This window comes from Parasteatoda tepidariorum, chromosome 8, assembly GCF_982258835.1.
Source record: "Parasteatoda tepidariorum strain Cologne lab strain chromosome 8, Ptep-v5.0, whole genome shotgun sequence".
In the NCBI taxonomy this organism is placed as follows: domain Eukaryota; kingdom Metazoa; phylum Arthropoda; class Arachnida; order Araneae; family Theridiidae; genus Parasteatoda; species Parasteatoda tepidariorum.
The window spans coordinates 16,872,156-17,160,513 of NC_141762.1; the positions used below are offsets into that span (position 1 = coordinate 16,872,156).

The 288,358-nt window shown below is 29.1% G+C and overlaps 12 protein-coding genes across 35 annotated transcripts; 9 read left to right on the forward strand and 3 right to left on the reverse strand.

Moving 5' to 3' along the window:
• Positions 1-3,740: 3,740 nt before the first annotated feature.
• Positions 3,741-16,585, reverse strand: LOC107456557 (GPN-loop GTPase 3). 2 transcript variants are annotated; one of them, XM_016074453.5, is made up of 9 exons: positions 16,476-16,585; positions 16,299-16,398; positions 13,405-13,513; positions 9,896-9,983; positions 9,643-9,722; positions 8,681-8,921; positions 7,902-8,001; positions 5,434-5,559; positions 3,741-3,915 (listed from the first exon to the last, which is right to left on the reverse strand). In XM_016074453.5, the coding sequence occupies exons 2-9, from the start codon at positions 16,341-16,343 to the stop codon at positions 3,865-3,867; spliced, it is 840 nt and encodes a 279-aa protein (XP_015929939.1). In that variant the 5' UTR covers positions 16,344-16,398; positions 16,476-16,585; the 3' UTR covers positions 3,741-3,864. The 2 variants fall into 2 exon arrangements, with proteins under 2 accessions (XP_015929939.1, XP_087006023.1); XM_087149897.1 differs by lacking the exon at positions 16,476-16,585 and having other exon boundaries at positions 16,299-16,469.
• A 61-nt stretch (positions 16,586-16,646) lies between these two features.
• On the forward strand, positions 16,647-47,556 carry LOC107456545 (uncharacterized). Of its 13 annotated transcripts, none has more exons than XM_043047316.3 (18): positions 16,647-16,977; positions 18,570-21,794; positions 22,438-22,590; positions 24,197-24,281; positions 24,846-24,964; positions 28,384-31,540; positions 33,660-33,734; positions 33,835-33,906; positions 34,074-34,133; positions 36,888-37,226; positions 37,376-37,435; positions 38,691-38,747; positions 42,087-42,134; positions 42,336-42,386; positions 42,490-42,732; positions 42,944-42,997; positions 43,385-43,441; positions 47,300-47,483. In XM_043047316.3, exons 1-17 carry the CDS (start codon positions 16,867-16,869, stop codon positions 43,405-43,407), a joined length of 7,932 nt encoding a protein of 2,643 aa, XP_042903250.2. In that variant the 5' UTR covers positions 16,647-16,866; the 3' UTR covers positions 43,408-43,441; positions 47,300-47,483. The 13 variants fall into 13 exon arrangements, with proteins under 13 accessions (XP_042903250.2, XP_042903253.2, XP_042903246.2 ...); XM_043047319.3 differs by having other exon boundaries at positions 42,947-42,997; XM_043047312.3 differs by lacking the exon at positions 43,385-43,441 and having other exon boundaries at positions 47,300-47,556.
• A 3,313-nt stretch (positions 47,557-50,869) lies between these two features.
• LOC107456543 (zinc finger SWIM domain-containing protein 7) lies at positions 50,870-59,093 on the forward strand. Of its 2 annotated transcripts, none has more exons than XM_043047323.3 (6): positions 50,870-51,007; positions 51,888-51,973; positions 53,216-53,237; positions 54,122-54,303; positions 54,394-54,416; positions 58,881-59,093. In XM_043047323.3, coding segments are annotated over exons 1-6 (417 nt in total). In that variant the 5' UTR covers positions 50,870-51,005; the 3' UTR covers positions 58,983-59,093. The 2 variants fall into 2 exon arrangements, with proteins under 2 accessions (XP_042903257.2, XP_042903259.2); XM_043047325.3 differs by having other exon boundaries at positions 50,910-51,180.
• A 67-nt stretch (positions 59,094-59,160) lies between these two features.
• On the reverse strand, positions 59,161-127,616 carry spdi (sperm antigen with calponin homology and coiled-coil domains split discs). Of its 4 annotated transcripts, none has more exons than XM_071180662.2 (17): positions 126,646-127,616; positions 82,991-83,650; positions 81,719-81,916; positions 80,509-80,690; positions 79,870-80,128; positions 78,615-78,878; positions 77,064-77,252; positions 75,867-75,896; positions 73,575-73,844; positions 70,850-71,011; positions 68,666-68,879; positions 68,463-68,575; positions 66,695-66,939; positions 66,283-66,388; positions 63,090-63,206; positions 62,931-62,990; positions 59,161-61,149 (listed from the first exon to the last, which is right to left on the reverse strand). In XM_071180662.2, the coding sequence occupies exons 2-17, from the start codon at positions 83,627-83,629 to the stop codon at positions 61,060-61,062; spliced, it is 3,138 nt and encodes a 1,045-aa protein (XP_071036763.2). In that variant the 5' UTR covers positions 83,630-83,650; positions 126,646-127,616; the 3' UTR covers positions 59,161-61,059. The 4 variants fall into 4 exon arrangements, with proteins under 4 accessions (XP_071036763.2, XP_071036762.2, XP_015929933.2 ...); XM_071180661.2 differs by lacking the exon at positions 126,646-127,616 and adding an exon at positions 85,924-86,116; XM_016074447.4 differs by lacking the exon at positions 75,867-75,896.
• A 9,495-nt stretch (positions 127,617-137,111) lies between these two features.
• Positions 137,112-162,051, forward strand: LOC107456551 (protein phosphatase 1D). Of its 2 annotated transcripts, XM_087149898.1 has the most exons (7): positions 137,112-137,788; positions 142,393-142,527; positions 143,273-143,488; positions 150,740-150,960; positions 152,049-152,346; positions 160,102-160,132; positions 161,914-162,051. In XM_087149898.1, exons 1-7 carry the CDS (start codon positions 137,488-137,490, stop codon positions 161,915-161,917), a joined length of 1,206 nt encoding a protein of 401 aa, XP_087006024.1. In that variant the 5' UTR covers positions 137,112-137,487; the 3' UTR covers positions 161,918-162,051. The 2 variants fall into 2 exon arrangements, with proteins under 2 accessions (XP_087006024.1, XP_015929926.3); XM_016074440.4 differs by lacking the exons at positions 160,102-160,132; positions 161,914-162,051 and adding an exon at positions 157,241-159,266.
• Positions 162,052-165,162: 3,111 nt separating this feature from the next.
• Positions 165,163-174,396, reverse strand: Arpc3A (Actin-related protein 2/3 complex, subunit 3A). The gene is made up of 7 exons (XM_016074454.5): positions 174,127-174,396; positions 173,927-174,020; positions 173,126-173,205; positions 170,860-170,928; positions 167,219-167,345; positions 166,468-166,562; positions 165,163-165,625 (listed from the first exon to the last, which is right to left on the reverse strand). Exons 1-7 carry the CDS (start codon positions 174,130-174,132, stop codon positions 165,563-165,565), a joined length of 534 nt encoding a protein of 177 aa, XP_015929940.1. The 5' UTR covers positions 174,133-174,396; the 3' UTR covers positions 165,163-165,562.
• An 18,379-nt stretch (positions 174,397-192,775) lies between these two features.
• On the forward strand, positions 192,776-221,602 carry LOC107443217 (synaptic vesicle 2-related protein). Of its 3 annotated transcripts, none has more exons than XM_043047345.3 (15): positions 192,776-193,080; positions 194,900-194,997; positions 196,071-196,169; positions 197,619-197,690; positions 197,791-197,915; positions 199,884-199,947; positions 201,929-202,057; positions 204,307-204,512; positions 206,207-206,277; positions 210,991-211,116; positions 213,714-213,825; positions 216,297-216,381; positions 217,158-217,247; positions 219,071-219,178; positions 221,485-221,602. In XM_043047345.3, exons 1-15 carry the CDS (start codon positions 192,984-192,986, stop codon positions 221,503-221,505), a joined length of 1,503 nt encoding a protein of 500 aa, XP_042903279.1. In that variant the 5' UTR covers positions 192,776-192,983; the 3' UTR covers positions 221,506-221,602. The 3 variants fall into 3 exon arrangements, with proteins under 3 accessions (XP_042903279.1, XP_042903280.1, XP_071036761.1); XM_043047346.3 differs by having other exon boundaries at positions 192,854-193,080; positions 194,906-194,997; XM_071180660.2 differs by having other exon boundaries at positions 192,854-192,996.
• Positions 221,603-224,313: 2,711 nt separating this feature from the next.
• Positions 224,314-227,572, forward strand: LOC139425541 (uncharacterized). Its single transcript, XM_071180659.2, has 3 exons — positions 224,314-225,118; positions 226,247-226,395; positions 227,201-227,572. Exons 1-3 carry the CDS (start codon positions 224,472-224,474, stop codon positions 227,344-227,346), a joined length of 942 nt encoding a protein of 313 aa, XP_071036760.2. The 5' UTR covers positions 224,314-224,471; the 3' UTR covers positions 227,347-227,572.
• Positions 227,573-237,671: 10,099 nt separating this feature from the next.
• LOC122270341 (uncharacterized) lies at positions 237,672-243,541 on the forward strand. 2 transcript variants are annotated; one of them, XM_087149899.1, is made up of 3 exons: positions 237,672-238,395; positions 242,092-242,237; positions 243,315-243,541. In XM_087149899.1, exons 1-3 carry the CDS (start codon positions 237,752-237,754, stop codon positions 243,461-243,463), a joined length of 939 nt encoding a protein of 312 aa, XP_087006025.1. In that variant the 5' UTR covers positions 237,672-237,751; the 3' UTR covers positions 243,464-243,541. The 2 variants fall into 2 exon arrangements, with proteins under 2 accessions (XP_087006025.1, XP_042903262.2); XM_043047328.3 differs by having other exon boundaries at positions 237,675-238,395; positions 242,089-242,237.
• A 3,170-nt stretch (positions 243,542-246,711) lies between these two features.
• Positions 246,712-252,959, forward strand: LOC107443222 (oplophorus-luciferin 2-monooxygenase non-catalytic subunit). The gene is made up of 3 exons (XM_016057015.5): positions 246,712-247,460; positions 251,444-251,592; positions 252,735-252,959. Exons 1-3 carry the CDS (start codon positions 246,808-246,810, stop codon positions 252,881-252,883), a joined length of 951 nt encoding a protein of 316 aa, XP_015912501.2. The 5' UTR covers positions 246,712-246,807; the 3' UTR covers positions 252,884-252,959.
• A 4,025-nt stretch (positions 252,960-256,984) lies between these two features.
• On the forward strand, positions 256,985-286,198 carry LOC107439100 (uncharacterized). 3 transcript variants are annotated; one of them, XM_087149901.1, is made up of 3 exons: positions 256,985-258,000; positions 284,681-284,829; positions 285,972-286,198. In XM_087149901.1, exons 1-3 carry the CDS (start codon positions 257,348-257,350, stop codon positions 286,118-286,120), a joined length of 951 nt encoding a protein of 316 aa, XP_087006027.1. In that variant the 5' UTR covers positions 256,985-257,347; the 3' UTR covers positions 286,121-286,198. The 3 variants fall into 3 exon arrangements, with proteins under 3 accessions (XP_087006027.1, XP_087006026.1, XP_042912723.1); XM_087149900.1 differs by lacking the exons at positions 284,681-284,829; positions 285,972-286,198 and adding exons at positions 261,440-261,588; positions 262,723-262,954 and having other exon boundaries at positions 256,994-258,000; XM_043056789.3 differs by lacking the exon at positions 256,985-258,000 and adding an exon at positions 278,096-278,986.
• Positions 267,067-271,716, forward strand: LOC139425539 (uncharacterized). Its single transcript, XM_071180658.2, has 3 exons — positions 267,067-267,834; positions 269,253-269,401; positions 271,488-271,716. The coding sequence occupies exons 1-3, from the start codon at positions 267,179-267,181 to the stop codon at positions 271,631-271,633; spliced, it is 951 nt and encodes a 316-aa protein (XP_071036759.2). The 5' UTR covers positions 267,067-267,178; the 3' UTR covers positions 271,634-271,716.
• Positions 286,199-288,358: the final 2,160 nt, after the last annotated feature.

Sequence of the window (288,358 nt, forward strand, 5' to 3'; positions counted from 1 at the left end):
GATCTCTATATTGATTTTGCTTTGGATTGTTCATCGAAAATTACATGTACAATAGAGTCAAATTAAATTGTTATCAATTTTACAAAGAAATTTCTTTAAAGTGGAATCTCGTATTTGAATACTGCTTTTTTAACTTTTTGTATTTACAATTTGTAGAATTTTTTAATAAAGTAGTAAATAGCCTCAATGTTCTATTTTATGGTTGGTTTTTGTAATTATGAATAAAACGCAAATAATGTCATTAAACAGAACACATTATGTATTAGTTTTTGTTCTATAAACCTTAACTTTTTTTAAGTGTTGAAATGCAGTACGTTCCTCAGTGTCCAGTACATTTTGTTTTTAACTCTTAAGGAGCTTCTTTTTTATAGAATCAAAAATGCAGTATGTCTTTTTTTTGTGCTATTATTTATGTTTTATTCATATTACTTGGCTTTGTTTTTATGTAGCACAAAGTATACATTATCTTCTATTAGATAAAATGAATAAAGAAGGAACTATTGTCAGGTCCTTGCAAATTTTTGCTCAGCAGTATATATAACATAAATGTGCCTACTGGAACTCTTCTCTAAACTTTAACGTAAAAGTATACAAGACTTAGATTTCAATTTCGTGTGCATACTGTCACTTAAACTTTTAGCTAGATGGTGCTCTGAATTTGGCCTATCAGTTAACCCTCCTTCTAAGATAAGTCTAGTTGTCTTCAGTAGGAAAAGTACCTTGATCATAGGTTAGAACTTGTTGATAAAGTTTCTCGGGGTTTTCTTCGACTCTGAACTTAACAGGGGTTATCATTTTTAATACTGTGTCCGCACGGTCAAGGTGTTTTGTCTTGCAGGAATGCTATTGGTAAAACATGGGGTTTATGCCCTAAGATATTTCACTATATTTACTCAATGATTATTAGTCCTATTGTCAGATACGGCTATTTACTGTTCCAATGATGGTACCAAACTTCATTTTCCTCTTGGCAATTATGCTGTTTTTTTCACGTTGAAGTCTATACTATCATCTTGTGCTGCAAGGTGTGTCTAGACAGAGTTTATCTAAATATACCTATTCACATCTGTTTTGACAGGCTGGGTGCTGTTCTGTTCACCTCATCCTTAGTGTAGGAGTGCTTTTCAGTCCTCTGTGATCTTTTTCTCTATAACAAGATATACATAAATTGGGTACCTGGAAATGAGCTGGCTAATAAATTAATAAGTGCCCCGAACCAGCTTAGGGACTCACACATCCTTTAGGGCCCCAATTTTTAAGCTCTATGGCAAGATTGCCTATGAGCAATGGCACAACTCAGACGGTCAAATATAAGGTAAGGAGTTAAATCGCGACTGCCCGGTGAGCATCAAAAGGAGCTTCTCAAGCTCCAGGAACGGGCTCTCCTCAACAGGAATGGCATGAGGAATATCGTTGGTCTTCTCACTGGTTACCTCTATGTTATGGGTATTGCACCCGATCCTTTAAAAATAAATATGTTATATCACAAAATCTAATGGCTGTTTTTCTGTTTTGTATTGGAAGCTTGTTATGTAAAATACATTGTTACAATTGTTAATTCCAGAAAAATTAGGAATTTCTTGGTTGGTATAAATGTTTTTTCACCATTTTGATATATTTTTATTCTTAGGATTGAGTGGTTTTTGTAATTTTATTGCAAGTACCACACATTTTTAACAATCATTCCAAAGCTTCTCAACTGGTTGTATGATTCATGGCAAGACATGTGACGGATCTCTCATTATTAATTCAATTTATCACCAATCCGCACACAATGTTCGAACAAATTGAACCGAAGAGGTGTTCTCAATTACATGGGAATAAAATTTCTACAAACATCCAGATGCTCTTTTTTATTCTGATATCGCCAATAAAATAATTTTCAAGAAGTTTAGGAAATTTCCTCATTAAATCTTGGTTAAGCTCATAATAAGAACTTTGTAAAAGTTTTTTAACATTAAAAATTTTCATACTAAACCTTGGATTTTGGTCTATTAGTGCTTATAATAAACAAACTCAACTGTTTTCTAACTCATTCTTGGAATTCCATGTGGAAAGTAATGCAGTATGCACATTTCTATTAAATTCTTAGATATATTCACATTTTTAAATGTATATGGTTAATTTTTAAATGATTTTAATTGGATTGACATTGATTCGTGTTTATGTTTTGTACATGTTTTAGTAGTCAGCATTATAGATGAATTAAAGGTTAGACTTGTGGGGGTCTTATAAGTCACCATAAAACAAAAGAAATTCAGGCCTGTTAGTAGATAAAAAAATGTATTCTTCATATGAAATTGCCTTTAAAAAGATCAGTGTAAGAAATACCGAGCAATGAACTTTACCTTTAAAAAAAAAAAAAAAAACAGTGTAGAAAATACCGGGCAAGTGTATACCAGAGAATGGCCCACACATGTCTGCTAGGTTATTATTCATAATACATGGAGATTAGTAAAAATCTATACCTTTTTCAATAAAGAAAACAAAATAAAATTTGTATCTTCTTGATGCATCAAGATAATACTTTCAACTAATGCTAATAAATCATACTTATACTAATAAAATAAAGTTGGTACTGCTACTATTTCTAATCGGTCAAAGAATCTCTCAAAATAATCATTAAAAAGTAATTTGTAATCCATCTAATTAAGTTTTAAGGATTGCATACATATATTATGTCTTTGGATGCTAAGAAAAATATTTTAAAAATAACCCTACATAGGATAAGCGCAACTTATTTAATTTCCATATTTAAAAATATTTTCTAGTTCTTTTTTCTGCTACAATACTTAAATATTTTTGTTTAATCACAATTCTGTTTTATACTTAACATTACTTTTGATTTTTTTTAATTTAAAATAAACTAATGATGTCAAGGTATTTTTTTCACTTTATTATTTGTCAAAGTATTTTTTTATTTTATCATGTTATATCTTATTTCTAAGATCTATAATTTTAATCATCTTTGTACATAATTTTAAACATTATGTATTAAGTTTTGAAAACTTTAGAAACAAAATAAATTTTTGTTTTGGTATTAAGTTCAGATTATTTTTAAATTAAACCTGAATAAATAAAATTGAAACCTATGTAATAAAATATTACTAAGATTAAGATAACATTAAAAAAAAAATTACCCTCAGATTGAAATTGCATAATCATATACATTCATCTTGGAATACAACTTTCAAATCATTACAGTAAAATAATTTACCTACCAAGAAAAATTTATTAGATTTTGTTTTATTCAAACAAAATTATATTAATTTTAAAACACGTGGATTATGTAGTAGGAGAAGTTTTGAAAAGACAGTAGCCATACCTAGGTTGCAAAGTACATTATTAGACCTGCAGTGTTCCTAGTTTTCTATAGATAAAATTGTTGCTAATGTTGACTGATCTGACTTAAAATTAAGTACATAAGTTATTACAGAAATATAACAAATATAATTTGCGCTATAACCTATTTAGTGAACATGCATTGTTCAATCAAATACAGTTCAATACAAAAGTATGTGATGGTTCAAGTTCTGAAAAAGTATTAAAGAATGTTTATATTTGACTTTTATAATTAAGTGTAATTCCCCCCCCCCCAAAAAAAAAATTCCATGCATTTTGAGAAAAAAATTAATACAAAAATAAACAATATGTACAAGAAACAATAGCTGATCTAATATAGCAACTGAAGTTCCATGATATCCTCCATCTTCAATAAATAATTAAACATGCTACTTAAATAAAAATATTTCAATAAGTGATTTATTTAAAAAAAATCTTAAATTATTTACAAATGGATTTTATGAAAAATATGTTACAAAGTATAGAAGCATTGAAAACATTTATGCTTAATTAATTACAACACTATGTATAATCCATATCATTGTCTTCCATGTCATCTATTTCTTCAGGATACTGCAAAACATTAAAAACAAAATTTTTTTTATTTTGATGTATCACATATTACCATATTTTTAAGCAAAAAACAAAATAACAGGGTTCCCACTCAATTTCAGAAAAAGAATTCACTGACTTTCTCTTTTTCAGGTACATCAAGAAAATTTCAGTGAAAATAAAGACCATATTTTATATATACCTTGAAATATTTCAGCAGAAAACTTACATTTTTTTTAATTTTGAGATGTCAAATATTAGATTTTGTATGAAAAAAAATCATTGAATAATGATGAAAGCTTGAAAGTTTCATTAAAATGTGACATTTTTGCAACAAATATTTGTAATAGATGCTAGAATTATTTAACTTGAATTTAAATAACTGATTAGTGTTGCTGACTGTTCTGAGACTGGTTATTTTCAAAGTATGAAATTGAAATTTTTCAGGTTTTATAAAAAATTGCAATTTTTCCTGACTATTCTCCGCTTTATAGAATCAAAATAAAATTCCCTGGCAATTCTACGTTTTCCCTGTTCTCCCTGACCAAAGGGAACCCTGTAATAAGTATTGAATTATGATAATAAATTTAACTATCAACATTTCAGTTGAATTATTCAAAGTGATTTTCTAAATTCTTAGCTGGAAATAATAGCTGGAATAGAATTGCACGACTATTTTGCACAGATATCAGAAAGCTGTAATTCTCAATTTTGAAATCAATATATGGATGTAGAACACAATTTTTTTTTTCTTAAGGAATGTCAAGTGCACTTTCACAATAATTTCCTTTTTCTACTAATATTGGAATAAAAACAATCTGAATTTTTGAATCTGATTTTAGACAAATAATCTCAAATAACGACAACTAATTGTACTAGCTTCAACAAAGTAATTTTGAATGACAGAATCAAAAATTTGAACAAAATCAATCAAACAGTTAAAAATTTAAAAAGGTTAATATTTTCAAATGTAATTTATTCGGAACTATTTCACCCTGATATGGCTAAGCATAAAAAAAAACATTAAAAGACCCAACTAAACTAAACTGTTCAGACATATTTTTAGATAGAACACTTATATTTTATAGGTTCAAAAACTAAACTAGTAAAAAAAAATATGTATACAGAATTAATGGTTTCGATTTTTTTCAAATTTCATACAAACAGATAAAAAAAAAGAGATATTTTGACATTTATATGCAGTTATCTAACAATAGCTGAATATAAGTTAGTGTTTTTGCTTTAGTTTCATAAGAATTGTATTTACTGTGCATCAAAGAAGCACAAAATGGTGTACAAAGGCATGATAAATCAACTTACATACTAAACAGGCAATAAAGCTTAAAATAAATGTGAACCTAGTGAAATGTGAATTGTGATTAAAGGCATTAAGATCATTCCAGAACAAAAAAATGCCTGTGAGAAAATATGTTTTTGTTTCAGCTAAAATTAGTTAAGTTTAAAGCTTTCTTTTGCCAAATTATAATACATGCTGTATTTTGTTTCCAATGAAGTAATTTGAAGGGGAAAAAAAAGTACCTTAACTTTTACATCTAAATCTTCTCCATATTGTATTGCATTGTCAATTGTGAGTAGAAGGTCACCGACGCTTTCCTGATTCTTGATATTTAATGGTAAAAACTTCACAATGCTATAATTTTCTACCTGAAAAGAAATCAGATAAAATATTAGATTGATTGATTGATTGATAATACATTAAGATAATACAGTAGGGAACCGATTATCCGGAACGATCGGGACCATCGCTCTTCCGGATAACTGATTTTTCCGGTTTTCTGAATCGCTACAAAAAACCGTTTCTTTTTATTGTTAAACCAATTTAAAAAAAATATTTGGAAATAATTTTAAAAAGAAGAAAAAACTATGAAGTAATACACTAATGATTATTTCCAAAATGATGGTAAGGTAAACATCGTTCAAAAAAGAAAGAAAAATCCTAAAACCTTATGAGGAAAAAAATATTTTTTCAAAAAAAATGGCGGGAAAATTTATCGAATTTCATTCCGGTTTTTTGGTTTTCCGGTTTTCTGATTTCCGGATAACTGGTTCTGTACTGTAGAATAATTATCTATATAAACAGGTAAAAATTTAAGATAGAATATGACTTGTTAAGAATTATTTAACATAAAAATACTTTTAGCCACAATATAATTTATGAATTAAAGATTTCCTAACATACTGATTCAGGTCAGTTATTTATTTTTTTCCTTATATTTAAAAGTATTTTTGTGCCATCATCTTTTTGTAAATTGCCTTCTACACCAAATTAAAGCATCCTTATTTTAAAATAAACACGTTTTTAATTGAATATGTCTTATTGCTTTACTTATATTAGGCAAGTGATTTTTTTCAGTATTTTTTAGCGGTGCCTTCAGTATTTTATTTTTTTGTAATTGTGCATTAATATCTTAAAATAAGCTGACAAACAGGCATTTTCTTCGCAATTCAATATTTGTTATTATAATTGTGTCACATGAGTGTAGAAAATAATTTACGTATTGTTCGAAAACATCACAATAGCTCTTATATTATCATATACACAGCTATACCTTGAACATGCATCTTATTTTACCCTATTTAATTTTAATATTATTATACCTAATTTTGTAAATTCATTCTACTAAAACTGACCTTTTACTAATGGAATCTCCAATAAAGATGCATTCGTCAAATTGGCTTCGTACACTGAATTAAACTAAAGTTTTTTTTAAATAATTTATAAAATTTTTTTAATTACCTAAATACCAATGCTATAAAATCATATAAAAAACATTTATAAATTTTAAATTAATTTAAACAATATTATACCTTACTTTATAGATTCATTATACTAAAACTCGCCTTTTACCAACAGGATCCCCAATAAAGATGTTTTCGGCAAATCGGCTTTGTATACCAAATTGAACAAAAGTTCAAATATTTTTTCTAAGGCAAAATGTTGTTCCCAGGTGAGTAGGCGGGGGACTTTCTTCATTTGGAGTTTGTAGACAAGCTTCTTTCACTTTAAAGATCAAAAGATCTTACCAGCTACCCAATCATCTTAGCAACTCCCAGACGCATGCGAAGATAGGTGCAACCTCATTGATATAATTAACAAGGCAGAATAAACATGAATAGAGTGTGCCCCCCCTTCTAAGGACACCGAACTACAAAAGAGGCAATTTTCTACCCTCTTTAGAGAATTCGAAGAAAAAGACAGATATTTGTTTTTAAAGAGAAAGAGGTAAAAAACACATGTGGTCATAGCCCTACCTAAGTTAACTGGACAAATCAGCGCTTTACTATTATTTACAGCAGAGTGGTTATTTACAGAAGAGCATTTATCACACATACAATATTTTGCTCGGTTAATTTCTTTATGTGAAGTTTATAATTCCCTTTTCTGCTTCACATGATGCTCAGTTTATATTTTATCATATGTCAGCTAGCACAAAGCTGCACCTCAGGATGCGTAACATTAGTGATTTAAACTGTGTATCTTAGAAATACAGAAAAAGACACACCATACTAAATGATAGATAAGTATTGAAATATCAAAAAGTTCATTTTTTTTTAAACAGCCATTTTATGTACGGTCTAAAAAGTAGCACTTTGAGATATTTTGTCAAATTAAATCAACTATAATTAAAATTCTTTTTTATGAACATTAATATTATTATAACCTTGAAATTTGGAATTTCTAAATAAAAATATTTTTCCACGTTTTTATAGCAATCATGCATTTCCAATTAAAAAACATTGGGATTGAAATTTTATAATGAAAAATTGGTCAAGATCTGATTAATCAGGAAACCTAGTAAATTCAAATGTTATATTGTGAGGCTATGCTACCGGCAACGTCAACTGTTATCTATCTAAAGGTAGATAGAATCGAGTCAACACGCCTTATATATAATAGTGAATTGGAATTGAGAATAATTGTAGTGGTAGCTACGCTACAATATACAAATGTGAAATATGTGTATATTAGAAGACAGTATACATACTAGACTACAAATTGCTTTGTTTAGTTTTGAAAACTTCTTGCCCCACTTGCAAGCACATTGTTCATCTTCCAACAAATATTGTAAATCTGGATCTAAATATCTGAAAAACAGTAAAAATAACTAACTAACTTGGAGATAAAAACTGAAATAAAAATATTTATTTGCCTAAAAATTTTATGTTTAAAAATTGTAAAAAGGATAAAAAAAAGATTAATGAAGAAAATTATGAAAAAATTAGGGCTATTTACTGTGCATAGGCTGCAATTATATAAAATTCATAAAATATTAAAAAAAATTTTTAAAAAAAGAAAAGATATAATCTTGTCATCAGGTCACACGATTATATCTGAAAAAAAAAAGTGCTTTCTAATATTGTAATATTTCTAATATTGTGAAGCAATTAGGCAAAACAAAAGCAAAATTCCCCGGTCCCTGGGAAGAGTAGCATGCCTGTAATAAATTATTTTCTGAAGACATTATTAATTAATAAATTAATCATTTCTAAAGTACAGCATGTTGATTTTGGGACACACACTGCTTAAATGGAGGAATTTATGTTTTATTAACTGTGATTAAATTTTCAACACAATGAACACAAATCATGCTATCAACTAAGTTTGACATAAAAAATAAAAAAAAAAAAGATCTCAATGAGGATAATAAATATGAAGTTATCCATGAAACACGTTTCGACATAGTGCAATTTTTTAATGGCAGTAAGAAGGTAATACTCAATGCAATGAGAGAACTTAAATTCTTAGAATGTAAATAAATGATACCTTTCGATTTGTTTTCTTGTATGCTTTGTCAATAAATCCATTTTGGAAAGCACATTTACATGAGGAATTTCTAGAGTTATCATTGCTGACAATGCACTCATGAGACCAGATATAAATTTTGAAGGTTCAATCATGAATTGAGAATCAATAAGAAATACACCACAGACAATAAAATCCAACTGTTGCAGGTGAGCAACAATTTTAGGCATTACATCTAAATGTGTGTAGAGTTCAATCTGACCTGTAGTATGAACAAATAAGCTTCTAAGAAACATACAAATATTTTTAATCTGATATGAACAAAAGCATAAAAATCAAAAGTTATCTTCACATATTTTCTTTTAAGAAACAAAATTCCCAAAGATCACTTATTGCAGATTTCACTCATTGCATGATCATAATTTGTATTGAGAATAATATGTTTAAATTAGAAATTTTTTCAACTCTGTTTGATTTTTAAAAAATATCGAATAAAAATTAAACAAAGCTCAAAATATTTTAAACAAATACTGTTAAGATTTGCAATTACTGGCCTTAAAATCCAAAAAACATGTACACTTTACCTTACTTGGAGCAAGTCATTGTCTATTTACATGTGTCAGTCATTGAAAAGAGATTATAGAATTGTGATGAAAGGTATTAAGCATTAAATTAAAGTTTTCTATCTAATTAGAGAAAAAAAATTTAAAAAGCATAGAAGAGAGATTCGTATAACTTAAAAACTACCTAGATAAAAAAAAAAAAAAAAATTCAACCTAATAGTTAAGCTGACTATTTATAACATGACCTTGATAGTGGATCTGACTATTTATAAATATTGAAATGAAGTCCTAAAAATAGAATTTGTGTTTTATTGCCCTAAAAATATAAATTTGATACGAATATAATAAAATGTGTAAATATAAATTTTTATAAATGAATTTAAAATTTTGAAATATATCTTATATAAATTCAATCCCTACCTGGACAATCAAACAAAATATAATCATCTTGTTCGTCTCCCAGTTGTTCAGTGAGCCATTCCAAATGAGCAGTAAGATATCTATATTTCAAAAAAAAATAAATAAATAAATGAAAAATACTATTTTAATATAAAGTTATCAACACTATAGCTTTGTTTAATGATACAATTTTTAAGAAATATGCAAATAAGTTAAACAAATAACAATAAAAATGGAAGACAAAATCTCTTAAATTAAAAGAGAGGATACTCACTCTAAACAAAATATAAGACCACCATTTGGACCATAATGCAATTCTTCATCTTCCAAAGCATCATCCAATTGTATTAATTCTCTTACATCTAGCAACATAAATATAAATCATAAATTTTAGTTTTTCAATAATTAAAATAAAGAGAGGGGGGGAGAGCAATGGAATTGACATAGTCAGATAATACCCTCACTCATTTTTTTTAAAGATATTAAATGCCATACATTTGCCCAGAATTCCCTTCACCGATGACTTTCTAAGAGAGTTAAAAGTGTTTTTTTTTTTTTTTTTTTTTTATCTATCTACACTACCCAGGTGAGTTTGGAATTTTCAGAACAACTTTGAAGCAATGCTGTGCTAAGTTTTTTTTCGTTGCAGAAATTTTGTTTTGAATTCCATTGTAGAATAGCTAGTCGTTTGTAAAATTAATATGAATTGAGAAGTTTATGGATTATGATAAGATTAACAGGACATGGAAGCTATTTTTAGGAAAATAAATTGGATGCATAATTTATAGGCGACTAATTGAATCAGGGTTCGCCAAGTGGGCCCACTTTGAAAAAACCCGCCTGGGTTTTATTGGGTGGGCCCACCTTGAAAAAACCCACTTGGAACGATAAGTGGGTTTTTTCAAAATTTTTTTTTTTTTTACTAAAACTTATTGTTTTGCATTTACTTTTATATAATTTATTGTGCAGCATAAATTTGTCAAATAGAGTTGCATGTTTTATGTGATTAAGTTTTTAATATTAGTAAAGTAAAAGAAACTCGAATCTTCATATAGTTTTATAGTAGGTACTATTGAAAACTTTAAGTGGGTTTTTTCAAAAAGTAATATTTTAATGATATTAAATCAAATAATAATTTAAATAATATAGTCTGAAAAGATCAATTTTTCGAATATAGTTGCATGCTTTATATATTAATAAACAAGTTATTATTATTAATTCATATGTTTAAAAAAATTGAAAAGAAACAATTTTTTTTCTTTTTTTACCAAGTGATACATTAACAAATTTAAACAGTTTTATTTTCTGGCTTTAAAAAAAAAAAGAAGCTAAAACTTTTTATAAGAGAATTTTTTTAAATTATTTATCGAAAAATGAAATCATTTTCCTAGGGTTAATTCTTTAAAAACAAATGGGACAAGTAACTGATACTCTTTATAATTATACGTAGTTTTAATTTCACTTTCTATTAATCTTATTATAAAAACATGTAAGACCATTAAATATTTATTTCAGTTTTTTATTTAACTCAAGTCAAATGAAATTTTAGCTTTTACTGATTATAAATATTTACAGATTATAATAGGTAATATCCATATGTTTAATAAATATAGTAAATAAATGTGTGTGAAAACAAAAAGATTAATAAACTTGTTTCTTTTATATTACTGCATTTATATTTTATAATTCTTGAGTTAAAAAATTATGAAACATAATGTACTTAACAATAAAGAAGATTCAAATATGTGATATTAGTGATAATGCATTATTTAAACTTAATATAGAATACATATAACCAGGGTTCCCCAAGTGGGCCCACTTTGAAAAAACCCACTTGGTGGTTTTTTTCACAAATTGTTTTTTTTTTTTTTAATTTGGTTCAAAAAGAAGTATCTCCTAATACTATCATTGGACACATCGTTGAAGTTAACAAATATTTTTGAAACGTGCATCAAGCACATGGATGGGTAAATGAAAAAAACTGCTTGATGACCCAATGACACTAGGTGGAATTCATATTGTAAGCGCGTAAAAACTTTTGCCAATTATTACCATAAATATGAAGAGATTGTTCTTGAACATCAAAATGAATCTAATAATAATATGTCAAAAATATCAAATACTGTTGGGCTTTACCAATAAACTATCAATTGAGAAAAACAGATATCAATTGTTTCTGAAGCTCTAAAAAAGCTTCAATCAGAAAACATTTCAATTTCAGAAGCTGTTGAAATATGAATAAACTTACTATCGTGTGATGAATTAGAACCCCATAAACATTTTGTAAAAAGATTCAATCAGGCTGTTCAGCCACATCATTTATTAGCATATGCATCCTGAATCCCGAAACAAGGGGACAATTTTTAAATGAGGAGCAGGACCAAGTAGCAGAAAACTGTCTTTCTAAGCACCATCCAGAATTTCTGCCACGTGTTATGGCATTCAAAATTTCCGATCCTGAATACTTTTCAAAATCAATGATGCTTGACACTGTTATTCAACAGTTTTCATCAAAAAATAGTGAAAAATTATGGCAAAAAAAAACTAAATAAGTAAATAAATAAAATTCCTAGCTTTCGCAAAACTTCTGTCAATTCTTTTTTTTTTTTTTGCACTCAACACCAGCATCCTCTGTCTCTATCGAAAGACACTTTTCAACTTTCGGTTTGGTGCAGAGTAAACTTCGAAATAGATTAGAAATAGATAAAGTTACAAAACTCACAAAAGTGCATCACCATCTAAGAGAGAAATGTAGACACTTTGAATCTGTTGTATGATAATAATAATAAAGGAAAAAATTGACCTTTTTTTAAAGTTAACTCCTAACATCTGCTGACAAATTTTAACTATTTGGAGAAAGTTTATCACAATTAAAAAACAATTAAAATATTACTTTTAAGATTTTTTAAATATTATTTTTAAGATTTCATTTGAATACAATTTATTTTGTTTCTTTTAATCATGTTTAAAAATATTGAAAGCAAACAAAAAAATTTCTATTAAGTGATACATTAAACAACAATAAACAAATTTAAAGTTTTATTTTCTGATTTTAAAAAAATAAGCTATAACTTTTTATCTATGCTTTTTTATAATTTTAAGATTAATTTGCTCTTTGAAACTATAAAGTTAAAATGTATCTAAAAATGCATATATTTATCTAAATATTTTAAAAAAGGAACAAGTAACTGATACTCTTTATAATTATACATAATTTTAATTTCACTTTCCATTAATCGTATTGTAAAAACATGGAAGACCAATAAATATTTATTCCAGTTTAATTTTATTACAGGTAAAAGTCAGATGAAATTTTAGTGCTTACTTATACAACACTATTTAATAAATAAAAATATTTTCACAGTAAAATTTATGAGCACTAAATGAAAAAACCCACTTTTCCCCGGGTTTTTTCAAATAAAACTCAATTTTCCCCGGGTTTTTTCAATAAAACCCAGGCGGGTTGGGTTTTTTCAAAAATCCCCGGGTTTTTTCAAACCCTGAATTGAATAGTTGTTTATATTTTATGAATTAGTTATTACAATTTCATTTTCAAAATATACATTTTAATGGTTGTAAAAGTCAACTTTGGTACATAAGCAAAACATTCCACCATAATTTCAGGTTTGAATATCTATGGTTGAATAGATTGATATACAATAAAAGCAATAGGTTTAAAGATTACAGTATTTAGAAGCAAGAATAATATTAAATCCTGCTTCTAAATATAAACTACATTGATAAAATTTCTTTTTATTAATTTCAAATTTAAAATGTACATACCAGCAATAGGTTCATAAGTAAAACACTCAGCAGCCGGATCAAGATTGAAAACCTTGACAAACCTTTGGGCATCAGAACAGTACTTCACAACAGTAGAGCAATAAGTGGACTTGAAAATAATGTAAAAAATAAATGTCAAAAATCAACAAAATGATAAGATTTTTACGAAAAATAATTATTCATAGAGACACTCAGAATGATTCTTTTCATTTTGCATACAAAACCTCTAGTTCGAAAAGCCTTAAGCAGAGTTTCCTAGGAATAAAAGGAGCAGGGCGCTTCCTCTCTAAAAAGGGTACTTTAAGAATGTATTTTGAAAGGGCACTCATTTAATGCCTGTAATATTATGTAATAACTGAATTTTATGCTCAACAATATTTAAATTATCTTCTCATACTATTATATGAGCATATTTCAAATGGTAATTCTCTCTCATCATCAAAATAAGAGAAAAATTTGCAGTTTATAAAAATAAGACATGCTTAAACGCAACCTACACATGTATTTTTTTTCTCTAAAAAAAGTAAACTAGTAAAAAATGATTAATTGAATAACAATTTCAAAGCTTTTTTTCTATAACTTAAACTGAAAATTATAACAAAATGAATATTTAAAGATGAATTTTTTTTTGAAAAAAAAAAAGGTATTTATTTAAAAAAAAATACTTTTAAATTTAGAAACCACTTAAAAAATTAATTAATGTTCCCCTCCCGAAAAAAGATAGTTACAAAAATTTAACTAGTTGAGAATAATCCTAACAAACTAAATATTTGTCATAGTAATCAGAATTAAACCTTTAAACACATATAATTTTACCAGTGAGTAATTATTATTCAAAAACAGTGATTAACTTTTTTAAAAAATGGAATCTGTATAAAAATGCAAAGTTTTTCAGGGATGGCGACTTACTTTTACAAAAAGGGCACATTTATTGGAATCAAAGGGCAAGCAGGGTTTGCCGCCCTGCTTAGCTTGAATACTGCCTTAGGTATATACATTTGGTGAGAAAAGCTTTTTTTTTTTAATTAACCCCTTGCTTGTTGTTTTTCGATTTCTTTTTGCTAGCAAGCAGGCGATCTTAGGGATTTAGTAGCATGCAGGCAAGGCATAAAGAGCAAAATGATAATGTCAAAAATAAGAAGAATGTAACATTATGTCAAAAACAAGATGCACAAAATATGATATTCATAATTTTACTTTAAAAAGTGATAACACGTTAACAAAAATCACATAAAACTATTTTAACAACATATAACAATTTATGTAAAAAAAACATAGTATTTTTTATTTTACTATTCATTACATTCATTGCGAATCGGATGTCTTAAAAAAGTGATACATCAAACTCCAAATTCACGTATCACAATAGCGTATTATCGGAATATGAAAATATTAATTTGATCGAAAATATGATATAAAATAGCCCAAAAAACAACCAGGAAACGTTAATTATGACGAAATTGTCTCAAATCGAACGTTAAAAGAAGCATATTAAGTCTCATACAAATATAGGAGAAAATAGAAAAATCATGAGAAAAAAGCCGAAAAAATTACAAATAAATGCTGAAGAAACCAATAGGTTGTCTGTAAAATTCGTGCTAATACATTATCTAGTATTATAGAATCAACATGAATTTTTTGAACGATCCATTATCATCCGGGAAATTATAATGGAATCGACACGAATTGAACATGGTAATAACATTGTATTAAAAATATCAGATTTTGAAAAATCATGTAAAAGGGGCCGATAGAATGGTAAATAATTGTCCAAAAAACCTATCATAAAACACTGCAAAATTGTGACAGAATCGCCATGAATCGAACACATCAAAAAGTGATAACTCAAATTTGAATTTCGAACATCCTCTTAAACCTATCAATATTAAAAAAAAAAATTTAAAAAAAAACATGTAAAAGGGCCGAAAAAATTATTAATAACTTACGACCATCATCAAATGCTGTGAACATTGCACTACAATATTAAAATTAAAAAATCTTGAGAAAAAGGTCGAAAAAAATGATAATTTTTGAAAAAAGTATCATTAAGCGGCCTGAAATTACAATGGGATTGTCCCAAATTGAATACATTAAATACTGGTACCTCAAATTCGAATGAACCAGGGTTGGAGTTTTTGCCGGCAAAAAGGGTTTTTTGCCAGGACAGTGGCAAAAACCTGATAAAAACTAGCAAAAACTGGTAAAAACCGGCAAAAACCAAATTATCTAAAATGCTGATTAAATATTATTACAAAATACTTGAAACAAATTTAAATCAATCATAAAGAATAATAATTTTGATACATCACATGAAAAAATTATCTTTAACATATAAATAACTAATATAAGGGGAATAATTTTTAAGAGATTGAAAGTTTTTGACCTCTTTTCATTTTAGAATCCTTAAATAATGTTTTTTTACAAATAAATAAATATTATTATTTGTACAATAATTAACTACACATGTTGATAGACATTTTATGCTTTAAATTATAGTTATATTACTTTAAAATAAGTTCATTTCATTGGAAAAAAGAGAATAATCAAATTTTCCAATCAATGTTTTAAACTACTAAAATGATATATTACATTATGATTTAATTATGGAATAATAATTTTGTTAATTTCTTGTAAATATTTATATTTATAGTATATATTTCAATTTTAGGAATAATTTTGTATCAAAAATGAGTTTTTGTCCTCTCATCATGGAAAATATAGGTTTTTGCCGATTTGTAAGTTAGGGAGTTACAAAAATATTCATAAGTTTATAAAGTAAATTCTATGCCTACTAAACTAAAATTAATGAAGAGGGAAATCTTAAAAAAATTCCAGAATTTGCGGATGGCCACTCTAAGTTTTAATTAAGACAATAAAGATAGCAAAATAATCACTTTGCCTGAACCAGCAGGACCAATCACGAGCTGAGCGTATCTCATATTTTATGGATTCTGGTCTGTTTCTTATTCAGTCAATAACAGGCCCTTTACGGTTCTGATAAAAAAATGTACTAATTATGACAAATATTTTAGATATTCACAACAAAGATATTTTAACGAAAATCCCGTTACTTTTTTAATGAAAAGAAAGCAATGCAATCAACAAGTAAGAACGCAATGCTGGTTTGTTTTGATTAATACCTATGAAACCACTTCTGACTGACTATTTCTGTAGCTCTCAAGACTAACAAGAGAAATTATAACTTTGAAAGTCAAAGTTCTAGTAGATAAACTTTATAAAATGACGAAGAAATAAGTGGTCAAATGCTTACCGTCGTGATAGATAAAAATTTTTTTGTCCTCTTTAATATCCTAAATTTTTGATGAAATGTTATTATTTTAAATACTAAATGAAACAATAACAACATGACAAGTTGAAATTTTTATTACAATATTAAAAAGCTTCCTTTTTTTGTGCAACTTCTCTATGTTTTAGGATAGGCTGTCGAGTTTTGATACGGCAATGTCTCAGTATCCTAATAGAAATCTGTCTAATTTTTTAAGCTCTAGTAACATTTACTCTAGTAGAGCTGATCTCCATTCTAATAGAGATCCTAGGACTTTTGACAGACCGGTATTTATTTTTAATTAATTAATTTACAATTATAAATTGTGCTAATTAAAACTAATTTTATGTTGTATATAATGCTATATCGAAAATGAGGGAGTATTTACAACCTGTTCATGCTAACTACAATCACCATATGATTTTTATACTTCTTAAAACAAAAACATGCATATGATTGCCTGGTGATATTTTCGTATCGTGATCTGTAGAGTCAACTACAATCGCCAAGGAGCCAAATAGACTTAAAGCTTGCAAAATTTCTTTGAGAAACATACATAAGTGATCGTGAGTTATACCCTTCGAGTTATTCCGCTTCTGTGATATCTCTTTTTAGTTTCTCGCAGGTCACTGTCGGGAAGTTGCCAAGGCTTGGTGATTATTCAGTGGCAGACAGTGTTGTGGAAATCTTGGGATATTTCTGATTGCCTGGGAGTGGCTACAAAGGGTCTGGTTCATTTCCTCGACAATCACTTCATCGACAAACCATTTAAACGGCTTGGTAATTTTGATGATAAGGTCGTTTTTCTTGATTTGGTCAGTTCGTCAACTTGTCACTTCATGAACACGGTCGGTAAGGTAGTTTTGTCGTCAGATTCGATTCGTTGACCGCTTTTTTGCATTTTGCCTTCATTTTTTACAGATTTACATTAAACATCTATTTATCTTAACAATATTATTATAGAAATTTTATATAAAATGAAAATTTTTTATACTATGTTGTATTTGTGAGGAAAGAACTGTTTTTTTAATATTGTCCACTTCTTTAGTTTTACATCCAATTATAGAAAACAAAACTTTTGTTTGTTCTAGTGATTATATACAGATATTTATTTCTAAGGTTAATTGTTTAATTTTTTAAGTGCATCATTATGGAGTAGCATATCAATGGCAATCACAATAACTACCGTGAATAATTCTTAATATAGCAAGTGAAGGAAGGGGAAAAAATACAAGGAAGAAAAAAACAGGAATTATTGTATCAGTGATTATTAATAATTAGTGAATACTGAAATGATTTTGATGCTTAAAATTGTATTTTAATTTTGCTTTTTCAAGTAAATTGATAGATATTTACAAAGCATGAGATCGGTTGATGTATCAATAACTACTTTTTCTATATCTAAATTGTAATAGAGTAGGTAATGCTTGTCCTCAGGATTGGTGAAGATTGTCCTCAGATAATTAATAAGCATGATATCCTAACAGTTGTTAATAGCTCGTTGTGGGTCTAATGTGACATTTACAATCAAATTATTTTTAATATCAAATCAAATAATTTTTCTGGAGAATAAAAATATATGCTCCATCTGTCCTGAATTAGTTACTACTTTTAGGTCAAAAATTTTGTCTCAAATTAGTTACTACATTTAGGTCAAAAATTATCTGATTTTTAGAAATTATCTTTATTTTGTTACACAAAAATATATTATTTTTAATTGTACTTTTATAAGAATATGTTTCAAAAAGGATATGTTAATATAATGTAAAGTTTTGTCTGGAATTTTTTTAATTACAGTTTTACAACATAAAATATAATTGATTAAAAATTTTAAAACATTTTCCTTCCTCTTTATAGTTATAATTTCATTCTTTTGCAGGGTGTTGGGAACTTACCAATATTCTGTGATGAAGATCCTCCCCCATCTCCATCAAGGTTCTCTTCTGGATCTAAGAACATTAATTCTGAGCTGTATGCTCAAGCTCTAGCTGCTAAATCAAATCTTGGATTAATGGACAATAAATCAAGCTCATCTGCTTTAGAATCTTTACGTAACTATGGGACACTACAAGGAAGTTCTCCAATTCATTCTCCTAGTAGAGATAGCTTGAACAGAAATTTGCCTGCTTATTCAAATAAAAATGACTACAATTTTTACAATTCTTCATTTGCATCTTCTGCAGAAACAGACTTTTCATCTATCTATACAAATCCAAATGAAAAAGTTGCTTCACATGAAAGAAGCACGAGACCGCCATCATCAGACGCATCAAGTCCATATACAGGTGTTAAGCCTATTATTAGCAATCTGCAGTCAATAGATGATGAAGATGAATTTTTGTATGGGGATTCTAATCCTCTACCCGAAGAACCAGCTAAAAAAGTAACTGAACAAAACAAGAATTCTGAAACTAGTTTAGTTGATACAAATTGGAGTGATGATGAGGATTCAGAATTGCTTAAATTTCAACCGTATAGAGGTCCTTATGCGAAGAGATCAGACGAAAGGAAAATCATGGAAAGAAAATCTAAAGACTCATTGATTCGAAGCAGTAATCCCTCTATATCAGGTAGATCATTAACCGCTGATGCTAAAGATGCCATCAATAAGTATTTATCTCAAGGTAGTACGACTTCTGACAAAGTTAAAGCTGTGCAGCAGAGTGATGATTTTTATTTTAATAAAAACTTAGAAACACCTCCTCAGCAAGTTCTCTCCCAGAAATTAGACTCTGAATGGAGATCAGACTTTGCAAAATCTTCACCAGAATATTCTAAAATGACTAATTTTACTCATTCTAATAAAGAGTATCCATCACCTATATCGCAGCCTAGAGAAGGTTCTTTTGATTTAAAACCACAATATTTGAAAGATTTTCCCATTCCTCGAAATCAGAAGGAAGAATTAAAGGATAGTCCTAAATTTAATTTGAATGATTATTCCTTGCAAAGTTCCAGACATCCCACTAGTATATCTCGTTTTGATAATAGAGAAAGTCCTGAAAGATTGTCCAAACTGCAAATAAATTTGAAATCTGACGATATGATGTCTAGTAAACGAATTGTTCGTGTGCGTGAGGATAATCTTCCAAGTACAACACCCAAATCTGCTAGTCCCATAATGATTGATAATTTTTCTAATGAAGGCATTGGAACTCGTCGCGTAATTCGAGAGAAAGTTGATGCTAGCGTTTTTAAATCTCTTTCTGATTTACCATCTAAAGCAGTTGAAGGACCTGCTCTTCCTAAAAGATATTCTAGTGAAAGTTCCAAGAAAATTAAAGAAAATGTATCTAAGCTATCAAATAAGAATCCAAAAAATAGAAACTATTCTCCTAGCCGTAAAGCTCTTACGCATAAGGAATATTCAGAACACGATACCCGTTTTTCATCTAGGGATCACAGCCCACATCGTAGAGCACGAGAAAGATCTCCAAATTATAAAACCCGTTCTCCTTATCATTGGGAAAATCCTGAAAGAAAGAAATACCATTCTAGAGGCAGAAGTCCTAAACCACATTCACGTGATAGGCATGGAGTATCACCTCCTAGAAGGCGGTCGCGTAGTAGGCATGGTAGAGGACGATCTAGAAGCCCTAGATATCGTAGGCAATCACGTTCAAGAAGTCCCAAACATTCTAGAGAGAGAAGTCCGCATAAACATTCCTATGGTAAGAAAAGATTTTCATCTGACAGTTCTTCAAGTAGTGAGTCAGAAAACTTATTTGATAAAAATTCTGATAGTTTGTCTGATGTTTCTACTAAAGGTCTATCTGGTTTTGATTTCAAAAATGAAAAAAAATTGAATTTGAGAATAGAAAAGCACTTTAAAGAAATCAGTGGTCCAAATCAAGATTCAGAAACTAGTTCCTCTTTGCGAAGTAAATCACATAACACCTTAGAAATAAAAGGGTCTGATACTCTAACAAGATCTGTTACAATTGATAACCAACATGGTAAAAAAGTTGAAGAGGATGTGGAAATATTAGAAGTATTTCCATCAAGAAAAGAAGTATTTGACAAAACCAATGAACTTGACGAGAACATTCCCCAAAACATTAATTCCTCATTATCTGCTGCTCCAGATATGCAAAAGCAAGTCTTGCATGCGCAACAAGTTATGCCCCTTCAACAAGCTTTACCCCCGCAGCAAATTATACCACAAGTTTTGTCACCTGCAGCTGTTCCATTTCCTCAATCTTTGCCATTTCATAGCTCATACCCTATGCAGCAACCATCTCCTTTTTCTAATTTTACCTACTCCCCAAACTATCCTCCTCCTGTTGCTCCAAATTCTATGCCATATAACTATCCATCGCCTATGACTACATCATACAATATGTATGCTCCGAGATCCTTAGTTCCTCCCCCAATTTCAAGGATAAATTTGAAAAATGTTCCTGTATCTGATATTCCATCTGCTCCAGTAAGTTCTGCACCGAATTTAATTCCTGTCTCCACAGCAAGCTCTAAACAAATGGATATTTCTGCTAAACTTACCTCTCAGATTAATCAAATGATTGAGAGTGCAAAGTCTTCAGTAAAAATTTCTCCTACATCAAAGACTTCTGTAATTGAATCGACGCAGGCAACTAAAACTTCTACTACTAATTCTTATACTACCCAAGTTACAGATACTTTCAAATCATCTAATAAAAATAATTCACCTGTAACTAAGTCTACTGAGTCTTCTTTAAGATGGCAACCAATATCAATGCCTATAAAAAAATCAGGTTCAAGTTTCTATAAAGATAAACATATTGAAGATAAACAAGTTAATGCAAATGATGCCCTGAATAAAGAAAAATATAAAGAGTGTTATTACGATAGATATGTGTTACAAAAAACTTTAAAAAATACTTCGAAAGACACTTCTGAAATTAGAAATCTTTTGGGTGAACTTGAAAAGAAAAACGTACCCGAGGAAATGGACAAAGGCATGATTAGTCTGATTATGAGATGTAGAAATCTGCATGACAAAGCTCAAGAAGAACTTAAGTCACTAATTGATGAGGCCAAGCAGAAACAAATAGACTTAAGTGCATTAGGAAATAAAATTAAAAAGGAAGATCTTAAATTAATACAAGAAGAAGTTGAAACACAGGTAAATTACAAAAGATTAAAAGATATAAATTAGTTTTTTTTTTTTTTTTTTTTTAGTTACATAACATTTTCTATGTTATCCCTTAATCCTATATTAACCCTTTAGGTGTTAGGTGCAAGATATGTCCTATGTTGCAAGCTGGTTTTTCTTAATGTCTAAGTTAAGAATAAAAGCCAAAAAAAAAGAGAGTTGACTTAATCCATATAAATTAATCATAAAATAATGAGGAAAAAAATATTTTCTACTCTTTTTAGGTTCAAATTATATCTTTTCATTGCATTTAAACTAATCATAATCATAGGGTGAAATATAAACATTTTAAATTCTTTAAATAATTGAGCTAGTTAAAATTTCCAAGTTATCTTAAATATGTTAAATCAAAGTGGGGAAAATAATAAAATAATAATAAATCAAAGTAATGGGGAAATTCTTTAGATTTTATCAAATTTAAAATCTCTGAATCGGTTGGTTATAGCCCCTCTTTTCTTGGAATTACAACTCATGAAAGATATCTTGACCTCACTCACCACTTGCCTTCATTTTATTGATTTTTTTTTTCCACTCTTTTCCATTCAGTTTTAAATCTATAGCAGATTAAAAAACATTTTATATGAAATGACAATATTTGCTTTATTTTCAACAGGTAAATGAGAACAGTTTTAAATCCCGTAATGTATCAAGTCTTGTTAAATATTCAGGATTTGATTCAGGTCATAACTGGTGTGATTCCTGCTGTAAAGAGTTTACAACTATTGCCAGCCTCCTGAATCATTACTATACGTCTGATCATTTAAAGGTAATTGCGTTTATTTAATATTTTTATTTGCTAATATTTGAGTTCATTTTTTTTTTTTTTTTTGATTTACATAATTGGATAGTTTTGTTGTCTAGAAATTTTGAAATCCATCTTCAAATGTGTACATAACAATGTCAGATTTCATATTCGTCTTGATTTTCCCGATAAAAAAATATTTAGTCCTGATATTCCTGATTCTTTTTTTCTTTTTCTGTGTTCAGAACATCCCCTTATCTATGAATTATTGAATTGAAGATTCAAAAATTTTGTATTTTTAGTAAAAATGGTAAAAATAAAATTTTTAGTAATAATAGTAAAAATCACAATATTTAATACTTAAAACTCAAGGCCACCCTCTAATTATGTATGGTTCAGTCATAAAACCTTTACTTGCAGCATTATTAATTTTTTACGACTTTTTGGGAAATCATGCATTCTCTGGAGAAAAAAAAATCTATTAACGATTTTACATTGTCAAATTTTTATAGATATGATTGCAGGAGTCATAGGCTTATTTATTATTTTCAGCAAATGCGATGACGAATTTGTAGGATGGAATATTGTAGTTTACGATTTTTAATTTGACCGTTTCATCTGTTATTAGAAGTGATTAATTAAAATTAAAAACAGTTAATATGTTATCAGGGGTCTGTCTAGGTTTTTCTGTGAGGTACCTATTTTGTGAAAATTTAGACATAATTTGTAAAAATTAAAAATTACGTTAAAAAATTAAAACAAAAATGAAAAAATATGGATTTATCGTTTCTGACGGGATACAAAAATAAAATTGTAAGAAAAAGTATTTTGTAAAACGACCGTTTTTTTCTAAAGTTGAATTTGTGAAGGTACCGTTAAACAGTAGTAAATTTGGCCTGGACAGACCCCTGATTATGGAATATTTGAATGGTAAATTGAGGGTTCATCCACTAAATTACTTTTGTATAAACGTGTTATGCTGCATATTCATTGTTTTGATTTCGAGATTGTTATACCCTACTTTAAAATTACTTTATTAAAGAAATTTTTAAATTTAAGATATTGGCCTGAGAGAATATTATTAGATACTGGTAATTTTTTAAATGCAATGCAACAGTAGTTTAAAGTATTCTATGCATTGATCTTAAACTGTTAGGAGTTATTAAGTGCTCTATTAATAAAATTATACTGAAAACTGTTAAAAATTTCTGTCTTTTTGACAACATAATTCTGAAATTAAATAAAAACTTATATAATTTTTCTTTTGCATTAAAATTTACCTTTATTATGTCTAAGCAAATCAAAATATAATACTTTTTTTGTTACTTTATTCTTTTTAATAGTAGTTTGGTATATCTAAACTTTTTCAAAAATTGTCCCGATTTTTTTCAAAAACACGTTATGATTTTTTATTTTTTTATTTTTACCAACTAACAGACTTTCAACAAGTTTAAAATAAAATATTTCAGGTTCTTTACAGTGTCTTGGAAGAAATCCCAACCCTACTAGGTTTTTTTTTTCTGATCTTTTTTTTTTTTTAAATTCTGTGTATGATCTGGCACATTTTATACTACTTTGACTTTGCTAACCTATTCAATTTTAAAGAATAGTTTGAATTTTGCTTTTACAGCATGTTGACCCATTTAATCCAGCTACTTTTAAAGAACCAAAAAAAGAAGAAGTTGCAAGTGACTGTATTCTAAGGCACATTAAAGGTATATATTTTTTATTTTTAGAATGTCAGTAAATAGAACAACACAAAGTTCCTCTGGCAACATTATGGTTTAAAATGGCACCTTAAATGACAATCCTAAGCAAATAATGTGCAAAATATTAAAGTCAATTTTAAGTTTTATTGTAATGCATTGTAATATGTTATTATGATGTATTTTTTGTATTTACAACACCTTTTTTTCATCACAAACTATCTTAGAAATTCTCAAGTTTAAATTATACACTAATTTCCACATTAATTTAAAATGTTTCTTAAATTGTATTCATTTTCATTATTTTAGAGTTGGAACTATGTTATTTTTACTATCTTTGTTTCCACATACTTATACATTACTTTCAAAATTAATTATATGATGAGTAACTAAATCATTAGCAGAATTTTAATTTTGAGCTTAATTTAAATTTAAATTACACAAAGGCATCGTATGGTAAATATGGCAAATTTAAAAATAAGTTTCCCTATAAGAGCTTTGAGTGTTTAGTTATCAGAACCACTATTTGAAACTGTTTTACTCAGTGTACTAACAATTTGTTTATATTTTTAGGAGTTGAATTTGTTAAACCTCATTACTCTTTTTACTGTTCTCTGTGTAATGAATCATTACTGAATGAAAGCCATGCTCAACAACATTTAAAAGGTCACACTCATACTGTCAATTACATGGTAAGAATAGATATTTGAATTTAAACAGGCATAATGATGCATTTATAAGGATTATAAGTTTTGTTTTTACTTGTAATGAATTAACATTCTAAAATCCCATTGTAAGTCTTTTTTTTTCATGATGACAGAGTTGATATCAAAATGACTGATAATAAATTTTTTTTTAATCATACCCATGAATTTTTTTCCAATAGGGGGAAATCTGACAATTTGATACTTTTGGTCGGGTGGATTTCCACAGTTTTGAACAATCGAGACTCTGGCTGAATTTGCCAATTTCATTCTACAATTTTAGCATTTCTTTTTTCAAATGTTAAAAAACAATTTTTCAGACGATGCAGTATTTCTCTCCTATTAATAGCAGATGTAGTGGGATCCCTTTTGCAGAATTTTTCCGGCTTTCTGCAACAAATAACTCTAGCACTAATATCTTTCTGCAAGATACTAGTGGGATCACTTTTGCAGAATTTTTTCAGGCTTTCTGCAACAAACAACTCTAGCACTAATATCTTTCTGCAAGATACTTTTAATATATGTTAACAAATATATATGTTAACAAATATATATAATAATAACAAATATATATAATAATAACAAATATATATGTTACTAACCTAATGAAGGTAACCTAAAGAAGTTGTGTTTACAGCAAAAAAAAAAAAAGAGAAATGTTTCACTAAACAGAGGTGCCAACTATTGCGTTTTATCCATAATTATAACAACTTCATAGTCTAAATTACTCATACAGTTTAGTTATAAAAATTACAGTTTTTAAAAATTCATATCTGTTTCTAATTTCATCTAATTTAACTAAAAACTAGGACATTGATTCTTAGTATTCAATTTTATTTTATTATTTTTTGATGTATTAAATTTCAGTGTTGTATAATTTTTATTTAGTATTTTATTCAAATTCATGCATACTTTTTTCAAAGTTATTTACCTACATAGAATTAAGTAGTATATGCATCTTGAAATTGCCCTAATTTGAATTTCATAAATGCTAACAAAATATATTTCTGTGTTATTGTACTTCTAAAGACTGATAGTTAGTTTGGGCTTAGGACTTGGGGACTCTTAGTTTGCTGGGATATAGTCATAAGTTGGCAATTTTAACTATATTCCAGTAGATATTTTTAGATACCCAACTTTATGTTTGCAGTTTATACAATATTTAAAAAAATAAAAAAAAATAATGATGGTAAATGTTTAAAGTAAAATACAACTCTTTTTGTGTGGTATGTATAGTAAGTATCTTTATTAGGGACATCTTCAAATACTAGTCTATTCTGCTGGTATTTGCCTCTATGATTATGAACCTTTTTGTCTTACTTCTTAATAAAGGACATCCTATTTATTAAGGCAAGAAAAAAAAAATTCCAAAATGTGAAAAAAAATACAAAATAAAAATTGAAATACTTTTGGTTGGTTAGTATATTTATTATTATCTTTAGGCGATTGCTGCTTTAAAGGAATAGAAGTATAAAAAAAGAATAGAGCTTTATTATAAAGAGAAAAAAACAACAATGAAAGTATAGTATAAGATGTTTAGTATAAAAGAACTAACGTAAAAATGAAGTAAATGTTTGTGAAAAAAAAAACTAATTTTTTTTTAATTATAAGTTTAGGGTTTATTAAGGTACATTAATTGATACATATTATGATATATATTTTTGGACAAAGCATGCAGATGTAAATTTTTTTTCTCCTGTCCATAAGCATTTTAAAGATGCAACCAAATTATCCTAATTTCATTTTGAGATTTCTACTAGAGATTAAACCTGCTTCCATCAACTCTACTTTATCATTCTGAAATAATCTATATTTGAAAAGGAAATTTTGATTGTTGAACTCATAGTTTTGCTGAAAAATATTAAATTAGAATAATATTTAAAAAGCAAAACAACTCATCAAATAAATTAGCCAACTATTCACTTCTTCTCCAATGGCAACGGGACTAGACAACAATAGTTCTGTTTAAAATAAACTAGTCTAAGGACTAGTTCAGTTTGCATGTTTAGGGACTAAAAAAGGGGAAAAACCTTCTATTGTGTTTAAATATTTCAATAAAAAATAGAGATAATTTCTGTTATTTTAATTTTTAATGGAAAATTGTTGTGACACTTGAGATTAAGCTTGTATTTTTCAAAAAATATTTTATTTAACATTTGAGTATCTTATTTTGTTGGCTAATATTTTACTTAATAAAAATTTTAATTGCAAAAGGGAGATTGAATTATATAATAATAATTAAATTAAATTATTTATTAATGGAATTATAATTAAATTATATAGTAATGGAATGTAGATGCATATGGGTATTAATTGAAAATAATTTGTTTGTTTCCTTTTCTTTTTTATGAACAAATTGAATCAAATTTATTACTTAGGTTTAATGGACATTTCTACAAACTCATTTAATTCTTAAATTATGTATTTGAAATGCTCAAAAGATATTTTTGAAATTAAAATCTTTTTTCATTCTTTTCCAAACAAACAAAAAGTTAAATAATGATAAAAGTTGATAATTTTTTGTGCATTGTAAGACAAAGAATTCACTAACTGCAGAATACATATAAACATATCATGCTCTTTCAAACAATGTATTTATTTATATTTATAACCGACCGCTTAACATAAAATTTTTTAATGAATCATTTCAGATGTTTCAACATTTAAAAGGCAGAAAAAAGACTAAAATAAACACTAACTCTTAGAAAACCTAATCATTCTCTGAACTATTTATTTTATTAATCCTTTTAGTAACAATCAAGCAATGATTTTTTAGTGCAAATCTTATTTTTATATATGGTTCATATAAGTATGCTTTTAAGTGAATAAAACTAATCGATCCCCAGGTAAAAAGGGCGCTTTTTATGAAAAAAACTAGGGTTTTGGCAAGACTTGGATACTTATAGTGTTAAATTATTTTATTTATCTGTAAGAAACAGAAATATTTTGTACGCAAAATACCATTTCAAGTCAAAGTAAAAGAAGTTTTGCAAAGCCTGGATTAATGAGACTTCAAATCATGAAATGCTTGTTTAAACAAATTTGAAAAAAGACATGAAATTACTTATAGGAGTATTTGTGGTGAAGAAAAATCCTTAGACACACAACGTGTTGCAGATTGGATAAGAAAAGTTAAATGAAATCTGTGTGCACCGAATTTCTTATAGAATTTTTTTTTTTTTTGCAGTTTAGTATACTTTTTTCTTATTAAAGGACAAAATATCTCGCCCAGGGATGTCCCTTATTGGGAGGAACTACTGTATTAGTTTTTGTATTATTATTTTTAATGAATTTTAATGAACAAGTATTACCTTATTTTACATTTAGTTTCACTTAAGTTGCAAAAATATTTCAAATTAACAGACATTGAAATTTTTTTAATTTTATTTATATTCAATTTTATGTAGCAATTTCTGAAAGAAAATCCTGTATATGAAAGGAAGCGTGAATTGATGAGAACTTCAACTATAACTCAGATGGTAAAAGCCAAAAAGAAAAAAGAACATATTGAAAAACAAGTGAATTTGGCCAAAAAACGCAAGCTAGATGCTGATACAGATCAAAAGATAAAGGATAAAATTCGTGAAGAAATAGATAAAGAGAAATCTTTCGTTGAGCTGGAGGAAAGTAATAGCATGGACTCAAGCGATTCTCCTACGAAAGCAGCATCAAATATTAAATTGACTCTGAATAATGCAAATGATGCAAAAAAGGAAATTGAGACAAAACTCAGAAATAAATTTTTAATTGGACAGATGCCTAGCTCACGTGCAAAATTATTGCGTGCAAAGTTGAATGAAAAAATTGCTCTTGAAAAAGAAAAAGCAGAAAAAAAATCTTCTGAACTTAAAAAGAAGAATGATAAACTTATTACTGCTGCAAAAAAAGAAGAAAAAAGTCTTTTTTCAGTGGACTCCACGGACATTCCTTTTTACACCAATGAAGAATTTAAACAAAGCATTGCTCAAAAAAATGAATTTGACTCATCTGAAACTGAAAAGACAAAAACATCAAAGCGAAAAAAATTGCCTGTTTCAGGTTGTCAGAGTAAAAGTGAAGCAAGCCTTTCCACTACTAAGCAGGAAGATAATTCTTGCAAAACCCAAAACTCCAACAGTGCTACAAATACCATAACTGAATACCAGTTATCTTATATTGAACTTCCAAAAAGAAATACAGCCACTGCTTCACATCAAATTCCAGTTGTATCTGCTCCTAAGGTTGCTGCAAACGTGGCTTCAAAACCTCTATCTGAAGAAGAGAAAGATTTTTTACTTTTAGGGATCAACAAAGCTGATATGGTGCCACTTGTTATACCTCGTCCACCCCCTTCTTCTTTGATACAATGCCCTGAAGCGTTTGCTCAAAGCAAATTGGACAAGAAATTACCACCTGAACAGATACCTTCATTGAAAGCGCAACTTCCTCCATTTCCTCCACCACTTCAGTTTCCACCCCCACTTCAAGTGCCACCTCCTGATATTAAAAGTGCTCCTGTTATTCCACCTTTTCCTCCACCTCTAACTGTACCTCCGCCTACTCAAACTGCCAAGGCTCTTTTATCACCAGAAAAATACGGTTTAACCAATATTCCACCTTTCCCACCTCCTTTACAGGTTCCACCACCAAGTCATATATTAGGTAATCAACCAGCATCTGTTTATCTTCCCACATCTGGGTCTAGGGTTACCCAGGATGAAATTGCTGTTGTTGACATGGATATTGACACTGAAGATTTTAATTCAGAAGTAACAGTTGAAACTAATTTATCTGTTAAATCGACGGGTCCTTTAAAACGGAAAAAGACATCGCTTCCTTCGCCAGATACTGAACATAGATGGCCTAAAAAATTATCAGGTATGAGGACAGAGTCACTGAATATTCCTACTCAGAGTAACAAAGCTATTGTAAATCAATCACCGTCAGCTAGTAGCAATTTGAAAGCACCAGTTGCTGAGGCAGTCAAATCTAAAATGGAAGCTGAAACAAATTCTGTTCAAAGTTCTACTGAAACTCTATTAAAGACTTTAGAAGATGTTAAAACTACTGTAAGTGATGTAGAATTAAACAAGTACACAAAACCTTGCAGTGAGACTTTAATGTCAATAATGGACACTGTTGTTGAAAATACTGATGGCAATCAAGCTAAACTTAAGCCAGGTGAAGTGAACAGAAAAGAAGTCAATCTTACTAAATCCCCTAAATCAATAGAATCAACTAATAACTTGATATCAGATACAAATTCTTGCACTAAATTTGAGTTAATTGAAACTCAATCAACCAGTTCACCTGACATCAAAACAGAATGCATCATTGTATCTCCCAATGAAACTGAAAAAGCTATAACGCAAGTTAAGGAAACTGAAAAAGAATCAACGACAACTTGCAGTAGTCTTTCTGAAAATAATCTTACTGCTGATGTATTTGATCAGCAAATAAAAGAAATCACCTCCGTTGAAGAAAATAAAAGTATGGTAGATGAAGTCCCTCCTCTTATTGCCACTATTGATATGCAAACAGTTGTAGAGGAGAAAGTGCGTGAACAAACGTTTCTTGATTCTACCACTGAGCAACCTTCTTGTATTTCTAGCTCTGATCTTGGAAAGACTATGGAAAAAGAAATTTCCATCTCTGATGAAAAAGATAGCCAACTAACTACAGTTACTTCAATTTCTGTCACAGAAATAGATTTAGATTCTGTAGCAAGTGATAAAGTTGGTGAAACAAGGGAAGTAAGTGACCCTGCAGCTGGGCATGACTCAATTAGTACTGATCAACAGGACAGTGTAAGTAGAGAAATATCTGCTGATGTCAATAATGATAGCCACGTCACTAATATGAGTTTTTCTATAAGTGAAGAAGTTGATCAAATGTTATTTGATGAATCAACTCCCAAGCAATCTTCTAGTACCGTCTCTAATCTACGAGATGATCTGGAGGAAGAAATATATTCCATTGAAGAAAATATAGCTGAAATCATTGAAGCTGATCCACTTTCTATTTCATTAGCTGATATGAATTCACCTCCAAATGAAAAAACTTGCATTGAAAAGGTATTAGTTATGCAAGAAACTATGAAAAAAGAAAAAGTTTCTTCGCCTGATAATGGAAGCCTGGCAACTGAAGTCACCCCGACATTCACAACTGAAGCAGTATGTGATCAATCAATGTTAGAGAATTCTGCTTCAAGACAAATGTCTGGCCTACAGGAAACTGGGGATAAAGCTCCATCTGTTGCTGTTAATGAAAATTTAAATGTTGAAGCAACTGCACTTTCTAATACATTAACTGACACAAATTCACCTGAAAATGAAAAGTTTGAGGATTCCATATCTTCACATACTTCCATTTCTAGCTCAGTTCATGCTATAATTGAAGATATTGATAATAATGATGATAAGACTGGTGATTCTATTGCTGAAATTCCTCTGGAAGAGCCTTGTCCTGTAAATGTAAAAAATACTTCTGACCAAATGTCTGATTTCAAGGAACCATTGTATGCTATGGAACTGGGAACTGATTCAACAACTGACGCTGTCTCACAAGGTAAAATGAATTTACAAGGTGCGTAGCATTTTTAAAAAGTGCTTATTTTAGATTTTTATTTTTTAAAAGCCCTTAAAGGTGTTTTTTTCATTGTTTGTTTTTATAAAGTGCTTTTTTTCTCTCTTTTTTCCAAACTAAGATAATAAGATTTTTTTCTTTCTCTTTACCATGTCGATTTTTGCCACAAATTACGAAAAAGGCGTACGAAAAGGCGTTTTTTTAAGTCATTCAGCCACAATTTATTTCAGTGTACCGCCAGTCCGGTGTCCGCAGCGTTTGAAAGCTTCAGTCATTTTGCATGTTTGATGCAATCATTTTATATGTTGCGGATTTATATGTGCTGTCCGTACTCTGAATTGGATTTGGTGGGAAAGAATCTTGCAATCTCAACTGCAACTGTCCTGCATTTTGCAAGAGATCGACAATTTCAGGTTACATTTTCCACCCTTTGAAATCGAACTGAAAAATCTCTCAAATTTTTGCTGCTTACTGAGTCAATTTTTCCCCCCAATGACAAAATAAAATTTTACTTTTCTTGTTTATTTCATCGCTGGTAGAGCTCCATTGTCTTTGTCGCTTACAAGCCACTCAGATTCTCACACTGTTCTGTTTAAGATCTGTGCTATAATTAGGGCTGCAGGTTTGTCACGGCGCGAATTTCCGCTATGATTTCCTCAAAATCGTCATCTTTTTTCTAAAATCAGCGAATTTCTCAATATGTCTTGACTTGCGCAAAAATTGCTTAAAATTTTTTTTTCTTCATTTTTTATTTATTCTTTTTATTAAACAGACTTTTTTATTTTCCTGAACCTTAAATTGAACATGTAAAATTGATTAGATATTTAGGGGAGTGAATCAATAGCAAAATGACATGAAAATAGTTCAGAGATAAGAGATAATCACAATCTTGTCAACTAAGGTGGTCTTTCTACACTACACCCATATCCGTCTGTTTCATTTAATTTTTTAAAGATAAGAATTAATTGTGCTTTTTAATTATAGGATTTTTTATTTGAGGAACTGTCCATTAATGGCAAACGATTTTTGTGAACTTTCTATCGTATTTATTTTTTTACTAATTAGTTTTTAATATTTTTACTATTGTATTAATAATTTAAAATTTTTTTAAATAATAATCTTAAGTTATTTAATGTCAAAACTCAATAATATTTGGAGACCAGATTTTAAAAAGAAGTATGAAGTGAGGGGCTTTTCACTTTAACATTTTGCAAATGCTGTAAAAAACTGTGTTATTCAGCTTTATCATACTAAAAAAAGTTTAATTCATCTCTTACTCAACAATTAAAATAACTTAAAAAATAATTGAATCTATCTAAAAACAATTGAATTAAAAAAAAATTATGATCTCGGATTTGTTAATTATTATGATTGAAGGGACCTATAATAATTTACTTCAGACAAAAATGTTTAGCTTCAATATTCTTGGTATTTACATTTCAAAATTATTGAAATTTTTTAAAATTGTTTCATTAATGAAATTCTGAACCAAGTTAAAAATTTTAATAAAGTTTAATTACGGCCATTCACTAATTTACATTTGTAATATGAATTTATTCAAGTTTTCTTAATTTGCTTAATTTTTCACATATCTTTATAAATTCAGTTTGATCAATTATATTAATTTTATTAATATTTTTGTTTAATATACTTTTATAAATAATTTTTACTTAAATCTAAAACCTGCACTTAATAAATTATAGTTTGATAAATTATAAAATATTGAATTAAAATTAATTTTTTTGCATACATAAATAAGGTAATTTTAAAAGTTTTGAAAAATCTTCCAGGAAAGTATTGTTAACTATTTTATGGTGGTTGAGTCTCAGACCACCATTAATTTCGAACTGTGACAATAGTGGTAAATATCATTTTGCATCAAATTTATTAAATCAAGAATAAATTTCAAAGCAACTTTAAAAAAGTGAAATAAAATTTCCTGGAAAAAAGGGAATATTTGCCAGTTATATATGTCTATAGCAAATGGGACTTTATGAATTATTTGTAATGGAAGGGTAGCTTTGATAGAGAGCTTTTTTGAAGTATTTGTGTAGAATTAAAAAAAAAAAAATCAATTTTGGGAAAAATTATTAATATTTGAATTAATATTTTTTTACAGACAATAAAGAAACTTTGTCATCTGATCACCACATGGAAGATAATAAAGGTATATCACATGCTGATGGCTGTAAAAGTATTTTATTTAATTTATTTTCAATTCCTTCTTCATCAAAGTGTTTTGTTTCTGTTTGTTTACTTTTTTAAATCTGTTTTTAATGTAACAAATTATTTAGCAGAATTTAAAGATAATTCATTGTCTAATGAGCAAGTTTCAGAAGATTTTAAAGTTTTATCACCAGTGAAAGGTAAGATTTTCTTCTTCTTTTATATATTCTTTCTTGCTTCCATTTAATTTTTTATTTCATTTTATTTATTTTAATTATTTATTTATTTTTGCATTTTAATAGTTACAGCTGATTTTAATCAATATTGTTTAAAATTATTGAAACTGATGCAATTTTGTTTGTTCTAGATGAAAGTGCTATGCAATCACTGTTGAATCTGGCAACAGAAGGTTCTTCTTTTAATGATGGTAATAAAAGAAAGTTTCAAAACTCATTCAGTTTTCTTGAAAGTTGAGCACAAACATGCACTTTCACTACCAAAAATAATTTGAACTCATTTAATAATCTTTTTAGTTTTTTTCCTCATTTTATTAGCTTATTTGTTAAACTTAAAAGATATGTTGCTGACACTTGTTCTCACTAAATTTTTTATTTTATAAAAAGTGTAGATAATAAAAATTATCATATTATATTTCGTTTTTTAAAAGCAAAGCACATGTTAAATCTATGCACATATAAAAGCATTTGTTGGCAAACAATATTCTTTCTATTCTGGTTGTAAATTTTTTCTGACATGTCTAGTGTTGTAAAATTAAGAACAATAGACAACAAACTTATTATCAGTTCTTTCTTATCTATTTGTTAACATTTTAACTGTATTGGTGTAGACTTAAGATACAACATAAGGGAAAAGATAAACTAAGACTGACTTAGGCTACCAATTTAAAACTTAAACATTTAATTCTAAAAAGGAATTCATTAGTAAAAGTGATTCTGACAAATTTAATGATTACCATTTTTAATTTTTTTAAAGTTTATTGAGTAAGGCATCTTTATTAAATTATTTTAGTGAAAAAGGTTTGAGGACATGGTTTTACAAAAACTGGTATTAAAGCATATTAGATTATTTCATTTAAAGGTTAGAATTTAAATTTAAAGGTTCTTAGTTAAGTTTAAAAAGAGAAAAATATAGATCAGCATAAGAATTAGTTATAAAATAAATAAAATTTATCGTTCGCTGTTTTTTATTCTCCCTAAAAAAATTCGGCATACGCCTTGCAAGATCCCTGCCTCACCCATAGATTGAACCTTTTATTATTTCAATTCGTGTTGACATCTACTAGAAATTATAATTTGCATTGTAAATAACCATTTAGTTTAAATAATATATTTTCTTCTAAAACTCATAGAATTTTTATTACAAAAGCAGATTTTTATTTGAAATTACACTATTGTTGATTGAAATATAATATTTATTTTCACTAAAAAATGAATAAGTAAATAAAAGCAATAAGTAAATTGAAACAATTATTTTGTTGCAAGGCATGAATTTTTAGCATAATTTTTTAAACATGAATTTTACATAAATTAATACAATTCCTGATTACCAATTGTCAAAAAATTTTTATACCTCTTGTTAAGAGGACATGTTAATACTGAAAAATGAAAATTGATATAAAAATTGTTGAATATAAATATGAAAAATGATAGCACTATGCTTATGTAACATATTTCTTTAGAATGACAGCTTGAAAAAGATTCTTCTGCATGAAAAAAATTTTGCTATTTTTCTGTTTATGATCTACTTTTTGCGAAAAAAAAAAAAAGCTTGCCTAGTATTCATAAAATATATCAGAGAAAGATTAAGTATTTTATTTTACAAAATAGCATAAATTATTTCATTGTTTTCTTTTCTTACATTGAAAAAGTTCCAATAGCGATCATGATTTAATGAAAATTGTAAATTTACATTAAATTGAAATCTTAAATTTTCCTTAAATACTTGTAGTTTGAATTAATTGTTAATGAAACTCTTTTTTGCATGTATATTAATAAACCTGCTTTATTTTATAATTACAATGAAGCAGACTCTTTGGCGAGTTAATCATTTAAAGAAATACATGAATATTAGGAAACAAACATTATGCATGAGGAAGGAAGCAATCTTTCATAATTATCTTTTGTAACTAATAGTTGTGTAATTCTCTGGATATTTAAAGTTTCCCATTCTCCTTTCATTATTCTGTTTTATAATGCGATAAACATAAATTATTAAGAGCAGTAAAAATTTTATAATGATAATGGTCATTTTTTTTTTCATTTAGACTAATTATCACCTAAATTTTAAAAATCAAATTCCAAGAAATCTAAATTATATGTAATAAAATCAAAATTATATGTATTTTAAAATTTCTATTTTGTACAACAGCTTTTTAATGTTTCATTAGATCCAAAAATTTTGATTTTCAGGGATAGGTTTGATCCTCAATTTTGTCGACTGATTGTGAAGAGTCATTTTTTTTATTTTGTGGCATTTGAGTTATTGAGGCTTTACAGTTTTTGATTGCTTGATTTTGATTTGATTTACAGTTTGAGTTACGGTCGAGAATTTAATTTTTTTTTTGATTATGAATGCACAGTAAGGTTCGTACACTTTAATAAAAAGATTTTAATTAAAAAAAATATATAGCTTTCTTTAAAATATTGGAAGGAAAAGAGGACACTCGTACTTCCAAGCTTATTTTTGTTCGCAGAGTGCTGTATGGTTTTTAAAAGAAATTTAAAAAAAAAAAAAAAAACATTCTGGAGAAAAAATCTTTACAAATGTTGTTACATGAGATAATCAGCAACTGAAATTGTACTATATTTCAGAAATATTCATATAAGTAAGTGATAAAGTTCTTATTTTATCTTGACTAATTATAAGAATATTTTTAGTCTAATCTTTATTTTTGTATTGGAGCTATTAAAGTTCAAATAACTGCCTGCTTTTAATTTTCAAATTATTTGTCAATTTTTGTTTATAAATGTATTTAAATTTAATTAAAACTTTTTGTGATAAACAATTTTATTTCACTCATTTATACTGTTTATTGATTTTTGTCTTCAAATTTAATTAAATTTCTTCTGTATCTTTACTCTTTTGAAATATTTTTTAATATTTCTCTAAAAGTCAACTAAATTTATAAGATTTCCCTGTTGTGATTCATCTAATTTTACAGGTAAAGCTAGTGAAACGACAGTGAAGCACTCAAATTTGTTTAAAGAAGTTATCGAAATTGAATATAACACAGCGAAAATTTGTGAAGGTCCCAATTTTCCAAGTTTTGATGCTAAGAAAATTTTTAAAGATGATTCCTCTAGTGAAGCAGTGAAAGATGAAGAGAAAGCAATGGAATTAGATACTGAAGTTTCTTGTGATGTTTCGAATTCCGGTCAAATTGATGTAAATATGGAAGAAAACACTGGCAATAATGAAGCAATGCCACCTGTGTTGCATGTGGAATTAGAAAATTTAACCGTTGCAGGCACTTCCGTTCCTACATCTGATACATGTGAAGGTAATATATAATAAAAATTATTTTATAAGCTGAAAATAAAATTAATTCTAAAATGTAGGAAGAAAAACTTTTATTTGTACTTGATTTATTGTTATCTGATTTAAAAAATATGACTGCAAAATTTATTCTGAAAGATATCTGAATTACAGCTGTAGAAGTTAGCAGTGAGAATCTTCATGCAGCAGATTTTTCGTCTGAAAATAAAATGGGTAAGTGCAATATAATTCTAATTGTACTATTTATGCTCGTTTTTTCTTCCCATTGTCTCTTTTAAATATTTCAAATTAGTTTTATTTAACACTTTAAAAAAGTATATTTTTTGTAGTTTACATGTGTTATTTTATATTTTATTATGTTACATGAAACGCATTCTTAAAGATTTTTTTCCTTAACTCTCAGTTCTCAACAAGTTTCATAATTATTTTTACTAAAATCTGAACCTGACATTTCTGTTGTATTGTAAAAGCGTCATGCACTTATTTTTTTAAAAGAGACTCTAAAATTATATGTTTCAGCTTTCATTTTTATCTTTTCTGGTAATTTTATAATAAATTAAAAATTTATGTTTCTATTCTTCAGTTTTAATTATAGCTATTATATTGTATTTATTCTCAGTTACGAGTTTTGTATGTTTCAATCTGGTTTGATCTCCCTTTCAACAATGAAAGAAAACTTTGTGTAAATTTTATTAAGTTTAATTATAATGTTAAAGCCAGTTGTGAAAGTAAGCAAAAGAATGCTGGATTATTGTTTTATAGAAGTGTGTCCATTAAATATCCTCAATACTGGACACAATTCTTATACACCCTTCCTTAAAATACTATAAGTCTTATTTTTGGATTTTTGATGCTTTTTAAAAAAAGCCTATTTCAGAACAGTTTATGCTTTAATTTTTGAAATTTTACCTAAACATACTAAATTATTATTTTGTTTTATTTAAGTGTTAGTTGTTTTATTACAATAAACAATGATGGATACTACAAATATATTTGTTGATCATTATAATTGTATCTATATATGTAAGTAAGTAACAGCAATTTCTTTTGAAAATTTAATTGAAAACTTTATATCTGGTTTCTCAGCATGTCCCTTTCTTTTTGCCTTCTGAGTGCACTTTTAGAAATTAGACTGGCAATAACAAAAATTGTAATGAATCTTCTTAAATTTTTCTGTTATGACCTATGAAAACAAAATTTAAAGTGTGCAGTTTTTTTTTTATTAATAAAATAAAATACTATGTTTTGAAATAAATTTTGTTTTATAATGAAAATGAAATGAATGCCTGAGAAAAATATATATAAAAATGAAAAGTTAATGTATAAAAAAAGGGGGTTCTGAAAAATAATCACTGATAGTGATAGATTATTGACTGGCTTCATTTGTAAATTATTTTCTCTCTATTGTGTTGTTTATTAAGTTTTTCTATTGTACAATTCTTCTGATTAAACATGTATTTTAAAATAGCATTGAATGTTATGGCTGAATCTGAAAAACTGCTTGCTGAAAATAAAGATTTATCAGGTATGTTCATTTTTTCTTGTGAATTAGCTTATTTATTTTGTTTCACCATTATTGCACGTCGTTTATCAAAATAAAAAATATTACCATTTTTAAGTACTTATCTGTTATTATTCACTTTTTCAAAATTTTATGTTTTAAATAATTAAAAATGATTTGAATGTTATATTAAGTTTTAAAAGTTTTCACAGCAAATACTTTTCATAGTAAATGGATTTTCTTGTATAATTGAAATAAACTAAATATTTTTCCTGTTTTGTTTACTCTGTATAATATTGAACGCATAGACACATTCAATACTTATTATTTTTTTCTTCCATTTAATGTTTTATAATATATTTCGAAGGGATAATACAAACTTCTAATTTCCTTTATAACCAAACTTTAAAATTTCATAATTTATTTAACTTTTATTAGAATGTCAATTTTTGATATTTTATTCATCAAAAACATTCAAATGATTTGCATTTTAAAATAACTATCTTGATGTAGTTAAATATTTTAAATCATGTTTATTTCATTAATTTTTTAATTATTACTATATCTTTTATTTTTAATTATTATGGTGTCATTTCTTTTCAATTATTATTATTATTAAAATATTTGACATGTAGCAAACATAAAATCTATTCATTATTTTCCTTCTTGATTTATTGTTTTCTGTTCAGAGAAACATATGTTTATTTTTTTAAGCTAATGTTAAGCCAAGGAAAAACTAAAAATCTTATTGCAAATGTTCCTGATTGGAAATGGTTTTTAATTTGTAGAGATAATCTTTATCTTTTAATTATTACTATATCATTTATTTTTTAATTATTACTATATCTTTTATTTTTAATTATTATGGTGTCATTTCTTTTCAATTATTATTATTATTAAAATATTTGACATGTAGCAAACATAAAATCTATTCATTATTTTCCTTCTTGATTTATTGTTTTCTGTTCAGAGAAACATATGTTTATTTTTTTAAGCTAATGTTAAGCCAAGGAAAAACTAAAAATCTTATTGCAAATGTTCCTGATTGGAAATGGTTTTTAATTTGTAGAGATAATCGTACTAATTATTTTAATCACTTAATTCAAATATTTTTTTATTAAACTTTTTAAATAATGTTCTGTAATATTGAAATAAATCATACAAATTAAAATTCCATTACAAGCTATTATTACTATTAAATACAAAAACCATGTTATAATATATTCACATTTTATGAAGATATTTGTTACTTCATTTCATATTTCTCCTGTGGACTTTGAGGATAAAATACAAATCATATTATATGAAATCTCCTGTAATGTTATTCTTAAGTCAAAACTAGAATTTTATTGTAAAAACTGGTTCTAACTAAGTTGTCTCATTGTAATAAAATCGAAAATTCTACTTTTTTTAAATAACTTGTCAAAACAAGTGTTTCTTTGGAAGTAATATATTAGAATTTACAGAAGTTAGCAGTAAAATTATAGATTCAGTTTTTCATAAATTCTAATTTTTCAAAGAAATTCTAGTTATAACTATATTTTCCTTTTTCTGTTTTGACAGGAACATTAATAAATAACAACTTTATTGTTAGAAATCAGCACAAATCAGATTAATCACCAATAATTTTCTTTCTATGCCGAAGAACCAAAACTGAACTTTCATTAATTACCTATATATCACTGAGTATGATTTTAAAGCATTGCTACTAACTAAGCATACAACTAAACTTAATGACTAAATATATAAACATGTAAGGCCTACTGACAAAAGCGAAATTCAGTTTATGCTTCATGTGAAATTTATTCTCTATATCGGAGGTGCATGCACCAAACAATTGGATGATTACAAGGGGATATCAATCATTTTTAATCTTATGGATAGGCAATGTGTGATCCTTCATTCACTTTATTTTTTTTTAGATCATTGCATAACTATAACTTAATTAATTGAGGGTACATGCTCTTTCTTAATCAAGATTAACTTTTGTTTAAAGAAATTATAATCCTTCTCTACCAAGGAAATTTTGTTTCTGGATTTCAAAGTCTAAAAATACCTGTAATAAAATCATTACAACTAAATCTTTGTCAGGTAATGAGTAGGTCAAATTATTTGACTAGAACTTGTAATATTAAATAATTTGAAATATTATTGATTTTGGCCTACCATTTTTTAAAATAATTTTGGTCAAAATTATAACTTAAATGAGATTTTATAATTTTTTTTTTAGCTGGAATACACTTTTGTAGGTGTTTTATCTGTGTTGATCTCCAAACTTTTTTATAAGATTTATTTCATCAATAATTATGCATTCTAATTGGTATTTTTTTCTGCCTAGTTATATTCTTGGTCATCTTTTCCATTCGATTTGGATATTTTTATAAAATATGTAATGCAACTTTAGCATATATAGCTACTGAGTTAAACAAAAAAATTGTCAAGTATTATTTTAAGCTAAATTTACAACACATTTTAAAATATTTTTTTTAAATTTGTTATTTTAATTTTGTGATAAGATGCAAATGACAAACTGGCTAATGAACACTATTCTATTACTTATTTTATTTAGAAAAAATTTATTAAGCAATATCGAGAACAGAATGCACACACAATGACAAATCAAACCTAAACTCCTAGTTTTTTTTCCCTTAAAAATTTATTTTATTCGTCAACTGTGTCCTGATTTATTTATAAAAAATATATTTTTACAACAATCATATTTATATTTGACTTAACATTTAAATATCAAAAGAAAAAATAAAACAATTGAATGTACTAATTTGTTGGTTGTTAAAAAAATTACATCACATTCTTCTTCTGAAAGTTTGTTAGTGTATTTAAATGCATTTTTGTCAATAGTTTACATGAAGATAAAAGTTTTGGGGAAAAAAATTAAGATTTTAATCAATACATATTTAAATAATTTATGCATATAAACCTACAAATTAGTTGTAATCTCAGAACAATTAGATTTATTAATGCTACTTATTAATAAAACACTATGAATTTTTATTTTAAAGTGAAAAAATCTAAAATGGCATTTAAGCATCCATTATTTTTTTAAATGAAATAATATTCTATGTAAATAGTTTTTTAAAATTTCCATTGACGTAATAACCTCTGATATGTGTCCAACTTTATCATTCTCGAACCATACTAAAATTAGCCAATAATGTACAAGTGTGGATTTGATTGGCATACTTGTATTAAGTTCACACATTTCCTGGATCTGATATTACTGTAACGAAAGGAGATAAAGAATGTCAACAGTAGCATTTAAACAAATTTTTTATGCATAGCGCTGTTTGAAATTTCCTGTATTTTATTGATAATTATAATTTTTGAACTTTTCCTGTCATTTAGAAGACACCACTTCTAAGACCATTACAACATCTCCAAGTTTTAGTAAAGGTAAGTTAAAATTCTGTTTTAAAAATTTCTGGAAGTACTTTGAAGATTTAATGCCTTATTCTAGATTTATATTTTATTTATCTCTCACTCTGTAGTATTACAATTATTATTGTTTACAATTATTCTTTTAATTTTCAAAAAATAGTTTAAATATTTTATGTATTCAATTAAATATGTTAATATGTGAATTTCCCCCCTCAGGAATGGAAAAAATTGAAAAAGCATCTGAAGAAGTAGAAATAGATTGTGAAGGTAATAAACATTGCATAACTGTTTTTGATTGGAGTTTTATGTACATCCACATTTTTTTTATTTATTGAGAAGGACTACTATATACCAACTTTTCCCCATCTAGTTAAAAATATACAAAAAGAAGTTACTGATGCTCATATTGATGATAAAAAGGTAGAAGTTGCTGATACTCCAAGTGCTGAAGAAAAAAAAGTAGAAGTTGCTGATATTTCAAGTGCTGAAGAAAAAAAGAAAGAAGTTGCTGATACTCAAATCGACGATAACAAAATTAAACAAGCTGCTAATTCTCAAAATGATGAAGATAAAAATAAAATGTATGATACTCATAGTGAGAGCAAACCTGAAAGTACGTCATTGAGTTTCCTTATATATTTATCTTTAAAAATAACGGAAGTTCAACCAATATTTTTATGTGCCTCAATTATTTGAGCCTGTGTGTTCATTTAGCAAAAATCATCTAAAATTTTACTGTTTATAAATGTTAATACTTAGTGTTCGCTTATTTAATTTGAATTTTAAAATTATTTTTATGTTAATTATATTTTTACTTTATTCAGCAGAAGATAATGCCAGTGTGACTAATAATCAGAGCGACAGCAACATATTGAAAGGTACACTTCATTTTTCAGCAATTTTTAAAACATTTGTTTTTGACAATTAACTGCAAAGTTCAAGCAGTTGTTTGCAGTTATGCAGTTAATTATGATAGTGTTTATAGCAACTGTTTTTTTTCTTCTTTTTCTTACATGTTTAGAAAAATATTTTAACTGTTAGATTGTTCCATGTTCAGTTAATGGTAGTTTTTTATTTTAAGAATATGTAATATTTTAAATGAATTTTCTATTGATGGTTGTGAATGGAACTGATTTAACTGATACTTAGAACTCAAACAAAATGTCTAAAGGTACATATTGGAATTAATTTATTCTATTGAAAGTTTATGTATTGTAGTAAGGCAGCTCAAATAATAATTATAATTTTTTTTCAATTACTCAAAGGATTCCAAGTTTGTCACCTTTAGAAAATGTCCTTAAATTTCAATGATTTTCTGCAAGGTAAATTTCTGTGATATATAAATACACTACCCTATAATAATGGAAGAGTCACTTTCAGCTTTCGAAATTTTCTTAAATTTCTCAAAATATACTTAGAGGATTATTTAGTTGTTTTAGAGAAATTTAGTTCATGTGGTTTTTCTTACTTAGCAATAAAGTTTACAGCTTTCAGAGGTTTGAGGCAACAACAATAAATTATGAAAAAAGGCAAGTATTTTTGAACACCCTTTGCCAGTAAATCATGCTACATGCTTGTAACTTGTATAAATTACTTTGGTTGTTATTTGTGATAACTGCAAAAAATTTCATAAACCTAGCTTACATATTTATATAGATATAGACATTTTTATTTTTAAAAAAAAACTGATTTTTTTTGTCTTGCATTTTTTTTTACTATAACTTTAAAAACATTCAATAAAATGAAACAATATAAAATTATTGGCAAACTGCACAAAATATAAGCATGCACGGAAATGTTTTTATTTTTTTTCTTCATAATTTTGAAGTGAATTGTATTTGGCAACTAATAAAAATAGTCTGATTTGAATATCTTAAAAATTTAAAAAGTCTCTAGTAATTTTCTAAGTAGTTTTTGTACTTTTCAAAAAAAAAAAAGGTCAAATTGATAAGGGGTTTTCCACAAGTTTTATTTTGTATCATGAGACAAAATTTAATAACAAATAATAATAACTTACAATAATCGTCCGTACATGCAAATGTCTGGTATAAGGAAAGAAAACACGTGATGGAAAACAAACTTTTATAGTAGTAGATCCCCACTCTCCAATATCCCAGTCTCATTTTTAATTAATCTTTTTCGAAATATAATTTGTGAAAAACCCCTTATCATTTTCAGGTTTCTTTCAAAAAGTACGAAAACTATTTATAACTATACAAAAACTATAAAAAATTGAAAACTTTTTAAATTTGCTATTTGAAAACTTTTTAAATTTGTAAGTTATTCAAATAAAATCTTTTTCATAAGTTGCCAACGATTCACTTCAAAATTATGAAAAAAAGTTTTACATTTAAGAAATACTTTAAATACTTATATTCAGAACAGTTTTAATTGAATTAAATCAATAATTTTATTTGCTCAGAAATATTGTTTGACTTTATTGAATATTTTTAAAGTTATAGTAAAAAAATGTTGGACGAAAAAAATGAGTTTTTTCCTTTTATATATAAAAATTTCAATATCCCCATGCATATTTTAGTTAGGTTTACAAAATTTTATGCAGTTATTGCAAATAACAACCCAAGCCATTGATACAAGTTAAAGCTTATTGATTGATTTTCTGGTATAGGGTGTTCAAAAATATTTGCTTCATTATGTGGTTTATTGTTGTTCCCTCAAACCTCTGAAAGCTTTAAACCTTATTTCTGAGTATGAAAAATCACATGAGCTAAACACCTATAAAGTTATAACATGGTCTTCTAAGTATTTTTTGAGAAATTTAAAAAAATGTCAAAAACTGAAAGTTAAACAATTATAATGAAAAGTAAACTTTCTCAATATAGCATAAATTATGTAACGGCCTGGATTTTAAAGTTTGTACTAATTGGAACTCTTGTTTTAATTTTTCCATTTGCTGTTTATATGATTTTTTACATTACCCATTTTAATGTATGTTTTTTATCGCAAATTTTGTTACATTGTTTTACTTTTCCACTATTAGTTTTAGAAAAAGTAAACTTGTTTCCATGATAATTATACCAATTTTTGGCAGATCCACTGTCATCCGTTAAAAAATGGCTCTTCTCATGTATTCCCGTGTTACTTCAAAACTCAATGACAAAATTTTGAAATATTATAAACCAAGTTTTTAAATCTAAAAGAAAAAATGGTAGTAGTATTTTATTTATGTTGCACTAGAGCTTCACAAAGGGCTATTGGCCATAGCATGAGAAACATCTCTGAGCTTAATCTGAAGACATGCCATATCAATTATGATCCCCTGCGGAAGAGATGCTCCTGGCTTTGGTAGCCATTTGACCTGAGTTTGAAGTCGAGCACTTTATGGCAAAACAGTTTAACAGAAAACAATTTTAATGTTTCATAAGTTTATTACAAAAGTTAAGGTTATTTTCCATCCATTTCTTTTTTTTTTATTTTTATTTATTTTATTTTTTTATTGCTGAGTAAAAATTCTGACATTTTTTAGTGATTTCATAATTTTTGATTCAATATTGACCTTGGTTGTTCTTGGATTAACAAACATGAGTGATTATAGCAATTTCTTGAATATGTCCCAAGATAGTATCATTATTAATGCCATATTCAAAATTTATTATTTCATCCTTAAATTCCATACCAATATAATAAGATTTCTTTTCCAATATTTCGAAATATTCATGTAGAAATTTTGTTGATAAAATTGTTAGGAAATTAAAATAACTTATAGTTTATTGATAAAATTTTACAAATGATTTAATAAATGTATTTCTAAAATTATATCTGTTAGCAAACTTAGGAAATAATAGTATTTGTCAATTAAAAAAAATTTCTAGATTTATTTTAAATGAGTTTAGGCAAGAGGGGCCAATACATAGCACACATGTTCCAAATGGCACTCAAAAGCATTATAAGTAGCATGCAAAGACATTCCGAATAGGAAAATAGGAAGAAAAAAACATCTAAATATATATAGATATATATTTAGCTAGCTTGCCCCTTAATTCAGCTCAGAAATTTACATTATTTTTCTGTAATGAATTTTGTTAAGAATTAATATTGTTTATCACTGATGAGAATCTCAACCTTTTAATACTTTCAACATCTTCTGTTACCGAATATTGAAGAATTGCTAAAAAATTAAACCAAATGTGATCCGTGTGAGTTTTTCATCATTATTATTTGTGCTTAAGAAATTAAAGTTTACATTTTTAAATAATTTCCTTTGGAAATTAATTTTCTGTGATTAAAAGTAAGTTTTCTTGTTTATTGTAATTTAACTTCCATGATTTTATTAACAAAATTTAATTTTCATTGTAAGTTAGTTATGAATGTATTGTTGTAGTGTAAATTTGTTTTCGTGAAATTTAGAAAAGTAAAAGTTTTAAGTTTTTGAATTCTTATTATAATTATTTTAAAACTTTCAGCTGTACAAAATTACATTCATTTTTATTACATATTTTTTTAAGTATTACAGAAAAATGTGCAAATTAAAGTAGGGAGATTCAAAAAGTGATAAAGTAAAGAGACTGAAGATTTTTAACTCTAAAAGTGTTAATATACTTAAGCTGCTCACTGTTGGCCACAGCTGGTTTAAGCTATTTTATACTTTCCTTCTTAAATCATGATATCAAAATGACTTTTATGCACTAAGTATATAATCTGTTGCAACATAAAAATGAAATTTATGTACACGTTTCTGTATTTTAAACATTTTACAATAATTGAATTTCTATGATAATAAAATTTCTGTATAAAAAATATTACTAAATTTATAAAAAAAATAAATTATTTTAAATTTTTTAGAAAAAAATATTTTTGTTTTAATTAGTCTACATAGTTACGATAATTTGATTTTTGAATCTGCAATTGCAGTTTTTTTTATCACGATTGAATTTATGGGGAGAAATATGAAAATAAATGTTTATTTAATGAATTTTTATTTTAAGTTTCTGGCAGTTAAAAAAATTACTGAATTGTGGAGAATATTTCTCTCCCATTCACTGTTTTCTATGTGATAAAAATGAGAAAATTATTTTTACTATACAAAGATAGCTTCAAATACAAGAACATGACTGCCAAGTGGTTAAAGTATTTAGATTCTGAAAAATGCCTAGTCTAAAGGTATATTTTAAATTTTTGTAATCCTTTGATTTTATAAAAAGATCTTCTTTTTTTTTCAGTTCAAGGCAATGATTCTGATACAGATGAGTATGAAACTGGGGATAATTAATTTACCAAGAATATATATATATTAGAATTTTATATTGATTATGTAATAAAGGTTGCATGTATTTATTTCTTTTTATTGCATATCTTTAAAGCTTATTGTATTGCAATATAGATAAATATGTCTTTTAATTTTTCTTTTCATTGTTATTTTGTAGGTATTCATTGTATTATTCAATTTCATTGAGAAATAAATTTGTGTGTTGGTCAATATTGCTCTGTGTTTTGATTATCGTTTATTATTATAAGTATGTAATTAATATTACAGACTTAGATTTACAGATTTACAATCCTATGCATTACAAAATATTTAGGATTAGCTTTTTATAATTTTTAAAAATTACTATTGTTTTTCCAAGTAAAGAAAGATTTTAAGAATGAAATTGAAATAATCTAAAACGCACATAATTTCATCTGAACAATACCAAATTAACTTTATTTGACTAATCAGTGTTATATCTCTATGACATAAGGTTGATACTAAAAGAGATTATCTGGATGTTTCTCAAAATTTGTTGTGCAAACATTGTTTTCTTTCACAATTATAAGGATTTATTTGCTACTTCTATATATAGCTCAAAAATGTGCATCTCACACTTAGATAATAAAGCCAGATATACAAGGTGTCCCTAAAAAATCGCTTTTAAGGTTTATTTTTAGAATCGTTATTAAAAATTAAAACAAAAAAGTCTAAATATAGTGGGGGGGCAAATAAATATTTAACCAAGGAAAAATTCGAAGAAAAAAAAACTTTTCAAATCTGACAAATTACATTAAAGGAAGGCAAATGTAATTAACTTTAAAACAAATTTAGTTAGTTAAAACTTTTGCTTCTTTTTTTAACTTTAATTCAAAATTAGGTTTTTCAAACACTCTGCTCAGAATTTTTACACCTGTGATTTCATATTTAAAGAAATCCTAAATATAAATTTTGTAGTTAAGAGAAACTTAAATCATGTAGATTTCTGGTGATGAGATCAAATAAAAAAACGTTTTTTCAGTTGATCTTACCAGTAAGAAAGTGTATCTTTTTTTATAGAGATAAAAATGAAATCATGAAGAAGAAAAATTAATTAAAGGTAAAAACGTGAGGTTTACCAAAGCTAAATGAATACAGTGGATGGGGACCTGTCAAAAAAATGAATGGAACAGACATGCCAAAGATTTTCTCGAAAGAAAAATTAGGTAATAATTGTAAAAGAGGAACACCAAGTCTAAGGTAGTTGGATCAGGTTGAGGAAGGCCTGAAAAAAATTAAAATAAAGAACTGGAAAAAGAGATCTAGGTAAAGATTGAAGTAGAACTCCAAGCCAACCAAGGGCTGTAGAGCTGGAAAAGGCGAAAATTTATTTCTTTTATTGCATTAATGATACACCAGTGAAAATGCCATTTTTGTTGCCGGAGGTCTACGCATCTCCAATGCTAAGTATTGAATCCAGATGGGTTTGCAGGTAAATATTTTAATCACTTTTCTTAATCTTATTTAGGAAGTTACAGAAATAATTACATTTTCTTTAAATTGGCTCCCTAATCTAAAAATGTTGCAGTGATCAGTTAAACCAGGCTTTTATCTAGCTGCTATGAACTATTTTTAATAATCGTTAGGAAAACTCATTTCTCAAACTCACTGCTGTGAAGTTTTACACTTGTAATTTATAATTAAAAGGAGGTATAATAATTTAAGTTTGCTGCTTAAATATAAGTTTTATTTTAGAAAAATTTACAGCATAATGATTTCTAATAGCAAAATCAAATGGGGCTACTTAAAATCACAAGGAAAATTTAAATTGCGCACGGAGGAAACTCGTACTTAATATATAAAATTTGGTAATTGGTGGAGGTGTCTACGTTTTCAATGGTAATGTGCCCAGGCAGGATTAAAAGTAAAAATTGAATAAAGTTAGGCCTTATATTTTTTAATTTTAAACATATTTTGTTCTTATTTAGGAAGCTTTAAGATATTAAAATACTGATCTCTTTTCCGTCACCTACGCTCTAAAAATGTTGAAGTAAACTTTTGTTTAGCAGTTGATCATTTCACAAAAAATAAAAGCTTAATGATAAAATGCATACCAAAAGATAACATATTCCAGTTTTGTTACACACAATGGCAAGTATATAAGAAAAAGAAATAAAAACTTTAATAAGACAATAGAATTTATTGTGAGTTAAAATTCCTGCAAACTTGGAAATTCTAACATTAAATTGGTTTTTATCTGTCAATTAAATAGTTAATGCATTTTGCTAAAAATAAACAAAATTAATTTATGCTTACTCAATAAATAATTTGAAATATTGCGGTACCGTATTATATAAAATAATTTTCGTACATATACAATAGTTTATTAAAAATATAAAAACTCTTAAATGTATTAAAAAAATTAAAAAAATTTTTTTTTTGTTTACAAGGAATTTTAAAGGAATATCTATGCAGAAATTAAAATGTAAATAAAATTGCCATTGAATGAGAGAAAAGTTATTTGATTACTTAAGACTTTACAGTTTTAAAGTCAACAACCTAAAAGACCTAATCTGATTTGTATCAGCTCTTAGACAACAAGAAGAAAATTGCGGAGTTCTTTTGCTTCTTTCAAAAATATTTAATATCACCCATTGTTTGCTAATGCAGCTCCACACTTTCTTTTGTGTTAAGTTGATTCAATAAATTGTAATTTCTCGAAAACGTTCCAAGAATTGAACAATTGGAATTGGATTTTTGGGAAAAGAAAATGCCATAGCAATGAAACAAATTGATGGTCTTTGTTTTATTGGAATGCAAGATGATAGGATGTTTTTTCATTGTCTTAGGGAACTTTGTAATAAATGTTTTAATGCTGCCCATTCTATGGTAGAGGACATATTTAATCTTGAAATTTAAGTAAAATCACTTCACTGAAATTACTATATTTTAAATAATGTAACCATAATTACGAAATGAAGGTGCATTATAAATTAAATTATTCATTTTGTGTTGAACTGTTTTGTGTACCTTAATATTTTTTCTAATGTTTTACTAAACATAAAGTCAAGTCGCTTAGCTAGTGTTGTGGGTTGAAACTTCGCCTACATTAGCTTGCCCCTGGGTTCAATCCCCCGTGTTCACAACGACCAATTCGTAAGTACGTGAATTCGATTTGCGCAGGAGTTAGCTGTTTTATTTATTTAACATTCGCACGTGTATGGAGATGAATCACGTGCAGTAAGGCTGCATGCGATTGCCGCATCTTCTATCACCGTTGAAAGAAAGAGGATCCTGATTGGTGAGTTTTTCTCTGAAAATTAGAAATCTCCATTCAGGCACTCACATTCCCCTGCCGGCTATTTGCTATAGAGACTTGTACCTCACTCTCCTTCACGTCCATTTTCACTGTATAATCATGCTGTCGCGTTTGGGGATTTATTTTACCAATCGTGCTCGCATATCCGAATTCGCAAACACGAAATTTTGGCATACAGTGAAAACAATCCTTTAATTTTATTTGTGAGCTGTAAGCTAATTTAAATCTCTGAGATTGTTTGAGAATAATAAAGTTCTACATTGTACAGATATAGGCATTCAAAAACGTTTAAAAGTAAACAAGCGGAAATGTTGAATTTCAAATATCTATTCATATCAATTTTAGTAATCGGTTAAAAATTCATGAAGTCAGATGAAATAAAATGTATGCTTAGTTTTCGTAGTTTATTTTCTATTGTTATACTATAAAAGTTATATGTCTGTTAACTATGTTAAGAAGTTTGAATATTGAAATTTGCTTAATGAAAATTTTTAGAGAGGATATTAAAATTTTTTCCATTATAATATTTAATGTTTACATTGTGATATCTCTTAATGGTAAATATTTATTTGTATATGTTTTAAAAATCTTAATTTTTAAGCTTTGTTCACGCAATTTTACATGCAACAACTTATAATTCATCAATTATCTGTCTTGTATCACATTTTTATCTACCATTAATTACTAACACGAAATATTTGGGTGTAGTTATAAACATCAGAACAAGTATAATTTTACCCTTAAAAATTTCGTGTGTTTATCGTGGTATTTTCATGTTTACTTTTCAAAAATAAATTGAAGAAAAACATCAGTAAACCATATGTTAAAAATTTTTTTTCAGTTGAAAATTATTAAATTTTTAGTAGTTTGACATAAATGGTATTTTCTATCGAAACTTCAAAAGCGTGTTATTAAATTTTAAGCTATATCTATATTTTTGCTCTAAATTTTTTAAAGAAAAGATATAAATTTCTGAGGGCATCTGTACATTAGAAACTTCCTTCAAATTCGTGTGGAAAAAAGATGAGTAAAGCTTATGAATGTGTAAAGTTAGCTTGAAAGCGAGAAAAAAACTTTATGTGAAAAAGAAGTAATGATGGGGGAGAATCTAGTTACACTCAAATTGTAGTCTGATTGTACACAAAAAAAAGTGGACAACTAATCAACATGTTAAATTAAATCCTAATATAATTACATTTATTTTATTCATAACTATTTCTGGTTTATATTTTTTAGCTTTTTAATTTTTTGAATTATATTTTAGGGAGGAAATGATGGCTGTAGCTGTAACTGAAACATTTAACTTTGTGATTGAAAATATTGCTGCTGATTTCAGTGAACACCAAAAAAGTAAATACAGTTATTTTAATAATGTATATTGTTAGAATATACATTAATTATGTTTACTAAAATAGCTTAAAACTAAATTTTTTTTTTACCCAAACTATGGTTCGAGAGTGTTGTATATAAAATTAAACTATTTAAATTTTTGATACCCTACTCCTTATAGTTAATGTCTGATTTTCATTTCTATAAATTTATCCCCTTTCAATACTTTTTTCTAACATAGAAAAATAGTTTTGAGTTAGGGTACCCAACTACCTTTTTTAAGCATACAAACATTTTTCTGCAACAATTGTTAAATTACCAAATCATAGTGTTAAATTATTATCATGTTTACAAAAGAGTGTTTTTTATAATCCATATTACTTTTATATATTGATTGTATGTTAAGATTACAATATTTTTTCTTGTGTTAAATGTGTCTAGCATCTTTTCATGTAACGTAGGGAAAGTATTACAAATAGATAATTTTTTTAGATTGTTGCTAAAATTTTTGGGGAGGGTAACATAAAAAGCTTCAACTATTCTTTTTACGTTATTACTTAATCAAAATTCTTCTTAATTTATTGTTCAAAAGTAAAGATTTTCTCACACTTAACTCTTCTTCTATATTTAGATCTCAAGTACGTATGAATTATCATTTTATAGTTATCCCTTTATTAACAGTGAGAATAAAGTTTTTTCCCTCAACTTCTTTTATGGACCAATTGTAATTAATCAGGTTTCCCTTTTTTCATGAGACGTAACATTTTATCTGGACAGTTTTGTGAGATCTTCCCTAATTTTTATTTCGGAGCACTTTGATTTTGTGTCACTTGGATGTTTGTTCTGTTATCAATAATGGTTAAAAAAAAACATTGATGTCCTGTTTGTTTCATTTTTTATTTTTATTGTATTTTTGTATCTTTCTTGAATTCTTTTTTCTTCATATGCTTTATTTTCAAATCAATTTCTTATTTTTTTTAGTGCCTCCCAAACTATTTTATTGATATATTTTGCTTTGGCTGTATTAAAACAATATTAAAAAGCGCTATCTTGCGGATTATAATTGTATTAGCGGACAACAAAGCAATATTTTTTCACTGTTTTATTTTCTGTTTTTTTTTAAGTAAAAGTTATTTTTAAATTTTTTTTTTCTTTCCTTGTTTTTTCTACCTTATATATATGTATTTTTCTTTCTTTCAAATTGTAACAATTTATATTTTATGTTATATTTTGCTCAAAGTTTGTTTTTGTTTTTTCTTTCAGTTTCTGAAAAATCTTTATCAATGTAAGTATATAAATAGTTTTTAAGTCTTTGATGCCTAGAATTTTTTTTTTATGTTCATTTGATTAAAATGTAAAAGTACCATTGTTTTCTTTCTATCTTTTCTCAGTGGAAAATGTGGTTATTATTCTGTTTCCAGAGACTGTAAAAGATATATTGCTAAAGTACTTCATTCAACAATTAAGGCATCCATAATGGCTTGGTGATTTTTTTTACAGTCCTTGAAATGAGCACCAAAATTTATAATTAAAATTTTAATTTACTAGCTTTCATTTTTAGTTATGACTTTAATAATAATAGCCTTAAAAGTTTATTCTATTGAATGTTTCCAAATTCATAAATATGCATTCTAAGATTATTGCACTTATTTGAATTTTGAGTCACTTAAAGTATAAAATAATCAAGTTAAAAAATTTTAATGGAATGAGAGTCATGTACAAGCAAATGTAGGTTTGAAACTCTCTTTTCTTAGCACTAATATCCTCAGGGTGTCAATTAAGTTCTACAAATTTGTAATTTTTTGTCTCCTATATTGCACAATTTTTGAGATAGAAAAACTAATTTTACAATTTTCCATATATAAACTTATAGCCTGTTTTACTGTTATACTTAAACACATCTTTTATAACTGTAACTGCAGCTGTTAGAAAGAGAATGGATCAGTTGGCGCCTTTGCAACATTTCTTGCAGCTTCGCTAACAAGTTTTCAAAAGCATACTATATGTTTGAGATTAAATATGTTCCAGGTCTTCACTGCTATTCAATGAAAAAATGCTGCTCATTAAAATATTTGTAAAAATTTTCTTAAATTAAAGAGCTATGCATTAGCTTTTATAAATATGATAAACCTTTCGTTTGAAGGGCTAAGTTGTTATTTTTTATTTTAGGTTGTCTTTTTTATTTGGATTTACTGCTGCTCAAGCATTAGATCTCATTGATAAAAAATGTATTTCCCATATTACTTCTCCAAGTGGTAGAGAGCTTTTCCAAGTTCAAAGAAATGTTACTGAATTCCATGTTTGCTTGAAAGACAGCAATTATTGCACTTGCCCATCCTTCATCTATAATGGTAAGCATTATTACTTTAAATTGCATGCTTTTATTTTTTATGTATTTATTCATTCTAACCTGTAATTTTCTTTTTGTATTTTTAACACAGTTGTGAAAAAGGATCAGTTTATGGTAACAATATTTTCTTTATTCACTTTTTTAATTATCTTCAATCATTTATTTACATTTCTAATGGCCTTTAACCGATTGCACCTTCTTTAAAAGAATGAACTATTAGTTAATTCTAAAACGCTTTTAAGTCCTTACTATTTTTCCTCTCTCAATAACATGATTATATGACTGGGCATATTCCGTTCACGCTGGATCAGATAACGCTGAATCAGTTAATGATTGTGAATAATAATCTTAAGTTGTCATTTATTTGGTTTACAGTTAAATGTCACACTGTTGTTACGTTCACATCCATCCCAAGACAATTATATGGTTGGGTGATAAAATAATTTGAACACAGCTTTCATACTTCTCTTAAAACAGTATTTCTTTTTGCAGCTATTATAACATTAAAAAAATGCACAAAGGGTTCAGACTTTTGAACATTATTCTGAATTATCTATTTGGACTATATTTTCCAATTGAGGCTACCTTTCATATAATGAGAGTCATTTCTTAAAATATCTCTACAAATTAATAAGAGGGTGAACCGTTAATATTGAATTTTCGAGTTCGGCAATTAAAAAGTATTGGTATACTTTATATTATATTTTGGTATCGCTATTTACATTGATAAGAAAAATGTTACAACACTTCTGTTGTGTTGTTGTACGCCCCCATTGGCCAGCAGTGCTAGACTAGGTTCATGACGTTATACACCCTCAAAAAATCCAACACCGTCAATGGATCATCTGCTAAATCCTGTTTGCTGAGCCCCAGGCACGCGAGGATGTGGTGAGGCGAAGCCTGGTCTGAAGAACAGCTTGTACAAATTTCTGAGTTCTTGGATTCTTCCGAAAATTTCATTAATTTAAGGCAGTGTTTCCCAAACTTATGACTTTTGTGTACCCTTTCTAAATTTTTCGTAAGGTTGTGTACCACTAATAAAAAAAATTAATGTATTTTTTTCTATAAAAAAATTGCACAAAAGTTAAAAATCACCACTGGCTGTTGACACCACTAATTATTAATTGTTAACTCTTCAAAAGAAGCCAGTAGAAAAATACGTAATCTTAAATTTTCATGGCTAGCTTTGTTTTTAAATAAAATTTTGTTGAAATTTTCGTTTGTTGTAAGATATTTCGCATAAGAACGCATACCCCCGCTAAACAGTTCCCGTACCCCTGGGGGTACGTGTACCACACTTTGGGAAACACTGATTTAAGGTGACCACTTCGAAAGCGGGCAAGAATAGTTACAATCACTTTTTTAGGAGGTAAATACACTGCTTAGTTTTGAAACTGGAATATTACAACAAATACTTTTTTCATAAAGTTAGCAAAGCAGTGTTCATATATCTTAACACTTCTTCTGTAATTAACCTTCAAGCACGCATGTTCAGCAATTTAACATGTGCTCACGTCTTTTTGCGATAGCCGTTATTTTACAATTTTTGGCACGGGAAGCGATAGAAATGAATGAATATTGGTTATAAATTTGGCAAGATATAAAAAATTAATCTTGTTATAAAAAGAAATGATGTTGCATTCAAATGAAAGTAAAATGTTTTTTTAATGCTTATATTAGTGAGGTAGAGAAGAAATGTTATATTTTATTATAAATAATTTGAAATTTATTAGTTAATAACTCTATTTTAAAATTCAAAATAGTTTTAATATTTATCATAGGGAAATATAAATAAGTAAAATAGGAAACCTTGGTAGATAAATGTAAGTTTAACATTACTTACTTCTGCAAGGAATTTTACTTTTATGAAACAAGTCAAGAAAATAAATAACTAGTTACATAAACTAATTTTAAACTAACTTTAATATTTTTATTTGTTGATAAAAAATTAAAAATAAGGGAAATAAAAGACTAGCAACTAAACAGAAGAGTAATAATAAAAAAATGTAATTCGAAAGAGATTTTTCAATGTTCGAAATTCACACTGCATTCCATGTAAATAATTTCGATAATCGAATGCCAACATGGAACATGCCATCATACAGGGCTGATCTCCGGAAAAAATCCGGATTTTTCGCTAACCGTGATCCGAAAGTTTCCGGAAATCAAATTTTCAAAGGTGGAACTTAAAAACACAGTTTATTTTATTTGTTTGTAAGGGGGAGCCAGATAAGCTAATGTTCTAGATTAATATTCATTTTTTATCAGTAAATAGTTATAATAATCATAAACTCAAGAAAGAAAGACATATTTGTAAATTTCAATTACTTCTCCAGGTCATCATAGGTATGTGTAAAATTTTAAATATATTTTAAGTAAACTAAGAAAGATTGAGAAAAAGGAAAAAAACCTTGTTTAAATTTTTTTCTAATTTTTTGATTTAAACTTTTTGTTAATTTTTTTTTTTTACTCAAGAAATTTTCCGGAATTTTGACTTGGGCTCACAATTACCCCTGATGATATCTTTCCCCTGAATCATTATCATCAGTGTCCGAAATATATTGTTTAGATTCTTTATTGATATTATTTATTTCTATATCTTTGTCTCTCAAATCTCTATCAATCTGAAATCTAAATGTTTTCCTTTTTCTTCATTGGACAATTCTCGAAGAATGCGGGAAAAATCACCCGATTGTATATATTTCTTTGCCATGAAAATTGAGATAAATATTATAGATTTGACATTATACAAATTAAAATAATGTCAATTATTAACAAAAAATTACGAAAAAATGAGAAAGGATTATTTTTCGAATGTTATGAACAAGCAACCACATAGCACAAAATCTCAATTAAAAATTGCTGCTGACTTCCTGTTGGCATATTTCATGATGTGTGGAAGGGTTGAAACGAGAAATAGAAATGACCTTTAGACATTATAATTGTGATATGCAAAAAAAGTGCATTAAAAACTGAATTTGTCATAAGATTTGCACAGACAAGTGCACTGGAAGGTTAAGACAACTTCAGCTGCATAGTTCCTTTTGCAATCAATCAAATTTTTGAATATGAATTTTCTTAATGAGCCGAATATTCTTAGTTCACTCTTTATTCCCATGAGAAATAGTTTTTTTTCTTTTCTGGCTATAAGGGATGCACATAAACAAATAGAAAAAGTTATGAAAAACTTCTCGCATGCGAAATATTTTCTGTGTTGAGCATGTGAAACAGATTTATGTTATATTTAAAAATATATAATTATTTTTTACGTTGCTTCATAGTTGAAATGAAAGAAAGGTCGACAGGTTTCAATCTTACAATACTCCTTGTTGACAAGATGTTGTCTTCAGGGAATTTTTTTAATTTTAGTGACCTACTTAATAATAAATGCTTTGTAATAGGTGTAATCACCATATATTCCTGTGTATAAGTCAACCAATGAAAATAAAAAAATTCTAAATATATATATATATTATTTAAATTTACAAACTTTTCTCAAGCCCAAGATTTTTTTACATTTTTTCTAAATATTAAGATACATTCGTCCACAAATGCATTAGATATGATACTAGACGCATGACAAATTGTGGTTTCAAATGTTATACCTTTTAAAAGTGTGGAATGTCATATTCCTCGGATGGGGTGAAAACGATTCTTGGTGGGATGAGGAAGAATCTATTGATCTGAAAGATTACTGCTAGCGTTATTAAATCTGATACAGATGATGTTGTGGAGTCTTTAAATGCTTGAGAATGAATTATTTTGACTTTTCCCATTCATAATTTTTTTTTTCTGGGAGTAATTTAAAGTATTTTATCTATAAAAAATCCTTATATGTAAAGAAAATGCAAAATTAACTTTATGTTACATATAAAAAATAGTTTTTTAGAGAGTTAAAGTGATACAAAGTTATTAATTTCTATCTCATTGTTCATAATGCATCAATATTTCCCTACCAACAAATGCATTTTAGAGTGCATCTAAGATGCTACACATCCTAAATGCACAATTAAAACCCATTAATATGACTTTTTTTACATAAGTCATTTTTATGGTATTCACTTATTATTGAATAGTAATTAAATTATATTGTTCAAAGAGATAAAAAAATATCACAATAATTTTGCCTAGTTATACTAGTATAAAGGTATTTAATGAAATTAAATTCATGAACTTGTTGAGTGATTATTATAAAAATCTTTAAATTTTAACATCAATATAAGTCAGGGCATTTGGTGATAGATATTTTATTTCGTAATAGAAATAACAGTTTGCATATTATTTTCAATTTGCCTTTTTTAGAAATGTAATTTTAAAGGATTGCTATAGTCAAAATTAATTTTATTACATCTCTTTTCGACATATTAACCTTCTGAACAATTAATCTAGTTTATTTTTAAAACTGTTTTGCTTTCCTGTCAAACGATTTGGGTACATTCCATATTTGTTCTAGAAGATTTGTTACAGCAGGCAGGGCAAGAATTTTATTCAAACTAGCTGAAGTGTTCAATGCTCAGAAAATTGATTAATTTTTGAAATACTCTGTAGTTAATGTTATGTTTCTTTTAAATAATGTAGTGTAAACACAAGTTGGCTGCTTCTATATGCTTTGCTATGGGTTTATGTAAAGAAGTTCAATATTCTGATGAAACAGTTTCTCTTATGCTGATTGGTTATTAATATTTGTATATTGAAATTTAAATAAAATTTACCCTCTTTATGAAGAGAAAAAAACAGATTGTAAAATTTTCTTACTTACAATTATAAATAAATTTTAGTGATTTAACTTTATGTACTAAGTCTCATTTTTCAAGGCTTCCTAACAGTGGGAAAATAAAGGATATTTATCAAACAAAGCTAAAATTATGACATTTATTGCATATCAAAATTTGCAAATAACACAGAGCTACAAGCTTTCATTAAACAGACACTAAAGATAAATATATTCACCTATGTACATGAAATAAATAGGAACGAAATGGTGAATATCTGAATTAATATGGATAAAGAATATTAATACTGATTTAAAATACTACAGACATGTGATTCTCTTTAATTATGCAAATAAAAATAAACTAATAAATAGTTATACATAAGTTAACTTAATCAAATGAATATTTAAATTAACATATAATTAAGTTTATTTGTGTATTTAATGAAATTGGAAAATTCTACATTTCGTAATTATGCTTTAAAAAGAGTCAAATAATGCAAAAAGTTTAAGAATATGATCAGCTCCAGTTATCATGGTAATTGTTATAGAAAATAAACATTGCAATGAACATTCAATATATTACATATTTGCATGGTAAAACAAAGCACTGGGATTGATGATTGCATACTTATAAGTATATACACAATAACAAAAATTTACAAAAAGCTAACAACTTGCAATATGTTTTTAGAAAAACAGTGATTTGATGAGCTAGTGTGACCAGCACTGAATCATTACATTCAGTTAAAGCATTTTATTTTCACAAAAAAATAAATAGCTAAATCATTACCGACAACTTTGAAATCAATGTGTATTATTAATTTGATTTTTTAAATGGAGACATATTTTCTACTAACTTGTGGCAATTTGAGAAAAATTAATTGGAAAATACATAAAAACTGTCAAAGGTTATTATGTATTAATATCAACCTTTTGTTATTATGTAGGCTTAATTAGTGGAATAATTTCCAATCATGATAAATTTTTTTTAAAAAAGAATTTGTGCTTGAGTTTTTAATTAACGTTAGAACATGCAAAATTATCATTTCGAAATATTTTCATTATGTGCACATTGATTGCATGCACGTAACTCAGATATAAATTTAAAATAGTAAGCAACGAAACTTACCAGGTGCTTAAAATTTCAAGATTATGATAAATGAATGATAAAAATGCAACCAAAATTAAAAACATATTTAAAAGAGTCCTATACTGAACCCACATAAATGCAATTTAATGACCATTGCTTATGTTTCCATATGTTTTTAATTTATTTTTACCAGTTTTACAAATATAAGATTTTAGATGTATTTTTAAGAAACTGAATATTTTAAGTTAAATTAAAACGTTTTTAACATATGTAAAAAAAACTTTGGAATGGATCACTGATTTATTTATAAGAGCAGTAACTATTTAAGTGAATCTTTGATTTTTAATCAATTTAATTGGGTATATTTGCCGTCTTTTGCAGTTTTTAAGCAATTATACTGCAACTGTTCACATATTTTAAATGCAAAAAATCACACAAATTTTATACCTCTTTTAAACTTACATATATACATGCACTTTCTGCCAAAATGAGAAAAGAATTACTATTAAAAACCTAAGATAAAAAATCAATTACAACTTGTATAAACATATCTTGTTTATAACAAGACTTCAATTCAAAATTATTAAAAAAAATATATCTTTACCGTATGAACACATACTTATAATCACAGATATTGCTCTCATTTTGAAAGCTAATAAATGTATTATAAATAGCAATAAGTTTTGTTTCAAAAATTAGACCTCCTTCAGAAGGGAATCAAAAATATAAAACTCTTGTTTTTTTTTTTATCACAAACATCATTAGAAAAGTTCAATCAATATTAAATCAATTTCTTCAAAGTTTTGGCATTCTAGCTGTATGCACCCTTGCAAATAGTTCCATATTTAGGACACATATTTTGACTAGAACATTGGCAGACAAGTAGAAATCCATTCACAGAAGCCAGTCACTGTATGCACATACACTTAACACTTGTGAAGAAAAAAGATATCTCATGTTTCAAAATGTTTGTAAATTTGTGTGACATATGTCATTATGGATTGCCAATCTGGTCGTTCTTGTGAAATCAAGTCATTGATATTCTGAAAGAAAAAGAAAACATGCAATTTTGTTTTAATTTATCTACATGACAAAATTTCTCTACTAATTGGATCTAATAAATTGTAATAAATTGTCTGTAAAATTTTTCCATATTTTGATCAATTTTTTTAATTCCAAGTAATATTTAATGTACAGCAATAAAGCATTCATTATATAATCTATTATAGGCCAGGGGCATCATGAAGGTTAAGGATTCACTATCTCTTGATCAACAAGCATGATGGTGGTATTATATACTACCAATATTTACTTCCCAGACGCAGGCAAACTGATGCTTCTTGATCCGAAGCTGGTTTGGCTTTAACCATCAGACTCCAGTTTTTCAGATTCACAGCTCAGTATTGCTTTAACCACTGACCTATCACTAATTTATAGTAATATTGATGGTTAAAAATGAATATCTTATAAATCGATGTTTTGATGAGGGATGTTGTGTGAAATTTTGAATGAAGAACTTTAACTGATTCTTTAGCGTTTCAATAAAACCATTTTCATGTAAAAAAAAAAAAAAGAAATTTTTTTTTTAAAAACAACTAAAATTTTATTATTTAAAAAAATTTTTCCAATAAAATCCTTCAATGTTAAAAAATTAACAATATTTAGACATTAAGAAATATTTTCAACTTAGTTAAGAGAAAAAAAATTGTATGGTTTAATATAAATTATGAATTGAAAATGCTTGTTAATCAGGTGTGATTGTGAGCCCAATTAAAAATTCTGAGTAAAATCATTAATGACGCATTTCAAAAAATTAATGTCTTTATAAATTTAAATCATTGATATTTTCCCAACGTAAAATTCTATATAAATTATATGCAGCATAATTTAAATTCATAATTATGTATTTAGTTTACTTTTATCTCTAATCACATTTATTATCTACCAGAAAAAAATATTTACAAATGAAAGAGATGCCAAATATACATTCTAGTCTAATATTTTTAAATAAAATATACAAGCATTATACATTAATGTGATAGATGATTTCTGTAAATTTCTGGACTTTGGATTTCCGGAAATTTCGGGATCGCAGTTAGCGAAAAATCTGGAAATATGGATTTTTCCCAGAGCACAATCATCTCTGGTTAATAGTCCTTTGTTTCCAAAAAAACAAAGGGCTATTAAAAACTATAAGTACTGTTAGAAACAGTAAAATTCAATGATTTTTGTTTTAAAATTATTACAGCACATAAATAAACTAATAAATAATGATAGTTGAAGAATTTAAAACTTATTGGCATGTTTGAATTGAGTAATTTTTAGAGAGATTTATATTTCTTTTTAAATAGATAAAAACCTTTCTAACCCCATATTATTTTTAGTGAAAGTAGCTTACTAATTAGAGGGTTAAAAAAAGCATTAAAACAAACCATGAAAATTTTAAATTCAATCATATTTCATCAGCATTTTGTAATGATATAATTATTTTTTAATATTTACTATAAAGATATAAAAAATCAACACTAGTAACCTGAAATTATTTCAGAGTGGCATTCAAATTATAATTTTTTTATTTTTTACATTTGAATTAGACTACGGAGAAAGGAATACACTCACAAAATTAAAGTTTTACAACTGAGTTTTTATTTTTTATAAATGGTTTGGTTGCTTTTTTCCCCATGGTCTAATGGATATCTAAAGTATTATAGTTCATTCTGGGAATAGCATCATTTATTTTTATAAAACAGAGATAAACACAATCATAATAAATCTACAAAACACAAATTGTTGTAAAGTTCAAGATTTTTTTAAATTTACTCACTAAAGTAGTTGTTATTCCAACTGATTCAGCAGCTTGAAAAGCTAAAGTGAAATTTCTTCTCTGTAAATTGAACAAAATTAATAAGTCAAAATGTTTCAAAAGAGTTCCATTAAACTCAGCAATATGCATTTAAAGAAAAGAAAACACTAAAACTTATACCTTATCTCTGCTGTCAAGTTCATCATATGGAACCATATTAGGTAAATATGAATGCATTATAGCGCAAAATGCCAATCCATCATTCCAGCTACTACTGAAGTTTGTAATATCAATTCCCTGTAAAAGAATATTTCTCTAGTCTTATATTTGCTTTAAATAAGGAATAAAGAAACCTAAAACTTATATCAAAATCATAGTACCAATTACATAATCATAAACAATTAATAAGATTAAAATTAATCTTCTCTTGCTTTATTCTAAGAAAGGAAATGCACACGTAAAAAAAATATAGGTCATAAGTCATCAAATTGATTGTTCAACAATCCATGAATGTGAAATCCAAGAAATTTGACAATTTTGCATATATAACATTTTTGAATACTGAATTGCTGCTAATTCAAAACAAAGATTATTTTAAGTATTTGAATTTAGAAAAAAAAAATATGATTAATAAATTTTATAAAGAGGACTGTTTAGACTTAGTTTTAGAATTCAGAATAAAATGACTTTATAATGAAATGTAAATAAATATTAAAAAATATATTGATGTATAATCGCCTGGAATTATCCCATTTGCTCAATGAGGTCCAAGTTTTTTTTGGTCACCCTATATTTGCCATTTGGTACACTATGTAAAAAAACTACTTAAAGTAACACATTGAAACATTTTTTATTTAATAAAAACAATATATTCTACAAGCTAAACATATTTCCTCTTCATATCCATCTTAATTTCTTAAAAATTAATGTTGCACCAAAACATTAAAAATAAAAAACAAAATCGTGCAAAGTTGTTAAAATAAATTTAGTCTAATTTTTTCACGATAATTTATTTTATTTTATAGCCGTCACTGAGCAGCTGTCCCAATTTTTGAGTTTACCACTACTAATGTTCAACTTGGTAGACTTGTAGTTATGAACGTAAGGGAACTCTTGGATCAAGTATTGGGAGAAAATTTCCTTCGTTGGTTGGTGTAGTCATATCTCATGGTGTGCTTTAATAGTCTTAGCTATCTCTATGGCATTAAATGAATAAAAATCTTCTGTAGGGTAGTTTAAGGGGTGAAGGCCTGCAGCGACTGCAGGGCAGTCAAAAACATGATATGGTGTGAGTTCCACATTAAGGCAGTTGCCACAGTTTTGATATTTTTTAGTCCCATCTCATCTGTAGAGATTTTCGTGTTTTTATGATGTTTTGTTTTTAGTCTGATGAGAATGGTGGCTGTCTTTCTGTTGATGTCAAGATTAGTTACTTGATCGTGGCTTTGATTTTTAAGGGGGGGGAATAGTCTTGATTTTGCAAAAGCATTTGCCTCTGCCAGTGTAGTTGGGATTGTATTTTGATTGAGATCTCTGGCATTTTTAGCCAAGGAATCAGCTATTTCATAGAACTCAAGGTTCACATGGGTGGGGATCCACTATTTTCCTTCGCACAGGACTTTTTTGATGTAACTAACTCGTATTTGCTTTACATGGGGAAGAAAGGCACAAAATTCTCCAAAGGTTAGCCTGACGACAAGCAGGTTCTAATTCATTATCCATCTACCACTAAAGATATTTTACGTCAGCACTGTGGTTGGTGCGAGCTATGCACAGAATTCGTTTCGACCAGCCATGGCTGAGATCCGAACCAGGATCACCTGATTGGGAGGCTAGTGCTCTCTCCCCTGAACCAAAGATGGTAAAATAACATTTTAAATAAAATACTTTATAATATTGATATTTTTCTTCAGGGTGCGTAGCCAAATCTTTGAATAAAAAATAAGCACTTTTTAAAAACTTTTTAAGCACTTTACAAAAATTTTCAAGCACTCAAAAAATCCATATTCGATCAATGATATTATTGAAAAACAAAAACTTTTTATGAACAGTTTTAGCATTGAAAAAAATCAAAAAAGATAGGAGCGTAAATCGAAACAATCATGACTTTCCCACATCACCGAGTGTTTCCCACATCACCCACTGAACTCAGAACAAAAGTACCCTTACCCCCTACGTCAAAAAAGGTGTTAGAAGTAAAATAAAATAAACAAGAATAAAATTAAAATAAATGAAAAAAGAAAACATTTCATAAGGATCTGATATTCTCTATCTGAATTGGAGCACTCGGGTTTTGGTTACAAGTGTGCGCGCATGCGCAAGTCATAACGTGGGTACGACATGAAGTCCGCGTTAATGATTACGTAGCAAACTCCCCATTTTTCGTGAAATGCATGGGATCCACCAGACATCACTGAAGGGGGAAAAAAATTATTCGGAAAAATAGCACTTTTTAAAAACGCAAGCTGAAAAAGAAACCTTTAAAAGCTTTTAAAAACGAAATCTCCAAAAAAGCACCTTTAAGTACTTTTTACAAACGCTACGCACCCTGTTCTTGTACTCATCCTACACTTAATGAGAAAAAAAAACATGAACTGGAAATTTTAAGATTTTTACCCGGGAAATTTGAAACCCGATTAGAGTGGCCACCCTGTAATTGCATACAACAGCAGCAAAAAAGAAGCTTAACCCAATAGAGTTAAAGAAAAGTATTATTACAATACTCCTCACTAATTATTTTTAAAACTTAAAGTATTAAGAGAAAAATTAAAAATTTATTAAACTTATAAGCTATATCATGGTAATCAGAAATACAGTGCCAGACTAAATTATTTGACTATTTAGATTTGTTATTTGATTGAATAAAACTTTACATAAAAGATGCTTCATAAATTTTTAAATACAAGCCTTTTATAATTAACATTTAACATAGAACGACATTTATGACAACATTTAGAGTTGTTACATAATATTAAATAACCTTCTTATAGAGTGAATGCACTTTCACAAAGCTTAAAAATTTGTACATGAGCTGACATGAATAACAAAAACACATTATTTTTTTAAAAAGACTTCGACGAAATGAAAATAAATGTTATTTTTTTAATTAATTTTTAGGGTTTAGCATTATTACACAATGAAATATTTTATATAAATTACAGCATTTACAAATGTATAACTGAATATTCGGGAGCAGAAAAGACAACTATTTCTCAATTGATAAATTGCTTTCAATAAACTGAACAAAATAGAAACAAAGAATAAGTATTTCTAGGAACATCAATATTTGGTTATACCATGAATTACACAACTTTTGGATTGTGCTGTACTAGTAAAAAACATTTAAAATATTCTACTCAGACAATATACATACCTTATATCCCAATGTTTTATTTTGACACCATTTCAACAAAGCATTTCTCTTAGAACCTCCACCTTTTACAAGAGAAGATAATGGATCCTTTTTTTCAACAATGTCTCTATAGTATAAATAGAACAATTTTAGTTTATTTAAATAAATAGTACATTTAAAATAAATCAATAAAACTTCCATTTTTTTAAAAGAGTTTAAAAAATTGCCCCAAGAAAATAAATTCGATTAATATAACTGAGTTCATAATGGCAATATACTGTTCATTTCTGATCTAAATATCTAATATTTAAAATTTTTTCTTTTTTTTTAAATACACACACCTTTGCTAATTACATTTTATAATAAATATTAGGTTCAATGAACTCTTTTGAGTTCATTTGGAATAACTAAATAAATATGAATTAAAATTTACCCGTAGCTATTCCTCCGTATGGGATCTAGCTTGCTGGATAGAATAGATACTGGATGAGCAGGCAGAGGTTTCAAAGAGTCCACATCTCCTCTGTTAGAAAGCGAATGCTGTTCTCCAGATAAGGTACCATTGTTTATAGCTATATGGTTAAGATTTTCATTAGTCGTTTTTTTAGATGGCCGTGTACTCTGAGATGCTGTTTTAACATCTTTGGGGAGAGAATCAGCAGAGGAGCGAATACTTGGCTGAAAAGTTAAATAAATATGTTAAATACATCAAAAATCTGGAAAAATGTAATATCTCTGCAAGGAACATAATTATATTTAAATAAGAATGCGAAATCATTAATAATTACATAACACAAATTAAAAAAGTGCACTGAAACAATGTAACAATTGTAATTGAAAATGTAACAATTATCAATAAAAAATTAATCCTATTTTATTTAGATAAAAAAAAACACATGGGAGATCAGTGAAGAAATGAAAATAAAATTGAAATTAAATATTTTCATTAACCCCCTTAACGATCCGTTAATTTTCAAGAAAACGGTCACAAAAGTGCCTATTTTTTAATACACTTATTTGATTAGTGATGCCATCTAATTTAAAATAAACTAACTATCTACAATTAACTTACAAATATCCTGGTGCTGCTGCCTGGTGTTTAAAATGAGAAATAAAATGTTTTCCAGGAAAAAGAAACAAATTAGTTTTATTCTTATTGACGCGTTACTACTGAACAATCCAGCCCGGAAATTTCACGGGAGCGAGAAATAGCGGGCGAAACCTCACCCCGTCATTTTTATGTGAGTGAGAAGGAAGGGGTTAAGAAACATTAAAAAAAAAATTTGTGGATAAAGTTAAAAAAATTAATACTTTCTAGTTACATAAAAAAAAATAATGCAAAATATTATTCATAATTTATATGAGACCATTACAAACTGCAGAATAGAATTTCAAAAATACTACTTAAAAGAAATATTCATAATATTAATTGAAATCAGGGATAGGATTTCAGCCAGGACACTAAAAAATTTGGACAAAAAGGAAGGAACGAAAAATGACCAATACAATTGTTTAGCAATAAGTATTAATACAATAGTTTAAATTTAACAAATTAAATTTAACATATAGTACCAGAAAGCTATTTTTTTCCTCCTAATTAAAATAGCTAATTTTTCCCTCAAAATGAAATAGCTAGAAATTTTCCAAATTCCTTTAATTTTTTACATTATATTTATCAATCTAGTGGTAGCTTTTAGTGCTTACGCTACTGGGAAAAGTTGACTCGACATTTCAATGCTTCAGTGGGTTGATAAAATGGCTACGAAGCATATTTGGTGTCTGAACATTGAGTGTTCTGCATTCAGCTATCCACCCAACCAGAACATATCCTACAACCAAAAGCTCAAGGTCAAGAAAAGTATGATGGGTAAAATAGGCCTTGGCCCCTGGACTGTTACACATATGAGTATAAGTTTTAGACTAAAAAAAAACTTGCAACAGGCATAACTTATTTTTATGAGCCTTTCTTTGATGTAGACATTTTTATCGCAATATACTTCAAATACAAAAGTTAAAATGAATTTGTAGTGAAAGAAAAACTTTAATTAATGCATTTAGTATGTATTAATAATATTTTTAGCATTTGAATTTAATAATACTATAAATAAAGGATTTTATTTACAAAAAAATTGTATTTTTTAAGCTATTTTTTAGAACAATATAAATTATATTTGAATAACAAAACAAGTATTTGTACTTACGGTAATATACACATCATTACTATTGTTCATCAGAATGGTATTAGTATTTAATCTTGTTTCAGAAGCTATACTATTGAGGCTACTGGAAGATGAACTACAACTGCTACTAGGACCTGTATAATCATTGTAATAGTTTTTTTTAATACAATTTGAATAATATTTAACTTAACAATAATATAGAAAAAAAAAAGTTTTTTTTTCACCTTGTCCTTTTGCATGCTTTGTAGCATTTTCTATAGACTCAATAAGTGAGCGAACTGATAATTGATTAGCTCCTCTATCTGCTCTTTTGGTAGAAGACAATTGCCTGCGTGTAGTGTTATTAAGGTCTTTTTCGACATTGGATATAACATTTACATCAGCATTGAATTTTAAGTTGGTTTTGGAGAATGTTGGAGATTGAGGCTCTGATTTTATCTAAAGTTTAAGACACAAAGATAATAAATATTTAAATATCTAGCATGCAGGCAGAAAAAAACAAAAGCATATGTAACATACATAAGAAAAAGGTGAAGTAAAATTGAAACTAAATGGAATCGTCTGATAATGAAAGCAGAAGTTCTTATCAGGGTGTAATGCTTTTGCAAACGAATATATATATATATATATATATATATATATATATATATATAAATAATACTCTCTAACTATAGAATATAATTAAAGATGTACATACAGTGCAGTCACAATTTTAAATATGTTGAAAATGACAGAAGACAGTCACACAGTGATGCAAAATAAAAATCAGGACAATTTTTTAATACAATATGCACCTACTAGAAGACTACTTTTAAAAAGGGAAATAAAGAACTGGAAAAAATATATATAATGTAATCTCCACTGCTTCAAAAAAAAAAAATAATAATAATAATAAAAATAAATAAAAAAAAAAACTTCACAGAATTAAAAAAAAAAATTAAGACAGTGTTGCCACTCAAATCTGGAAAAGAAAAAATTCCATGTACATCAGGGCGTCCCCGAGGACGGCTTGTCCAACAAAGTACCCGTCCTCCTTTGAAACTAACCCGTAGCTTCTAAATAAATAAAAATATAATTTTCTCTTATTTATTACAAACACTTATATAAATTGCGCAATGAATTAGTAGTTACTAGGATTACGAATACTAGGTTACTAATAGTAACCTAGTATTTCTTTTATGAAATAATTTAAATGACAAAGGTCAAGTTATTTGGAATGTCAATTTATCCGAGGGTACTGCATTTTTTAAATGAATCAAATAAGACGTTTGCCAGTTCCACAATCAAGCCAATGATTTACAGAGGTTTCTGCACAGAAATCTGAAAGAGGTTTTCCATTTAGGTAGATGTTCATAATTGCGTTTAACGCTTCTTGTTTAAGACCAGTACGTAATGTGTTTTTTTGTAAGTTCATTGCTGAAAAACCCCTTCAAAATTCCCAGTTATTTTAAGTGATTTTTAAATTCCCTGTATTTGCCAGGTTTTCCCTGTGCAGTGGCAAAACAAGCTGGTCAAAAATGTTGCTTTTTTTATTTTTAAAAAAAGGTGATTTCAGGCAAGCGTATGTACAATGAGAAATCTTGAAACCTGAAATTTTGCAACTTAAATAGATTCCTTAATAGAAAGATAGATCAAAATAAGTTTAAAATAAAATTTATTAGTTATTTTCATGAAACAATAAATAATTCCAAAACTAAATCATACATAATTTACATACTAAAGAATACATTGATACAAAGATTAAAAGAAAAAAAAGCTAAGATATAAGATTCAATTAAAAACCTGAATGATTTTTTTAAAATTCCCATGTTCACTGAAATAGAATGTCCAAAACAAAACAAAAATAAATAAAATATAAATAAAAAAAAGAAGCATAAGTCGGTAGAAATCAGGACAAGTGAGTACAGAGTATTTTTAGGCAGGAGTATGAAAGCAACTATGAATCCTGCAGAAGATGAAAAATTCCTGACGACCTGCCTGAAAACTTTTATGAAAATATATAAGATATAGCAATTCTCAACCTGTTATGTATATAAAACATGGGAATTCTAAAACTGTAATGCAGAAAATTTTCAACCTGTTATCATATAAGACAATGGAGTTTTCAATTTATTATGCATTCAAAATGTAGGCATTCTTTAACTGTTATGCAGGAAAGCTAATAACAAATGTAAATAATTTCTAGCAAACAGTAAGTTACACAAGAGACAATTGAATTATTTACTCCTGCCACAAAATAAACGAGACATTTTCCAAGGTTGGTGGATATTTTTGTAAGTTTTGATCACATTTTCAGAATTCACTGAGTTCCTGGTTCTTTTTTTAAATATTGATATAAGCACTGATATTTATTATGAGAAAGTAATTTTATCCATTCAAAAAATCTATTAATATTCAAATTAACTTACTCTCAAAGACTTGATTTCTGCTTCTAGACTAGCATTTTTCTCACTTAACTGTTTGTTTTCATTAGTTAGACGTTCAACATCTTGCTGAGCTTCATTACTAAAATCATTTGCAACTCTTACAGTGGTTAATAAATCAGTCTGAAATCTGTTCCATTCCTCAATCTATAACCAATAAAAAGAAGTATAAATACTGAACAAAGTTGTCACAGAATATACAGCACTTAAAATAGTTCTAAAAAGTAAGATACAGTTACAAGTGAAATCACTTCCTTTGAAAAAAGGGATATATAGAGCAACAGTTTTCAAAGGGTGTTCTGCAGAACCTTAAGGCACGGCAGACTTAGGGCATTTTTTAAACAGTTTTTTTAACGTTTTAAAATTTGCAATTATATTAGGATCCAATGAACAATAAATTATTTACTTTCTATTTTGCGAGTCGTTACAAATTATTTTTAAAAAGGAAAAAAAACTTATTTTTTCTAATTATATTGTATTGAAAATATTTTTATAAGGACATGCACTAATAATTCTCTTTGCGCTTTTCGAATTAAAATAAAATAATAAGATTTGTTGATAAAGAAATATGTTTTTCTACAAAGTAAATAATTTTAGAGTATCTCAATGCCAAAAATAGTGCCAACTACTTTACATCAAAGTATTGTAATGAAATACCATACTCAGGAAAACCTAGACAGACAAAATAGGAAAAATATGATAAAACTATTAAAATATTTCATTCTTCCTATTTATTTTAAAAATTACACCATCTTTTATTGATTATTAACGTTCACAGTTGTCTTTATATATTTTAATTAGGGTTTTGCTGAAAGAAGATTGATCATTTAGGGTTCTTTAGCCAAAAAAAATTGGGAACTGTTGACATAGAGAATACAGAGGAAAATTTTAAATAGTAAAACTTTTTGTCACGTTATGATTGAGACATGTAAAGGAGGGCAAAACTAGGACATATCTATAGCATGCTAGCTTGAACATTTTTTTCACTAAATTTATTTCTACATATTTTTAACTATAGATATTTTTAACTACAGTAGGAAACCGATTATCCGGAACGATCGGGACCATCGCTATTCCGGATAACTGATTTTTCCGGTTTTCTGAATCGCTACAAAAAGCCGTTTTTTTATTGTTAAACCCAACTAAAAAATAAAAATTTTTGGAAACAATCTTAAAAACAAGAAAAAACGATGAAGTAATACACTAATGATTATTTCCAAAATGATGGTAAGGTGAACATCTTTCAAAAAAGAAAGAAAAATCCTAAAATCTTATGAGGAAAAAAATTTTTTTTTTTTAAATGGCGGGAAAATTTATCGAATTTCGTTCCGGTTTTTTGGTTTTCCGGTTTTCTGATTTCCGGATAACGGGTTCTGTACTGTACATATTTTTTTCTATATTGTAATAACATGAGTAACTTACTATAGCTATTTCTTTATGTTTTATTACAGTTTCACTAAATAATGACCATCAAAAGAAAAAAGAATTTTTATTAAATCTAGTTGCTTTTATTTTTTACTCACTTTTGCTGACTAGCATTGTTCTAACACTTGTCATTTTCAATCTTTAAAATATTTTCTAAAAAATTATACTTAATCTGGTATGTGGGATGCTTCCAATTACTAACTATTACATTGAATTATAACACAGGGTGCGTAGCCAAATCTTTGAATCAAAAATAAGCACTTTTTAAAAACTTTTCAAGCACTTTACGAAAATTTTCAAGCACTCAAAAAATTCATATTCAATCAGTGATATCATTGAAAAACAAAAACTTTTTATAAACAGTTTTAGCGTTAAAAAAAACCCCAAAAAGAAACAGACGTAAATCGAAACAATCAGTACTTTCCCACATCATCAAGTGAATTCAACTTGATCCTGAACTCAGAACAAAAGTACCCGTACCCCTTACGTCGAAAAAGTGTTAGAAGTAAAATAAAATAAACAATAATAAAATTAAAATAAATTAAAAAGAAAAACATTTCATAAGGATCTGATATTCTCCATCCGAATTGGAGCACTCGGGTTTCGGTTTCAAGTGTGCGTGCATGTGCAAGTAACGTGCATAACGTGGGTACGACATGAAGTCAGCATGAATGATTACGTAGCAAACACCCCATTTTTCGTGAAATGCATGGGATCCACCAGATATCACTGAAGGGAAAAAAAGCACTTTTTAAAAACGCCAGCTGAAAAAATGCACCTTTAAAAGCTTTTAAAAACGAAATCCCCCAAAAAAGCATCTTTAAGTACTTTTTACAAACGCTACGCACCCTGTAACACATTAATAAGCTAAATTTTCTTGCTCACAAGAGTTTTTTTAAAATTTAGTTTAAAAAAATTAAATGATATTTTGAAAGCATATATTTACCTTCTTAAGTTCGCAGAATTATAAAACATTATTTGTTAAATTTAACAAATAATTCAGAATAACATGAAACCATTTAAAAATTTTATTGTAACAGAAGTTTTTGCGCTACTCATGTCGCTTTAGCTTTGTATATATATATATATATATATATATATATATATATATATATATATATATATATATATATATACAAACACACATACATACAGATAGATAGATAGATATTAATGAGAAAACTAAATAAAATTAAACTATTTGTAGCTTGAATAAAAGGCCGAGATGATTATACTAAAAAAGTTTCTTTTAATAAACTAGTTGTTAGAAGTAAATAAATGTTACCTCTTCTTTGTGTTTTTTCTTCAATTCTTCCAATTCTTTTTGAGTCTGTGTAAGTTGAGAAGCTGTTTCATTAACAGCTTTTTGAAGTTCACCCACAGTAGATTTCAAGTGTCTCTTATCTTCTAAGTGATGCTGAGAGGTTAGCTTTGTCTGTTGCAATGCATCTTGCAGTGTTTCCATTTCTTTGGATAACAACTCCTTCTCTGCTGTTATTTGTTGCAATCGATATTCCATATCTGTTATTTCTTTATGAGCATTATTTTTGGCAACCTGTTATTAATCGAAAACAAATTAACTAAATATTCTTCCACATTTTGACATAAATTAATTAGAAGTACTCTTATTTTTCAGTTATTTGTCGCAATCGAGGTTCCCTATCTGTCATTAATAAAAACAAATTAAACAACAAGTAAAAAAAAAAATTCGCAAAACGTCAGGAAAATTATTACAAAGCTGAACTGAACAATTGCATTGATTATTTAAATTCAAAATTAACACGATTTGTGTCCATAGTACTTCTTCAGGGACAGTTTTAAAAATGCATAAGATCACGTGAAATACTATTTTACATTTTAACATAAATTATTTCAAAGCACTCTTTTTTGTTAAAATATTATTAACACTATAAACTATCACTAAATATTATTAACACTATTTACAATAAAAAAGACTAGATTAATGCTTGATAAGTCTGCCTACATAGTAATTTTACATAACGTTAAAAAAGAACAGTTCTATGTTACCTAATTTGTATTTCGGTAGATAATTTAGTAAATGCAATCATAAATTTTTACTAAAATATAATTTCTTCTGCTTTTCGAAGGGAACTGTCATAATTCCAGATTTTGATATTTTCTATTTTTCATTTTGCACTGTGTTCTAAAATTCACTGCATTGTATGCAAATCTATAAAATATTATTGAAAAATGAGGATTAATAACTGTAAAGTTAACTACTCAAGTAAACAGATTATTTAGCTTGATTACTATTTTAGATAAATGGTTTTATTTACAGGACAGTATATGGCTGTCTAATAATAACCAACTTCTATTCTTTAAACAAAGAAAATCTATAAATTCTATAAAATTAAAGACTTATCATTTTTGAAATTCAAATGTTTACCAGTGTTTTCCCTAAGTGTCTTTAGAAGGGCAGCCTGCCCGGCTGCCTTTTGATCCTTATAAATGCATCCTCCTTGTCCTTTTTGTAAAAATAAGCTGCTATTCCTTAAAATCTCTGCCTTTTTATTTTATTTCTTCAGGAAAAGATTTTCCTAACCACCTGTTTTAGAGAGAGTCTATTTCTGATTTATTTTGTTACGGATAATTACTTAACTTTAATTTTTAATTTCATTCCTTCATTTTAGTAAGATTTTTCTTATGTTGTCTAGTTATATAGCTGAAATTTGCATGAAATTCAGTTCTAGAGATATTAACATTCTTTACTTGGGAGGTGATTTTAAGTTTTACCATTATTATTATTTTTTTTTAAATAAATATCGTTTTATTTAAAAATACACCTTTAAAAGTTCATTTTCTCATAACTTTCAGTTTGAAATGTAAAAAAAGCTTTAAAGTTGTTTATCAATTAATCCCTTATTTTAAGTTTTAAATTTTTTTTTTTTAAGAAAATTTATATTAAGAGATTGGCTGTTAGCTTGTCTTTAACTATTTTCAAAAGCTTTGTCTGTTATTATCAGAATTACTTTGTGAAATGTACACATAAAATAGTATAAAAAGGTAATTTAAAAATTTAGGATTAACTTCAGTTATTACATATTTTGATAAATCTTAATGGCGTTAAGCAAGTGTCCTTTCAAAACTCAAAGTTCCTTTTTCTGCGAGTAAGCGCCCTGCTCTTTTTTATTCCTAGGGAGAACTCTGTGTTTACTAGCATTTTAAACCCATGTGTTTAATTCAGCATAATAAGTTAAATTATGTTTTAAGTTTTTATTAAATGAATAAAAAATAATCTTATTCTCGTTTAGTCTATTATATTAATTTTTTAAAAAAAAAAAAATAACTCATCAACATTTAAGTGTTTCACTTATAAAATATTCATTATGATAGAATATATTAAATTACTTATGTTTATGTAAAATCCTTATTCAAGAACTACATTAAAAAAATTTGTTACATTTTCATTTAGCAAAATACCCAAATTTTAATAAATCTTTATTGTTTATTATAAATGGATGGATGTGCATGCATCTGGTAATAATGATAAAAAGTTAGAATTTATCAAACTGTAGGCAGTTTGAAAAAAATGTAAAAGGGTCATTTTTTTCCTTACCTTATTAGAGTTAACCTCTTGATTGCAAAGCTAAGACAATAAAAAATTTCTTATTACAGAGGAAAAATAAGAATTTTAAAATTTCACTCACAAATATGGGATGTTCTCCCTCAAGCTATATTTGAAGTGAAATTAATGACATAAAAATTACTAGACAAAACACAACACGTGGGAGTACATCACATCAAGGAGTAATGTTAATAGCTTAAAAAATTAAATTATTCTTCCATGTTTGTGAAGATAAATTTTTTATTTAAGAGCCATTTAATAATTTTACTTAAACTAACACAGGGGTACATGTTTGATTGCTGGATAAAAATTCCCTATCTCTCCAAAGCCACAATTAAAGGTCCCACTCACTTAAAAAAAAATTGTAGCAATTTAAGTATCAGGAGAATCTAGGTTTTTTTTTTATCAGAAAAAAACTTTGTAGCAGGTAAACAGAAATACCATCGTAAAAAAATATTTTTTTTTGTTATCAATTAATCACAATTATAATTATTTTATTTGCCTGAACACATAACATTGGTACACATAACATATTCAATAAAACTTTAAAAGCATGAAAGTATAAAAGTTAATATACATCCTTACATAATCCTTACCACTCCTTTTATTACCACAAGCAACAATACATGCTTTGTACCTGGTTGCTTCTAAAAATTTAAAATTATTTAGGGCATTTATAAAAAAAATTTCTGAAAAGAAAAAGAAGCTTGAAATTTTTTATTCATTTACAGGTTTTTGACCCATTTTATTTTCTCAGAGATTTCTCTCTCTCTCTCTCTTTAAACAGGGTGCGTAGCCAGATTTTTTAACAAAAAATAAGCACCTTTTAAGTACTCAAAAAATATTTTTAATCACTTTCCAATTTTCTAGAGAAAATTGTGTAAATCACGCATTTTTTGTAATTTACGACGACAATTGACATGGCTAAGAAAAAAATTCTCTTTTTAAAAGATAGAAAATTAAGCACTTTTTACAAACCCTGAAATAAAAAATATAAGCACCATTAAAAGATGCTACGCACCCTGTTTAAGCTAATTTCAAATGTTCTGAAATAACCAGATTTTCTCTGATGTGTATGAACATAATACAGAATCAAAGCATTTGTTTGAACAATAGAAAAATGGTAGAAAATTAATCAACACAACTAAAAAGTAAAAAAAAATAATAATAATAAAATCAAATAACTACCATATTTTCTTCTTGCAACTGTTGAAGCTGGTCTTTGTATCGTGTCACCTCTCTTTGACTAAGAGCTAACTGTTCCTGCAAGCGGACTGCTCTTTCCTCCACTTTTTCTTTGTCTTTACGAGTTTCCTGAAGTAAAGCATTCAATTCAGATGTAGCTCCAGCTTCTCTTTCTTTCTCAAGCTCAGAAACCTATAGATATTTTTAAGAAAAAAAGTATCAATATGGTATAGTTCTTTCTCATTGAAATGAAAAAAAAAAAAAAAATACATACCTATGTTATTAACACTTGAAAAAACTTTAATTGATAAAACAAACAATATCTTGCATGCAATAAATGAAAAGAAAGTGTTCCTAGAGCAGGAGCAGTCCGAATTACGGCTTGCAGGCTAAAACCGGCCCATCAACATCACTAACCTGAACTACAGTAGCAAGCCTGACAAGTAAAATATCTGCATACTTGCCAATTTGTAAGGTCGTTGATAAAGATTTTACGAAGTGGTAGTAAAACAATTAATTTTGAAATAATTTTCTAAAAACAAAATTAAGACAGCTATAAACATAATTAGCTAACAAATAGATCTTAACTACATATTTTTTTTAAATTACTGATTCTCTGTGGTAGTTTAAATGTTTTTTTTAAAACTTTAAACTTCAAGATTTAATACACCAAAATACAAATGTTGCTATCACTAAGAAAATTATTTCTTGTGGCCATACAAATTGGCGGCTATGTATCTGGCCTCCCCATAGTTTCATTTTTGATTGTGTTTTAAAACTATTAATGTAAATCTTAAAAACAATAATTTAGAAAAACACAATAACTGATTTGGAGTGGATAATAAAGTCGAACATTTTAATTGCAATTTATGGTATGAAATTTCTTAATCTTATAAGTGGCAAACTTTTGTTCCCCCTCACCATATTTTGAAATATTTCCCCCGCCCCGCCCTTATTTAGGGCATACGGGCATTCCCCCTCACCATATACCCACCCTAGTTAGTATCAATACAAGATTTCATAGACATTTAAAAAAAAAAAAAAAAAATTATGTTGAGTTAGCTAAGCGGCAAACAAGTTGAAATTCTCAAAACGAAAGACTAATCAAAATCAGAAGGACCAAAATTCTTAAAAAAAAAACAAAAAAAAACCCAGACCCCTATAAAATTAGCAGTTTTTTTTTAAAGCTAAGAGGAAATGAGCTTATATTCCTCAGAAAAACAACTTTTCTGCCTTGATCTTGAGCTTAATGGCAGAATCAGCTAGGCTCATAGGCTAAAAGGCAGCTCTAGAACTATGTTATATATTACCAAACACCATTTTATTAAATAAACTGTTTTGGATCAAACAAAGACCTAAATACTGATTACCTAATCGATAAATAAAACAGTACAGTTTCTGATTACTTTATTGTTAGAAAATTTTTATTGCTGTATAAATAAAGAAAAAAAAAAGATTTTTTTTTTAAAAAATATGATTATACAGTAAAGTTACTCAGACAACCAAAAAATAAATCAGCCTAAAGTTAAATTTCATTGAAATGATGAACATTACCTTTTGTTGTTCATTTTCAAGTTGTAGTTTCAATTGAGATACTTCTATTTGATTAGCAGATAACTGTTCCTGGCACTCATTCAGTTGAGATTCTAACAGACGCTTATCAGCATTGATACTTTCAATGGTAGATTCTAAGAGTCTCACTCTGTCTCGTAAAAGCAACAAATCTGTTTGGGGGCCACAATCATTCTTTGCTGCTTGCAGAGCTGATGATAATTCTTCTTGTTTCATCAGCAATACGTCATGAGCTTCTTGAGCTTTCTATAATTTACAAATATATTTTTAAGCAGTCAAGTACAGACCTCAATCATGTTTTAACACATCTTGCTTTTGATGTATTATTAAGACAGGGTAAATAACACTTTTTATAGTGAAGTAATTTAAAGCGAAAATTTTCGGAAAAGATTTTTCATAGGTTCAATGTTTTAAAACAAAATTATGACACTGGCTTTAAATTGACGTGAATCAAATAATGAACATTCAATACATATATATTAAATACTTAATTAAAGAACAATTCACGATTAAAGACATTGAATATGTTTTTTTTTTTAAAATAAGAATTCTTGCCGTCCTTTTTTAAAAGTAATGAATATCAACCAGCTTCTTATCTTTATTGTTCATTATTTAATTCAAGTAAATGAAATAATGAACTTCAGGAAAAATTCAATGCATAATATACATTCAAGATAAGAGCAGATATAGAAGAAATTCTCATTTGAAAAAACCTTACACATGGAAGTTTTGCAAACCAATTTTCCTAAACTCATAAGTCAAAGGTATAAAAGATGTATTATTTGTTAAGAGAAATTTTTAGTTTAATATGCGAAATAGCAGTAAAAACTAAAATGTTTTTAAATAATAATTGAATTTTTTTCCAAAAGTTATTGAATTTTTAAAACAATGGGAACATAAAATTCCACTGCTTTGAAATTTCTTTTTATAATAAAACTCTATGTAAGTGCTCTAAATTTGGATACAAAACCAGATACATAACAGTAAAAATTTCAAATTACTATTTTTTGTTATGTTTGATAAATTGAAAAGTATATTTAAGTCAGCATTAAAAGCTGATAATAATTTTGGTTGGAACTAAATGCGTTTATTTATTGACTCTACGATTTCTGATTCTAGAAAATCAATCCTTCATATAACATAATCAGCTAAAGCAAACCCATCTGAAATCTTGATAGGATTAGTTTTGGAGGAAAAAAAAAACTTTGCAAGATTCTTGATGATTTAAAACCTTTACCTTGAGCAAGTCAACTAAGTTACACTCTCTTTCGGATGGAGAAAGGGGAAGTCCTTCCTGATTATGCTGTTGGAAAAGAAGTTGTTTCAGTTGAGTGATTTGTGTTCGGCATTCTTCAAGTTTTTCAGTCTGCGAGCAGAGAGATTCTAACAGTACAGCTTTTTCATCTGCCATTCGCTCATTTTCTAGTTGTAAATCAACAAGTTGATCTTGAAGGTCCGTAAGCTCTTGCAGAGTAGCTTGCAGCTCTTCATTGGTGCTAACAAATACAATAATTTGTTACAATCACAAAAATAAGATCGAGAAAGAAAGTTGGCGGTTAATACAGAATACAAAATTTACAACTAAATGTACTCATTTTTATACATAAATGTGATTTAGTTACAAGTGAAAAGCAAATTGAACTATGAAATAGTTACAGGGACAAAATTAAATCAGGTCAAGTTTATTCTGTTTATTACTTTTCTTTTTTAATATTATGAAAAATTGGTTTTGAATTAGAAATTGCCAGCAAATTTAACACTTTTAACTCCTTTGATTTTTCAAATGGTTAGTTATATTTGCACTAGTTGCCTCGATATCTCACAAATTGAGTGGGTAATAACACATTGTTGAACATTTGACTATAAATTAATTTACCTATGATGTGTTTCTTCCATTTGCATAATTCTGTCTTGCAGGCAAGCAACAGACATTTCACTTAAACTGCTACTGCTTCCTCTTTCCCATTCTGAAAGACTGCGTCCAGATGGTGGCAAATTAACACCAGAAGCTTCACCCACTTCTGTATCAAGAGACTTAGGACCATCAGATAAATTATTCTGAAATTACAGATAAAATGAAACTTAAATAAAATGAAATGCAGAATTAGATAAAATGAAACACTTTCTACAAACACAAAATTTCAATTCAAAAGCTTTCTTGACGCATTAATTAACCTTTGTATCTAGTTTCAACCCTTTTGTCAAAATTTGTTTGAAAATAACAGATTTTTAAAAACGTTTAATTTTTATAGAACTCAAAATTGATTCATAGGAAAAAGATGAAAATCGAGATCCAAAAATTTTGTGTGCAACAATACTTCTTAAATAATTGAAATAATACCTGAAATTTGAACAAGAATTTTTTTTTATGTAGGAAGCATTTGTCCACAGTACGTTACCAACATTTTAATTAAAAATATCGATCCAAGATTTAAATTATTTACTTGTATTTAAATTGCGGGAATATGTATCTCAATGAAGGATTTTTAAATAATGTGAACACGGATCTCTGTATTCAATTTTAAAATCTCACGAATACGAATCTCGATGTTTTATTTTAAAATCGTGTGAATACAAATTCTGATGTATAATTTTTAACTCACTAGAACACGAATAATAATAGTGGCTTTTAAATCGAGTGAATAAGAAACAAGAGATTTCATATAAAATCATTAAAATACGAATGTGATTTTAAATCTTGCTTGCATCAGTAGGGAAAAGCAAATCTTTTTTTACCCCCTCCCCCTCCAGAATTCAAACAAGACAAACTTTCTTAGAAGAGGTGGGTTTTCGTATTTAGTAATAGTAAAAAATTTTCCACGATAGTGAAACTTTTTTTGCGAACAATGTTTGTGTATACCATATGGGTCTACTCATGTGTGGAATTTAGCAGATCCACGAAGAAATAGCACACCTGAAGGTTACCTTTTCCTCTTTTTTTCGGGGGGGGGGGGGGAGGCTCACTGAACATGTACTCTTAGAAAACTAATCTAAATGCCGACACTAAGGCAACATTAGACATGTATTTCATTATTAACATCATAAAATTAGCTTTAAATGCATGCAAGCGACAAAATAAATCTCACCTGGTTTTTTTCAAAGTTTAAAAATGATCCTGAAAGAGATCTTTGAATTAAGATTTGTTCCTTCTGAGTGTCTGAGAGAGCAGTCATTTCAAGAGGAACACCCAGTTGGAGAAGTCTTTCTTTTAAAGCCTGGTTTTCCAATTGTACACTTTCAAGCTCCTGTCTTAGCTGATCAACAGCATCATCGCTTTTAAGATCCTATGATTTATAGACACAAAATATGTAAGTGACAAACATATTGCACACAACAAAGCAAAAAATATTTAAGAGACACAGGCATTAATAGAATCAATCACAAGGCTGGAATGACAAATTTGGCATTATTGTTCATGAGCTCTGTAGCAGCAAATTTATTTGCATTGTTAGCATACAACTGTAGACTGCCTCATTAACTATTATTTAAAGTTCTTTTTTTACCTTTCTTAATTTATTATATTTTAAAGAAAAAAAAACATTATACTACTATTTTCTTATTAACTAGTATTTTTCAGTTTCTCCCTAATAATAAAATTTCTAACTTAACATAGGTGACAAGCAAAATGTTATTAAATTCAACTTAAAATTTTTATTCAAATTTATTGAGTTTTATGACAAGCACATTTATTACATTTTTTTTCGTAAACTGATTAAATTTATAACTTATTTATTCTTACATTCAATTATTCAAAAAAAAAAAAAAAAAAAAAAAAAAAAACTCCTCATGAAAAAATATTTAAAAAAAAATTAAGAAGATATATATTAAAAAGCCAAAAAACAAAAATATATAATCTCTTCATCAGCTCACACAATTATACCAGAAAAAGGTGTGCTTTCTAATATTGTATCAACATGACTAAAGCAAAATATATCAATACAATAGTGTGAGGAGCACTGAAAAAAATTTAAACAAAGTAGAACACACTAAGTAAAAAATATATGACACAAAAAAAAACAGAAAATAAAATGTAAAAAAAAAAAAATTCTTTATATACATAATATCAGCAAGACATATATATATATGTTTTGTAATAGCTAAGTTATGAGCTCTTTTCCTAACATAAAATAAAATAAAGAACATATGAAAATATCTGTTTTAATGAAAACAGTCTAAAAAATTTATTTATAAATAAATTGGAAAATTTCCATAAATAATCAATGGTTGAAATTTAGATCAAAGTGTTTCACATTGCTTATTTTTTAGTTTTTAATGTTCCACTCAATCCTAGTTTACGTGGTTTTTGAAAACTAAACAAGTTGCCAGAAAAATAAAACTTTTAATAAAGTTAATGCTACCTTCAATTTGTTAATTTCCATCTTCAATGTTGCAATTTCTGCCTTTTTGCTTTCAGCATTTTTAACAAGTTCAGAAATTTGCTGTTCCATTTTAACTTTCTCTTTTTCCATTTGCAAAATAGTAATGCAGTTATTACTTTTGTTTCGATTCAGACCAATTTTTACATTTTCCTTCTCACGCTCTTTCGCAGCAAAATCCACACTGTCTTTACTAACTGCTCGACGCATATTACTTTGATTAAGTCTCCTGAAAGTTGCTTTTTTAGTAGAAGAAAGAGGCACAACTGTTTGTAAGTTATTTATGGAACGTATAGGAGTGCAATCATTTTTATTTGCACTTGATGAGGACACTTTTGGTTGAACGCTTGTCTTCCGACGAACACTAGTACCGATTCCAGAGAGACTTTCTTGACTACTGGAGCAAGTGTTAGAGCGAGATTTGACAGTTGATGACTTTTTAACAGAAGTTGATGATAAAATTTTTTCTGATGAAGGTACTTTATTTGTACGAGGAGGTCCTAAAATGCTCTGTACTTGGTTCTTTGAAGAAATGGTGTTTCCACTTGGCTTCCCACTTACAGGTTTGTTGTTTTTCATGTTTCCTTCTGAGTTTCTTAAACAGTCGATGACTTTTAACATTTGTAGTTACAATACAAGAGCCTGAAAAAAAATCAAACTTATTTTAATACATATATATTAACGAATGTTATTCAGTTTTAGTAATTTTTCTTTTAGTACTTTTCCATCTTACAGAGTTATAAAAAAATCGTCAATGATGGTCAGCTAATGATAGTAACTATTTATAGAGTTCTCCCTAATAGTAAAAAAATGGCAGGGTGCTTTGTCACAGAAAACAGCACTCATTTAACACCGTAAAAAATTATCAAAATATGGAATATCATATAATAACAAAATTTGATGCAACAATTTTTAACTTACCCTCTTATACTATTCTATGTATATATTTTAAAAAGTAATTTTAACTCATTACCCAAATTCAAATTAGAGAAAAAATTGTAGTTTATAAATAATAATTAAAGGCATATTAAGAGACAAATATCTGTGAATGCATTTTTTTTTTAAAGAAAAAAGTAAACCAAAAAAAAAAAAATTTTTTTTTTGATAAACAGCTTACAAGATTTTTTCTATAATTTATACTGATAACTGTATTACAAAATGACGATTTAGAGGTGCATTTTTTTCTCTTTTTTTTTTTTTTTTTTTTTTTATAAAAAAAGACATTTATTTAAAAAATAATTTCAAAGCCACGAAAAAAATTTAATAATAGGTTATAATTTGAAGGGGTATAAAATTTTTTAAAATTATTTTTATACCCTTTAAAAAAAGGAGAAACTTATAAAAGTTCAACCAGTTGAGAATAATCCCAACAGAGCATATATTTGCAACAGTAATTAAACCTACATACACAGGTAATCTTTGCTTGTAATTATTATTTTAACAGTTTGCTAATTTTTCTTGAAAATGGATAAAAAGACAGTATTCTTAATGGATGGAGGCTTATTTTTACAAAAAGCACACATTTATGGGGATTAAAGGGAAGGCCGCCCTTCAAAAACACTTCGGGAGAACACTGCTATTTATTGTGTAGCAATAGATACCTAGCATAACTGATATAGATACAGTTCTATAGGGTTTTTCATGGCCAAATGGATAAGTATAATTTTTTTTCCATAATGTGTTTTATTACAAAATTAAAAACCAGAGTTTACAATCAACCCATAGAAACCCAGATGGATCCTTTTAAAAAATCCAGACTCAAATGAGTTTTTTAAACATAATCAAAATCTGTATTTTCTTTAAATACATCATTATTTCTCATGTGACATAGTGTATATTATAGAAATAAATATGAATACATCAAATTAAATTTATATTATTTTTCCAGCTTCATCATAACATAAACATAGTTCAATTTTTCTTTATAACAAATTATTTGTCTACGTGTATTTCAATTAAAAAGAGGCCTTTAAAAAACATTTCCACTATTTATATCAAACAAAGTAGGGTAGCTTAAGAAAAATACTTCTAAATTTTTATTAAAATATGTATATAAGTGATAAATTATAACATTTATTATCTTTGAGAAGTTAAAGCATTAGATGATTATTACTATACAGAGTTTAATGCAATTAAATATTTAGTCATATAAATTCTTCAAGTAAAAGAGCAAATATATTTACAACTCTTTCCCAGTAGCTTATTGGTAATTGCCATTGACCCAGTCAATCCAAACAAATTTTTTTAAAATGTTAGATAGAATTGGTAAGGGAATCTTTAAGTGTTTAAATGAAATAATAAATAGAAAGGTTAGTCTTAAGTAAGTAAACAGGGAGGGTATTTGAAATTACATGAATAAAGACATTGAATGTCTTATTACAATTTTGATTTATTCAGATAAATATTGCGATTTTTCATAAACTATTTCGTTAAAGTTAAGCAGTTTATTGTTATTAAATTCGAGCTATTATAAATCTAACGAGAGTAAAGAACTATGTAAGGCCAGAACCCACAAATGAAATGCTTACTGCATATTCAATTTTAAACCTTTCGGTAAAGTTAATATATGATAGGAAAAAGACAGAGTATGTTTATTTACAAATATGTCAATAATATAGCATATATTTAATATATGTTTTCTGGATAGCAGTATGCATGCAACGCTGCTATGAAATTGCATTATTAGCTCATTTAAAAACAACCAGCAACCGAAAATAACTTGAAAGGCTTGTTTTATGATGGCGCAAGGTGTGTTATAGTTAAATACATTTGATATATGTAACTAAATAAATTATTTAAACATATTAATAATTCCAGCAGCACCAAACATGCATATATATATGTTTCATTTTTACTCTAATTAATTACATAATGAGAAATAAAAAAAGGAATAAATGAGAAAAAAAACGGCTTACTTTTAAATACATTTTTCTTAAATTTTTAATGATGTTTAACAGTTTGGCAATCATAATTATAATTAAATTGCACAGAGGCAAGATTAGAAGCATTCGAAGTTAATCATTAAAAGTATCTATTTGAGTTTATATTCAAATTTTCAAAACACGAAAACGTAAACACTGTCCCCCCGAAAATTCTAACGTACACCCAGGCAACGATGAAAGTGAAAAAAAAGAGGTGTAAATATCGATATAAAAACATCGTTTAATTTAATCGCTATCAAGATGCTTGCTTATTTTCATTAAAGCGAAAACATGCGTAATATTATATTTGCGTTTACTTACTTGAAAATTGCGAAATTGGCGCATGCATTTCAATGACGGAAGACATGCATGCGCAATGTATATCGTTATAGCTTTAAAAAATTAAATAATAGCACTGCCTTTAAGAAGAGTGTGCAGTAGAAAATCCATTTATTTGACACTGAATAGAATAAGTTTCGTATTTTCCAGGGAGGACCTTTTGACTTAGGATAATGACCATAAGCTCAAATTTTGAGCCAATTGAGCCTGTGTGTTGATGATACAAATCTTAATATTTTATGTAGAAAATACTACTAATTCGTCTCAAAGTGCAATTTAAATATTAATTTTTCATCCAAATCTCGGTGGGTTTTTTGAGAAATTGGGACAATTTACAAATAAGACTAAAAGATTAATTTTCAAGATATTTAAATAGTTATCAAGATCTTAGTCAATTTTAATTTTCTTAGCAAGAAATATACACTTTTGCAATATTCTACATATTTTGTTCTTCAATATATATTTGAAATAATTATTAAAGATTTTTCTACGAAACTAAAGTAAGACTTTATTTTCTCTAAAAATATTTATAATAGTGAGCGCGATAACTACTTTATTCATCTGATTTATCTAGGCCTGGTTTCTTAGGACAGGACGCCGTCAGCTGGAAATCAGCGCTAACCTCTGATTGGTCCATTTGTGAGTTGGATAGTATACGTCATCGAACGCTTATCTTGAACTTCAATTGCCGTCCAACTCAACTGCAGTTGGATTACAGCGTGACGTTAACCACAGAAGCAATGGCGGACAACATCCAACAGCACATTTAAATCAGCCAAGATTTTGATTTTGACATTAAACATAGCTTCTTCATTAAACATAGCACTCTTCATTTAGCTCAGCTATAATGTGTTTTTTCTTGAACAAAGTCATTATTTGTTCTCTAAAACACTGGTCGACAATAACAAAATCAATACAAATTCAAAATAAATATTTGTTTACGTTATTAACGCATGCGCAATGAGAGATAATGTCTGCGTTGGACCGACTGCTCACGCTGAGCTAACAAAAAAGTATTTTTTTGGCGTCAGATCTACGTCAACTTTCCGCTGACGCCCAGATAAGGCGTTAGTTCTAAGAAACCAGGCCTTGAGCTAACAAACCAGTATTTTGTTGGCGTCAGCGTGACGTTGACGTCCCGCTGACGCCCAGATAAGGCGCTTGTCCTAAGAAACCAGACCTTAAGATGTTATTTCTGCAACAATATTAAAAGGTTACTCCTTCTCAATTTTTTAAAAAGAAAACTGACAAATGATTTGAGATTATAGTTGTTCTTAGCGTTGCACGTGGATTCTTATTTATTTATTTTACGTATAGTTTTATAACCAATTCGCGATCGCAACGCTCGAGTACGCCGTCTAGCGGGAGCCTGTAAATATCGGACATTAATTTATCACGTTTTCATTTAGTTCCATCAAAGTCATTGACTGAATCAGACGCCATTTTTTAGCAGCAAATAAGAAACAAAATTTCCCTAAGGAAAAGGCCGAAGAACTTGAAAAAAATCTCCAGAATATTAATATATCTTTCAGGAACAGTACACGCCAAACATTTGAAGAAAAATTCCTCAATAATTTTTAACTTCTATTGATTCAACTGATGACTTCCGATTTCGGATACTGTTACAGATGTGTGTATTAAGGTAAAATGCATTTCTTCTGTCTTCATTTCATTACGAATTAAAGTGAAGTCAACATCGCTTTCGTCATTCCAGTGAATAAATATGAATTCAGAACATACAGAATTGTAATAGTTATAGCATATTCTTCCTCGTTATTGAATAGTACATATTTCTGTATCCATATAATTCGGAAAACAACAATAAAAAATTATCCAAGTTACTTGAAATAGTGCCATTTGTGCTGATTCTTAATTAATTTAAATCGTTTCCTTTGTAAGTTTTTTTTAATTTTGAAAGAATAAGTTCAACTAGAATTCAGCTATTCTGTTTTTAGCTACATATTCAAATTCATATCAATTATAAAATTTTGCTGTGTAGTATGTTATTTAAAAGTAATGAAGGTATAAACTATGTATCTATTATTTGAGAATAAAGTTTTCAAACAAGGAACTTATCATTTTGGAATTCTCCGGGAATCATAAATCAGGTAAGTGCAATGATTTTTACAATAAAAAATTTGCTTGTAAATATTTTTTTTTCATTTGATGATGGTTCTCTACAGAATGGTTTTTTACGTCTGATTAAGAACTATAAGAATAATAAAAAAAGAAACAATATGAAAGTTTTTATTTCAATGTTAATAATTCTTAAAATCGTTTTTTTTATCCTAAGAATTCTTTATTTTCCGTTTTTTAGTTTATAATTTTTTGATAAAAATTGTTCTCAAAATACTTTTGAAAAATTAAATGGTATAACATTATGTGTTTATGTATACTTCTTGTATATTCCAATGTTTGAAATAATATGATTCAGAAAAGTATGGAATAAAAATTCGGTACTTACGACGTATTAACGCCACCGCCGCTACAGATTTGGCGGTTTTTAAGTGCCGCCAATCTACACTTAAAATTTTTGCGACAGTTCATAAAATAAAACACTTTATTTAAAATCAAAATAGTTAATTGGATTTCGGTGGAAAATGAGCCGATATAGAGTTTAGCATAGATTCAAAACAATCATATCGCCATATGAACTCTGATGAATAAGATTCCAAATGAAATAACATTTCCAAAACGTACGTTTGCCAAGACAAAGTTTTATGTTGTGGGAATTGGTACATTTTCGTTTTTTCGGTAAAATATTTCCCACCTGAAAAAATAAAATTGCATCTTGTTTTGTTTTTGGCAAATCCCAAAGACGAATATTCGTAGCACTAAAAATGGCGACAAAAAAGAGTTGTTTTTTTTTTTTTGTTTTTGTTTCGTCAGCATTCTTTATTTTACGTTTCTTAGTTTCTAAATAATGATTTTTATTGAAACTTGAAATTTTTTGATAAAAATTGTTGTCAAAAAACGTTGTTTACAAAATTAAATTTCATAAAATTATGAGGCTTATGTATATTTTTTGTTCATTTTAATTTTTGAACTAATATGATTCTTAAAACTATAGAATGTAAAGTTTAAATGGGCCTTTCATGTTATATCATTACATTTAGTAATACTATTTCTCGGGCATTAGGTTTTAACTCTTATAAGAATATACATATTTTTTTCTGTTAATGTACAAATATTTTTCCGATGTGTTTTGGATATTCCTTCTCTAATAAAAAGAGATACCATTTTGTTTTCGGTTGTACAAGAAAGAAGATCAAGCATTTTTCTTTTTTAAATTTAATAAGCCACATTAAAGAAGGAACGTTGCAATGCTACACGCTACATTAACGACGTCTCCAGAGTAACTGAATGACGGTTCATATGGAAATCGCAGGTAAGCGTCTCATACAACAACGCCCCCTATAGTTCGTTGCGATCGCGAATATTAGACTGAGTAGAAAATATTTAATTTTTACCAAAAATTATTTGATAGTAATAATCATTTAATATTTTAATTTGTCGATTACTATGACAACTATCCGCTCTTTTAATAATATGTTTTATACTAGGTCACTTTTAATTAATTTTAAACTGCTATTTTTAAGATATTATATTTCATTAACAATTTATTACGAGTGCGCTTATAACTTCGTCCTGAAAACAATCATCAAGATCAATTTCAGATACAGCGAGTGAATAAAGTAAGAATGAGGAATGAAAACATACCAGTCAATGGATCAGCGAATAGGTGAATGAATACGAGTCATCAATAAATAGCAGTGAATTTGTTTATGGGCGAATCATTGAAGGACATTTTAGTGAACAGTCGGATGAATGAATGAGTTTAAAAATACATAAAAAATTTATAAAGCTATATATTATTTTACGGTAGTCGACGACAATTTTTTTTTTATTTTAACAAAAAATTTTAACAAATTGACGACATATTTAATGCAAATTACATCAATAATGTACATCGAAAATGAAATCGCAAAAACAAATGTTATTGACGAGTCTATAAAATTGTTTGCGACTGCTAAAGCACGAAAAGAAAAATAAAGATTTTAATGTTTATGCTCTTGTATGAGATTAAAGATTATGCTCGTTAAAAATTTTACCCATAATAAATATTAATTCTAGAATACTTAAGGTGATATTCTCATTAAATAAACGAATAATTTTCTTTTTTACCTTTAATGTATTAATTGTAATTTATCTTGTTGACATGTTTCTCAAATCAACATTTTAGATTGATTTAGATTTTATAATTCTCTGATTCAAATATTGTAATTTACTTAATTTAAAATGAAAAAGCATTTCTCCACAGCATTATGACTACACCAATGAGACAATTCAAGGATTTAAAAAAAAAAAAATTCCTTTTTCAAAATAAGGGTGTCGTTTTCAGCATCTCCCGAGGTGCAGCAGCGTCTTGCGTCGGCACTGGCTGGCCTCATGTCAGGTAGGTTCCAGGTTCGAAACCCGGTCAGAGGCTTGGATGTTCCTTTTTTTCTTCTTCAATATCTTTACTCTGTATTATCTGTCCTTTTTATTGTGTTAGCAACACTGGCTCACCTAATACGGTGGCCATTTAGGAGTGGTCAACACATCTGCTCTTTTCATACCATAATAATATATACGGGAGGGCATCGGAGAAAAAAAATCACCAACTTAATTCTCCAATCACATAATTTAAAATTTCTGTGATATATAGTATCAAAATGATGCATAATGATATTTTATGCGCATAACATAATTCTAAAGGCCTTTATCACTCACTTTAATTGTTTCCGAGTATCAAGGAATTAACCTGTTATAAATGTTGTGGCTAATATATCTTCGTCAGATATTCATACTTAAATGATTTAAAAAAAATGTTCATTCGCTTCACATGTGAGCTGACTTAAAGGCATATCAGACTCTTCCCTGTATGTTAGAAGTCCCATTTCTAATACTTTTCAGCTTAACCATTGTATATTTTCGTAATTTTGGCATAAAATGCATGTAATTTTGTGATTATAAAATACTTCTCTGGATTAAACTTGAATAAAAAATATTTATCACCAAAAATGTATTAATTTTTCACCGAAAATTCAATTTTAGCAAAACTGTACTAAAATCATGGAAATAAAAAAAAATAAAAACATTTAGAGAACATGAAGCTGCAGTATTCAAGTTTTTCTACTGTGTGCTTGAGCACTATATCCGGAAATTAGGGTTGCTACTTATTTAGTTTTATTACAATTAGTATTATTATCATCTTCAATTTTTAAATCAGATCATTCTGTTATTGCGTGGTTCTTACGTTTGTGTTTTATCAAATAGAACAACAAAAACTTACCACACAGGCACTGAAATTTATTGAATATAATTTAAGAAGACCAACAGCTTTTAAAAATGTAAAACCAATTTTTCTGAGACTTATTCCGAGTTAAAAGTCTTAAAAAAAGCAAGGTGTTTATTCCAATATGCTTGATTTCACATTTTTATTGAAATTAAACAAAAACGAATTCACATAAGTGTGTTCAATAAAGCGCGAAACTCTTTTGAAAATTACCGCCCTACTTGTCTTGTTAAATTTGCATAAGCCTTCAAGCGTCAAAGAAAATATGCTATAAGCATGCATTGCTACCGCCGGAAATTTAACATTTGACTACGGGTTTTTCATGGTCCAGGTCCAATCAAATTATTTTCTGAGTAATTTAATTCAACTGACCATATTAATTTTCTATTGATATGGTCAGTTGAGGTCATTATTGGGTTGTTTTCATTTCTTTTTAATTTTTACACTTTAGGTTTTAAAAAAATGCAATTATGAACAGGTTCAGCCGCTATTTCTGAGGTTTTGTCAATTCTGTTACGTCATTTTCATCAACATATCTTTTAGGCAAAGCCTTTTCATTTTTAAAACGATTTTATTTTTCAATTATATAACTAATTTTTATGTCATCCATTTAGCGAAGTCTTTTATATCTGTCTACTGAAATGAAATAAAATTTGTACTGAACTCCAATAATACTTATTCTCCAATAGTACTAATACTCTAATAGTACTTATTCTCCAACAACTTAAACTTAGGTAATAAGCTCTGCGACAGCACGTCGCGGGACGTAGTTGCAACTCGAACACATTTAGCTGTTAGCAAACAAAATCGTTCGCGACAACCCCCCCCCCCAAAAAAAAAAAAAAAAAAATTATGCACAATTCGGTGTTGATACAATTCACTATGACAAACAAATTAATCTTAGTTTATGGTTTGCATATTTGTGAAGTCATTTGGATAATTAATTAAGCAAATTTTGCCACAAAACTTCCGTTGGAAAAAGTTCGGAGCCTCTAAAATTTACGAACGGAATGCAAAATGAGGGAAAAAACTATCAAAATTTAAAAGTGTAGGTATGAAGGTTTCAATATAGAAAAGTAGCTTTGTGAATATTTACTAAAAATATTTACACAATGCGAATAATATAATTCTTAGATACTAAATAAATAACTAAGTAACTTAACAATAATCGATTACCAAGTAAACTAAAAAAATTTTTTTAGCATTGTAAAAACGACTTTTGGGTCCGATTTAAAATTAAAAATGGGGTACAAAGTGTGTTACTAAGCGAATGCTCGATACGTAAAATCATTGAGGAAATTTAAAAGATGTAAGTACTTAAAGTTTATACAAATTTATGTTGAGTCACGCGACTTTATGATGTATTTTTTGAACGTAAACCTAAAAAATGATTTGTAATACTTTTTCTCACTTATTTCACACATTTTTTAATGTTGTTGTAAAGAAGACTATTTTTTTTTGCAATATATAAACATTATATGAATTTCAGTAAGTAATAATATATAAACTATAGACTTTGTAATTAAAAAAATTTAATGATTTAAATATTTTGAATAAATAAAAAAGTACGATTGTGGTTAATTGTGGTGGCAAAAGTTTTAAATAGTAAAATAATTTTAAAATTTTTATGTAAACATTTATCAGGCATACTGATTAATGTAATCAATAAACTGTTTAAATTTGTTTCTACTCTCAGAATGGGACTGTAAAAAAGACAATATTTTTATTTGAACTTCATATGAAAGATTAAACTTTAAAGCTTTATTCTTTTAAATGATATGAATTTAATCAAATATTTTTTTTTAGTTCTCTGTTTCTAATTTAAACATGTCTTTTAATTTTTTTAGTACAATTTATCTAATCTTAAAACAAATTGTTGCAAGTAGGGCATAAACAAGTGCCAATTTTGCTCTTCCTGTTACATAGTCAATTGTTTACGTTGACTCATTGTCATTTATTAATTACATAATTATATTTATTTGAAATTATGTATGTATGAATTATAAAATAATGTCATCAGTTATACACAATTTAAGACATCCTTTGCTTGATATTAATCAAATTTAAAATTTAAATTATTTATTTATTGAATTATTTTATTGAAATCTGATTTTAATAACAATAATTTAAAAAAAAAATTAGTTTTTCATCCTCTAGTTTTTAAAGCATATATTGTATGTTCTATTAAAATATACAGTAGGCGAAAAATCTGATCAAACATGCATAGTGGTTTTTTTTAAATTCATTTTTTCTACAAAAAAATATTGTCCAATTGATAAATTAATATGTAACATTATAATATGCTAATCATAAAATCAATTCAATTAACTTGGTCAATATTGATACATAAGAGGTAAATAAACATATTGAAACTTTAAATCATTAAGTCAAATCGGAAAAGCGCACGGCAGCTGAAACCAAATTTGTTTTACATAAAATGGAAATAAGACTTAAGTAAAATCTTAATAATTAAAATAAAAATGAAAATATAAATGAAAATATAAATGTGTGTTTGCAGAACAGTACTTCATCAGGGGACACACTTTCTGTTAGTGGATTTAACCAAAACTTCTGCAAACACACATTTATATTTTAATTATTAAGACTTTATTTATATCTTATTTCTACATTATAATATGCGTAACTTCTAACTCTAATCTAAGTATTTTCTTTCTTGGACCACTAGGTATTTAATTCTAATTAATATTCTCATATATGTTTTAAAAAAGTTAATATTTAACAATTTTATAAAACTGTTCTACTTATTTTATGATTTTTTATTATTTTCCATAGTTGTTCTACCTTAAATCCTACTTTTACAATCTTATTAATTCTTTAGGGAAGACATTGTTGCTCTTTTAAATTTGTTTTGAATCTTATGGCGTTTCATGGTTTCAATTTAATGGTTACGTTTTTAATGTAAAACCTATTTAAAAAATTTTTTAGAAATGAAACAAACAAATTTAAACGTGTTTTTAAGAGTTTAAATTTAGAAAAAAAAATCTGTTGAATATTGTTGTTTAAAAAATATTGCCAATTTTTTTATTTTTGTTGCATTTGTAATCTTATTTTGCATCTCTTATTATAATGTTTTTACTAGCTTAAACTCTTTTAACAAGTGTTTAAGAGGAAAAATTTTTTTTTAACTGAAACTGATCTTAATTGCTTCAACTCCTTTAAAAATGTACCTTCCGTAAAATATGCTTACTGTGACCCGCAATTTTCTGTCCGTAGTTTTAGTGGTTTCCTTTTAATCTTTAAATGAAAGATATCATTTTGGTTTTATTACTTAATGTTGTTTTATATTTGGTTTCTTAATAAAAAGTGTTTTATACAACAACCACACCTTACAAATAATCAAAGCACTATTTCGTCTTTCAGCAGAGTTATCTAAGTTATGAAACATTAGAGTGGGAAAAAAAAGTAGATTAAGATTTAAAGAAAGCAGATAGAAATTACAATTAGCTAGAAATTAAATGATATTTTCAAATCTTTTCGAGCCATTTTTTTTAAAAATCTCTTAAATCATAATCATGTGTATAAAAACAGCTTCTTATTGTTCCTGGAGGTGTAGGTTTTAATGACTTTTTCCACCTCTTCTCCTAAATTACATTTCAAAATCAAAAGCAAAGGCGTAGGCCAGTTACAGTAGCGTAATTTATAGGGGTTAAAGAATATAAGTGTAAATCACAGAGAGTATAAATTGGTTCATTAAAAATACGTCTATAACAGAAAATGGTCAAAAATATTTGTAATGATTTCATGGTTGATTTCTTCTGGGGGTAGAAGAGATTGCTAACAAGGTGTGTCTGATTGTTATCTTTTTAGATACCACGAAGATATAAAAGTGATTTACTTTTAAATGGAAACAAGAGCTTTTGTTCCCATCGTAAATGCGGAATAGGTACTGCATAACCAACAGCAAGGGCTTTTGTTAGTTCTTTGTAAATTTAAAGGAGCAAAGCAAGTTGACATGTTTCTCATGATTTTTAAGTTGTGAAACACAATGAGAAGCATAATTAGTTCTCGTTCGAGGTTTAGCGTCAGAGGGTTGTGTCTTTACAATAATTTTTAAAATTGTTTGTCGTTTATCGATAGGATTTATATCTTTTAGTTAATTTTTAGAAAAGCGATTTATTTATTTATTCTGAAGTAGGTAAAACAAACAGACAAATACATAGATAAAAACATCTTATTTTAAGATAGTAGATGGTTTAAACTTAATAGTGAAATAAATCAAACTTCTTATTCTAGAGTGGATAAAAAAATACACAGATAAAAACATCTTATTTTAAGATCTATAATCTTATTTTAAGATGGTTTTAAGCTTACAACTGAGATAAATCAAAAATTTCATTTATTTCTACTGCAGTGAATAAAACAAAAACGAACAAGCAAATATATGTATAAAAACATCTTATTTTAAGATAATAGATAGTTTAAGCTTATAACTGAGATAAATCGAAAGTCTTATTTACTTATTCTAGAGTGAATGAAACAAAAACGAACAAATACATATATAAAAACATCTTATTTCAAGATAATAGATAGTTTAAGCTTATAACTGAGATAAATCGAAAGTCTTATTTACTTATTCTAGAGTGAATAAAACAAAAACGAACAAATACATATATAAAAACATCTTATTTCAAGATAATAGATAGTTTAAGCTTATAACTGAGATAAATCGAAAGTCTTATTTACTTATTCTAGAGTGAATAAAACAAAAACGAACAAATACATATATAAAAACATCTTATTTCAAGATAATAGATAGTTTAAGCTTATAACTGAGATAAATCGAAAGTCTTATTTACTTATTCTAGAGTTAATAAAACAAAAACGAACTAACAAATACATATTTAAAAAGATTTTGTTTCAAGATAGTACTTGGTTTTAACTTACAGTTGAGATGAATTGAATTTCTAATTTATTTATTCTAGAGTGAATAAAACAAAAACGACCGAACAAATAAATAAATAAAAACATCTTTAAGATAGTAGATGGCTTAGGTTTACAACCAAGAAAATTCAAACTTCTTATTCTAAGGTGAAAGAACAAAACAAACAAAAAAATAAAAATATCTTATAATTAAAGATGGTAGATGGTTTAATTTTACCACTTAGAAATGAGAAAAATCGAACTAAATACTAATTTATTTATTCTAAAGTGAAAAAAAAAAAAAAAAAAAAACAAAGGCTAACTAACTAACTAAATAAATAAGTAAAAACATATCTTATACTCTAAGATGGTTTTGATTAACGGTTGAAAACTTTAAAAAAAATGAACTTTTTATTTAATTATTCTAAAGTGAAGGAGAAAAGTTATTTATAAATAAAAATAAAAATATAATGAATAAAAACATTTATATCTTGAGACAGTAGATGGTTTAGTTTAACAGCTGTTAGTAGAATTAAAGGGGCATAGAAGAAAAGAAAGAAGGATTGTACAATATAGAGTAAATTTTCAGTGTTAGACAAAGCATGTGCAAAGTTTCTTAAACTGTAATGGGACCAACCGCAGGGGTCAGCAAAAATTTTAACAATTTTGATATTTCTTCTACATATTATAATAAACTTTATAATGACCAAACATTTTTACACAATGTGTCTGAAAATAGACAAAGAAAAGACAACACAGATAAAGAAAAAACTGAAACACTTCGACTCCTTTTTATTTTTGTATTATATTTTCAAGTTTGTTATTCAATTAAAATTTTCGCGTTATTCTATGCTTTGAAATTAAGCTTTTAAACTGCAATAGTATATACAGTACAAGTGAAGAAACAGACAATTTTCCTCAAGCGCTTATCGGATTTGCTCAATGCTTACGGAACCTCCAAAAACTTTGGTAATTATTATGGGGTTCTCACACTAAAAAGTTTAAGAAACCTCGCATTACAGTTTTGGTTGTCGGGCAAAAGAATGGGAGGTTTCTGTTTTTCGATCAGGTTTCTATCTCGAAAAGTTTTTTAGATGAGTTTGCCTCGATTCTTGATTGACCCAGAAATTTCCTTGTCTAATTAAAGGCCATGGAATTGAACTTAAAACGATTCACTTCTGACTTGTGGATAAGTTGTTCAACGTCGATAATAAAATAAAACCGATTTATTTTGCGTGCTACAGAAAACTAAAAATTGTTACAAAATTTTTCTCGTCGGACTCAAAAATATTAACGATGCTATATAGCTATGTAATTATGCTAGAAATTTTATTATTTTCTGTTCCGGCAGTTAGGGGTGTAAAAAAAATCGTGCACAGCAATGCAGAAACGTGATATTTGTCATATGGATTGGAAATGTCGTGACCTATTATTGTGGAAAGCAAGGGGAAATTGGGGTAATATTTTTTTGCAAATTAAAGAATCGTATTTAATTGTAAAATTTCGTCATTGAAATTTAAAGAAAAGATAATTTTTTTTTCTCACGATAGTCGATAAATGTGCCGATCATGGTATCAATGCTAAACAACGATTTTAAATGATCCAATCATGCAATGATTTTAATTGGTATTATTTTACAATAATAGTGGACGACTTCTTATGAACAATCTTTTAAGAGGAAACAGAAGGAACACTTGCAATTTAAATAAATTTTAACTGACCTCATTCAGTAATTAATTGAGTATATTTCTTAATAAACACCTTACTATGTGTTTTTAGAATCGTTGTCAGAAATTAAAAAAATTAAAAAAAAGATATAAAAGCCTCATGAAACTTGGAGGCGTATCAAGATTACAATTCCTCACTGTTTCTTCTGTCAATCAAACGGGTTTTAACGTTTTCGCCTCTCTCAGTAGTGTTTTTGAGTTTTCTTTGCTTTAATATTATTTTGTGGTCCGCCCGAATACTATTTTGGGTTGCCTAACGTTTATACTTTTTTTTGGCAATTATTCTAAAAAAACAGTGTGTTGTGATAAGATCATCCTTAACACATATTTTCATTATTTTTATTAATTTATCTATTTTTTTAAATCAAAAATGAAGCTAAGAAAGTAGATACTTTGGGAGTCGCAAATTTATATTTAAGTGAGAAAAAAAAAACGTTGTTAGATATTTGAAAATCACAGTTGAAGAAAGGAGATTTACGAAATGCAAAAGTCTGATTTGCGGGAGTAAACAAAAAGAAGTTGGAATACGAATATAAATACATTATTAAGGCTCCACTTGCACAAGTTTTTTTTTTTTTTTTTACACCCGTTGTCCTTCATTGGAATTTGAGTTTTTGTTTTTTCCTCACTTAAATAACAATTTCAGAACCTAAAGTGCATGCTTTTTATTCTTCATTTTTAGTAAGAATTCGAAAAATATATTTTAAGGATGACGTAGCATTCGCAAGATACTGTATCTATTAAGTACGATAATACGTAATACCCTGTCTAATTTTTTTCCGCATACTATACGTAACTACCGATATAATATAACAGCGAAACGTGCTTATGTTTATAACAAATTTTACTACTTGTGATTTTAAATGTCGTTTTGAGGAGTTCTTATTTTTATCCCAAAGGATTACTTTCGTTATTCTATAAACGCTTCAGATAGATTAGGAAAAATGTAAGTGTAGGGAATGCCGCGCAATGACCCTTAACTTTAAAAAATATCAGTATAAGGAATATTAGATAAGTGCAGTGCATACCGGGCAATGAGCCTTAACTTTAAAAATATATCAATGTAGAGAATACCGAACAAATGTAAGCTAGGCAACGGCCCTAATCTTAAGAAAACATCAGTGTTGGGTATACCGGGCAATGGCGTGGTGGGCTAATATCGCAATATCATTAATATTATCTTTTGATAATTAAGAATAACCACGCGTCTAAGTAGATGTGATAAAAAACATTAATCATATTTCTCTGTATGTACTTGTCCAGTATTAGCTAGACTGATTTATTTAAAAAATAATCTACACCCATAGGGAGGATGCTAGGAATTGAAGAGTACATAATTAATCAGGTACGGCAACTCGATCCAGTTTTTCTTGATATCTAGTTAGTAATACATAATGAAGTTCAGAACTTTCGATTCCAAACTTACTTAAGATTTAATAAAATATTTGAATCATTTCGTTTGCGTAAACCTTCAGCTAGGCGGTTCTAGGCAGCTGGCTAGTGGAAAAACCGCCACAATTTAGAGCTTTTCTAAACTAACGACTTTTAACTGTTATAAACTGATGCCGTTTTCGATCTTGAATAAGAAATGTTTCCCATACAAAAATAAGAAGAATGTATACATTTTTTTCATTAAAGACTCGTTCCGAGTTATTAAATCGAATGGATTGTTTACACGTCAGTAGGCAATATTTCTATTCATGATAAAAATGACGGCGTCACAATCTGACCTTGCATCAGGTATAGAGCGTGACGATAAAAAAAAAAAACAGGTAAAGTTGTGAATAAAATTTTTTTTTTTATGCCATGACCGACAAGGGCGCGGTTGTATTTGATGGAACGGCTTTTGACAATCCTGGCGAAATGATCGCTATCCTATGACGGCTCGCGTGGCTCTTGACCACTTAAAACTAATGTTTTCATTGTTATTAAGTAATTGAAGTCTCAGTTTAGATTGCAAAGATATAATAGAGGTAGTACTTGTGACATGTGCCTCAAGGAAAATTCTCTCAAAGTCAGTTACGTAAATTATCGTTTTAAGCAAACGATTCTAAAACATTGAAAATTGTACTTTTTCTGCAATGCTCTTTTGTTTTTAATTTTTTTTTAAACGATCGTTTGGTAAAGCAATATCTATCTAAATTATTTTCTAGTATGTTCCCAGATCTGGGGTAAACTGATACGGACAATATTAATCCTTATATGAATATGTCCAGATAACTAAATATTCGCCAATAAACGTCAAATATTCGTCAAATAAACAACAGTTTGGAGAAGTCAGGTACCTTAAAAATTTATCGTCTTCAAAGACTGCAAACATTCCATTTTATCATATTATAATTGGGTATAATATAGCCTACGTCACAGGTTGTGTTGTTCCTACTAAATTTAACCCATGAACGGCATTTTCTGCGAGCCTAACTTCAAGCCACAAATAAACAAACGAAGTGTTCGATCGTTTAAATAGCTGCTCGCCAGATTTTATTGCATTATAAAGAAAAGTTATTGAAACTAAATACAACTAAATAAACAACAACAACTAAAACAAATAACAACAACTACTAATAACAATAACTAAATAAACAACAACTAAATTCCATTCGTTTAGCATTGCGTCATATGTTGTTCCTACTAAATCGAAGTAGTTGTGTTTTTTTCATATTATACCCAATTTAATAAAAAGTTTTGAGTTACACTACTTATATTTTGCCATAAATAAAGAAGTAATAAAAATACTAAGGAACTAAGGCTCTTGTTCACTGCAGCTCATCAACGATTCATCATCATCAATAGATTTTTACGGAAAAAAAGTAACAGCACTCACTGTGCCAGTACTCTTACCGTAAAATCCCTTTTAAGTGGAACATGTTACGAAACGCGAAATCTGATATACCGTAATTTTTACAGTACCTTAAAATTTAAAATTTTTACCTTAAAATCACCAAATTACTTTCATTAAATATATATTACAGTAGAAATTATGCTAAATATTTTACGGTAAAAATGTATTGTAGAATAAAATGGATTTTTCGGATGATATTTGCAAAGTGCCGGTATTTTATACCGTAATTTGAAGCGGAATTTCTTATAGAGTAGTGCTTTCAATTTCCCGTATTGTTTATACAAAGGAAAATCTGTAATCATTCCCGAACGTCCATATTATTTAAATAGGTTCAAAATTTCCGTGGGACTGAATTCGGTTATAAATGTTTTATTCGATTTCAGGTAAATTTCATATTCCTTTTCTTTAATCTATTATTTCAAGGTAATCCAATTAGTGTAATTTCATAATTCTGCTTGCTTTTCGAATTTATGTTTTGACGATTAAATTTTAATTTTGTTTATAAACCCTAAATTTTATTAGTTGGAATAACAATACATACATTTTACATTAACTACTAAGATAAGTCAAAAAATATTTTCTTTATTTTTTGAAGAAACTCTGTACTGCTTACCATATTTTGAGAAATACTTTGAAAGAAATTATTTCTATTAAAAATATCAACAGTTTTTCAATAGTGTAGAATTTCAAATTTTTCATAAAATGACTAGAAAGAAAAGAATTCAAATTGTTTGAAAATTGAAAAACAAAACAAATCAATTTGATACTATCAAAGATTTCGCAAGAGGGTAACTTATAATTTTTTTGCTTTAAATAGAAGAAAATGCCGTTCACATGTTCATTCAAGCATGATAGTCAAAAGGTATATAGAATTAAAAACTCAAAATTTAAAAATGTAACTTCTTCGCCATCGTTTTACCTTTTAGAGCAGATGGGATCCCGGTGCCCCTTCAATTTATTTTTTGACACTCTTATTGCAATCAAAAATACATTTTAGATATTTTTTAATTATTAAAAAGAAAGACAAAAAAAAAAAAAAAAAAAACAGTCTGATACACTCTAATTACAATCTACTAAAAATATTTGTTAGATTATCGGAATTATATTTGTACTAAAAAATGTTTGAATTTTTTTATTCATATTCAAAAACTTATCTAAACTCAGTGGCGCGAAAGCCCATAAAGGGCCAAAGTCTATTGTGCCCATCTCAGTTTTCTTGACCTTGGGTTCGGTGCAGGAGTAGATGTTCTGGTTTAGGTGGTCAGCCGAACGCGGAACCCCCAGTGTTTAGTTCCCAAGCATGCTTGATACTTATATATCGACCCACTGAAGGGATGAAAGGCTGAGTCAACCTTGCCCGGTCCGAGGATCGAACCCAGGACCTGTGGCACGGGAGCGAGAAGCGCTACCACTCAGTCACCGGGTGCCTCAAAAACTTATCATTAATGGATTTTTTAAATTAAATAAATTTCAATGATGAATAATTGTTTCTCTCAGATCTAAATAACTGAAAATAAGTGCAAATTTAAGAAAAAGTATTGTTAAAGATGGGAAGGAAGTGTTTGGAAGATTTTCCTTTAACGCAGGAAAAGATTTCGGTGTTTCATGTTGCGTTTCATAGCCATGAATTATTAAAATGCTAAATATAAAAGTTCTTTCAAGCGTTTCAACATAAATTAATACAAAATAATGAAAAAAATTATGAAAAATATGTTTAATAAAAATTCTGCTTCAAAGGGTTAAATAATTGATCACTAATAAGAGAGCTGGCTAGTTACCATAAAACCATTTGCGAAATATTTTGAACAAAATTGTGAAACACTATAATTTCGCGCTGTTTCATCATCTTTATTTTGCCAGATTTTCTTTAGAAAACTTGACAGAATAAAAGAAAAAAAAAAAGCATCAGCTTTGTACGATTCATTGTTCATTTTAGCAATTTGCAGCTACAATACAAGATAGTTTCTTCAGCTTCAGGACAAAACAACACACATAGAAACAAACAATGTAACTAGAGCTCTCTGGCCGTCACAGTTTTCACCTACGCCTCTCACTGTTTTGTCAAAAACAAAATCAACCATTCGTGACAACATGCTCGCTTTAATAAGTTACCCTTTCTAGTTCGCTGAATCCAACCTTGTAATCAAGGGGGAAAAAATAAGCAGAATTTTTACAGTTTATGAAATACACTGGAATCTTTCTTTTATACTTAAAAAAGATGTAAAAAAAGTAAGCAGTGCATGTTTTATACGGATACACAGTTAGTGAAAACACTAAAATCGATTTGTGTTAAAACTGAGGGTCCTCTTCAAGCAGAAAAGAATCATATTTGAAGAATTATATGTTTTTGAGGATTATATGTTTCGGATAATTAATATTTTCTTTTTCGTTTTGTTTATTGAAATGCGTTGTATTAAACCTCCTAGTTACTAAATTTTAAATGTTAAGGTTTTGGGTTTCTCGCTTTAATAAGTCCCCCTATCTACTTAGCTGAATCCAATCTTATAATCAAGGGAAAAGAATAAACGGATTTTTTTTACAGTTTATGAAACGAAGAGTGCAAATTTTATAAGGATACATGGTTTGTGGAAGCACTAAAATCGATTTGTGTTAAAACTAAGGGTCCTCTCCTAGCAGAAAATAATAATATGTTTGGGAGATTTACATGTTTTTGAGAACTAAGTGTCTCAAGAAATAAAATTTTACAATATTATTGTTTCATTTGAACCTCCTAGTTACTTAACTTTAAATGTTAAGGATTTTGGTTCCTCGTTTTAATAAGTTCATCTTTTCAGCTCACTGAATCCAACCTTGTTATATATATATAAATAAATAAATAAATAAATAAATAAATAAATAAATAAAAGAGTAGAATTATTATTGCTTATTAATACGCTGAACTCTTTCTTTTATACTTAAAGAAGAGGTTAAACAATAAAAGTGCGTGTTCTATACGGAAACACAGTTAGTGAAAACATTAAAGTCACTTTTTGTCAAAACTAAAGTTTTTCTTCAAACACAAAAGAATTATATATTTGGGGAATTAAATGTTGTTGAGAATGATATATTTTGGAGTATTCATGTTTAGGAGATTTTTCGTTTTGTTCATTGAAATGTTTTGTATTGATAATTACTATATAAATTATAAATGTTAAGGTTTTGGGTAACTTAAATTTTTTTCATTTTTTAAAGGCGAGGGGAAATTTTGTGCCCTTTTATTTCCTTGGTACAAGCGTTACCATATATTTTCTCGGTAAAAGTGTTAACGTTTATGATCCCCAGGCCCACAATGGACTGTTGAGGTAATGCTTTACACATTTATATTGTTTGAAAAAGTACAAAAATTGATTTGTGTGAGCAAAAAAACGATTTTCCGGGAGTAGGTTATTACAGACTAACTCCCTGAAACCTAAATAACGCATTTGTACTATATCTAGGGTGATTCAAATTGTCTTATAAAAGTTTCAGGTTTATTAATGGTGTTCTGTAATCATAGTCCTTAATATATAGTTTTAGAATTTAAGTCTATAATGAAGACAAATACTCAGATCAGGGTTGGCAAATGAATATTTAAGCGATAAAAAGAATATTTTGAAAAGCTGACGAATCATTAATGAGGGTAGAAAGATTACAAACATTAAAACCTGTTTGATTGCTGGAAGGGAAGAGACTGAAAGGAAACGAAAAGCGGCCCTTAGAAATACCGTCATTCAAGATTTAAGTAAGCTAAAATATTTTATCATGAAAATTTATCTTTAATAATATTAAACTTAGTGACGTTGAAAGAAAATAAGTTATGACTGTGGAATTTAATCATTGATTAGCGTTTTAAATTTCAATTATAAAATTGTAGGGGTAAAATTAAAAATAAAAAAATAAAAACATTTTTAAAAAATTCTACGATTTACTGAGTTTTTCAATTTTTATAACACAAATTATGCAATCGTGTTCAATTATAATTAGAATTAAATTTCAAAAAAAATTTGAAGCTTGGGGGGAACACTATTTTTTTCATAACAAATTATTCACTTGCAATAGATTGTACGTAGATGAATATTTCAAATTCATTCAAAACTTCAGCTGAATTTTTTAGCTTTTGAATAAAAACTGTTCAATCGCAAAAGATTAGGTAGAGATTAATTGAAAAATAAAAATCATAGCTTCAGTGCTGAATTCTTCATTCAGATTCAGATTTTGCCTAACAAATTTTTACCGACACACAGTCTACAACGACACAGTCTACAATGACACAGTCTGCATTACACACGTTCTTACACTACAACTACACACAGTCTCCACTTACAATCTATTGCAATTGCAGTAAAATGTAAAAAAAATTCAAAACTTCGATTGAACTCATCAATTTTTACCCCCTCCTGAACAATATATACTTCCTTCAATGGATTGTGGTGCAAATTTGACAGCTGATTCAAATTGTTTTTAAATAGAAAATGAGATTTTATAATTTTACTTTCACTTAACCTTAAGTCAGGGAACAGCTTTAATATCACCATTCATTGGTTTAAGTTAAATATATAAATTAGAACAAGAAATGATAATCTAATTTGTTCTCACTTGATTTCCCAAGTTTCTTGCTTTCCATCGAAGCCTCTTCCTTTATTGAGGAACAAATCTTCCTTCTTAATGGAATTACCTCACGTTCCTCATAGACTGAGATACAAAGAACAGATATTTACTCCTGGCTTATAATCTTATATGTATTTATATCACAGAGCTGTCCAGTTACTATACTTATCTCTAGGGGGTGTTCTGTTCAGAGTTCTTATTCGACTATGCACTCCCCCCCCCCTCTCTATGTCAGAGATAATGACGGCAGGAGAAGTTGAGTGAGGACTAGCAGATCCCGTGACCAGGAATTATTTGGGATTTTTCCCATTTGTTAGCTCTCTTCAAAAAGTTGCATTTTACCGAAATAGTGAATGTTCTGAAATGAATGATTTAATCATTACGTTTTTATCAATTAATTTTAACTGATGGGTTAATCTTTTTCCTAGTCTATTAAATTTAAAACCCATGAACGACTAAATTTTTTAAATGCCATGACGCAAAAAAAAATCTCTATATGAAAGTGGTTATTTATTTAAATAATTTAATAGTTTCTTCTATTAGCAACTATTTGATTTTTGAAAAGAATAAAAAACAATTGCTTGGTGGGAAAACAGTCCTGTTTCAGACGTATATGTCACGTGACGTATATGTCACGTGAGGTCAACATGAGTTAAAAAGAGCATGCAAAAGTTTTAAAGCTTAACACTGTATCTAAGAAAATAATTTTCATGCAGAAGCTTTATTTAAACAGTTTTTCTTGGAATTAATATATTTATATTCAAAGACTCAAGTTATCATTATGAATTGAGATATTGATATACAGGATGCTCCATAACGAATGATATATATTTTTGGAATCCTAGTCGAAATGAAATTAAGAAATATAGGGTTTGCAAATTAATATGTAAGGCAAGGAAGAACCAAAACTGCTTTCGAATTCTTATGAATCCCTAATGAGGAAGGTTGGTATAAAAACAGCAAAACCTGTTTGTAGCAGAAGGAAACAGTAAGGAATTGAAATACGTTTGTTAGAAACACAATCAAGTTTCAGCAAACAACGCTTAGATTTGCTTGATTTCATCTTTCACAAGAATTCTAAAGATGTGTATTAAGGGTAATGTTTACGGAGCATCCCTGCAAAAATTTAAAACAAATAAGAACAATACAAATTATGATAAGGGACTAGTAACAGAAAGATTCGAAACATTTTGCACGTTCTAATGACATAATTTTGTGAAATTAAAAGAAAAAAAACTAACAAAGCTGAGTTTTTAAATTTTTTTAAACAATTAATAAGCAGCCAGGATAGCCCAGTTGATAGGACGTTGGACTCGTGCTCGTGAGAACGGGAGTTCAAATCCCGCTGGCCGAAGATCTTCCGTGTATTAAATGGTGACTGGTGCCCGTTAAATCTGTTGGGGTCACAAAGTCCGCCAAGTTCCCATGACAAATCAATACCTCTATAAGTACATTGGAAATTGATCGTTTTTTGGTTCAGGTCAAAATTACGATGCCTTGCAAATAGGTCCGTCTTGCAAAACGGGCTCTGACGCGTGTGTGAGTGGATGAAATCATATTCTTGGTCATAGAGGGAGCCACTGGAAAACAAGAAACGCTCTTTCTGTCTTAAAATTCGCTTGGTTTCTCATGCAGGCTTGCTTACATTGGCCAGTGGCAATAGAAACAACAACAACGATTAACAATAATTTAAACAATTTAATAATTTTAATTTATTATTTTTTATTAGACAATTTCTGTTCCTAAATAAGTGAAACTATCTACCTTCTCAAACTAGAATTTTCCTAGATCCAGATGCCTGATTTGAAAATCTGAAATTAAACACATGGCATATATTTGGTATTTTTTTCACTTACTGACAAATTAATTGTTTTTGCATTTGTTCTAACGCCATAAAGGCTTGCCTAAGAGCTAAGTGTTGCTCTATCTATGCCTCTAGCAAGATAGTCATAAGCTGCAGTTAAATCCATAAAAGGATTACGGGTATTAATACCAGGGTTCTTTCTAGAAGTACAGGTTGCTTTCTCACAGAAAAGGGCACTTTGAGTTTTGATGGGGCACACACTAATCACCGTCAAAAATTATCGAAAGGTATGATAACTGAATTTAATCCTCAAAATTTTTTAAATTGTCCTTTACTATTTTATGTATGTATTTCAAAAATTAATTCAAAAAGTAATAAAAGAAATTAATATTTTATTAATTTCAAAATTGTTTTTTTTTTTTTTCAATCTGTGATCGGAGTTTATTTAAAACAATTAGAATGAGTAAAAATATACGATATTAAATTTGTTGCTAGAAAACAAACAATATTGTGATTTTAAATTTTTAAAAAAATATATAAAACTGTGTAGTTAACAATAAAATAGTGCACTATATTGAACACTAAGTTATAGTAAATATAGAGACGAATTTGTTTTTCAGGGTTTTAAATAGACAATTCTCTTAATATTATGCGTTGTGAATATTTTGTACAAACACAAAATAAAAAAGGTAGCCAGAGATCATGAACAAAACCAGTGAAAGAGGCCTGATAAAAATGCAGGTAATATTTCCATCTGCTAAATGTGATAATAGTAATATTACACGATATAACATATGCTCTGTGTTTTCTAATATAAGTTCACAAATGTTAAACGTGACGTCATCATTTGAATGATAAATAGTGCATGTTTATCACGTGTGCATGGGACGCATTTCATTTCAATCTAAAAGGGCGGCTCGTGTCGGGAATTAAGAGAGGTATGGTCGCGGGCGATTGGGCATGGTCTACCCCTTCGCGATGCTCCGATGCATCCGAACAAGTTAGGAAATCGGTACGTCAAGTTCAACTTCCCCCATCAACTGAGACGGAAATGCAAAAAAAAAAAAAGAAAAAAAAAAAAAAAAAAGAAAAAAAAGCTTTATTTCTGATCACAAAAAGAAAGCAGATGTAATGGGAAAGAGGGGATCACAGTTAGAAATAGTTTATTTTATAGTATACAATATATTCGATTCGATAAAAGCATTCAAAATTTAGCACCAAACTTCTGCAATTAACTTTTTAAAAGATAAATGTCTTAAATATTCATTAAAAGTGTTAAATATTTTATCCGATGAATTTAATTTTTACATAATTTTATGAATCAAATCAGCGCAGCGTCGAAATAAATTTTGGTAATCAAAAATTAGATCTTAAACGGTTTTCATAAAAAGAAGAAAAAGTGTTGCTTTTTTTAAATACTTTTATTGACAACATTGAGAGCCCTGGCTTAAGAAGCATCCGTAGAGGGTACAGATACATTAAACTTGACCTAACAGTAGTGAATGACTGTTGCAAATTCACAACAGTTACGCAAGTAGCATATTATTCTTTCGTAAAAATGACAATCAACATGTAGGCATAACATTCGAAAAACATCCTTGCGCAGTTGCAATTGAAAAATAAAAATTAGTAAAACCAATATTTAGAAAGAAAAAAAATTGGAAAAAGAATTTTAGCTCACCAAAGAATAATAAATAAATTTATAAGTACTTATGAAAATAACCACCTTTCAAAATTACTCAGCTCTCTAATAATTTCTGTAATTTAAATGAGCTTGTATAGATAAGAAAAATACTCGAAACAATAATTACGTAAGCATTTATAATTAATTTAATGCATAATTAAAATACCAAGGTGACTCACAATATGTGATATTCTACAAAGCTCTAACTTTGAATTAGCGTCAATACCTTAAATGGCCGATGATCTAATATTGCAAAATTAATCTTTATTGTTACACCTTAAAGCGGATCATTATTATTAATGATATCGAAAAGTTTAAATTAATATTTTAACATCATTAAAATTTGCGTAAATTAATGAGGCAGAGATAATGCCACATATTCTTTTTTTCTTCTTTCCCTAATGGCTAAAGTTCTGATACCATATAATACACTGCTATTAACGGCTTGCTTCCCTCCCCCTGAAAGTGACTGTGAAATAGTGCAATTAGGGTTGCTTCGCCCACCTCGCCTAATGAGAAATAGATATTAATCAAAAGTGAGCTTTCTCATTAATATTACCATTTCTGATAAGACTCTTTTTGTTAAGAGTTGCATAATATGAATTTGGCGAATAGAGAAGGCGATTCAATTGGGCGAAGATTGTTGACTGATAAATGATTGTTCAAAATATTATTTATTAGATTTTAATTATTTCAGTTTATTTAATTTAACAAATATTAAAAAGGGCATTGAAAACGGAAAATTTGTTTCATTTAAACCTGAGATTGGATTTTTTTTATTAGTTGTTTTTAAATGAAATAAAAATAATACTGTAGAAGTAATTGTTATGGATTTAAGTTCCTCTTTTACATTTTTTTATTAAGACGTTTTTTCATAATTAGTATTATTATTACATCCACCAGAAACGGAGTGCACTGCCCTTAAATTTCTTAATATTTTAGGGTTGAAGTTTTGAAATTTGACTAATGTTCTTATTTTCTTTATTATCACTTACTATTGAAATGTCATATTACCAAAATGTTGTTACTATGTATGCAGTAAAAAGCCGACAAAGCCGGAAGGGTGTGAGAGATTGACCAAGGTGGTCATCAAAGCAACTAGAAAGAAGAATTAACGAAAAAGCTTTGTTATGAAAGAATTGTAAAAGCACAGATTTATAATGGTGGTGATATTTAGTTAGTTTTTAAACGACGTTTTAAGATACAAAGCGTAAGATTTAAATTGTCTTTTAAATCTAATTTTACCAGTATCTATTAAATTGCTAATTTTTTTACTGATTCATGTATTTTATTTCAATAGCAAAAAATTATAATATCGGGATTTGGATTAATGCACAAACTATACCATAAATGAATCAATGTATACGTCCCTTTCGTGTGCGTGTTGTGAAATCTTTCCTAACTCACAGTTTTAACCTCACACTTTAAGGTGAGTTTAAAGTCACGCGCATCGCTCATCAAAGTTTAACAGTCTCTATAATTGAAGAATTGAGGGGATAAAGTATAAGTGACGTTTTGAAACAAATTGAGTTTTTATTTAATTTTATTCAAATGACTTTGTACTTCATCCAACAAGTTCTTATTTATTTATTATGCTAAGTTATTTCCGAAGGATGAAGTATTCAAATGTCATTTTCTGAATGCTTTTGGAGTGGAAAGAATGATCTAAATGCGATTTAACATTAGAGAATCTATCTTTTGGCAGCAAATTAAAACGCCATGAATGCAAATGGTATGGAACAAGGATCTACAGATTACGCCAACTAAAAGCTTGGCAAATAATGGTAAGGCCCAGTCCTAACTTTCTACTATTAAAGTATAAAATTAAAAGCTCATTTTAACAGATCCACTAAATTATCACTTAGATCATTCATCCACCAGCTCTTATATTTTCAGAATTTACATTCTGTACAATGTATATTTTGCTTGAAAGTCACGTTCACATCTCAATGATGAGTTTCACAAATAATATCCTGACTTAACAGTAAATACCCACTCAAAGATGATGCGATTAATTCACCGTTTCACAAGAACTATTGCAGCAACTGATAAATAGTAGTAGTACTTCATTTACGTTGAATTAGAGCTGCACAATGGGCTATTGGAGGCGGTCTGAGAAACATCCCAGAGGATGATACAAAGACATGCCATTACAGCAGAGAGGATGGCTCTCTCACTTCGGTAGCCCGAAGACCCGCGCTTGAAGTTGGGCACTTTACAGAAGAGCAGTCTAACGAGACCAATACCATCTTCGGTTCCTCATGATGATCAAAGCGTTCATCTACCCACATACTGACCGCTGACGGTGACTCTTGACTTCGGTGTTCTACTGGGAACCGTGTCTTTATGACCACAGCGAGACAGCAGCTGACAAGAAAAGAGCCGGTAAATCATTCATTTTGGAAGAAAAGTTCGCCGAACAAAAGTCTGGTTTCGTCGAACATAAGTTGGATTTTTTAATTTAAACAAGAAAAACGCCATTCAGTGCAATTATTTTAACACCTTAGATTTGTCCTCCAAAAGCTAACAAACACGTTTTTATTCGTAAAATAGGACCACATCACAAAATTTTAGCAACCCTAAAGTTTTGTTGCTAAAAATAAAAGTTAAAATGTCAACTCATCTCCATTGTTACTTAACTTTCATCCAAATTCTCAAACTGGTTCTTTTAAGTACCGTCAAAATTTGATCTGTGCAACTGTCAATTCCCCCTACCTTGTGTAAAAGGTTTCGTTTTAAAAAAGGACATATTCATGGATCGATATCTTTAAAATATGCAAGGAAAAAAATGTGCATATTGAGTTAAGAAGAAGAGTTTACACTCTTTTTCACAAGAAAACCCCGCGGTTAGTCATTCATCCAAAACGTTTTCTGATTAAAAATGAACAGTGTATTGATTTTTTGTGGGTTGCGTCTGGATATATTTTTTAAGTTTTATGATTAAATTAATAAATCTATTCTTGAAAGCTATTTCTTAAAACAAATCAATTTCTTATGGAATTTTTTATTTATTTTGGTGGTTAAACTTCAATAAAGCAATGAACATGCACTTTTTCAATTTTTTAAAGAAATATTTGAGTTTTTTCACTTCTGTTCAGCTTATTATATTCTTTGGAAGAAATACGCTATAACACAAAGTAAGGCATTTCCGCAACCAACCGTTGTTTGCTAGGGGATCATAGAGGCTGTGACCAATGGCATGATTTTGGAAATGTAGTTAACACTTTGCACAGTTCGCCTCAACTTCCCTGACCAGCTGGTACCCATTGATTCTTAGCTGGGTGGGCTTCAAGCCGCTATTGGGCATCGAACCCGAACCCCAGTTCTTCACAATGACGGATCAGTCTCTTACCACTGAGACAGAATGTTAATAATTAAAAGTACTTATCAGAAATTTCAAAATGGTTTTTTAGATGTTTAAAATATAATTTGGAGCATTACTGAATAGCTTGTGTATTTTCAGAATATTTATAAGAAATAAAGCGTAAGGAAGACATATGAAGGCAATAAATTAATATTTGAGTAAGAAAGGAAAATAAAAACGTTATGACCTATTGTTATTGCGGTCAGGGAAAGTAAGGGAGGGATTTAAATCATCAAGAACTAATTTATTTATAAAAAGTACTGGTTTGAGATAGTTTTAATTCTTTCGAACCTTATGGCACATATATCTCCTAAGTAGACTGTTGGGCTAAGTAGATTCCATTTTAACATTAGAGTTGCACATGACAGTTTTTTGAAATTTTTTTTTTATCTGAATGGTAGGTCAGACTTGTGAAACTTTTATGACACATAGCTTTGAAGAAATCAAATATTTGTGAAGATTTATGAATAATTTTGTGACAAAAACAATTGAAATAGAGCTAAGAAAAAGTGAATGTCTTAATATACTTATTATTTATATCTTTTTATTTTGTTTTGATTTATAACAGGCATAATTTTTAAAGTATATCATCGTTTAGTTTATTATCATTCAGTTTATTATCATCTGTTACCTTTGGATAACATTCGTCCCACTCATAAAGACTAATGGGATGTCCCAGGGCCTAACTGCAAGATATGAATGCAGATTTAAAATAAATAAGTAAATAAAAACTAATTTTTAATATAATCAATGGTATAATAGATGATGTGCTTAAAAAAATTCCTTTGAAAAATTGGAAATCGTCTTTAAAGGGTTTAATAGGCTCCTGCTCCGAATAATAAATGAATAATGATTTATGAATGCTTGAAAATCTTTTGTTTTCTCTTTTAATATTACTTCGCAGCTCTTAATGTGAATATTTTGTTAACTGGAATTTTTTAAGAGAATTTTAAACTTGAAAACTAAAAAGAGGAATTAAAACAAATTTTAAATATAATCAATGGTATAAAACAGGGCTGTCAAACTGGCGACCCGCGGGCCGCATCTGGCCTGCCAGCACATATTGTGAGGCCCGCCAATTTCTTATTCAGGCTGATCACCCTCAGTTTTCCCATTAAAATATAAGCAAATTGTTTTATAATCCTTCTGTTCCATTGTTTTATAATTAATAATTCAACTATTAATTGTTATTGTAGAAGAGGTAAGAGGTTATTGTTCAACTTTTTCAAACTGCGACCCGCCAGGTGATCAGTGACCGGAATTCTGGCCCGTGGGCTCTTTGCAGTTGGACAGCCCTGGTATAAAAGACAACGTGCTTAAAAATAAACCTTCTTTATAAAAAAAATTGGAAATCAGTTTTGAATGGGTTTTATAGGTTCTTGTTCTGAATGATACCTGAATAATGATCATAACGTTTGAAAATCCTTTGTTTTCTCTCTTAATATTACTTCTAAACTCTTAATGTAAATATTTTGTTAACTGGTATTCATGAGAATTCTAAAATTATATATTAAGAGTAGTCATATGGAACACCTCATAAATTTTTTTACGTTTCAGCTTTCCTTTATGCTATGGAAAATAAACCTGGCCCTTATAACTCGAAAATTTTACTATTCCAATGTTTTAATAACTGTATTACTTACTCACTAAAATAATTTTAATGAGAAGCAACCGAAATCGAAATGACAACATAAATAAGCCCAAAGAATCTAAGCATTAAAAATTTCTCTTCTAAACAAGCTGTATTTTTACGATTTAAAAGCCAAAATCATTGTTATGTTGTTGATGCAATAATATGTAGCAATGTCAATTGATGCAACCTGATGAGAGGAGGTTGCCTATTGAATTTCTTGACGCAATGAAGGGAATTCCGAAAAAAAAAATTTCTTCAGTAAGGCTTCTAGAATTACACACTTAAGTAACTTGAAAATAAAGACAGAATTCGGAGAATTCTAATTGCTTAGTCATTAACGACAATGTCACGCGGACAAAGTACGCCATTGAATAAAACAATGCAACATATCATAAACACAAGGAACTTTTATATACCAATAGTTCAGAAAAGACAATCAAATGACAACGGGGAAAAGTTTTTTTCTTCAATTAAGCTAGTAGTTGTTGACTGACATATTTTCTATGCACAGAAGTTGAAATCACGCAACTTACTATATCGTAATTTGGGTAAATAAATAAAGAGTCAGTCAGGGCATGTTTTTTTTTTTTTTGGGGGGGGGGGAAGGACAAATTAAATTAAAAATTTCGAATAATATGTATTTTTTAAAGCAAACGTCACTTTTAGGATGTACTCTTTCTGAGCTTCCGTTGTACCTATATCCCAAAATTATTATTATGATTATATAATTAGAGAAAAACATATTTGCAAGCAGTATACAAAATTACTTTTTTTTATTAATGAAGTAAGTATCTTTGTACATGTTCTTGTAAAGAAATTATTAGAACAATCGTTTACAAGAACATTTTTCCACAAATTTTTCATAGCTTATAATAATAAAAAAAAACGTATCATTAAGTTACTAACAATTATACAGAATGCGGCAAAAAAAGCTGACCAAATAATTTTTTATAAAACTTTATTAAAGGGAAATAAATTAACAAAATATGACAAATAATAAAAAGAGTTGACATTTATGAAAAATTTTTTTTAACTGGTTGCAAAATATCCGCCTTTAACAGCGATGTAGAGTCACAAACGCATTTTGAAGTTTTAGCAATGGGCCGCTAGTCAGTGATGAGAAAAATTCCTTTTCACTGATGAAAAGAGCTTTACAGTCAAAGGGAGCGTTTTTCCAATCCAGCGGCCTTTAACGAGCCGCTTCACTCTTCAGTATTTTTTTTAAATAAAAAATAAATAACTAAATAAATAAATAAAGAACTCGATTCTTGAAATTTTTTTCACACATTTTAAAAGAAATAAAAGCTTGTATCATAATTGGGACCAACTACAGTCAAAAGGAATATCATCAGAAAAGCGATCGAGTAGTTAAAGGTCGCTGAATTGTAAATTAGCGTTTAGTTGTGACCACAAGGGGTTACCAAGAGAGCAAGTAGCCATGGATATTCTTGGAGGGGATATTTGTTTTTCATATATCTTTAAAAGTTTTGTAGTTTTAAAACTCTAATTTAAATTTAAAAAATATTTTGATTATTTAAGAAGGCATTTTTAATATTTGGGTAGAGGGGGTTATACAAAATATTTTAAGTGGTGGATAGTTCTATAAAATAATTCAAATCAATCGGTTAAAACCACTGATCCAAATTGGTTTCAAACTAATTATTCGAATCAAGGAATCATTTACGCTTTCGGGTTTGTACGACTTCTCATGGACAAGAGGTTAACCCGGAGTTGAGAACCGTCACTTAAATCCGTATCAATACCACGCATGTAATTGTATTTTATTTTAAAGGGATGCTTAAATTCAATTAAAGTTATTAAATGAAGACCATATAAAATATAAACAATCAGCGTTCTTCCCCCCCCCCCTCTACGGGCCGCGGTAAAATTATCCAACGTTGATTGGTCCGCGGCAAATTGTAGAAATGAATAACTTTTAATGTGGATACAAAATCTTCATGTGTTTCGCTCACATTTAGCAATTCATGTTTTTCATTCAAAATACTGAAGTGTCATTAAGGATAATGGCGTGCCATGTATCTTCGTTGACATTTAATGTCCGTGAAATATTGTTTGAAGTGATTTTTTTTCTTCTTTTTATTCTTCTATGCACATGACGGGAAATACAGAAAAGGTTTTAGAGTTGAAAAAAATGCAAATGATGGAGGGTTTTTCTGAATGGAGAAGTGTATCGCATTATCAAACCCAGTTTATGCTGCTGAATTTAAAAAAAAAAGAAAAGAATTATGAATAGTTTTTCTTTCATTCGCGCAGTCTGGCATTAAGTCAAAGAATAATTTGGACTACTGCATGAAAAGGGACCATTTAAATATTGTTTTAGTGTAAAAAAACTTAACATTCAGTTTTTTTACAGACATAATTTACATGTAAAGATAATATTCAATTAAGTGTCAGTATTTTATTATGTAATTTTATAACCGACGTCGAACAGCAGATTCAATTTTTATTTACGATTATTAATGTTCATCTTCGTAGCCTTGTAATTTTGAACGCAATCCAGAAGATAAGGGAACTCTTGATTCAAGTATTGAGAAACGACTTACCCACATTTACTTTATATGGAGAGGAAAACCACGCAAACCTCCCACGGTTAGCCTAATGCGCAAGGGATCTCTAACCCAAGATCAGTCTACCAATGAGGATATTAAACATCGGTACTGTGGTCGGTGCGAGCCGGGTGCCGAATTCTTATCGACCAGCCATCGCTGGGATTCACACCAGGATCACCTCATTGGGAGGGAATAGCATTCTATCCCTTGTACCACCAAGGCTCTATCTGTCAGTACTGAAGTATTTGGGGCAATATAATAATAAGCCACTTATTGAAAACTTTCAGTAGAGCGTTTTTTTAAGAACCTTTTTTGATGAAAAACACGAAAACTTTCTTCTGGCTCTAAGAAGTTATGTGATCAGCGCTTTTCCAGAAATTTTTAAGTAGTTATATGTAAACAATACTAAAGAAAAGCGTGAAGAAAAAATGTCACCTTTGAAAAAAGTTTGTTAATCATGTAGTCAAATATAAAACAATTTCATTCCATTATGAAGTTAAATAATAGTTATTAAAGTATTAATTCGAAGCATATTATATTTTAAATTATTAAATCATTTCACTATTTGAAATTGTTTTAAAACCGATATCGATTCCATGCGACCTTCTGCCTTCCGAGTAAGCAATCATACGGCATCACAAAACGTTATTTTCTGAATGCGTCAAAAATTTCTATTATTACTACTGTATTATTACTATTACTACGCTAGGGTTAAATGCGCCATTTTTATACACATAAACATTCGGAATGAAACTTTATATCATATATAACTTGAAAACAAGATAAATATTTCGAGAACAAGATATTTTAAACTATGCAGAAGCGATTGGAAGAAATAAAATTTTGCTCAGTTATTATTGTTTATTTTCTTTGTTGATGATTAATATTTCGGAGTACTATTTATAAATAATTATGTAAATCGAAATTAAGACCTTTCTTTAATTCCATCATTATTTGCATTTTCGTTTAATATTAATTGAGATGAACAATGGTAAAATAAAAGCACTTTACTGTGGATCTAGCTTCAACAATGAAAAATAATTAACCCTAAGTGATACAATAAATTTTTAGTTAATTAAGTAATTATTTAACTATAAAGCTTTAATGGTATATACGAGCAAATGTCCTTCTGTAAGTTTAATAAAATGATAAAAACACTAAACATTTATTTTTAATTATTAAAAAAAAAAAATTAAATTGATTTTCTCAAAAGTAGGTCCAACATCCTAAATCAGCCTTAAACACATTCCTTAAAATAATATTCTTTGTAAGAACCATTTTTGAATTAATAAATAAAAGAATCATTAAATAAAAGAGTTTATGAAATAAAAAGGGTAGTTATCAAAGATCAAAAGAGCCTAGAAAGACTTACAAAATAAATCTAAGAACTTACTCTAACTTAAACTTATTACTTCTTAATTTCGTTTGTGTTACTAGACTTTATATTTATTATTTTTATAGTTTACACATGTGTTTAGTAAGCAAAAACTAAATATTTAGCAACAAAAACATGAAGTCCGGGCAAAAAAAAAAAAAAAAAAATCGAGTGATACGAGGAAAAATATAAATAATTTCACATTTTCAATACGAGGATGAATAGTTTTATCTTATAATGAATTGTTTTATCTATTTCTAGATGAATAGTTATGCTTCTATATGAATACTTGATGAATAGTTTTAACCGTTTCACGTTCCAAATGAATAAGAACTAACTTTAAATATTCACACAATTTCAGTATGAATAGTTTTATCATCTTAACTTTCTAACTAATTCTAACGTATTGCCTTTTCTTAATTTATTATTTCTCTTTATTATTTTTCTAAATTTCAGTAATGTTTCTAGACTCATTACCGAGATTTATTACCAAGTTTGCAATTCCTATGTGTTATGTAGCCGAAAGTTATATATTTAGAAGAATTATATTTAGTCCAAGCATAAAAAGATCGAGTAACAAATGCTAAAATATAAATCATCTCACACTTTCAATATGAGGATGAATTGTTTTATCTTATTATGAATAGCTATATCTATTTCCATATGAATAGCTCTACTTCTAGATCAATAGTTCTACTTTAAGGTTAATACTTAATGAATAGTTTTAACCATTTCACTTTCCAAATGAATAAGAATTTTAAATTATCATGTAGTTTCAGTATGATGATGAATAGATTTATCTTCGTCTAGATGTTTGCTTTATCTACTTCTAGATATCGACAAATTTGTCAATGTTTACTAATGTTCTTTATTAAACCCATGAATTTTTAAACAGGCTGCAATTAGCACGAAAATGCTTTAAAATGTGATATTAGGATTGTCAGAATGAACCCTTACAGTAGGGAATTTTTAGTATTTCTAAGGGATTTACATTTAAAAAGGAATTTAGTTATACATCACGATCCAACCCCACTTCAATATATAATAATAATTAAATATATATACTACATATATGTTTCATTTTTACTGTATAAAACTATAGATAAAACATGCTATATAATAAAAATTAAAGCAAATTCAATTCAATTACGAAATACAATTAGTTTTAGTCTTTGATGTTTTTATCTTCATTCATTTAACTTTCTGACAGTGAATTTTCAGATGCATGCACTGGGCGATGAAATTTATAAATCCTTTGCGTCGAAAAGCACACTGAAAAACATAAAACAAATAAATAAAGGAGAAATTTTTTTAAAAAATCCTTTAATTATTTTTATTGTATTTTCTGTACCACGTCTAGGTTTTTTGGTGAAATTTTTCGCGTCTTTTCCACGAATTTCAGTCCATTTTCCCCGTGATAAACTTGCAATCCAGATTATAAATGATCGCAATTTCAGCACAATAACAAATAGTTTTATACCAATTAAAATTAAATTAATTTTCAATCGTCAAAAGGTTGAGAAATTAGGCTTTATATAAAAACAAACACCCCTTCCTGGCCACAACGTTCGCACCAGCAGTCGTTTATCTAGAGGCGGATTATTCTCAATCGATCGATCCAGTGGTTGCCAAGCCTTCAAGTCACCCTCTATTGCCATATACACGTAGAATCCATTAAAAATTCTTCCCAGACAGAATGTCTCAAAAGCCTGGACTTTAATGGCCTTCCAAAAATATCGTTCTGACATTGCCAATGGCTAACACGTTTCGATGACTTTAGTGGGGGAGTACTTGCCCCCTTCACAGAAACCCTCCATTGGAGAGATGGGTGGAAGGATGTGTTTTTATCTCGCCTACAGGCAATAAAGATTATTTTTGGATGAGGGGTGTTTATATTTTATTGTGTTCTTGTATAAGCCCTTCCTTTAATCCAAACTTTAAAGATATTCTTTTCTTTTTCGTGTCGTATATATTTCATTTGGAATAATTATTCTTATTATTTATTGTATACGGTAATTCAATAATTTATTTACAATTTATGTATTTTTATATATTTCCATAGATCTTGATTCCATAGATCTATGGAGATAGATCTCTGAGCAATGTAATAAGTAATGCTATGATTTTGATGACTTTAATCCGATCTTTAAAGATAATCTTTTCTTTTTTGTGTCGTATATATTTCATTCGGAATAATTATTCTTATTATTTATTGTATACGGTAATTCAATAATTTATTTACAATTTATGTATTTCTATATATTTCCATAGATCTTGATTCCATAGATCTATGGAGATAGATCTCCATAGATCTCTGAGCAATGTAATAAGTAATGCTATGATTTTGATGATTTTAATCCGATCTTTAAAGATAATCTTTTCTTTTTTGTGTCGTATGTAATTCATTCGGAATAATTATTATTATTATTTATTGTACACGGTAATTCAATAATTTATCTACAATTTATGTATTTCTATATATTTCCAAAGATCTTGATTCCATAGATCCATGGAGATGGATCTCCATAGATCTCTGAGCAATGTAATAAGTAATGCTATGATTTTGATGACTTTAATCCGATCTTTAAAGATAACCTTTTCTTTTTTGTGTTGTATGTAATTCATTCGGAATAATTGCTCTTATTATTTATTGTATACGGTAATTCAATAATTTATTTACAATTTATGTATTTCTATATATTTTCAAAGATCTTGATTCCATAGATCCATGGAGATAGATCTCCATAGATCTCTGAGCAATATAATAAGTAATGCTATGATTTTGATGACTTTAATCCGATCTTTAAAGATAATCTTTTCTTTTTTGTGTCGTATATATTTCATTCAGAATAATTATTCTTATTAATTAATTTATACGGTAATTCAATAATTTATTTACAATTTACATATTTCTATATATTTCTATGGAGATAGATCTCCATAGATCTCTGAGCAATGTAATAAGTATCCTATGATTTTGATGACTTTAATCCAATCTTTAAAGATAATCTTTTCTTTTTTGTGTTGTATATATTTCATTCGGAATAATTGTTCTTATTATTTATTGTATACGGTAATTCAATAATTTATTTACAATTTATTTATTTCTGTATATATCCGTAGATCTTGATTCCATAGATCTATGGAGACAAATCTCCATAGATCTCTGAGCAATGTAATAAGTAATGCTAGGATTTTGATGACTTAAAATTTCTATAAAAAAAAGACTCCACAAACCATCAGAAATGACAGGAAAACGAAAAATAATGTCCTAAGAAATGCTAGCAAAAATGTTTTATATTAGTTTCTTTCATAAAATAAAAACTATGAAACGTAATTTGCATTTATAAACTTAATAAAAATTAAGATAATTAAAATAAATATGTAATTCTTGAGTAAAATAGTTATGAATTTTTAATTATGATCTGCATTAACACTAAATTTGCATTGCCTTATTGATTTTTTTTTAATATTGTTCAAATTAAAAGATTGCCTATTATCCAAAATCAAATTTTTTATATCTTTAACAACTTCGTTTAACATCTATACTTGTTATTGAATGATTTCAAATGTAACAAGTTTCAATACAAAACTTATATTAATACATGAAAAAGAAAATTCACAAGCAAAATATGCTTCGAAAAATATCATATAAAATTTATAAAAAATGATTAAAAAGAAAAAAGAAAAAGAAATCTGAAAAATGAAAAATTGTCCAAAAACCACGAAAAATACCACGCACAGGAAAAAAACAAGCAAATACGCAAGGAATGCAAAATGCGTTATCATCAACATCTTAGAACTGATAGAAAGCTACATTTTTTAAAATTGTTCAGAGTGTCTTTCAGGACGCTTTTGGTAAAAAAGAGAATAAAAAGAATAAAAATAATAGCATGAGTTTAGAGGAAGCAACAAGATATCTTTCTTACGTATCTTGATGTGATCTAGTACAGATTCCATAAACTTGCAAAGTACCTATTTGCAAATAATACTGAGGAAAAATTAGATACAAAAATATCAAGTTTGGGAAAGGTGTTTCTTATCGCTATAGTGCTTCAAGTTCAGCAATTAAACATAACCTCAAGTTAAGTTGAGAATATAATATTTAAATTATCATCATCATCCTGGTGCTATAGCCCTTGCAGAGCTCTGGCCTTCTCTAAGACTTTAGACTATTCTTTATTGTTGGTTGCCTTTCACTTGTAGCTAGTAATTTTAAGTAGTTATTTAATAAAGCTTAGTTTAATATCAACAATTAATAGTTATTAAAAATATTTCTGTAAGAAAAGATTTTTTCGTGCCATAGTATATTTTTATTTTTTATGTGGAATGAGTTTAATGTAAGAATACGGAAATGGATAATGCGACGTGCGAACTTCATCATGCGAATTAAACGCGTGGTTGTCGTTTTTTGCGATCGTTTCCACACCTCATTAACTATCTCAAGTCAAACGATGTGTCAATGACGATGAAGTTCAACGATCGTTTCACTTTGGTTAACACATGGGATGCCTCCCGGAAGCAAAACAAATAATAAAAACGATTTTTCTTTTTTCGATTTCAGATTGCTGAAGGAAATATACTATGTGCTGTTAATAAATCAATCTAATTGATCTATAGACCATTTGATGCGAACTTAAACGTTATATTTTCAAAAGCTTATAGACATGAAAAGTTTAGTGGATAGCGATGATTATGTAGATTTAGAAGATTTAGGTTTGTGAGTTATGTTCGAAACTTAATTTGGATATACCCTTCAGAAAATGATAAAATAAAATTTTTTATTACTTTAACAAGAGAAAATGGTCACAAACTTAAATAATTAATCTAATTTAATTGCATCCTTAGATGGAAGAAACAAATGAATCTAAACGATATTTTTGAGCATCAAAATAAACTTTGTTTTTGCATCATTTATTTGTATATTTAATCTAAATAGCAATTATTGTTTTTGTTTCTTGCAGATTATAACTCATTACATATCGTAAATAAAAAAGAGAATAGAAATGATTAGTCACTTCTGTTACGAAAAAAAGTTAATTTCATTGTTTTTGACGTTTATTTCCTTCTAACGTCAATTTCCTTCTATTTTTTAATTTATATGGATGACATAAACAACCAAATTATGTAAAAATTTTATTATCAAATAACTCATCTGCTGTTTGAAAACTCATTTTTAAATAGCTTAAAATTTTTTAAAAACATTTTTAACAATAATTTTTTTAAAGTTAGCAAAAATTATGATTTAAAAAAAAAACTAATTTATTTTATTTAAAGCTGACTCTTTTGATTTAAATCACATTTTGCACTTACCAACCAAAGCGTGTAAAAAATTGTTTTAACCATACTTAATATTATAACTAAATATTATAACTAAAATAGTAAATATTTTTTACTAAAATGATTAAAATTTAATTATTAAAAACTAATCACTGAATAAATGAAATCAAAGTTATTTTTTAAAGCTCAAATTGCTAATAAATGTTTTAGATTGGGTGATAATTTGTCGATTATTTATTCAAAAAAGAATAAATTAGCTAAGATCACAAAAACTACTAAAAAAAAATAATTATTTTAAGTTACACTAGGTAGAACAAATCTTTCTTTATTATTGATATACATTAACCGTATAATTAATAAAATTTAATATATGTATATATATATATATATATATATATATATATATATATATATATATATATATATATATATATATATATATATATATATATATATATATATATATATATATATATATATATATATATATATATATATATATATATATATATATATATAACACTTGTCTTTAAAACTAAACTGTGTTTAACTGAAACATGTTTATTACCAAAGAATTATTTAGCATACAGTTAATGAGAAATTATAATTTAAAAGTTTCGCCACCCTTATCCTGTTTAAGGCTTTTTTAATTATTTCTTCAGTCTCTTAAGACTTTTATTATTTTTTATACATAAGACTTTTATAACTTTTTATTTTTTTTTGTATAGAAGACTTTTATTATTTTTAATTATATTTTTTATATAGAAGACTTTTATTGTTTTTTTATGATAATTTGCGTGCATCTCTCTTTCATAATTTCTTTGTAAAAAACTTTCATTATCAATAAAATCAAATTTTAAAGAAACAGCCAAAAGAATGTATTAATTACTTATGCTGTATAAAAAAATATTTTTGACTTAATGTTTTCTTTTTAATATTCAGTTTTTTTTCCATTAATAATTTAAAAAAATTATCGCTGTTTTTTTTAAAGGTGTAAATTATATTTCTTTTTTAAGGAAAAAGTAAAACGAAAATAACACCAGTTTCCACATATATTTATTATTTATTTGAACAGTTATTTTATTGATAGCACTTAAATTATTTAATACTTTTTGTTCATATGTTGTTACTTGAAATAATGCTTTATCTATTTATAACTTGTTACTTGAAATAATGCTTTATCTATTTCTTACGCTTAAAAAAAACTAAAAAAGAAAAAAAAATTCGTGGACTCATCATTTTTATAAATATTTATGCGCCCTATACCTACTAGTACATAAAATGTTTTTCCTTGATTGGTCTTTCACCAAGGAGATAGCGGAATTTACTGTAAAACTACTTTCACCGCAGAGTAACCATGGGGGAAAGTCAACTACGAGTAATCGATCTTCAATATTGGCTCGTTTTTAAGCTTGAAGTATACGATTCCACTATTATTTCATAAACTTAATATCATTTCAGACTACATTTCATTTTGTTCTAGTCTTATATTTAGATGGCTATATTTAAGCTATATTCAGAAGGTTGCAACACAAAATCAATTTTAGATATAGAAATGTGACTAACTTCAAAACTGTTCTAACAAAGTAAATTTACAATTTCTTTCCAGTAATCAATAAAAATTTAGAATTTTATAAATTAAAAAAGTAAAAACATTTTTAAAGCAAAATAAATTCTTATTTATTTTGCAGATATGTTTATGTATATATATTCCAATAACAAAAATATAAAAATATGCACACAGAAAACAAACGAACAGATTTTTGAGTTAAAATTTGACTTTTTACATACTGTTGAATTAAAACTTATATGTAATCATTACTGTAACTAAAAACGCAGAAATTGATTATACACGTACTCGAAATTTTGTTCCAAGAATAATTTTCGTCTGCTGTTTATGTAGAAAGTGAAATTTAGACAAACGTTTCATGAGAAATTTTAGAATAAAAAGTACAATTATTTAGAGCCATTTAATATAAAATAGTTAAGCAAAAATGCGACAACATATTAACACTCTTAATAATAAAATTGTCTCCACTTGAGATTTAGTAACAACGCTTATATGAAAATTGATAGATATCAATAAAAATTGAAATAAATAAAAATTTTGTACTTTAATTTATTGTAGAACAGAAAGAAATTCTTTGGTTTTATACTTAGGATATAATGAAACATTATTGCTTCTGTTCTTGGAAAAAAGTTACCATTAATAAAAAATAACATCTTGTAAAAAGTTAATAAATAATAGATTAAAATATTTAAAAAGTTTCAATTTAAAATATTATTGAGTTTTTTCAATGAAATAAAAGAGAATACTTTTAAAACATTTGAAGAAAATAATACAAATAAAACAATATTAACTCAGTTAAAATAAAATAGTGCGCAAAAGCTATTTCTGTTTAATAGCTATAAATATAAGCAAGTGTGGTATTATCATTTATTATCAGAAAATGTGTTAAATTTTGCTTTCAACTAATAGTATTTTTTTTACAAAAACTAACCTTCTCACTAGTTTAATGAAAAATAATTTTAATTTATAATATTTTATAAGAAAAAAAAAATAGTTTTTTCACTCTTCAAATAAAATTCTCCTTTTTTTAAATGTACACTACAATACACAAAAATGTCATAAACTATTTCTTGAAGTAAAAAAAGTATGTGTTTTTTCACAGAAATAATTTTGAAATGTATTGTATCGAAACTTTAAAAGATTTAACATAGTAAATACGAATTAAATAAGCTTCTCAGTTTTAACATATTTGAACTGAGTCACTTTATTTCATTCATCTTCGTCAAAGATGTTCGTTACATAAAGTAACGAACATATTTGGTGATTATGTTTGTTAAATTTTTATTTCTTTTTAAATTACGAACATTTAAAATTTTTTTTTTTAAAAGCAATAATGAATAATGATTGCATTTTAAACGAAATAGTTTAGTTTAGTTGAACTTTTATTTATGTACTATATAATAATACATTATATATTTCAAATATATATTTTTTTTCTAATGAATAATGGAGGATTTTTTAAATGAAATACATTTTATGACCTTTTTCTTTTATTTTAACTGTATAATTCGACCAAATTTTACAATGTATTAATTTATCTCAAAATACATCAATAAACATGTATTTCTTTTCATCTTTACAAGCAAAAAGAGGAAAAAAGTTAAAGGAAAATGTTTCACTGATGGAATTCCTTTACAATAAGGAAAGCTTAAGATCAATAAAGAGTAAATTATGTTATTTTTATCTAAGAAAGATTTAAATACGTCTAATTCATTTACTTACCCAGCTCCATATTCAAATAATAATCCCAATCCATATTTCTTCAGCTGTTAATCTTAAATATTTGCTCTACAATCACAAGTGGGAAACGCATTTGACACGTATTACAGTTCATAAAAATTGCTCTTTTTTATTTTCACATTGTTTTAAACACTGGTGGTTAAAAACTTGAGAAAATCTCGATATTGTTCCTTGCAAACTTTTCCTAAAATACACATCCAAGGCATTGCGTCAACTTGCACAAAACTTCACTTTTGTTACTTTACTTTTTGCCAGGTGGGAACATGTTATATTGGACAATAAAAACTTTATTCTTTCAATTGGATGATTATATCAGAATGCTCTTTTAATTTGGAAAAACTTTGTATTTATCGACACTGTAGCTTTTTTTAATAAATGATATGAAAAACTGCATTTATCAAGCATTAAAAAAAAGAGTGCTCGTTCAATACAGAACCTTATTTATTCCTCATAGAAGCTTTAAAAAGTCCAAAAAATATATATTTTGATTCAAAAAACTTTTTTTTTGACGCTGATATGCTTTTGAAAACGATTTACTGTTTAATATTTTAACAACAATTTAAAGAAACACGGAGTAAATAAGGCTTTAAGTTTGATATAAAAAGGTATATTATTAAATTAATCTATTTCTCTGCATTTGAAAGATACCATATAAAAAATATAAGTAAAATCTCTCAAAAGGGAAAACGTGTCACCCCTTGATAGCAGCGGAGATTAATTGACGAATATTAATCCAATATCCTGGTCCTCAAAACTAAGTTAAATCAATTCAAAGTCGTCTGCGCGTAGCCCCTTCCGCCGAACGTTTGATCCACCCTCACAAATCGAAGTGAGTCTCCTCTCTCGAAGAGCAGACGATGTAATGACGGCGCTGTGAACGCCAGGCTTTGAGCGAAAAACCTAGAAATCGTGCCTTGTTGCCACACGATGATACAAATCTTCCCAATGATTATGTTAAAAAAAGTTATTGAATAAAGCTTTTAAGTTTCAACGTTTATTAATACTTGTTTGTACTAATATTTCGAATTTCAAGGTCAAAATAAAGTTGTTTTCTTGAAAACGTATAGACTTATCGTTTGTTGCATAACTTTAATTAGAACTTAATTATGAACATACTGCTTAAAAAATTGTAATAAAAAAACTATCTTCATATTCGTATTAATACTCTAAAACAGAAGTTTAAAAGAAAAATTAGAAAACGATTGTAAAATTATATCAATTCTCTTTTTGGAACGAATCATTTTATTTCAAAGCAGTAGAATTTGAGTTGTTTTAATATAAGGTGTAACTTGAAAGGGAAGAAAGATAAGATGTTATTATAACTGTTGTTTTCTAATTAAACTGTTTTCAATATTATTATTATAGCCCAATTTCACGTGATTCAAGAGCTATTCTCTAAATGTTTTCTTAATTTTAGCATACTTAGAATCTTTATCAAGTTGTAAAATAAATTTCAAAATCGTGTGGCGCACATAATATATTTTCTTGAGAAAATTACTTTAAATATATTTGTGTTGTTATGCATTATTTACTATTAATAAATATTTATTCGAAGCCCAAAAGAACTTTAAAAGGTTTTGTGTTCTATTAAATAAGAGACTTAAATGAAAATAAGAAGCGTTTGTAAGCATTTTTAAAAAAAATCTGAATATTTAAATGAAATATGCAAAGAAAAAAGGGTTCATTTTCTGATATATGGACACAGCTTCATATAAGTTAAAAGATGTAGGTATAAAAGGTTTTTACCTTTTTATTATAAATAAATATGAGAAAAGAAATATAGAACTTTGCATCGAAAAGATGATCTCGAAATGTAATTTATTGTGATTAATTTTAAAGTCTTAGAACAAATAATGAATAACAATGATGAATAATATTCCCTATAAATAGGACATAGAAATGAGAAGAACTATAATCAAATTATTATATAACTCCTTTGTAAGTACTATTCATTATTAACATAACTTCGAATTAATGAATTAATTATCGACATAATAAGTAAGCAATGCTAGTAAATTCCTTTCGATCAAAAGTTTCCCTTTCAATCAATGAATCATTCTCGTTAACAACAAATTTTTGCTATTTAATGTGCGTGCAAGTTCTTCGCAACAGATTGATGAAAATGAATTAGTTTCATAAAAAATACTTGGAGATAGCATTTTGCTAAACAACATAATTTCGAAAACTTTTGTTGCATGAAATATGCTGAATCTTTTTTAATAAATGATAATCAGGTGGTGCAATGTCAGGAAGTGAGGATGGTGGATGACACAGAACCTCCCATCCGAATTTAATTTACCTTAAAAAGTATACAATGCCGGTGTACAATACAAAAAGGCATACAATTTTTTCTTACTTTACTTAACAACAGTCGAAAAAATTTTAAATTGATAAAGCATAAATTTTTTTTGCTATAATTTAAAGAATGTAATTTTATACGGAAAAAAAATTGAACGAAATGGATCGAATAGTTTCCGGAAAATCGAATTTTAAAGAAGTTGTATATTTAAAATTCTATAAATGTTAAGTATTTTGCTAGAAACTTTCAGAAGGATTGCAGTTTCCTTTTTAAAAAAATATCTGGCGAGCTTAAATCATTTTTTTTCATGATTTCTCATTTAAAATTATTACCCAAGAACTCATTTAATGCTGAGCTATTTAAGATAATTTTTCCACAAAGTAAAACCGAAAATGAGATTTATCGAAATGAATCGCTAAAAAATTGAATTAAATGCTGTGTTAAGTTAAATCGAGTTAATATGAAAATGAATATTTTTACACGATAATATATTTCAACTTAAAATCTTGTTATGTGTAGAACATGTACAATTCAATTGTACGTGAATAGTACACAGAATGTATACATCCATGGAATGTGCTAAATTGTTCAACTTATTGAAAGTGTTGTAATGTAAAATTTAAAAAAACATTTTGTAGTGTGTCTACCACTCCAAAAATACAATTCCAATTCACTAGTATATAAGACACGTTAATTCTATTTTGGGGTTCGTTTTCATAGATGAAAGTGGACATTGTAAATATGACTCACTCCACATTGGTGACCTTTGGACTTAGAACGTGACGTGAACATGCCTATCTAGACAGCAACGCTCACTTCGATGTGAACACGCCTACTTCAATGGATGGTCCGCATTGCGACTGGGACATTATCCACTAGCTACTCAGTCTCTATCACACACAACGTACAGCACAGGAACGACCACGACCGCGAACTTAATACAGCTCTCACGATCAGCACTCAAAAGTACGGTGATCTTAATACAGCTCTCCCGGTTTTTCACAAAACAGCAATGAATCAACTAGTGGTAACCATTCATTGAATTCTATCAGAGCTATAATTCTGGTGGGGGAGTACTGTAGTGCGTCTGTCCCTACAAAAATACAATCCCAATTCAATAGTATATAAGACATTTTGACTCGATTAAATGTTGCTGTACCTTTTCATAAATGAAGGTTGACATTGTCAATAACAACTCTCCCCACTGTGTCTCTTACAATACCGATGTGGAACAATTAAATTGTTCAACTTATTGAAAGTGTCATTTACAATGTGTTGAATTGTTCATCTTATTGAAAGTGTCATTTACAATGTGTTGAATTGTTCTTATTGAAAGTGTCATTTACAATGTTTTGAATTGTTCATCTTATTGAAAGTGTCATTTACAATGTGTTGAATTGTTCATCTTATTGAAAGTGTCATTTACAATGTGTTGAATTGTTCATCTTATTGAAAGTGTCATTTCCAATGTGTTGAATTGTTCAACTTATTGAAAGTGTCATTTACAATGTGTTGAATTGTTCATCTTATTGAAAGTGTCATTTACAATGTGTTGAATTGTTCATCTTATTGAAAGTGTCATTTACAATGTGTTGAATTGTTCATCTTATTGAAAGTGTCATTTACAATGTGTTGAATTGTTCATCTTATTGAAAGCGTCATTTACAATGTGTTGAATTGTTCATCTTATTGAAAGTGTCATTTACAATGTGTTGAATTGTTCATCTTATTGAAAGTGTCATTTACAATGTGTTGAATTGTTCATCTTATTGAAAGTGTCATTTACAATGTGTTGAATTGTTTAACTTATTGAAAGTGTCATTTACAATGTGTTGAATTGTTCAACTTATTGAAAGTGTCATTTACAATGTGTTGAATTGTTCATCTTATTGAAAGTGTCATTTACAATGCCGATTCAACATTTTAAGTACCGATATATATCATTGATTATAAAATTCAAACTAAAACCCCCGTTTAAGAAAATATACAAGCCCTCCTTGTTTAACGTAATTTTATTTTTTAAATTTGATTTTCAAATGAAACATTAGAACTTATTTATTGTGGACGATGTATATAGCATAAATGAAAGGAAATGTTTCAAATTTTTTGAGATAATCAAACTCGTTTATTATCATTAAGATTAATGCAAATCTAATCTCAACAGAATCCTTAAATTTGAATCAATGCTTTAATTTCATGTAACTTGGAAATTATTGACAATAGGGTTAATTTCATGCATGTTCTTTTGTTATAATATATTATGTGTAGAGATTTGGACATGGATTATTAAATTTTTATTACATTAAATTTTATGTTTTATTATTTCTTAAGTCAGGTGAAAAATAATTCTTTAAGTCTGAGATTTATAAGTACAGTATCTAGTTGAAATAACTTTTTAAAATATTAAAATATTTAATGACGTTCTCTTAAAATACGTTTAAAAATATTAAATTATGTTCTGTTAAGTACAGTTTCTAGTTAAAGTAATTTTCTAAAATAAAATAGTTTTAAATTGGTAATTTTAAATCATTTTGTGAAATGCAGTATTTGCAAAGAATTAAATAATTTTCACTCTAAATTTGATTTTTGTTTTTAGAAGTTTAAAGAAAAAAAAAAGAAGATTTTGTTTAAAAGAAAGGGATTAGATGATACCAGATGCAAATCACAATATTTATCAGAATTTTTTAAAATATAAAAGACTCAGAAGGGACAGCAATTATTTTTAATCTGAATTATTATACAATCATCAAATAGTGCGTAAAGAAAATCTACTTCATTTTTAGTTGAAACCATGAAAAAATAAATAAACATAAATTAAAAACGAGTCTTGAGAAAGGAACAGAGAGATAAAGGGAAAAAATGGGAATAATTAGATCATGCGTCTTCATGCACCACAGATTTGAGCGCGTCGTTGAGGTTGAATAAGTTAAAGCTTAAGTTTACATTATGTATCCATTATTATTATTCTTTTTATAAAAAAATCAACTTAAATAATTGAATTATATTTTATAATCGTCGTTGGACAGCCGACCCAATTTAGGGTTTACGACTACTAATGTTCAACTCTGTAGCCTTGTAACTCTGAACCCAATCTAGAAGACAAGGGAACTCCTGGATCAAGTATTGGGAGAAAATTGCCTTCGGGGAATGTTTTTTGAGGGAACTAACCCGCATTTGCTTTGCATGGAGAGGTAAACCACGAAAACCTCCAGTGGTTAGCCCGACGACATTAGGGTCCATGATCACTCTACACTACCCCTATGGATATTTTTACGACAGTTCTGTGGTCGGTGTGATTCGAGGGGCGGAATTCGTATCACTGGGGTTTGTTCTCTGTTCACCTTATTGGAAAGCGAACGCTCTATCCCCTGAGCCACAACGGCTCTTAAATTATTGAATTGAAAGAGAAAGGTATCCCTTATTCGAATGATTTGTTCAAAAGTGTTTAAAGCACACAATGTAAAAAAGTGCTACGCTAACGAACATCTGGTAACTTTTCCTAAATTCTGATAACCTCGGGTTTCTCACAAAAATTTTCGGGAATTAAAAAAAATTACTTTAATATTTTTTTATTTATTTGCTTATTTATTTATTTGCTTATTCACTTACATCTCGAGAAAATTTTGAAATGTCTTTTATTTGACTTATATAGCGCAGGGCCCGCGTTCAAATCATTAGCTAGCAAATTAGCCGAATATCAAAAATATAAGTCGATATTCAAAATTCTTAGTCAGAGGTAAATCTTGACAATTTCTTATAATTAAGTTTTTATGCTAAAAAACATAAAAAAACTTAAAATGAAAATACAGTTTTACTATAAACTGAATTATTTTATAAAATGGAAATTCGAATCAAGAGTCATTTTGCAGTAAGAGAGGATTAAATGAGCAATGAATGGGGGTAATGATGAAAAATGTAAATCTTGAGGGAAGGAGGCTTTGAGGGAAAGAAATAGGAACAGGCTGAGGTTAATTTTTGATAACTTCTTAGATTAGAGCAGTAATATAAGGATAAACCTAAGACAACATTATGTTATTGCACATGTTATTGTCACAAGCAAAAATATTTAGATTCTTCATCAAAAATATTTGGAAGATAATAAGCATCTTGCTATCACATATTCTGTTTCGCTGACACAAGCTTTATGAAAAATTTCTCACGTGATATCGCGTGATCCGGCAATGGACACGATAAATTGTATTTTAGGATTGTTTCTCAAGCTGACATTCTCACTTGTTTGCATTATCTCGATTAAATATAATTCTAGTTGGTAATGCGACGTATCTAACGAAAATTGCTGTAATCGATTAAAAAATACAGGATTTGTTCAGAAAAATTTCCCTTTACCCTTTTTTTTAATGTACATATATTTTTCAGGATTGAGGGGAATATAATTTCTTCTTTTCGGTAGAAAAAAATTATTCTCCATTACTTTCGCCAAAACACAATTTTTTTCGCCGAATTTGTGATTTTATCGCATTTGGCGAGATGGCAATTACTAAACGCTGGCCCTGATAGTGCTAAACCTAATTCGAGGCTAGTGTTAAACCTAACTCAAGGCTCAAGGGCTAGAGCATTCGCTTTCCAATGAAGTAAACCTGGTTCGAATCGCAGCGATGGCTGGTCGATACGAATTCCGTATCCCACTTGCCCCGACCAAAGTGCTGCTGACGTAAAATATCCTCAGTGGTAGATGTATCATGGGTCAGAGTCCCCTTGCCGTCAAAATAACGTTGGGAGGTTTTTGTGGTTTCCCTCCCCATCTGACGCAAATACTTGCTAGTTCCATTGAAAGGTCCTCCACAAAGGCAAATTTCTAATACTTGATCCAGGATTTCCCTTTTCTTCTGGATTGGGTTCAAAATTACAAGGCTACGGAGGTGAACATTAGCAGTGGTAAATCCAAAAACTTTGATCGCCTGTTCATCGACGGTTATAAAATATAAGATAAAACCTTACTGGAACATAATTTGTATTTATTGAAACTCTCTTTATGTATTTTTCAACTTCTATATTATTTTCGATTTTCTCCAGTTGTTCAACATCTTCTTACGGAAATAAATTTGCTTAATAAAATTTCCTATGGTAGAGCTAAAATTGATTTTATTTCAATCAGGTTAACTAAATTTAAAAATAATAATAAGAAGAAAAATATTAATATCATCAGAAAGTATCAGCAATATCCTTTAAAAAGAAAAATCTTGTTTGTCGAGGAGAATAAGTAAACATTATTGAAATTTCCTAACAGCGCTTTTTCCTTATCACTTATCTTCTTTTTCGTTTTTTTTAAAGAAAAATCAATCACTATTGTTTAAATAGTATATACTACAAATTAGGTTAAGTTTGAGTCAAATTGAAAAAAAAAAGAATTTTTTTTTCTTTCATTAGAAATAAGAGACTCCAAACTTAAAAAAGCATAAATTTTTATGGGAGTGGAACTAATGGTTGAAATCTAAACCAAAGTGGCGCATTAAGTTTTAATTGTTCGATCCTCAGACAGCAATTACTTTTAGGAATCTGTCGAGTAGAGTATGACATGCATTGATCACTGCATTTTTAATGACAAATTTCATGCAGATTTTTGTTTATTATAAAGGAATACGTCAGTTTTTTTCTTCATTGTGAAGCAACTCGATTGCGTCCCATAACAAATCAAAACCTCTGAAGGGGGTACTGGATCGGAGTTTGATAGTGCGCTAGTTCAGCTCAAAATTGCGATCTGCAGATGGATGGGTGGTGTGTGAATGCGTTCTTCCTATAAAACTGGATGTGACGCATGTTGTCTTCGGATCATCCTCAGGGATGTTTCCAGACTGTTGCCAATAGCCTAATGTGCAGGTATAGTGTGACGTAAATAAAAAGTACCAAGTGAGGCAACTTGTATTACATTTTTAAGCATCATAGTTTTTTTTATCCTTGAGATTGGCGACTTTCTTCTTTATACATTTTTTCTTCTTCTCTTTTTGGAATGGGGATAGTTTTTATTTTTTCCTAGTTCACGAGATTTTTTTCGAAACTGTGTTTATTTTGAACAGATGTCCTTCCATTCAGACAGAGGTATGATTCCTGTAGCATTTTCAATTAAAATTCATAATTTTAGTTTGAAATTTATAATTTTGCAAACTTAAATATTAATTTCCGATTAAACAAGAAACAACTGAAGAAAATATTATTGTTATTATTATTATAGTTATTATTTTTTTTTTACTCCACGGAATTTTTTCAAATTTGATTTTATATAAATTATTAAAAGGCATGGAACCTTCAGAATTTTATTAACTCTTATGCATCGAAATCTTTATTTTAGAAATTTTTTCCTAATTTAATTAGTTGGTGATCATTCCGTCATATTGAATAAAGCCATCGTGCGCACCCTTTAATAATTTTTTTATTAGAATTTTGCTTCATGGCATCTTTTAAAACCGGTTTTATCTGAAATTTAAAGCATATAATTTTTCATGTACTATATTTGTTTAATAGGTGATCATGAAGTCAGATTGAATATGGTTTTCTTGCGAATTAGTTAGTGAATTTCATTTAACTTTATCACCATGAAATGTTTTTGAAGTAGACAACACGATTTATTATTTTCTTTCTTTGGTGTAATTAGGCAACCTTAAAGTCTAAGTGTATACCTTTGCTTCAATCTTGGTGAACATTAAAAAAGCTACTTTCCACTCATGAATAATAAGAAAGAATTCTTTATTAGAACGATTCGCTCATGCGATGGAGTGCAATTCATCTTTCATATGGCGTAAGTTTTTTAAAGGGTCATTCAAACTGAATACGATTTTTCATAGCACGAAAAAAATCGCATACGAACCTGCACGTCTAAGACAATCGGATGAAATGTGAATAGCTCCTGAAGGAGATTTTCTAAGGCACTCAGCGGGATGAATAGAACTCATTTCTAGATAGAATAGCTTGAATCTCTTTCCAGAGTATGAAGAGTGCTGTTGTTGTTCATTTACATCGCACTAGAGCTGAACAATGAGCTATTGGTGACGGTCTAGGAAACATCCCTGAGGATGATCCGAAGACATGCCATCACAATTTTGATCCTCTGCAGAGGGGATGGCACCCCCGCTTCGGTAGCCCAACGACCTGCACGCGAAGTCGAGCAATTTACGGTAGCACAGTTTAGCGTGGACCAATACCGCGCACCCTTGGTCCCTGCGCAGACTGATCCAAGTGGTCACCCACCCACACACTGACCGCAGCCAGTGATGCTTGACTTCAGTGATCTGCTGGGAACCGTGTCTTAACGATCAGTCCACTGCGGGACCTACGGAGAGTGAGATAAATGTTTTAGCAAACCACAATATGTCTTCCAAGTGGTGTGGTCGGAATAGTTTTTGTCTACTAGACTGATTCGGGGTTCTGTTTCCTGTTTAGTTGCACTAGAGTGATGTCAAGAACCAAACGAGATTCCCAACAAACACTTTAATGGCTTTTGTTATTCTTAATTGAGTGTAAATAAAGCAAAGTTTAAAAAACCGGTGTGGACTATAATGTGTTTACTTGGAAAATTGTGAACTGACTTGATGTTCTAGGAGGCTATATTATTTGAATTAGAATTTAGGTTTTTAGCCGCTATCACTATTCATAAATAAATCAACTAAATTTAACTTACAATCTATCAGTAAGAGACTAATACTAATAAGCATGATTACGTGAAGTAGTTTTTTTAATCCTTTGAGTATAATCTCCTATTTTAGCTATTTATGTTTCAAAATCGAATAATCTCTTTATGAGAATATATTATTTTATTGTTAATATTATTAAATTAAATTAATATTAACTAGAAAATAACATATTAATATAAATTAAATTAATATTAACTAGAAAATAGCATATTAATATAAATTAAATTAATATTAACTAGAAAATAATATATTAATATAAATTAAATTAATATTAACTGGAAAATAATAATTCTGTTTTCCAAAACAAATATATTTTTATTTTAACAATTTTTGTTGAATACTCTTGTAATGTTTAACTAGAATATTTTTACGATTCCTGTGATTCATATTTCCGAGACCTCTTTAACAGTTTCATTTCTTACCCACGAGATGGCAATTCTTATAGAATAATAAACGATTAAATAGAATGCAGAAATCGATATTTCGATAAGGATAATTAATTTATATCGATTTTTCTCAATTTGATGTTATGCAAGATAATTGATATGATAAGGAAAATATTTTAAATTTCGATGAATATATTATTGAAATTTACGTAAATATAAATTTGATTGTATTTTGTTTACTGTTGTGCTGATTGTTAAAAACGTTTTGTAACTGATGTAAACATATGAGTACATTGTTCTTTAAATCGTGCTATTTCGTTAATTTTTCAGAGTAAAACACGGCAATTCAGTTTAAATTTTGTAAAAAAACAAGCAGGTTCTTGCTCGATTGCGGACAGTGCGCTTGCGCTTTCTTTACCCGTGGGTGAGGTAGTGTAATGAAATAGAAAGATTTCATATGTTGTTTTTAAATTGAAAAGTTATAGTAATAACGATGTCTTCATCTGAAATAAATTTGAGAGTAACTGGTCAAAGTAGTCAGGGTGGACGAAAGTATATGGAAGATGCCTTTGTTGTCGCATATCAACATACAGAAGATAAAAATGATTTGGAATATGCATTTTTTGGAATTTTTGATGGCCATGGTGGTAAGGAGGCTGCTCAATATGCAAAAAATAATTTGTTGGATAATATCGTGACCCTTAAACACTTTTGGGAAGAGGATGATGAAATGATATTGAGTGCTATTAGAGACGGTTTTTTAGCTACTCACATGGCTATGTGGAAAGAAGTTGGTGAGTAAAAACTCGATTATGAAAAAAAGTTTTTTTTTTTATGTTCTCATATTGTGATAAATATCGATCGTCATCTTGTGTTTTTCTTCAAGTTTCTTATGTCAGAATGCCATTCTTGCAACGAAATTATGAAATGTCCTTTGATGAATTGCTATAAATAATTGATGTTAATTTTATTATAGAATCTATAATTTATATATGTTCGTAATAATTTTTTTTAAAATTTATATATATTTTAAAAATTTAAAATTATGAATATTGTCTGTAAATAGTACCTATGTTAACTGATTCTTTTTATAGTTGAAATATATATTTACTGAGGCCTGAATAAATGATATTAAATTATTTTAACACTTTAGTGTTGATTATTTTGGACTCTTTATAAGAGATATATTTAAAAAAGTTTCTGTCTGTTTCTACTTGACTAGTCTTTTAAATTATTATTTTTTAAATAGTGCTTTTGTTACTTTGGTAATGCTAAAGGTATGTTTTTGTTTTGAAACTGGTTTCCACTTAAATAGTCTATACCAAGTGTCAACAACCCTCAGAAACATTTGTAAAATAACAAATCTTTCATCAGTGTTCCTGACTATTTGAAATATTGGAGGATATTTTTCAGAGAGTAAGGAATTATAAGTAAATATTAGGAAAAAAAAACTTTGGTTAATTTAAAGTTACTCACAAGAGAAGTATACAAGTTTTTTAATAGAAGGGTACTTTTTATAGGGTGCAAATTAGCCACCTTATCTGCCCCTAGTGTAAAATATGTTTAAAGTTTCAGTTAATTTACTTTTAAACAAGCTAAAACTTTCAAACAGATAATTTAAAGTAAATGCTGATTATTTATTAGTATTTAAGTATAAACTAATTATTTAAAGTAAATTATAAGTAAATGTTATGGTTAAAAACTTAGGTTCATTTAATATTAAAAAGGAAATTAAATATGTATTATATATTTATTTTTACAAATTTAAATATGTTACCGAAATTAATTTAAATTTGAATCATCCTCATCATCAAAGTTGGCCAGACAGCCCATAGTGGGCTCTGAAGACTTCTCCATAATGACTTCCGATTTATCTTTGATCTCCAATTCTTTTAATTAATTACAAGAAAATCAGACTCCATCAAATCAGCCTTTCTCAACCGCGACCTTCACCTTTCTTGTTCCAGTGGGTCGTATTTGAATAAAACATATTTAATAGTTATCAACCTTTCTAGAAAAGAAAATTACAGATAAAATTCAACCGTCCTAGTTGGGATTTGATCTTGGGACTTCTCTGGCATAAAACAGACAGTCTGTTACACCATAAGTTGTGAAGATTTTGTTAATTTAGAAGTAATTAAACTGAAACTTCAATTAGGTATGGTAAGCATTAATTACCCTAAGGGCAGATTAGATGGTTAATATGTACCCTCTCCAATTTTCAAACATGCTCTGTAATTTAAGCTTAACTTTGTTTTGATAGGAATTTTAGATTTTAGTATTGCTCACTTCCTTTGTCAGTATAACATTGTTAATTATTAATATTTCAAAGTGGCAGTTTTGAGAAAAAGCAAAACTGAGTTATCTGAGTCGAGAATTTTTTTGTTATATTGACTATGAAAAATTATTAACAGTTATCTACTATATTTACATAGAAAAATAAATACCTAGTGTGTTTTAGTCAAAATTCTCACTGCCATTGCAGTAAATTGCAATAAAGGGCTTTTTTTTTGTTGACAAAATGAATGACTACCTTTTCCAAACTGTGTGAACTGTAAAAGAAATTAGTTTAGCTTATTACCTAAAATTAATTTGATTTTAAGACTTTTTCTTTTTTTTTGGTGAGAAATTCGAAGAGATATAAGTAATTGTCTATAAACTTGAAGCTAATTTATGTAAATTTAGAGTTTATAACAGAATATAAAAGTGAGAAAAAATTATCAAATGAATGAACACAGAAAACAATGTTGCACATAAGAGAAAATAGCTCTTCCGGGTTGGCCTCTTTTCTTCACCTCACACTAAGCTTTACTGTTACCCACATTTATGTAAACAATGCCATTCATTGGTACATATAGGCATGTGCAGTGAAACCTCAGTTAAGTGGACATTCTTGGGAACCAAAAAATCGTTCGTTTGTGAAAGTTGTCTGTTTACGGGAAGGGTACTATAATAACCACCATAAATTGTTTTTAGAATATTTTCGAAGATATAGAAATAATTAAATATTCTACAATAACTATCAGTAAGGATATTTATTTAAACTTTAAAAACTATTTTTTTGATAAAAAGAATAAATATAAAAAAAATTTGATATAAATACACAATTCTGGATGTAGCTACTGATAAATGAATATAATTTTCCTATTAGCACAGATATTCAAGTTGAGACATATGATACCAAATAGGATCTTTTCATCCTCAGTCGGTTTCAATTAGTAGGTTTACATCTCCTAACGCCTGCCCATCACTTGATAGGAAACATGGTTAATATCTCCTTGAAAGTAAACCTCTTACGATTCATAGAAAAAAAAGCAATGCATACCTGTAAGCCATGAGGACCTATGGAGTTGATTATTCACAATTGATCATGATCATCTAACAAGTGTCTGAATAAATGTTTCATTTATATAAACACCTCATTCTGTTCTCTTTTTTTTTTTTTTAACCCCAGCTGTGTTAAATAAAGTCTTCATAATGATAAGAAAATGAAAGCTATTTTCAGTGGGGAAGAAGCATTGAGAGCATTTAAGATGTCATTTCAACTTGAGAAGTTTCAGAACCTATATCATCCAGATGAAAAGATCAAAAGATGCTGCTGTTCGAATTTGATGAGGTGATGATTTGACCAGGTGACAGGAGAAAGATTGATTCTTTAGTACTGAAATAGCTTAACAACATTTTTAGCTATGGATAAGGCAAAAAATTTACATGTTTTAAAAATGGACGAAAAACTGTATATTTTTTTCTTGCAATTTAAAGTAGAAATAGATTTTATTTTTCACATTTAGAAAAAGTGGTGTCCGGTTTGAAGAGATAGAAAATAACGTTTCAGGAGGAAAATGACTGTCCACGTCCGGTTACGGGAACGTCCGCTTTGAAGAGAATGTACATAATGGTTTATTCATAGACAGGGTTCGTTGATTTAAATCAGCTTGATTTAAATCACGATTAAATCATGATTAAAATCAAATGATTTTTTTAAAAAAATCATTGATTTAAATCAACTGATTTTTATATATATATTATATTGATTTTAAAAGTTAAAAAACAGTGCTTTAAATTATTGATACTTTTATTATTTTCTTTTCTTAGTTTTAAAATTTATTTTAATTAAATTGCTGCATTAATTAATTTTAGTTAACGAAATTACTTTCTTTCTTGGAGTGTGTTAAACACATTTAAAATTACATGTTTGAAAATCTTTTGAAAGTACAGATTAAAGCAAATATTTAATGCTGTCTTAATATAGACTTGCATAGCTGTAGAAAGTAAATAAACATGCTTTTTTTTCAAAAAGCAAATGTTAATTAAAATTCTACCTTTTGATTAAAAAAGCATGAAATTCAAATCTACATTATAGTTTATTGATGGAAATTTCTATATTTCTAAAGCTTGAGGTTATATTAAAAAGAAATTACCTTAATATGCCAAAAATAGAAAGAAAAAAAAAAGCTGAGTTCAGATATTTTTTTCCTGATATAGTGTCATTCTTCCCTATCAAAGTCTATTTGAAGCAGTAGGGTTATTAACTGGTTTTTATTTTTCTTCTCATAATATGTTTACGGTATCTTTGAAATTATCAGCTTTTCTTTTGTGAAAAAAAATTCCAATGAGTACATAGATTTTTTTAAAAATGTTTTTTAGCTTAACTTATGTATTTTGATAAAGGATTAAAGATGAATATTTTAACATAAAAATATATAGATTGAATATTTATTTTTTGATGAATAACAACATTTATAAACAGAATCTGCTGCATTTATTTTGCCATTTTATAAATCATGAGAAAAAAAAGAGATCACAATTTTAAATTAAAATTATGCTATGCTAATTGAAACTTTGTGTTATTAGTTAAAGTAGCATTCTTTAAATTATCTATTTTATCTTGTTTTTTAATTTCAATCATGCCTTTGTATCAAAATGGTCGCTATGCATTATAATTAAAAATTATTTTAGTAAGTTAGAGCTTCGAAAATATTGTTATAATATAGTTTTAATATTAATTTAATTTTGATTAAACATTTATAAAGTTTTTTTGATCATAAATTAAAGCTCTTATAGTGTATTTAAATAAAAATCAAAAAAATCTGATTTAAATCAAAAAAATCCGATTTAAATCAAAATAATCCGATTTTTTTGATTTTTTTTAAAAAAATCAAAAAAATCACGAACCCTGTTCATAGAAGATTCCTGGGGAATTAAATATATGTCCGTATTGAGAGGTATCAATTTTGCAGAAGTGTCCATAACAGGAGGTTTCGCTGTATTTCTATATATCTTTCGTATATGTTGAAGTTATCAGTAAGTGACTGCAAAATTATTGGTCAGAAGTATGAATCTCAAGGCTATATAAAAGGTTGATATTTGTAAAGTAAACTATAATTTTTCATTTCAGATAAGTGGCCAAAAACTGCTTCGGGTCTTCCAAGCACAGCTGGTACTACAGCAAGTGTTGCATTTATTCGTAAAGGAAAACTGTATACTGGCCATGTTGGAGATTCAAGGATAGTTATTGGATTAAAAGAACGAGGTAATTTACATTGGGATCCTTTTATGTTAATTAGGTATCATAGTGTTTTTGTTCACTGTTTCGAAATTTTTTATTTCTTAATGCTTATGAAAATTAAAGTCCACTGTTCAAAGTTTGCTTTAAGTTATTATGCTGAGTTTGTATATTTCAAATACTTTTGAATTTCAGTAATATTTTGTCTGGTCTGATGCAGAGTTGGGCAAATTATTACCTTTGTGTAATAATTTGCACAATTCTGCTTTTGTTACTTTTCAAAGAAAGTGATAGCAATTCTCTGAAACTTTCTGAAGGTTTTGTTTACAGTCTAAGAACAGTACCTCTGATTCTAGAAAATGTATTTGAAATATTGGACATTAAAAAAGAAAAAAAAGAATGAACAAGTGGAAGTGTTTGAAAAATGATCGTCAAGAAAACTTGGAATTATAATTGATTCAAGCATGTTAAAAGTTGTTTTTTAAAAAAAATCCTGCTTTTTAAGTTTTCTAACACATAAAAACTTTTTTTTATTGACACAACTCATACTAACTTTTTCTGAATTTGTTTTCTTTCTTTTTTAAAAAAAGAAAGACTTGTTTATTAGTAGTTCCTAGCTTTTCTGACTATCTTTTTCCATTCTGTATTATCCTTTTGTCTGTGAGAAGGGATTATAATAGTTAATGTGATAAAAATAATGATAATCTATTTATCTGTATATTTCTATATAAAATTCAATACATAATCTTTTTCTTCAATTTGCCATTTACAGATATGGATGCTTGGCAAGCAGAGAGTCTCACAATTGATCATAAGCCAGAATCACCTCAAGAGAAGCAGAGAATTATTGAATCTGGTGGATTGGTTATGAACAAATCTGGCGTTGAAAGAGTTGTTTGGAAAAGACCACGCCCAGGCCACGAAGGACCTATTTTACGTAGCACAGATTTTGAAAAGATACCATTCCTTGCTGTTGCACGATCCTTAGGTATGGGTTACTTGCTTAATATAGATTTTAGTTACTAAATTTAAGAGTTAAATTGGGTAGAAATGCATTGAACATAAATCACTTCATTTAAAAAAAATTTTTTAAAGGCAGAAATTAATCTCCCTTTTATGAGTTTCTTAAGCAAAAATCTTATTTTTACTTTTAAATAACATAGATCTAGATTTTGTATTCAAGTAACATGAATTTTACCCTATTCAAAACTTAGTATATTTTAGGCAATTACATTGATTTAACTTTAATTAAAATATGAACTTTTTAATGTAAAATCAATGAACCAGAGGTGTGATGCCTTATGATGAAACTCTTAATCTTTTGTTTCTGGGTGATTATCTTTCAATCCAATAACAAAACGAAATACTTAATTCTAATTGTAGTCCTGTTCTCCATATGACTTACTAGATGGCAGCATTTATTTATCATTTCATATGATTCAGTTGATCAACGGCTGCAAAATGGCAGTCTTTGAAAGGATTGTTAATGGCTGCGAAGGATTTGTTAAAGAAGAAAGATTTTTCTATCGACAGTCATCAGTCAAATTTTCCACCTGTCTTTCGACGCTAAGTGACATTGATAGAATATTATTGCTTTTATTGTGATTATTAAGTACACTTACATCATTATAATTTTTTTTGATTTTTGTTTCTCATCCTCGGTTTTCACCTTAAAGAAAAACTTAATTGAAAGTATACAGTGAAAGTATACATTTGTAAATTTACCACCTTAAATAGCTTTGATTTTTAAAAATCGCTGGAACTTGTCTATTTTTTTTTTAAAGTAAGACATTTGAAAACTCACTCTAATCAGAGACGGAATTTCTCCTCGTAAAGAAAAAGAGAGAGATGTTATTCTTGTTGAGGGGGTCGATATGCGGACTGTATATTACGAATGATTAAGTACAAACGATAACTATTTAACAATTTATTAACGAAACGATGAATGACGCCATTTGAAGACGTCCGACGATATCAAAGACAAAAACAACAAGAAGTCTTCTTTTCGCCAAATGAAAAGATAAACGAAGCCTAAGCCGATAGAGGCGCCAACATACCGCCCGGCTTTGAAATATCAATTTCAAACAAATACATATACAACAATAAATGACAATTTATAATGCAAATGATAAAAAAAAAAAAAAATTCTAAAATTAATGACTAAATAATCAAATAACATAATATTTTTCAAAAGCAAACTAAATGCATACAATCACATTCTTTATGACAACAATGAAAAAATAATAAGCATGTAAACTAATTACTAGTAGGCTCATTGATAGGTAAAACGCATATATTTGATATGCTGCGTTTAAAGAAACCTTGTGCAGTTTTTACAATAACAACTCGAATTTTTCCATCATTTCCTGGGATAACCTCATGGATACGACCAATAATCCATGAACAAAGGGGTAGATTATCTTCTTTAATTAAAACTAGTGTTCCTGGTTTAACATTGTTTTTTTTCGAATAACCATTTACTTCTTTGCTGTAAATTATTTAGATAATCTCTTGACCATTTTTTCCAAATAGTTTGATTGATTTTTTGTATCCTTTGCCACCGAGAGAGTCGATTATCAGGAATGTCTACAACAGGAAATTCCGGAATACTGTTTATGGGTCGCCCAATTAAAAAATGACTGGGAGTTAGGGTCTCAAAATCATTGGGGTCCGAAGAAAGGGGAAAAAGTGGTCTACTGTTTAATACACCTTCAATTTGGTTTATAACCGTTAAAAATTCCTCTAATGTTAATTTAGAGTTTCCAATAGTTCTTTTCAAATGGTGCTTAAAAGATTTAACTCCCGCCTCCCAAATGCCACCAAAATTTGGCGATCTGGGAGGAATAAATTTCCAAACAACGAATTCATGGGATAAGTAAGAAGCAAGATTTTCTGAGTTTTTAACAAGATCATGCAATTTTCTCAATTCAGAATGAGCACCAGTATAATTTGTGGCATTATCGGAAAATATAATAGAAGGCAGACCTCTTCTCGCGAAAAACCTTTTAAGGGTGGCAATTAATGCTTCTGCTGTCAAATCACTTACTATTTCCAAATGAATGGCACGGGTAATAAAACATACAAAAATTACAACATAGATTTTGTTTAAGATTCCCTTCCGCTGATTTTTATATTTAATAAGAAAGGGACCGCATAAATCGGTTCCAGTTTTTGAAAAGGGAGGGCTTATGGTAACTCTTTCTTTCGGTAAAGAAGCCATAATTTGCTGTTCTATCTTAGGTTTAGCTTTGAAACATGTTATGCAATCGTGAACGATTTTCCGAGCAGTGTTCCTACCATTTAAGGGCCAAAACTCTTGTCTAACACAATGAAGCAAAGTTTGCGCACCAACATGCAAATTTTTTAAATGAAAATACTGGAAAATTAAAGTAGTTATTTTATGATCTCAATGGGTGCTTTTGATCATAAGATAAATTCGAATTGTTGATTCTGCCCCCTACTCTAACCAAACCATTAGAATCAAGAAAAGGATTTAAATTACTTACGTGGCTGTCCTTTAATCTTTTTTTATTTTTTAATGCATGTATCTCCTTCCTAAATACAATTACCTGTACTAACTTTACTAGAGAAAGCTTTGCATGCTGAAGTTCCTCTCTAGTGATGGGACCAAACATCCTTTCCTGTTTCCGACAATTAGAAATGAACCTATAAATGTAACTCAAAATACGAATTAGTTTTACAAAATTATTACTTAAAGTGAGAAAACTATTAACAAAGTCTGAGTTGGAAGACAAAGTAAGAGTTATATTCGATGATTTTTTAAGTTCAAGCTCATAAAGTTCACTGTTCAAAATTTCAATGGATTGTTGATCTGTTGGTTGAATGTCTAAATTCGATGGTCCAGAAAACCACAAGTCCAGTGACACCAATTCAGAAGGATCGATTCCTCGCGAAATCAAGTCAGCAGGATTCTCCTCCGATGGTATATGTCTCCAGAGAAAATTATTTGAAAGTGTTTGAATTTTGGATACACGATTTCCAACAAATGTTTTTAATTGGTGCGGAGAAGAGTTAATCCAAGCCAATGCGATGGTAGAGTCTGAAAATAAAGTGACCTCTTTGATATCCATTCTTAAAGCAGCTATAACTTTTTGAACTAACTTAGCAAGTAAGAGGCATGCACATAACTCCAAACAAGGTACGGATATTGTTTTTAGAGGTGCAATTCTAGATTTACTGGCTAGGATTTTAAAGGCAGAGTTAGAACTGTCAGGATGAAGATATATCACAGCTCCTTAAGCCAAAGTGGAAGCATCAGCAAATCCAACGAGAGCAATTTTCCTAACTTTAGAGGTTAGAACATATCTGTCGATTCGAATGTTCTCTAAAGCTTTCAGGTTACTGACAAAACGATTCCATTCTAGAGCAATGTGATCCGGCAAAGTGTCATCCCAATTAAGGTTTTGAGTCCAAAGTTTTTGAAGCATTATCTTAGCTCTACTAATGACGGGTCCAAGAAAGCCAATTGGATCATACAACCTAGCAATGACTGACAATACATCTCGTTTGGTATAGGTTGATTGCTGGGACACGCATACTTTGAAAGTGAACTTGTCTTGTCCCGGTTGCCAAATTATGCCTAGTGTTTTAGTAGATTCTTCAGTCTCGAAAGAGAATTCTTCGTTAAAGTTGCTGTCATTGATCAAGTCCCTGGAATTCGAGTTCCATTTGTGCAAGGTCATGCCACAACTATCAAACATTTTTACCAATTGAGTCTTTAACTCTAAAGCCGATTCAAGATCTGTTGATCCAGTAACTACATCGTCCATGTATAAATCAGAAAGAACAACTTCTGAAGCAAGAGGGTAATTCAACTGTTCATCCATTGCTAACTGCTTTAATGTTCTAATGGCCAGAAATGGAGCGTTTTTTGTTCCATACGTAATTGTTTTCATTCTGAATACTGTAGGCACCTCGTCTTCTTGAGTTTTCCACAAAATTCTCAATAAATCTCTTTGAGACGGATCGATTAATATTTGACGAAACATCTTCCTAATATCAGCTGTTAAGGCAATCTTGTGTTTTCGAAATCGAACAATCAAATCAAAAACGTTTTCTCTTACTTCTCCGGTTAACAATATGTCATTTAAGCTTTGTCCTGTCGATGTAGGCGTAGAGGCATTAAATACGACTCTTAGTTTTGTAGAAGTTTTGTCCGGGCGAAAAATGCCATGATGTGGCATATAATATGATAAAGAAGGTGAAACATCATCTACAACCTTTTCCATATGATTTAAATTTTCGTATTCATTTATGAATTCACAATAAAGTTTCTTCATTTCAGGATTGGTGTTCAATCTTCTCACGGTCTGATTCAAGCGTTTCTGAGCTACATAACGAGATTCACCTATAGTTTCCAGCGCTTCCTCACGAATAGGCATTTTGACCATGTAACGACCGCTTTCTGCTCTTTTATGATTCTTTTGAAAGTGACTTTCGCAAAATGCTTCTTCATCACTCAAAATTCGGGAATTATCTATTTCTTCAATTTCCCAAAATTTCTTAATGCTATTTTCAATGTTTTCTGCACGATAAACTAAATTACAATAATGTTTTGGATGTTTGGTTTCATATGAACCACTAGCAATAAAACCAAAAACAGAATCTTGAAATGTTAAGTTTTTTGAAGTGCGATATTTATTTTCTTTAATGATTTCGAAAAAATGTTCAGCACCTAAGATCATATCAATTTTTCCAGCCTTAGTGAAAGAGGGATCAGCTAATATTAAATGATTGGGAATAACAATGTTCTGTAAATTCAAAGTGTTAGATGGAATTAAATCCGTAATTTTATTGACTACTAAAAATTCAGTGAGAAGCGAAAACGATGAATCTTTATTAGAAACAAGAGCATTCAATTTATATTTAACATTTGTTTCATTTCCTCCTAACCCACTTATTGGAATATTTATTCTTTCTTTTTTCAATTCGATTTTGTTTGCGAAATCCGAAGTCATAATATTTACCATACTTCCACTATCCAACAACAAACGTCCTTGAACGAAACAGTTACTCACAGGATTCCAAATCCAAGCTAGAGCCGTTGCGAGAATTATGTTTTTATTTTTACAAGTGTTTGTAGTAGCGAACACATGAGATATTAAATTATCATTTGAAACATTATTTATGTCCTGAGAAGTTGGATTACAGACTGGCGCCTGCGATTCTTGCTCTATTAGAGATTCCGAATTAATCTCCGTTTGGCGAAAATTATTTTCCTTGCGATGCAATAAGGAATTATGCTTAGCTTGACAGAATTTGCATGTAAATTTCGATGGACAGGAATTCAGTTTATGTGATGCATTTAAACAATTAATGCACAGATTATTTTTCTTAACAACATCAAATCTGAGAATTGGTGACATTTTTAAAAAAGAGGGACAGTTGTAAATTAAATGGTCCTTTGAACACAAATGGCATTTATTGCAATTCGATTTCACAACAAAGTTGCGTGCTCTGTTTTGATGTTGAATATTCTTAGCTTTATTCACAAAAAATTGGTTTCCCTGAAGATTTTCTAATGTTTGACATCTTTTTTGAATAAATTCCATAAATGTATTGAATTTTGGAAGTTCAGTAGAAGTTAAACTCATTTCATACTGTTTGCGACTTTCCTTATCCAATTTTTGAACAGTTATGTTAATTATTAATTGTTCAACAAGATCATTACTTTCCAATTTCATTAATTTTAAACCTCTTAAACTTTTATTTAAAGTATCAATTAAATGTCTCAATTCTTTATAAGATTCAACAGAAATTTTTTCAAAATTCAAAATGTTCGAGATATAATTGTTTACAATTAAACGAGTATTTTCAAATCTTTCTTTTAGGATTTTCATCAAGGATTCAAAAGTATCTTCTGGCGTTTCAATATATTTAGCGTCACCTTTTAAAGCTGAACGCAAGTAAAACAATTTCTGCATGCTATTTAAAGACTGATTTTCAGTTATCAAACTATCAAATTGAAGCTTAAAGTTATTCCAATTTTCGATTTTTCCATCAAAACAAGGCAAGCAAATATCAGGCAATTTAACATTTATTTTACTAGTACTTAATTGTTCATTGTTATGCAAATGAGAAATATTAGAACTTCTTGAATGAAAAAGTCTTTGTAAGCTTACCTTGCAGGATTCTATTTGTTCCTCCATTTCATCAAAATGGGATTGATAAGCTTCTAATTCTTCATCCTTCAAAATTGAATAATAATCCAGTTTTAAAACTTCAATTTCTTGAAGAATTAATCCTATGCTATCGATACGAGATTGCAGTTCGAGACAATCAGCCTCATTTCCATTTGTAGAAATAAAGCTTTCCAACCTAGTTATTTTGCTTTTAGAGCTACCACGACGACGATTCAATTGTTTTAAGCTCTTTTCATATTGTTCCTCAGTATCAGTCATTTTTGCAAATCAAAATGTATCAAAACGAAATCAAAACGAAGTTATGACGAAACGAAAACGAAAGTTGATCAAAATTGTTATTTTCAAATTATTTCAAGTTTGAACTCCGGGTAGACAGGAACATGTTGAGGGGGTCGATATGCGGACTGTATATTACGAATGATTAAGTACAAACGATAACTATTTAACAATTTATTAACGAAACGATGAATGACGCCATTTGAAGACGTCCGACGATATCAAAAACAACAAGAGCTCTTCTTTTCGCCAAATGAAAAGATAAACGAAGCCAAAGCCGATAGAGGCGCCAACAATTCTGCAAGATTAAATATTTTCTGCTTGGTGTTTTGTGAGGATCAAAAGATTTGCAGGTGCTCCACTAGAGGGCACCACTTTGCTTTCATATCAGCTAATCAGTTCTCTGATTCTTCTGTCAACTAACAAAGCTGTTGTTAAACGGCAATATCACTCACGGTTTGTGACCGTCAAAACTCACTTGTTCTGTTCATTAGGTGGAACGTATTTCAGTGAGCTGTCATCACATGTACTGTCAATAAATTCGCCATAACACTAGCAGAGCTTTACTGTCTAAAATTTTCATTTAAAAAAAAGGAAACTGGCCCACCAGTTAAATTTTATGTTTAGTTTTTCAAATATATAAGAAACAATTTTAATTTTTTCAAGCTGACTAGCAGTCATATGATTATTGCTTAATCTGATACATCAGATTGCTTCATTGTTGTGTCTTTAAATTCATGCATTTTATTTAAGTCTAAATAATTATCTTAAAAAAATTTCTTCATATGTAAAATGTTTAGGTGATTTATGGAGCTACGATCATTTACAACAAGAGTTTGCTGTTAGTCCTGAACCTGATCTTGGAGTAATGAATCTTGATCTCAAAAAGGATAAATGTTTAATTCTTGCATCTGATGGATTGTGGAACATTATGTCTCCCCAAGCTGCTGTTCATTTAGTGCAAGATGTGGAAAATGAAAATAGGAAGCTGATAACAAAATTTGGAATCTCAGAAAATATAGTGAGTTTTACATTTGTAGCAGCTTTTACTCAAAGTGTATCTTTTGAGCATTAATTGAATTTGCATTTGAACAAATTTTTATAGTAATTTTTGCTCACACAAGTTTACGTAAAATATTTATTAAATAATCAGGTAATTTTTTTCTTTCTTTCCAGAAATAAAAATAGATAAAAGGACATCTTTTGGTGTTATAAACATACAGTTGGTCATGCATAGTAATTATATCGAAATAATTTAACACTACTCTTTATTTAAAATTAAGCTTATTAAAACTCAGTTTATTTCAATTCAAAAGTTTTTGTATTTGTTTGATTTGGTTTATGTAGTTGCAAATATTATAAAATTTGTTTTATTGTCAAATTTTGTAACATAGATTGGCTCATATAAAATAGCATATTTAAAGCCTGCCTCTTGAATAATTTAGATTACATTTTGATGTATACCTATCACATATTAGATCAAAAGTAGTTAAGGGTGTTTCTTTTTCCTCTCTTGATGTACAGGCTTTGACCACTGTTAAATCATTGTGAAAAAACTAAGAGAATGCGAAAACAAAGCCTTTTAAATTAAAAGTCTAACATCTAAATGGATAATAAAATTTCTTAGATTGATTTTAAATGAAATTTAAATAACAGGGATTTAATTAGGAAAAATTTGAGCCGATTAACTGGTCTTTTAGAAATTATTTATCCATAAAAAAAGATCTTTCTCAAATTAATTTATAGTAAAGGTAGGCTTTTCTCAATACTATATTTATTTTAAAATTTGACAATTCGTAAAATTCTTTTTTAAAAACAAAGTGAATGGTGTCTTCTACAATTTTTCAATGAGAATTTTTTTTCGCATATCCATAAACATATGAATATTTTTTTCTTCACAATGTTAAAAAACAGGTTTTTTCACAAAATGTTTGCATTGACCATTACATAACATAAGATTTTTGACATTCTCTTTAGTGATTACCAGCCACAATGTGTTTTTGTTAGTTATTCAAATCTTTTTATGACGTATGTTATTAGTGACTTTAAAAAAGTTATTCTGCTTCAACTTTTTCAAACATATGCTTTAATTCAGATAAATTTTTTCAGCATTTGACTCTGTGCAATCCGTCTAAAGTACTGGTCGATTGTGCTCTGGAAAGATGGAACCAACTTCAAACCAGGGCTGACAATGTTAGTGTGGTTACAGTGATGCTGGATCAAACAAAATCCTCAGAAGATGAAGTACTTAAGGAGCAGCTTATACTTAAAATGAATTATCCTGGTAGTTTGCAGGTTTGGGATGTCGGTCTCCGTTCCAAAGGGTCAGTTTCCGAGTCTTGTGACAGTGCGGAATCTACGGCTAGTGCTGCCACAGCAGAGGAAAGTGCAGACAATAATTTAGAAGGTAACCTTTTAAATTTCATGGACATCGGCTTTTATAGCTTCATTATATATGCATCTTTTAAAGACTTTAATTTATGCAGACCTTATAGTCTAATATAGACCATAATCTAACCATGTTTAAGACACATTCAAGTTTTATCAAATATTAAAACAAAAAAAATTGAACTGAAAAATAGAATAAAAAACAGAAGAAAAAATAATAAAATAATTTAAAAAGTTTATTTGTTTAGAATACATGCTAAGATTTAAAAACTCATTCACTATGTTGCAGACTTACAGTTTCTGATGCTAAATGAATAAAAAGCATTCCTGCAATAGCGTAGGGTAAGGATGCTTAAGAGCAATTTCAAGACCAACATCACGATTGTGGCAATTTGATCAGCCTTAGGCGCAAGCTACCTTTTCTTCTCAAGCAAACTGATACCCATTGATCTGAAGCAGGTTGGACTTAAAGCTACTAGTGGGAATCATATCTTCATAATCACTACCACTGAGCTCATGTTAAATAAATAAAAAAATATGGCCGTTACACTAAATACTGAAATATTTTTTTAAACAAGAAAAACCAACAGTGTAGCTTTAAATTTAACATATTTACAATAAAATATCATGTAGAACTATCTACAGCTGGTAATACAAGTTACTGTTTAACAGGGTTGGCAGGTTTTTGACATGTGACAGTTTTTGACGGTTTAAACCATGGTTTAAACCGTCACGTCAAAAACCTCACTGTCAAAAATGTCGAAAATGTCAAAAACCTATATTCATCTGTGAAATTTAATTAATACATAAAATTTATATATTTTTTATAAAGGATAGTGTTTCTAAATATGTTCTAGAAAAAATAAATTTAAAATTTTGAAGAAACACTTATATTTTGAATAGTAATCAAAATCTTGTACTTTTGAAAGCTCACATCTTTTGTAATATTATGTATTCATTTTCATGTGTTATTGAAAATCTGCAGTGATATTATTAAGAAATTTATTTATAACCAAATTTGGTGTATAGTATAGATTATACTAAAAATAAGACATTTTTAAAGATAAACATTAGCAGTTTTGTACATTAGACATCTTTTAAAGAAAAATCTTTTTAATATTCTTTTAAATCTTCTTAATAATCTTTTTAACATAAGACAATACAAATTTAAGTGCTTTCTGTTATATACACAGAGTAGTTAGTGTCGATTTACAGTATATTCAGCCTATTCATTTACTATGCTGAAAATTTAGTTTATCCAAATACTTGTGAATTTCATTTTGCTGAATACTATATAGTTTTGTTGAATATATCTAAATATTCAGCTGTTGAATAATTACTTCTTGCTTTCAAGATATGCATTATTTGTATTCTTAATACAAGTGGGGGGGAAAATCAAGAGGTAAAAATTGTTTTAAAATGGTAATTGTAATAATTATAAATAAATATAATAAACAATATGAATTATATTTATCATTATTCCCAAATATAACTACTTTTAAATTCAAATTAACATACTGGATAATAAAGATATTACAACATTAAAATTTTTTTTCATACACTTGTATCAAGTTTGTATTTATACAACATAACTTGTAAGTTCCTTATAAATATTAGTTATATGTTCCTTATATGTCAAAAATGCATAGTAATAAACTTTTAATTTTCTTAAGTATCAAAAAAAAATTTTTTTTTTGTTTTTCAAAATATAAATATTTAAAAAAATTTTGTGCAAAATTTTTCTGCACATGCATTTGAATATAAATTTCTGAGATTTTAAATCTGTTATTTTACCTTAATTTTAATTAAAAAATATTTTAAAACCTGCTGATTACCTATAGTATAATTAAATTTCAAAATAATGCATAGCAACTGTTGGTAGTTTTGAAGTTTATATATTTTCTTGGCAAACTTCAGGTTTTGACATTTTTGACGGGTTTTTGACGGTTTAAACCAGTATTATACCCTTGTCATGTCAAAAACCACTTTTTGACGTCAAAAACCCAACCCTGCTGTTTAATAAGCCAATTGCTTTTTTTTTTTTGAATGATTCTTAGGAAACGGGGGTTTCTAATTGGATTAATGTGCAATCAGAAATAATTTTTCTCCACATGTGAAAAAAAGTACCGGGAAAAGATTCATATTCATTTTAAATCAATTTAATTTGTTAATGGGTAACTACTAACTCATTATTTTTGATATATCTCATACACACAATTAGGCAATTTTTTTGTGCTTTGACTCCATACTAAATATACTTATCTTTCCTGAATCAAATGCAATGAGTTTCTAGGTGTTACGATCTTCCCTTCCCTCCCTCGTTGAACAGCCGACCCAATTTTTGGGTTTACGACTACTAATGTTCAACGCCGCATCTTTGTAATTTTAAACCAATCCAGAAGACAAGGAAATGCCTGGATCAATATCCCCAGAGGTATTGATTTGTTATGGGAACATGGAGGACTTTGCGACTCGACAGATTTAATGTGCACCAGTCACCATTTACAGACGTGCCAACTCTCCCGCATTTTGCGGGAGTCTCCCGAATTTTGAGTTATTCTCCCGCCCTCCGGAATTGATTTGAAAAACTCCCGAATTTTACTGCGATCGACGGCCAAACTCAAAATTACCTAATTTTCCCGCGAGTGCGAAGGTAAGTTTTTCTTTCAGCTTGAATTCCATCCCCTCTTATCAAACTACCATCTGCCTGAAGCGTAGCTGAACATGCTTTATTTTCCCCCCTCTTCAACGTTACCTCTAAAAACACTCCTATTTCACCCGCCCCCTTACACTGGGGGCGGGTGAAATCTTCCTCTTCTTTCGTGTGGAGTTGAATGCAATGACGTCACATGTCGTTATCGTGTGACGTCCGTTCAGGAGTTGGGAAACTCGTACTCTCGATAGTTGGAATTGATATTGTATCTTGCTGTTTTTATAGTTTTTAATGCGTATTTTTCCACGGTTGGCAACAAGCTCGTAAACTAGCAACGTGATATCAATTATTCGTTTAGTCTTCGTATATTTAAAAAAAAAAAAAAAATTCAAGGATGTCTTAAGTCGAAACGGAAGTATGGATCAATTTCAACAAATCATGTACCAATGACTTTAGCAAGACTTAATTGCGGAGAGCTAAGTCTGCAACTCTTTTTTTCATGCATACAGTAGAGAACCATTTATCTGGTATCCAGATAATCCGGAAAAAAAATTTGCTCGGTTCTCCCGCTATTTTGAACTAAAACGATATGAAAAAAAAAAGCGGAAACTGGACTAATCCTTGAAGTTGAGTAGAGGAAAATGTGAGGAAGGGAAGAATTTTTTTCCCCGTTTACCCAGAGAAACGTCATTTCTTCCGCGACCTTGAAGATTTTAGATCTTTATTCTCTTTTAGGTCGTTAAACTCAAAGGAGTGGCATGATGATTTCGTTTGCTAGTTTGATTTACGAGGGGGTGGGGAAAATGCATTGCACATGCATATCAGTGAACAGAAGATGAAAGAGAAAAATATATTTATCTATTTGACATCGATTAATAAAAATAAAATGTTTATATGGTATCATTCGCAAGTTTTTCTTGATGTGGAATCACACCTGCTTTAATTAAAAATCGCGTTTTTATAAAAAAAAAAAGGAGAATTGTTTATTAATTTAAGCATACAATTATTTTATGAAGCAGATTGCAGTTTCGTTTTTCTGATTCCACTACGTTTTTTTTTTCTTTTTCATGATAAATTTTGCACTCAATAAAATTATTTGTATTACCAAATTTTTTCATTAGTTTTTTTTTTTAAAGTCCGTTGATCTTGCCTTGTTCTAGGTTTTAATATTTATGCTAGTGCCGTTTTTTAACTATCGTTTCGGTTCGATAATTTTCAAGTGTTGTTTTTATTTAGATTAATAGGTTTTCCTTTTATTTTCGCCCCCCCCCATGAAATATATTGCGTTATTTAATCATTGGTTTTGTTCATTAGTTGATTTAGGAATCGTAATTATTTTTTAAACTTGTTTTTCTTGTCTAAACTTGCAAATTTTTTTATTCTTTTAAATTTTATTTTTCTACAATTTTTTTCCTTTTTAGATTTAGGAGTGCTTTTCTTTTTTCTCTTACTTTAAAATGTGTTTACATTTTTTCCTTGTAATTTGGGTTTGATAAAACATCGATTAACGACACTTTTTTGTCGATCCAGGAAACCGGGAAATTAAGACATCCGGGATAGCGATGGTCCCGAGCATCCCGGATAATTGGTTCTTTATTGTACAGACATTAGTATTGAATTGGTTTTTTAAAATAAAATACTTATTCAATTTGTTTATTTTTTAAAAGTTTTTGTGTATTTTTATTACAGTGTCGGGTTTTTGAATAATGTTTTATTAAGGAAATGGTATTTATTTAAAGAGTATCTACCTAATATAGTTTTGTGTTGCTAAATCTGTGTTTAATTATTTTATTTCCATTTAATATTTTTAAACAATTATTGCTCTATTAGTGGGTAAAATTTCTTGCATTCTTATATTTAATAAATTTTTTACTTAAAATTCCTTAGAAGTGCCAAATGTTGCATACCATGCACCTTTTTTTACCCCTCCTGAAATCTCCTGAATTCTTGTTAGGGAAACTCCTGAATGTTAATTTTGCTAGGTTGGCACGTCTGCATTTACTACCAGGGATGTCTTCGGCCGGCGGGGATCGAACCTACGAACTCTTGGACATGAGTCCAGTGCCCTACCAACCAGGCTATCGTGGCCTGATCCTATTTTTAGATATTTTTGTTCATTTTTAGAAGAGTTAAGATCACGTTTTTGAGAATTGTGTTTTTAATTCAAATTAATTTGCATGTTCTTTCAGCCTATTTTTAATTCAAAAGAAGCTTTTCCACCAACTTAATGTTAAAATGCTTGTTAATTATTGTTCCTTAGGTGTCTCATCTTTGCCTCAAATTTTAATAGATTCAGACAATGATCAATCATCTCTACCTGATCTTCTAGACGAAACACCGAGCTGTCATAGCAATAGTGAAAGACTAACCAATAGTCCATTGCAGTCTTGTTCTAATTTTCTTCCAGAATACTTCGCAAAATCATCGAGAAAACTGGATGCTGATGGGATAGAAAATAGTCCATGTGCCATTCCTCGTTGGAGCAAAAATCCTTCTGGGCGTACCAGTCTTTCTACGCTTGTGACGTGGAGCAAGGTCGTTAGTTGCAGGCGTATGAGTGACCCCTTTCCCTATTCAAATTTAGATGTCGGATGTTCTGTAAAGGAAGATGGGGAGTGTTTTTCGGATGAAGAAAACAACGAAAGCTTGAACAGGGATGTGGAATGTTTAGGTTCTGTTCACTGTGAAGAAATGGGGTTTGATAGAGACACTTGTGAAGAAGATATCCCGTGCACTTGTAGTAAAATGTACAGTAGTTCCAGTGCTGTTTTGAATCGTCATAGTTTGAAAGTAACTTTAAATCAGCTAAGTAGCTTAGTTAAGTCTGCTAGTACTTATTCTATCAAAAGGAAATATTCTAGCACTGAAACTTTGCAATCAAGTGTGAGCACAAGTGAGTTAAGTGATGAAGGCAACAGTTCCCAAAAAAGAAGAGCCTGCACAAGATCTTCTATATTTCATCCTACTGAACAACCCGACATTTTAAGCTAAAATATGTAGGAATAGTTAGTTTGGTTTTAAACAGATATTTAATATATATATAATCATTATTTTCTATAATGTGTGATGTGTATGTCAATATTTGTATGTTATGTCTTGGTGATTTTTGTTGTGGGGAACGTATTTTAAAAATGGTGAAATTTTAGCTAAAATTTGTATATCTTATTTGTGTATGAAAACTATGCCAGAGAAACGTGTCCAAAGGTTAAGCTTAAATAATTTCCAGTTATCTCTTTCTACTTAACCCCTTGATTGCTGCGAGTGTTTATATATACGCTTTGGTAAGCCAATGCATTAACTGCCCCTGGCTTATGTATATGCCTTTCTTAAGTACACATTGCTTTTTGCCATGCGCTGCTGTCAGTAAAACTACTCTCACAGCTTTGGAGTGCAATATAATGACCGTGAGAGTGCTTTTAAAGAATTTCAGACAGGAGGAAAAGGGAGATGGGGAAGTTTCTGGAAAGTAAATCACAGCTGTGCGGTTATTGCTTGTGTTTCTTTTGAGTAGTACATGCTTTTTTACTTGCCCTTCTCTTCCATTTTTGTTTCTGTATGTAATAATGGTTTTTATTTTTTGTGCAAACGTGTCTGAGAGTGAATTAGATAACTATTTTTCTTCATCCAGAAACTTTAGAGTGATATTACTTCAGATGAAGAGGACTCTGATTGTGACTAATAGTTATAATTAAATTTTGTATTTTCTTTTTTTTTCTTTCTTGTAAAAGTAAATAGGTATTAGATTGAAAAGCGTGCCTTTTCTTTTTCTCCAATACACATCAAAACTATGCGTGTCTCTTTGGAAACTGGTGTCAATGGGGGAAGGGGGTGAATCTCAAAGCTTTCTCGGCACACCAGGGGTTAAAGCACAAATAGATGAAAACTATTATTTATATTAACTAAGCATTCAATTTTATAACAAAATAGTAAGTAAGATGAGCATAAACTATTAGACATGTGAGTGTAATTTGATTTGTACCACAGTAAACAGAGTCGTTAATTATTTTCAAAATAGAAAACAAAATAAATCATAAGGCTCTTTTCTATCAAAAGCAACCTTATTCATCCCTTTCTCAAGTCAATAACTTGGAAGGAAATCAAGTTAGTTTTTTAGAAACATTTTAAATAGTTGGAAATAAATAATAAAGTAAAAGTTTATATCAAATGTAAAATTTTTAATGAGGTAAATATAGTTTTATCTCATGTTAGAATTGATGAGATATTTGTTAAAAACTTTGTAAAATGTCCCTCGATAATTGCTATTATATAAAATTGTCTTCATTTAGCTGTTTTTGTATTTTTTTCTTCTTAAGTTCACTTTTCTGACTTATATTGAGAAAATGTATTTATTTTTACTATTTTATGACTTATTGTTTCGTGTCTTGAAATTTTTTTATTTTATTAAATGCATTGAATTTAATACTATCTTCAAGTGATAGACTAGTTATTTATGAATTTTTGTAGATATAGTTTGTTTTTGTATCATTTTCAGTTTTTTATAAATTGTATGGATGTAAATGCGTCGTGCAATTTAGAAATCAGCTTATTCACAATGTGTGTTTTTGTTTGTAGGAAAGAAATTCTTTTCGATCTCCATAGCTCCTATTAGAAAATACTGAATACTTCATGTTCATTTTCCAATATTTATATATCATATTTTTTAATCTCATAGCACATCATTAATTTTTAACATTAAATTTAAATTAGTTGTTGAATAATTAGTTATTCATTCAATTTAGATTTTTTTTATGGATTAACATTTCAACATACGAGAAGTTTATTTTATAATAGATTTTGAAGAGAATCATTCTTAAACAATTTAAGTTTATTCTTTCGCGCATTATTTTCTACTATCGTAATCAGTAATTATATGATAAAGAAATTAGCTAGATAAAAAGTTATTAAAGATAACTCAGTGCTGGACTATTATGTTTTTGGTAAAAATGTTAAAGCCAAATTATTTATATTTACTTTACCAATAAATGGTTTAATTACTTATAGTAAACAAATTCTTTAAGTCTAAGCAAATTTTCTATAAAATAAGTGCATGGCTTGTATTGATTGAATATTACTTATTAGTGAAATCATATATATAATGAACTTTATTTTATCATTGAATAGATATAACAATTATCCTGAATTTGAATTCCAGGTACGTACTTTTTATTTAATTTCGGCAATAAAGTTTAATAAAAGAATAAACTAATCTTTGTTTCGAACGCACTCAACTTCTAGGCACTCAACTTCTAGGCTTAATATATTGCAGAAGGCTGTGTGATACTCCTATCCATTTTGAAGTTAATTCTTCTAAGACTCACAAAAATATCAACAGGTTAATTTATTATGCTCTTCAATTATTAGGGAGGTTATAATTAAACCAGCGTTTTCATAAGGCTGTAAAATAATAACCCTGTCGGAATGACCGGATATTTCATCTGAGTATACACAAGGGCAATATGTTTTACAAAAGAAAAAGGTTAAAAAGTTTACCAATAGAGGGTGCTCTACTTATCGTATGATATAAAAACTATTCCTTTAAAAGAAACAAGAGTTTCAAAATTCTTATTGAAAGACATGACATGTTCACTACACATTGTAGTTCATTCACCAAGAGTTGAAACTTGGCTCCATCTCCTTGGATGCAGAGTTGATTTCAGTGGAGGAGAAGCATCTCCACGCTTGAAAATGAGAACCCTTAATGCAAACAGTGAATTTTTTTTCCAGTTAATTACTTTGCTTTATCATGTGCTATTATACCTTTCGTTACTCTAGCTATTTAAATATATTTTAAAACTACTGTTTTCCCTACAAAATGTCTCAAAAAGGACAAACTATTCCTAGAGAAATATCATCAAAATTATGAAATATTTAATGTTAAAAAAGTGCACATATTCAAAAAAATTATTTTTGTCATACGATTGCCAACTGTCTACCTTGTCCAGGATTGTTCACACCTTTCTCCCAAAAATAGCGAAATAGCCAAGTGCCAACTCCACGTGAATGAACTATACATTTGTGATAAAAAGCAAGAAACCGTTCTTGCAGAATAACTCCTCACGCATAACACATACCTGCCAAGTCTCCTGTTCACCTGCATATTCTCAAATTTTTCCATATTTGTTGGGGAAAAAAATTGGCAATAAAATATCCGCTAATGGCAAAAATACTTTTGTTATTTCTCAACAGATGGTGCTATTGCCAGTACCACAGTATGTTGAGTGTTAATAGTTTAAGTAATTTTAAATAGTTTAAAAAACTCTTCAGATTAAGATTTATAGAAATATTTTTTAATGTACGTGCTTATATTATTTCCAATTCTGAATTTCTTTCTTTGACTTGCATGATGTATCAAAACTTTTTCTGTTGTCCAAAAAACGTTAGTAAAAACACTTTATTTCTCCAATGTTGGCAGGTATGAGAGCCATGACTACGTTTTCAGATGCAGAACTGCATGTTCCCTGCCTCCCCTTTTTTTATCACAAGTATAATGCAGATTGCTCATGTTGCATCTTTAAATTAGTAATCTTGTAAAACAAAAGTTTTTAGAAATTTTTCATGACACAAACATTTATCAGTTAACTTATTTTTTCTTTTACATTGAGATAAATAATAAATCCAATTGCTTTCAAATTAATTGGTGAAATAACATCTGTTTGACCAATGGTATTTTTTTCAAGCCTTTTTTCAATTATCTATATCAAATTAATCCACCCTGTTTTAACGAATTTAAAGTTTAGAATTAAAGTTCACTTTTACCAAACATACTAAGGCACATATCTGTGATATTATGTATATAATCATGGTGTATGTTCAATTTATTGCAACCTTATTTTTTATTCTAGTCATGTATGTCAGTGTAAAATAACCATATTGCATTTTAAACCTTTGCTCTTTATGCCAAGTCACTAACACCAGTCTGTTTTTTTTCTCTAGATAACTCATTAATATTTTCTTGCAACTGTTGAATATTAGACAAAAAAAAAATGTGTAATGTTGCCAGTATTAGAGAAGTGCAAAGGTTACAATTCATTGTGTCTTGTCTGTAATTTTAAATAAATTTATTCAATTTTTGTTTTGATTATTATTTTCCATCACAGTCTATCTTAACGAAATACTGAGCTTTTGACTCTTTCGTGCTCGTGTAGAAGTATTAGGGATTAAAAATTAATTACATGAAGACTGGAAGAATTTTAAATGGCATTGGGGGAAAAAAAATTGAGATTTCTTGGAAGGAAATCTTAAACCTTTTGTCTTTTGAGCTACCAATTTTCTATTGTATAGCAATGAAATCCGACCACAAAGGGTTAGTTGCAAAATATAAGCTAATTTTGTTAGGCCCTTAAAATTCGCAGGTTTTAATAGATGTGTGTACTTAGTGACAACCCTTGAGTGTCTTCTCAAGAGTGGAAAAAATTTCTCAGTGAATTAGCAACAACCTTAGAAAGCCTTTCTTTTGAAAGTAAATTTAACACAACGCATTTGCCCGTGTCAGACATTCCCTTCTCTCACATAGCCAATCTTGCATCTCACATTATTTTATTTCTAATGCCTGTCTAGAAAAGAAGTTCATTGCCACAAGAAGTTCATTTAGTTTGATGCAAGAAAAATCAATAACACTTTTTATCTAAAATGTGAGAGGCTTTGAAATAAACTATTAAAGTTGTATGCTTCTATAAATCAGAATGCTAAAAGTTAAAAAAAAAAAAAAAAAAAAAGCAGAAAATGACTGCCTTAAAAAAACAAAACAAAAAAACTCATTTTTCCTGGAACTAGAACTTTTTGATCTGATATAATATTCTTTATATAAAGATTAAAGTATTGATGTTAATAGTAAATTAAAAAAAACTTTTGAAATATGTAATTTAATCTGAATTTTTTGTAAATGAATAAATTTTTTTTCCATGCCAATCAGACTGTAGTGGTTAGATAGCTGATCTCACATCAGAAAGATCCTGGGTTTGAATCCCAGACAAGGCACGGATTTTCTGAACTATCTGTTCTTACTGTGGGAGCAACATTAGCCCACCTAATATGGTGCCCCTAAAAGAGTTGCCAACAAATCTGCCCTACTGACACCTGAATGACTATTGTTAATCTGGTGGGCATTGGGGGGGGGGGGAGATTTCCAAATAATAACAATATTGAAAAGAAATTACTCAAATTTTTACTTCCAATGAAAATGTATTATTTACCTAACTTTTCTTTTGTTTAAAAGAATTATTTTCAGTACTTCTTCCTCTAGCAAGAAAGCAATATCTAAGTGAATGAAAAAAATTGCAATGTTACTTCTGTGTTAAATAATGTGACCATGAAAAAAACATTATTCTTTTTAGTTAAAGTAGTTCTGAAATATTTCATTTGTTAAAATTATTTGATAGAACATGATCAAGACTATCACTTATATCAGCACAAAAGTGTTACCATTAGTTAAGTTCAAAATTCTATTTCTTTTTGAATAAAAAAAGAGTCAATGTTTCAAAAGAAAAATGTATATAAAATGTGCAGTTTAATATACAGGGTATTCAAAAGCTATAAAATTTTTTTATAATGTTTTGCGATTATAGTATGAACCAAATATGTGTGGATTAAAATGAAAAAACTGAAAGTTTAATTGTGTTACAATTGCAATAAAAAAAAATCCGGGTTCTTTAATAAATTTTTTTTTTTGGTTGCCCCTTCCTCCTGGAGAAGAGAGCTTGAGTATGGTATCATTGAATAATCAAAAAATTAGACTTTAATATTGCTGCTTTTTGATTCAATGCATATTTTTCTTGATATTTGACTGTTTGCATACATTCTACTTTATGTTTGACTGTTTACATAATGTTTTCACGTAACAGCAACATATTTCTGAAACTGATAATCTTTTTTAAAAAAAGCGCAAAATTTTTTAAAATTTATATTTTCCAGGACCGAGAAAGGAAATACTTAGCCTACCTTAGAATACCTAGCAAATTAGCATGAGGTTACAAACTACTTTTTTATCTAACAAGGGAAACTAGGGAAGTGTGACTCACCAATTTTGAAATAAACTAGTGGAATGTATGCCTTATGAGAAATAATTTTAGGGGGCAACATTTGTTTCGGCCCATAGAAGGTCTTATGAGAGATAAAAAATAATTCAATATATAGAAAAATCGGTATTTTATTACTTCAATGCAGATTATTAGTTATTGTAATTGTCTCATACTCCAATTAATGTGTAATTAATTGGATAATTAATTAATTTGCAAATTAATAAATGAATTTGACGCCCGGTGGCTGAGCGGTAGCGCTTCGCGCTGTCGTGCCACAGGTCCTTGGTTCGATCCTTGGGCCGGGCAAGGCCGACTCAGCCTTTCATCCCTTCAGTGGGTCGATAAAATGAGTACCAAGCATGCTTGGGAACTAACACTGGGGGTTCCGCGTTCGGCTGACCACCTGACCGGAACATATGCTCCTGCACCCCAGAGCCCAAGGTCAAGAAAACTGAGATGGGCACAGTCGGCCTTGGCCCTCTTAATGGGCTGTCGCGCCACTGAGTTAATAAATGAATTTACATTCGTTTCGGCCCATAGAAAGTCCTGCGAGAGAAAAAATAATTCAATATATGGAAAAATCGGTATTTTATTACTTCAATGCAGACTATTAGTTATTGTAATTGTCTCATAATCCAATTAATTTGTAATTAATTAATTTTCTAATTAATAAATCAATCATAAAATTAAATATTAATTGATTTACAATTACATACTTCAATTAATTTGGAAAGTTTTTAGAAAAAAATTTAAAAAGATTTGATGTCAATTTTTTTTAAAAATTAACCTAACAGGTTTTTCTGAAAATCTACAGATATATAAAATTTTCGAAATCAATTTCGACAATAAATATGCATTATACAGTACGGGAAAGTATTAACAAAATTAATTGGAGTATGAGACAATTACAATAACTAATAGTCTGCATTGAAGTAATAAAATACCGATTTTTTAATATATTGAACTATTTTTTTATCTCTCACAGGACCTTCTATGGGCCGAAACGAATGTTTCCCCCTAAAATTATTCCTCATAAGGCATACATCCCACTAGTTTATTTCAAAATTGGCGAGTCACACTTCCCTAGTTTCCCTTGTAAGTATGAAATTCTTAAGTTAGGCTACGAGTTTAGCAACTTTGTGCAAAGTGGTCAAGCTAAGAAAAATTACAAAATTATAACAAGTTTATTTATTAGCTTTTACAAATTATACAGAATAATTCTTAAAATAATATTTCATTTATGTTATTATTAAATAATAAAAAAGGCATTAAAACATAAACAATGCAGTAAGTAATTTCAATCATCAATTATAATTTTAGAAATGAAAAAGCATTAGGATAATATTAATTTACATCACTATTTAAATCAATGAGTGATAATGCATGTTATCAATACATAAATAGGTAACGACCATGAGAAGTACACTAACAATGATGAACAAATTATTGATTGCAATAAGTAAACATATTTCACAACTAACTAAATTTAAAGCAACATATCTTACATTTTCTGTCGCATGAAGAATTTTTTAAAAATCGAAATGTAACAAGATATTTATAAAAAACTATTGTCCAGGTCCTGATAGGCTTTTATCCATAAATTTTCTTTTAGTAAAACACAGCCACCACTGAAAAGAGAACAGTTTATATATGTAATAATACACTATGTTTTACCACACGATTTAAAATAATTTCTGGGATTATTTGCAGAATTAAGAGGCACAATAACCACATACAAGAGATCTCTGCAGATAAACTCAAAATATTTTGAAGTCATTTCTTCATATATATATTATTTTTAATTATTTTGGCCTAAATCAATACAAAAAAATGAGAAAAAAAACTATGATTAATAAAAATTTTGCATCAAAGGGTAGAGTAATTTTTCCCTGTTAGTGCATATTTCGTTTTTAAAAATTTTTCCATATAAATATAGAATTATAGTAATTATGATTTTATTTACATAAATATTATTTAATTCCATATTTCTTATTATGCATATTTTAATTTTAATAATAATTATTTTAATTGATAATTGAATTGATAATTTAATAATTATCAATTCAATTAAAAAAATTAACAACTTTAGTTTTCTGAATTAACATGGTCGTCTACTAAGTGCACATCTCTTTAAAGACTTGTTTTTTTCGGTTTTGAGGGAGTCTGCTTTAGCAAGTTTGCTTTTCACTGTAATATTTAAAGATAGTTTTAAGCTCCATTAAAAAGTTTAAATTATGCTATAAGAAATAATTCAGCTATTCTTTTACAAAATTCCAGTCAGTCAGCTGTATTGCATTATGAAAAAAATATAATTGCATCACGGTTTTTTTAGATATTTGCGGTGGAAATTGGCATATTTGTTATTAAGTTAATATTAGTAAAAGACAATTAGTTTTTTTTTGATTATGATAGGTGTTCCTTTTGAATTTTAAAAAGCAATAAATTATAACAAAAAATATATATTAAATACCTTGCTTGGTTTCCCACTTTCAGGGTCAAAAACTTTTTCACAAAGTCTAGCTCCACACTCTTGTCGAAGCTGTACAAGATACTGTCGCATTAAATCTATCAAAAAATACAAACTTATTGACATAAAATTTTTTTTTAAATTAAAATTACAATTTTATAAAAAAGTTTAGAAAAAAATATTAAAAGAAAGCATATACTGTATTTTTATATAAATGTCAGAAAAAACAATTTGACCTTGAATGTTTGAATTAGCAATTTGAATATGAATAAAAAATTAAGTTTTTTAAGTTGCTGACATGTGCGTTTAACAATAACTAACTCTTTTTAATAATAAGATTTGATTAATAATTATTGAATGTAATTTTTAACTTCTCTGAAAACGGAACAATATTTTAATATTAGCACAAGAATAGATTTTTAAAATATGTTTTTGCATTATATTTTTAAAAATAATTTATTAATGATAAGGAGAAAATACACAACTCTGTGTTTCTTTTTAGATTAAAAAAAAAGAAACTAAAATATTTTTTATTTTTAAAAGTATATTAATTCGCAAAGTAAATAAGACTGGTATGTACACCTTATGTAAACCAAATAATATAAATAAAATTTAATTATTTCAGACTGATATTAAGCATGCAAGCTAAAATTTATCTAAATGACCAAAAAAAAACTACTAGACTTTAAATTTTTTGAATATTTAAATGAAATTTTAATTTCACATACATTAAAAAAAAATGTTCTTTTCATACCTGCCTCACTTGATGAAGATGGCTTAGCATATACAGCATTTAAAGGAAAACCAGATTCACCTGGAATATCAAATTTAGCAATTGCTAAACTGTACATTTCTTGAGAGCCTTGACCTTTATTAGAACACTATAACACAAATGATAAATATACATATATTTTTTAGATTTACTTTATTATTAATACATATTACAAATGAAACTGATGGATGCTTTTTAGGAATAGGTTAGTGTTTTTAAATAAGGTTAAAAATAAGTTACTGTCATCAGCATTTCCTAAACTTTAGAAACTATGAGTCCTTAAAAGACTCAGGATATCCAAATTCTCCTTTTACTAGAAGCAAGTTATCCCTAATTAAAATATGAATTCTTCATCTTTTAATTTATTAATATGCACATTCATAATTATTATTTTACACATGTGATTGCAGACAGAAGAAATTATCTGAAGCTATTTTTTTCTCAACGTATAGTTTTTTTAAAAAAGATCTTAATTTTTTTTCTTCCTCAGATGATAAATAAAACTCATTTTTATGCATAAAATTAATATTTATAAAATTTAAAGAAAGAAAAAAAAAATTCTAACAAACTTTTGCTCATATCGACATATAAAAGAATATATATAAAGTGAAAAAAAATACCAATTTCCCACTTTGCAAGTCGTCAACACCTCAAGATAATTTTTTTATATTAAAAACTGTGAAATTTACTGTAATAATTAAGGAAAGATTGATAAAACTACGTGTACTTTTAACAAAATCTCTTGAATTGGTGATTTCAAAAAGGGGTTAAATAAATTAATGTTTCAAGATTTCAAGTATTGTAATAATGTATTAAAAATTTTGACAAATATGCAAAAATCAAATCAGTCATGATAATGGCTGAAAAATCTATTGAAATAAAAAAGATAGAATTATCACATCCAATTGTGAATACTCAGGTGCACCAGTTGAATTTTCCGCTTATCATAATAATATCGAGATTTTAAAAAATCATGAGCAATAACCGCATAAAAAACAATTGAAACGTCACATAGATTTAGAGCAGACTGAGCGCGTCAAAAAGTAATTACTCGAATGTGCTATTAGAATTTCTAGTTTCTTAATATTGTATGAAAACACTGGGATTCATAAAACCGTGTGGAAATCAGTCTCAATAACTGGGAAAAAGTCTACTGAAAAAACAGTTGTATCACCATGTCAAAAACAGACTAATAAATGCACATATTGAATTTTGCTTGTCGTAATAAAAGTCAGCCAAATAAAAAAGGGGTAATTGTAGCCAAATAAAAATTGGAATTAATATATCCCATTGATTAAATAATATTTCTGTTACAAATAGAAGTTGGCTACTAAAATGCTACTCGTTAAAATATAAGTTAGCAATTTTTTAGCTAACGATATTTTAAATGTTTGCCATTTCAAAATCTAGATAATAAATTTTATACTTTTGTATTTGCCCTAGTAGCTCATTAATTTTAGCCTAAGTTATAATGGAATTTTTTTTCAGTCTCGTGTTCTCGAAGTTATGTTTTTCACTTACAAATCTGCGTAAAAACAGTCATTATCGTGCGAGAATGAGAACTTCAAGAGAAAAATGGAGATTACAGTTAAGGGTCGTTAATTAAGAATACACGTCTCATTAACAAGATCTTGCATATGTAACAAAAATTACATTTTAGATCAGGGGAACTATAGGAGAATTCAGTTTGAATAAAAATTATCGATTCAGTGAAGTCAATGAATGGTCTTGAGATCGGCAGAAATTTACGAATTAGTAGAAGACATTGTTGTTGTTGTTGATTTACGTCACACTAGAGCTGCACAATGGGCTATTTGCGACGGTTTGGGAAGCATCCCTGAGGATGATCCGAAGACATACCATCAAAATTTTGATCCTCTGCAGAGGGGATGGCACCCCCGCTTTGGTAGCCCGACGACCTGTACGCGAAGTCGAGCACTTTACGGTAGCACAGTTTAACGAGGACCAATACCGCACACCCTCGGTCCCTACGCAGACTGATCCAAGTGGGTCACCCACCCGCACACTGACCGCAGCCAGTGATGCTTGACTTCGGTGATCTGATGAGAACCGTGTCTTAACGATCAGTCCACTGTGGGACGAAATAGTAGAAGAAGAATCACATGCCTGATACTAGTGATAGATAAAAGTACTGATACTAGTCATAGTTATTTTTTTCCTCAACTATTCATGAAAAAGAAATAGAATTTTATATATACGTATATAAACATATTTAAAGTTCAGTTATAATTTTGTCTGCATAAATATAACAGCGTGCTGTTTTTTCCCTTCCGTGCAGGATATTTGCGTGTTCTAAAAACGAATCATAACTTATTTTTCACTTCCCTTTTATGCTTACTAATTTAATTTACAGGCTATAGTATAATAACTGGTTAGATGTGAGATACTGAGTTGTTAAGCTAAGATCTGTATTGCTAACCTCATTTACCTGGTTTGATAAATGCCCAAAGAAAAATATTTTATGTTATTGCATAGCTGCCATAGGAAAAAAACCAGTAGATTTTACGAAATATAAATTTCATGATGATTGTTGCATAATGTTCTAAATATTTAACGCATAGGGAATTTTATAGTCATCAAAATAGAAAAATTGCAATATTTTCCAGTTATGATTGACATTAAACATTCTTGAAATGTTACGTATTATGTATACTCATAATTTTGAATATTAAGAGGCATTTAATTAATCAAAGATAGATAACTTTTTTAAAAATAAATTTAAAAAGAGAGCTCTGAATAATAATTAAAAAAAAAACGGAACATTTTATAACAAAAAAAGTATTGAACTGATTTCTATAAATAAGGTTCGCTTCATTATGTATCAGTAAAACTTATGTAAATATTCAAGCAAGCAAGCAATAATCTGAAGAAAAAAAATTATATTTCAATTAGTTTTTTTTACGAAACTTACTAAATTTCAGGGAATACTGTAAAATGTACAAAAGCCAGGAGAATTTCAACTAAACCAGTAGATCAAGAGAAACTGGAAAAATCCAGTAGTTTACTGGAAGATCCAGTGGAGTTGGCAGCTATGTAATTGCCAAAAAAAAAAGCTTTTTTTTGAGATTTATTTTTGAAACTCACTTTCAATTTCACTAAAAGGCACATATATGACTTTCTTAGTAAAAAATTCTTCTAATACAAAATGTTAAATTCACATAGAAGGTATTTTCTTTGTGTAACTTTAATTTAACATATCACTGGAAAATCAATGTTTTGATGAAATTTATGCACTTCTTTTTCTTATCTGCATGGCAACAATGAAGCATTTTTATTTTAAAAAATAAAATATATATATATATATATATATATATATATATATATATATATATATATATATATAAATAAATAGCCCATGCATAAAGGAACACCCACAAAAATTGTAGAAATTTTTTAAAATTTTACTCTACTAAAGTATTTATCACAATCATGGAGCAAACTAAAAAAGTACATAGTAAAATTGGTATAGAAACTTTTGGAAATTCAAAACAAAACTGTTTATTAAAAAAAGTAAAAATGTACTGGACACAACACAATTAATAACTCTTAGAATATTAATAACTATTAGAATCAAGTTATTAAAAAGTCAATTAAAAACTCACTCTTTGAAGCCTTTTTAAACATTCTGTAATATACAAAGTCAAGTATATTAGAACACGATCAGCTTCACTCTAAAATAAAATAAAAATTACTATTAATGAAAGTAAATTACTGGACATTATTTGAAATAGTATAAAATCATACAAAAATTAAATATATGCAAAATATAAAATTAAATATAAGTAAGGAAAAAAAATTAAAAAACGAGTTACAAAAGAAATTTTCTAGTTGCAAGTTAAGCTTTACAGAACATACTAAAAAATGAAATTAAGCCAACACAGTTGATTTTATCACAGTTATAACAAATTATAAGTTTTATAAAACACAATAATTGCAAAAGATATTTATCAAATAATAAGCTATTGGAATTGAATTGCAAATAATTTATTGGGTGTAAAATTGCCTCAAATAAACATAATATTCTTTACAGAAATCTCTTCTGATTAGATAGAACAATCTAAGTGAATGAGTAAAAAATAGAGCTTAAAATATGTTAAATTTTATCAAGCCCAATGTAAAATTTCCAGGAAATGTTTTTTAAGCTTCATTTTTTTTCTTGTATACTTTTTTAAAGCACTAAACTCTCCTTAAGGATGATTTTTTTAAGGTTTCTAGTGAGTCATGAAATAAAATTAATTTTCATACATTCCATTGTAAGAAATATGAAATTTCTGAAATACTAAAAACATCTCATAGTTATTTTCAATACAGGTTTTTATAAATTATAATTTCATTATACTTTTATAAAACCATCAGAAGCAAACAAAAATCAAAGAAATTTTTTTTTTTTTTTTTAATTTAATGAAATCAGTAAATAATTACAAAAAGAAAGTAAAACATTTTAAAATGAGAAAATTACAATAGGATATTTTTCTTATATATTAAAGACTTCTATATTCAACTTTAAATTCCGATATTTATATTTTTTTGCCATTTGTTTATATATTTACCCCAATGAAATCATTTTACACAAAATTTGCAAAACCAGTTTCACCTAAATAAACCTATTGAGCAGTAGAAATCTCATTATGCTTCATTTAGCAAGATAAATGTAACCTTTCAGGTAGTGTAAATGTGATATTATAAGGGTGGTGTTCACAAAATTTAAAACAAAAACCAAAGAAATGATTATTTCCTATTAATTATGAATTATCAACATTGCTTCAGTAAAACAAAATGCAATAACTATATTTTTTTTATTAATTATGTACTTGATTCGGATTATGAAAAGTCTGTAAGAGTAATACACATTTATCAAAGCATTAAATAAAATTTTAAACATACTTTACTGAAACGTCTGGTTATTTGCTGCATCACTATTACATATATTTTCAAGAACAGAAAGAAATTTTGTTTCTATTTTAATTAAGAACTAATAATGAAAAACAGAAGTTACAATCATTATTTAATCAAAAGATTCTAAACATTTTAATTATTTGTAATTACTTTTTTCATTACTTTTAAATGATGCTTTAAGTTTAAGGGATGGCAAATTTTTTTTTCTTCTTACATTTTATTTTAAATACGAAAAGAATGAAAAATTTATAATATAAAAAGTTTTGAAAATCATAAGTTGTTTGAAAGTTTCAGAATGCTAAGTAAACAGTTATAAAAACAATTAAAAAACATATTTAATTTTGGCTGCTATTTTTGACTAACATAATTTTAAAAGGTTCACTTATTTAAATTATAATGGCAGGAATATAAGTTTGCGAATATTTCCATTCCATATTAGCACCTGTTCATACCAACTACAATAGTCAAGGCGCCGGCCAGGTGGCCGAGCGGTTAGCGTGCCTGACTGCAAAGCCATAGGCTGCGGGTTCGAATCCCGCTCTGTTCATGGATGTTTCTCTCTCTCTTTGTGCTGTCCTCTGTTGTGTGTGTGTATATGTGAATGTGGCCCACCCTATAAACGGGTTTGTGGCAGTGTGGCGTGGGCAATGTTGCTCACCTCCGTGACTTTGGTTCACAGGTGCCCACTGGGTAACGCGAAATGAGCAACAATTCTGGCATAGTATAGGCAAAGATTCCAATTCAGTGCCTGCCATTGGAAAAAAAAAAAACAATTGTCAAGGCACCAAAGGGATTTTGTACTAAAAAATTAGGTTTGTCAAAGGATGACTACAAGTTTTACCCTTCAAATTAGTGTGATCTGTGATATTTTTTTTTTAGTTTCTTGCAGGTCATTGCTCAGAATTCTTATAAAATACCAGTACGGAAATCTTCCCATAAGTTTTTTTAATAAATGCATGAAATAAAACATACCTTAATTTCATAGGTTCTGAAGAAAACATTAGCCTTGAAAAAATAAATTGCTTCATCGATTATATCTTCTTGATCAGATTCTATATGTAATGCATAGAAAGAAAAAAAAATCAAAATTTAATAAAAATATAGACAAATATTCTATATAATACAGCAACTATGATATAGAACTTGAAATTTATTTACATTATATCAGTATATTGAAGAGTATTTTAGTTTCACAGACTTGAATAGGTAAATAGTTATCAACATTTAATTTTACCTATTCAATTTAATAGATAGAATTGGTAACCTGCAATTTAGACCAATTTATGATAAACATTTAATAACCAAAAATAAATGATTAAAATTGATATAACACTTGAAAAACAACTTTAAAAGGTAATTCTTTGAAAACTTACAATTAGTTAACTCATACCACTGTTCTCTCGGCAGAGAATCAACATTATAAGACATGTTTTCGAATCATCCTCAGAGACGTTTCCCAAACCGTCGCTCATAGCCCATTGCGAAGCTAGAGTGCGACGTTAACAAAGTTACTGCTATCTTTAAAAGATTGATATGCACTATTAGCTTTTAAGATTTAATTTTGCTGCCATACATGCTACACTAATTTTTTTTTGTACCTAGAGACTTAAATATTGTAGGTTTTCAAACAAGTCCTTTTTTAGTACATAAAACAAAAGCAATGATTACTATCTCTAGTTTCATACACAAGAAAACAAACACTAGAAGTATAACATTAGCAATTATTGTAACTAATAGTTTAAAACACCAAATAATGTTATGTTTGATATGTACCTCCTCGTGGAGCTGGACCCCTAAATTGCGTTTTAATGGGTAATAAAGCCATATTCCCAACTAAATTTGCAGACTTAAGTTGAGAATGATACGCCTAGAAATGAAATAAAAGAAAATATATAACAATTGTGTTTCTATACGATACAAGCTGGTATAAAGATCAAAATTGGATAATAATTCATGAATTAAAATATTCATACCGGCATTTTGAAGTATTTTTCGAAGCTCTAATGAATTGTTTGTATAACTATAGAACTTCAAAATTTTGTCTTCTGCCTGTTCTGCCCCGGAAAACGGAAACTTACAAAATATTGCCAATTTAAAGCAACCTAATAAGAAAATTAATCGAAGTTGCCAATAGATAAAACTCATGTGACGTAAAATGCTAACAAGAACTTAGAACTTCATTCGCTATTGCCATCTAGGGAGAAGACCGGTTCCATGGCTTGATTCTTTTCTCTCTTCTCTTCTTCTCAGTTGTACGGGAATGTACAACTGAGAAGAAAAGAGAGTTTATATTTTTCCCCTTTCTATATATAATATCCCCTTTCTATATATATAAGGAGAGAGTCTATATTACAAAATATTATGAAAGGGGGAAATCCTTTCATAATATTTTTTGTAATTAATTATCACAAATATTTTTTAAAATTTCCACGACGCTTTATTTTGGAACTATGTTCAATGTAGTTTTAAGTCCCATATAGTTTCCTAATTTAAATGTTTTTAATCTTTTTGAAGATCAAGACAGAAACTAACATATTTCCTTCTCCTATGATTCTCCACACCCTATTGGTAAAATTATGTGAAGTGTTGCTTAAGTAGAGAGTTTGCCTCCTGCTCCACGCCACCTGCAGCCCATTTCGATCGCCAATTTATATTCAATCTAAGGTAATCTAATGACTATTAATGAACATTTCGTTTTCATATAATACTTTACGCGATTTTTATAGATAAAATTTGAAATATTCTATATTGAAAATTGAATCATAGAAATTTCAAAGTTAATTAACCAATATTGATGTAGTGTTTTGAAAAAAAAAAGCTCCGATTAAAATATAATTAATTTATTCAATGCTTTCTTCTCTTAAGGTTCAAGCAAAAATTATTTTCATATAAAATTAAAATAATAAAGTTTTTTTATTTTTTAAGGATCGAAAATTTAACATTCAAATCTCGGTAATCATAATCTACAAGTAACTGTAAAAATACCATATTACAAGCAATCACCCCAAAAATGTATTTATCCCTATGTCAACATTGTGTCTGATTTTTTTTTTGTTGTCACCAAAAGGATACAGGTACAAACCTTATTTTAATAGGGCAAAATATTTACGATTTCGAGCATTTCATCCTTATAGGATAAATAAAAAATTTTAGAAGCTTTTTTTCAAATTTTTTCCAAACATTATTACTTAGATTAAAAAACAACTGTTTATGGGTATTTATGGTTATCGTGATAAGATTCACAGAAATGCGAAACAAGTTTTTTTTAAAGGAAAAGAAAAATATGGTGAAAGCAATCTTTTTCCACAAAAACTTTTAAAAAAATTGTGAGCATTATTCGAAAACCTAATTCTAGGGAAAGCAAATAAGCGAATCATGTTTTGGGATTGTTTTCTAAAGTCCTGCGAAAGTACTATACTTGGAAATCTTCTTTTAGGATCTGCACATATTCACCAATTAGATTAAAAAAGAATAGGAAATATTCCTTGCCGACAAGCTTTTCATTCTGGACACAGCTCAAAATGCGTGTTGAAAAAATAAACACAGCCCAGAATTCGGTGTTAAGAAAACGAACACAACTCAAAATACGTGATTAAGAAATAGGAAACAGCTAAAAGGAGTGTTAAAAAAAGTAACAGCTCAAAATGCGTGTGCACGCATTAAGAAAATGTATATAGCATTTGATTCAGTTTTAGAAACTTCTCTAATGAAAATTGTTCTTTTTCTAAACGATAAATTAATGAATCCAAATAAGTTCGTAATATAAAATCCTCCGTTTTCCTAAACCACCCAGTAAACTTTTTTTTTTTTGAAAAATATGGTAATATGGCCCGAACGTCGAACATTTTTGTTTGGGAGAGCAGTCTAAAATTTGGACCCGTCAATTTTAATTTTTTCGTATTTATATCTCGAGAATTTTTCAATTTATTTCTGAAACAGAATTATAAAATTTGTTTATCCAATGACTGTTACTTGCAAAAAACAGTTTTTAATAATTGTTTAGTGTTAATTTATCTAATAATAGTCGAAAAAATTTGAATTGTAAGGTATTTTTATAGGATTTTTATATTATTTTAAAGAATGTAATCTTATGCGTCAAAATACACAATTGGAACGAGATTTTTCGAATACTTTTCAAGAAGTCGAATTTTAAAAAAGTTGTACTGTGCGCAAAAAAAAGAAAAGAAAAAAAAAATCCTGAATAATCTTCGTTCTAATTATCAGATTTTCACGTACTAAGTGTCAATCCAAGTGATTCATGGAGGTAACCTCAAATATGCTAATTAATTAGTGCAAAGTTTTAATTAAATTAAAAAATCAGACTTAAAACATACTTTCATTGAATAAACATATTTTTACAGATTTGGATTCCTAACCCTCAAGAAATAGGGGGTAGCCGTAATGTGGAAATTGTGGCCCCAATAGTTTAGGCAAGAGAGCTAAAGAAAGTTTGGTTCCTTTAGGGTTAATTTCACTTCTTTGTGCATAGTCATATCTTTTAAACTAATTTGGCAAGTTCCAAAAAATTTGCACGCACTGGTGAAACGCGTTTGCAAAGAGATAATTTCATCCAAATAATGATTTTTAATAATCTTTTATTTATTTAGTTTATTCGGGGATGAAAAATTTTTGAGTTTATGAGGCATACATATTTTATAACACATTAATCTACGCATTTTTCTTTTGAGAAATCTAAAGTTTCAACGATTTTTATAGTAGAATCCGAGAAAAACAAAAATTAATTTTTCAAGAAAAACAAAAAAAATTGTGATAATGAATATATTAATGAGAGATCTGCAACTGACGTAGTGTGGGTATCTTCATCCTGATTGGTAGTTGAAACGTGGCGTCTGTTTACGTTAGCAAACTGTTCTTTCCCTTCTATTTCGAGTAAGTCAAACCCGTCAAGTATCAATTCTCTTATGAGAAATATTCTAAATTCTTTCACGAAGATTCTTTCTCAAAAATTTCTATTTTTTTTCTCTATATATTTACACACAGACTTAACACAGGACACTTAGACAGCCACAAAGCCATGGGGAACATAAACAAACTAATTATTCATCAAAGTTGCCAGGTACACAATACAAATATATTTCACGGCTACAATAAAATATATAAACAAATAATAAATCTAAGTTAAATGGAAGAAGTAGACTAGAAATAATTCTATTTCAACAAATTCGATGTGCGATACGGTTAACTTTCCGTTCATTTAACTTAATTTTGTTAACGATAAGTTAACTTAAATTAACTTATCGTTAATTAATATTCTAACTTATGTAGGGAAACTTAGCTCAACATTAATACACCATTTTGCTGATAAGGATTAGCTGGCTATGACGTCATAGGTCACATGTGTGGATATGGGAGGTCTTCTTTTTTGAAGTACAAATACCCAATTGGGGCGATTAATATGTAAATGTGGTTAACTTACGTAACGTAGTTCTGTTTTACACATATGTAGCGTCGAAATTGATTTATGCCTTTTCGTTCGTTGATAGAGGATTACTCATCTCTTTTTTTTTTTTTAAAATGAAATTATAAAGCGTGACAATAAACCAAGCTTAATGGCGTAATGTGGGTATCTTGATTCTGATTGATTGCTGGAATGTAGCGTTTGCTTACGATAGCAACTGTTCTTTCCATCCAATTTCGAGTAAGCCAAGCCCACCAAGTATCAATTCTCTTTAGTGACATTCTGTAATTTTCCCCCAAAGATTTCAGTTTTTTCACTATATATTTCTTACTTAACACAAAGATAGGCAAGCCTACTGGTAACTAATAATGCATCAAAGTTGCCAGGTGCGCAAAAAAAAAAAAATATATATATTTCAACAGCAATAAAATACATAAGCAAATAATAAATCTAAGTTAAGTGAAAGACTTAGACGAGAAAGAATTATATTTCAACTAATTCGATATGCGATATGGCGTTGTATTTAATTGACTTCACATTAATTAACATTTTAACTTATGTGGAGAAACTACGCTTAACTTCATTCCATTTTGCTTAGAAACAATCAGATGCCGCTGACGTTATAGATTATATGTGTGTGTATCTGTGATCTTTTTCTTCTGGAAATGCAAGTACCCAATTGTGTATACATAAATATATTTGCAGACACATAAGTTGCATAATTACTTTACCTTAAAAAATTTCCATGCCTATTGGTAATCGCATATCGTCTCGTATTATCCTCGCTGTTATTTTCGGGTCAGCTTCTGCATCGTTTAAAGTACAGAGATCTTCGGCACAATCTGATATTTTCGGTCTACTGCTGTCTTCATTTCGGGAAACGTCACTGGTTCTTGACCTAAATTTTGTACGAATATTTTATTTAAATATCAATAAAAGAAATCAGTTATTTTCACGGTTATGAATTTTCTTAAGAACCATATTAGGTGGGCCAACTGTTCTCCCTTAGTACAGACAGATAGTACAAAGAATGAAAGAACATCCATGCCTTGTCCGGGATTCGAATCCAGAACCTTTCTGTTGCGAGGCCAGCTCCCTTACCTCTGCACTGTCCAGTCGGAATTATATTAAACCATCAAAACATAAGTTTACAAAATATTTGTTTGTTTTATGTATTTTTAAACTTAAAATGTTAACCTTTTAGCTAATTTATGTTCTATAATATTTGTAATGTTTTAAAGGTATCCACTTAATTCCTATGGGAAGAAATTCAGAAACTTTGATTCTATTCATAGTATTTTATTAATTAATCCACAGATTATTTAACGAATAAAGTCACTGACTTATTGATCGAGAAATTAAATTAATTCAACTCAGTAAAAAATTAAAGTAAGTTATCGATCAACTCGGTTAAATTGTTCATTCCTCTCTGTGGGAAAAAAAAACAGTTATTGGCCAACTCAGTTAAATTGTTAACTCAACTCAGTAAAAATTAAAAGAGTTATCGACCAAATACGCATTTAGTTTCAGATAATTTATTTTACTAACCATTTTTATCTTATATAAGACGGTGGGAAGTATATTTCCTACTAACATCATTAAATATTGTTGCTTAGCTATTTTTTCACATACAATTTGCTCGGCCATCATCTAATAAATACAGTAAATAAAAAAAAGTACCAAAGAAAGGATTTGTTTCACATAAAGGATGAAAATAGTAATGGCTGCTTGGGGTCAAGAAGGGAGACAAAAACTGGGAAACTATTTTCCCTTGTGTGTTAAGTGCTTACTCAATTGATCATTTTCATTGAGTTCATTCCTAGTTTAAACAGAGAATTTAGGAATTCAGTTATTTATAAGTATAGAAGTTAATGACCAATTCTTTACTATAGGCAAAATTTTACATCCCACCGGGCTTTAAAAATCAGTTTTAGAGAAACTATAAAAATAATAGGCTCCATGAACTCTTTATTACAAATAAATCTCAATATCAAATATAGTTTAACATTAAATTACTAAAAAAAGCGGTCCTTTAAAGAGTTGATAATGCTAATAGTTTTGTAGAAGCTAATATTTCTTTTACAATAATACATAAAAAATTCGGATCTAAAAATAAAATTAATGCTGATTACAATTTTATCCACTTGAGTAATAAGGAATTTATTTCGAATTATATATCTCTCAATTATGAATTTTCAACTTAGAAATACAATTTATTTACCTCAAACACCACTTTGTAGCTGTATAATAAGATATATCCAGTATCCGACTAATTTCTCTGATGGATTTTCCATCTTCATAAAGTGCCAGTACTTTTAGTTTGTCGGAGCAGTAGGACATTATTTTCACTAATTTAAGAGAGCAACTCTGAACTACAAATTAAGATTAGCAAAACTCTTAAGTTACCTGCAACTCCAAAATACAACAAAAAACTCCAAATAAAATTAACTCTGCAATTTACCAATGCCCTCAGGGCGTTGACGCGAATTGAAATTTTTGCAAATTATCGCGTTGATGCGAATTTAAATTTTTTCAAATTATCTTCCAATTAGTACTCTTCTTTTTTAATCTGAGTTTTCATTTAGAAAAATTAAGTTTTAATAGTCGTAGTAGTAAACATCTGCATTTTAATAATTTTTAGAGGACTTAAATTGTCCTTAATAAAGTAGCTGTGGTATCAGTATCGTAATTATAAAGTTATCATTAAATTTAGAATTAAAATGTTCGAAACTCAACATTTCGTGACTACAAATTTACAAGTTTTTGAAATTAAATATCGAATGTTGCGGTGAATTAAAAGTTTTTGAAATTAAATATTGAAAGTTGTGGTGGATATAAACATAATACAATGTATCTTCTTAGTTTTGCTGCCAGATTTGTAATTTTTTTAATAACTTCACGAACTCTGCTAAAATGAGACGATTGTATAAGATATATGCAGTGATGGTGAGAATCGTAAAATAAGTTTGCAAATAAAGGAATAAAATTAAGAAACTATAGGAGCGATATTTGGTGATAAATGAGTAACTGATCGCAATGCAAGAGCTTAGTGAAAGAATATGCTGAGCAGGTTTGAACTGTAGAACATGTTTGCAAAAGTCAGTTTCAGAATGTATAGAAACATCGGGAGGCTATTTGCAAATCATCCACATTATCAATCAATAAATATATCTATGCTCAGCTCTGCACTGCACAAGTAACCAGTTTTCTTATTTAGGGTACAGGTTGTGCCTTTTTCGTTTTCTCATACATTGGTCTTATATTGGATGATATTTTGGGTATTTTAGTTTTTATTTATTTTTTTGTTAGTTTTTATTGCAAAAAAAAATCATTTGTCCCTTCAATTGTCTTCACCAGTATAATAATCTCCGATTGAAAGGTAAAATAGAGTGAAAGAATTATCTTAGCAATCGGAACGAAAATTTTAATTTGAAATATTTTATAATTTTGAAAGAAAACTCAAGTCTCCTTTTGACATAAAGAGGATCTGATTGTTCAGTAGCCGCATTTCGAACTGGAAAAAAAAATCTCCAGTAATGTGGTTTTCAATTTATATACCATAGTCCGAAAGTCTTGACACAGCATAAACAATTATAAAAGGTTTTTGAGGGAGATTTACAACAATACTCTAGTTTTATAATCTTACAACAATACTCTGGTTTTATAATATTTTAGCAATAAATTGTTTCAAACTATTGTTTTCTAATATGTAACAATGAAAAAAAACAACTCTTACAATAATCCGGAATTTATCACAATTCCTCATTCTAATTTGTGAGCTTGCTAGTTATACAACGCATAACGCTTGAGCTTATAATTTGGTGAATTATTATATTTCAAAACGTGACAAAATGTTTCGTTTTGTGCGAAGTTTGTGGAAGAAGGTGGGATTTTGTAAATGTAAGCATTAAAGCAATTGTTGTTACATTACCGTTTAAGTTTCATTTTAGGAGTTATGCTCGTTGTAAATGGTTACAAAACCGTATAGTTTTGTATTCACAGCTCTTTAACCGTAGTAGCTGTTAACGATTTTAAAATCGTGAAGGTAAAAAAAAAATGTTCCTAACCAGAAACTTTATGGTTAATGTACAGACTGCTGCAGGTTATTTTACCAAAATTTCAGAAAAATTCTAATAGTATGATAAAAATTGTAGCTGACCCCCAATATTATTTTTTTAATGCAAATTTTTTCATCAACCCTTCTATCTACATTTAATATTTTGTCTTGCTATTTCACTAATTTGCTGCTTGAGCACATAATTGATATATAAACTCTGTCTAAAGAAGTCTGAAAAAAGAATTTATGTGAAAAATATAATGCTTAAATGTTAATTATTTTTCATCTGTGCATTTTCAATGTATGTTCTTTTTTGTTAATATTTGATGCATTGAGTTGCAAATATTGTCATGAAGAATATTTGTTCTCATATAAAATAGTCGAAAACTAAACAATATGTTTCAACATTTACAGTGAATGTTCAAATTTATGACAGCAATTGAACTACTTAAACATAAATTGCGCTGCATTAATGTGTAAAAATTTGCTTAAAAATGTTTTACCTCACTGTAGGTACATAGATACGTTGTCTATTCATGCATTATTTTGTTTATTCATTCAGATTTTTTTAAAAATTCAAAAAGCTATTTTCAGAGGTCTTGCAATATCGAAAGCTGTTAGAAATTTTTCGGTTAAAATGGTTAAATAGCAATTTATTTTATTGTGATTTTACCATATTTAACCAAAACTGTCAAATAATTACAAAAAAGATGACATTCAAACTGCTAAGTGAGAGAAAAAACGTTTATCGATTGCTTTTTCCTAATACGCTTGAACAACCAGAATTCTATCTGCGCCAACACGACCCATCTTATAAAGCCATCTTGTTCCACATAGTTGGGTATATATTGTAGATGAGAGGGATAATCAGCGACTTTCACGACCGGCTGAACAGCGGCTCGAATCCCAGCGTTGGTACTACAACATTTCTTTCATTCTTTCAATTAAGAGTTTCTAGAGTCCTGCACTCTTCAATCGGCGACCCTAGATTCACGCATAAATGGCGCAGCACCCACAGATCTCCAATGTCTGTTTAAGTTTCATTTTAGAAGCTATGTTCGTTGTAAATGGTTACAAAACCGTATAGTTTTGTATTCACAGCTCTTTAACCGTAGTAGCTGTTAACGATTTTAAAATCGTGAAGGTAAAAAAAAAATGCTCCTAACCAGAAACTTTATTGTTAATGTACAGACTGCTGCATGTTATTTTATCATAATTTCAGAAAAATTCTAATAGTGTGATAAAAATTGTAGTTGACGCCCAATATTATTTTTTTAAATGCAAATTTTTTCATCCAACCTTCTATGTACAATTTTTTTCTTCAAACACAACATCAGAGCTGAACGTAATGATATCTTTAAATGCATTTTTAATTTAAAATTTAGTCTGAAAAACCTCTTCAGCGTTGGTATTTGTCTTCAAATACTAAAAGACTAATATTTCACGTAGTTTTATAACGTGATTTTAGCTTGATATAAAATTTTGTTCGTAACTTATTAGAGGATTAAAATTTTATACATGTAACCTCTTTATCTAGTTTTGATAATGTTAAGATAAAAATAATGCTTTTCTTTAAGTAACTTTACTGAGGCAAAGAGCTTAAGGTTACCTTCCATTTCGTAATGCACCGATGAAAAAAATTGGGGGAGTAAGTAAAAAAGTTATGAGAACTTTGCGTGATAGCAACGAATGGGCATAAAATGGAGAGTACATGTTTAGCAAAACGCAATACATGAAAATAGAAGCAAAAAACAATTGCATGGGAACTTTAATTATTTGAAATGGTATAAAGAACATGAAATGATCTTTCAAGGCAACAATTTGATAACATGCAAATGACAAAGAAACTGATTGTAAGAAAATGATACATGATGTTTATTTTGGTGTGTGGTTCCCCCAAACTACGAAACTTGCCTTACACTTATTTTGCATGAATGCGATGAGGTTATCGATTTTGGGAAATGCTGTTCCACTCTTGACGAAACGCGATCTCCAAGATTTGGACAGTAATAGGCCTTGTTCTTGCAGCAATGCCTCGTTCGAGTGTGTTTCAAGCAGACTCGATCGGATTAAGATCAGGAGAGAGTGCTGGTGACTCTATACGCTGTATTGTTTTAGCTTCCAGAAAGTTCTCCACAAGACGAGTTGTATGAGGTCTGACATTATTCTGTATTAAAAGAAAGAAATCACAGATGGGTGTAGCGTAAGATGCAACAAGGGGTCTCAGGATCTCATATGCATGCTTTAGAGCCTACAAATTGCCATTCCTAAAGAAATGCAGGTTGGGAAGTGAAGTCCACCTATGCTAATTCCAGATCATATGATCAAATCACCTCGTCTGTCTTGTGATCCCTCCTGAATTAGGGTTATTTAGAGAGCACCTTTCTCACCATGCCAAAACACGTCTGGTGTCACACTCTAAACTGAATCGGGACTCTTCCATAAACACTTGACTCCAAACACTTTGCTCAATTCGATGTTCAATAGTTCACTTTCTTCGGGCAGCACTGCGTCTGGCCGTCAAGGGAATACATACTATTGGCCTGTATGTATACAGGCTGCCCTCATTAATTCTATTTCGAATGGTTTGGTTTGAGACCTTTCATCCTGTTTCCAAAGAAAACTGTCTTTGAATTAGCGTGGTGTTGATTGTTCTGACTCGACGAGCTGTTAACTGGAGAACTGCTGCTCTACAAAATTAGGGATGCACAGGGACTTACAGAAATTGCGCAAATGTTTCCTCTGATAATTAAATCAAAACAAAATATCCATAGTGTAAGTATAGCAGAAAATGGCAGAAGAAAACTTTATATGCAAATGAAAGTTTATGACAACGAAAACCAGAAAAAGGATTTAAGTGCAGGAATCTTGATTTCACAGAAGCTGCTATCTTTCGTTATCTCAATGGTAAAATTCAACCTTTCGGCATTTGTTTTGAGGAAAATTTACTTAAAAATGTCACGACAACGTGATCTACAAGAATTCATGGCTATGCATATTATCGGGAGACTGGAATACGGATAAACATGAAGAAGTATTATTGTTACGGTGGTTTAAAGACACAACTACTACTATTAATTTTAACCAGTGATCGTTTATTTTATGCATATATTGTCGAATTAATTTACATACCTCAACTATTTAAAATACTGAAATTAACAATGCTTTAATCAAATACAAATTTAAATAACAAATTATACTAATTAAAAGGCTTTGATTAGTAACAAATAAACTAATTGGCATGGAGAGAACTTACCCATACTGATGTTCATAGTGGAAATTGGTGAACCTCTAATGACTCGGTTCTACTCTCTCTACTGCTGCTCTCCTCTTTTTGTCTTTTTTTTGGATCTTTTATACTAAACTTTTTGCTCGATAAAACTATTGCTAAATTCTGGAAAGGTCACATAAGAGATCAAACTTGGATTATAGACTTGTGATTAACCCTTTTCGACACGTATTTCTTAACTTTAATCAAGAGTGTTTATTTGTATTTGCTTAAGTTCTATGTACTAATGGAAGTTTCCACAGTATTTTAAATCTAATCAATTATTTTGCAATTTACGATAAATCTATTTTAAATGTTTTATTGTGATTCTGAATTAAGTGACGATAAGCGTCACATTATGAAGGCTGTTGAAGTGGTAAGAAATGTTATTGCAAAACTGGAATCGATTCCGAGAAAAAGAGCATATTTGACACCGTTCAGGATAAGGTCATTCACGTCATTCACGTCATTCCACAGTAAATAATGTGATCCCAGCTCCAAGATATTTTGAGAATTTGTAGATTTCTGGCAAATTAACTATAATGGAACAAACATTACATAACAAATACTTATACTTCGAGTATTAAAAGTGGTATCTATGATATTCAATCATAAAAGCTCAATTTTTTTTTCAGTTTGCGATGGTTATTTGCTAAAGTGAAATTTACAAACGTACTTAAAAATTTATTCACATTTTTTTTCATAATTACTTATGTTATAATCAGATAAATATTGATCTGTACCAAAATTTTAGACACAAATTTCTAAATGAAATTGAATTTATATAAAATTTTAACATTATTGTTCAAAAACAAGCAAATTTCCTGGCAATAAAATCATGTTGATTTGTTAGAAAAAACGTTAGCGATTGTTATGGCAAGCATAAGATAAATGGAAATACCCATATAATAATTGAGAGCTAGAGTACTGAAATTGTTTTTTATAGCAATATTTTTTTATAAGAATCGTATTTAGTAATAAAGTAATAAAAAGATTCACTCGTAATAAGACAATTCATTAATTTGAAAACATGACAATCTTGTACGTTGTCGCTATTTTTGAAATTTTTAATATAATTAGATAAATTTTGTAAAATTTCATTGCAATTTTTTTACATTAATGAATGTTTTTGTTTAGCTCTTGACTTATTGTTTGAAACAAATTTATTGTAAGTTATAACATAAATATCCTTATCAGGGCTAGTGGTCTTGCGTTGTCGCCAGAAAAAAAAACTTTTTTTATTATCTATTGAAACTAGAAAATAAAGAAAAATATTTTAGTCTAAAATTATTCACTCGTTACCGTATTTAGAAAAGATCCAAATCAAAATTGTTTAGATTTAAATAATTATATAGTCCTTTTTAACAACAGTTACAAGTAAAAATGTGTTGTTAAAGCATTTGTATGCCCATTAGTTCGCAAATTATGAAATTTTTAACCGAATCAATAATATCTCGGAACAGCTTATTTTATAACCGTCGTTGAACAGCCAACCCAAGTTTTGAGTTTACTACTACTAATGTTCAACTCCGTAGCCTTGTAATTTTCAACCCAATACAGAAGATAAGGGAGCTCCTGGATCAAGTATTGGGTGAAATTTGCCTTCACGGAGGACTTTTTGATGGAACTAACTCGCATTTGCTTTATGTGGAGAGGAAAAACACGAAAACCTCCCATGGTTAGCCAGACTGCAAGAGGACTCTAACCCATCATCCATCTACCACTGAGGATATTTTATGTTAGCACGGTGGTTGGTGCGATCCGGGTGCGGAATTCGAATCACCAGTCATCGCTGGGATTCGAACCCGGTTCCTCTCATTGGGAGGCGAGAGCTCTAACCCCTGAGCTACCACGGCTCAGAACAACTTATTAAAAAATGTTGATATTTAACCCAAACATATTATAGTTATTGTATTTTGCAGCCAAGAATAAATCTATGAAGGAGGAGAGTAACATAGTAGATGTTGCATTGGATAAAAGTGATGCGGATGTTTTTGCGGAAGAAAACAGTGCATTGGCTGATCAACTCTATAATGAGTGGGTTGATAGAGAATTTGATCGAATTTACCAGCTATTAAATAAAGAGTCCTCGACCAAAGCTTCGGGAGATAAAGAAGCTGATATGGTTGAGCAACAGCAGGAAAAACTCTCTCTTGGCTCTATAACAGCAGAACTTAATGTTCCGTTGAATAAAGAGAACATGGAGTGTGAATGCGAAGCTTGGTCTAAATCTGCCCAGGAATCAGAAAATTATGCCTCTGATTCCCATGTTAGAACCGAGCAATTCTCACCAGATGAGATTGATTTTGAGTCAAATAAACTGGCTTTGGAAAAAGAAATTGAAGACATGATAAACCAGCCTGAGATTTTTGCATCTGAATGTATGTTAGAACCTGATATGGCAAGAGCTAACGCCAATGTTGAAATTTCAGAAGAGGAGCTATTTAAACTAACAAATACTGATTATATTTATCAGGAATATAAGAGAATAAGGCGTCTTTATCGAGGGCCCTCTTATGAATCTTTGGTAGATGAAAAGATAAATGAAACTTTAAATATTGAGAAAATTCCTAGTGAACAGGAATTAAAAGAAGTTATAAAAGATGAAGACCACTTTTCATCTATTTCTTCCTATGGAAACAACAACTGCCTAGTAGATAAAAAGGAAAGGTAGTAATTTGATTCTTTATATTAATTCCAACATAAATAATAAGTTATAAGCTATTAAAACTAATGAGAACTATTTTTTTTAAGCAAACTTTTTTGAGATGCAATTTAAATATGTGAAGCCTACTTTCCAAACTTAATATGTAATTAATACGTGTGAAAGAATACATTCGAAACATTTTAAATTTATTACATTTTCTCCTATTATCCAATTTCATATTATCAGAAAAAATATTTGAAAAACTGAAATATTTTATCAAGTTTATATGACAGAGGACTTTTATTAATGATATTAATCGATAAATAACTGAGTGCTTCTACTTAAATATTATAAAAAATAAATCTATTAAAAGTAACGTAATTTATTGCGAAAATATAATAATCGTATAGTTCCACTGGCGTGCAATTTATTGCTTTTAGACGGAATAATAATTGACAATGAATAGTTTGAAATAATAGGTAAGGTCAGTGTTCCTAAATGCGACACGATTTCATATAAGTGTGTCACATTTAGTTCAAACTTGACCTTTTATTGGATGTATTTCCCATGACTGAAGTATTATGACTTCAGTTCTAAAGAAATTTCTTTGCTGAAATTGAATGATCTCTAACCTTAACACTATCTCTAACCCAAGATGGATCACTATCGTATTTAGTGCATTTTGTCACATTTTAGGTGACTTATATAGAACTTGATATTAATTAAATCTTTATATTACATTTCTTAAAAGCTAAGCTTGAGCTATATGAAGTTATGTTTTTAATCATTAGATTATTAGAGATCATGCAAAAATATTTAATAATTATTTTAATCGAAGTATCTTTGAACACACACACAAAATGAACTTAACTTTTCAGATGGTCATTGTTGAAAATCTTTAACAATCTATTAAAATCGGTGTTTAGATCTTGGATAAAAATGTTTAAATTAGACCCATGGTTCACATATTTTTCTAACCGTATTTTATGAACACTTTTGCTATGTAGTTGACTAGTATAAAAAGGATAATAGGCAAGAAATAAAGTTGATACATGAAATATTTCTTTTACTTTTAGAGATTTAATCGATGAAATGAATAGCATATTGGCAGATCATTTTACTCAACAATACGATGGACTGAATAAGTTACTCGAAGATCTTGAGTGTATCTTTGAAACAAAGAGAGAAACATCTGATAAAAATGGAATTGAAAGGTATTTAATTTAATCATGAAAAAATATTTCACCACACCTATGATGTAGCCTTAGACTAAGGGGACACATCGTTCGATGGCCAATGAATAGACCCTAGTTAGTGTATCTCAACACAAAAAATGGTGGCAACTACTTTACACCAAAGTAGTGTTCCACTACACTAATAACTCCTACATCAATAGTCATGATAGTTCCAGGCGTAGTGAAGCAACAAAAAGTTCTTTTACAGTACTTGGTGTAAAGTAGCAGCCACCATTTTTGTTATACAGTTACAGTAAATTTTTTATTTACTGTAAGATATGATACTCTTAAGAGTTAGTAATGTTATTTTTATAGTACAATATAAAGTAGGAATCATTTATTTAGGATGTATATAGACACTGATTCTTAAAATAAAATAAGTTTGTTAATTAATCAAACTCACAGCACAGAGAAAATGTTAATATGAATTCAAGCTTGGATTAACAAAACCTAAGTGAATGGAAGTTAAATATTATAAAATTATTTAATATAATTGACAAATTTCTGTAGACTAAAAACATACGTGTCTAATTTAGCTGTTTGCATGATTAATTAATCCAACATAAAGATTGAATTTAGCTGCCGACCAAATCCAATGCTCTTGATTATCAATAAAGAGGATTGAAACTTGGTTTTGAATAAGTTATGAACAATTTGTCAACTCAATCCGACAAGAATATTGGAATTACTTGACAAATAATAATTGACCATATTATTGGAACTTTCTGCCCCATAGACACTGGTGTAGATAGCTAAGCCTATTTTTAGGCTTCGATGCCATAGATCGAAAATTAAAAGAGTTCATATCTTCGGAAATAATGTCGGTAATTAAGTAAACTCACTCATTATGTATAGCTCGAGTATTCTGTCATTGATTATACCAGTTTAAACGCACAAAAAAATTTCAATTTTCCTTTTTTCCCCCACCAAAATTTATGATCACTTAATTTGATTTGATTTATTGATATACGACATAGATTTGCAGGCTTATGTGCTCAATTAAGGCTTATAAACCTTTGTCAAGTAGAAGAACAGATAGCACAATATAGAGAAGGACATCAAAAAGAATACATCTAGGGTTACAGCGGGATTCGAACCCGCCACCTCCACGCTTAACAGAGCGTTTGGCGGGCGATACCACTCGACTAGGAAGGCCCCATGATCACTTAAAAACGACAGGAAACAATATAAAATCCTTCGCCCCTGTTCCCAACCATGAAAGGGAGTTAAAATCTTCTTAGCTTGGTGTAAATTTCATTAATTATTGGTGTTAGGATTTAACTACACCCTTTAAAATGTGTATATACGCTCGATATGGTATTAACTTGATTTAAAGTAATCATCTGCTCAATGTTTAGCATTTTTGAACACCAAATTCGAATAGGTATTACACCACAGTTTTTACAATTTATATTAAAATCCTTCGGAAAGATGATTTTTTAATGCAATGTATTCAATTGTTTTTGCAGCAACATTTGTGATGAAGTGGAAGAAAGTGGATATGAAATACGGCAAGATAATCCGAACATAAAAAAGAAGTCAAAAAAGTATAGCCTTAGACGTTTCTTTAGAAATTTGTTCAGAGGCATTAAATTATCCACGAAAAAGCAATAAGAGTTTTTGATGTTAAATACGCCAACTGTTCAACAAAAATGACGTATTTTTCGCAATATAAACTCATGCTTCGACAAATAGAAGTCCATCGTGAGACGTTGAAAATAGGCTATGGTTATCTGCTTGTGCTAAATGTTAAATACAGCAAAACAAAATCTCTTTCAATGTAAGACGTTTAAATTTCAAAAACCTACAGAGATTGGTGTATCATTGGCTTTCACGAAGGATCATTTCCCAATTGTACAAAAGTTCATATGCAGCATTACAGTGATGAGAGTTTTGGATCAGTTGACCGACAGAAAGCGTTAGAGGACACCGAAAGGTGAAGTGTGCATGCAATGATCGATACCTGGTCGACATGCCTCTGAGAGACCGTCCAGCTTCACCTAGACAGTTTGCTGCAATTAGGTCCACTGCTATAGCTATATTTTTGTCTCCTTCGTCAATCCGTTGAGATCTGGTATACCTTGAATTACTTGCAAAGATAAAAGAAAATATAAATATGCTGTGATTCAATTTCATTGTAACGCTTAGAACACATATTTTATTTAAAATAAAAGTTGTCAACACTTCTCTTTAGAGTATTCTTTAACACCATAATGTTAATTATTTTTATTGTCCTTTTCGATTAAAGTGGCATTTTCAAAGCCTTATCCAAAGGAAAAAAGTGCCTAGTTTCCCAGTGCCTATTTTGGCAGAAATAAGCACCAGTAATACAAGCTGATCTTACTATATTAAAATGCTTATGAAAATAAAGTTTCTAATAATAAAAATATAAAATACCACTTTGAAAAAAGATATTTCAAAATCGGAAACTAAGACTTTTTGTGTTTAAAAGTTTAAAGGAAAGAAATCTTTGTAATAATATATAATAATAATAATAATATTGTAATAATAACTTGCTAATAAAATTGTGCCGTTTTTGTAAGCAAGTTTCAAAGTTAATAATCATCTGTACTTTAAAAGTAATCATCAAGGACAGAATATTTTTTTATCTAGGTAATCGTTTATTTCAATAGTAAAACGTTAATACGCATAGTTATATAATTTATTAACAAAACGCTCTTCGTTTTCGTGAAAAAATATGGACTTTAATGATGAATACGAAGCTATTATTGGGGGTTTGTGAGTGTAGGGGGATTAATAGGAGCAAACAGATGGCGGAGTCTTCTAATTTCTTATAAATTAAATGGTATTTGTATAGTCAAATGTTGCGTTACGTAGTCCGTTTTTATTTGACTAAACCTGAAACTTTTTGATGCAAGCGTGATGCTCTCGAAAATGGATACACTACACAAGAAAAATAAGAATATAGAATAAATAAATAGGAATAAATTCTAAAGTTCAATTAGCGTTCTGTAGGCTACAATTGCTTTTTATATGATAAAAGGCTGATTAATAGCATTATCTTATGAATAACTAATTCATTATTGTAACTCAAAGCAAACATAAACTTTTGATCCTGTATGGTTTTGCATCGCGTAACAAATCATTTATTTAACTCATTTATTTAATGTGATGTCTAAAATTCCATGAGATAAACACGAAAAAAAATTCACCAGAAAGATGAGACTGTAAAATCAATTTGTTTGTGCGATTGGATACTTGGAAGCTACGTCATCGAAATAAAATCATTTGTCAATTCAGAAGCCAATCAGGTTCGACAAAAGCGTATGACGTCGCTTAATGGCATCCAATTAAATCTGCTTTAGATCACATGGTTTTGGCCTAATCCCTTATTTTTCTTCTAGAGTTACAAGTACCCAATTAACCATCTACAAGTTGCAGTTAATATTAATAAAATAGAAGGCTAATGGATAGCCTTAATGCATGAATAAATAATTCATTATTTTGGCGTAAGGCAAACGTAGATGTTTGAGCTTGCATAATTTGTCCAAAAGCTCAATAATTTAATTTATTTAACTCCTAATAATGTAACTCAGTACAATATCCAGAAGGGATAAAAAGAATAGTTACAGGTTACATTAAATTAAGCGTTAAGAAGATCATTATAAATTTGAATGCTTAATTGTTATCAGTAGTTTAATTTCAACATTAAAATCGTTAACATTGTAAATACAGCATTATATATTTAATGATAAATTTCAATTTGAAACACAAATTGCATTTATATAGTTACTATGAATATAAATTTACACAAATTGTATATTGTATACGTAACAATGGACTTAATTTTTTTTCTGTATTTTGTGAAAATGACATTTCTTGCACGTGAAATAAATATAACGGAAAAATTGAAGTCATGAAGATTTCGAAGCTGGTCGAAACTTTCAAGATAATAAGCAGGTTTTCATAAATATGAGCTTAAAGCAGACAAAAGAATTTTGACTTCACAGTGGCATCGCTTGATATTGTAATTCTATAAATCGTGTTTCCAAAAAAGAATAGCCAATTTTGATTTCATCGCTTGGAAACAATGAACAGTATACGTAAAGAGTCGTGACGAATTCGGGATGTTTATTCTAAGCGTTTTAATATTGGGATTTGGCTTGTAAGATAAATGTCAGTCTCATAAAAAGAAAGTAAACGATAGAGGATGTTTAGCTCTAATTAGAGTTATGATTTCAAAATGGCGAAGCAAGGTAAGAAAATTAAAAACCTCTCATTTTCAACGGATCGAAGTGTACTCTGCATTGAAAGTAGGGATTCAAGTAATCATATAGAAGGTATGCTTTTTTTTAAAAATTCAAAGTACTAATTGATGATTAGTATATTGTCAAGTAACTAAAGAGAAATTTCACTATTTAAGTACGTAATATTTGCAGAGTTCAAAAGTGAATGAATTAGTTAAAAAATATTAAGCAATTTTAATAATTTTTGCTAAAATTAATGTCATTTGCAGTAGCTTTTACTTTTTCGAACTTTCATAGGTTCAAAAATTAAAAACTATGTGATATGGACAGCGTAATAATATGTTATGCCCGTAACTCGAATTTATAAATTTTTTTTTAAATTTTAAAATACTAAAAGTCAATATAAATAGGGGTAAGCATAAATGACCCCAAGAGTTATTTGAACAAAAATTGCTGGAACTGCTTGAATTTTTCCCCACTTTTTTTTCCTTAATTACAAATAAAGTCCGCACGTACGACATTCGTAAAAGATGGAATAACTCTAATACAGACTTCGAAATTGAAACTGTAAATTGCTCTGAAGTATGAAATAAATACTTAAAGGAACTCTTCTGAAAATTTTAGAGAACATCCTTTTTGATTAGGTCACAAAAAATTGCTAGGAGTAAAAAGTTTGGGCCTTGTTAAATTATTTGGGTGCTCTGACAGAAAAGTGATTCTCTACGCCAATTGTGTTAACCTCTGGAAAATTATACGAACTCAATTATGTTTTAATTTAAGAAATAGAAAAAATTAATATTTTTCGTTTCATTTAATTCATTGAAATGACAAATTTCAAGTTTTACAAATATCAAATTTTATATCTATAAATATTTTAAAACAATAAAAAAATGTTTAAAAAATGCGATACTTTGATTAGGTTTCGGGGATGGTCGTAAAAATTAGCCTTACTTATGCTTTAATTGTAAAACTTTTGCCTTACTGGAGTTATTAATGATGCTTAATTATATATGAAATAGGTACAACTGGTATTGTGGTAATTAGTGTCTGATATACAAGCATAAATATAGAAAAAGATTTTTACGATCCCTGGATTGCGAATAAGTATCAAGCTTATAAATTTAAACTTTCAAATTTTGTAACTAAGCATCATATCGAACACATTTCACTGATTTAAATGAAAATATTTGAAAATATTATTTAGTTACTTTAAAAATAGAGCTATTTCGTTCATGTAAATTCGAATAATTTCCTTTTTGAAGGGTATTAGAAAATAAAAAAAGAATTCGAAAATATAAATCAAAATTTAAGGTATTCAGCTTAAAAGAATAAAGTAAATGTTAGTTTTGTATACGAAAGTTCAAAATTTGTGATAACTTCGTTTAATTGCTGTCGATAAATCATGATTTTTATTTTTGATAATCAAGTTTTAAATCAAATGTATTTATATTGTAACAATGATAGACACTATCAATACTAGGATAATTTATCACTAATGCGAAAAAAATATACTTTAAGCTTTTTATCGTTATAGAAAAAGGGAAAAAAATTTTTGATGTGGAATAAATCTTTATTTTCCTTTAAAATTTCATTAAAGTAAATAAATAAACTTAAAATTTTGTAGTTTCCTTCTCTTTATTGGTCTATTTGTTATGATTCTGCAGTTATTAAATTTTATGAGTGTGTTTCCTTTTCTGAATTTATCTTTCCTAACTCCACTGTTTATTAATAATATCAGATAATTGTTATGTGGAAACCCAGAAAAACATATTGGGCAAATATGAGACATATTGAGTTGAATTGTTTCGTTTATTGTTCTTAAAGTGTGTTTCTTTAATCGATTTTTTTCAACATGTTTTTAGATTATATAATCATTTGGTTTACTTATTATAATTACGTAACACATTTTTAGTTTCAGATGAAATTTTTACAGCGGAAGAGGCCATAAATGGATCAGGATATTTAGGAGTTTTTCAAGCTAAATTGATAGTGTTTACGGGTTTCATATGGGTAAGGCAAAACTTTTCATAATCCTCAATAATTTATGCTCTTATCTTAGATGATTAGAGAAGATATTAGTAAAAAAATCATTTTAAATAATTTTAAGTGAATGAAATTTGAAGGTCAATATAGTAAGTTTAATATATGTTTTTACACTAATGTATAATTGGCATACATTAGTCCAACTGAATGTCGAATCAAAATAAAATAATAACAAAGCTCTACGAATACACATGGAATTGGCGATTGTTTGGCGATATCAGTATATTTAATATTGTGTTATACCAAAAGAAAATATTGATTTCTTACGATATATCGCGATACTTTAATTGTAACTAATTTACATATTTTTTATATTGGACAATGTTTTCTCGCTCAAATGGAGGAAAAAAAAGATGCATTTTTCTTTGACTCTTTGAGTAATTTAAAAATGGCCAAGTAATTATAAATTGCACAAATAAATTAAGAGTTAAAGAAGATTGGTAAATGGTTTTTGTGTTTTTACTCATTGGATCACGATATGGTCAATATTTATCGAGTGTCGATATTTTTCGGTTTTTATCGAGTGTCGATATTTTTCGGTTTTTATCGAGTGTCGACTATTATCTTTTGTATTACGATTATTTTTTAACTACTATTACGATTATTTTTTACCATTTAACATGCGTCGATATTCATATCTCTCAATATTTTTCGACAGTTATCGTGTATCGATATTTATTATATTAACGATTTAGCGTGATAGAATATTTTTGTCACTATCGAGATAATTAAAAACATCGCTATTTCAAGATATATCCGTCATCTCTAGAAACGATGGATTCCTGGCAAAAATTTTATAATATTTCACGTAAAAATGCCGACTGCTCAGTTATTTTTTAAAAATGGGAAGTCAGAATATTGGCATTTATGTGTTAGACTGTCGGCAGACTCCCCTTGATAAATAACATGGTTAATTATTGTTTTAGGTTAATATAACTTTGAATGAAAAACTATTATTGCATTTTGATTTACATTTTGTTTGCAGTTTAATCGAATATGAGTTTACATCAAAATGTAACGTTATTTATTTTTAAATCCAGATGGCTAGAGGTGTTGATGAAGTCCTTGTAAGTTTCATTGGACCTTTACTTTCATGCGATTGGAAATTGGAAAGATGGCAGGCTGCTGTTATAGTGACGGTAAATAGGGCCAAATTATTAACTTCACTGATTTTAAGATAATTTATCATAGTTTTTTTTAAACATTTATTATAATGGCAAGATTTTATATAATTGAACTCTTTTAGAAATAGCTGTACAAAGTTTTTTATAAGCATAATATTTGTTAATGATTTGAGTTGATTTTTGTACAATAATATCCACGTCCTTTGTTGTTAATGTTTCCTATCAGTCAAAGTCTCATTTAAAAATCATATAACTTTTTTCATTTGAAAATGTTTTTCTTTAACCAATTCTTTTAGGCATTTGAATGGATAAAAAGGAACGAAATAAGCGAACTAAACAAGCTGTTTTGGCCAATCTTTAGAATTGTATTTTGAGCATGAACGTGTATATAAATTCCAAAATTTTTCGGAGAGAAATATTAATTAGGATCAAAAGGATTTAAGTCGAAACTTCACTTCAGCGAAAATCACGAAAGATTTTTTACTTATTCTAACTGTGTGGGATACATTTCAGAAATTAATAGTTAAAAATTAAAATTGATAGAATTTAAGAAAAATGCTTGAGTTAAAAATTTGAAAAGTTTGCTAGTTATTACTAACTGGGAAATTTTAGTTATAACCAACTAGTCAATTTTAGCTATAACTAACTAGTCAAGTTTAGCTATAACTATCGAGTCAATTTTAACAATTGTCTTTTCGAATGACAGCTAGTAGTTCTTAGATTGGCATCAATGGTCGCCTTTTAATCGTGCCATATTGCGTATTTTTTTTTTACTATATTCAATTACGAACATTTTATCCTAGTAATATTTACCTTAGCAATGTTAGGATAAAATATATTTTGTCTGTGGTGTTTGACTAAGAGGCAAGGGTACAAAAGATTTTGCCAAAAGAATCATATAAAGTTCAACACTAGTAATTATTTAAGTAATTGATGTTCTCAAATAATTCAAATATTTCATTATAAGACATTGTAAATTGCGTAATGTTCATCTTGGATGTCTGAAAAATGATTAACGATTTGAAAACTTAATTAAAGAGAAACGGAAGTAGATCGAAATGTATGACTTGATGCTTCCTGGTTAGGAAACAGGACATTTTTCATCAAGTTCTAAAATTAGTTACGAAGATCGTCAACAGATTACGCTGTTGATTAATAAAAATATTATGTTTTTAACATGACCACTATTTCTAACAACAACATGGCGTTGTTCTAGGGCAAAATCAAAGATGGTCGTTCAATTATTTTAATTGAAATAGTTTCAAGAAAAGTAGAAAACGCTATTTTATGGGTTTTATCGTTATCATATGGTTATGAACTAAGGAACTGAAATTTGATGAAAATAGATTTTAATCGCCTTCAGTTTTTTTATAAATGATTTTTCACATCGTTTTTATCATATTCATTATCTATTCATTCGTTCTATTTCTATTCTATATAAAGACATTTTTTAAATCTTTATAGGGTTCACAGTTGTCATCAGCGCTTGGATGCATTTTATATGGCATCTGGTCAGACAGATACGGAAGGCGAGCTGTAAGTGTCAATTTTTCTCCTTCAAATAATTGATATGATAAAACAAAAGCTTTATTCAATCTGAAATGTTGCATCGTTTCTTTTTTCATGAAAAAAAAAGGCACTGTCATCGACACTGATATTTTTCTTTGTATTTGGAGCTGTGTCTTCAGGTTTACCAAGCTACACGTGGTACGTCATATTCCGAATGGTGTGTGCGTTTGCTGCAGGAGGTCTCCCCCAGGCGTGAGTAAAAGTATAGTTTGGATATTTAATTCTATAGAGTTTGGTGAAAAAATAAACACGTATAGTACTGTTTTGCTTTCATTTGAACTGATATTGTTAAAGCTTTTATTTAGTTGGAAATGGATAGTATACATATTTATAATTAAATATCTTAAATGGAAGGAACACAAGACATTTTTTAAAAATTGAATCAGTTCAGTTCTATACAACTTAATAGTATGCAAACACGGTAGTATATTTTTTTCTCGTTTAGGTTAAAACTTTGTATCACGAATGCCAAATGTACTGTGTAAATAACATTAGAGAGCATATAAATGGTGAGGGACAGTGGGCCACGCGACTCTCAATATTATTTAGCACGCCTCATTATGTTTATTGATAGGCCCAAAAGTTAAATGTGCAATTTATTATTCATGCTTTCCGAATTTTCTGCAGGGAATATTTCCGTATCGTGATCTGCCGCGTCCACTACAATCGCCAAGACGCCAAATAGATTTCAAACCTCAAAATTTTTTTTTAAACTTCTAGAGGTTTGATCGGGGATGGCTACGAGTTATAACATTGAAGTTGGTTCTCTTCTGAGATTATTTTTTCAGCTTCTCGCCGGCTATTGGCCGGAAGTTGCCAAGATATGGCGATTATTTTGCCACATATCACAGTACGGAAATTTCCCTTTTCTTTAAATACTTATTCACAAATTAATTAGATGTAAATGATGAATTGATTACTTTAATTTAAATTAAATAGCAATTACACATCAAAGATTATTGTATATGAGTAAAAAAAAATTTTTTTTTAGCAACAAAAGTAAATGCGGTTTTCGAACTTATTTTTTTTAAAACTCAGATTTGCACAGGCTTTAGTGAGTATTGCTGAAATAAGTTTTTATCTTCGCAAACTAGAAATGGCGGTTTTTAAAGTCAGCCTATCGCAACTACATTTTTAATGGTATACAAAAAATGACCAGCAATTTTAAAAATTAATTTAAGGGAAACGAAAAAATAAAGACATGTAAAGATCTCTGAGTACTGCTAAAGAAAAAATTCAAAATATTTAAAGCAATTAAAGATAATACTTCCAGTTGTAAAAAGTGCTAAGCAGCTGAAAATCCAAAAGGAATTGAAACAAAAGAAACAATGAAATATGAAAAAATGAATAAATATGTTATATATACTGTTAAGGAAAAAATTTAATTTATTATCACTAAAAATCACTGGTAGTTATCAAGTTCGTCAACAGATGGTGCAGCTAAGTGGGAAAAAAACTATTAAAAATGTTTTAAAAATAGCCACTATTTCAGATTCGAGACACGAAAAAAATTAATTAACAATTAGTTGTTACAACGTAGGCATCTGTCTTATATTTATTTTATTATTGTTATTCTTTATACAATTTTTTTTAGTTTTATAATTTAAACACGAATTACAGATAAAAAACCAGTTATAGTGGTGTACAATAAGGAAAAAAAAAAGAAAATTGCAAAACTAAAACATTTAGACATAATTGTTTAAAAATAGTTAAAATCATATTAAAAATATCAAAGTCGTTAGAATTGTCGTCAAAACTATTGTAAAATCTGCATATAGAAAAAAAATTTATTAAATTATTTTTACAAAATAAGATTTTAAATAATTCTTCATTTCGTATCTTGCAATTTATTTCAAAAAATTTAATCATACTTAAATTATCCCAGTGATCAATCATTCTGTTTACAAATTTTACAGAAAAATAATGAACAGGACGAATCTCTACTACATACTAATCAGGGAGCATTAGAAATATTTTTGCATTGTCAATACAGAAACAACAAGTGTATAATGCTTATTTTTTATAATATGGAAAACGTGGACAATTATGGAAATTTAAAGAAGTTCACATACTTCCAATTATGTAATAAGTGTGCACGTAATGAATATTTATTGAATGTGAATTAAACGATTTTATAATTAATTTTTCCTTGTATTGTAGGCTGGTGCTTGTAAGTGAATTTACTCCAGGTGGTAAGAGAGGTCGGGCTGTATTTATTCTGTCTGTAAGTGATTTTATGCAAAACTCAATGAACTTTTAAACTAACTAAATCCATTTCTTTGTTAAATTTAATATATATAGATATATTTATTGTTTTGAGTAACCAAAACATTATTCATACTGTTATCAGAAAATTAAATCTGATTCAAATATTATGATCATGCACTATACTCTGTTGCAAGTTAAGAAAAAAATCATTATCCATATGGAGAGAGCCTGTTTCCATCTAAGTGCATGAGTGCAGGCTAAATGGATGCCAAGTTCCCAACGCGAACGAATATCAACAACGCCAACTTTTGAAACGACGTTGCACAACCTTTTTTTTTTTTTTTTTTTTTTGCTTTCTCTCTAAAATCATGTGAAACGGGGAAAACAAAACTTATTGAATATTAAAAATTAGAAAGTAATAAGAATTAACAAAATTGTATCTAAAAATCGTAAGAAATATACACCTTTCTGTTGGCATTTTAAGAAACTGATCAAAGAATAATAAGTATTGTTTTTTGCAGACAATTTTGTTCCACAGCGAAACAAAAGTAAAAATTCTTTATGACGCATTCGATTTGTTAAAGACATGCCAGCATAAGAAGTGCTATTTTTAGTGGTTCAATGAAATCCAATGTTCTTGCAGCGTCATATAGTTGTTTCTTTTTGAAGAACAATGTTTTCCTTATTTATCGAAAGTCGCCAAATCTAGGATTCTAGTAAGACTATGAAACCTTAACCCGTTTTCAATAATTCTATGATGTATATCGTAAAAGATAGTACGAATTAAATTTCTGTCTGAGGAGTTAACTATTAAAGGTTTTTATATTGTTTTGAAAGCATAATTATATAATTTGATAGTTAAATAAAACGAAGCTACATGTAGTCGTGGATGATTACTTAAATCCTATACCGCAATGGTCTTTTCTTAACTTGCAACGGAATATAGCACAAAATACAAAGTCAAACCGAACTGAATTTGTTGTTTTGTGATGAAGTCATTTTCATTAGACCCAAATTGAAGACTTGCACGTTTCAAAACCACTGATTTATTGATATTGATGATAAAGTTTGCTTTAAAAAAATTCTTTTGTTTTTTACAAAAAAAGCAGCAGCATCAATTGCTTTAGACTAATCTATTTAACTGTAGTTTAATCTTCTGTGATTTTTTTAATTCTGATTGTCAGTTAATAATAACAGAATTTATTTAAAGCAATATATTAGAATGACAAAAATGAGCTTAAATTTCTAATTTAAGCTTACGCAAAAATAAATTTGGCACTCTTTTTGTAGAACTTATCAGAACCAGATTTCTTACCATTACCGTGTATAATAGAATTCATTTAGTAACCATAAACAATAGCGCTTGTTTTTAAAATCAATTTACAGATTTTTCCTCTAACTTAACGATAAACATTTTCACCAGAATGTTGTGAAACACCAAAAAGTCTTTACGAATTTCCTAAGTATTGTACAATTCTGACACTATCTATCATTGAAAAGGTTTATAGTCCTTTTCCCCATATTTTTACATACAAAGAGTATTCAATTCAGAATACTGTCGCTTGTGTATACACTTAAATAAAGAAATTTGTCCAACAAATTCATTGTGGAAATAAAGTATGAAAGAGGATTAAAATAAAGAATAAACATGGGATCTGAAACTATGTTGAGTAAATGAAAATTACGCATGCGTGATTTAAATCTAGAGCAGACGAAAAGTAGCTGAGGTTAATTGAGGTTTGTTCTGGTATGCGATTACGAGGTAACTCTTGAGGTTGAGCTAAAAAATGTATTCTCAGTTTGCGCAATAAACATTTTCAATGATAGTTTGGGTCAGATTGACGCTATATATTTCTAATGTTGGTTGTATTGTGGAGCATCATGTTCATGATACGATTACAGCTCTTGTTACGGCATCATCATTGTGCAGAATTTGAAGACGAGATTTTTATTTCAAATTTGTTAATTTCGTCATTTTTTTCTTCATTTTATCTCAGGTGTTCTGGGCAGTCGGAATAATCGGTATGATAGCTTTGTTGTATTCGGCCTCGGAACCACCCCAGAACTGGAGGACATTTGTTGCTATTTCTTCTTTACCAGCTTGCATAACAATGCTCTTGATGAAAGTAAGAGTTACTCCCATCCAGGGTTTATTATTGTTTTAATTGATTTCTTTAAAAGAAAAATACGAAGTTAAAAAAAGCAAAGTCAAGTTTGTGTCTTCGCAATATAAAGGAAAAATAAATATCTTTGACATCAACATGTATGTACCTCGAATGACGTAACAGCTCCGATAGCAATTATTACATCATTCAGTAAAGTGCTGTGGAGCACTAAATTCTCGAGTAAAAATTCATGATAGTGCCAGCTGAGAATAGCTTGTCATAAGGTTTGTTCTGAGGTTATAGGTAGCAAAAATTACAGAAAACAAAGCAGATATCTAAACTTCACTTTTCTTATCTATCTACTGAAAATTCATCAAGGATCAATCAGTTACTAGAAGCAATCTATTGGAATAAATTTCATTTCAATGTAAATTAACATAAACAACTAGATGCCAACAACCACTTTATTACGGCAATTGTTTAAATTATAATGGTGAAATGATACAGTTCAGCCTCTGGCTGAACTGCCTTATTTCACCATTTCAAGTTAACATCAAATAGAGTTTTTATATACAATATAATGGGTGTAGTTAAATCTAAATACTTTTAAAGTGGAAAAAAATTGCATTGAATTCACTCACATTCACACTATACAATAGTTATTTTCGCTTCCGAAAACACTAACGTTGATACACTTTAGATATCGCCAATAATATGTTTAATTTACGGTTAAAGTAATTAATCCGGTTATTATTAATAGTAACTGGTCAATATTAATAACAACAGCTTCTTCTGATCAAAGGGAGAAATATTGAAAATTATTCACTTTAACCGGTTATTATTAATAATAACCAATGAGGTTTGGACAATGTGATTAAATGGTTTATATAGCATTGAGACATGGGTGTGCCTCTTTATGTGATACGGTTAAGGTGGTAATCCGGTTATTATTAATATTTACCAGTCAAAATTAATAATAATCACTTTTTCTGGTCAAAGTGAGAAATTAAAAGGGGAGCTTTACATAGCGTGATCTATGGCAGAATAATCGCCATGTCTTAGCGACTTCTGGGCAGCGGAACTTCCAACTTCTTTTACTCTAATAGTACATATACCGTAAAATTTTTGTGTAAATCTTAACACAAAAAATGGGGGTAACTACTTTACTCCAAAAGTGGCCGTAGTAAGCCACCTGTAATGTAAAGAATATGGCCCCATTTTCGGTGTTCAATAATTCTAAAATTTTAAATAACAATAAGATTTGAAAAGCATACGAGCTAAGTTATTTTTACAATACAATTTAAAGTATGAGCAGCCAATTTAGGATGTATACACACAATGATTATTTAATTAAAATTTGTTTGCAAATCAAATATATTCATGATACAGAACATTAAAACAAATTCGACTTAAGCTTAACAGAGCAGAAGTATATATAAATGAAATATTATAAAATTATATAATACAATTTACAGATATTTAATGAATTAAAATATAATTATTCATATAACACAATTAAAAACATGCATACATTTTATAACGGCAGGCTTTATTTTCTGTAGATGTAAAGCAGCGTGCAAGACAACAACAAATTCACGTCATTTCGTACTCAGTTGTAAGGAATGCGCTGACAAAATCCAAAGTTCAATATCCAAAATTGGCATTTTTGGAAGCGAAAGTAATTCATTAAAGGTGTGAATGGGTATATGTATTTCTTTAGTAGGTACGTAGTTACAGCATTTACGTCGCACTAGAGCTGCACAATGGGTTATTGGCGACGGTCTGGGAAATATCCTTGAGGATGATCCGAAGGCATGTCATCGGAATTCTGAACCTCTGCAAAGGGAATGGCTCTCCTGCTTTGGTAGCCGACGACCTGCGCGCGAAGTCATGCACTTAACAGTTTAACGATATCGCGTATCCTCGGCCGCTGATCAGGCTGATCAAAGAGTCACCCACCCACTTACTGACTGCAGCCAGTGATGCTTGACTTTGATGACATGAGTGTTCAGCAGGGAATCGTGTCTTAAGGATCAGTCCACCGTGGGACTCATTTCTTTGGTGCAAGTCCTGCCATTTTTTGTGTTTAGGCTTAACTACACGCTTCAAAGTACATATGAATATTCGATTTGGTGTTAACTTAAAATGAAGTGCTTCTTCAAAGATTTTTTTAAGCTGTTTCACACGAAATTCGGAGTGGTGTTACACCACAGTTTCTATGGTGTATATGAATTTTCATAAATTAGTATCCTATATTGAACAGTTCGTAGTTTTTTCCAGAGAGTATACGATATCTGCTTATAAGTAATCAAGACACAGCTGCCAATGTGATTATGGAAGAGATGGTGGAAGAAAACAAACAGAATCTGCCTAATGGAGTGCTGGAGTCAGCCATTGATTGGAAAAAAAGAGGACGATTTGGTTACCTTTTCCGCAGAAGCTTGTTAAAATCTACATTGTTATTTTGTTTCATTGGGTAAGAACGATTTTTGTAGTTTAATTTGCTATTTATTTAATTAATTTACGACTTATCTACACATCATTGAAAGTTTTTAAGCAAATTAAACTATTAATTTGAGCAGGACCATTAAAAATAATTTCTAAATTCAGTGGCGAATCGAAATATTTTTTATAAGTGTTGAGAACTCGGAAGTGTAAATTTTGAAACGGAAATATGTGGTATTATAAATTTTTTTGAACTGTTTCACTGCATGTCTATAAATCAATGGTATTTTACATTTAGACAGGTAATAGTACATGAAAATATTTCGGTGAAGTAATTATTTAATTTCTACTTTAAGCTTTTATTAAATTTCATTAGGTACTGAAATTCAATAAAAGCATGTTATTAAAATGTAATTAACCCATTTTTACGCAGCGTGACTCATACTTAACGGGGAATGGTAAGAATTCTATGGGAATTATTCTGATGTGAAAAATGACTGTTTACACATCAATCAAATGTTATTTATTATTCTGGAAAATAGCTACCAGATGCACATTTTACATTTAGTTAAAAAATAATCACTTGTATACATTAAGTTAAAAAATAATAACTTTTTAATAGGAGCTTTTTTTACGTCACGGAATATAAAAAAATTCAGGTTTTAATGGGTTAATAACAAACTGAAGCGATAAGATATTACTTGATTGAAAACTTCATTCTCTTCAGAAATAATTACGTAATATTTAAACATTTTTTTTATTTTTTAAATAATTCTTATTAAATATTTCTTATTTCTTTATTTCTGAAGTGAGTGAAGTTTTCAATCAAATCAGGTAATAGGAACATATGTTGAAGATGGACATTGTCGATATTCACAGCGTCCTAGATTTTTTAAAATTTTATTCAGATATGTACTCGTGGGTGACACAATAAAGAAATTTAAAAATGAAACAAATTTGTTTAAAAATTAAAACTTTGAAATTACCTACTTTTTGAACTTTGCTTAACGGATAAAAATTTATAAGTCTTAATTTGGTACATTTAAAAATTATAATTTTTAGCCGCGAATGTTTTTAAAATTATGCTTTTTGATATCTAAAATAAAGATATCTAAAATTTTACAAAGAGAAACAAGCAAGAGAAACGAACAGTTAAACTATGGACAAGATTAACTGAGATTAACGCGTTTTTCTAGTTTTTAAATTAATGCGTGGAAGGTTAATTCAAATGACTGATTGTGCAATAGAAGGAAATATGACACATTATATACATTAATGTACGAAGAACCCCAGTGTATTAAATGGTGACTGGTGCACTTTAAATCTGTCGGAATCACAAAACCCTCTAAGTTCCTATAACAAATTAATACCTCTAGGGATTCTGAATTCGAGATTGATTGTTCTCTTGTTTATGTCAAAAATATGATCTGTGGTTGAGAATGAATGAAGTAGGATTGGGTCGTCTCTGTAAAACTGGCTGTGACGTGTGGGTGGTTCAAGTTATATTCCTGGTCATAGATGGCACCACTGAATAAACAAGAAATGTTCCTTCTGCCCTAAAAATTCGCTTGATTTCAAGGAAGCTTACTGTTATTGGCAAGCAATTAAGTAACAGTTCGACACAACAACAATTGTAAAATTGTTAGCTTAATTAAACTTTATTAAGCATTGAACTAATAATTAAACTTTATTAAACTGATTGTCTGTATTTTATTTAATTTCTAGTTTGGGTACTGCTGTATCGTATTCAGGACTGATTATAATGTCTCCTGCTATCATGAATGAAGAAATTGAACGTAAGTTAGGGAAAAGGGATTTATTGGCACTTTTTTGTTGGATTAGTGATTTTTCGTGAACAGAATTATGAATTGTTTAGTACAGAAGATTTTATTTTGACAATACTTTTGTAATTATTGACAGTCAAAAATAAATAAAGATAATTAAATCTAATATTAATAAGATTTAATAATTTAATAAGATAAAACTAATTAAATATAATAAACTTTTTAATACAATTTTCGTGAGTTCATCAGTGTAAAAGCATCAATGACGGATCATAAAGTAACAATTGAATTCTAGAAATTGGCCTTTATTTATGTATTTAATAACTTAATATTATACAGTGAATTGTGTATAATTTCATGTGCTAGATATGTGTTTTAGATTCATTTTGATTTCGAAGTAACATTTGGATCCAATTGAATGCAATTTAGAATTAGTCGGTTCCATTTTTTTAAAGTAGAATTCCTATTATCTAAGCACATTTTAATCGAATACTAATAATTCGATTCAAAGGTATCTAAAGGTACTCTAACTGATTCAATTCAAAAGTATATTTTTTTCACACATGCGCTTTATTATTATTTTTTCTAAATTTCAATAATATTCTGTCCTAATTCAACTGTACACGAGTTTCACAGAATAAATAAAAACGCTCTTTCGACTGAAGGAATCCATGGAATTAATAATTTTATGTAACAAATAAAGTTTCTTTTTTTTTAACATAGGTTGCTTATGCTATTCTTAACAAATTCTGAAAGTTATACTCTTCGTTGTTTCAGGCATTTTTTAATTATTAGTGTAGTTTAATCAGACCTTCTACTTTTGTTGGACGAAAGCGTGTTAGATTATTTGTGTAGAAAAAAAAATGAAGAAAAAAAAATCAGTGGATATAGAATCATTAGAAAGCATTATAAAACTTCTAAAGAAAGTATAAATAATTGAAATCATTGAAATCAGCTAACGATTTAAAATTTGATGCTGCTTTTTACTAAAGGATATTTAAAAAAGCAAAGCACTATATATGGAGCAATAATGGAAATGAATTTTGAAATGAACTATCTTCATACTTACCTGACAAGAAGATACTCGTTAAATAAACATATTGAAAAACAATTTATATTGTATATAGCACTATTATTTAAAAAAAAAAACTTAGATGTTTATTATTTATCTATGAAAATTGAAAGCAATATCGTTTTTTTCTATATTTTTAACAATTCAATAATAAAGAGTTGGTCCGATTACTTCGGACAATCTAGGACCAACTGTAATTATATTTTCACAGACCAAAGCATCTTTTTTGATTTACTATAATGATAATATGTGAATTCTTCTCTTAATAACCTAACCAAACTATACTGAAATAAATATTTGTAATTGAGTATTTTTTTTCGAATATGTGTTGTGTAGAAGGTTGGTACAGAATGCGATAAATCAAACATTAAATTTATAAAATTTTATCTACATTTACTTTACTCCGTACTTATAATTTAAATACTGTAAGTATGTCATTTGTGAATCCAGTGAAATTTTAATTTTCAGTGAGACATTGAGAATAGGAAATAATAGCTGCTTTTTTATATTTATATATTTTCGGCTATGAAATTACATTTTCTTTAAAGACAGGGACAGCCTGATTGGTAGGATGTTGGGCTTGTGTTCATAAGAACATGAGCTCGAATCTCGCCTTATCCGTGTATTAAATGGTGACTGGTAGAAACCACGTGTATTAAATAGTGACCGGTGAATGGTAAATCTGCCGTGGTCACAAATTCCTCCAAGTTTCCATAACAAAACAATACCTCTGGGATACTGAATTGGAGATTGATCGTTCTCTGGTTAATGTCTAAATTACGATCTTGGATGAATGAATGGAGGTTTGAATGGGCCTTCTTGTAAAACGGGCTGTGACGTGTGTGGCTGAAGTCGCACTCTCGGCAATACATCGCGCCACTGCAAAAACCGTGATCTTCGTTCCGTGAACCGTGATCATATAACTACATACAAACTTTTGGAATAGCACAGCTCACATAAAAATTTTATAGCCAGCATGAAAGTTTCGTGTTTCTCAAAAAAAAAAAAAAAAAATCCTAAAAAACGTTCTTTTGAAAGATTTTAAGAAGTTGTTGATTATTATAATGCCCAAAATACTTCAATACCGACACATAGAGCCGTGGTGGCTCAGGGTACAGAACGTTTTCCTTCCAATAGGTGAACTGAGTTCGAATCCCAGCGATGGCTGATCAATATGAATTCCGCACCTGGCTCGCACCGACTGCAGTGCTGATGTTAAATATCCTCGGTGGTAGACGGATCATGGATTAGAGTACCCTTGCCGTCAGGTTAAAAATGGGAGGTTTTCGGGTTTTTCATCTCCATGTAACGCAAATGCTGGTGAGTTCAATCAAAAAATCCTCCACGAAGGCAAATTTCTTCCATTACTTGAACCACGAGTTACCTCGTCTTCTGGATTCGGTTGAAAATTACAAGGATACGGAGTTGAACATTAGTAGCTGTAAACTCAAAATTGACCGGCTGTTCAACGATGGTTATAAAATAAAATAAAGTAAAAGGGGCAAGTAATAGCACAACAACAACTATTTCTTTAAATATAAAATTTTACGGAAAATCTGAAAAATTTCCTTCAAAAAATTATTTTTTTATCATCGGAACTGCAAAATTTGTTTTGATTTAAAGACTTAAAAATTATTACAAAAATGTGCCTGCAACTGTTTGTTGAAAAATTGTTTACTTCATCATATTTAAAGTTATAAGATTGATTTTTCTTGAATAAAATACCCCTTAAAAGATATTTAAGGGGTAATAGCTATTTTTCAACCATAATTTTAAAATTTACAAAAATTTAAGGCTACTTGTAATCTTTCTTTGATCCTAAATCATCTAAAGGAAAAACGATAATTTAATATCAGCTTATTTTTTTGTCTCATTGACAAGAAAAATAGGCGTCACATTTGTTATAAATATTACAGATTGAAACGGCCTTGGTCTTTTTTTAACTTAAAAAATAATTCAACCGATTTTGGTCTAGAATGTATCATTTTAGAACTCGAAATTAAAAAAAAAAGGCAGAAGGAAGAAGAAAAAAAACGGAATTTGAACATTTAGCGAATACCAAAAGCAAATTTTTATAATACGTTCCTTAAATATTTTTCCAAAATTAAGTTTAAATAAAATCTTACTATGAAGCATTGTTCTCAAAATTATAATAGAGGTAAAAAAAATAAGTATTCTTATTGTTGAATCTCTTAAATTGTAAACGTTGATTGTCTTTGCGAATGGCTAATAAAATCCCAGTCCGAAATGGAAATAGCATCAGATAATAGTTTGCACAACATAAAATTTTACCTAAACAATTTATAAATCACGATCAGGCATAGTACTTTTTTGTTCTCTTTGTGTTTTTTGAATATAAGCGTTAAAAATATACAGATAATTTAAAATTAATTTGATATTAGAAATGAAAGTTTTTTAACAACAAAAATTTCACCATTGAAACAAATTTCATGCTCCCGCTTCACAAAATTTTTCGCTCGGATACTGTAATAAAACTGGGCTGATGTAAAAACAGAATTTTTGTTGCTGTTGTTTTAGAGGATTCATTTGTCTGATGGAATGAGAAATACTATTTGTTATTTTTCTAGATAGTTATAGATAGTTTACATTTAAAAATTAAAATATTTAATACTTTTTACTCTCAATTAATTTTCTTATTAACTTTTAACTACACTAAAGGTAAGACAGATGAAGTCTTTCCTCATAATGGAAAAACTAATTAATTGATTAATAAATGTTTGAAACATTGATATTCATTTAAGCAGAGATGTTAAGCGTTTGTTTTTAAAGTCAATTTACAGATTTTTCCTCTAACGTAACGGTAAACATTTTCACCAGAATGTTGTGAAACACCTAAAAGTCTTTACGAATTTCCTACGTATTGTACAATTCTGACACAATCTATCATTGAAAAGGTTTATCGTCCTTTTTTCCATATTTTTACACACAAAGGGTATTCAATTCAAAATACTGTCGCTTGTGTATACACTTAAATAAAGAAATTTGACTAACAAATTCATTGCGGAAATAAAGTTCGAAAGAAAATTAAAATGTACAATAAACATGGGACCGGAAACTATGTTGGGTAAATGAAAATTGCGCATGCGTGTTTTAAATCTAGAGCTGATGAAAAGTAGAGGTTAATTGAGGTTTGTTCTGGTATGCAATTCGCTGTATAATCAATTAATTCGCAGTAATTCGCAGACAGTATGACATTTTTAGGCTACTTAAAAAGTAAGATCAGCTATGTGATTTTATTAAATCCTCCTAATTATCAACCTTCAAATTAATCCTCCAAAGTACAAAGAACATAGAAGATAGTAATGAGCAATAATTGAAACAAAGTGCTATGTTAATTAAATGATGAATCAATATGCATTTTGAATCGAATCTTAAATGTAACCAATTATTTTAAATCACCAAGAAAAAGTAAGTTTTCCAAAAGTTAGACCAGTTATGTGATTTTATTAAATCCACAAAAATCTTTCAAAGTAATCCTATATATTTAAAGAACATTGAAACTAATAATGAGTAATAATTTGAAGTGTTATATTAATTGATGAATCAATATGCATTTTGTATTGAATCTTAAATGTAACCAATTATTTCAAATCATTGCTTAACTTTGTGAATATTTTGGTTTGTTCCATTAGAATTGAATATAACAAATTCTGAGAGAAACTTTCTGGGCAATGTTCATACAGTTGTGGAATGTTTACCAAATGTAACAAGTACAGAATTTATTGAGATAATGTGGACAAGTGCTTTGGATTTTCCGGGTACGTATTTGTTATCATTAAATAACGTATAGAGCTGAACAAAAGTCTATATATGGAATTGAATTAATCAATAAATGGTTCACGATGAAAAATGGAAAGTTATTATTAATATAAATAATTTACTTCCAGTTTTTGATATGTAAATGTTTCTTCTTTTCAAAGTTTAAAAACAAGTAACACTATCATACAAGGAATTTCACAAGAAATAAATGTACAGTGAGCAATAAAGAAAGGGCCACTCTAAATAACTTTTGATTTAATGATAATGATGAGAGTTTTACGTTCGAGGACTCAATCTTAATAGCTCGGAGGGGAGATCCCAAATATGTTAACTAATTGGTGCAGGAGAAATAAAGTTACGAAAATAATGATAACATAAGATGATCAATATTCAGTAACAGTATAATTAATATTTAGGGGTCCAAACTTTGGACCGCTTTCCTGACCAAACTATTGGAGCCGTATTTCTCAGGTTGCGGCTACCTCGTATAATTCGGGGGTCAAAAATTCGAATCCATCGAAAACAGGTATGTTTATTCAAAGAAAGCATGTTTTTCTTTCTGATTTTGAAATTTAAAATATCGTCCAAATCAATTAATTGGTATATTTGAGGTCACCTCCTCGAATCATTAAGATTGAGTCCTGGAACTTAAATATCAGATCATTGCATCAATCGTTTATTTTCATGCGCACTGAATATACAGGGTCTTTATAATTAAAGTTCCACTTTGAAATGGCTATAAAAATATAACTACCCGACCAAATGTCATCAAACTTGGTAAATGTCTATAAGAGGTCATGGGATTTTAGTTCCCGCAAAAAAAAAAAAAAAAAAAAAAAAATCGTTCAAAAATTCACCACCAGCGGAGAATGGCGCTGTATGCAATAGTGTTAAACATATGTAAAATATGCAAATTTGTTTTACACGTCATGTGACTTTGCAGTTATAAAAGTGAGGCGCCTTGTCTGAGCTGTCAGTGTTCTGAGCCGACAATGTCTGTTACCATGCAAGACCGTGCTTTGCTTGTGAAATGTTACTATGAATGCTACAGCAATGAACGGAGGGCTTTACAAAAGTTCCGTACTGTAAGAGGAAAACGCCGAGGTCCAATGACACAGCAAGGTTTACGGAAAATGATGGCAAAATTTCAAGCCACAGGTTTGTTATCTGTTGCACCTGTTATTTCGTTTAACCTTATTGCATACAGCGCCATTCACCACTGGTGGTGAATTTTTACACTTTTTTTTTTTTTTTTTTTTTTTTTTTTTTTTGCGGGAACTGAAATCCCATAGCCTCTTATAGACATTTACCAAGTTTGATGACATTTGGTTGGGTAGTTTTATTTTTGTAGCCATTTCAAAGTGGAACTTTAATTATAAAGACCCTGTATATATATATATATATATATATATATATATATATATATATATATATATATATATATATATATATATATATATAAGTTCAAAATGAAGAATAAAAACAAAGAAAAATTATAGACATATGAAAAAAAGGGGGTGGGAAATAATAAGTAAAAAAATAAACAACATTTTATTCAAAAAAAAAAAATTAAATGTTAATTAAAAAACCGGAAAAAAAATATATAATCTTTTCTTTAGCCCACACGATTATATCCGCAAAACAGAGTGCTTTCTGATATTGTATCAATAAAGCCAGAGCAAAATATATTAATACAATAGTGTGAGGAGCACTCAAAAATTTTTTTTATAAAATAACTACATAAAAATAGATCATAAAAAGTAAAAATAACATGTAAAAACAGATAATAAAATAAAATAAAAACATTAAAAAGGGGGGACTATAAAGCGAGTAGCAAAATCATAACAACTTACACGGACGGATATTTTTCAAGAATGATTTAAAAATGTTTTCGCAGAAAGATTGCCAGATTACAAAATATGAAAACAAAAGATGAAAACAAAAGCGCAAATTGAGTGTAACAAGAGGGTTTTAAAGTGTCGTTCTTACTGCACTGCTGAAGTGATTTGTTATTCTGAGTATTGATTTTTTAGTTACCAAGGATGAGCCCGAAATGGATGTGCACAAGGTAATATTATACTGGATAATTTTAAAAATTGATCATAAATAGTTTTAGAAGATAGATGTTTATTTAAGAAAAATACAAAATCGAAACATAAATTGCCTGCTTTGCAAATAATTTTAGCCGCGGATTTGCACGATATGGATTAGCACATAGAAAAATTATTTAAATTATCAAAGAAAAAATTTTAATAGATAATTTTGACACGGATTTGCCCGAAATGGATTTGCACATGGAAAAATTAACAAAGAAAAAATTTTAGCAGATAACTTTAACCACGGATTTGCCCGAAATGGATTTGCACATGGAAAATTGTATAAATTAATAAAGAAATTTTTAGCAAAATGAAACTTATTGTTTTTCTTAACTTTCTTAGTGTTTTCTTGTATTTATTTATTATATATATATATATATATATATATATATATATACACAAATTTTACAGGCAAGTTACGTATATATTCCTGTAAAATGTTATAAAAAAGATGAATATATTTTGAAATTTTAAAAACGAACAATGTATATATTTCTTAGGAATTTTCGTCTACATGATCTTGGTGGATGTCATTAATAGGAAAATTTTCTTGGGTGTTTCAAGTGCAATTTGTTCTCTATTTATATTTCTTCAGTATATTCCAACACCTGAGTAAGTGTCATGATGTACTTTTTTATTTATTCGTATTGAATAGTCATTATAATAAAAAAAGTTCAGTGGGGTTACGAGACATTTTAAAAGCACTTAAATTTAAGGGTTTCAAAACGTGTAGTATTCATAAAACATGAATCATATATCCAGGAGACCATATATCCCAGATTGAGGCTACCCTCTACACATTAGGGATTAGAAATCCAAATACGACGGGAAAAAAGGCATGTTTATTCAGAGAAACTACGTCTCTGTGTTTAATTTCGTAACTTAAAATATCGTTTGCACAAATTAATAAGCATATTTAAGGTCACCCCTCAAACCATTATGATTGAATCTTAAAGAGTGAAGATCCGATCCTCAAATCAAAAACTATTCAGAGTGGTCCTTATTTGTATTTTGGCACACTGCACAGTAGCATTTCAGACAACAATAAACTCACGCCAACTCGTAATCCAGTTGTGAACAATCTAGTGACGATATCAAAAGTGCGCAAAAATGGGTATTTTCGAAAGCTAAATAATTCACATATGGTGTGAATAAACGTGAACGTGTCTTTATATTTATTATTGACCTTTAAATTGCGTATAAAAGCTCTTTTTGGAGTTAATTTGAAGAAAAAAGTGCTCATTCATACAATATTCTGTGTTGTTTAATCATCCAATTTCGACAAATTTTACACTACAAGTTTAGCAATGTAATTAATGTTGCGCTTTTCAAATTATTGTCTGAATAATTTGATAATTGTGATAAGCCAGAAGGATTTATAGTTAATGCGTAACATTATAGTGTAAAAAATATTTTATACATAAAAATAATAAATAAGCTTGCGTAATTAATAACATTTTGCAAGCTGCTTTACGATTTGGTACGATACTTGTTAATTTACGATTTGTTACATCAGATTTAATTCGATTAAGTGAAATGCTTTGCTTAAATCTGACTAAAAATTTTGAAATAAGATTAATTATTTAACATAAATAGTTTAGCAATATTTGCAATATTAAATGGAAGTTATATGTATTTGAAAAAATATATTACCTGCCAATGGAATAATAATTTTGTTTTTACATTTTCATTTGAAATTTTAATCCCCAATTGAACTATGATGTGTGTAAATAAAGTCACAGTACTCGTTTTATTTTAAAAAACTAATTTTTTTCCAAGAAAACCAATGATTCCCCTGAACATGGAAGAAAGCAATAGTTCTATGATGTAAATCGTGAGAACGAGATTTCATTTCAGACGATAAAATATGCAAAGATTTTTTAATAAAAATATATCAAAAGCGTTTGCGCAGACGAAAGTCAACAGAAAGACTGAGAGAATGGGATACATGCAGGTGACGTAGTGTGGGTATCTCGATCCTGATAGGTTGTTAAAACGTGGGCATTTGTTTACGTTAGAAACTGTTGGTTCCATTTCCCTTCGAGCCAGTCAAGTCCGCCAAGATTCAATTCTCTTCAGTAACATATATGCAACAAATCTTAAGTACATTCATTATTCTTACACAAAGATTCCTATTCTTTAACTATATATTTCCTACTTAACAGAAAGAGAGACACTAAGCCCTGTACAACATAACTTATTCTGCATCGAAGTTGCCAGGTAAACGAAATAAAAATATATCACGGATTTGTAAATACATAAACAAATAATAAATCTAAGTTAAGTAAACGAAGTAGACGAGAGAGAATTATATTTCAACAAATTCAATGCGTGACACGGAGTTGTATTTAATTAATTTCACGTTATTCAACATTCTTACTTAGCTCAACTTTTAACAAGCGTTCGTTTATAAACAATCAGCTGGAGCTGACGTCATTTTTGTTTTGTGTACCTGGCAACTTCGATGCCTAATTAGTTTGTTTATGTTCTACGTGGTTTCATTCCTGTTTTTGCGTTAAGTAAGAAATATGTAGTGAAAGAATTTAAATCTTTTTGAAAGATTATAGAATATGTCATTTAAGAAAATTGATACTTGCGGGCTTAGCTTACTCGAAACAGAAAGGAAAGAACAGTTGCTAACGTAAACAATTTGCATTTTAACAACTAATCAAGATCGAGGTACCCATATTACGTCATTTGCAGGTATAACATTAATTTGATATAATTCAATATATTATGTCATATGAATGTGCTCTCATACATTTTTATAGCGATATGTTTTTTTCTTCTTTTATTGTTATAATATGATTTATTACATGAAATATTTAGTAATAAAGAAATATGGAGCTTTTGCTCAATAAAACATTTTAATGGAAGTATTTAAAGGAAATAAAATTACTTGTATCGATTTTAAAAGTATCTATTCGATTGAAGTATCGATTTGTTATGACTTAAAAGTATCGATTTTCAAAGTAAAGATGGTTTTAAAGTAATCGACACTTTCTAAAGAGATAGAAATTTGTAATACAGATTGTAACACATTGTTCTAACCTTTTTTTTAAAATTATTTTTCCAACATTTAGCATTCTAGTGAAGACGGCTTTTCTCTACTGTTCCAGAGCTTTACTCATACCACAGTTTGATTTGATTCTTCTTATGTCATCAGAGGTAAAAAATTGAATTAATTTCTTCATATGTTTTGGTTTTGTTGCGAAAACGTTTTGTTTCATGATTTTTACCAGGTATTCTAAAAATGTCAGCCATTTAAAAAAATACTGGTTTCTGTGTTCTGCTTGGAAATCACTGTTTTTATTCTCCGAAGTTACAGTTTTCATCAATAGATTGCAGTCACTTCCAACAGAAAAACCATATTTTCCAAATAGTCACCATTTACAACAATAATGAGGAGAAAAGGTACCCCAACATTGGTATTTTCGGAAATTTTTTTTTCAGTTATAGTGTGTACATCTGAGAACAAAACTGACAGAAACAAATATTTCAATCGAAATTATTTGACACTCAGCAGAAAACATTGTATTTCTGGTCAGCAATGGAATCTTCTGATGAACTTTCTAATTAATGTTGAAACTTGGTGAAAATAATACATGGTTTCCTTAGCAGAACACAGTTAACTTCACATTCTGTTTTTTTGTTGTTCTTCTTTAGCTGAGTTTTCAAATCATTATACAGCTTTAAGAGATCAAGTATGCTTTGTTTTACCATATTTTGTACTCATTATTTGACATTAATGACCGGCTATAAAAAATTTCATTGACAAATAGCATTAGAATAATGTTTCTATCTGTTACTATTTAGTTCATGTTAAAATTAAAAAGCATGAAATCTACTTTTGAAAAACTACTGAACTAATCAGTAATGTGTAAATTAGTTAAAGTATATTCAATGTTTGGAATTTTTTTTATTTACATTTCATTAATATTTAGGCTTACCCTACAACACATCGAGGATGCATTGTTGGATTATGTGTATCGACATTTTACATAGGATTTTTCTTAAGTCCATACATTTATCAGGTATGTATAGCTTGATTTTTCAATAGAATTTCTAAGTATATACTTGTCATTATAACCAAGAAATTAAAACCTCTGTAGTTAAAATTTATGTTTCGATTTTTATCCAATTTAATTTAAACCCAATTACAGCAGGTTTTTTAACCAGTTTTTTACATTTTTATGATTTTAACACTATTTATTTTTTATTCGAATATTTAGCCTAAAAAGTGTTGCATTGCAATATTCGAATAATGTATGATAATGTTAACAATGTTAATTTATTGTACAGAGCTCGAAAAATGAACCACCCAGAATAACTTTTGATCTAATGATTGAATCTTCACGTTTTAAGGCTCAATCTTAATGTTTCGAAAGGGGGATCACAAATATGCTAATTGATTGGTGCAGATGATATTTTAAATTACGAAATCAGACGCAAAAACGTATTTTCTCTGAATAAACACACCGTTTTTTTAACGAATTCAATTTTTTTTTGATCCTCAGAATTTCATGTATAGCCGCAATCTTCGAAATATGGTCACCTTAGTTTGGTCAGGAGAGTGAGTCAAGTTTTGAACCCAATGTTAATTTACTTTTCGTGTATTTCGCCATAGTTTGAAAATTCTTAAGCTAATTGAAAAGTTTTAGAATACAATTATAAAATTTGATTTCCCGAAGACAGTTTCATGCCAGATATAACTTTTAGAAAATCATGATTATTTCATTATTTTTTATTATTTTATTCAATAATAGTCAAAAAAATTAAAATTTTAAGGTATACAATTTTAAAGTACGTAATTTTACATGGCAAAATACAACATTTGAGCGAAATCGTTTGAATAGTTCCTGAGAAATCAAATTAATCCTGAAAATCGTGTATTTAAAATTCGATTTCTTAGGAAATTATTTCAAGTTTTTTATTGTTTATCATAAGTGTATCTACTCTGGCGTGTACCTGAATAAGTGTATACTTCTAAAAGTGCACACCATAAGTGTATGTGAAGGGTTCTAATAGCACTGAAAGGATCTCCTCTCTTTGTTCACTGGATTATTTGTGCTTTTTAACTTGGTGCTCTGCGTTAACAGGATACAAAGACACGTCTCGTTTTTTGATTTTCTCGACCCTATTGGTCAGTTTCCAGACAGAAATATGCAAACATGCTTGTTACTTCCATAAAAATATTGTACCCATTACTTAGTATAATTGCTTTTTTTGAAACTAAAATACATTTATGCTAAAACTCATCATCTTCATAGTCCATAATATTCAATTGAAATATTAATCCTTGCTACACTAATTTTGTAATTGTTCTAAGACACTGAATCTTGCATTTCCATGCAATGTGGTGAGGATACTTTTTCTAATCGTACGGAAAATACAAAAAAGCTACTGGAACACTTTGATTTGAAATTAACTTTTTAAATAAAATATATTTTCATAAAATATTTAATTTATATAGAGAATCATAAAAATTAAGTTTTCATTATGCATTTTTGGTAATGGAATTGGGATTGATGAAAGAAACAAAGAATTAATATTTTATACGAAAATTAATTGACAAAAATTAATTGACAAAAATCACCATTTCTTACTGTTTTTAGTGAACCATTTTACAAATCTCATTCTAAGCATATATCGAAATGTCTTAAATAAAAGTTAGAAAATTTGCCTTTTTTATAATTGCTTTTCAATTTACAGTGAAATAAATTTACATCTTTGTAATGAAACTTATTTAAGCTTAAGTTATTAATAAAAGGCATATCATGCTAGTTTTCATGAGCTGTATCTTATATTATTTCATTGTTTTATTATATCTGTTTCTATAAATAAGTATTTTACTTAGGCCATAGGAAGGCAAGAATGCTTACTTGGATTTTACGGGTGTATAACTCTCTTGTGTGGCATTGCGGGAGCGTTTCTACCTTTAGAAACTAGAGGTTTGGAATTAATGGTAAGCAATAAACTACATTAAAAGAACAATATTTAATCAATTATACATGTAACAAGAGAGAGACATATTACATAATATTATCACACGTACGAGTCCCCAAAATCGACCGACAGTTTGAAAAATCAAACGAAAACTAAAAGAAGGTAGAAATGTACCCTTTACTGCATTTTACTTAGTTAATGAGGAGTTTTTCTCACTAGGTTACAATATTAGTTATACAGTTTGTCACAATGTGGTATTGTTAACTTCGAAGGCTTTGTCGTCATATGAAATGATGCATTTTTGCGAATAATATACTATTTTCATAACTGCTGTGAGTTTGCAACAGTTACTCATGACTGTTGGGATAAGTTTAGCTAATCTAAAGTTAACCCTCTATGCTTATTATGAAAATGGCGCAAGACGTCAGTTTGGAGAAAAGCCACAGTTCTGTGGAAATGAAAAGCTTTTGTGGTCTAAATTTCTAATACGTAAAAGCTTACTCCAATACTGCATTATCTGGACTCATAAAAATGTGCAGACACTAAGAATAAGGCACTGATTTTCATAGCTTTCTGCTAGATGGAAAAATATTACAAAATCGGTGATTTTTTGAAAAAAAAGTTTCATATCTTTTAAAATATTTAAGTTACTTGTCTGTTCTAAAGCCCAGATAATTCTTCACAGAAAGATGATATCAATAGTTTGAACTCATCACCTTGCTTTAATGGAAAACGGAGTTTTTTTTTTATTTTCCTTGGTGAAGACAGCGAGCTTCGAAAAACCATCTTTTCAAATTACCACAATTTTCAGATGAGCCACATTCTGGTGCAGTCTGAAAAAAAAATTTGCCGACTCCCTTGCAAATCAGTTGGAATGATCTAACAGACAGGAGAAATTAGTTCCTACAGTTGGCTGCGTCACCTGTTGATGAATTCTGTTACTATTTTGCTAATTTGGTGAAAATAAAGGATCTGGTTTTCTAAAGAGATTGCAGAAATCAGTACACTTCTCTTTCCGCTTTTCTTTAAAATTGATTTTTGAAATCATCGGTCATTTTTGGGACACTTGTTATTACACATTGCACAAACATATACATTTTGGATTACAACACAATTTAAAAAAATTGAAACTTTTTTTTTTCTACTTGCGTCTCCCTTTTTAAAAAAGAAATCAAATAAAGAAAGAAATGTTTATGATTGGATTTTTATATTAATTTAAAAATAAATAAATAAATAAGTATACGTCTTTTACTACATTGCAACGAATGAGGATTATGCTAAAAACTCAACATCCCGATCATACTACAATTGTTTAAACCTTGCAATCCAGCCATTAAATCAATAAACTAAATAGCTGAAGTTTCTTTCAATTAACTAATTAAAAAAGATGCTTTTCAGAGAATCGTTCTAAATATGTAAAAATCTTTTGATTCGTATCTGTCAAGACGAAATGATTTTATTGCTTTGTTATATTTAACCTATTAAAGTTTTACACTTTTTTAGAAATAAATATGAAAATTCATAATTAATTCAAAGTAAATATTTTTTAAAACTTAATTTAACATAAATTACTTTAGTTTGAAACAAGCTATTCTTATGTATTTTTTTTAAAAATGTTATAATTTTCATTTCGTATTAATCGCTTGTGTCGTACTGTTAATAATACGTCTTCTTTTTTAAAAATTGCCGCATTATATGCATTACATTTAAAAATGGACGCAAATTAATGTCCAAACATGAATCCTATATTAACAGTCCGACAAGAAAACTGTTTTTTTCAATGTCAAAAGAAAATGTAAAGTTTTAGTTATTAAATAATGAATTTAGGTGTGCTTAGAAAATATTTTAGGATATATAAGAGCCAGAAAACGTTTTATCATGGGACATCACGTAAATGTAAATTTTTACAATTGTTTTATAATTTTACATTAGGTTCTTAAGCCTTATTAAATTTTCGACTGTTTGGCATAAAATGCTGAGATTTTAAATTGAATTCCTTTAGTAATTTTTCAGGTTGACTTCGCAATATTTAATATTTATATAAAAAACATTTTTGTCGATATGCGACATTACACTCAAGTTTCGTTATCGCTATAACTAGTAAATTATTTAGGAAAATGTATGTTTTTCCGTAAACTAACATCTGACATTCATTTTATTTTCTAAAAATATGTTGAAAATAATTACATTTTGTTTGTATCATAATATTATCGTTATTAAAAATTTCTTTGAATGTACTCTTTATATTTTTTAAAAAAAATAAAGCTATGTATCACAAAATTATTTTCTTTTACATAATTTTATCAAACTTGATTTATTTTTTAGGAAATACCGAAAGAAAAATAGGGAGCGAATTTTCGAGAAGATGATATCATAAAAAAATGACATGAAAGAAAATGGCAATATTATAAAAAAATTGTACAAATAAACATCTTTTTTAAAAGCTGTTTTCATCACTTACCTTCTTTTTTTAAATAATTCAGTTCCCGAATTCGACTTCGTATTTCCCTCAGAAGTTAAACTTATAAGCAAATGACAACGATCTAGTATTCAGTGATCTGGTATCTTGGTTGAGCAGAAGACAATGCTGGTGAGTAAACAAACATGCTCTGGCAATGCAAATCGAAAAAACACGTGACTATTCCTCGGATCTCCTAGACGCTCTTCCCAACTGCCCAATAATGTGTTGGGATAAATTAAAGCGATGGGAGAAGGAGTAATCGGGTCATCCCCCCTCCCCCAAGGTAAATCGTACCCCAAATCAAGTCATGGAAGAGTATATACAATAGGAATAGAATAGGAGGATGGATAATAGGTTGAATGGATAATAAGATACATTGTGGGGCGAGTGTTATCGACAATGCCAACCTTCATCTATGAAAAGGTTCCCTAGTATAGAATCGAGTTAGCATGTATTACATACTACTGAATTGGAATTTAATAATTGTGTTTGTAGACATGCTACAACATGGATAGTAGGATACATGGTAGGACACATGGATAGGATAGTAGGAAAGCTATTCTGACTGATCTGCTTTATTTATTATTTATTTTTATGATTTATTGCTTAAAGCATAGTTAGGAAACTAGACGAAAGTATCGGAAAAGGCAAAGCATCTGGAAATTATGAGTTCAAGAATCTTGGGAAGGAATATATGTAGACGATTTTAAGAGTTTTTCTTTGCAATTTCAATGAAATAAAAACATTTCGTGATGTCACGCATTTATTAATGTGTTATTAAGAAAGGCGAGATAGAAACAGGTGATCTTATTACAGTTTTCTTTTTAGAAAATGTGGATGGAAAAAACAGCCTTAATTTTTGTGTTCTACGGGGATAAAAGCTATGTTTTGAAGATACTATTAAATAGCTTGCTAATCTAATAAATTTGGTAATACTTTAAAAAAGCTATGGGCATAATTGAATGCAATGCATAATTAGTGGTTAATCTTTTTGGAATCAGAAAAGAGGGATCAATATATTTTGATTCCTATCGCGCTATATTATAAGCTGTCAAAAAAGGTTTCTTCTGGATTTAAAGTAAGCTAAATAACCATGCATTATAATCCTTAATGCATCATTGTTTTTAATCCTTAATGCATAAAGTAAGGGTGCATTAAAAATGATATTTCTATACAATAATGTTTGGGGAGGATGCCGAACAATAGAATATGAATATATACTATAGAATTGCATTAAAAAAAGACTCTTAATACTCTTTAAATTAATTTACGCTGCATTAAGCGCACCCACTGCCCTCAACATTTTAAATTAAGGACTAAACATCTTTTTGCCCCAATTTTAATATTAGCTATAGTGTCCTTACTGCTATCAGCGTATATACCGCAATAGGCATTCAAAATAATTAAGCAAATCAGTTGGAATCTAACATCCAGGAGAAAATACTGCTTATTAGTTTCTATAGTTGGCTGCCTCACCTGCTGATGAATTCTGTAACTATTTTGTAAATTTGGTGAAAATAAAGGACCTGGTTTTCTAAAAAGAATGAAGAAATCCGCACATTTCTCTTTCCGCTTTTCTTTAACATTGATTTTTCATTCATTCTTCATTTCGTCTCATCACGGAAAGTTAAAAATCCTTAAAATTTCGTACTTAAGTCTCACACGAAGCTTACAAGTACAAAGCTGAAAATTATTATCTTACAATTATATTCAGTTTTTTAATTGTTAAATACAGATGAATAACTAAGCTTTCACATATCTTCCCAACTGTCACAGTTTAGTTTAAAAAAAAAAAAAAAAAGAAAAGAGAAAAGGAAACGAAAATTATTAATTACCGAGCATACCATCGATAAAATTTAAAATAAGCTGATAGATTATTTCTGTTACGTATCCTAACAATATTTTTTTTAATCTATAAGCAGTAAAAGATTTAATGAGTAGTCTGAAAAAGATTAATTTAATTCAAATGTGATTCAAATAACGTTCAAGTAAAAGGAATAAAAAATGATCGAAAATAACTCTAGTATGATTGAAATAAATCCACTCAAAGGATGCTAAGTATGAATCAAAAATAATTATATTAATTCAAATCCGACTTAAAATCATGCATTGAAATGATGTTAATAGTCTATCAAATATGATTGAGTTAAAACGATTCAATCAAGTGATGCAGATAATCAATCAAAAATAAAAAAAATTGAAAATCGCTCAAGCTCGACTTAACGATCCACTCAAGTAATACTGATAGTCAATCAAACCAACATCTCCTAGAAGGTGTTCGTTCTTGATCAAATACGATTGAATTTCATTCAAGTTCCGTTTAAAATTATCCGCTCAAACTTGAATGATTTCAGTTCACTCTTTGAATTAAATTTTTTAAAGGCTTCAATCACATGAATCTATGTTGCATGGAGGACAATGATGCATAATTAAGTACTTTTGCAGTGGAAAAAAAACCTTGCTAAAGTAAAATTGAGTACGTTTGAGTACTTTTTTAATAAAAAAAAGATGTATTCCTTTTTTTTTATTCATTTCACTTGTAACAATGTTATGTAACTTCTATTGTTTTTTTTCTTTCAGAAATGTTCACATTTCTGATTTTTAAAGAAAAAAATAGATTAATTGATAATAACTCAAAAAAAAAATTTTTTTTTATCGAAAATGTTTTTTAGAAAATAGAAAAGGAGTTAAATCAATTCAGTCAACATTTACAGCGATAAAGAACAAAGTAACTGTAATCCCATTATCTGGTGCATTTGTGCGTTTTCAAAATGAAAATAAAAGGAATAATCTATATGTTTTATTGTTACCTTTTAATTTATCACACACTGTGCGAAGTTACTAACCAGTTATGTCTGTTTTCTACATTGTTGTTTTAACTTTATATTTCTTTACGGGAAGTCTCAAATCGGAAAAGATTTCTCCAAATTGTGAGATCAAAAATAATTTGGTGGAATGTTCGGGCATAGACAATCCTAATAATCTAAAGGAAGCTTTTTACAAGTCAACGAAAGACACATCGTATCCATCAATCGAATGTGTGAGCATTATCCATTCTCAGTTTTCATACATCCCTCATGATTTGTTCAAAAGTTTTGAAATAAAAATGATATTGATAAAAAATACCACTTTAACGTCAATTACTGAAACAAATACAGCTTTTGAAGGATTGGAAAAAAGTTTGACAGATCTCACCATTGCGAATTCCACGCTGCTCAGTGATTTTGACTGGAATCAACTACGAAGTCTGATTGCACTAAAATTCCTCACGTTAGAAAATATTGGATTAGAGTATATTGATAACGATGTGAATGCTATTGCTGCAGGTAGTTTAATCCATTTATCGTTCGCGAATAACGAAATTTCGTTCATAAAGGATCGATCATTTGCACCTTTTGTTCATCTTGATGGCATATGGTTGAGTTTCAACAAGATATCAAATCTGAAGAGAAGTATGTTTCCAAATTCTGAAAATGAACTTTCAAAGATTTATTTAAAGTAAGATTTAATACTAATAATACGTTTTTATGTAATATGTAACTATTAAGCTTATCAAAGGTCTTTAACATGAAAACAAAAATAGAAAAATGGTTTGATTCCATATCTAATGACCCACTTAAACCATTCTCTAAAAAATTAAACGATCTTGTTACATTAGGATTTCTTTGTCTTTTTTGCTAAGCCATAAAGGCAAATTGGGTTATAAGCGTTATTGTGGAGTATTCGCGTCTCGAAAAATAAGAAGCGAAGATTTTATTGTATATTTTATTGCCGTAGTTGAACAGGCGACCCGATTTTGTGTTTATCTCTACCAAAGTTCAACTCCATAGCTTTATAATTTTGAACTCAGAAGACAAAAAAACTCTTGAATTAAGTATTTGGAGAAATTTGCTTTCGTGGACGACTTTTATATCTAATTAATTCGCATTCGTGTTGCATGGAGGCTAAACGACATAATCTCCCATGGTTGACTGGCAGCAAGGGGACTCTAACCCATGATCCGCCAACCACTGAGGATATTTTACGTCAGCACTGTGGTCGGTGCGAGCCGAGATGGGAATTTGTATCGACAAGCCATCGCTGACATTCGAACTAACACGCATTTGCGTTACGTGGAGAGGAAAATCACGAAAGCCTTCCTCGATTAGTCTGATGCCAAGGGGACTATAATCCATGATCCGTCTACCACAGAAGGTATTTTGCGTCAGCACTGTGATCGGTGCGAATTTGTATCGACCAGCCATCGCTGGGATTCAAACCCGAGTCACCTCGTTGCGAGGCGAGTGCTCTATCCCTTGAGTCACCACGACTCAAGAAAAGGAGATTTAATTTTTTTTTCGTTTTTAAAATTTCTTTCCAATAAATGACACTTCCAATTCATTATTGGCTAGACAGTCCGGAGGGGACATTAACCTTTTTAAGAAATTTATGTCTGACTTAGTTTCTATCTCATAACCGTTCCCTAGCTTTTTGCCTGCAGTGCCAATAGATCTCAATGAATTTTACAAACCAGTGGCACATATTAACATTTATAGACCTCATAACTTAAAATGTTTTTGTACAATGCTTTTTTCTTACTTCTAACAAAATTTATTTTTAACTTCTAAATTACCTTTGCATTTTTAGCGACAACAAGATTTCATCTCTACCACCTGATTTTTTCACGAACATGCCATATTTGAGTTTTGTTGATTTGAAAAATAATGGGCTTATAACTTTGGATCAAGCGTTATTCGAACCCATTTGGAAGAATTTAAATATGATTGATTTATCAGGTATTACTAATTTTTTTTATGCATTTACAAATAAAGTTCTGTTACAAAATATGAGCTAATTTAGTTTTCAATCACTAAAATTATCAGAAAGTTTTTTTTTACAGTTTCCCACAGCTTAAAAGTATATTTTATTGTTAAATGAATACTGTTTTAGTCTGTTAGGTAACCGGAGAGTAACGACTAGTGGTATTTAACTTTAAGTTACTATTAGTGTCTAGCACATATAAAACAACCATGCAATCATTTTCTGCTTTAAAAATCATACAACATTGCGTTGATCACTTTTGAAGGGACCATTCTTAACTCGACTTTACATTCACTTTAAATGCTCTTGTGTGGACTGGATAATCATTTACACACAGTCTCTGGTGCCTTTCTATCAACTTTACATGGTGCTGCTATCTCGGTTGTATTTTTAACACTTTCATGAGAATTAACCTTTCATTTTAGGTAACTTTTATAAATTGTATAATATATTTACCACAAATCATAAACTTCATTTCATTAATACAAAAGTTGGCAGATTTTTTCCAATTTTTTTTCTCCCGTTGATCTTTTTTTTTTTAGTGTTACAATAGTGACGACTAGCCCTAATTTAGATTTATTACAAGAATTTAAAAATTTAGATCCCAATGTTTTAAAATTTTTTATTACTGACTGTTTTATTATTCCATCATTTATAAAAACTAACAGATTTCTGAATAGTGAGTGATTAAATTCAGTTCTTTACTATTAGTTTAGCACTTCAATTATAGAACTATATTTACTTGAACGTTATTTTCTTTCTGAACTTTTAATTTCACAGGTAATCCATTAGTATGTGATTGCAGAATGAAGTGGCTACTCAAGCAAATTTTTCCTATTATTACTCGTGGAATATGTGCGGAGCCAAGTAAACTTCTTGGAAGAGAAATTAAAACTTTGGAATATTTAGAACTTTGGTGCTTCTAGAAAAATGACATGTACAGTAAAACAGTTAATTTCAATGTTTCTAAATTTTTTCCATTGAAAATCAAACCGTTATAACCTTTCTATTAATGTTTTTTTTTGCATATAGACAATTATATTTGTAATATCATTCTATTAACACTAGAAAGAAGGATGGGCCAATTTGGTCCTCTCAGTTTTTTTATTGTAATGTAATTCGAAAAAAACAATTTACTGACAGTGTTCTGTATTTCTGACTTTTCATAATTTGTTCCAATTTAAGAGCTTATTTAATCATCTAATCATTAATGTGTTGGCCTTATAGAAACGTCTATATATATATATATATATATATATATATATATATATATATATATATATATATATATATATAAGAGGGGTAAAACCCCCTTCGTTTACTTCAATGTATAATAAGCAACAAGATTTGATTAATTTTTCAACTTTACCCCTAACACCTCTTTAGATCAAGCAATTAACGGGACGTCTCTATTGAAGTAATCACCTATTGTATATTAACTGAAAAACGGTAATTCCATTTTAATTGGTGAATTATTTCTCAAAAAAAAATTTTTTTTTTCATTTCAGTACCGCTATTACGCAATTAGGCGGGGACAAAAAACAACAAATATTCTTTTAAACGGGGAAGTTTAGCATTGGCTTCATATAAAATGAGTTGATTCCATTAAATTTTATTCGTATAAGATTCGTATCGCATTATTCGATTATGCGATATGCGATTAAGTGGGGACGATTTTTTTCCCTTAAACTTTTGGTTTTCATAAAACTTTTTGTTTCCTTAAAGTTTTTGTTTTCATTGAGCTTCTTTGTAAGTTTTTGATTTAAGAAGAAACTTTTAAAGTAAGTATTTTATATTACACTTTAGAAACACATAATTTAGATAAAAACTTAAAACACGAATTCCTTTTTTAATTTCAAATGAGTGTTTAATCAATAACATTCTCTTTAAACAATCAACTCCGCTTTATATAGCTTATACACGTAAAAAATTCCGGATTAAATTATGGTATAAATTACCAAGGTAAATTTTACAGTAAAATATCATGCCGAAATTTTTACTGTGATATTTTTTTAATTCGAGTGATTCGGTGATTTTACCATATAAAAATGACGGCATATCAGATTTTTTGTCCTGTAACATGTTCCGGTAAAAATGGATTTTACGGTTAAAAAATACCGATACCCTCAGTGCCAGTGCTTTTTACCATAATTTCATACAGTAATTCTTACATTGTAACAGATAAACATGCACCTATATTAACTATATAAAGAAAAACTAAAAAAATAAATAAATTATAAACTATTATATTTCATGAAAAATCAACATATTTCAAAACTATGGACATATTTCGTAAAAAGAAATCAACATTTTAGAATCTAGCTTAATTTTAGTTCATTTTAAAGTTTCGTTAAAGTTAATTCTTTATTTTATTGAATTCCAGACCTGAATTATAGAAAGAGTAACTTTCGTCTCTAAAATGTTTTGTTTAAACGTAGATAGATACGAAAGAATTTTCGGAAAATTTTGTTTCAAAGCCATATAGATTTAAAAAAAGTGTCAAACGTAAGATGAAACTGGATGGAACGATTGCAGCATATATTCTTTGAATTAAGAAATTATACAATCTTGTTCAAACGTTTTCAAATTACTAATATATTTTCACTCTCTGACTCAGACTTTTCGTATATTCCTCATGTTTTGTTTCAAGATCACGTTCGGATACATGAGATAACTTTAAGACGAACCACTTTGATCTCTCTAAGCGATACAAACACATCATTCAAAGGATTAGAAAAAGAATTAAGATATTTTAGAATGTATGATTTCGTCTTGTTCAGGGATTTTGACTGGTGCTGCAACTGCGAGATTTGTCGGAGCTGAAGACTGTTGAATTAAATAATATTGGATTGAAGTATGTTGACAGTGACGTGAAAGCTGTTTCTAATATAGTGATATTATTTCTGGTAAATAACGAAATTTCGTACGTAAGTGGCCAGGTATTCGCTACCCTTATTCACATTTGGCGCATAGATTTAGGCAACAACAGAATATCAGAGGTAAAAAGGAATGTTTCCGAATCCGGACAAGGAATTTACTATCCTTAGGCTAGGGTAACAATATTTTGTTATAAGCTATATTAACATTTACCTTATGAAAAAACACACTGATTCTTTGTACAGTCCGCAAAAAAAAAAAGATATCACCCTGAATAACTTCCGTTCTAATGATCGGATTTTCACGAACTAAGTGTTAATCTTAATGGTTCTTGGGGGTGACCTCAAATATGCTAATTAATTAGTGCTAACTGTTAATTAAGTTACGAAATCAGACACAAAAACGTACTTTCTCTGAATAAACATATATTTTTTCTGACATATTTGGATTCTTAACCTTCAAAATATAGGGGGTAGCCGCAATCTGGGAAATATGGTCATAGTTTGGTCAGGAGAGCGATCCAAAGTTCGTACCCCTTAATGTTAATTTCACTTTTTACGTTTTTAGTCATATTTTAAAAACTAATAAAGCAATTCGAAGAAAATTTCACCCAGTCATAAAACTCATTTACCCAAAGATAATTTCACAAAAAAAATAATTTTTAATAATTGTTAATTATTTTTTATTATTTAATTAAATTAAGGATGAAAAATTTTTGAATTATAAGGTATAAATTTTTTTATACCATATCAATCTACATATTTTTCAATTGAAAAATCTAAAGTTTCAACTGTTTTTATTTATTAGAAGCTGAGAAAAATTAAAATTAATTATTTTTAAAAAAATAATTTGGCGACAATGAAGAAATGATTAAATGGGGCGTTTAATATTAAAATGTGATAAACTTGCGAGGAACTTGACTTCGCGCGCTTAGCATAAAATTTCATTCATATTTTTTTCGCTAATAATCGTTTGCTTATCTTTTCATTTTTATTTTTTTAAGCTATAAAATACAATGTTTCTTTTTTAGTCGTCTAAAATTCTATTTGCAATTTAGTAAAGAAATTTGAATAAAACATTTTATTGAATAAAATACATTTTATTCAGAGAATGTGGAGTTTCATAAAAGCATGCTTCTGATAGAATATGATTATACAACAGATTGTGCTTTTTTAATGTGATTATTTTTTATTTTTTAGTTTTTTTTTCTCAATAACTGATAAAATTTCAATAATATACATACGAATGAATAAATTTGGAATAAAATATTCATCAATTTCTTGAATATATATTTTATAAATATTAATAAAAATACGTAGTCAATATTTTTAAGCATCTCTCACAACATCGCAAATTTCTCAAAATCTTATAGGGTAAACTAACCAATGATGGAATACTTAAGCTTTAGCTTGTCTTTAAAAAAAATCATAAAAATTTCAAAATTTGTAATTTTAGCTAAATGACGTATTTGTTATTAAATGCATGTCGACATATTTGTTATTAAATGCAAATTATGTAAAAAAAATTTAGATAACTTACATAATATTGTTTTAAGCTTTTGGTGGTTTAAATAATAAGTAGTAAGATAACCAAGTGAAGGAACAGTTCTTAAATTGAATAAACACTAAATTTTCCAGTGAATGAACACTTAATTTTGAGAATGTTTGATGCTCGTTAGGAATCCTTAGGTAACACAGATGTCTGTCGCCCTGTAGATGCCTGAATTGACGGATGTTAACACAGGCGGGCATTAGGAAAAAAAAATCTTTTAAGTTTTCGTGCCCCCATTTCAGTATCTTAAGGGCCTTACGAGCTCTGTTTAAAAAGAGAGTATCATATCAGATATATATATATATATATATATATATATATATATATATATATATATATATATATATATATATATATATATATATATATATATAAGAAAACAAAAATAATCATAGTAGCAGTATTTGGTGGTAAATGTAGCTTATCGTAATTGAAGAATATGCTGTGCGACATTTTATGGTGAATTTGCGAACGTAAGTTTCAGAATGTATCGAAACATGTGGATGCTATTTGCTAATCATCTTTATCCAAAGAAAACCATGTAACGTAAATATCTAGCAAAATGAAGCAATTTTTTAAACAATGAATCATACAATATGCAACATATTATTTCAATATCTTATTCTTAAACATAAAATATTTCAATGTTTTTAAAATGTCACTAAACATTCAGCAATTCATTGAGTTATAGAAAAAAGAAATATCGTAAATTATAGAAAACCTTGTGAATGTGCATTAGAATTACTATACAATCTACATTTTATTTTTCAAGCACTTTTTTTTTCTTCAAACTTTCATGCCTAGAAGACTCGATTAAAGCTGTAAAAATCATTATCCCTAAAATTTTGTATATAGCTAATTTTGTTTACAGCTAAAATTTTGTATAAGTTATGTTAATTTGATTTTAGTATGAAATCCTCGAATAAACATAGCAAAAATAGCATAATCTAAATAATATCAGATAAAAAGTTCATGTATTTAAATTCTAAAAACTTATAAATCGATTCAAATTTTCTTTTCAAAGAAGAATAAAATAATGTTTTTTTTTTTTAATTGCTTTTTGGACATAAATGAACTTAAAAATTGTCTATTGCCTAGAAACTTCGAGATGTTTTCTATTAACTATTAATTAAACCTCTCAGAGCAATCACAAAACATTATTTCAATTTTTTTACAGTCAGAAATTGGTTGCCTAGCAACCTAGTAAAATTAAGCGTTTCTCTTTTGAATCAGTCAATGGGTTATCTTAAAATATTTATTTGCGCAGGCGACTTTTTTTGGCGGTTTTCTGGACTATCGCCAAATATATAAACCTTTATTGCAACCCAATTTACGACCCAATTGTTTTAAAATTTTGTCTACCCCCCCTAATTCAAGTGTCTAGATTCCAAATATGTAAGAAAAAATATATGTTTATTCAGAGAAAGTACGTTTTTGTGTCTGATTTCGTAACTTAATTAATAGTTAGCACTAATTAATTAGCATATTTGAGGTCACCCCCAGGAACCATTAAGATTGACACTTAGTTCGTGAAAATCCGATCATTAGAACGAAAGTTATTCAGGGTGATATCTTTTTTTCTTTGCACACTGTATCAGGCTTTACTTTTACGATTTTAATCGTAAGATTAATCGAGTTAAGATTTTGCTACAACTTTTAAAGTAAGTATGAACGCTCGATTTGGTGTTAGCTAAGAACTATGGTATTAACTATGGTATTGGTATTAACTATGGTATTGGCATTAACTATGGTATTGGTATTAACTTAAAATTACACTATTTAAGCTGATTTTTTGCTTTTACGATTTTTATGTTTCTCACTTGGTTAATTTTGCTCTTATGATTTATAGGATGACTTTTGTCTTAAATTTTAAACTTCTTATTACCACTTGTCAACTCCTCGTTGAGTTCGCTCTGACTTTCTGGTATTGGTTCTTAATGTTTGTTATTTCCTTTTCATAAATTGGTTTAATTATGATAACGATGATTAATTGACCTGATTGACAGTCCACTGATAATGATTGCCAAAAACATATACTAATATGCGAAAAATATTACATTGTTATTTCATTATTTACCTTTTTGCTGCTGCCATCAGCATGTTTCGTAAATTCCTGATATTTTTTATTCAATAAGTGTCACGGGGCAAGGCTTCACCAGGTCTCTCGGCCTGCACTGCTGGTGCGAACCTGAGCACCCTCTTCTGAGAAGAGAGGGGGCTGTCATGGGACGAATTTCCTCCGTGTACCCTGTACTTGGGGAAGGGGTCGGAATATGTAAACCTTTATTTAAAATTACACACAATTTTTAGACTTTCTTATCTTAGGAGTTTACACCACAGTCCACACAATGGAGCCATCAGACAAATAGGGGAGAGTTGGATAAAACGGGATAGTCGGACAAAACGGGATACGTCGCCTAGGGACCAGACTATTGCAGCTATCTAGTGGACAACGACAGAAACGTGTTATTCGACCGTGATTATATCATTCTCGGTGCGTCCCGCCTCGAGATCACTATTTGATAGAAAGTTGTAGGTCTCAGAATTTTTTTACTCTATTTTTTTGCCATTTTCTACATTTACGTGCGTTGTTTTTTACATTGTACTGCCTACATATATGGGAATAAAATTCCGGTGAGTATTAAATTTAATTAACCATTTATTTACCAATATTTTTATGTGCAGTCTATCTAATTTTCTTTTCACATTTACGCAGCAACCATGTTTGTTTCAAAAATTGACGAAGTCGGACAAAACGGGACACTTGTGAGTTGGATAAAACGGGATAGAGTTTTTCATGTCCCGTTTTATCCACCCATTTATTTATTGGATTATTACATTTTAAAATAGCCATATATTAATGTAGGCCTAGGCTTTTTAAACAACTTATTTATATTAACTATATATATTTTTTTTGAATAATTTAGTCTCTTTATATAGTAATGAAAAATTTGCTTATTAACGTTCATTATTAAGCATTTTATTTTCGACTCTAGGATTTCACATCTTTCTTTAGAACTAATTGTAATGTATTTCTCTGATGAAGACTTTTTTATACATAAACAATTATTTATATATATGCATTATTTATTATTTTATCTTTATATATATGCAAAAAATTAAACATTGTAAACCCTATCCCGTTTTATCCAACCCAGGTATGCTAGAACGGGATATGTAGGAGTTTGGAAATGAATTTTTTTTTCTATTTCGCTGTCATTAAAATTAGTTGAAAATATGTTTTTTTGTGTGCTTCAATAAATGTTGTAGCTACAAAAAAAAATAATGTATTGTTTTCCTAAACAGATATTCCGTAGTAAATAAAAACAATAATGGTATCCCGTTTTATCCAACTCTCCCCTACATTCTTTTTATGAAATTTTTTTCTTAAATAAGAGTACCATGCAAATGTCTTCTTTTTAGACTATATTTCCCGATTAAAATCATTCTGAGAATTTACCTTTGTCTATAGAAACACTAAGTTTCAATTTTTTTAAAAGCCCAATTCAATCAGCAATGACAATTTTAAAGGATTTTATACCGGCTATGCGTAGACAAAACCGAAATTAATTAGTACTGTTAATATTTATTTTTTTCCCTTTACATTTATTCTTTCATTTTTGAATTTTGATGGCAAAACGTTTTTTATTTCTATAATTTTCAAGGTATTCATAAATTTTTTAACTCGGGGGAAATATTACTATTTTCAAAAACTTTTTGATTTTATTTTAATACGCATTATGATCCAGTTATGATCCGCATTATTTAATACGTTATGATCCGCATTATTTAATACGGTTATGATCCAGTGTATAATTTTAAGAAATATTTTTTTTTGAAAAAAAGGTTTAATTTTAGTAAACAGATCTTCCTTGTCAAATATTTGAACTCCGTAATCGCAGTTGTTGTTGTCGCATGCTCTTAAAATCGAGATTAGGACGATATTATGTTGGTACTTTAATTTATCACATAGACTTTCAAGTTCTGAATCAGTCATGTCTCTTTCCTTCATTATTATTTCGTTTTCATGTTTCCTCGCAGAGTTTTCTGAAATGGAAACAACTCCTCCATCTTGTCAGAACCCGAATCAGTACCCCCAGAGATACTGATTTCTTAAGGGAACTTAAATGATTTTGTGACTCCGACGGATTTAACGTGCACCAGTCACCATTTCAAACACGGAGATTGCTCGACCAGTGGGATTCATAAATCCAAACTCATCAAAGTCCAACCAATCAGGCTATCCCAGTCTTAAAACAGGCCGTCTCAATAGAATGCTAGGGGCTTAGGGGATAGAGCGTTTGCCTTCCAATGACGTGAATCGGGTTTAAAGCCCAGCAATGATTGGTCGATACAAATTCCACATCCGGCATGCACCGACCACGTAAAATATCCTTTATCTGACGTAAAATATCCTTAGTGGTTGACGGATCATGGGTTAGAGTCCCCTTGTCGTCAGGCTAAGCGTAGGAGGTTTTCATGGTTTTCCTCTCCCTGTAAGGCAAATGCGGGTTAGTTCCCTTGAAAAGTCCTCCGCGAAGGCAATATTTTCCCTATACTTGATCCAGGAATTCCCTTGCTTCTGGATTGGATTCAAAATGACGAGGCTACGAACATTAGTAGTCGTAAACCAATAAAATTGGGTCGGCTGTTCAACGACGGTTATAAAATAAAACAGAATGATCGCAGAACCGTGATGACTCAGGGAATAGAACATTCGCCTTAAGGCCTGGTTTCTTAGGACAAACGCCTTATCTGGGCGTCAGCGGGACGTTGACGTACCACTCACGCCGACAAAATACTGGTTTCCTAGCTCAAGGTCTGGTTTCTTAGGAGAAGCGTCTTAACTGGGCGTCAGTGTTAAGTTGATATAATTTTGACTCCATAAAAATACCGTTTTGTTAGCTCAGCGTGAGCAGTCGGTCCAACACAGACATTATCTCAAATTGCGCATGCGTTAATAACGTAAGCAAATATTTATTTTGAATTTGTATTGATTTTGTGATTGTCGACCAGTGCTTTAAAGAACAAATAATGACTTTGTTCAAGAAAAAGCACATTATAGCTTAGCTAAATGAAGAAGAGGGAAAAGAAGCTATGTTTAATGTCAAAATTAAAATCTTGGCTGATTTAAATGCTCTGTTGTTGGCTGTTGTTCGCCATTGCTTCTGTTGTTAACTTCACGTTGTAATCCAACTGCAGTTGATTTGGACGGCAGTTGTCGTTCAAGCTGAGCGTTCGATGACGTATGCTGTGAAACTCATATATTGACCAATCAGAGGTAAACGTTCGTTTGAAGCTGACGCCGACTTTTCCTAAGAAACCAAGCCTTTACAATGAGATGAACCTGTCTTGTATCCCAGCAATGGCTGGTAGATACGAATACCAGATCCGGCTTGCAACGATCGCAATGCTGACGTAAAATATCCTCAGAGGTGGACGGATCATATTCGGTTGTTAGGTAGACGACTGTTCAACGACGGTTATAGAATAAAATAGAATGCTCCGGCATTGAAAAATCCAGATAAAATGAGAAAAGCTTTTTAAAAGTTTAATTAAGGTATCTCGCTTGAAATTACTCCTGCGATTATCATTCATTCTGACTTTTCGTTCATTGCTCATGATTTTTTCTAAGATCACGGGAAAACAAATGAAGTAAAAATAAGACAAGGAACTTAGTGATAACGGCAGGGCTTTTGAAGTTATGACGTTTTTCGAATGACTAATTTTTTCTTTTTCAGGGATCTTGACTAGTATGAACTGCAAAATTTATTGCATTAACATATTTTTACTCGAAAAACATTGGTTGAAGTACATTGAAATGGATGTGAATGCTGTTTTTAATTCGATGTCATTATATCTCAATAAAAATAATTTTCATAAGAGATGAAGCATCTGCATCATTTATTCATCCGTGGACCATTTGGTTAATAGGAAACAAAATATCCGAGGGGAAAAGAAGTATGGTGTCAAATTCGGGAATGGAATTCTAAAACATCATGCTAATAAAATTACCATGATGTTAACAAATTAAGCTAATGAAATTTTTGAATTAATAAATAAATTGTTTCATTTTTACTACCATTTACCATATTCTTATGTATCCTTATAAACTTTGCTTCTGTGCCGTACTTCTTTCTGTATATTACTAACTAGGAATTCTTTTACAATTCTTTGAGGAATGAAACTCCAATATTTCAGCGATTTTTCTCCCATTTTTTATTTTGTATTTTTTCATTTTCTTTGAAAATTTTCTTGCGTAAAATTTCACTGCTTGAAGTTTCTCAGAAAAAATTGTTAAATTGCAATTTATTTAATTGTTATTTAACCGAAACAGGGAAATATACAAATGACAGTCGGTATTTAAACTTTAACTGCAAGGAATATTAATTAGCTTTCGCTTAATACAGTTAAACAACCGGAATTTTATCCACTCCAATATTTTTTTAAATAATTATTTTCTTAAATATTTTTAAGAACATTTATTTTAATATAAATATAAATATTTAAAATAATTCCTTTTGCCATATCTATATCTATATCTATCTATATATATATATATATATATATATATATATATATATATATATATATATATATATATATATATATATATATATATATATATATATATATATATATATATATATATATATATATATATATATATATATATATATCGGTGCATTATTTACTATTTATATTTGCAACAAAGGTAAAGTGAGAAACGCAACTTTTGAAATAAGGAAGAAAAAAATAGATAACAAACGAAGTAACAATAATCTTTTACGATAAGAAATATCATTCTAACAGCTGCTTTTAAGTGTTCCTAAAAATAAGATAAAAGTGGTGATTTATATCTACATTTAAAATTCTGCAAACTTTTCAACATACGAATCAGACATGCTCGTTTTTTACGTGGTCGTTTCAGCCCTATGTTTTCTTTCGGAATGTTACCAACTGCAAGAAGATTCTCCAATCTGCATAAAATATAGCTACATAGTAGAATGTTCTGGAATAGATAATCCCGACAATCTTAGAAAAACTTATCACAAATTATTAAGAAGTGAAATTTGTTCTAAAACTGAGGATGTCAAATTGTTTCAAATAGTAATGTCTCACTTTTCGTACATTCCTCATGATTTGTTGAAAGGTCATGACAATATCTACAGCATAGATATAAGAAACACTACTTTAATGTCTCTGAGTGATACAGACACCGCTTTTGTAGGGGCAGAAATCTGGAAGCTGGAAATGCGGCATTGTGTCTTGTTTGGGGATTTCGATTGGAACCAACTACGAAACGTGACGCAGCTACAAGAAATTGTGTTGATAGATATTGGCTTAAAATACATTGATATTGATGCGAATTTCCTCCATTCGTTTAATTTAAAGGAGTTAACTATAAAATACAACAGCATTTCATACATAAGTGATCAAGCATTTTCCGAATTTGTTAATCTTAAAAATTTACAATTAAGTGACAACAATATATCGAAGTTGAAGAGAAGCATGTTTCCGAACTTGCTCTCAAAGATTGATTTGAAGTAAGTCATTTTTGTATGCTTACACATGTAAGTAAATTTAAGTAATACATAAAGTAGTCTAATAGTCATTATACATTACAGTAAGTTACATATATATCATATTATCAAATGTATTTTTATGTTCTTCACTTTTTACGATCATAATAGTATTATAAAAATAGGGTTTAATACGTTCACCTCATAAAATTTTTAACTTGTTGCAAACTGTTAAGTACTCTCCTCTTAGTAAGTGGTAAAAAGTTTCTTGACTTTACGTGTTAGCTTTTGACAAAGTTGAAGGAATGATGAGAGAAAAATACATAATACTTTTTATCCATAATGAGCATTGTATTTAATGTGGTTTTTGGACTGGATCGAATGAAATCATTCACGAGATGATCGAGTTAATTTTGAAGTTATAAGCGCTTTATATACAAGAAGTACAATTTTGTACCTGTACTTATTTACTCATATGACATTTCTCTCTAAGGGAGGTATTATTGTTTATATGTTATTGTAAGCTAAATCTAATGAAATCGAACACGAGTCAATAGGATTCATAGCTCAGAAGTTGCAAGGATTTTTGTCTACACAAATATGCTAGTTTCGACTTTTATTTATTGACGCATCTGAAAACGATATCAAGTTGGCGAGTCAAAAGACGAAATTGAAGACAAAACCTAAGTTTATGGGGTAAATAACTTAGAAGTTCAAAGTTTTTTTTTAAATTCAAAATAAATCCAAAAACAGTTTCCTTTATATACAGATTCATCTTTTGTATCTTTTGAATGGTATGTTACACTGACTAATGTGTTCACTAATACACAAATTGCTTGCATCGATAACTTGTAAGATGCGTAAATAGGAACAAGTATTAAATTGTACTTTTCTACAAAAACACCTTTAACCTTTAAATTTCATGTCTTTGCTGATATTCGATTCAGCATTAAAATTGCATGAAATTGAAATTTTTATATTCTGATTGCGTAAATTGTAGTAGTTGTAGACTCAGCGTTAAAAAAAAATCTTTTATACGTATAGCCAGCCGTGTCACATGCGTATATATAAGTACAAAATTGTACATTGTTTGCGCATAAAACTTAAGGCTGTTTATCAAAGGCTCTGTAGCAGTATGAAATGATGTTTTTTGTAAATAATAAATTATTTTCATCATTGATGTGAGTTTGTAAAAGTCACTCATGACTATAACAATCCTGTATAGTCATGTATTTACAGTCATGTATAGTCATGTATTCACAGTCATGTATAGTCACAGTATTTAAGTAAATCTTATCTCTATGCTTATTTTGAAAAACGCCACGAAACGTCATTATGGAAAAAAGCCACTACTTAGAGAAATTGAAGCGTGTTTGTGGTCTAATATTTTAATATTTAAAAATTGACTACATTGCTGCTCATAAAAATCAGTAGAAAATGGGAATAAAGTATTGATTTTGATAATTTAATTCTAGGTGGGAAAATGTCACCAAATGAAAAAAAAAGTTTAGCTACTTTTAGAGTATTTTAGTTAGTTGCCCGTTCTAAAGCCCAGATAATTCTTTTCAGCAAGATGGCATACATAGTTTAAAGATTATAGGTTTGCATCAAGTATAAAGCACGTAAATTGTGGCTTCTTTTATTTTCCTTGGAGAAGGAGCTATGAAAGGCCTTTTTAACTATTTGTCCAATCGTTTTGGGTTTAGGCACATTCCATTTTGTTTGGAAAACCGCATTAGAAACCCTGGCACTCCCCCCCCCCCCAATTTTTCTCCTATCTTACCTTCCGACAAAACATGCTATGGTACATTGTACAACTCTTAATCACTTACCATTAAGTGTGTGTTTAAGAATTCTTCGTATATGAGAATATTTATTTTTAAATAGTCGTGTTTCGGCAATTTTTCAGCTATCTTTACTTCAATAAGTAATAAGTATGCGAAAACAAAAATGCACGGACTTTTATAACAATTTTTAATGTGGTTTTCTGGTCTAGAGATTCGATTTAAGCCTTATCTTGAGCAATTCTTTTTTCAATGAAATGAAAGGATAAGTTATATAATGAATTGATTGCTTTATTTCATCACTTTTTAGATATATTTTAAAAATTTTTCTAACCCGGAATAATTATAAATAAAATTTAAAAATGATGACGAAGATGTCAGTCCCCGCCGAAATTTCGGAAAATGCAACTATAGCCATTTTGTTGATTGAAACTATAGCTACATAAATTCTTTTCTAAATTTCAAAGAGGCCGAAATTGATCGAGTTGTTTTTCTGCAATCCAAATGCCAAAAATGAAATCGTGATTTTGCGGGATGATTTTTTTACCCATCGGCAAAATGGGTGTTGTTTTAGGTTTGATGGTGTACGCACCTTATTTGGACGTCATAACACTTTTCAACTGTGAGCAAGAGTAATAGTAAACAGTGCACATGCGTCGTCATTGCATGCGTTGCTATGGCGATCGCTGCTGTTTGATAATTTTTTCGAATTCTTTTTTTCACTTTTTATTTTGTTATGCATTAAGTTGGTGAGTTTATTTTTGAGATATGGGACTAGAGAGATCCCATAAATACTTCTTGAGTTGTGAATAAAAGAGATTTTTATCATTTTAAACGATATTTTTGTTTTTATTGCTTTAATTGGGAATCAGAAATTCTAACCTACGGTTTCAATACAAATTCAGGTGAATATAACAAATGAAGAGGGTCCAAAACTGATTGACACGGTCCCAAACTAATTGACACGGCCCCAAACTAATTGACATGGTCCCAAAGGTTAAAGTTGAAGCAAGAAAAAAAAACAATGCCAAGGCTGAAAAGGCTAAAGCCAAAGAACGTAGGCGGGGAAAAAAATTACCTCTGATAACCTCTCGGCGATCACAATTTTTTTAATTTTATTTTATTTTTCAAAGGTTTTAAATCATTTATATTCGGGTTTTTTGGGAGTTACCTTCAATCTGAGATACCTGTATCATAAAGCACGCCCTCACTGAACTCATACATTTTGTTGGCATTCTCAACTTCCTTCAGGGCCGAAGATCAGACTTCTTTGCTGGAGGAAGAGACGCGACGCTCCTAACGTACAAGACGATCCGCGTTGACCCTTTTGCAAAACTCAAACTGTTCCCAATTCGAATACTCATGACATCTTACATGGCGTCAATCACAATGAAATCATCGTTGAAGATAACCGTAGCTGAGTAATTGGCAATTTCTATCATATCTTAACCGGAATAGAAGTGTTTTGGAGAAAACGCCAAAATAAGAAAATTTAGGGATTCGTTATTGTTTTTAATGTAATCTGTCATTTGATAGGTCTTGTATAATAGCCTCCTGTATCCTCGATGACATGGAAGGGCAGGTCTAATGATCGCGTTTTTCAACTACATCAAAAAGTTTCCAGACAAAAGAGTGCTCCATAGTATAAGGTATCAAAATATGCCATAAAAAGGATTTTTTTGAATATTTTAAACCAGATCCTGGACCCTTTAATGTTGCGAGAGGGCACTTTGACACATTGGACAAAAAGAAAGTTTAAGAAAGATGATTCCAGAGGTTATCCTTCCTGGTTGTATCTAGTTTTAATCTTCTCAGTTTCTTACTGACGGTGAGAAATTTAATACGGTTAACAATGAAAAGTTGTATGACAAAATTTAACCACAGTAACATTGAGAACAACTTTTAAAACTAAATAATGTTTCTATATTTTCAGTAGCAACAAGATTTCATCTCTCCCATCTGATCTTTTCACAAGTATGCCAAATCTGAAATATCTTAATTTGGATAGAAATGGTTTTCAAACTCTTGACCAGACACTGTTTGCACCCATCTGGAAGAGCTTAATTTGGTTTAATATAGAAGGTACTGTATTTGTCTCGTTTTAATATTATTATTTGAATATCTTAATTGGGATAAAAATGGCTCCCCAACTCTTGACTAGACACTGTTTGCCCCCTCTAGACAAACTTGTTTAAGATAGAAGGTACTATATTTGTTCTTTTGTTTTTTTCAAATATTGTTGTTTAAATATTTACTTTCATTTTATATAAAGTGCTGAATGATTTATCTTTGGCATTGTACCAAAAATTTTTTTTTCAATGAAAGTATAAGAAACTATGTGAACACTAAAGTGGCAATTATTAATTTCTAGTAAGACTGAAAATATCAAGCCTTGTCATTTTGTTTTCATCTTTTCAGGTTAATTGTTGCTAGTCCGGCAACATTTAATTTAAAAATGTTTCAACCACTAGAAATATTTAACTATTTGCTTATAAGCGTTTAGCTATTTTAGCTACCACTATTCCTCAAATTACAAATAGGTGAAGTATGCTTCTTCAATAAGAATACATGAGGTCGCATTGCGTTGCCTGACTAGAATTTGCAGTCATAATTTGCTGTTCCATGAAAGAATTCTTGAAAATAATTTTGTATGAATTTCCGTTGTTAATTCATTACTTGTTTCTCTTTGACTAGTTTCCCCTTTAAATTTTGATGATTGAATCTTTCAATTATTTATTCAATAAAATAAACTATGTACGCTGATCTGATGTTTATTAAATCCTCTTTAATATAAATATTTAAAATACTTTGATTCTGTTTTGAAAAATAATCCGGTATGAATTTCTCTTAATATAATAATAATAATAATGCAAAAAACAATTTGAAAAATAAGCAACAAGAACATATGAATAAAAAATTAAAATTAAAAATTTTAGTACTTAAACTCAATCTAAATTAAAAGTATTTAAACTCCAAGTAACAGTTACGGAGTGATTAAAATCACGATTTGAATGTATTAATGTTTAGAATTAAGAAATAAAAACTTTGTATATATACAAAAAAAATTTTCAATGCTGCTTTTTATTGTTGTATTCTGTTCTTTTATGTGAGATCGATATTTCCTTGAAGTGTATTGTTTCTTTACTTTCAATTCCACAGACAATCCATTGAGGTGCGATTGTAGAATAAAGTGGATACTCCTTCATCCTTTTCCGGGGGAAATATTTTCCGGAGAATGCGTGGAACCCAATGAATTGAAGGGAAGATATTTGGAATCATTAGAACACTTAGAGCTTTCGTGCTTCTGAAAAAATGGCTCTAAATTTGAAGTATCTTATTTGAATCTAGTTATATTTTCTAGCAGAATAAAAGGTTAACTGATATTCTTTTATTTTGTTTTTCACTGACATAACCGAGAAAACTTTCAATCTAAATCAGAAATTGTTTATGGCGTATTAGCACTTAGCGCCAGATATCACTATTAATGTCTTGCATGGACATAAGATCTCATACTCCATAATAGTTTGGATTTACGACCATTTCATTTTCAACGATATTTATTTCTAAAAAGTATATATAGATATAATATATTTAAATTTATACTTTTAGAGCTTGCAAGGAGGTTTTTTTTAAATTATTATTATTTTTTTAAATAAACGAGATGTGTAACGCTCCAAAAATAAAAACGATTGAATATTTACATATTCTTCTAATAATTATTCTACATATTCTTATAATATATATAATAACTATTCTCCGCTGCTAGAAGGCATGAAAAATTCTTTCTGACTTGATATCTTACCGTAACACAAAACTATTTCTTTTAAAAGTTAAGCGTTAATAATCTAAGACGAGATAATTTTCACAAAAATTGATTAAATTAAGTATGGAAGTTGAAAAAAATAAGTTATGGGACAACAGGAGAGGACAGGTTTTTTATGATAGAAAAATTACAGTCGTATTATTTGATGCATGAGTTGATCATTGTTTTTAAGCATATATTCTTTTTTAAAGCAAAGATCATTCTGTTAAAAAAATTTATAATTATTATAAATTTATGTAAGCACATTTCGCAAGTTGTTTAATCTTATCAAAATACACAACTACCTAGTTTTGAAAAGCAATCCACGTAATCGAAAAAAAAAATAACGTGAGGAAAATAAAATGCGTAAGACATTGAGAAGAATTTAAAGTGAAGCAAATGTGCTCGTTAACGATATCTATATATATAAAAATCTCTTGCCACAGCTTTAGGGATTAAACTCCTCCTAAACGGCTCGACCGATTTTGATGAAACTTTATATGTATATTTAGTAGGTCTGAGAATAGGTTTATAACTAATTTTTTTCATTTTTTGGACAGATTTAACGTATATTTTAAATATATCTTTATTTAATCATATTCCATTCCAAACTAGACATAAAAACATGGTAAATCAAAAACAATGTTCACACACGTTGCAACAAGTCATATTAAACTTTAATACTTATGCTCGCCCTTAAAAGAAGAACATCAATTATATTTGCAAGTATGTGAATAAAGGCAGTAATACGGCAGTATTTCGAGTTGAAAATACCAATGTGACTGCTCTTCCAGTGAATAACAACGATGAAGTAACGCTGTACCAAAGTGGCCGGTACATCACCTCCAATGAAGCTACTATGGCTCTATGGCCACAGTGTTGAAACACTGTAAAATTATCATCTGGGATGAATGCACTATGGCACACAAACATTCGCTTGAGGCGTTGAACAGGACATTGAAAGATATAATAAACAATGACAAATTATTTGGCGGCAGTTCAGGTGATTTCAGACAAACACTTCCCGTCATTCCGCGTTCAACGTACGCTGATGAGATCAATGCTTGCTTGAAATCATCTCCACTGTGGAGTAATGTTGAAAATGTTCAACTAAAAGTAAATATGCTCGTCCAAATGCTTCAAGATCCATCTGCTGAAACATTCTCAAAATAATTGTTAGATATCGGTGATGAAAAAGTTACTATTGAAAAGACTGGATGCATAAAATTACCGGACGATTTCTGCACAATCATTGATTTACAAGATGCTCTTATTAATCTAATATTTCCCGATGTACACACACACCGATATTCACTGGCAGAAAGGGCGATTTTAGCAGCAAAAAATGTGGACGTCAACGAATTGAATCTGAAGATACACCAGTTATTGCCAGGTAACTTGGTGACATATAAATCCGTTGATACAGTTTGCGATCCTATTGAAGCTGCAAATTTTCCAACAGAGTTTTTAAACTCATTGGATTCACCAGGCATACCACCGCATAATTTAATACTAAAATTTGGATCTCCGGTTATTTTGCTTCTTAATTTGAACCCACCACGGCTGTGCAACGGCATGCAATTAGTCGTTGAAGAATTAATGAACAGCGTTATCGAAGTCATTATTTTAAATGACAAATTCAGGGGTGAAAGTATATTACTTCCACGAATCCCTGTTATACCCACACATGTGCCAATTCCATTAAAACGCAATCAGATTCCAATTAGATTGGCATTTGCATTGACAAGGCCGAACAATGTCTGTTTGTGTCTTAGATTTGAGCACACCATGTTTTTCACAAGCCATCCAGTTTATTTGTGTTAGCAAAAGATGGAATGAAAAAAAAATATTGTAAACTCCATTGCACTAAGAGATTGATATTGTTGACTAATATTTTCAGAATTCGCTGCATATATAATTTATAAAAAAAGTTACAATAAATTTAAAAAAAACTATTATTTGGTGTGTTGTTTCACATTCCGTCATCGTTCCCAGCGCTCCATGCCTCTTATGCCCCATGTCACAGCGCTCCATGCCTCTCACTCGTATACCACACTTACAATAAATAAGATATATTTTCATATTCAAGAAATAATTCATATGGCTGCTGAAAACATACAAATGAATTATATTTAGATGTATGTTTCAAAGGAGGAGTTATTTTAAAATCTTTCCCTTTTTCACTTCCATATTAGGAAGCATTAAATGATTTTCGATGATGTGTACAGATACAAGGTATGACTAAGCCTTTTTACCTCCTTTTGTGTTAGTATTAAATGCAGGAACAATAGTTTTTGCATAGCTTTTTTCAACATGACGTGATTTTCAACAGCTTAAGCACAATAAATGAAACTTATTGTTTTTCTTAACTTTCTTCGTGTTTTCTTGTATATATATATATATATATATATATATATATATATATATATATATATATATATATACGTGTGCGTGCTGTAAACTTCATTTCGATTCCCAATTAGTAATATCTCCTTTTTTATCCCCCTTATCTTCCTATTAGATATCAAAGCTTCATTCCCTAAATCTTCATTAGAATTCTGTCTAGAGACGTGTCTTTTTTTATCTCTTGAAGAACTTAGAGTTAAGAAATGAGGTAGACAGACACAGACGCATTTACTATTTACATTTGCAACAAGGGTATAGTAAGAAACGCAACTTTTGACAAAGGGAAGACTAAAAATAGATAACAGGCGAAGTAACAATAATCTCTTACGATAAGAAATAATATCATTCTAACACCTGCTTTTAAGTGTTCCTTAAAGACAGATAGAAACGGCAATTCATGTCTGCAGTTAAAATCCTACAAACTATTCAAGATACGAATCAGACATGCTCGTTTTTTACGTGGTCGTTTCAACCTTATGTTTTCTTTCGGAATGTTACCAACTGCGAAATGATTCTCCAACCTGCATAAAAATGCGTGAACATGTAGTGGAATGTTCTGGAATAGATAATCCTGATACTCTGAGAAAAACTTATCTCAAATTATTAAAAAGTGAATATTCTTCTAAAACTGGGAAGGTCAATAAGTTCGATATATCAAAGTCTTACTTTTCGTACATTCCTCATGATTTATTGAAAGGCCATGACAATTTATACATCATAGAGATAAGAGACACTACTTTAATATCTCTGAGTGATACAGACACTGCTTTCGTTGGGGCAGAAAAAGAAGTCTGGAAGTTTGAAATGCGGCATTGTGTCTTGTTTGGGGATTTCGATTGGTACCAACTACGAAACATGACACAGCTAGAAGAAATTGAGCTGACAGATATTGGTTTAAAATACATTGATATTGATGCGAATTTCCCTCATTCGTTCAATTTAAAGGTGTTAGCTTTAAATTACAACAGTATTTCATACATAAGTGATCAAGGATTTTCCGAATTTGTTAATCTTGAAAATTTAGATTTAATGGACAGCAATATATCGAAGTTGAAGAGAAGCATGTTTCCGAACTTACTCGTAAGGATTGATTTGTCGTAAGTCCTTTTTGTATGCTCACACATGTAAATAAATTTATGCAATACATAAATTAGTCTAATAGTCATTATACATTACAGTAAGTTACTTATATATCTTATAATGAAATGTATTTTCATCTTCATCATTTTTTACGGATCATAATAGTACTATAAAAATAGGGTTTAGAACGTTCACCTCATAAAATTTTTAACTTGCAGCAAACTGTATGCTCATCTTAGTAAGTAGTAAAAAGTTTCCTGATTGTGCATGTCAGCTCTTGATAAAGTTGCAAAAACGATGGGAGAAAAATGCATAATACTTTTTATCTAAATGAAGCATTGTATTTTATGTGGGTTTTGGACTGAATCGAATGAAATCGTCCCCGAGATGATCGAGTTAATTTAAAAGTTACAAACGTTTTATATACAGAAAGTACAATTTTGTACCTGTATTAATTTACTCATATGACATTTCTCTCTAAGGGAGGTATTATTGTTTATATATTATTGTAAGCTAAATATATTGGCTGAGTTAAAACACGAAATTGAAGACAATTGAATGCGACAAAATCCAATTCTATGGAGTCAATAATTTAGAAGTTATAAGGGTTTGTTTATTCAAAATAAGTCCAAAAACAGTTTCTTTAAAATTCAAATTCATCAATTTTATTTTTTGAACGGTCTGTTCTACTGACTAAAGTGATTGGTATCTTTCTGTTCACTTTTACATAAATTGTCTGCATGAATTATTTGCAAGATGTGCAAATAGGAACAAGTATGAAATTGTATTTTTCTACAGAAGCATTTTCACCTTCTAAATTTCATGTCTTTGTTGATATTCGATTCAGCATTAAAATTGCCTGAAAATGAAATTTTCATAATCCGATTTGCGTAAATTGTACTTTTTTAAATGTAAATTACCTATTACCGCGTGTTTGTTCTCATTAGATTCAGTGTTAAAAATCATATTAAGCAATCTTTTATGCGTCTAGATATCTATGTCACGTGTGTATGTACAAATACGAAATTGTACGTTTTACACATAAAACTTTAGGCTGTTTTTCAAAGGATCTGTAGTAGTATGAAATAAAACTTTTTAATGAATAATAAGTTATTTTCATCATTGATGTGAGTTTGTAAAAGTTCTCATGACTGTTATTTTATGTTTATCATATCTTTAGCCAGCGCACTCTATGTTTATTCTGAAAATGGCACAAAACGTCAGTATGTGGGCAAGCCAGAGTTTAGAGAAAAGAAAGCGTGTTTGTGGTCTTACATTTTAATATTCAAAAATTGACTACATTGCTGCATTATATAGGCTCATAAAAATCTTTAGAAAATGGGAATAAAGCATTGCTTTTGATCATTTTATTCTAGGTGGGAAAATATTACCGAATGGGTGATTTTTTTAAAAAAAAGTTTAATTACTTTTAGGATATTTAAGTTATTTCCCGTTCTAAAGCCCGGATAATTCCTTTCAGCAAGAAGACATATATAATTTAAGATTATAGCTTTGCATCAAGTATAAAGCATTTAAATTAGGCTTTTTTATTTTCCGTCGAGAAAGAGCTATAAAAAACGTTTTTAACCATTTGTTCAATCCTTTCGGGCTTAGGACATGTTTTTCTGGAAAACTGCATCTGAAGCCCTGGCAGCTTAGCCCTGGCACTTTTTGGTCCCAGTTTTTCTCCTATCTTGCCTTCCGACAAATAATGATACTCTACATTGTACAACTCTTAATCACTTACCATTAAGTGTGTGCTTAACAGTTCTTCGTATATGTACTAGAATATTTATATTTTAATAGTCGTGGTTCGGCAATTTTTGAGCTATCTTTACAATACTCCAATAGGTTACATGCAATAAGTATTCGAAGACAAAAATGCACGTAATTTTTCTAATACTTTTTATTGTCGTTTTCTGGTTTAGAGATTCGATTTAAGCCTTATCTTGATCATTTTTTTCCCAGTGAAATGAAAGGATAAAATCACCTTTTAGATATAATTTAAAGTTTTTTTAACTCGGAAAAATTATAAATAAAATATAAAAATGATGACAAAGATGTCAGAGCCCGCCGAACATTGATGGATGGGAGTAGTTTCATACTGTATAATCCGAAACAGATGGGACCAAAAAATCAGCGATTATGTATGAGGGTAGTTATGGTTAGAATAAAGAAAATATTTAAAAAAGGCATTTTTTCACAATATGGTGGCCATTTGAAAAAAAATACAATAAAATTGATTTTTTGGCCTTAAAACATGGGTAAAAAAAAAAAAAAATCAAAATTTTGGAAAATGCAACGATAGCCATTTCGTTTATTGAAACTATAGCTACATAAATTCTATACTAATTTCCAAAGCGACCGAAATTGATCGAGTGGTTTTTCTGTAATCTAAATGCCAAAATAATAATAATAATGATTTTGCGGGGGTGATTTTTTTTACCCATTGGCAAAATGGGTGTCGTTTTGGTTATTGTGGCTTGCGCAGCTTATTTGGACGTCATCACACTATTCAACCTGTGCACAAGAGTAATAATAAACAGTGCGCATGCGTCGTCATTGCATGCGTTGCTATGGTGAACGCTACTGTCTGATAATTTTGAAGAATTATTTTTTTCACTTTTAATTTTGTTTTGCATAAAGTTGGTGAGTTTATTTTTGAGATATGGGACCAGAGAGATTCCATAAATACTTCTTGTGTTGTGAATGAAAGAGAATTTTTTGAACGATATTTTTGTATTGTTTTATAATTAAGAATCAGAAATTCTAACCTACAGTTCAAACTGGATCGTTTTCAATACTAATTCAGGTAAATATCACAATTAAAGAGGGTCCCAAACTGATTGACACTGTCCCAAAAGTTAGAGAAAAAAAAAAGATGCCAAGGACTAAACATACCGAGGCTGAAAAAGCTAAAGCTAAGGTCTTGGTAAGGCTAACGCAGACGGGAAAATGTCAATGGGTAACCTGTGATAGCCTTTCGGCAATCCCAATTTCTTTTTTTTTTTTTAAAGAGTTTTAAATCATTTATATTCGTTTTTTTTCGGGACTTAGCATCAATCTGCGATTCCTGGATCATAAAGCACGCCTTCCCCGATCGCAAATATTTCGTTGGCAGAAACAACTTCCTTCAGTGCTGCAGATCAAACTTCTTTGCAGAAGAAAGATGCGTGATGCTCTTAGTGTACAAGGTGATCCGTGTTGCGCCTTTAGTAAAACTCAAACTGTTGCCAATTGAAGTACCCAGGATATCCAACATGCTGGCAATCCCCATGAAATCGTCGTTGAATATCATCGTGGCTGAATAATTGGCAATTTCTATCACATCTTAACTGGAATAGGTGTGTTTTAGAGAAAACGCCAAAATAAGCTAATTTAGCGATTCGTTATTGTTTTGAATGTTAGCGAAACACATCTTTCCAATAAACTGTCATTTGATAGGTCTTGGTATTGGGGTTCGTTAAGAGTAAATTAGACTGAAAGTATCACATGGAACAAACTGAAACTTACTTTATTTACATCAAAATATATACCAAGAAAGAAGAAGTTGCCAGAACAGGAAACTCAAAAACTACCTAAATAATCTCGAACTCAACACTTGGTAATTAGCCTCCTGCATCCTCGACGACATGGAATGGTTGGTTCAATGATCGCGTTTTTCAACTATATCAAATGGTTTCCAGACAAAACAGTTCCGCTCACATATGCTACATATTCAAAATATGCCATAAAAAGCATTTTTTGAATTTTTTAGACCAGACTCTAGACATTTTACTGTTGCGAGAAGGCACTTTGACCCATCGGACAAGACGAAAGTGTAAGAAAAATGTTCCGATGAATTCCAGTGGTTATCCTTGTCTAGTTTCAATCTTCTCTGTTTCTTACTAACGGAGAGAAATTTAATGCAGTTAACAATAAAAGTGGACTGTATAACAGTATATAAACATAGCAATATTGCGACTAATTTTTAAAACTAAATATTGTTTTTATATTTCAGTAGCAACAAAATTTCCTCTCTCCCTTCTGATCTTTTCACAAACATGCCAAATCTGATAGTTCTTAATTTGGATAAAAATGGTTTTCAAACTCTTGATCAAACACTGTTTGCACACATCTGGAAGAACTTACTCGTGTTTAATATAGCAGGTACTATATTTGACTTTTTTTAATATAATTATTTAAATATCATAATTTGGATAAAAATGGTTCTCGAACTTTTGATCAGACACTGTTTGCATCCTTTTAAAAGAATTTTTATCTGTTTAAAATGGTCTCCAAACTCTTGATCAGAAGCTGTTTGCCCCCCTTTGGACAAACTTATATCTGCTTAATATAGAAGGCACTATATTTGTTTTTTTGTAAATATTGTATTTAAATATTTACTTTCATTTTGAATGAAGTGGCTGAATGATTTATCTTTCGTTTGCACCAAAAAGATTATCTTTCAATTAAAGTAAAAGGAACTATGTAAACACTAAAGTGGCAGTTATTAATTTCTTGTTAGACTATAAATATCAAACCTTGTACTTTTGCTTTATTCATTTCCGGTTAAATTCTGCTAGTCTGGCAACATTTAATCCAAAAATATTTCAGCCACTAGAAATATTGAACTATTTGCTTCCAAACGTTTAGATATTTTTGCTACCACTATTCCTCAAATAACAAAAAGGTAAAGTATGCTTCTTCAATAAGAATACATGAGGTCACATTGCGTTGCCTGACTAGAATTTGCAACTATAATTTGTTGTTCCGTAAAAAGGTTTAAGTTCTTGAAAATAATTTTGTATGAATATCCGTTGATATTTCATAACTTCTATCCCTTTGACTAGTTTCCCCTTTAAATTTTGATAATTTAATCTTTCAATTATTTATTCAATAAAATAAACTATGTACACTGATCTGGCACTTATTAATTCTTCGTTAATATGAAAATTTAAAATATTTTGATTTTGTTTTGAAAAATATTCTGGTATGAATTTTTCTTAATATAATAATAATGAAAAAAAAATTGAATAATAAGCAACAATAACATATGAATAAAAAATTAAAATTACAAATTTTAATATTTAAACTCAATCTAAATTAAAAGTGTTTAAACTCCATGTAACAGTAACAGAGTGGCTTAAATCACGATTTGAATGCATTTATGATCGGAATTAAAAAATAAAAATCTTTGTATATATAAATAATTTTCTTTTCAATGTTGTTTTGCATTGTTGTATTCTGTTGTTTTATTTGAGATCGATATTTCATTGAAATATATTGTTTCGTTACTTTCAATTCCACAGATAATCCATTGAGCTGCGATTGTAGAATAAAGTGGATACTTCTTCATCCTTTTCTGGGGAAAAGATTTTCCGGAAAATGCGTGGAACCCAATGAATTGAAGGAAAGATATTTGGGATCTTTAGAAGACTTAGAACTTTGGTGCTTCTGAAAAAAATGGCTCTAAATTTAAAGTGTCTTATTTGAATCTAATTATATTTTCTAGAAGAATAAAAGGTTAATAGATATTCTTTTATTTTGTTTTTCGCTGACATAACAGAGAAAATGTGCAATCTATATATTTCTCATAACACATAACTCTATAGGAACACCCAATAATTTCAATAATTTTTACCAAAACACTTTGGTCTTGATTTTATTAAAATTAGCAATAAAATATGGGTTTATAATTTGGGATAAAATTTGGAGTTTTATCATTATTAATTTTATACTTTAGGGAATTGGAAAAAAACACCATTTACTCGGTTAAACTTACATTTCAGTATTGTATTTTTACCAAATGTTTGGTAAAATTATACTTTTATAAAAACAGAATTTCTATTAAACAGTTACTATATGAGTGGAAATATTACCAAATTATATTTTGGTTCAATTAACCATAAATATCATTACCATACAGTGCTGTAATTTTTGTATAAACGCATAAAATTTTTGTGGGTAAATGTATCTGCTCTAACTCTTTCTCAACAGAGGATATGATGATCAATACCGTATTGTAAATTATATTGAATTTAATTAATTTTATGAATTAATTTTAATTCAATTACTTTTAATTTTTCAATATATTAAATTTAATTAGTTTTTATTAATTAAGTTCTTTTACACGTTTCATAATATATTTTTTATTTTCTATATTTTCACCAAAAAGCCACATGGCCTTATGGTTATAAGACCCAGAAGAGAACCCTGGTTTGTAGAACTCATCTTAAATTTAGGATTTTAGCTTTTCGAACTTTTGAAAACACATCATACGACGCTACCTTCCATACCGACTAAGCGGCCATAAATTTTATATAAAATGTTTCTTAATAATATAATTATACATACGCAATTCCTAATACATGAACCTCCCTTTAATTTCAATATTTTATCAAAGGCACTGTATATAAAACTCCTTTTAATTATACAGCGTCCCACAGTGGACTAATCGCAAAGACACGGTTCCCAGTAGATCACCGAAATAAAGCATCTCTGGCAGATGTCAATGAGAGAGTGGGTGACCACGTTGATCGGCCTGCGAAGGATCAGATTGCGCATGGTATCGGTCCTCGTTAAACCGTTCATCCATCAAGTGCTGCTCGACATCGAGTGCATTTACTGAAGTGGGGGTAGCCTTATCCTCCGTAGAGAATTAAAATTGTGATGGTTTGTCTTCGTATCATCCTTAGGGATGTGTACCAGACTACCAACTTGTAGTCGATATCGTCATAATGACTTCCGGCATTTTTTCTTGTTTTGTTTAGGGCTTCTTTGTTGCAAAACAAACTGTCACCGTTATGTTTACCTTATCTTCGAACAATTGAATGCGGGTACATGGTTCAGGATCAACTGATTAATAGCCTACTACTAATGAACTGTAGTAAAGTCTTGAAGCTGTATTGACCGAGTTTTTAAAAATGATATATAATATCTGTTTCATTCCTAATCTAGGCAAGTAAAGGTTATTATTTCTAGAAGTGGGGACCACAATTGGTAGTGAATTCTCAGGATCTCAATGCCCTAATTTAGTGTAAACTTAATCACTTGTTCATTATACTATAAAATTTTTGTGTCAAATAGATTCAGTTTGCTATTTGTAATCCATCCTGGTTTGAAACTATAATGGTCAGCAGTGTAATTAAAAAATCATCACTGAAATAACCATATATTTTGGAATTTGGAGCCATTTGCAGGTAAGCTATAACATTGATTGAATTAAATAATCCTTTTTACAATAATCAGGTTGTTTATAATTCGAAGTCATTTGAGGGCAATCCGTAATAATGATTGAAATAAATAGTCCCAATTGCAATAACTAGGTACTCTTGAATTTGGAGTAATCTACGGTCAATCTATAATAACGACTTAATTAAACATTGGGAGTACACATTAGTTCGATGCGCTTTCAAAAGATGGCTCTGGCTGTTATGAATGTTTCATAGTGACAGCTGATTTCGGTGGTTTCAGAGAGATTAGACATCTATCAATAATATTAGGTTAAATCGCTTTAAGTTTCATGCAAAAACCCTGTTTTTTACTTTGTTGAATATGTCGAGTTTTGTGGTAATTAATCAGCTTTTGCTGGATGTTTTATGTTTCTGCTTTAATTGATGGAAGGAAAGTGCAGCTGAAGCTCATCGAATGCTTGTAGAATTTTATGGTGACAATGCTCCAACTGATAAATCATGTGGGGAATGGTTTAGACTGTTAAAGAATGGTGAATGAAGAATGGTGAATGGTGTTGTATACTGTGAGCTGCTACAAATTGATGAATCCATTACAGAAGATCGGTTGAGGCTACAATTTATTCGTTTGAGCTGTGCATTTCGAGAAAAACTGCCGGAATGCGAGCAAAGACATGACGAAGTCATGACAAGTTATTTTTCGGCATGAATACGGTTTGCTTCATGTCGTAAAAAATTATTTGGAAACGCTCAAGTCGATACGAGTGGTCGATACGAATTCCAGACCCGGCTTGCAACGATCACAGTGCTGACGTAAAATATCCTCAGTGGTAGACGGATTATATTCGGCTGTTGGGTAGACGACATTTCAACGAAGGTTATAGAATAAAATCTCGGGCATTGAAAATCCAGATAATATAACAAAAGCTTTTTATAAGTTTAATTACTCCTGAAATTACTCCTGGGATTATAATTCATTCTGACGTTTCGTACATTTATCACGATTTTTTCTAAGATCACCTGGAAAAAAAATGAAATAAAAATTAGACGAAGAACTTAGTGATAGCGACAGGGCGTTTGAAGGACAGGGCTTGCGAAGTTATGACGTTTTTCGAATGACTAATTTTTTTCTCCTTCAGGGATTTTGACTAGTATGAATAGCAAAATTTGATTGCATTAACATATTTTTACTCGAAAAATATTGGATTGGAGAGCATTGAAATGGATGTGAATGCTGCTTATAATCTGATGTCATTATATCTGAGTAGAAAAATTTTTCGTACTTAAGTGATGAGGCATTTGCATCATTTATTCATCCGTAAACCATTTGGTTAACTGGAAACAAAATATCCGAGGTGAAAAGATGTATGGTGTCTTATTCGAGAGTGGAATTATGAAATATCATGCTAATGAAATTAACATGATGTTTATGAATTAAGCTAATGAAATTTTTGAAATAATAAATAAATTGTTTTATTTTTTATTACCATTTTCCATATTCTTGTGTATCCTTTTAAACTCTGTTTCTGTGCCGTGCTTCTTTCTGTACATTTCTAACTAGGAATTCTTTTACAATTCTTTGAGGAATGAAACTCCAATATTTCAGGGATTTTTCTCCTTTTTCTTTGTTTTGCATTTATTCATTTTCTTTAAAAACTTTTTTACATAAAATTTCACGGATTTAAGTTTCTCAGAAAAAAATTGTTAAATTACAATTTATTTAATTACAGTAATTGTTATTTCAGTCAAATATACAAATGACAGTCGGTATTTAAACTGTAAGGAAAAAATTAGTGACTGTTTTCACTTAATGCAGTTAAACAACCTGAATTTTATGCACTCCAGCTTTTTTTTTAAATAATTATTTTTTTAAAAATATTTTAATTTAAAATAATTAATTAAAATATTTCCTTTTTGTCTTTGTTGTATAATATATATATATATATATATATATATATATATATATATATATATATATATATATATATATATATATATATATATATATATATATATATATATATATATATATATAAACGACGATAATTTAATAATCAAACTTAACATTTAATTGAAAAAAAAGGAAATGAGTTTAACAGTAACATCATTGGTGAGAGCTACCTTCTTGCAGTATCGCCGAATCGAAAGTGAATGTGAAATTCGATTGTTCTATGGAAAAAGTTAAGAATTAATTCGGGAGTTTTCCGCCTGGATCCGCTGGCGCCTTTCAACGAGGAAGTAGCTGATGAAATTATTCTCAGTATCATATGCTAACGGCTGATGCAATCTGCCCAAGCAATACACTATTGACACTGAAACTCTACATATAAATTTCATTTCAATTCCCAATTAGTAAGATCTCCTATTTTATTTCCCTTATCTCCCTATTAGATATCAAAGCTTCATTTCTTATTTTTTAATTAGAATTCTGTCAAGAGACGTGTCTTTTTTTAATCTCTAGAAGAGTTTAGAGGTAAGATATAAGGTATTCAGATACGTATATACAGGTGCGTTATTTACTATTTACATTTGCAATAAGGGTAAAGTAAGAAACGTTACTTTTGACAAAAGGAAGAAGAAAAATAGATAACAGACGAAGTGACAATAATCTTTTACGATAAGAAACAATTTCATTCTAAAACCTGCTTTTAAGTGTTCCCACGAAACAGATAAAAACGGCGATTTATATCTACATTTAAAATTCTACTAACTTTTCAAGATACGAATCTGACATGCTCGTTTTTTACGCGGTCGTTTCAGCCTTGTGTTTCCTTTCGGAATGTTACCAACTGCAAAACGATTCTCCAACCAGCAGAAATCTTAACAGATATACAGTGAAATGTTCTGGAATAGATAATCCTGACAATCTAAAAAAAAATTATCACAAAATATTAAAAAGTTGGTTTTCTTCTAAAACTGAGGATGTCGAAGAGTTTCAAATAACAATGTCTCACTTTTCGTACATTCCTCATGATTTGTTGAAAGGTCATGACAATATAAAATTGATAGAGATAAGAAACACTACTTTAATGTCTCTGAGTGATACAGACATGGCCTTCGTTGGGGCAGAAAAAGGAGTCCGGAGGTTTGAAATGTGGTATTGTGTCTTGTTTGGGAATTTCGATTGGTACAAACTACGAAACATGACGCATCTACAAGAAATTGTGATGATAGATATTGGTTTAAAATACATTGATATTGATGCGAATTTTCCCCATTCGTTTAATTTAAAGCAGTTATTTTTAGAATACAACAACATTTCATACATAAGTGATCAAGGATTTTCCAAATTTGTTAATCTTGAAAATTTACAATTAAGGGACAACAATATATCGAAGTTGAAGAGAAGCATGTTTCCGAACTTACTCTCAAGGATTGATTTGAAGTAAGTCATTTTTGTATACTTATACAAGTAAATAAACTTAAGTAATGCATAAATTAGTCTAATAGTCATTATACATTACAGCAATGTATCATATATAGCTTATTATCAAATGTATTTTCGTTTTTTTCACTTTTTACGGATCATAATAGTACTATTAAAATAGAATTTAGAACGTCCACCTCATAAAAAGTTTTAACTTGTTGCAAACTGTTAAGTATGCTCCTCATAGTAAGTGGTGAAAAGCTTCGTGACTATGCGTGTCAGCTTTTGACAAAGGAATGATGGGAGAAAAATTCATAATCGTTTTTATCCAAATGGAGCAAAATTTTTTAAGTCGGTGTTTGGACTGAATCGAAAGAACTCATCCCCGAGATGATCGAGTTAATTTAAAAGTTATAAGCGTTTTCTATACAAAAAGTACAATTTTGTACCTGTATTAATTTACTCATATGACATTTCTCTCTAAGGGAGGTATTATTGTTTATATATTATTGTAAGCTAAATCTAATGAAATCGAACACGAGTAAATAGGATTCATAGCTCAGAAGTTGCAAGGATTTTTGTCTATACAAATATACTAGTTTCGACTTTTATTTATTGATGCATCTGAAATTGATATATATTGGCTGAGTCAAAACATGAAATTGAAGACAATTGAATGCGACAAAATCCAATTCTATGGAGTAAATAATTGAGAAATTGTAATGGTTTGTTTATTCAAAATAAGTCCAAAAACAGTTTTTTTATACACAGATTCATCTATTGTATTATTGAACGGTATGTTTCACTGACTAATGTGATTGGTCTCTTTCTGTTCACTAATACATAAATTGTCTGCATAGATAACTTGCAAAATGTGCAAATGGGAACAAGTATGAAGTTGTATTTTTCTGCAAAATAATTTTACCTTCTAAATTTCTTGTCTTTGTTGATATTCGATTCAGCATTAAAATTGCCTGAAAATGAAGTTTTTATATTCCGATTGCGTAAATTAAATTTTTTTTTGCGTAAATTACCTATTACCGCGTGTTTGTTCTCATTAGACTCAGTATTAAAAAGCATAATAAGCAATCTTTTATGCGCTTATATATCTATGTCACATGTGTATGCACAAGTACAAAATTGTACATTTTACACATAAAATTTAGGCTTTTTTTAAGGGATATGTAGTAGTATAAAATGATGCTTTTTAATGAATAATAAGTTATTTTCATCATTGATATGAGTTAGTAAAAGTTACTCATAACTGTTATTTTATGTTTAACCTATCTTTAGCTAGCACCCTCTATGTTTATTCTGAAAATGGCACGAAACGTCAATATCGAGAAAAATTTAGAGAAAATGAAGTGTGCTTGTTGTCTAATATTTTAATATTTAAAAATTGACTACATTTCTGCATTATCTGGACTAGTTATTTGCCCGTTTTAAAGCCCGGATAATTCCTTTCAGCAAAATGGCATACAAAGTTTAAGATTATAGCTTTGCATCAAGTATAAAGCTCCTAAATTGTGGCTATTTATTTTTATTTTCCTTGGAGAAAGAGCTATGAAAAGCCTTTTTAACTATTTGTTTAACCGTTTCGGGCCTTTTCACATTCAATTTAGTTGGGAAAACCACATCAGAAGTCCTGACAGCTTACTTTCTTCCAGCCTTGGTACTTTTTTCCGCCAATTTTTCTCCTATCTTACCTCCCGACAAAAAATTATACTCTACATTGTACAGCTCTTAATCTCTTACCATTAAGCGTGTGTTTAACGACTCTTCGTATCTTGGCGAACAAAGAACACGGGGCGAGCTCAAATGATCAGAAAGTCGCTTCCCCCAAAGTGGTTGCCGGGAGAAAAGTGTTGAACCAAGCAGACTCCTCAATTCTGCTTTTAACATGTAAAGTCTAAGGCGGGCTTGTCATACTTTGAATCGATTTTTCTTGTTTAAGAATCGGAGTGATCAATTAAAAAAAAATACTAATAATTTTTTTCAATCTTTCCTATCTACGAAAATGTAGGTCAATTTTTTTAAATCTTTATTACTTTTTGTAATATTGCCTTTGAAACATAAGGCACTTTCTACCTTTGAGTAAGGGAAGAAGGCAACTTCCACCCCAAGTTCATTCTTCAAGAGACGATTGTCGTCGAAATCCCCCTTTCGTGACAGTGGTTAGTCGATTAGTTTCATGTTACTTAACACCCCAGGAAGTACAAATACCCTCACCAAAAATGCAGAGGAGACAGTGGAACTGGTTTTGGAGGTGCTCTATATTTCATCCATGTTCGGGCCGAACCCTTAGTGAAAGTTAGAAGAGAAATGGAAAGGCCTCCTCAGGCATTCTTTGGCCAAGCTTCGTATACTAGAATATTTACATTTGAATAGTCGTGTTTCGGCAATTTTTGAGCTATCTTTACAATACTCCAATAGGTTAGATGCAATAAGTATTAGTAGACAAGAATGCATGTACTTTTTCTAACACTTTTTAATGTCGTTTTCTGGTTTAGAGATTCGATTTAAGCTTCATCTTGAGCAATTTGTTCCCCGTAAAATGAAAGGATAAGTTAGATAATGATTTAATAGTTTTATTTCATCACTTTTTAAACATAATTTAAAATTTTTTTTAACCCGGAAAAATTGTAAATAAAATATTAAAATGATGACGAAGATGTCAGAGCCAGACGAGCATTGATGGATAGGCTCAGATCCATACTGTATAATCTTTAACAGATGAGACCAAAAAATCAACGATTATGTATGAGGGTTGTTATGGGTAAAATAAAAAATATATCTTTTAGAAAGGCATTTTTTCACAAAATTGAGGCCATTCGAAAAAAAAGACAATAAAATTGATTTTTTTTGGCTTTTAAACACATGAAAAAAAAAAAAATCGAAATTTCGGAAAAATGCAACAGTAGCCATTTCGCTGATTAAAACTATAGCAACATAAATTCATTACTAATTTCCGAAGCGACCGAAATAGATCGAGTTATTTTTCTGCAATTCAAATGCCAAAAAAAAAAAAAAAAATGCTTTCGAAGGAGGATTTTGTGTGTGTGTTGTTTTGGGTTTGATGGCGTGGGCACCTTGTTTGGACGTCATCACACTTTTCAGTTGTGTTCAAGAGCAATAGTAAGCAGTGCGCATGCGTCGTGATTACATGCGTTGCTATGGCGAAAGCTGCTGTTTGATAATTTTTTGGAATTCATTTCTTCCCTTTTAATTTTGCTATCTATTGAGTTGGTAAGTTCGAATTTTCGATTAAATTATAGTTCAAAATTTTGTAAAATTTTCTGGCTTTTCATGTTTTAAGTTTCCTCTTCTTTCGGGATTTTTCTTTACGGATGCCTTGCCTTTAATACAGTGAACAATGAAAAGTGGGTTGTATAACAGTATTTAACCACGGCAATATTGCGAACTACTTTTAAAACTAAATATTGTTTTTATATTTCAGTAGCAACAAAATTTCATCCCTCCCTTCTGATCTTTTCTCAAACATGCCAAATCTGGTAGTTCTTAATTTAAAGAAAAATGGTTTTCAAACTCTTGACCAGACACTGTTTGCACCCATCTGGAAGAACATAGGTAGCTTTACTATAGAAGGTACAATATTTGTCTCTTTTTAATATTATTATTTAAATATCTTAATTTGGATAAAAATGGTTCCCAAACTCTTGATCAGACACTGTTTGCACCCTTCTGAAAGAACTATTATCTGTTTAATATAGAAGGTACTGTATTTTCTTTTCTAATATTATTAAAGTATCTTAATTTGGATACAAATGGTCTTCAAGCTCTTGACAAGAAACTGTTTACCCCCCTCTGGACGAACTTATATCTAATATGGAAGGTACTATATTTGTTTCTTTTTTAAATATTATATTAAAATATTTACTCTCATTTTGCATAAAGTGCTGAATGATTTATATTTGGCATTGCACCAACAAGATTATCTTTCAATAAAAGTAAAAGGAACTATGTAAGCACTAAAATGGTAATTATTAACTTCATGTTAGACTAAAAATATCAAATAGTACAAAAATGTTTTAACTACTAGAAATATTTAACTATTTGCTTCCAAACGTTTAGCTATTATAGCTACCACTATTCCTCAAATAACAAAGAGGTAAAGTATGCTTCTTCAATAAGAATACACGAGGTAGCATTGCGTTGACTGACTAGAATTGGCAACCATAATTTACTGTTTCATGAAAGAGTTATGTTCTTGAAAATAAATTTGTATGGTTTTCCGTCGATATTTCATAACTTGCATCCCTTTGACTAGCTTCCCCCCTAAATTTTGATGATTTAATCTTTATTTATTTATTTAATAAAATAAACTATGTACACTGATCTGGCATTTATTAATTCTTCTATAATATGAAAATTTAAAATATTTTGATTTTGTTTTGAAAAATAATCTTGTATGAATTTTTCTTAATATAATAATAATGCAAAAAAAAATTTTGAAAAATAAGCAACAAGAACATATAATTAAAAAATTAAAATTACAAAATTTATTATTTAAACTCAATCTAATTAAAAGCATTTAAACTCCGCGTAACAGAGTGGCTTAAATCACGGTTTGAATGTATTAATGATTAGAATTAAGAAATAAAAACTTTGTTTTAATGCATAATTCTTTCTCAATGTCGTTTTTTATTGTTGTATTCTGTTGTTTTATTTGAGATTGATATTTCCTTGAATTATATTGTTTCTTTACTTTAAATTCCACAGGTAATCCATTGAGATGCGATTGTAGAATAAAGTGGATACTCCTTCATCGTTTTCCGGAGGGCAAATTTTTCGGAAAATGCGTGGAACCAATTGAATTGAAGGGAAGACATTTGGGATCTTTAGAGCACTTAGAACTTTTGTGCTTCTGAAAAAATGGCTCTAAATTCAAAGTATCTTTTTTGAATCTAATTATATTTTCCAAGAGAATAAAAGGTTGATAGATATTCTTTTATTTTGCTTTTCACTGACATTACCGAGAAAATGTGGAATCTATATATTTTTCATAACACATTTGTGCACTGCCATCAACCCGTTGACATTTTAACACGAAAAGCGTTAGCAACAAAAACCAATCAGATATTATTTACGGCTAATTAACACGACTGTCAGCTATCACTATTAATGTTTTGTGCTGTCCGTAGTATAACATAAGATTTCATACTTCATAATGGTGTGGATTTCCGACCCTTTCATTTATTACGATATTTATTTCTAAGAAGTATTTAATATTTTTAGAGCTCGCAAATTTTTTTTTAAATAAACGAAATGTGTAACGTTCTAAAAATGAAGAGTTTAAATATTAGCATTTTCCTTCACGTTTCGTAAAAGAGGAAAAATAATAATTATTTTCAGCTGCTAGAATACAGGGAAAAAACAGCGATAATTATATTAGGGAAGTGAAAAATTATTTTGTCGCTTTACATATCTGAAAAAGTGCGATTACAATGCTATTCACTAAGATCCAACGTAAATGTAAACAATAGGCTCTTTGAAATAATAAACACAAAAGCATCAAAAATTAAATATAAACCTGAAGTATAAGAATTAAAATGACTGAAGTTTCAAATTGCACTAAATAAACACCAAATAATGCTCAGCGAAATGTCCGTAGGCACTAAACTAAGGAAGCTACAAGTGGGAAAACAGCATGTCCTTCTACTTTGAAACTAGGAGAGACTGATGGTGAATGGTATACCTACAAGTGACGTAGTGTGGGTACCTCGATCCTGCTTGGCTGTTGAAACGTGGTATTTGTTTACGTTAGCAACTTCATTCTATTTCGAGTAAGCCAAGCCCGTCAAGTGTCAAATCTCATTAGTGACACATACCATATTCTTGCAGAAGTATTTAAATTCTTTCACTTTATATTTCTTACTTAATACAAAGACCGCCACATAGAACAAAAAGAAAATAACTATGCATCGAGGTTGCCAGGTACACAAAACAAAAATATATCAATCGCGGTTGCAGTAAAATACATAAACACATAATAAATCTAAGTTGAGTAAGTAAAAGTCGCAGACGAGAAAGAATTAGACTTCACTCGATGCGCGATATGGCATTGTATTTATTTAACTTTAATTCAATAAACATTTTAGCTTATGCGAAGAAACTTAGATCAACTTAAACACGCCATTACAAACGATCAGCTGACGGCAAAGGTCATGTATGTGGGTATATGTGATCTTCTTCTTAAAGTGCAAGTATCCAGTATTTTTCTTTTAATAAGACAAGGTGCAAAGCAATTTTCAATGCTAAATTATAGAAGACATCAGAAGAAATCAGATTCAAATTAAACTCTGCGAATTCACTAAGGAGCGCAGTGAATTTTAAGTTAATTTCTAATAATATATTGTTAAAATTGACAATATAATTAACTATAGAGTTCACCCTTGATATTTATTAAGTTAAATTGATTTATGAACTTCCTGAAGCAAATTATTGTCTGCTTTTACTTCAAAATTCGTTCTACCTTGATATCTTATCTTAATATTAAATCTTTTCTTAATATTAATTTAAAAATTTAGCGTTAATAACCTAAGGCAACATAATTTTCACGAAAATTGATTGGATTAAGCATACCTGCCAACTCTCCCGCATTTTGCGGGAGATTTTATTTTCATATTTAAAGTGGTAGTAAATATATACTATTTTTTTTTATAAATTTAATTTTTAAATGATTTTGATGACCACTATTCTTACAAAAATTAAGCTTATATATTAATATGCGTTACTATCATGGTTGTCAACTTAATTTTTTTCAAATACAACGCATTTGTTTTCTTAAAATTGAAGTTTTAATTCCATTTTAATACCACTGGGAAAAATGATAATGGAAGGGATTAAAAGTTGGCAGGTCTGGATTAAGTATGGAAGCTGAAAAGAAATATGTTATGGGGCAACAGGCTAAGACAGATTGTTTATGATAGAAAAATTCCAGTCGTATATTATTTGATGTATGCACATTGATCATTTTTTTAAAGTTTTTTTTCTTTTTTTAAAAAAGCAAACATCATTCTGTTAAAAAAATGTATAATTATTATAAATTTATGTAAGCACATTTTGCAAGCTTTTTAATCTTATCAAAATACACAACTATCTAATTTTGAAAAGCAATTCGCGTAATCAAAAAAAAAAAAAAAATAAATAAATAAAAAATAAAACAAATAAAGTGAGGAAAATAAAGTGCGTGAGACAATGAGAAGAATTTAAAGTGAAGCAAATGTACTCATTAACGGTATGTGTAAACAAACTTATGCCTTTATAACAATTAAGAGAAAATTATAGTTATTTATAAAAATTTCACCGCATATGTTAAAATGTTTTATCTGGTAAAATTTAATCTCTTTTTCATTGTTCCCGTATTATTACTTTTGACATGAACTCAAGAACAAGCATATAAATTAAAGATCCAGAAAGAAATTAACCTTTTTGCAATAATCGGTCAGTATTTAAAAGAAAACATAGATCAAGAATTTTCTGAAAAAGTCCTTAATATAACACTAGTTTTCGAATAAATACGAATTTTGGAAAAAAAGCAACAACTTATTTTTTATTATGTGAATAAAAATTATCATTTTAGCCTATCTTTTATCCTATTTCAACGCTTTAATTGCTTGGCAGCGGTCCATTAAACTACAAGTTTAACAGATAATGGTTATCAAACGAATAATAGTCAATCGTTATTTTTTTTATTTCATACTACTCCTATTGCATTATTTTACAAACTTTCCTGCAATTTTTGCGCAGAAAATCAGTATGAAATTTAAAGATAAACACCCAAAACAATGGCAGAGCCCCCTTGCCGTTTGGCTAATCGTAGGAGATTTTAAGGTTTTCTAATCTATGTAACGCAAATACAAGTTAGTTCCTTTCAAAAGTTCCCTACGAAGGCAAATTTCTCTCAATACTTGATCCAGGATGTCTCTTGTCTTCTGAGTTGGGCTCAAAATTACAAGGATATGGAGTTAAACATTGGTAGTTGTAAACTGAAAATTCGGTCGGCTGTTCAACGACGGTTAAAAAAATACAATAAAATATTTTATAGAAGCTATGATAGAGCGTTCGCCTTCCAATGAGGTGAACTGGGTTCGAATACCATCGATGGCTGGTTGATACGAATTCCGAACTTGGTTTCACCGTCCACCGTGCTGACACTAAATATCCAGAGTGATAGATGGATCATAAGTTGGAGTCCCTTGGACGTGAGGTTAATCGTAAGACATTTTCGTGGTTTTGCACTCCATGCAACAGAAATGCGGGTGAGTTTCTTCAAAAAGTCCTTCACGAAGGCAAATTTCTCCCAATGCTTGATCCAGGAGAGCCCTTTCCTTTAAGGGAACTTGGAAGACTTAGTGACTCCGACAGATTTAACGCGCACCAGTCACCATTGAATACACGGAGATAGTTCGACCAGTGGGATTCAAACTCACGATCTCACAAACACGAGCCTGTCAACGTCTTACCAACTAGGCTTTCCCGGCCCTAAAACTGGCCTTCTGAAAAGAATGCTCGATGGCTCAGGGGATAGAGTGTTCAATGAGGTGTGTAAGTTCCTTTGTCTTCTGTATCGGGTTTAAAATTACAAAGCTACGGAGTTGAACATTGATAGTCGCAAACTCAGAATTGGGTCTGCTGTATAGCACAGATCATAAAATATCTTAGAGTGGGAATGGTAATTTCACCTTTATTTTATCTTATATTATTATAACTAACTAAATCTTGTTATTATTACAAATAATAATATTTGATATTATTAATTATACTCTCTCATTCATTAAAATAAAAATAATTGAGCGACTTTTGAACACGAGATGAAATAATTTCAATTTTCATCACTTTATCATACATTATATGCATACATTGAATATCTTTCCAAAGACGAATATTTAATGACAGAGGTTCCGGGAGGCGATTTAAATTTCGAAAGGGTGCCACAAGTTTTTATATTATTTAATGTTAAATACATGAGTAAAATCGCAAGAAATAGTTCCAAATTTCTTTATTATTTTGCTTGAAGATATTTTATTGCTTACTCGATTATTATATACTTCACTTTCAATCCGGTAGTCAGATTATCTGTTGTATCTTATTATCTGTTCTTAAAATTGAGATAAAATGGACCATATGTCTAGGTTTCAGTTTATCGCATAGACATTCAAGTTTAAAGTCAGTCATGTCTGTTTTCAACAGTGTTATTTTAATTTTATGTTTCTCCGTGCAATGCATTCAAATGAAACAAGCAGCCTCATTCTGCGCAAGAACCATCAACACATTATACGGTTACGAAATAGAATGCTCAGGAATTGATAATCCCGATAATCTAAGAAAAGCTTTTTATAAGTCTAATGAAGGTAACTCGCTCACAGGATCTGAAACGGTGACTATATCGGATTCTGACTTTTCGTACATTCCTCATGATTTGTTCCAAGATTTTAAGATAGATACGATAATAATAAAGAGTACTACTCTTTCCTCTCTTAGTGATACGGACACAGCTTTTGATGGATTAGAGAAAGATTTAAGAGTTATCGAAATACGTGATTCCTTTCTTTTTAAGGACTTAGATTGGTGTCAGTTGAGAAATTTGAAAAGAGTGTTCCATATTCAATTAAATAACATTGGATTGGAGTATATTGATAGTGACGTGAGTTGTGCTTCCTATGTGGAATTTTTATACCTAGGAAGCAACAGAATTTCGTACATTAGTGATCAGGCATTCGCATCATTTGCTCAACTTTGGAAAGTAGATTTACAAGAAAACAAGATTTCAGAGATGAAGAGAGGCATGCTTCCGAATCCAGCAAAGAAACTTTATATGATTAATTTAAGGTAATACATTTTTATTGATTAAAAATTTGTTGTATTAATTTGAAATTACTTGAATTAATTCATAATGAATTTAATTAATTAAAAATGAATTGAATCACACAATAATTAATTGAATTAATTTAATTAATTAATAATTTATTAAATTAATTAATAATTTATTAAATTAATTAATAATTTATTAAATTAATTAATAATTTATTAAATTAATTAATAATTTATTAAATTAATTAATAATATATAAAATGTAATAATTTATGGAATCAACGATTAATTGAATTAATAATTAATTCAATTAATTGGTAATCAAATTATTTAATAATTTAATTTATTAATAATTAATTAAATAAAGATATACTTAATTAAATTGATTAATAATTAATCAAATTAACAGCAATAAGAAACGATTTTAGACCATTTTCTTTTAATGACATTGTATACAGATATACGAATAACAAGTATGATTGAATTCGTCTTAAATCTTGTTGCATTTTTAATTAAATGTTATGTTTTAGGTGCATGTACTATTATTATTTAAAAAAAATAATGTAAGTTTCATAAAATGTCCAGTTCCTATTCATTTTCCTTGTATTGCAAAATAAAAGAAAGAAGTGTATGGTAAAAATGGTGTATATCGTCGAAGTACAAGAATCTCAAAATTAATAGTAATAAATAAATTAAAAATTCTACCCAGAGACAAACTGTTAAGTACCCTCCACTTAGTAAAGGGCGAAAAGTCACCCCAAAACGCGCGTTTCGTTACTTTGAAATGAAAGAGACTAAAACATGTCAATAAGACAAATAATTCAGAATTTGCAAAGATTTTCATGACGGAGACTTGCAATTATTTACATTTTTAAATTTTCTTTCTTAGTAGCTCTCTAGTTAAAAAAAATTTTGTAGTTGATCTCTAGTAAAAAAAAAATGGTGCATTAGCTCTTAAGTAAAAAATTGTTGCCGTAGCTCTCTAGTAAAAAATTTTGTAGTATCTCTCTAGTAAAAACATTGTTGTAGTAGCTCTCTAGTAGAAAAATTATTGTGGCAGCTCTCTAGTAAAAAAATTGTTGTAGTAGGTATCTAGTAATAAAATTTTTTGTAATAGCTCTGTAGTAAAAAAAAAGTCAATTATCGATATCTGTCTAATTTTTTCATGGATTTCCTTCATAATTTATTTGTGTGGCTTTTATACTTATTTCAATTAATCATCGCACTATAAAGTTAATTTCAAAAATGGTCGAAGCCCAAACATCCACCAAAAAAATTTCTACCTTGAAGTAGCTTTTTATTCTCTTCTTAGTAAATGGTAAGAAGTTGCAGGATTCACTAGCCTTAGGTGCGAGGGTTTTTACACCAAGTAAATTTTCTTAAAAAAATTTTTCTTACTTTGAAAATTAAAAATTAATTTGTTTTCGTGTTTTTAGTTCCAATCAAATCTCTTCTCTCCCAAAGGACTTTTTCACAAACATGCCAAAGTTGGAAAAGATTAATTTGAGTGAAAATAACTTCCATATACTTGACGAGACTCTATATGCTCCTGTCTGGAAACAAGTTATTTCACTTTCGTTATCAGGTAAAAACATTTTTGTTTCCTTTCTCACAAAACACTAGACACAAAATTCTTTTTTTCAAAACCAATACTGTTAAATGCATTGTAAGAATTACATATTTAACTTTTACTGTAATAAAAAATAAAAATATGTATGGTTAACATTAACGTCATTTTTTTCATTTATATAAAACAACTACTATTCAGTTTCTGTGTGCACTGTCATTAAAGTAAAAAAAAATTTTTTTTTTTGAATATTTGCAAAATTTTTCTGGTTTAAAGTTTCACACAATATTTTAGAATGCAAGCTCATCTCGTGACTTACTGAATACTTGTTCGTCATTCGGAGTAAAAAAGTAGATAATTAATAAATCGGTATTAGTTAACATCACGCGAATAATGCGCAAAACTGAATGTCATACGACCCCCTAATTAAAATAATATCTATATTTTTTATGATTATCTTCCCTAGCCAGTGACTTTACATTATTCAATTAAGCAAAAATTCGACATATCAAAACAGAGATCAACTGTACTCAGTATCAATCAGCATCTAAAAGTGATGCTACTGAGCACCGCCACTGTATCAACATTGATAGAAGTTGCCACAATCAAGTAATTTTGCTCTTTACTATGTAACTTTCCTTTTTAAAATTTAATTTCTGTTGATATAAAGTTAAATAAATTTATAGAGACACTCTTTAAAAGTGCAGCTATAAAAAATATAGCTTCGTGGAAACTTATAAGCTATTATTTCGGTGACGTCACTTCACGCTGATTTTGACCAGGTTTACCTGACGTAATCAATTGGGTACCTGCAAGTGACGTTACGCGTGGGTGTTTAACCTAATTGGCTGCGGAATCGGGGCATTTACTTATGCATTATGATTCAGCAGTTAATTAGGATCGTTATCCACGTGTGAAATCCTTGCTTGCAGGCTTTGAAGGGGTGGGCTGTCACCCGGACAGCCAGGTTATAAGGGAGCCAAGCGAGACACGGATTTAATGTTCTCTAAATTATTGATTTCCTCCTTTTTCAAAATATTGTTTGATTGCACCGTGGTGGCTCAGGGGATAGAGCGTTCGCCTTCCAATGAGGTGTACTGGGTTCGAATCACAGTAATGGCTGTTCCATACGAATTCTGCACCCGCCTCTTACCGACCACCCTGCTGATGCAAAATATACTCAGTGGTAGATGGATCATGGGCTACAGTCCCTTTGCCGTCTGGCTTACCGTGGGAGGTTTTCGTGGTCCTCTCCATGTAATGCAAATGCGGGTTTGTTCCATCAAAAAGTCCTTCTCAAAGTCAAATTTCTCCGAATACTTGATCCAGGAGTTCCCTAGTCTTTTGGAATTGTTTCAAAATTATAAGGCTACGGAGTTAAACATTAGTAGTCGTAAGTCCTAAATACGGTTCACAGACGGTTATAAAATAAAATATTGTTTGGTTGAAAAAGATATTGATTGGTTTTTATTTTTTAATTATTCATTCACAAATTAACTTTCTTACGGTTAAAAATTTTCTAAGCGAAAGTTAAATTTAAGCTTTGCGCAAATATTCCCAAAGAGGTAATGCATGGCAAAAACAGAGATGGGACTAGACCTTACTACTTTGTTCTTTCGGTACTTATCTGTTTTAATGGCTATAAAAAACTCAATATCTCAATGATTACATTAATCAGCCGATCTAATTACAATAATAATCCGAATCCATCGAAAATAAGATATCTTTATTCAGAGAAAAGTACGTTTTTGTGTCTGATTTTGTTGCTTAAAATATTGTCTGAACTAAATAATTAGCATATTTGAGATCACCTCTTTGAGCCATTGAGATAGAGTCTTAGAAAGGGAAAATTTGATCATTAGACTTAAAGTTATTGAGTGTGGTACGTTTTATTTTTGATACATTGTACATAAGAAGTACTTAATACTACACCTGTTGTCTACTATACAAACAGTACCCATTTCTATAAATAACTTAGCATCACTGAGGTCAATGACTATTTGGCAATTTATTTACAGCTCCTCAAAGTGTATAATCAATTGTTTATAGACAGAAGATAATGTTTTCTTTTACTTTATTGTTGCTTTTATTTTTAATTCTGCAGGCAATCCGTTGAGATGTGATTGCAGGATGAAGTGGTTGCTCAATCAAAAATTTCCATTTTCTACCACTGGAACGTGTGTGGAGCCTATTGAACTGAACGGAAGAGATATAATATCTTTAAATAGGTTAGAACTTTGGTGTATCTAGAAAAAAAAGGTCAAGTAGTAAATTATACACTTGAAATCCCTTTAGAACAATGTACAAATAGCTCAATAAAAGCATTCCAACTATTTCTGAATCTTGTATATTTGTAATAATATAATAGTCAAAATAGAGAGTCAAATAAATTTTACCACATTAGAAATTATGTAATTCTGTCATTACTAAAATATTATTATTTTATAATTGGGTACTTCAAGAAGAGGAAGATCAAAAATACCTACACTAGTGTCCAATGACGTCAGGGCCAGCTGATAATTTATAAGAAAAATGGTGCGTTCAAGTTGTGCTAAGTTTCTCCATGCAAGTAAGAATGTTAATTAATGTGAAGTAAATTAAATACAGCACCGCATCAAACATTAAATTTGTTGAAATGCATTTCTTTCTCGTTTACGTCTTTTACTTAACTTACATTTATTATTTGTTCACATATTTTACTGTAACCGTGATATATTTTTATTTCGTGTGCTTCGATGCATAATTAGTTTTGTTATGTCCTACATGGCTTTCTGTTAAGTAAGAAATATATAGAGAAGGAATTTAAATCTTAGTGAAATAATAGAGAATGTGTCACTTAAGAGAATTGATATTTGACAGGCTTAGCTTACGGAAAGCTTTAGCTTTAATGGAAAGAGCAGTTGCGAATGTAAACAAATACCACGTTTCAACTACCAATCAAAATCGAGAACTCCTCCCTACGTCACCTTCAGGTTGTATTTTCTCACGCAAAATTATGTTTTTTTAAAATGATGCAAAAAATTGTATATCTTACTATTCAAAAAAAGTTTTACCAATAATATATAAAATTATAAAAAGTAATAAATATTTAATAAAAAGTATTTTTTACATGGAAGTATCTTAGAATAAATGTATTTCATAATTGTGTGGAAAATCTTTTTAATTCACCTAAAAAGTACTCAAGATATTATAGCGAAATAAGCAAAAAATTACATTGAGGGGTCAAAATTTTTGAGCGTCCTCGTGACCAAACTATTGGGATCATATTTTCCAGATTGGGGCTACCCCCAATATTTTAATGGTCAAAAATTTGAATTCAAAAATTCATGGGCGAAAATCAAAAACCCCAAGAAAGATATGTTCAATTAGAGAACTTGCATTTTCGTGCCTGATTTTGTAACTCATTATATCATCCGCACTTACTAATTATGTTATTTGAGTTCATCTCCTTTAAACCGTTAAAAATTAGTCCTAGAACGTGAAAATTCGATTATTAGATCAAAAGTTATTCAGGGTGGTCCATTTTTTGGAGCACTGTATATTGGGTAAAACTTAGTAAAAATTATTGATTACAAAATGACTCATATTTATAAACTTGTACTTATACATGGAGTTTAATTTTTTCTGCGAACGTTGTAATTATTCCCTTAAAATATATGTACTGGAAAGCATTCAATACGCTTAATTTTGTGCCCTCACTTTCCACGTCCAAATACTTTCCTTATGATTCGATTAAGATCTATTAGAGAACATAAATAATTTTGTTTAATAACGCTTTTTAAAAAAAGCCATTTTAAAATAAAGGTATATTAATATATTAAATTTAAAACGTATCTTAATATTTTAACTTATCAAGCAAGCTGGTATATTAAACACAATTATGCATTAAGCTGATCTCTAATTTTCAAGTAATTCAACGGATTTCTTTTTTCTGTAATTTATTGAAATATATAAATGTAATTTGCACCACAAAATAAATATTGAGGAGCTCAGTGGAAGAAGTAGGTAAGTGAGTTTGATTAGATAAGCTTAGAAGTTTATATACTGAGAAAAAATGCATGTTTAAAACCACCAGAATGTAATAAAGTAAACATTTGCTTGGCTCTATGGGAACATCAAAAATGTCAATAATTTTTACCAAAACACTTTGGTATTGATTTTGTTAAAATTAACAATGAACAATGGTTTTATAATTTGGAATAAAATTTAGAGTTTTATCATTATCAATTTTAAGCTTTAGGGAATCGGCAAAAAAACCCCATTTAATCGGTTAAACTTACTTTTCAGTATTGTATTTTTACCATATGTTTGGTAAAACTATATTTTTATAAAAACAGAATTTCTTATAAACCGTTACCATATGAGTGGAAATATTACCAAATAAATAATTTAAATACCGAATATTTTGGTTTAATTTACCATAAATGTCATTACCGTACTGTAATTTTACAATAATTGTTTCTCTATGTACGTTCATTGTTTTCGTTACTTAATTCAATCTTTATTTATTTAGTATATTTATATAAACTCATAAAATTTTTGTTTGTAAATGTATTTGTTCCTAGCGCTTTCTCAACAGAGGATATGATGATCAATAGCATATTATAAAATTATATTGAATTTAATTAATTTTTATAAATTAATTTAAATTTAATTACTTTTAATTTTTCAATATATAGAATTTAATTAATTTTCATTAATTTTGACTAGATGAATTTCTAAAATCATGTTTTGCTCAATTGAATAGCGTAAAACCATCAGAAAAAAGGAACAAATATTTAAAAATTTCAAAAAAAAAAAAAAAAAAAAAAAAAAAAAAAAAACTGGAATTTAATTGAAATTGTTTTAACTTGAAATTTCTTAATTGTGTCAATATATCTCTATCAATGTTTGAATATTTTCGTAGCGTAAACCAATGCCGATTTAATGATTATTTAGTTTCATTTCAAATATTAGAAAAGAACGAGTATTCCGTTACTAACGGTAATAATATATTAAAAAGTTTCACAAAATAATGTATGTTTTCCATGTGACTTAGCTGAGAAAAAATAACGAAATTCATTAATTGAGCAATATATCTGAAACACCACCATTTTCGAAACAGAAACAATAAAATTATACGTGACAGTGACATTAGAGTGAAAGTGAAATTACATTATAAGAAAGTGAAATTACATTACGGCGTCAGAAATATATTGCAACTCGCTGCTCTTAGCAAGATAATCATTCATTGAGAAATAATTTTATGGAAGATAGCAGATTTCTTATCACTCATATGTACTTTTACACATTTCATAATATTTTTTTTTATATTTTCATTAAAAAGCCACATGGCTTTATGGTTAAAAAACCCAGAATAGAACCCTGGTTTGTAGAACTCTTCTTAAATTTAGGATTTAAGCTCTTCGAACTTTTGAAAACACATCATACGACGCTACCTTCATTCCGTCTAAGCTGCCATAAATTTTATATAAATTGTTTCTTAATAATACTTACACAATTCCTAAAACATGAACCTCCCTTTAATTTCAATATTTTATCAAATGCACTGTTTATAAAACTTCTTTTGATTACACCGCGTCCCATAGTGAACTGATCGTAAAGACAGGGTTCCCAGTAGATCACAGAAATAAAGCATCTCCGGCAGCTGTCAATGAGAGAATGGGTGACCACGTTGATCTGCCTGCGAAGGATCAGATTGCGCATGGTATCGGTTCTCGTTAAACCGTTCGTCCATCAAGTGCTGCTCGACATTGAATGCAGGTACTGAAATGGGGGGAGCCGCCCCCTCCGTAGAGAATTAAAGTTGTGATGGTGCGTCTTCGTATCATCCTTAGGGATGTGTCCCAGACTACCAACTTGTTGTCGATATCGTCATAATAACTTCCGGCATTTTTTTCTTGTTTTGTTTAGGGCTTCTTTGTTGCAAAACAAACTGTCACCGTTATGTTTACCTTATCTTCCAACAAATGAAAGCGGGTACATGGTTCAGGATCAACTGATTAATAGCCTAAACAATTGCTACCATCAATAAAATGTAGTAAAGTCTTGATGCTGTATTGACTGAGTTTTTAAAAATGATATAAAATATCTGCTTCATTCCCAATCCAGACAAGTAAAGGCTATTATTTCTAGAAGAGTGGACCACTATTGGTAGTGAATTCTCAGGATATCAATGCCCTAATTTAGTGTTAACTTAATCACTTGTTCATTAAACTATAAAATTTTCGTGTCAAATAGATTCATTTTGCTATTTGTAATCCATCCTGGTTTAAAACTGTAATGGTCAGCAGTGTAATTAAAATATCATCACTAAAATAACCATATATTTTGGAATTTGGATCCATTTGCAGGTAAGCCATAACATTGATTGAATTAAATAATCCTTTTTACTATAATCAGGTTGTTTATAATTCGAAGTCATTTGAGGGCAATCCGTAATACTGATTGAAATAAGTAGTCCCAATTACAATAACTAGGTGGTAGAATACTCTTGAATTTAGAGTAATCTACGGTCAATCTATAATAACGACTTAATTAAACATTGGGAGTACACATTAGTTCGATGTGCTTTCAAAAGATGGCTCTGGCTGTTATGAATGCTTCATAGTGACAACTGATTTCGGTGGTTTCAGAGAGGTTACACATCTGTCAATAATCTTAAGTTTATATCGCATTTAGTTTCATACAAAAACCCTGTTTTTCACTTTGTCAAATATGTCGAGTTTTGTGGCAATTAAGCAGCATTTGCGGGATGTTTTATGTTTCTGCTTTAATTCGTGGAAGAAAAGTGCAGCTGAAGCTCGTCGAATGATTGTAGAAGTTTATGGTGACAATGCTCCAACTGATAAATCATGTGGGGAATGGTTTAGACGATTAAAGAATGGTGAATGAAGAATGGTGAATGGTGTTGTATACTGTGAGCTGCTACAACTTGGCGAATCCATTACGGGCGATCGGTATAGGCTACAATTGATTCGTTTGAGCCGTGCATTACGAGAAAAACTACCGGAATACGAGCAAAGATATGACAAAGTCATGACGAGTTATTCCTCTGCATGATTACGGTTTGCCTCATGTCGTAAAAAATTATATGGAAGCGCTCAAGTCGATACGAGTGGTCGATACGAATTCTAGACCCAGCTTGCAACGATCACAGTGCTGACGTAAAATATCCTCGGTGGTAGACGGATCATATTCGGCTGTTAGGTAGACGATTGTTGAACGATGGTTATAGAATAGAATAGAATGATCGGGTATTGAAAATCCAGATAATACAAGAAAAGCTTTTTGTAAGTTTAATAAAGGTATCTCGCCTGAAATTATTCCTGGGATTATCATTTATTCTGACTTATCACGATTTTTTCTAAGATCACGCGAAAACAAATGAAATTTAAATTAGACGAAGAACTTAGTGATAGCGGCAGGGCGTTTGAAGGACAGGGCTTGTGAAGTTAAGACGTTTTTCGAATGACAAATTTTTTTTTTCTTTTTCAGGGATTTTGACTAGTATGAACAGCAAAATTTGATTGCATTAATATAATTTTACTCGAAAAACATTGGATTGGAGTGCATTAAAATGGATGTGAATGCTGTTTATAATCTGATGTCATTATATCTGAGTAGAAATAATTTTCGTACATAAGTGATGAGGCATTTGCATCATTTATTCATCTGTGGACCATAGGGTTAATCGGAAACAAAATATCCGAGGTGAAAAGAAGTATGGTGTCCTATTCGAGAATGGAATTATAAAATATCATGCTAATGAAATTAGATTTATATTAATGAACTAAGCTAATTTAATTGTTATTTCACATATTTATTTAATTGTTATTTCACAGAAACAGTCAAATATACAAATGACAGTCGGTATTTAAACTGTAAGGAATAAATTAGTGACTGTTTTCACTTAATACTGTTAAACAACCTGAATTGTATGCACTCCAGCTTTTTTTTTAAATATATATTTTCTTAAAAATATTTTAATTTAAAATAAATAATTAAAATATTTCCTTTTTGTCTTTGTTGTGCAATATATATATATATATATATATATATATATATATATATATATATATATATATATATATATATATATATATATATATATATATATATATATATATATATATATATATATATATATATATATATATATATATATATATATATATATATATATATATATATATATATATATATATATATATATATATATATATATATATATTTAGGTGTTTGTGGAGCATAAGAGGAAATAACGACAATAATTTAATAATCAAACTTAACATTTAATAGAGAAAAAAAAAGGAAATAAGTTTAACAGTAACATGATTGGTGAGAGCTACCTTCTTGCAGTATCGCCGAATCGAAAGTGAATGTGAAATTCGATTGTTCTATGTAAAAAGTTAAGAATTGATTCGGGAGTTTTTCTGCCTGGATCCGCTGGCGCCTTTCAACGAGGAAGTAGCTCATGAAATTATTCTCAGATGCAATCTGCCCAAACATTACACTATTGACACTGAAACTCTAAATATATATATAAATTTCATTTCAATTCCCAATTAGTAATATCTCCTATTTTATTTCCCTTATCTCCCTATTAGATATCAAAATTTCATTTTTTATTTTTTAATTAGAATTCTGTTAAGAGACGTGTCTTTTTTTAATATCTTGAAGAATTTAGAGGTAAGATATAAGGTAGTCAGATACGTATATAGAGGTGCGTTATTTACTATTTACATTTGCAACAAGGGTAAAGCAAGAAACGCAACTTTTGACAAAAGGAAGAAGAAAAATAGATAACAGACGAAGTGACAATAATCTTTTACGATAAGAAACAATTTCATTCTAAAACCAGCTTTGAAGTGTTCCCACAAAACAGATAAAAACGGCGATTTATATCTACATTTAAAATTCTACAAACTTTTCAAGATACGAATCTGACATGCTCGTTTTTTACGCGGTCGTTTCAGCCTTGTGTTTTCTTTCGGAATGTTACCAACTGCAGAACAATTCTCTAACCTGCAGAAATCTTAACAGATATACTGTGAAATGTTCTGGAATACATAATCCTGACAATCTAAAAAAATTTTATCACAAAATATTAAAAAGTTGGTTTTCTTCTAAAACTGAGGATGTCGAAGTGTTTGAAATAACAATGTCTCACTTTTCGTACATTCCTCATGATTTGTTGAAAGGTCATGACAATATAAAAAGGATAGAGATAAGTAAAACTACTTTAATGTCTCTGAGTGATACAGACATGGCCTTCGTTGGGGCAGAAAAAGGAGTCCGGAGGTTTGTAATGCGGCATTGTGTCTTTTTTGGGGATTTCGATTGGTACCAATTACGAAACATGACGCATCTACAAGAAATTGTGCTGATAGATATTGGTTTAAAATACATTGATATTGATGCGAATTTCCCCCATTCGTTTAATTTAAAGCAGTTATTTTTAGAATACAACAACATTTCATACATAAGTGATCAAGGATTTTCCAAATTTGTTAATCTTGAAAATTTACAATTAAGGGACAACAATATATCGAAGTTGAAGAGAAGCATGTTTCCAAACTTACTCTCAAGGATTGATTTGGAGTAAGTCATTTTTGTATACTTATACAAGTAAATAAACTTAAGTAATGCTTAAATTAGTCTAATAGTCATTATACATTACAGTAATGTATCATATATAGCCTATTATCAAATGTATTTTCGTTTTCTTCACTTTTTACGGATCGTAATAGTACTATAAAAATAGAATTTAGAACGTCCCCCTCATAAAAAGTTTTAACTTGTTGCAAACTGTTACGGATGCTCCTCTTAGTAAGTGGTGAAAAGCTTCGTGACTGTGCGTGTCAGCTTTTGACAAAGTTGAAGGAATGATGGGAGAAAAATACATAATACTTTTTATCCAAATGGAGCATTGTATTTTATGTGATTTTTGCACTGAATCGAAAGAACTCATCCCCGAGATGATCGAATTAATTTTAAAGTTATAAGCGTTTTCTATACAAAAAGTACAATTTTGTACCTGTATTAATTTACTTATATGACATTTCTCTCTAAGGGAGGTATTATTGTTTATATGTTATTGTAAGCTAAATCTAATGAAATCGAACACGAGTAAATAGGACTCATAGCTCAGAAGTTGTAAGGATTTTTGTCTATACAAATATGCTAGTTTCGACTTTTATTGATTGATGCATCTGAAATTGATATATAGTGGCTGAGTCAAAACATAAAATTGAAGACAATTGAATGAGACAAAATCAAATTCTATCTAGTCAATAATTTAGAAATTGTAAGGGTTTGTTTATTCAAAATAAGTCCAAAAACAGTTTTTTTATACACAGATTCATCTATTGTATTTTTTGAACGGTATGTTTCACTGACTAATGTGATTGGTCTCTTTCTGTTCACTAATACATAAATTGTCTGCATTGATAACTTGCAACATGTGCAAATGGGAACAAGTATAAAGTTGTATTTTTTCTACAAAAGCATTTTTACCCTCTAAATTTCTTGTCTTTGTTGATATTCGATTTAGCATTAAAATTGCCTGAAACTGAAATTTTTAAGCTCCGATTGCGTGAATTAAACTTTTGTTGTGTAAATTACCTATTACCGCATGTTTGTTCTCATTAGACTCAGTATTAAAAAGTATAATAAACAATCTTTTATGCGCTTAGATATCTATGTCACATGTGTATGCACAAGTACAATATTGTACATTTTACACATAAAATTTAGGCTTTTTTTAAGGGATATGTAGTATATAAAATGATGCTTTTTAATGAATAATAAGTTATTTTCATCATTGATATGAGTTTTATTTTATTTTATAACCGTCGTTGAACAGCCGACCCAATTTCATGGGTTTACGACTACTTACGTTCAACTCCGTAGCCTTGTAATTTTGAACCAATCCAGAAGACAAGGAAACTCCTGGATCAGTACCCCCAGAGGTATTGATTTGTTGTGGGAACATGGAGGACTTTGAGACTCGACGGATTTAACGTGCATCAGTCACCATTTACTACACGGGGAGTCTTCGGCTGGCGAGGATTGAACCCACGACCTCTTGGATATGGGCCCAGCGCCCTACCGACCAGGCTATCCCGGCCTTGATATGAGTTTGTAAAAGTTACTCATAACTACTCATAACGTTACTCATTACTCATAGCTCCCTCTATGTTTATTCTGAAAATGGCACAAAACGCCAATATGGAGAAAAATTTAGAGAAAATGAAGAGTGTTTGTGGTCTAATATTTTAATATTTAAAAATTGACTGCATTTTTGCATTATCTGGGCTCATAAAAATCTGTACAAAATGGGAATAAAGTGCTGATTTTGATAATTTTATTCTAGGTGAGAAAATGAAACCAAATAAGCGATTTTTTTTTAGAAAAGCTTAATTACTTTTAGAATATTTTAGTGCCGGCCAGGTGGCCGAGCGGTTAGCGTGCCTGACTGCGAAGCCATAGGCTGCGGGTTCGAATCCCGCTCTGGGCATGGATGTTTCTCTCTCTTTGTGCTGTCCTCTGTTGTGTGTGTGTATGATGTGTGAATGTGGCCCACCCTATAAACAGGTTTGTGGCAGTGTGGCGTGGTCAATGTTGCTCGCCTCCGTGACTTTGGTTCACAGGTGCCCGCTGGGTAACGCGAAATGAGCAACAATTCTGGCATAGTATAGGCAAAGATTCAAATTCAGTGCCTGCCTTTGGAAAAAAAAAGAAAAAAAGAATATTTTAGTTATTTGCCCGTTTTAAAGCCCGGATAATTTCTTTCAGCAAAGTGGCGTACATAATTTAAGATTATAACTTTGCATCAAGCATAAAGCACTTAAATTGTGGCTTTTTATTTTTCTTTTTCTTGGAGAAAGAGCTATGAAAAGCCTTTTTAACTATTTGTTTAATCGTTTCGGGCTTTTTCACATTCAATTTAGTTTGGAATACCACATCAGAAGTCTTGACAGCTTACTTACTTACAGTCTTGGTACTTTTTTCCGCCAATTTTTTCTCCTATCTTACCTCCCGACAAAAAAGTATACTCTACATTGTACAACTCTTAATCACTTACCATTACGATTCTTCGTATCTTGGCCAACAAAGAACACGGGGCGAGCTCAAATGATCAGAAAGTCGCTTCCCCCATCGTGGTTGCCGCCGGGAGAAAAGTGTTGAACCAAGCTGACTCCTCAATTTTGCTTTTAACATGTAAAGTCTATGGCGGGCTTGTCATACTTTGAATCGATTTTTCTTGTTTAAGAATCGGAGTGATCAATTAAAAAAAAAATACTAATAATTTTTGCATTCTTTCCTATCCACGAAAATGTAGGTCAATTTTTTTTAATCTTTATTACTTTTTGTAATATTGCCTTTGAAACACATGGCACTTTTTACCTTTGAGTAAGGGAGGAAGGCAACTTCCACCCCCAAGTTCATTCTCCAAGAGACGATTGCCGTCGACATCCCCCTTTCGTGACAGTGGTTAGTTGATTAGTTTCAGGTTACTTTAACACCCCAGGAAGTACAAATACCCCCACCAAAAATGCAGAGGAGACAGTGGAACTGGTTTTGGAGGTTCTCTATATTTCATCCATGTTCGGGCCGAACGCTTACTGAAGGTTAGAAGAGAAATGGAAAGGCCTCCTCAGGTATTCGTTGGCCAAGCTTCGTATACTAGAATATTTACATTTGAATAATCGTGTTTCGGCAATTTTTGAGCTATCTTTACAATACTCCAATAGGTTACATGCAATAAGTATTAGTAGACAAAAATGCATGTACTTTTTCTAACACTTTTTAATGTCTTTTTCGGGTTTAGAGATTCTATTTAAGCCTTATCTTGAGCAATTTGTTCCCCGTAAAATGAAAGGATAAGTTAGATAATGATTTAATAGTTTTATTTCATCACCTTTTAGATATAAATTAAAAAAATTTTGACCCGGAAAAATTTAAAATAAAATATTAAAATGATGACGAAGATGTCAGAGCACGCCGAGCATTGATGGAAGGGCTCAGCTCCATACTGTGTAATCTTTAACAGATGAGACCAAAAAATCAACGATTATGTATGAGGGTTGTTATGGCTAAAATTAAAAAAAATATTGTTAAAAAAGGCATTTTTTCCTAAAATGGTGGCCATTCGAAAAAAAAGACAAGAAAATTAATTTTTTGGCATTTAAACACAGGTGAAAAGAAAATCGAAATTTCGGAAAAATGCAACAGTAGCCATACTGCTGATTGAAACAATAGCAACATAAATTTTTTACTAATTTCCGAAGCGACCGAAATTGATCGAGTTATTTTTCTGCAATCCAAATGCCAAAAAAAATCTTTTGAAGGAAGATTTTGTGAGCGTATTGCTTTGGGTTTGATGGCGTGGGCACTTTGTTTGGACTTCATCACACTTTTCAACTGTGTTCAAGAGTAATAGTAAACAGTGCACATGCGTCGTGATTGCATGCGCTGCTATGGCGACCGCTGCTGTTTGATAATTTTTTTAGAATTCTTTTCTTCCCTCTTAATTTTGCTATCTATTGAGTTGGTAAGTTCGAATTTTCGATTAAATTATTGTTCAAAATTTTGTAAAATATTCTAACTTTTAATGTTTTGAGTTTCCTCTTGTTTCAGGATTTTTCTTTACGGCTGCCTTGCCGTAACTCTTCTTTTTGAAATTGTTACTGTTTTCATGGGCTTTGGACAAATTCTGGTACTTTTCATCAGCACAATATGTTACCTTTTTTCAATGTTTTTTTTTTTACTTTCATTATTTTTTTAAATGCTTCGCCTAATATGTTTGAACACTAAAACTCCTAAATTCTATTTTCTGAGTAACTACTATTGTTAATTTTAAGATTTCACTAAATTCTTTCAGGCCTTCTGGCGTTGCCATGAATCGCCACCAAGCCTACCTTTTTGAGTCCTCTTTTTTTTTTTTACTGAGATGTCATGTACGTGCACTTTAGAGTCCACAGTATTCTCTAAATGCCCCCTGACTGGATTAAGCGGGACCGGGTTAAGCTTTGATGTAGTAAGTTGGTGAGTTTATTTTTGAGATATTCGGCAGAGAGATCCAATATATACTTCTTGAGTTGTGAATGAAAGAAAATTTCATCATTTGAACGATATTTTTGTTTTTATTGTTTTAATTAGAAATCAGAAATTCTAATCTACAGTTCCAACTGGATCGTTTTTAATACTAATTCAGGTGAATATCAGAAATAAAGAGGGTCCCAAATTGATTGACATGGTCCCAAACGTCAGAGTTGAAGCAAGAAAAAAAAACAATGCCAAGGCCTAAACTTACCGAGGCTGAACGTAGACGGGACGACCGTTGACGGAAAAATAATTAGACAACAAACATTTTGCCAATGGGTAACCTGTGATAACCTTTCGGCAATCACTATATTTTTATTTTTTATTTAAGTTTCAAATCCTTTACATCCGGGTTTTTTTAGACTTACCTTCAAACTGCGATAACTGGATCACGTCTTCGCCATAAAACACGCCTTCCCCGAACGCATACCTTTCGTTGGCATGCACAACTTTCTTCAGACGGGCAGATGGAGGAAGATGCGCTTTTCCATCTGCTCTTCTTTGCTGGAGGAGGTGCGATGCTCCTAGAGTGCAAAACGATCCGCGTTGCACCTTTTGAAAAACTCAAACTGTTCCCTATTCGAATACTCATGACATCTTACATGCTGGCAATCACCATGAAATCATCGTTGAAGATCACCGTAGCCGAATAATTAGCAATTTCTATCAGATCTTAACTGGAATAGATATATTTTGAAGAAAACGCCAGAATAAGAAAATTTGGCGATTCGTTATTGTTTTGAATGTTCGCACAACACATCTTTCTAATAAACTGTCATTTGATAGGTCTTGGTAAATAGCCTCCTGCATCCTCGACGACATGGCCGGTCCAATGATCGCGTTTTGCAACTATATCAAATAGTTTCCAGACAAAACAGTTCCGCTCACATGCGCTCCATAGTCAAAATATGACATAAAAAAAGATTTTTTTGAAATTTTTTAGACCAAACCCTGGGCCTTTTATTGTTGCGAGAGGGCACTTTGACCCATCGGACAAGAATAAAGTTTTAGAGAAATGTTTCGATGAATTTCAGTGGTTATCCTTCGTGGTTATATCTAGTTTTAATCTTCTCTGCTTCTTACTAACGGTGAGAACAATGAACAATGAAAAGTGGGTTGTACAACAGTATTTAACCACAGCAAAATTGTGAACTACTTTTAAAACTAAATATTGTTTTTATATTTCAGTAGCAACAAAATCTCATCCCTCCCTTCTGATCTTTTCACAAACATGCCAAATCTGCAAGTTCTTAATTTAAGGGAAAACGGTTTTCAAACTCTTGACCAGACACTATTTGCACCCATCTGGAAGACCATAGGTATCTTTGCTATAGAAGGTACTATATTAGTATATTTTTAATATTATTATTTAAATATCTTAATTTGGATAAAAATGGTTCCCATATTCTTGACCAGACACTGTTTGCACTCTTCTAAAAGAACTTTTATCTATTTAATATAGAAGGTACTGTATTTGCTTTTCTAATACTATTAAAGTATCTTAATTTGGATACAAATGGTCTTCAAACTCTTGACCAGACACTGTTTGCCCCCCCCCTCTGGGCGAACTTATATCTGTTTAATATAGAAGGCACTATATTTGTTGTTGTTTTTAAATATTATATTAAAATATTTACTCTCATTTTGCATAAAGTGCTGAATGATTTATCTTTGGCATTGCACCAACAAGATTATCTTTCAATAAAAGTGAAAGGAACTATGTAAGCACTAACGTGGCAATTATTAATTTCTTGCTAGACTAAAAATATCAAATAGTCCATAAATGTTTCAACTACTAGAAATATTTAACTATTTGCGTCCAAACGTTTTGCTATTTTAGCTACCACTATTTCTTAAATAACAAAGAGGTAAAGTATGCTTCTGCAATAAGAAAACATGAGGTTTGCATTGCGTTGATTGACTAGAATTGGCAACCATAATTTACTGTTCCATGAAAGAGTTATGTTCTTGAAAATAAATTTGTATGGTTTTCCGTCGATATTTCATAACTTGCATCCCTTTGACTAGTTTCCCCTTTAAATTTCGATGATTTAATCTTTATTTATTTATTTAATAAAATGAACTATGTACACTGATCTGGCCTTTATTAATTCTTCTTTAATATGAAAATTTAAAATATTTTGATTTTGTTTTGAAAAATAATCTTGTATGAATTTTTCTTAATATAATAATAATGCAAACAAAAGTTGAAAAATAAGCAACAAGAACATATAATTAAAAAATTAAAATTACAAAATTTAGTATTTAAACTCAATCTAAATTAAAAGCATTTAAACTCCGCGTAACAGAGTGGCATAAATCACGGTTTGAATGTATTAATGATCAGAATTAAGAAATAAAAACTTTGTATTTATACATAATTCTTTCTCAATGTTGTTTTTTATTGTTGTTTTCTGTTGTTTTATTTGAGATCGATATTTCCTTGAAGTATATTGTTTCTTTACTTTCAATTCCACAGACAATCCATTGAGATGTGATTGTAGAATAAAGTGGATACTCCTTCATCGTTTTCCGGAGGGCAAAATTTACGGAAAATGCGCGGAACCCAATGAATTGAAGGGAAGACATTTGGGATCTTTAGAGCACTTAGAACTTTTGTGCTTCTGAAAAAATGGCTCTAAATTCAAAGTATCTTATTTGAATCTAATTATATTTTCTAGGAGAATAAAAGGTTTTTTTGCTTTTTTTTTGCTTTTCACTGACATAACCGAGAAAATGTGCAATCTACACATTTTTTATAACACATTTGTACACTGCCATCAACCCGTTGACATTTTAACACGAAAAGCGTTAGCAACAAAAACCAATTAGATATTGCTTACGGCTAATTAACACGAGTGTCAGCTATCACTATTTATGTCTTGCGCCGTCCGTAGTATAACATAACATTTCATACTTCATAATAGTGTGGATTTCCGACCATTTTATTTTCAACGATATTTATTTCTAAGAAGTATTTAATATTTTTAGAGCTTGCAAGTTTTTTTTTAAATAAACGAAATGCGTAACGTTCCAAAAGTGAAGAGGTTAAATATTAGCATTTTTCTTCACGTTTCGTAAAAGGGGAAAAATAATAATTATTTTCAGCTGTTACAATACAGGGAAAAAACAGCGACAATTATATCAGGGAAGCGAAAAATTATTTTATCGCTTCACATATTTGTAAAAGTGCGATTACAATGCTATAAATTCACTAAGAACCAACGTAATTGTAAACAATAGACTCTTCGAAATAATAAACATAAAAGCATCAAAAATTAAATATAAACCTGAAGTATAAGAATTAAAATGACTGAAGCTTCAAATTGCACTAATTAAACACACAATAATTCTTAACGAAATGTCCGTGGGCACTAAACTAAGGAAGCTACAAGTGGAAAAACAGCATGTCCTTCAACTTTGAAACTAGTACAGACTGATGGTGAATGGTATACCTTCAAGTGACGCAGTGTGGAAATCTCGATCCTGATTGGTTGTTGAAACGTGGCATTTGTTTACGTTAGCAACTCCATTCTATTTCGAGTAAGCCAAGCCCGTCAAGTATCAATTCTCACTAGTGACGCATATTATATTCTTGTAGAAGGATTTCAATTCTTTCACTTTATATACAAAGACAACCACGTAGAACAAAAGAAAATAACTATGCAACGAAGGTGTCAGGCACACAAAATAAAAATACATACATCATGGTTAAAGTAAAATACGTAAACACATAATAAATCTAAGTGAAGTGGGGTAAAAGACGCAGACGAGAAAGAATTATACTTAACTCGATGTGCGATATGGCACTGTAATTAATTAACTTTACTTTAATAAACATTTTAGCTTATGCGGAGAAACTTAGCTCAACTTAAACATGCCATTTTGCTCACAAACGATCAGCTGGTGCTGACGGCATAGGTCACATGTGTGGGTTTATGGGATCTTCTTCTTGAAGTGCAAGTATCCAATATTTTTCTTTTAATAAGACAAGGTGCAAAGCAATTTTCAATGCTAAATTATAGAAGACATCAGAAGAAATCAGATTCAAATTAAACTCTGCAAATTCACTAAGGAGCGCAGTGAATTGTTAAGTTAATTTCGAATAATATGTTGTTAAAATTGACAATATAATTAACTATAGAGTTCACCTTTGATATTTATTAAGTCAAATTGATTTATGATCTTCCTGAAGCGAATTATTGTTTGTTTTTACTTCAAAAATTTTTCTACCTTGATATCTTACCCTAATATAAGAAAGTTTCCTTTTAAAAATGTAACGTTAATAGCCAAAGACAACATAATTTTCACGAAGATTGATTGAATTAAGTATGGAAGTTGAAAAAAATAAGTTATGGAACAACAGGCGAGGACAGATTGTTTATGACTGAAAAATTCCAGTCTTATTATTTGATGCATGCATTGATCATTAGTTTTAAGTTTTTTTTCTTTATTTTTTACTTTTAAAAAGCAAAGATCATTCTGTTAAAAAATTGTATAATTATTATAAATTTATGTAAGCACATTTTGCAAGTTTTTTAATCTCATCAAAATACACAACTACCTAGTTTTGAAGTGAAGAAAATAAAATGCGTAAGACAATGAGAAGAATTTAAAGAGAAGCATATGTAGGGAAGTGCCGGGTACCCCTGCCCAGCGGGTACCCCCGCTCACTGCCAATTTCATATGTATAGACTATTTTTTCAAGTCAATGGGGCATCGGACATTAATTGTTATATTAAAAAAAGATTATTTACAAAGTTTCATGTATTTATGCAGCTGGTAACATGGTAAACAATAGTTTTGAAAATATGTTGAATACAGTAGTCATGAAATTAAGAAAAATTGGTTGAATGTTTCAATTAA

Coding starts and splice junctions, on each gene's coding strand:
- LOC107456557 (XM_016074453.5), bottom strand. CDS start 16,343: ATGAGATACGCTCAGCTCGTGATTGGTCCTGCTGGTTCAGGCAAA. Junction 8,922..9,642: donor TATTTTGTTTGATTGTCCAG/GTAGGGATTGAA, acceptor TTCATACTACAG/GTCAGATTGAACTCTACACA. Junction 5,560..7,901: donor ACAAAGCAATTTGTAGTCTA/GTATGTATACTG, acceptor ATTTCTTTTCAG/GTAGAAAATTATAGCATTGT.
- LOC107456545 (XM_043047312.3), top strand. CDS start 16,867: ATGTCTCAGTATCCTAATAGAAATCTGTCTAATTTTTTAAGCTCTAGT. Junction 33,735..33,834: donor ACATGCTGATGGCTGTAAAA/GTATTTTATTTA, acceptor CAAATTATTTAG/CAGAATTTAAAGATAATTCA. Junction 42,998..47,299: donor CGACAGCAACATATTGAAAG/GTACACTTCATT, acceptor TTTTTTTTTCAG/TTCAAGGCAATGATTCTGAT.
- LOC107456543 (XM_043047323.3), top strand. Junction 51,974..53,215: donor TTTCAGTGAACACCAAAAAA/GTAAATACAGTT, acceptor TTTTTCTTTCAG/TTTCTGAAAAATCTTTATCA. Junction 54,417..58,880: donor TGAAAAAGGATCAGTTTATG/GTAACAATATTT, acceptor TAAATAATGTAG/TGTAAACACAAGTTGGCTGC.
- spdi (XM_071180662.2), bottom strand. CDS start 83,629: ATGTTAAAAGTCATCGACTGTTTAAGAAACTCAGAAGGAAACATGAAA. Junction 81,917..82,990: donor TGGAAATTAACAAATTGAAG/GTAGCATTAACT, acceptor TATAAATCATAG/GATCTTAAAAGCGATGATGC. Junction 68,880..70,849: donor CAGAAATCAAGTCTTTGAGA/GTAAGTTAATTT, acceptor CTTAAACTTTAG/ATAAAATCAGAGCCTCAATC.
- LOC107456551 (XM_016074440.4), top strand. CDS start 137,488: ATGTCTTCATCTGAAATAAATTTGAGAGTAACTGGTCAAAGTAGTCAG. Junction 137,789..142,392: donor GGCTATGTGGAAAGAAGTTG/GTGAGTAAAAAC, acceptor TTTTCATTTCAG/ATAAGTGGCCAAAAACTGCT. Junction 150,961..152,048: donor TTGGAATCTCAGAAAATATA/GTGAGTTTTACA, acceptor AAATTTTTTCAG/CATTTGACTCTGTGCAATCC.
- Arpc3A (XM_016074454.5), bottom strand. Junction 166,563..167,218: donor ATCTTCATCAAGTGAGGCAG/GTATGAAAAGAA, acceptor ATTTTTTGATAG/ATTTAATGCGACAGTATCTT. Junction 165,626..166,467: donor AAAGTGGGAAACCAAGCAAG/GTATTTAATATA, acceptor TTCTCTTTTCAG/TGGTGGCTGTGTTTTACTAA.
- LOC107443217 (XM_043047345.3), top strand. CDS start 192,984: ATGGCGAAGCAAGGTAAGAAAATTAAAAACCTCTCATTTTCAACGGAT. Junction 206,278..210,990: donor CATGAATGAAGAAATTGAAC/GTAAGTTAGGGA, acceptor TTGTTCCATTAG/AATTGAATATAACAAATTCT. Junction 216,382..217,157: donor TTCTTCTTATGTCATCAGAG/GTAAAAAATTGA, acceptor ATTAATATTTAG/GCTTACCCTACAACACATCG.
- LOC139425541 (XM_071180659.2), top strand. CDS start 224,472: ATGTCTGTTTTCTACATTGTTGTTTTAACTTTATATTTCTTTACGGGA. Junction 225,119..226,246: donor CTTTCAAAGATTTATTTAAA/GTAAGATTTAAT, acceptor TTGCATTTTTAG/CGACAACAAGATTTCATCTC. Junction 226,396..227,200: donor AAATATGATTGATTTATCAG/GTATTACTAATT, acceptor TTAATTTCACAG/GTAATCCATTAGTATGTGAT.
- LOC122270341 (XM_043047328.3), top strand. CDS start 237,752: ATGCTCGTTTTTTACGTGGTCGTTTCAGCCCTATGTTTTCTTTCGGAA. Junction 238,396..242,088: donor CTCTCAAAGATTGATTTGAA/GTAAGTCATTTT, acceptor CTATATTTTCAG/TAGCAACAAGATTTCATCTC. Junction 242,238..243,314: donor AATTTGGTTTAATATAGAAG/GTACTGTATTTG, acceptor TCAATTCCACAG/ACAATCCATTGAGGTGCGAT.
- LOC107443222 (XM_016057015.5), top strand. CDS start 246,808: ATGCTCGTTTTTTACGTGGTCGTTTCAACCTTATGTTTTCTTTCGGAA. Junction 247,461..251,443: donor CTCGTAAGGATTGATTTGTC/GTAAGTCCTTTT, acceptor TTTATATTTCAG/TAGCAACAAAATTTCCTCTC. Junction 251,593..252,734: donor ACTCGTGTTTAATATAGCAG/GTACTATATTTG, acceptor TCAATTCCACAG/ATAATCCATTGAGCTGCGAT.
- LOC107439100 (XM_087149901.1), top strand. CDS start 257,348: ATGCTCGTTTTTTACGCGGTCGTTTCAGCCTTGTGTTTCCTTTCGGAA. Junction 258,001..284,680: donor CTCTCAAGGATTGATTTGAA/GTAAGTCATTTT, acceptor TTTATATTTCAG/TAGCAACAAAATCTCATCCC. Junction 284,830..285,971: donor AGGTATCTTTGCTATAGAAG/GTACTATATTAG, acceptor TCAATTCCACAG/ACAATCCATTGAGATGTGAT.
- LOC139425539 (XM_071180658.2), top strand. CDS start 267,179: ATGTCTGTTTTCAACAGTGTTATTTTAATTTTATGTTTCTCCGTGCAA. Junction 267,835..269,252: donor CTTTATATGATTAATTTAAG/GTAATACATTTT, acceptor TCGTGTTTTTAG/TTCCAATCAAATCTCTTCTC. Junction 269,402..271,487: donor TATTTCACTTTCGTTATCAG/GTAAAAACATTT, acceptor TTAATTCTGCAG/GCAATCCGTTGAGATGTGAT.